A 288,358-nucleotide genomic window follows, 5' to 3' on the forward strand; every position below is an offset into this window, starting at 1 on the left:
TTAGGTCTTTTCTGTCCACATGGGGTTTGTTTGTTCTGTGTTCATTTAAAACCAGTTTGTCTTTTTTTATTTTACTCCCACTGTCTCCCTCCTTCTGCTCACTCACTGTCACTTGTTCACTCTTCCTCCTCTGTCCTTCACACACACACACACACACACACATAGTTTGAGCAGCTATTCTTCTTAGGACACTGCACAAAAATTAGTGTCTGCCTCATTTGAACCAGGTTTTGGCCACTGGTCCAGACCAGAACATGTCCTAAAGAGATAACAAATATAAGTACACACACATACACATACACACACAAACTCATAAACAGAGTACACAGTAGATCGGGCTCCCATGTGTCATGTTATTGCTGGGAGCAATAACAACAATGTCCTTAGTGTATTGACACTGTCACCTTTACTTACTCCATCCCCCCTGTCTGTGCCCTCCCACTCTCTGTATTTCTCTGTCTCTCTCGCTCTTCAGAATATTATTATCTTTCCTTGTCTATTTTTGCCAAAATATCTAGAAAACATTTTAAGAACCCTGCTAATTTTCCTCACCATTGCACCTGAAGATATAATTTAAATTCTCACCTTCTCCCAACTCCACGAACTCCACAGCATGCTGCAGCTTTTATCACATCTGAAGACCTGAGGAGTGAGAGAAGGGAAGAAGAAAAAGAAGAACTCTGGGAAATGGTGGGGGATAAAAAACCGAAAACAAAACCTCACAACAGCCAGGTTTATTTTTGATCATCCCTTGCACTTCAATTGCAACAGAGAGAATGAGGCTCAGGTGGCTTAAGTCCTGAACTGTGAACCAAGTGCATCAAGGAGGGAGAAGAAAAGAGAGGAGCGATGCACCCAGCACAGAGGCGAGTGAGAGAGTGAGATTGATACTGGGGAGCAAGAAGAGAGGGAGGAGATGTAGGTTTAGTCGCCGTGGATATTCAAAGCACATTGTTCGCAGAGAGTGAGAGAGTGACTTGCTGAGCAGGGTGCCTGTCTCTCTGCCTCCCCGTCAGCTTAAAGCAGCTCTGCGCTTTGCTCAACAGGAACCCTGCACTCCAGAGACTCTATGCTTGTTTCTTTGTTTACCTTGTCTTGTCTTTTCTTTTATCCCTCTCTCTCTCTCTGTCTCTCCACCTGTCTCACTGTCTCTACATGTTTTTTTTTCCCTTTCATAATATTTTGGCTCAGTGTTGAAGTCCCCTTCACCATAGTCTAAATATCGTACCCTCCAACCTCCTCCTCCTCCTCCTCCCAACTCTCTTTCTCCATCCCTGCTTTTCTATTGCCTTGTTTCTCTCTCTCTCTCTCTCTCTCTCTCTCTCTCTCTCTCCATGTGAGGAGGGAAAACGGCATCAGCAGCTGAGCCACAGTAACGGCACATGCAACAGGGTGCAGATAGCACCTTCTGCTTCGCCACCTCTTCTCAGTGACTCTCCTCCCTCCTTGAGGAAGCCTGCAAGGAAGAAAAGAAGGAGAGTAGAGAGACTTGAAGAAGAAGAAGGAGGAGGATAGAAAAGAGCCAGTTCAGCAGCGCAGAAGAGTTATGAGTGAAGTGAAGATGCCACCTGTGGCTCCAGTTTGAGTTAGCTCGACTCAGTGTGGCTGCTCTACTTCCCTCATTTTTATCTGACCACATTTTTCCACACCGATGGCCTCCAAGAAGAAGTGGGCTGAGCGGAGGGAGCGGACTTTCTCCACCCGGGACGATCCATCTGCTGCGCCCGGGGCATCTGGGCCGGGGCGTCCGACCACCAGGGGGCGTTTCTCAGAGTCATGGAAGAGGCTCAGCTCCAGAGGGGGTTCCACCAAGAGGGGGGCGCTTAACTCTCAGCAGCCACCGGTAAGATGTTTTGAGGATACATATGCCCGCTCTACGTGTTATCCCTGAGATTAATCCATGGATTGGGTGCTGGGAGGGAAATGGGACAGGAAACGCTGTCGAGGTAGCACCTGCACTGAGAGGGAGTTTAACAGCAGTGGATTATGGGTAGAAGAATCTAGGAGACTATCTTGTTTGTTGATAGTATTTTCTACAAGCCCATGATGTGATACAGAGGCTATGAAAAGATACATATTGCAATACAGTGTAGGTCTGCACAATATGTAAAACAAATATTGATATTTCAATTTAACATGGGCAAAATCCATAACATAAAATACATTTTTCCCCATGCTAGTTTTTGGTTTGTTGATACATTTTTTTTTATCATCATTGCAATATTCAACAATGTTATCCACATATGTTTTCCTAATATCGTGCATCCCTAATACACTGTTATTCTGAATAATAACTACATCCTGAACATAAACAGCTGCTTTATTATCTTTTGAGATCGGCACTGCGTCATGTCAGGTGATCTCTGCTGCCACCCACTGGCCTTATTAGAGAGTTATTTATTATTAGGCAATGCTGATGTCTCAAGACTACCGTCACAGCATTTGCTGCTGTAACTGTTCAGTAACATCTGTATCAATATGCATCATCAAGATGTTCCTTACAATATTCCTTCTTTTTTTTTTTTAAGCACTGTCTTTTTCATTTACCGGTTCAGCAATTAGGATTCAAACATAAGACCTATTGAATTTTACTCAAAGTGAAAGACGAGTTGCTTCTCAAAGACAATAATCCTTAGATTTGTATCCCGTCCTTAATAGACGAGGCAAAACTCTGACTCTGAGAACGCATAATTAGCAAGTGTGTGTCACTGCGTCATTGATTGATTTATTGATTGATTGACTGAAGACTGGCCTGTAAATGTTGAATTCATTTATTATATGGCTTTGCATATACAACCTGTTCTACATAAAACATAGTAACATTTCAGCAAAACAGTTTGTAGTTTCTGGCCAAGTTTTAAAGTTATTTGGTACCAGCATTTATGTGTTTGAGCTTTATATTAATGTAATATGAATTTGCAGTTCAACAAATTTATGACAGACATTGAAAATCTTAACATTTAAAAGTATAATGAGCCATCACTCCATTTGATTGGATACATAACAGGATACATCCTTATAAATGATCTGCCAGAATTTGAAGTAGTCCTACATATTGGTCTTTAGCCGGGCAAGGATCCTTTTTTTTTTTTTTTTTACTTTGAGCACCTACTGTTTTTGCTACACTTCAGTTGTTTTTAGTGTTACACAGCCTCCAGGTACTGTAGTCTGAACAGAGCACAATGGTTTTATATGGTTTAGTTTATATACACTCATTTAAAACAAAACAAAAAAACAAAATGTTCAAACTTTTTAGTTAATACCAGGTAATCACTGATAATCAGTTGCTGATGATTGTGGTGATTGGACCAGTTTATCCCAAACCCTTAGTGCTGAGGCTTCATTTTAACAGGAAATGGAAAGCAATAATAGCCGGCAATAAGGATTTACCCTTTAAGAATAACCTGTTAAATGTCCATATTAAATGGCCAACAGGAGAAATGAGAACCATTGACAATAAGTCATTTTCCGCAATACAGCTCTTGGTTGTATTGTTTATAATACAATGCATAATGTGCCGCATTTGAGTATCTTAGATTTTACCTTTTTATCATTGGAATCAATGTTAAATTCTTTTTTTGCAGTATTTATATAACATTTCTTCAGTCTCAGTGAAAGAGGACATACTGTATACAGTATATCTGTGCGTTTAAGTTGTATTCAGTAGTGTATTCATGTTGCTGCCAAGGTCAAGACGCAAGATTATTACCTTCACGCAAAGTCAGTAGGTGACATTAACAATATGTCAGAGAAATTAACAACTCGAAAAGCTTTTTATGACTTATTTACTCAGTACAAGCTGCTGTGACACTGCAGAGTGTTCGTAATATGATCATTTCTGAACAATTAGAAGATAGAGACGTATGTGTTTGTTAGATTTAAAGGGAAAATCCTTTTTGGAATTGATGGATTTATTGCCATATTGGAATCACTGACCCTATAAACCAGTTTCATACATGGACTTAAACTCTGTCTTGATGTTTCCGTGACACTTGTTAGTTCATCCACCTCGCATCTCTCACACCGGCTTCAAGGTGCTTGTGGAGCTTCAAAATTGGCGAACTCAACGTCTGCTGGCATGCGCCTGTCAAGCGGGCGGTGAAATCCTCCGTAGTCACTTTTGGGCGAGGATGAAAATCCTCGGCGATATGGATCTTAAGTGGTTCCATCCTCTCTATTTTTACACTGGTGTGATGTTTATGGATCGAGGTCAGAATAACTTAAACTGGCTGTGAGCTGGTGCTCATCAACTATCACACTTAGCCGATCTCTGGGGTGATACTTGGCAGCGATAGCTCAGCTGGGAGATGTGTGGGAGACACAGATATGCATGGTTAAAGATTCATTTCTGGTTTTTCAGTTGTGCCCCAGTAACCAGTGCTATTTTCCTTTTGCACATATACTCTTGATGTAACAAAAAAAAATCGAGGAGGTGATGTTTCTTTGTAGTTTACTTTGTAGAAATGGAGTAATGTAGTGGGCTGTCTGCCAGTTTGTATTCAAAGTGACTGAAACAAATGAACAACATTAGTGCGTGTGTTCTCGTGTGTGTGTGTGTGTGTGTGTGTGTGTGATTCTCTGTGTGCACAAAGAGAAGCTCAGCTTGGTCCTGAAGGATTTATGTTGCTTAGATATAAACCACAGAGTGCTACTACCACAATGCCACTGCAATCCAACAAATCATTAGACACTTGGAATCATTAGTCATTTGTAATGGCCAGGTGTTTGTGTGTGTGAGCGAGAGATAGACAGACTAATCCTGTGTGTTCGTAAATGATTGATTGAGTCTGACAGCAGAGGAGAAAAATAGAAAGAGATTGAGATTTGAGAATCCAATACTCGGTCTTAACTGAATGAAAGACGGAGACAAGTGGAGGCAGCGGGAGACGGAGAAAGTGATGGAGAGGAGATTTAAGAGAATTTAGCTCTGTGGATTTAACTTTGTCTCTTTGAATCGTCGGCTTGAAAAATGGATGCCACTCCAAAGGCTGTGAATCTAGTTTATCATTTACCTGCGAGAGCAACGTATAAACCATCACATGAGAATTGGAATCTTGTCTTCAAAGATGTATTTTATTTTAATTTTTAATTTTGTGTGATTTTTATTGATGTTATGATTCTGCCTCTGATTGGTCTTCAGGAACAGAAACATTATTTGTGTCCTTTATCTGAAATCAGGCTGTGTCAAGCAAAACTATCATAACTGTTTGAGGGAGCTTTTGTTTGCATACAGCAAGGTTGTCAAACGTACGGCCCATGGGCAAGAACCAACCAGTGGCTCCAATCTGGCCCCCAGGATGAATTTGTGAGTTCCAGATACCTGTGACTAAATGTTTTCTGCTTTTGTAGATCCACTGTGCTCTGTAACTTGTAATGCACATGTGTAAATGTGTAAACCCTTAGGCATGCTGTTGTTGAAATTGCACCTATTTTTCTCAAGAAATTTCAGGTTGTTCATAATATGTTTTGTCAAATGATACTTATTATTTTACTGGTCTGGCCCACTTGAGATCATTTTGAACTGTATGTGGCCCTGAAACTAAAAGTAGAGTTGTCCCCCCGGTATACAGCAACATGGGCATTTAGACTTTGCTTTGTTTATGTTAAAAGTTACACACTACATTTAACATTTTAAAGTGACTTAAGAATGTGCATCAAGCCAGATCAAAGCATCAAAATCATATTTTGTTTTCCGCTTCCCATCTACAGTATTATTACATTGTATATATACATGCTTCTTGCAACGAATGGAGGAAGGCTGTAATTTCCTCAGCAGTCCACACAAACCTCCTCTCATTTAGGTTTGTGCAATCAATCAAAACTTGTGTTTCTATTACGATTGAAAACAATATAACAAAGCGATTATTACAAAACGGGGGCTTTTATTCTGAAAATAACACTTCTAAAGTTGTAATGGTGTTACTTCCGATCGTCACCCGGCAAAAATAGAATACAGGCATCCAGGGGAATCCCTGGGTTAATCACACAGTGTGAGTAAAGATATAGACAATAGACAATTTTTAAGAATAATTCAAAAGGTTAATTCAGAAATTTCATGTTTACGTGCAATAAATTCCATTTATTTTGAGTCATTTTAAATGATCATTATTCCAATTTCGTCCCAAATAATCGCGATTATTAATTTCTCCATAATGGAACAGCCCTATACTGTGATGTGGAGTTTCAGTCGTATGATTTCTAAATGTCACCCTTTTATTTGCTGAATCTTTTTCCATTGATCTTATTTACTTTCACCACTTATCGACACACTGACCTTTCCACCTCTAAAAAAGTGGTGATTTGATATCTCAAGATTTAAAATGTGCATTAAAAGTGGGGTGATGTACAGTAAACACATCTTCTGACTCTCTGAGGTCAGGTCACTCGCTTTGGACCCACAGCTTTCATTAAAGTGTCAGAATTCCAGATGCTTCCATGCAGGCTATTGATTTTCTTAATAAATACTACTTAGTTACAATAGTCGGGTTATCAGCAAAGCTTTCAAAAGAAATACTTTCCATTATTATATATAATTCATGATGGCAGTGTGGGTATAATAGAGCTGTGCAGTTCATTGTATCTGGTAGTGAATGTATTATTTACAAAATTGCCCTTTGGGTATATTAAAGTTTACTCTCTACCCTCTATACACAGATATAGTCGGCATGATCACGGAGTCCTGCATCCCTGACACATTAAACTCACTGTCTGTGCTACCCACTTCATTTTCCCGTGACAACAATACAGTCCGTTTTATTGTGGCGGTCTGTTATACAGGTGGACTGACTGGTGAGGTGTGAGATGGTTAAGTTTTAGTTTGTTCTGTTGCTGGGGTTTGTCTTTTGATTTGTGTGTGTGTGTGTGTGTGTGTGTGTTTGTAACTGAGGGGATCTGTAGGCAGAGACAAAGCCAACAGATGGAATTCAGAGTCTCACGAACATTGACCACCACAAATTTAAATCTGTCTTTGTTTTATTGTGGTTTAAAAACGTATAACATTCCATTCATTCTTCTCCCCACCTGCACAGCTCTTTCACACACGTACACACACACAGACTGACTAATGTAAAGAGCAGGACATTTTGGCACAGAAAAGACGGTGCCAAAGTGTCTCTGTTTGTCTCTGGGGTGGGTCAAAATATCGATTTGGTGATATATCGTTGTCCTTCCCCGTGCAATGCGATAATCGATACTCTAGGGCAAATGTTTATATTGTAATTAACAAATGAAGGCGTACTAAAGTACAGTCCCTAGTCATGAAACTAGTTGGATAATCGATCAACAGGTTAAAAGTTTTTCCTTTATAATAAGCTGTCTGATTTTTCAGCTCCTTACCTAAACTGTGAATATTTTCATGTAACAAAGAAGTCTTTGGTTTGTGGACAAAACAAAACATTCGAGAACATCATAATTTCAAATTTGGTAAACAAAAAAATAGTAGACAGATTAATCGATGATGTAAATAATCATTAGTTGCAGCACTAATGAGCATATATGATGGACTGTTGTACCAGAAGTCACCAAATTTGGACAAATGGACAAAAATATTTCAGTTCTGCCCACTGCTAAAAAAAAACAAATCCTAGAGGAAACACTGTACATGAAAATAGCTTAAATAATTATAACTATAACGTATTAGCAACAAACCTGGAGATTAACACGACAATAATAATTTTATTGCGGAACCATTGAATTTCCCAGGGACCTATACAACAGTGTGTGACCTCGTCTTAGTTCACATTTTCCTTTACTGCCGTGTGAATGCCCTGCAGTTCATGAAGCCATCTGTGGATCTTAGCGACCTGCTGCTGCTCACTACATTTAGAGACGTCCCCTGTCCCTCTTATAATAGGACAGAAATGTGTTTTTCGCAGATTTAAATCATGTGTGTGTGTGTGTGTGTGTCAAACAGCATGTCGTGAGATTCTCCCTTTGTGGATATGACCATTTGAAATGAGATGGTATTATCAGAGTCTTCCAGCTCAAGCTTATCACCCCTCATGTTTTTAGCTGTAATGAGCCTCATCTCATGTCACAGTGGGGACACAGTGGTGTTTAAAACACATGTCTGACCAGGGCCAGCTCAAAGTACAGGCAATCTGACCATGTTTATTTACCTGTGTAGTCTAGAGGTTGACCGGTATGGGTTTTTCTAATGTCAATGCCTATCCTTAGGAACCAGTGCAGCCGATATCTGATATATAATGACAGTTTTATTTGTCTAATGTTTGTCCATTTTATTTTGTCCTCCGACAAACTATAACAGTTCAATACAGAAAAGTCTGATTTCTCATTAAAGTCGGAATTCTGGAAAAAAAAAAATGTCGCTTAACTTCACACTATACTTTGTACAACACTAATGATCTGCCCCTCCAACCTGCATTTCCAAGAATGTTTAATAAGCTCATTATAAACCATAAATTCCTAGAATGATTGGATGTAGGCTCCTTTTTGGCACTTTAAAATAAGTCACAAGGACTGTACTAGAAATAAGTCACTCACTTGAAATAGTGTGCTGTATAAAGTTATGTAAAAATAAGACGAGTTTTTTTGTCTATTTTGTGTCAAAAGGCATTATATATAAGGAAAAGCAGCAACAAAAAGCAGTAAAAAAAAAAGTAATTATTAAAATTGCAAGTCAAAGTTATGAACAAGATAACAAACCAAATATTGTACAGCAATTTGTTAGGGTGGCTTGAATGTAACGTCATAAAAATTAAAAATGACTGTTCTCGTCCACATGTTTATTTTTAAAACATATCTCGCATTTCATCACATTTTATAATAGGCTGTCAGTTTTATCTTTTTCATGTCTTTTCGTGCACAGTTCATTTGTACGCTTTATTTTTCATTGAGTGCCTGTTTGTTTTTTTTCTTTTTTTTTTGGTGTTTTTTAAAGTTCAGTTCTTTTTGATTCCTTTTCCCCCGGGGGAAACAAAACTGATAATGTGTGGACTCTCCTGTTAAATTTTCATTACAATGAACCCAAGTGTGATATTACTTTATAATGCATTGGGTTGGAAAGAAGCAAAGGATGTTGTTGGTTTCTATGGAAACGCTGCATGGTTCAGCGATTTCTGTGTTGAGTGATGTTTTTAGGACAAAAATATCAGCGGCTCATACTTAAAAACTACATTGTTTGGGAGTTGGGTGAATCTGGCGTTTGCTCTTTTGAGGCAAATTATTACTTTTCAACACAATTGTAGTCTGAAAGGCACTAATACAGGCCAAGGTACTTATTTCTCTGTCTGTGGCAATTATCAGAGGAATATAACAACAGAAAACCCTGCAGTTTAAGAGACATGAAACAACAAAATCAAAGAAAACAACACCACCCAACCTTTCATATCACACTGTTCAAGAGAGCTAAAACTAGATCTAGAGCACTGTCGGGTGCCTGGAAACAGCTATGCAACATGTATTTTTAGTTTTAGTAGAGCAGTGTGTGGTTGATGGAAAACTTGGGAGGGGTCTCCCTGGACATCACAGAGGTTGTAGAAGTGGACGAGGGTTGTTGAATATTCTGAGAGAATTCCACTTGGACCCAGTGGAATGGACGGTCCGGCACACGACAGTGACAGAAAAATGTCACTGGCTGGCGACCGGTGTTTCTTCAGCGCCCACAGTCTATTCTCATACAAAGCTTGGCGTCCTGTTGAGACTCCATTATTGTCCGTTGTGTTGTTGTTGTTGCACCAGTACGACACTACGCTACATATGGCATGGCCATTGGGCACAGCCCACACTCAACCTACTCGGCCTGAAGGCACTGTTCTCAGTCAAAAGGCAGCATCATACCTTGATGAAAACATGGCATAAAGTAAAAACCAAGAATCTTAAAGCTCCACAGTGTAAAACACTGCTTGTGTCACTACCCCACCCAGATTTACCTCGCACCTCAGGTGAGGCTGCGGGGCTTTTCAAAAGGACAACTCTTTATTCCAACATCTCACTACCTCACTCATGTTTGAGCCAGGGTTAATTCCTTCACCTAAACTTTAATCTTTCAACATTAGTTTCCACCTCACTCATGTTTCAGATATATTTCCTTTACCTAGAGTTTGCTGCTGTCTCACTTTACTAGCACAGCTATTATGTTTCTGCCTTCACGCCATCAGCTTCGATGTAAAATACATCACTCACTCACTCACTCACTCAACAACCATAGACAGGAAAACAAAACACTGTTATACTGAGAAACGCAGAGGGATTCGTGCGGAGTCGATGTGCTTCATCAGCAGTGTGGAAAAGGCTAAGACTGTGGAGTGTCAGAACAGCTTTGATAAACTGACAAATGCACTCGCTTTTTTTAGTCGAGTTCACAAACACAACAGGAATCTTCTACAAGACGAGACATTCTGTCAGAAACGGTGTCGGGCTGGCAAGTCTGTGATTGTGGTGATTCAGCTATTATGCTAAGAATGAGGGGTTGACCACAGTTACTGTATCAGCATGCACCATTAACAGTATGGATCTGATATATCTGATTGATAATCGAATTAATTCACTTTATTAATTAACTGCAAGACCTTTGCCTCTTAGTTGTCTTTGGTCACCACTCTCATGCTTTGTCCTGCCCACATCTAATTGACTAGTAAAAGCCTCTCAACTTTAATGGGAGTTCCACCTACAGATATTATTACAACATTGCAATACAAAGCTCTTCCAGTAAGTTGATGGTGGTTCATTTCCATTATTTGGATAATCGTGAACGTTAACTTGCTGCTGTCCTAGTGATTTATCTCCAAGCTCCACAAAGCGGTGTCTGTGTCTTTATTTATTAGAATGTTTTAATCTTTTAATCTTACTTAACACTGTAATAATAACAGAGTTAGTCTTTTTTCATCACATCTGACAGAGGGAAGGCGGCAACAGCTATACAAGCAAGATTGCAGTGAACTTCAGGTTAAGGAGTTCTCATTCTCTGAAACATGAGTGAAAATATTGTTGTGAGATAACAAAACAAATGTCGAAAGAGAATGGTTTGAATATGGACCTGGAGTTCAGAAAGCTCTGCATGCTGACCTGAGGCACTGCATAAGTATGGGGTAACCATAATACTGTCCACCGATGTTTTTTAACATTCCTTCTTGTCTCACTGTGCAGTGATGATACGTTTCTTTACTATAGAGAAATAAAACAGCAATGGGAAAAGTGAAAATGTGAGAGAGCTAGACGGGTTAATTGGTGGCAGACTCGGAGAGAAGGTGTAAAAGGTTAGCTGTAACTGGACTCGTTTGAGTTAAGTCGAAGACATTTCACCTCTCACCTTCAGTTTTCTTTAGTCTGGGTTCATGGATGAATGTGACTCCTGGACGACTCCTGGAGAGCCTTCACAGAAGTGTTGTGAACATATTTGTCCCAGCTCAGCACCAAATAATCCAGACAGAAGCACAGCAACACACCGGATTACTCATTCATTTGAGAGTCGGCCCCTTCATAACTGTCAATTGGTCTCTTAGTAATTGTTATTTTCATTTCACTTAATGTCGGCGTGCCGGTGCGGCTGAGTCATGACAAAACTCACTCTGAGCTGCTGGCATGCCACCGCAGCTAAGTCCTCAACAGTTTAATCTGCTTAACACATGTTACAGTGGTGTACCAGAAGTACAGATAAGCTGGTTATTTGATGGCAGTATGTGTGCGTGTGCGCGTGTGTGTAGGTGTTGACTGACATCCGTAGCAACAGGAGCTTGGAAACAGTCAGAAGTATCATGTAGAGTTTGTTTAAGCAGTGAACGCAGTGGGTGGCTCTTGGATAGAGGGAGAACGTGCTGAAGAGACAAAGCATCTTTTGAAAAGTTGAAAGCACCTATTTTTACGTGATTGCTTTAGTGCTGCGTGTATGTGAGACAGTGAAGGAGAGACTGTGTGATTCAGATGGTGTGTGAGGGATTTGTATGGGTGTTACTGTAGGTGTCACAAGTGAAAGTGGTAGTTTTTTCTTTTTGATGGCTCTCTCTCTTACCCCGTTTTTTTTTTTTTAACAACTGCCACAGGAAGTGGACTCAAAAGCAGGACATGAGCCTGCAGGTGGTTGTGAGCAATAGTCGCTAAGTAATAGACAGATTTTGGCAGGCAGTCGGATTGGGCGGTACAAAAATCACGAGGCTAAAGGACAAAAAGGGTCAACGCAGTGGAACCGGGGAAAATAGCAGCAGACGCTAACAATGTTTACAGTACGCAAAAGTTCTTCGTTTCAAAAATATTTTTTATGGGATTTAATCCGATTACTTGTTTGCCATGTAAACAGACACTATATGGAAACAAATTTGGCCATACCTGTTAAGTATTGAATTCAGGTGTTTCAACCAGGCTTTGATCTAGGCCCCTTATCTCCAACGATAAGGCCGTACCAGACATGATTTGATGAGCCCTGAGCTCAACCCCATCAAGCATTTTAGTAGGGCATTACAGTCCCTGTTGGTGTAAGGGTCAGGCGTCCCAATACTTTTGTCCATACTGACTAAATACTGCAGGTTTGGCAAAAGTAGAAGAGGAATTCTGGGATATTTCAACTTGGGCACTATATTTAAAAATGTAAGTATGGAAGTGAATAGTTTGCAGAAAAACTTGGAAGAATATGGCAGTTGTGTCGTGTTGGGCTAACGTCTTGTAGTTGTAGCAGCGTTTTTTTGTTGTGTTTTTTTCCTGCAGACACATTGACACATTGAAAGCACTCAAAAAGTGTTGCTTCTGTTTCATTTCACCTCGGCTCTATGATTATAACTGTGATGCATTAGTGTGCAGTGTTAGAAAAGTGCTATGGTTGAGCATGTCAAGCCCAGTCCACTCCACTCCTGTCACATGAAAAAAAAACGATCCACATCCTCAAAGTGATTTGCCAGACCACCAGCACAATTACCTGCAAAAGTGGATTGACCATGAGGAATTTTATTGTGAAAATGACCGCCATCCACACCTTTTATCCGCAAATACATTTCAGTTGCCAATGACAATAAAGCTGAACCATGACCTTGACTTTAGTGCAAGATCTGTCACAAACTTTGTTAATAAGTATCCTTGCACATAGGAAATCCTGGCCCTGTTATAGTAGGTATATGGTGAACACCTGTGTATCACATAGACTACACTGGAATTGGTGCTTTCGCAGTGGTTAACCTTCTCGAGGAGGGTTAACCGCTGCTGTAAGGAGTTCTTCATAGTATTGTTTGCTTTTTCTGCCGACTTGTTTTGTTACATGACGTCACAATTCACGCATGGGAGACACATGGGTGTTGAATGGGGTGACCCCACTGGCAATAGAAATGTTGTTAATTGCCTTTTTTCACAGGGGTTCACCCAGGTTAAAGAATCCTGTGTGACTCTGCTAAGTTTACTGTCAAAGAGGCTTCTCTCTCTCTTTCTCTCACTGCCTGTCTCACACACACACACACACACACAGTGGGGTGTGGTTCAGCTGGGTGTTTTTTTTTTTTTTGTCGAAACCTAACCAAGGAGATCTTTTCTGTAGATACCATTCAGAGAGCTGATGTGAATGGTGAACTTTTCAGGCTCGCTAATAGAAAGGGCAAAATAAACTGTGGCCATGAAAAGAGAAGGGGATAGGAAAATAGGAAAGGAAAGCAAGGGGACAGGGTTTGATAAGGTCACATGGCAAACTTTTGTTGCCGTGGCAATGATCGTTCAAACACACCTGGATGAGGAAATGACTGCAGTCGCCCTGACGGGCAGTATCTGTGTGTGTGTGTGTGCGGTGTGTGTTGGTATGTGTGCACAAACGTGGACTGCCTGACAGGAGGCGTATCCTGACCTTAAAAATGACGCGCTGTTGCCGCCATTGACTTTTGGCTAAAAGTTTCACTGAAGTATCTGTGAAACTCTGTCTGCACTGTTTGGATCAGATGGTAAAATCCCTAAAAGCAGGTTTTTGTAGCTGAAATGTCATGTCCTACACCACAAAGGGCCCGGATAATTTAAAGAAATTTACATTATCGAGTATTTAAATTACTTCGTAAGAGCAGAAGCTCCTCCTTCCTGCTACGGTTCTCAAACTGTGTACATGCACAGTTTGAGAACCATAGACTTAACAATTGAAATCAAAATTTTAAAGGAATACTGAGATGTTATGTTTTGCCCACATCGCCCACCCCTAGTATGAAGAAGTTCCTTGAATGATTACGGAAAACTTTTTTTATTAACGAAGAAGAAGAAAAAGATTTTGATTTTCTTACAGTCCTGAAGATGTCGGGCTGAAAAGAACACAGGCACAGACATGACAAAATATGAGACCAAACCTCATCAAAATTCTGTGTTTAATTGGTTTTTCACTTATCAATTCTTTGTTCTATTGTACCAGTCGCCCTCCTCTCTCTCTTCTCGCTCTCTGTGAGATTTAAACGAGGGAAATGTATTATGGTACTTTCGTAATCCTCTTCCATCTGCAAGGCTTTCAGATTTGAAAGTGAAAAGCCCTTTCTCAATAAATATCACGCTGATTGAAGTGTGCCAGTGTCCTTATGTTAGCTTTGTCCACACCCCTGTGTTCCTTGCCCCAGTGGCAAAGATATAGAAGTGAAATCACTTGTAAGTGAAAAAACAAACAGACTCTGAAATCCGCTCTACCTGGCGTGCAGGATTAAATGTGTCTCTGGGGGTTTCTTATCTACTCCACAGCTGTTTGGATGACACACACACACACACACACACACACATACTGTACACTAGGATTGTTAACAGTTCATACTTAAACTGATGCCTCAGATAACAAACACATGTGCAAAACACATGAACACTGACAAGTAGACATGTTGTTTTCCAGGGTTTTTAATTTGTTGGGCCTGAACGGAGACAACACATTCATAAAACGGGGAATTGACAGAGCAACATATCGCTTCTAAGTCTCTCCCCTTACGGATTTGTCAGATTACTCGTCTGGTTCTGATCAAAGCCTTTCAAGCCCTTCCTCTCGGAAGCGTCTCCCTGAATTCCTTCTGCTAATTTATCCTTTAGAGCAGGAGTGGAGAGGAAGACGGACAGAGACATTTCAGTGATGCTCAGTCATGCCTCAGTCGAAACAGCTTCCATTAGAGAGTTCACATTAGATTACAGCTTCTTTGCATGCGGAAAGAAATGATAAGTCTTACTTTTTTCATTTCTCCCTTTCCTTTTAAAAAATTAGTCACCCCACCCCCCCCCCCCCCCCCCCCCCGCTGATTTTGTACTGTGTGTTGATGTCATGTACAAAACCCCTCAGGTACAGTCCAACATTTTTTTGACTGATACTCAGTGTTTCACAAACCAAGTCAGAATATATATCGTGACAGGAGCAATTTTGACTGCACTGAATAGACTTTTTTAGTTGCCATTTCTGTAACACCTATTCTTTTTAATAGAAGAACCAGACATTACAAAGAGATGCACGTTTAATATTAACGTTGCAGCCAGTTCACAAAAGCACAAAGTGGTCAGGCATGGAATATGAAAGATGTACATCGTATATCCTGATCTGTCAGGGTCGGAGTAGACATTACATATCCCGAGTGCCTGCATTGTTGGAGTGCTGCTGTGAAATGATGAATCTGCTTCACAGAGTCTGTATTCATCTTTATCTATTTGTTAATTTCTGGTAAAATGCTTCCATACTTTTCCCTTTACTCTCTCTCTCTCTCTCTCTCTCTCTCTCTCTCTTTCTCTCTCTCTCTCTCTCTGTCTCTCCATTGCGACAGTGGAAGTGAAACTGCCCAGCTCTTCTTGTAGTGCTTTGTAGTTGCAAATGAACGTTACGAGTTATAATATTCCTTGTGCTGACACTTAAATACCTATTGATCACTAACAGAGAGTCAACAGTGGAATAAAGTGTTACCATATTTGCTCTATATGTATGAAACACTGTATTGTTCCACCACATTATTCAATGGTAAACCCAAGTGGCTTAATGATATGTGGTATTAATATTTTATTTAGAGCAGATGAACAGTATCTAGTCTGTGCTTCCTGTGAAATCTGTTGCCAAACCAAGAAAAAAAGGAAAAAAACCCTATAGGTGGACTTTGTTTTTTTTTTTAATGTAAATTGTCGTTATTTTCCTGTTTATGTAAATGTAGATATCTTTGAATTGAGATCTGTTGCATCCTCTCTTTGAACCGCGGCTTTGAAGATCTACTGTCTGAAGCGATGAGCCCTGGGCTTTGAGGTTAAGCATATCCTTGTTATGTATTTCCGTGTGTAGTGGTGTGGCTATAATGATTGCCATAAAAGCCATTACCAGGGGCCTCGGGGGCCACGGGGGCTGTGGGTCTCGCTTTATTACACCGACCCGTAAGACAGTAATTACACAATGTCTATGTTGCTGCGGCAACACTGGGGTTCTCAATGGCTAATGCAGTATTTATGTTAGGGGAGTGTGGCATTTTGTTTTTGTAGCCATACGTATGTGTGTGTGTGTGTGCGCGTGCCGCCTTTTGTACACGGGCACATTTCAGAGAGGGAGGGACACAGACGAGGAGGTTGACCCATTAGTGGTATTATCCGCTATTTCACTTCACTGCTTCCACTGAACGTTGACGCCTGGGTGTCAGGACAACCTTGGAAACCCTCGTCACTCAGTCCACTCAAGCTGCAACCTGCCTGATCTAGACTGATCCAAACTTTTGGAGACTTTATGTCGTCATAACCCCAGGAAACCTCATGGCTTTGTTTAAGAACATTTCAATTCGGGCAGCCATATAATTACTTTTTTCCCAAACTCTGATACCACTGTGATAATCGTAAAATATGTAACATAAGCTGCATTGTGTTGTACGTGGTCTTTGCTTGTTTTCCCTGATTTACAGGCTTTTTCAATGTAAATAAATAAAAAGCCGTCCAATGCGAACAGATTAGACCAAACACAGATTATAGTTTACCATCTGTCTGTGATCAGCTGTTCTGGTCATGCACCATAGAATGCATTCAGACTCAAAGTGAGAAAACCTGCATTAAAGAAGTTGTAGCTGAGCAGAATTTAATTGTAAAGTTAAGAATCATGGAGACTACGGTGCAGGGAAACATGACACAAGCGGCTGGTGTGATCTGTGCCATCCGGAGCCTTGCCCACAACAATGACTGACAGGGCAAAAAACAGTCCAGAAACTATAATGGTATATATTTATCTCTAAAATGTAGGGAAATCTGCAAAGGAACAGCTATTTACCATGAAGAATGACTGCACTAGTGCATTGTTATTATTTATTTTGAATAAGTAAATCAGACATTTCCAAGAGGCAACATGAGTGACTGTTCATTATAGTGTATTCTGACACTGAGCCATGTCGGCATCGCTCTGTTGACTCAGACGATTAGATCAGCAATCACTAAAACTAATCTGGACTTTATAGATCGCTCTCTCCCTCTCTCGGTGAGATACACACACATGTTTGAGCAGCTATTCTTCTCAGCACACTGCGTTGACTTTCATTCATTTGGACAACCTAAACAAAGCATTGTCCATGACCATAACTACAACTACTGAATGCCTAACCTAACCGCAATTCAAATCTTAGCCCTAAACTTGCTTAGAAATGAGCTTCTGCCTCATTAGGGACCAGGTTTTGGTCTCCATGAGGACTACTGGTCCTGACAAGGTCAGTGTTTATGCCAGAAAATGTCCTAAAGATTACACAGAGAGAGAGAGAGAGATTTTTTTTGTCAAAGTTGTGTTATTATAACTTGCTGATATAAGAAATAAGTCAAAGGAAATGAAGGCGTGACTTGATTATGCAAATAAAGGGCAACAGTAGGACAATAGCGTTTCATGCATGGTTGCATTTTGTTGCCGCTTTCATCTGTTAGTACTACAGTCATATTTGCTTCTTGCACTAAATGGTTTGTTGTGGTTTCCACGTCAGTCCTTACAAACCTCTCTCATCCCCACTTTCTTAATTTTTCCAGTGTAATGGTGAAATCTGAATCTGTCATGAGATTTTTAGACGTTCTTTAGTTCTCTGTTCATGAAATATGCAAAACAATATCATTGCCTAAGTGATGTATTAGTTGAATACTAAAACAAAAAAAGATGGTGAAAATAATATTTAGATGCTCTCATGAAAATTGAAGCAGTATTTATACTTTCGTATGTACTACTTTTTGGTTTTTTCTATCACCTACTGTACGTTAAGTGCCTTTGACACAGTTAAGATTGGTGTTCTGATAAAGAACCCAGCAGTAGGTCTGAACATCTCACACATCTTTCTTTCTTTCTTTCTTTTTTTTCCCTTTCTTTCTTGCAAGATCTTTATCTCCACTGTCAACAGGGACTCATTCTATAGCTTGTTTAACCAGCACAGTGCAGCAGTTTTCCATGTTTATTTTTTCCCCCTCAGGCACTTCATATGCAGTCTTTGCATTATCTTTCATTCCCAAACTGTTAACACTTCGTGCCCAGCCCAGCCGCACCTGTTATCTCCTGTCTGTGCTGTAGACGTGAAAGTATTTTTCTTTAGGTTTAGTTCACGGTTTGTTGGCATTGGAATTGGAATTGAAATTGCCACCCATAAGTATGTTTGTTTGATTGTATAATAACATTTAACATTTTAGTTTTGTTTTTCATAGCCTTATAATAAGAGTTTTTTTTTGTGTGGGCTTTTAATGTGCTTAAAGCAAGAGGTCGATATATTGACAGAGAGAGTGTGAATAGAGTTGTGAAGCAGTATTTACATCCTTTCGGCCGTGTGAAGGCCACTGCACTTCCCTGACATGCATGGGAAAGGGAGGGGTGTCGCCAATAAGATGTCACTATAGTTACCTTTAAAGGACATTTCATGGCTTGACACTAGATTAATGTAAGGTAGTGCTTCTCTTTTTTGTGCCTTTCCCATCAAAGACCTTTCGCTCTCAAATCTGACCAAGAGAGAGACTGAGTTTTTCTTTTTTAATTATTGCAGTTTCTAACAAATCAGGCTTTGATTACGATACAAACGATATTGATAATATCACGATACACCGATTCGGTGATAATTAATATATTGCAAGACAATCATATAGCGATACATAACGATATCTGTCTGACTGTTCAGTACAGTGAAACCTGGAAAGGCAGCATAATTAGTGTGACAAATAAATTCTCAGCATGTAGAATCAGGAGCGGTTCATTTTAGAGCCATCATATTATTTCCTTCTTCCTCTTTACAGCACATAAACAAATCACACTTAATCACATTAAATCCAGCTGCTGCCATGGACAGACCTGATAGTTTGTTTACATTTATATTTTCACATTTAGAACACACTGTAATACACATATTTCCTCCTTAGAGGGTGATAGTTATAAACATTGTAATGCCACTGCTGCAAATGAAGTGTGAAAAGCAATGTGGGCGCACTGCACAATTGTTTACCATGACTTCTCCCCGTGGATATTGATTATTGATCCTATACTCAAACAGTAATTACCAATGTTTTTGGCTGCATTCTTCGTCTGTGACCACCATTAATAAAGGACTTATGGGGGTGAAATTTCGGTACAGGTGTAGGTTATGGCTCATGGCAGAGATTATTTGATTTTGGCAGTGATTCAGGCACTGATCTGGAGTCAGGATTTCATTGAATTGATAATTAACCTTGCAGGATGGGGAGGTTTTTGACCTTTTTCTCTGCTAAAAATGTGGGTATTGCTTGAGTAGTCTGAATAAATATAAACGTGTGAGTACCACCCCACGTAGTAGGTCTGCATTACAGTGTCATTTGGTCCAAATCCAAACTGAGTGGGCTTGGCTGTGCTTGTTGTTTTTATTTCTAAGCGTAAACTACAAATACATTAAGAGCATATTGAAAATTGCTTTATTTCTCTCATATAGTGCAAGAACTATGCTCACACTGTATAATAATCCATTACTGTTGGTGCACTTCCTTTTACATTTATGCTTCTCAAAGACTTTAATGATAGACATTAGGTATCAAATTTGATTTTATTTATGCATATCTGTCATAATCAGTGTTAATGTTGTTAAATATTGGATAAGATGCCTTTTTCTGCTCCAGCCGTGTTTGTTTCTTAATGTGGGGGGGCTGGAAGGGCTTCAGCTGCTTTAATGCCAGCACTTTATGAGACAGAGTGATTTAGTGCTGGTGCTTTTAATGACATGTTCATAACACTGTGTTTTTCTTGAATGGTTATGTCCTCTCCTCACCATTCATCCTTATTACTATTATCCTGCCTTCATTGTCTTCTGCGTAAGGGCCTCACCATACTTTTCATGTTCAGTGTTTGCACAGAGTGGGAATTTCAAGCAAAACTGCTATTAAATAGATTATCTTCATCGAGAGTGTATGTGCCGTAGTAAATTTCTGAATTATTTGCACTTTCGGGCCATTTATTTGTGTTGCTGTTGATGTGGAAAATCCTTCAGACTGGTGTGTTCTAGAGAGACTTCAGGGATTTTCTCATGACATGGTTCTTTGTCACACTTCAGTGCTCCATTAGCCAGAAACACTTAACCTAACTGCACTTCCAGATGATATAGACTTGAACCAAAGTTTTTATGTCCATTTATTGACAGGCAGGAGTCTTGACAGTTTTTTGATGAACCGTTTTCCCCTAAACATTTTAACAACTCTGCAGTTTAGTCTAAGAGCAAACTCCCAAAATCTTTTGGAAAGGATGTTTTATTGTCATTATGCAACTGAAATTGCACAACGAAGGTTAGTATGAGGTCAGATCATAAAATACATGGATACTATTATGTTCCTGAATAATTTTAAAAGTATGTTATGTCTACATTTATTTAGATTTTGTTGTGGAGAAATTATTCAAAAATCCTACAGTTTTTCTTTCTCTAAATTTGCCTCAGTCAGTGTTAAAGGGGCTTGAAGGGTGAATTTCGTGTATTCAAACCATGAATTTAATGGTGTTTGTCTTTGTTCTACTGCATTTGTGCAGCACAGAGTTATTTGTGGTTTTATGTCTCTCTCTTAAGGGGAATGTAAAATTCCACATGAATAATTTCTACTGCGCAGACAAGGAGATTGATTCTTGCTGCTCCTTTGTTGGACGATTCTCACAGCGTGAAGAGATGCGCGCTAAACTAAAAGGTTTGATTTATCCTGAGGGAAGATTTTTTCCTCTTACTTTCCATGACTCCAAACTTTCATCATTCAATTTTCAATTCTGTCTTTTTACCCCCCCCCCCCCCCCTTCCTCTTTGCTATTCTTATCTCATTCTCATTTTCTCTTAACTTACTGGCCCTCGCTCTTAAAATTGGCAAGTGTTGCTATCTGCCTCTGCTGCTGTCCTCTTACCTGCCTACCAACCCTGTCCTGTGTGTAACCCTGTTCATGTCACACACTCTTTAAACTTTAAAAATAAGTGAAAGAAAAAGTAAGGGCTGAGATTTTATCTACTGTACTTGTGAGATCAGTGAAACTGCACTGATAAATCCACAGTATCGTCTTTTCTCCAGTGTACCTTGTATGATTTTGGACTGTCCCAGAAGACTCTGAACATTAACATTTGGGTTGACCATCTACTGTACGTTTACTAACTAATTAAATGAAACATGAATATTAGACACATCTTCCATTCATTAACCATTAATTGAAAGAGTTAACAAAAGATACGACATGAATCTTCAACAATAACTTATAGGAACACCCATCTTTTTCTTAGTTGAAAGTTAAATCTAATGATCTTTACATTAATGTCTTTAGTCAAAAACATTGGAGACAATGTATATGTGTGTTCTGCCAACTCTTCTTTGCTTTTTTCTCTGCACACGTAAACGGATCGATTGTCAGAACGTGATCCATCTTCTTCTGCTGCTTACTACTCGCACATGCTAATGACATTCTGTGTGGCTGATGATGACACTGAAGACATGTCTGACTTGCGGTTCATCTGATGACGTAAATGATGACTTGCATAGTATAGCCTTTGATTTCGTAGTTGTATAATAGATATATATATGTGTGTGTATATACTGTATATACCTATGTGTGTATATGTGTATATGTATATATATATATATATATATATATATATATATATATATATACACACACGTCATCCAGTCTTTATGCATCATACCCGATGTCTTAACCAAGTTTATTAGACCCATGTGTCACACAGTGTGGTTTAATGGTCTGAATTGTTATTGCATTTTCCTTGATGACCACACAAAGCTGCTTTACTACAGATTTCACAGCTCAGCTATGTGCAGCACATTTTTCTGCCACACATCTTTTATACCCATTCACACGCTGCAGATATACTTGTCGCAAGCAACCAAGGACACTATGGGCATGTAGACTAACGGAGCCGGCAATTGAACCCATGATCTTCCAGTTGAAAGACGAATCCCTCTACCACTAAAGCTACTTATACCCCGTAATGTGCTTATAACATTGCTAAAATCTGTTGTAGGAATACAGTGCTGTCGTCTCTGAAAGGTTTCACTTGTAATAATTTAAATTCCTGACATTTCAAGTTATGGTAAGACATTAAAACTGACAACAGACAACTTTCATTCTCCCTCGTGGCTCCTGTTTTGTGTTTGTTGTAAAGATGCAACAGTAACGAGGTGCTTTTCTGAGAGCTGGTGTAATAAACACCCCTGGGTGTGTAGACCATCGTGTGAATGCAGTTTCTCAGCAGTGTTATGAATATGGATTAATGAAGTTCTTTAACAACAAAAAAAAAATATCCCCCTATAGCCTTTTCCCTTTATGGGAGAGACTAACACAGCAAAAACAAGGCTTATCGTTTCTCTGTTTTCATGCTGTCACTTTTAATATCATAATGATGAGAGTAAAGTACGGTAATTGTTCCAAAATGTAGGTAAAAATGATGTTTCACATGGTTTTAAAGAAGTGATCAATCTCTTTAATTTATGATGTATTCTGATCCAATTCTAAATAAGACAACAAATAACAGATCTGCATAGAAAAGTAAAAGTGTATATGGAAATCACTATGTTTAGCTGCGACAAAGGACAGTTTAAGTGACTGCCACATTGACAACCGCTGCAAGCCATTATTTTTAATTAGTGGCAGCTCCTCACTTCATTACCTCTGGCATAACTGATAACGCTGCTGTTTGTCAACAGACGTTCTCACCTGCCAATAATGTTTAGCTGAACTGCGAGAGGCCTAAATGTCAGGGCTGGAAAAATGTGGCCCCTGACTCCAGGGGTTGGGAGCGTCACACATTCGAGGTTTTGAGGGACAGGACATTACAGCGCAGTAAGACGACGGCATATAAATACAACTTTGATGGAGTGCATGACAGTGAGTGATGGTGGCTGAGCAAGGAAATGTGGAGAAAATGACAACATCTTGAGAGCCTTATTGTGTGTGTGTGTGTGTGTGTGTGTGTGGTTCCGTACCGCAGGCTAATAATCATTGCTTCTCTCCAGATGGAGGAGTGTACCCAACTCAGCAGAGGTCTTCCTGTTTCCTTAGGGCAAAGAACGTAGGGGGTAGTAGTGTGTGTTTGTGTGTGTGTGAGTGTGTGTCAGAGAGAGAGAGAGGATGTATTGATCTGTCATATACAGCGGAATCTCCAAGGATTGACGATTGAGGGCTGATGGAGGAAGCCAAATTAGATAAAGACTTGTGGCACCATCAATCTACAAAAGACAGTGTTGCTAACACATACCTTTACTGACTTGTATGATTGTAAAAATGGCTTGTTGTCAGTGTGGTGAAAAGTCTTCTGACTTAGTCGTTACTTGGGGTGGGTCAAAATATTAAATTTGTGATATTTCATCATCCTTCCACGTGCAATATGGTAATCGATACGCCAGGGCAAATATCGATGTTTTAACCCTTTATCACCTAAGCCTCAAAATGTCTGTCTGGACTGTTTTTTGCTTATTTTAACCACAAAAGGGCCAGAAAATGTCCTGTGAGTAAGTGCTTTTGTCCATTTATCCAGAATAACTCAATATCTGGCAATTATTTACAGTTTACTGCATGTTAAAATAGTGAAAAAACACTAGTCCTACATGAACACCAGATTTTGCTTGTTAAATTTGAAATTTGAACAGTATAAAACATATTTAAAATAACATTTTTATCTTGAGATTTACAGTATGCCAATATTAGCGGCCTCTATTTTAGGTTCACTTGTTCAACTACTCATTATGACAAAAATCTGGGATTTAAGTGGCTGTGAAAGTGTTATGGTTGTTGGTGCAGATCTACTGGGATTTTCATGAACAAACATCTCTCGGGTTTTCAGAGAATGGTCAGGGTAAAAAAATAAATATCCAGTGAGTTTCTCGTGTGAAAATGACTTGTTGATGCCAGAGGTCAGAAGAGAATGGCCAGACTGACTCAAAACACTCATTACTACAAGGTACGAAGAAAACCATCTTTAGAAAGCACAAGCACAAAACCTTGACCTTTGGTCACTTCTCCATCATGAACATGATGTTTTTCTAGCACAGGATGTGCACTGTATATGTTGTTTGTCATGATTATAAGTTCCACTTGAACACGACAGCAAATGGGCTGATGATCAAAGCATCCTGCTGAAAATGTCTCTTCGGATTGACTTTCAAAGAAACGCCCTTCTTTCTTCTACATGCCATGGACTGGCAAACTGTCAGTCCTATGTCAGCTGAGGTTGGCACCAGCGCCCCCCGTGACCGTGACCCTCCTGTGGAGGATAAAGCGGTAGAAGATGGATGGATGAAAGTGACGGCCCTGTTTTATTTTAATTATCTCACATTTTCTCAGTCAGGCACCTGCAGATACTTTACTCTCTTCTCTCTGTTCCTCCTCTGATTCATGTCAGATTGTTCAGTTCATTTCTTTCTTCTTTTTTTTTGTTGATAATATAGCCGGGTCTTTTAATTGTCCACATATCATAACATGCTTACTCATGTCTTGCCAAGCATTTGGAGGATGTGGCGAGCAGCTTCGCGGTGCGCTCCTGTCATTCTCTTGAATGACAGGTGTAAATGGGCTTCCTTCTCACTCCTGTCACAGCGCTGATAGCGATGTCGCCGTGTCTTCAGTGCAGCAGAGAGATCCCTGCAGATCACCCACTCGCTCCTATTACCCTGACGTGTGTCCTTCCTTATACACACACTCATTCATACTGATGAAGGAATTTACAGTTCCTGCACAGCCAACCACTTGTGACTCGTCGGTCTATAATTCACTGACGTGCACACAGACACACACACACACACACAGACGCATATTCCTACAGTTCCACATGAATCCACATCTACAGACAGAGAGAGAGTGACTACAGTTGGCACGTTAATCATGAGATAAGTGCACGGCCGTGACTGTTCACACTGACAGAACATTATTCCATGATTCTTGTATAACTTGTTCATGTAACAAGCCTCTTTTTTCTGCTTTCATCTGAAAATGTAAAAAAAAAAAAACATTTTGGGAAATTTATTCTTCTGCTTTCACCATCTGACAACATGTTCCCCGCTCTGAGGCACTTGAGTAATTAACACTAAATTGCCTCCCCAGCCAAGTCGAGCTCCCATTGGAAGAAATATATCACTGTGTGAGAGAGAGAGAGAGAGAGTAAGAGAGAGTTAAATCTCATCGTGTCTGGTCTTGTTTTTTGAGTGTTTAATAAATTTCAGCGCCGGGATAATTAGCGTCGCTGAGAAGAGTGAGAGGATAAAAACAAACAAAGGCTCTCTCTTTCTCCCTTTCTGTGTGTGGCTGTAGCAGGCGTGTTCAGCTGATGCTCTCTGGTGGCTGAAGTGTGTAGGTTGCCGTCATGGCAGGAGGACAATGCCGACTTATTCTTAACTCTCCTGACACATTTAGTCACAACAAGTCAGTTCCTGTGGCACTGAAATAACTTTGTGGTGTGATAATTATGCAGAGCTGTGGTTATCATGTGGCTGTTTTGTTTTTTTTTGGCCAGGAGTCACGATTGAGTGTCAGAGCACACTGGGTATTGTGTATTAGAAGGTCGCCATCTAGAGTCGGGATAGAGACAGTGCAGTGTGGTGCACACTCTCTGCCGTAGATGTGTTTGTCAGAGGCATTTCATGAGATGGAGACGTGTGATGTGATGAGGTCAGGGGGCACAGACTAACACCTTCACCACACACGCACATGTACACAAGCTTGTTTTTACATCTCAGTGAGGACACATCATAGATACATGATATGACTTAACCTTAATCATCACAACTAAATGCCTAACCCTGAAACCAGGTCTTAACCCTGAAAATGCTCTTTAAAGCTGTGACAAAATGTCCCCTCAAGGTCAAAATGTCCTCACAAAGATAGTTTGTTGTGTTTTTTTGGACCTCACAATGTTATAAATACACACACAGTCTGGTTGCCATGACTTCGGAGGACATTACATTGCCTTACATTAATTTCCTGGAGACTATTCTATAACCATAACTACTACTGGCCTAACCCTAACTCGTCCGACCCATACAACTGGTCCATTCACCTTAAATTTGGAATGGACAAGTCACACACACACAGGTTCATACAGCTATCCTTTGAAGGACTCACTTTACCTTAACTTTAACCTTGACCTGACAACAATAAACCTTAACCAGTTCCTCAGACATTAGATTCTGCCTTATTAAGACCAAGGTTTTGTTCTCTGTGAGGGCTACTACTCCTGACAAGGTTAGTGTTTATGCCATAAAAGATTCTAAAGGGGTAACAAATACAAAACACACACACACACACATATACACACACAGTAAGGTTGACAGGCAGCTCTCCCAGAGGTCTCAGAGTCCCTCAGGGACCTGGTGGTCAGTGAGGTGGATATTCTTAATGTCAGTCCTTGACTGTCAGGGCCAAACACCCACTAACTGAGAGGGTGACTCGACAGGGCATTTACTTATAGAGACTAAGATACATTTGACTTTACATTGATGTATTATTTAGAACAGCATTGGAGAGGATTGCATCATCCACACCTTTTCACGTTATGTCGTGTTGCATGTCATAAGTATATATATGTGTATTAATGTGTATTGTTTGTTTGTTTGATCTACTGGAGAAAAATACTTTTGTATTTTGCAGGATAATAATTGGCAGCTTGTCTTGCTTTGCTGAGAAAAGTGCTTTAATGACGTGAGAGCAAAATCTTATTGTTTGGATGAAAGCTCTAATATTGGAGCAGTTGTTGTCCGTATCACACTTTTTTACCATTTGTGTGCCTGTAATATAAAAAGTAAAGGGTGGATTTTGATTATATTTTCTGGAGATGTACAGTAGGTTATGGCCCAACAAAGAAATGATTAGATTTGGTTGGTGATCTGGATTCAGAATTTAGTTTTGCATTGTCAAAGTTTATGAGATTGAGGAGGTTTTTGTTTACATTTTCATTATCAAATCAAAAATATGTGGGTATTGCTCAAGTTGACGTATGAATATATATATACAGTATAAATATGCTTTGCATGTAAGACAGGCCACTTCACTTTTACCCAGTATCTGACGTTGATTTTACCTGTTTTTATTGTATGACTTGTATATTTGTGTTGTTTTTATATTTTCTACCGTATTTTATTGTTTGTATTTAGGTCTTTTAGGTCTTATGTTGCTGTTATTTGTCTCTGATGTAGAGAACTTTGTTTCAGCTGTTTTTAAAGTGCTTTATAAATTGGATTGGATTGGATTATCAAATCAAAAAGTTCTCATCCTCGTATTTGAATAGAGAAGTTCATATTTTGATGGTATCTTATGTGCATGTTGTTTTAAGATGAATCCATAAAAATAACTTGAAGGCACACATATTAAATTTTAAGTTGGCTCAAAGCTCAGACAGTGAAACTTTTGAGTGTATCGACACTTTGTGAAATGGAGCAGCCTTTCCACACGTCAACAGAACTTTCTTTTCAAAGGTTTTCTGTCAACATGGAATTGTTTCAAGACAAAAACAAAACAAAATGACTCTAAATGCTGCAGTTTATATGCCAGGCCTGAATGGAATGGAGAAGAAGATTTGGAGCATTAGGTCAGAGAGGTGGGGCTGTGACTGCATTGTTTTCCCAGCGTTGTGTTTCGGTTATATTCACGAAAATTCAAGGGACCTGTTTTGTGTGCATAAAAAGCCAAAGAGATACCAAATTGTGTGGACGGACCTACAGGTATTATGTTATGCCGCCGCATTCATTACGACATTAATCAGAACCATTTACGAAACAATGACGTGTGCAGTGCATCGAAACAGGAGACTTCTTGTTGTAGTTAGATCATCTGCCCAAACATGTCTGATCTGTCACTCAGAGAGCTGTTAATTTGTGTTTTCTCATCTCTTTTGTTTCAACAGGCTTTTGTGTGTTTGAGTTGTGTGTGTGTGTGTGTGAGATTCACTGGAGACGGTCTGAGCAGACACAAAGGCACACTCAATTCAAAAATAAATGTAGACCGCACAATCGAGAATTCAAGTTGGAAAAAAAAGCTGATTGTCTATAATGGGTTGTCATTATTGATATATATTGTAGGGCTCTGTGGATGGTTTGCGTGTGAGTTTATTACATTTATTTACATTCACAACTCCTGGTGTCCCTAGACTGAGAATGATCAATATGCCTTTTAGGATTATCTACACTATAATCTCAGGCTTTTGTTGCCGTAAATGACAATGTGATAATATATATGTATAATGTCAGTGAAAAGTGAGATGAATACATGCACTTGCTGCTGCGAGGTGGCGAAGCAGAAAACTCAAAAGATTTGATCATGTTTTTATAATAGAAAACACTGAAAGTGTCCATGCTGTGGGGTTTATCAGCATCTCCCTGCGCAGTCTCTGTGGAAAAACTGTGATAAGCGTGTGTTCTGAGTTTGTCGCTATCCGGAGCCAGAACAAAACAAAAAAAAAAAGAAGCACTTGAGTGTTACACTTGGTGGGAAGTGTGTGGTGAGTGCCAGTGTTAATTTTACACCCTGACTGACTACATGTTTGGCATTTGGACCAAACATTAAAATATACTAAACTTAAATAACTCATCGTAGACGTACAGGTACAGCATTTGACTGGTGAACGAGGGAAAGAGGGAGGAAAAGGTCTGTTTGGCAGAAGATAATCCTCATATCCAGGTCGTCTCTGGTGACAATTTGTGAGGCAGGTAGTGGTGGTCGTCTGACATCCGGAGATGGTGCATGTTTGGCACAAAGACAGAGATATCAAGTGTGACGTCGGCTGTAGTTGGTGAAGTAACTTACAGTCAACCCAGTGACCAATGGTAAGAGATAGACTGATTAATGAAGTTTATTTGACAAACTTTAGTTCTTTTATGACCTGTTTTATGTATTTAATATTTAGCTTACACATTCTTTTTGTTCAAAATTGACTCAGATTCAGAGATCGGAAATAGTTTCTTTCTTCTTCTTCTTCCTCGCCTTCCTGCTGTCCAGCACTTTCCTTTTTATGAGAATTTAATTTGTTTTTGCAGCGTCCTATTTTTACCGTAGTTGTACCGCAGTGCACACAAACTGCTGATTGGAGAGACAGACCAGAACTAGTCAGCAATTTTGTGCATCATTTACAAACATGATAACAATGAGTCAAGTTTGCAGTATGGATTTAGAGAAACCACAAATTTAAAGGTCCCACATCTGAACTTGCAAAAAGTCACCCAACAGCTCTGAATCCAAAAATGTGGAGAAACAGAGTTCAGAATTCAGTTTGCTGAATTTGAGAATTCCTGAATTACTACTAAAAGATAATCAGTTTTACTGAATTGAAGACATAAATTCCTACATCTATACTCGAAATGGCCAAACAAAAATCCTGAATACAGAAGAAGCAACTGTTTATATGTCTGTGTTGAGATATTTAGTCAATTAATGTTAGTACTTTATGTTGAATACATTAATAAATGCCTCCTGCTGCTAAAAGCTGCTGCTAATTTTATCAGTCAACAAAGAGATATTTACAGTACTGTGCAAAGAGCAGCCTTGTTGTTTTTTTGTCGGTCAAATTCTGTGATCGTTGGCAATGACGTGACTTAAAGTCGGTCTTATATATTAGCAAACTGTCAGTGAGTTTAACTCAAAGCACATGTGTATTTAAAGCTCCAGCACGGCTTGAATAAACCTGGTGTAGTTGACATTTTTCACATCAGATATTTGAAAACACAGGCTTTACAAATTACACCAATTAGAAAACACTTTAACCTGTAGTAGCTGTTCTTCTCTCTCTGAAAAATGTGTTATTATAAAACTGCATGTGTTCCAATAAAGTGATCAAGAAATAATTATACTGTACAGTCACTGGAGCATTGCTAAAACAACAAATCTACTGGTGGCCCAAGATTTTACCGTGTAACTCAAGTAGAGCAACATTCACTTGTTATATATTCAGTCTGAAAGATGCTCTTTTGGGTCTCAAATGAAACGAGACCCAGATACATTGAAAAGCAACGGGAGGCAATAACACATTAATTAATGCGAGTGTGGAACTCTCCAGCTCTTCTGCGTTAAAACCATCTCAGATGTTGTTGATGTTCAGACGGTTAAGTAGGTCGGTTCTCTTCTCCACCACAGAGTCGTTTAATGTGCTTACATCTTCAGGCTCCATCTGAATTCACTCTATAAGACTGAGCTTTCACTTTGCCTCACACAGTTCCCTTTTGACCACCATACAGTGCCTCATCACATCATCTCTTCCCTCCCTCTGCATTCTCTCTCTCTCTCTCTCTCTTTCCTCTCTCTACAGTTTCTTCCCGTGTGCAGGACCAATCTTTTCTCTTGCATCTCTTTCCCATCATTTCAATTTCAGCCTGCTCATCAATTGTTCTCCCCATCCTCTCTCTCTCTCTTCATCTCTCTCTTTCTCTTTCCCTCTCTTCCTTCCACTCTGTCTTTTTTTTTTTTCCTCTCATCTTGGAGACAGTAGTGAGCGTGCAGCCTCAAATCTAAGCTGCTGCCTGTCAGGCTGCTCCGTTTATGCGCTCTGCGCCGCTGCTCTCGTTTTCCTCTCCTCTACCCCTTTTGCGCTATACTGCACCGCACTGCACTACTCCTCTCTCTTCTCCTTCCCTTTCTTCTCCTCTCCACTCCTCTCATCTCACGCTCTCTCCTCCTTCTCCAGTCTCTTTTTCTCTTTCTTTCTTTATTCTCTATACCTGCATCCTTCTCACATCTGCTGAGCAGTCCTGCACTCTACTCGTTGTTTGGGAAAATATTTTTTCACTCTGGGTTTTTTTATTTTTCTATTTTTGCGCCTCCAATCTTTACACTCCAGCTACTAGTGGAGGAGGATTCAGATGCTCCTGGTGCTCCAGGTTTGGGTTTTCCTCCAACTCTTTGGATCTGTGTGGACGTAGTGGAGAAGAGGGCAGGGAGGGAGCAGAAGAGCTGCCCAGGTGAGAGCTGCATCTGCTAGGGGACGTAGAGGCTGGCGACGGCAGTGGTGGCAGTAGCGGTTGATGGTTGTCCATCGAGGGTCATGCCCTGGGACTTGTGTGCTCTGCAGCAGTTGGAGTTGGAGATCCTCTCCCATTTTTGCCCCCTTTTTGGGGCAGCGTTGAATCTGGTGCCGGGAAAAGCTGCCGGGCACCAGTGGCCGCTCAGTGAAGAGTGGGCACCATGAACCAGCTGGACGCACCACGGCCAATCAACTGGACCATCAGAAAACTGTGCCATGCTGCCTTCCTGCCGTCTGTGCGCCTGCTAAAGGTAAAAAAAAAAAAAAAAAACTGGCACAAGAAAGTGAGAATGAACTAAAAAAGAATAGATGTCCAGGGAGATGTGTCATGAAATATGTCATGCAGCACCACTGCATCAGTATCCTGCTGCATTCTGAAGGAAGATTAATAGAGGTGAGGGGACACAAAATGAACGCTGGAGAAGCTGCTGTGCCACATCTCTGGCTTCACTCAGCATTAGTGGATGCACAAAATGAAGTTGAAACTGATCTTTGTAGCAAATCTGGCAGCTTAAAACAAACTAACTGAGATGAGATGGGATCCTTTAAAGGTCTGAAAGTGTGTGCATGAGCAAAGAGCAGAGGATGAACATGTAGATGGGGGGGAAATTGGGAGCACAGTGGCAAGAGAGATGCGCAGAGACAACAACAGATGGAAAGAAATTATAGCCCAGATTATAGAAGGAAATACATTTACACAAAGCGCGAAGGTCGAAATGTGAAATTTAAAAAGTTAAAGTAAGACATGTGAAAACAAGATAGTGAAAGAAAGAGGCATAGAAAGCATATACTGTAAAGGGGAGAGAGGATTTGTCAGCAGATGTGAAGAGGAGACATGCTAGATTGAAAATGACGGACAGGAAAGAGGGGATTAAGGAACAGCGAGGGATGTGCAACACCAAGTCCTGGTGGACAGGTGTTCAAACACATCCACAGATGAACCAAAAAGAAGAGCCTGGTGTTAACAGTTAACCAGGTTGGGCTGACAAACCAAACCCTTTTCACCTCATCACCTGGACAGATGTGTGCACCATGATGTACTGGCTTTAGAATCATGAATGTGTGTAAATGTCTACTATGAATGCAGAGATTCTTCCTGTTTCCAGTTTTTGTTGCCTGCAACCTCATCTTTATTCATTCATGTGCTTTTATAAGCCAGTTATAGCCACAGAGGGAGGGAGGGCTATTGTCGGAGGTCTCCAATGCTTTTTTTCTTCTTCTTCTTCATCTTCTTCTTCTCCTCCTCTTTCACTCTGCTTTGATGCAGGTTTATCAAAGTGTCTCACACAACAGTGTCGCTGTGATGTTGAACCACACAGCCACAGTGCCTGGGCTCATATGTCAGACATTTGCATTTGTATAGCCGGTCTAAATGGATATCCCTATTATGAGGTTTGTGTGTGAGAGTGTGAGTGTGTGTGTGTGTACTTGTATCTGTTGCCATTTTAGAACCATTTCTGCCATAAACAGTAATCTCGTCGGGTCCGATAATCCTCCTGGAGCCCTGGAACCTTGTCCTAATGAGGTAGAACCTCATTTCTGAGGAACTGGTTCTTAGGGCTAAGATTTGAATTGTGGTTATGGTTATGTGAGGTATGAGGCTTTGCTCGGGCTGTCCGTCCAAATGAATGGATCAATGCAGTGTCTTAAGAAGAACGTCTGCGCAAACCTGTGTGTGTGATTCAGGACAATGCACATGCTTTTACTGGAGGATGCAGTTTTGTTCGTGTCATCTCTGTGCATTTGTGTGTTTATAGCTCTCAAACTGCTGTAAACATGATAGAATGTATTCCATTTACCATTTCTATTCTAACTCTGAGTGGGTTTATTGGGGGGGAAACAGCTTCTGTGAAGACTTGGAAAAGTCAAGTGTTGTTACACAAATTAGATTTATTTAAATACTTTTTTCTCCCTAAGCTGGATCCCCTGAGCATTAAGACTTGAATGTGTGATGTTGTTAAATCAGAGCTTTTTTAGATTTGCATTGACTTTGTTTACATGGATACCAAATAATCAGATTATTTAATGTATTCATAGTAGGATGTGATGTTTACATGAGATGCTAAAATATTATAACTTACATTTACGTGTTTCACTGCTGTGAAAACATATGCATGACTACATAATGTGACTGAGTTTGCAGTACTCCTCATACCTTGTTTGGATGAAGGTAATCAGAAAATGCTGATTATATGGCTGTGTTTTATTCAGATTGGGGATGGCACGACACATCGCACATAACAATTAAAAACATTCACATTTCTGGTGAATTTACATCAACAGGACAGTCATAAATTGTTTATATTTCATCACTAGGTCAACATACAGCCCTAGTGGTTTGCCCTGGTGATACAGGGGGAGCCTGTATATTTCCAGTCACTCCAGGATCCCAAAATGTTCCCAAAGTGTCTGTATTTGTGCAAATTTTCTGAGAAGTGATGGATACATATCAAATGATGGTGGAGTATGGACACAGGGCTCTGTCCTGTCCAAATTTAAAAAATGGTTAAATGTAATAATGTAATGTAATGTCTCCTCAAGGTGGCGCTGCTCAAATGAATGAGGGGAAACTTGGGTCATATAGACTTTATGACCTTTGCTCTCTAAATTTGGAATAAATAGAGTAATCGTGCACTTTTAACTTTTCACGTTAACATTTTGTTTTCTTCAGTAAGACAAATATCATGATGTATCGCTATTTGATTCTTTGCAATATATTAATTATCACAGAATAATTGTATTGTGATATTATTGGTATCTGTATCGGTATTTGTATCACGTGATTCCCGCTTCTAGTTACAATGCTGCATCTTCCCATAAGCTCATTATAAATACACCACAAAACAAGTTGTATTTATTTAGGACTCGACTCCCAGCTGTTTAAAGTGTGTTTAAAAAAAGAAAACCATATAATGAGAGTGTGCTATAAAGTAGAAAAAGTATACTGCTGAACATGTAGCTTTGCCTGTGGATGGACGTGGATCATACGTCCTGAAGCTGCTTATCTGTATGTGAATCTCCCTCAGGAGATATCAGGCTGTCAGTGGGAAATTAACTTAATAGGCCTGTTATTATTATAGGAAATCTCTGCATGACTAGCACTTTCCTCCCGTGTCCCTCTAACTTATCACCTGCCCACTGCTACCACACTGCACACTTACTTGCTTGTGTGTGCATTTGAGTGTGACAACAATTTGTAGGCTGACTGACACAGATGTTTGCCGTCTTCCCTGGGCAGGAAAATATGTCCACCAGCTTGTGTTTATATATATATATATATTATTTTTTTATATTAAAATACATATAGTAATATTTGTGCGTAGGCGTGTGTCTGTGCCTGCCTGTGCACATGTTTCTTCATGAGTATGTGCATTTATGATGCAGCGCCACAGGCACAGTTGACGTTGCTGTGCACTGCAAACATCCATGTGTGAGCAGTTGATTTGAACCCTTCGGTGGAAAAAGACAAACAATGCATTTGATTAAAACGAAAACTGTTATCTGTGATATTAAATTAAAGGTACAGTGTGTCGACTGCAACTGAACGTCCCTCATCTCACCCTTCCCTTACTAGTGTGTTGTTAAATCTACTGTGTGTAGCCTTCAGTTAGCATTAGAACTCAAAAGATGATTATTTTGTCCATGGTGGGCTACTGTAGAAACATGATGGTCCATAATAAAAGGCCCATTCTTCTATTTATTAACTAGTTATTTCTTCCTTAAAGTTAAACATTTAGACTCTGGATCTTTAAGATTTTAAAGTGAAATAGCACTTTGAATTTTTACAATTAGTGGTCCACACAAACAGCAATTTAATTGTTTCTTTGATATTTTATTGTTGTATATTCTTTTAAAAAAAGAATAATACAAACATGCTGGACACAATTTACTGTATCTTAAAGTTGTTGAATGTCTATTTTGTGAGTCTGCTTTGTTGTTTCTAGATTGACTTGGTTGCAATAAACAACTTCACCCCTAGATGACACTAATTCCTACACACTGGCCGGGCTGTCAGATTTTCCACAAATCTAATTTATAGTGACACATAATTAATTTTGTAGACTTGCATCTCCAAGTTGCTGTTGCTGCCACACCTGCAGCTGACATGTTATGTGATGTGATAGGAAACCTTACGTGCGCCCTCTGCTGGAATCTAAGGAATCTAAATCTCTTAATTAGGCAGCCTGTATTTCAAGTTCAACTAATTTGAAACAAAGTTGAATTGTTGTTTTGATGGTGTCTTGTGGTTGAATTCCATCACATTTAAGATCTATTACACATTTAATATCAAACTGAAGCTGACGTAGACAAATCAAACTATAATCACTATATCAATATTGAGTGAAGCACCTCATGATGCGTATTTATTAGTCTCCCTCAGTCTACAGTCTGTTTATTTGTGCTCTGTGAAGAATCGCTAAGGCCACCACTATACAATACAATAAAGTCATGAAGCGACTAGTGATGTAATACAATAAAACCCACCCACACTGAGATGCAGTGTAATTCTGCAATATGTGTCATAGTGTACAAGAACTGGAACTGTGTGATTTACTAGTTTGCATCTTATTATTTCTGCTAAAGAGGGTTATGTTTTTGGTGGCATCTCTCTATTTGTTTATTTGCGAGCGGCATAACTCAAAAAGTAAATAATGAAATTTGATGAAATTATCTGGAGATTTTTAGTACAGTAGGTTTCACCTCAAGGAAAAAATGATTAGATTTTGGTGCTGATACAGATCTGGATTCAGGATTGCTCAGTTTATTAGTTTATGTTACTTTGTAGTTTGGTGAAAATCAGAGTTTATTTACACTTTGAGTGAAAGTGAGTGGCCTTCTGTAGTGCAGCAACTTTTATATGCTCTTCCCTCCTAAAGCGTGTTTCACAAACAAGGAAAAACCAAAAAAAAGGACTGGTGGCTCTGACAAAAAAGTAAAAATAAAACCTTTGCCTTAAAGCAGTCCTTCTGTTCTTTTCTCTGCCTCCAATTACACTTTCACAACACCCCACTCATGTAACAGTTACACAGTTTAAAGCTGCAGAGGACGAACAGTGAAGGTGCTGTGAAATGTGTTGTGTGCACTGCCAGCAGAAGGATGTGCTTTCTTTAAACTTCAGTTTGTACTGTTTCTAAACTTTAACATCACAGCTTTTTTCTTTTTGTTGCTTAGTGCGCACATCTGCCAAACTGTCACTTGAAGAACTCGTTGTTGGTCAAGTTGGTAAACGTTTTGTTGAGCAGCGGTTCAGTAGATCATGTATGGAAATAGATTTGTGTCAATATTTTCAAACAACACTTTTCATGAAGTAAACAGCACTTAAGAAGCAAATAAAATGTCAGTAGCAAATCACCAGGCAGCTTCTTAAGGCCCGCCCACAAACAAAAAACTGAGGCGCAAAGAACAAATCAGGGAGTGCAAAGAACAAGTGAGTGAGGGAGTGAAAAGAAGAAAGGGAGTGTGAATAACAAATCAGGGAACACCGAGAACAAGTGTGGGAGCGCAAAAACAAGTGTATTTTCAAGCAATAAAATACAATATTTTTGAATGATTAAATCGATATTTTATTTGCTTGTTTGCTTTATAAAAAGTGTTGGAAAATATTAACACAAATCTAATTCCATAATCGTGTAACTCGTCCAGAGGGTTTCATGAAACTTTACAAAACTAAAAGAAAAGTTTTGCACACACTTTTGAGTTTGGTCACATGTCTGAATAATAAACACAAAGAGCCTCTGCAGATAAACATGGCTTTTTCAAGACAAATAGTGTAGTTTTAATGAGTAAAAATCCTTTTGTCCATCTCGCCATCCCTAATAAATGTAGTTGACCGTATTTTTCCTGTCAAGTGAAACAAAATATAAATTAGTTTGAGCTGAAAATATCCCCAAAAACACTTGCTAGGCCTATCAGAGCAGCAGCAGCAGCCTCACGTTCTGACTGTTATAAATGATCCCAAAACTGACGATAAATCAAGTTTGTGCTGACACGACTTTTCACCAAGTAATTAAATTCATTAAAACAACTTACCACTGACCTTTAAAAATGGCAAGCAATTGGTCAAGTACTACCTGACAGAAGAGTAATGCCCCCATTAGACTCGAGGAACTGGGTGTTTTCCAAAGTAGGACAAGAGCAAGGAAAACCTGGAGTTCACCGGAAAACAATCCAGACCAAAGTTTTGCAGGGTTTTTAGTTTATTGCTCCTTTGAAACCGTGTGCTCCTTTTTATCTGGACCGTTCAGAAAAAGTGTTTCCTTCAGTGCAGCAAGTAGAAAGAGATAAGAATAAAGAGAGACAACAGCTGTGAAAAACCATAAACACCTCATAAAATCGCTGTCAGAGCTTGTGCCTTGTTCCTAAAATAATTCCGAATATTAACAGGTGAGATTTGTTTTTAAATAAACCGAGGATCAAGCGTGGGAGAGAATTAGAAATAGAAAAATCAATCATGTACCTTTTGGTTTTTTTGTCTGTCTTTTGCCCCAGATCTTACTTTTTGATCATCACACCACACTTGAGTTGTCTTAACTGTCTCCTCTTGTCAGTTTCAAAAAAGACTTTCATCTCACATATTTTTTACCCTGTGAGAAAATGAATGCAGGTAATGGCACACGACTGGCGTGTGGGGGCAGTAATTCAGTCCCGTCTTTTCTCTGTCATGTCTGTGTGTCTATGTCTGTGTTCTCCTTTTCTCCTCTTCCTTTTATCCCATTGCCTCCTGTTATCATCAAGCATTGATGACACTCAGTCTTATGCAAAATACATGCTGCTGCTGCTGCTGCTGCTGCTAAAAAATAAATACATCACTCTGTAACGCTAAAAATACATTTGTGTTATATAAAAAGACATACTGTTGCAGGGCTCATCGTGTAGTTAAGCTGTGCTTTGGACGATAACAGTCTAGTTTGATGATATTTTTACACTCGCAATGTACAGCTCCCTGTAAACTACTGGAATTCCTGTTTAGAGCCATGCTTTAATGACTATATACAAGGATTTCTGAATCACTTTGTTAGAATAAATCTAGGAAAAATGTATGCAGTATTTAAAAAAACAGAACATTTTCAGTGAAAGAGTATTTAGTTTGTGCTTCTCTTACACATGAAAAATAGCTGGACCCTGACCCCTTTAAAGTGCGATGTTCAGAGATTGTGGGTTCCTGGCTCCACTGCTCTACTCTCTATGCCGATGTGTCCTTGGACAAGACATGGGTCTACTACTACTAATCTCAGTGGTCATCGAAACTAGAAAAGTGCTACATAAATATAGACCTTTTACCATTTAATGGCGTCAAACTCTAAATAATGGCATTGGTAACATCTGTATTTGTCCAATTTCATGCTTTATTTGAGCGTTTTTTAAGCATTACATGCAAACATGGCACAGGATTAATTAATTGAAAGCTTGTTAATATAAGACCATGAATTCATTTAAAACACCAACAATCACAAACATTCACAGTTTTGCATCAGCAGGGCCCCGCTTAAAGGGCCCTTTTTTATACCATTAATAGATGCAGTATGCAGTAAAAAGACACACAGAATCTCAAGAAAAAAGATTGTGTTGGCACAAACTAAGATAAAATCCTGCAGCTCCATGTTTCTAATAATCCAAAGTCTTAAATGTGTATTTGCTTTTAGCGACTAAAGAGTGTAATAGGTTTCCTCGCTGTAATCACTGGTTCTGTTCAGTTTGATAAAATACTACAATAAAACATCGCATCACTGCTTTAAAATGGTGCTTGGATATAATGTGGTTGTTTGGTTTAGTTTTAAATCAGGGTCAAGCTGAATGTTTGCATAAGATTGCACAAATTTGCGGTTTGATTAGTTTGATAATGACATTCTCACACTTGTGTGTTTGTGTGTATTTAAGCAGAATTGTGCAGTGTAAGAACAACCAGTATTGATCTTGTAATGTCAGTAATTAAAAAGTGTAGCAACAGCGTTTTTATTTATTTACCTGCAGAAGAAATTACAACAAACAGCAAGGTCAAAAACAACAAGTGTGATTCCATCAGCCTTGTTTTATGTGTATTTTAAATTTGAGAATATAAACCTTGAAACACCGCATAAGATTTTTACTCTTGAGGATGGTGAAAAAGCCTCCACATCTTTTGCATTTTTCTGCAAAAGAAACATGATGGAAATGGAATAAAAGTGGAGGAATTCGTGGACTGAGATGGAAACCATGACATTCCTTGAGTGCAAGAAACTAATGGCACACTAACAATAGATGGATGCAGAAACCTTGTATCAGCGAAGGCTGCAACTATATTATGTGCTATATAATGTGCCATCCCTTGGTTATTTTTCTTGTTGATTTGGGTTTTTTTGGTCCATGAAATACAAATGATGGAAAATGTAAATGATTCGTCAATAACGGTGAATAACTGTTAGTTAATTTAGTAATCGCCTAATAATCATCCGTCTTCTTTGGTGACCAGGATTCGTTCCAATATTGTGCATCCCAACATAATTCTTACACAGAAAAATGTGGTTAAATTTGCCCTTCACTTTAATGGGAAACAAATGACACATTTACACACGCGTCCCCGCTCTTCTTCTTCGTCTCCGGTGCATGAACAGACCTCAGACTGACAGAACGACTCGCAGTTAACTCACAAACGCCGCCTTCATGAGTTTTCATTTTAAACATTATCTCGCTAATGAGCCAAAACAAGAACATTAGCTGCAAATTAGCGCATCCTTCCTTTCCTTTATTTGAGCAACACACACGACAACAAAGACGTGGTGAATTTCCCCCGTTTGGCACACGTCCCGTCGCGCGACATCACGGCGTGCGGAGACGAGCCGCTCGCAGATGTGACCGTCACAGAACGAGCAAATGTTTTCAGCAAAGTAAATGTTTTCATGTGTTGTTTTGTTTTAAATGAATACATTTTAGTTTTTGTTTTTCCAAATTCAAATGAATCGCTGCTGAATCATTTATGAGAATCAGTGCTGAAAGGACCCGCTGTTTCTGGTTAAACGTATAATTTGGCAAAAGCTCTGTTTTTTTTTTTTGTACTGTGGTAAAACTCCACAATTCACAGCTTCAGTCTTTTGTCAGAGACTCGGCATCCTTGACCCCGAGCGGTGGAGTAATGCACTCAGAACACAGGACCTTTCACCTTCACACTGTCAGAGGGAATTGTGAGTGGGTGATGATGGGCTGTTTAATAATAGATATGAGCAGTAAGTCACGGATTCCTCCTCATGCACTCTGTGAACTCTATACAATTTACTGGCATCGTGACGCTGACGCGGTTAGTGAGTAAATTTATAGCCGGCATTTATGACCGTTGCCAGGGTTACACGTTTGTGTGTGTTTGTATACTCTGTAGCTAAAAGTAAAAGGTGCCGCAATTTTTCTTGGAACCTGCGTTTGATTTCTGTTGCACAACATAAGCTTTGAAGTATTTCACCATCGCCGCTCCTCACCGGCGTGATGACTTCACCTGACGTGAACTCAGAGCATCAAACATGAAACCTGGGGCTCTAATGTTTTTGAAAGGAATATGAAAGTCTGGCTTTTGGTGGCCGAGATATAATGCCACAGTTTAGAATGCAGTGACATCTAATGGTTAGACTGCAAAGTGCACACCTAACTTTTCCCAAAGGCGTAAGGAAACTACGGTGACCAAAGCTTATCAGAAAGGGTGTAAACTTTGAATGTTGACTGAATGTTTAAGTTTATGGACAGGAAGGAATACAGTACTTTTCATTTTATGAGCCTTTTTTTGATTGGCAAAAAAGAGACCTCACAAAAAAACTAAAAGGTTTCTATTTTTAAGTAATTACACATTCATATAAACACACCTATGAGTGTCATATTCAATTTCTGCCAGTAAAGTCTTATAAAATGTTACTCACCGGACCTGAAACAACTTATTTTTACTCTTCAGCGAAGCTAAATTTCCCAAATGACCAACTAACTGTTTTCCGCATGTTTAAACACAGAAGCAGAACAATCTTCACGTAACGAAGTAGCACGGTTCACTCTGTTATTTATTTATTTGGTAGTAATGAGTAACAAAGACAGTTAGACGAAATGTAGTGCAGTAAAAGTTGCTAGAAATGTAAATAATAGAGTAAAGTACTTATTATTGCTTATTTATGTATGCATGGATCTTTGGGGGGTAATTTACAGCTCATCCATACGTCACTATGAATCAATAAATCCACAAATCAATACGTTTCCATTTAATTATTCTCGCGTGTCATTGTCAGCACTGTTAAGATAATGAGAAGGCAGAGAGTGAGGTGTGGGGGCAGGATGGGGGGTGGGGGCAATATTGAAATTTGCATCTCAGCGGGCTAAAATAAGACACTCTCTATAATCAGATCTGTAGCCATATTGTCGCTGAGGCTTGTGTAATCCATTCACGCTGAAGCGCCGCTTCTTCAGAGAGTGTGGTGAGCTGTGAAAAATCAGCACCACGGACAGCGACCGCTCTGAAAAGCTCCGGCTGCATGTGAATAGTCAAATTTGCTTAGGAAAGGATTCTTTAAATGAGTGGCGTGAACTGGAAGTATCTCACTGACAGCTATAATAACAGCTATTAACCCCTAAGGAAAGGAAAGCTTCAGTGCTTCCTTTCCTATCTCCTTTTTTGTGTAGGATACACTGGACCATCCTTTTTTTCTTTTCTTTTTTTTTTTACGAAAGGAAATGAGATAATTCCGCCCCCACTTTCCTGTCCTGTCGTGGCAGCAACATTTAAAGCCATGGCTGCAGCCTGATTATAGTCAGCATATTAACCATAATGAAGACTGTACATATACATGATTGTTTTTTTCCCTAGTGGGATTTGAATAAAATTTAACCCTTGCGGTTAAAGTGCAACAAAATCTTTTAAAAAAGGTTGTTGAACAAGCATTAAAACAAGACGGCGGGTACTGTCATTTTAAAAAACAGCGAAAATATAAAATATTACCTCAGTGAACTTTCTACTTGATTCAAACAATGTCCCAACTTAAAAAACAATTTCCATTAAAAACAAATTCTCCTAAACTACAAATGCAAATGAATCACTAAATCGATTTTTCACCCAGCCCTACTTGAATGTAAAGAAACATTTCTTATGTATAACATTTACGCAATACAATTTAAATTGTATTCATATTATCGTCATCATATATATATATTATAAAAACAATAATAAAGATATTATTTATAGACAGCTTCTGTGTTGTGCTGAAGTGCTGGTATCATGGCCAAACACATGAGGAGAGAACAAAGCATTTTTATAAAATTAGAACTGTTAAAAGAGAACGAAAACAAGTTCTCTGTTGACAGGAAGAGTATTTTATTTTAACGAAAAAAAAAAGTGATGTGAGAGAGAAGTGGAACAGAACGCTCTCACCTCCTCACTGCCCTGCCTGGTGTAATCTCTCCCTGTCTCTTCCCTCTCTATGTTATTCTCCTCTTTGCTTCACTATCCACCACAACACCAGTGTCACTTTGAGTTCCGTCTCAACTCCGTCCCTCACTCGCTCTGTGTTCACCAGACTAAAGCTATCGAGGGAATACGTCAGGGGATACAAGAGAAGCCACTTGACAAATCGTCACTCCTAAAAGTTTAGAGAACATGCGGGGGGAAAAAAAGAGTGTGAGGAAATAATAATTAATAATTCTATTGCAGTCGGACATGAAGCAGTTTTTCCCTCCGTGTTGTTCTTGTAATAATTTGGAGCACGTCGCATGTGGCTGCTGATGTTTTTGAACAGTTGTTCCACTTTTTCTAAATGGCTTCCTGTCCTTGCTCTAAAATAATTCATCTCTCTCTCTCTTCCACCGTCTGTTGTTTGCTCTCTGTGTCTCTCTCTCTCTCTCTGTGTCTCTGACTCTACAGCCATTTAATATTTTCTGCAGCTCACACAATGTGTTTTGAGGTTTTTTTGAGTTAGCGATCTCACTCGGGGTCATTAGCTGTTGTGGAACAACACTTAACACCAAAGAACCCCAAACCACAAATCATCATTCTGCGACATGCATGGACCATAAATCTCTGTATATACTGATAACAAACCCACACTTTATAGGAATTGAAAATGAAAAATACAGTTTAGAGACATTAAATTAGTTTTCGTCAGCCTCTTTTGATGTGTTATCAATGAATTAATGCTGCATCTAATGATTATTTTCAACCCATCCATCTTGTACCGCTTTATCCCCCACATGAAGGTCACGGGGGGTGCTGTGCCAATCTTACCTGTGTCCAATTTACCTAATCCCCATATTGCATGTTTTTGGAAAATCCATGCACACGTGAGGAGAACATGCAAACTCCATGCAGAAAGGCCCTTGTTTCCGACCGGGTCGCAAACCAAGTGTGCTAACCACTACACCAACTGTGTGGCCCATGATAATTTTCATAATCTCTTAATCTGATGATTATTTTTATTCGGTGATTGATTCGTTGCTGCCATAATTTGACGAGAAATTCAAACAACTTTATTGAAATATTGCTTACAAAATGTTTACACTGAGTGAATAATGTGAATGTGAATAAGACCATTGGAAACACATTTACCGTATAAGAATAAAAAAAATTATGACGATTAGACAATCACAAAACGTCCATTTTACATAATTAACTGGTAAATTAGAGGACGAGCATGTGAACTGATGAAGAAAGAATAATATTCTTCTACTTAGTGCAAGACAAACATACAGGGCTGTTAGCGTTTGTCTTTTACGTGTACGTACAGTCAGTTTTTAGAATGATGGATTTATTGTCTGGACTTATTATTATTAGGGACTATATTCTGTCACTGCAGCATTAGACAGAACATAAGAATATATTGTTCATTAAAAGGTAGACGAGAATAAAGTTACTATATGTAAGCATATGACAGTATAAACTGAATGTAATACTGTATAGGTTTGAATGGCTGAATGTAGAAACATTATTTATTTAGGTCAAGTTTGCACCTGCCACTGCTTTTCTCAGTGAACACATTTAGAAACTTTCTTTCATTGAAGAAAATTCCATTAATTTTTGTGACACACCTTAATGGAAACAAGGCAACAGCTGTCTGTGTTGATTCACTGCGCACATGTGTGTGTGTGTCTGGCTCGGAATAATAATAACAGTGAATTCCCTCTCCAGCAAACTGCAGGAAATGGGTAAAGTGTCTGTCTCCACTTCATTCGTGAGGGCTTTTTCCTATCAGCTGAAATTATTCACACATGCAGCACTCGTGCCCACATGCACACACACACACTCACTCACACAAACACACATGTGACTCGTGAATTCCATGAATGTCCTTAAAGATTATCTCTATTAAGCTTCAACTTTTAAATCTGGTGTGGAAAAAAAGCTGGATTTCCTCCCCTGCACTGTAGCTCTGCGCTTCTACTATTCTTAGTCTCCTTTATCTCCTCCCAACCTCTAACCACCTATCACTCAGAATATTGACTCCCTTAAATAGATAACATCTTTAGGTCTCGTTGCTCAGCTACAGGACAGAACCCTGGGGAAGCTTAGCCGCTGCATTTGATGTGTGTGTTTGTGTCTGCATCCATAACCCTGCTTACATCTTCATTTGAAAAGGTTGTAGCATATTTTTATTTCAGTACCTAAAAACATGTTTCATGGGAGTCCGAGCAAGAATTTCTGTCTTCACCACTGACTTAAGCCTGTCCCACACTAGAGGATTTTCAAATCTGACTTGATTTAAAAAAAGTGGTTTTTTTGACCACAGACGCAACTTTGAACTTTGTAACTTTGTAAATTTTAAATATTTTAATCCTAAGAAAGCAGGACCACATAGGGAGGAGATTCCAGGGTTTTGGGATCTCACAGAAAGTTGCATGATTTAACGTGAATTCAGACTAAAAACAGCTGTCGTATGTGCGATGTTTTGTGCTGAGAAATGCAAAAAACTGTGGATGAAGTCATGGCTGAGAAGTCGTAATCAACTAATCTCATTGGTTAGTGTGGGATCCTGCTCACGTCCCAATCGCTGTTCAGTCCTAAATATCAAACTTGTTTAATACTTATGTTAAAATGGTGTGCGTTAATCCCTCACACTACAGGATAATTTGGCCAATCTGTTCAAATCAGCCTATTTGTCGGAAGAACCAGATCGGGACCGAAATCTGGCCAGTTATCCTCTAGTGTGGGGCGGGGCTTAGGTGAAATTGAAAGTGAAAGTAAGTGTGAGAGGAGGTTCTCGGATGTCACTGTTCAGACTCAAATGTAGCCCTGGAGTTTTTAAAACTAGTCATGTCAATAAAATGATATATTGCCCAACGTCACAAACACAGTTCCCCTTGACAGGCTTTACACTCTGTGCCTTAGACTCTCACAACAAGTGAGCAAAACCCTTGTACTGGAGAAAAAAAATAGGAGAAACCTTAAGAAGAGTCACAGATGAGGGATCCCTCTCTGGTGTCAAATATGGAGCCAGGTGTCTTTTAAAACCTCTCCATTTTGGGTCTCAAAAAATAAAGGGATAGTGTGCACAGCAGGTGTATCTGAAGCAGAACTGATGTTCTTTTAGAAAAACAAAATGGAGTCATGTGGATAAAGCCTGTGTGTGTGTGTGTATATATATATGTATATATATATATATATATATGTTTTATATATATATGTATGTATATATATATATATATGTATATATATATACAGTATATAGCACTTTCCCTAGTTTTGATGTCCACTCAAAGCATTTTACACTTTTGCCATTCATGCATTCACACCCTTTCACTCACCATGACCCGTATACATATATGCTTCTTCTATCACACATCTATCAAACCCAATCACACGCTGTTGGCACATCTGTCAGGAGCGGCTTAGGGCTAAGTGTCTCGCTCAGGGGCTCAATTGGCATGTAAGACTATGGTGAAGCAAGCACAGCCGGGGGGGATTGAACCCCCCTACCACTTTGAAGAGGACCCAACTCTACCACTGATCCATGGCCACATATAAACTGTAAGTGCCCAATGTCTTTGCAGTATAAAATGTGTTCCCAAAGCTTCTGAAAGTACTAATTACCATCTGTTGCAAACACAAAGGATGGGGGAGGCGACTAAGAAAAGAATTAAGTGTGGAAGTGTTAAAAAAATATATATCGCAGAGATAAATCTGTGCTTTTATGTGTGTGTGTGTGTGTGTAAATATGTGGTGCTGTAAATTGGATATTAGGACATGGAAAATGAAAGTGAACAGCCTGGTCACACAGGCTATTTTCGTCCCTCGATCCATCTCTCAGTCCTTTTCTCACGCTCTCTCAGTTCTGGATTCATCTCTTCCTCCTCCTTCTCTCTCCAAATTTCTATCATCTCCCCCTTCCCCCCCCCCCCCACCCTCCACCATATCAACTGAATCAAACCAGTCCACCCTCTCTCATCATCCCCATCACCAGTCACACTTCTATCTTAGGCTGCCGCGGTGATAGAGCTCTTACCCTGAAGGGACGACTGTCATTTTACATCTAAGAGGTTATTATAGCCATGCTCCACATTGGCTTCCAAAGTGCAGTCAGTCTAAAACTGTCTCTGTAGTCCCATCATTAATCATTTACATGCACAAGACCTTTAAAATTTTGGAATAAAACCCCATATTTATTGCACGATATTTAAAAATTCTTTATTATTATGACCCGAGGGGTAATCTTTGGAAAATTCTGCAATTGTTATGTAGGATTTCCCTGTGCTGCGTTTCTTCTTCATTTTCACAGGAGGCAGCTCAGCTATGGTGATTTACTGTGTATCCCATAAAATTTAAATTCCTCCCTCAGCCACTGTTAGAGAAGATCGTAACATGTGGGGGGGGGGGGGGGGGGGAGGAGACGGTCACTGTGGTTGACCAGTTAGGTCACAGTAAGGTAATAATGAAAAGGTCATTTGTTGAGGTAATGAGTGGAGTGTGTTTGTTGTTTTCCCAGGAACAGCTTGTTGCTATTTCTGCCTAATTATTCTTATTTACAAGGCATGGATTCTCATTATATTTGACATGTAACAATGTTAAAATCTTATGATATGATAACGCCACAGTAACAAGTCCACAGAATGACATTTATTGAGCTATTGTGATAGTAATAAAGCTGAGCACCTCTCCGATTGCCTGAGGCTCCGCATAACTTTCACTTTTGTCTCTTTTTAAAGAGCTACTGCTAATAGTGTTTGACCAAAGTTTGCCTGTGACTGGATTTTATTCTCCTAATCTTTAATTGTCCACCACAGAAAACAGTTGTATATTGAGCTCTCATGGATATGTTGAGGTATAAATGTTTTCTTTAGAAGATGCGAGGAACAAAATCCAAAAGTCTTTTTACTCATATTAACTGACATGTAGGTCACCAGTTTGTCCTTCACCCTTTCTCTTTTTCTCTTTCTCCACTAACACTGGCTTCCCCCTGTTTTTGGCTACGATATCGTTATGTCGTGATAAGGTATCTGCGATTGATTTTCCCTGGTTTTAAAGGCTGCTATTGAATAAATTAGTGAAATAAACTCAGGAGTATACATTAAATATTATATATGTATATATTGATTAAAAATTAAATGGAATCGGCAAAGTTATATTCAAAAAAAGTCACTTAATAACACCTATAATTCAAATAATTTGTGTTATAACAAAATGTGACACATATTTAATCCTTCATTTAACGTTATAAAGCCAAAGATATCAAAATCTTATTTTAACCGTGTGTATTTGAGTGCATTTACAGTGTATTGTCACTGTCACTCACTGGGAAAGAAATGTGTCAAAAGAAAACTTTTCATGACCCCAGAGAAACAACCTGTGTGCAGCTTCATGTCCCGATATATATCTCGTACATATCTGGATGGACCCTAATAATATTGAAATATTATTTATAAGACAATATTACCCAGCCTTTGTTGCCATCACAGATTGACATATTTTGCTTTTGTGATACTGTGAACACTATCTCTACATTATACCCAAACTAAATGCCATTTTTACATCAGTGTATACAGTATTTTTTTGTTCCTCTAAATACACGCCACTTATTCCAGCTCTTAGATACTCTATGCAGCACTTGCATTGTGGAGAGGATGTGTCTCCCTCTAGAGTGTAGCGTCGAGAGGATTATACACATTATGAGGGTAAACAGAGACTTAAACAGCACTTCTCTGTCTCTGCCTGATCCCAAAAGGCCGTGAAGGAAGTAGGATGCATTCCTTTCCCAGCGACATAGGGAGACTGAAGACATGAAAAAGTGAGGAGAAATGAATGAATGAGACACACAAATAGGATGTATAGGGACGCTTGTGTGATGATGAATGCGTGGCTGGTGTTCTGTGGGATTGTTGGCAGGTGCTGTGCCTCTGAGCAGCAGATCCACTTCTGCCAGAAAACCTTATGTAATGAAGCTTTATCCCCATCACTCCACGAGGATGAGAGCTACAGCAGCGCCGCCCTCGCTCTGTGCAAGTGCCATAAAGAAATATCGAGCAGGAGAGCCCCAATGGCTGCTGCCAGCTCAGTTTCTCATTCTTTGCGTCTCATAGTGTGACTCAGTCAACCGTGGGAGAAGTGACTTCAATTTAACAACATGTGACTTTCAGTCTTCAGTTTACATTCGTGTTAGATCATCTTGTGACTCATTAATATGCGTATCAGTGCTGACCACGGACTAACAACAGACACAGAATTCTTTACAGAAACTGTGTTTACTTGGCTCTCACTTTCACTACAGTGCCAGCTTTTTAAATAACATCCCGGGGAAGCACTCAGAGAACACGAACCTCTGCCAAGGTCACTTCATTTACCACATTACCATCAAAATCCAACAAGTTCTTTTTTGGGCCGTCGCCCACATCCACGGGAAGTTTCACCGCAATCCGAGCTTTACTTGAGATAAAATCAAACAAACAAACAAACATAAAGACAAACGCTGCCAAAACAATGACCTTCTTCGTAAAAGTAATAAACATATTTGGCCGTTTGTGGCCCTGGAGCCATCATAAAGCCTCTGAACTGTCTACAAATTACAACAACTGTACAGTCTTTTATAAATTGTATTTTTATATATTTCAATTAATGTTTCTTTTCTCTGTACATTAGTTCATAACTTTTAAATATGAGCTTAAACTATGAGCTATAATGATAAATAGGACCCTTCATGTAAACCCTGCATTAAAGCTCCAGTGTGTAACTACTGTTGCTGAAACACTGCTAGTGTCGTTACCCCGCAGACCTCAGGTGAGCCTTCTGAAAGTCCACATTCCAGCTATTCTCTTTCAGTATTTGTTCTGGTATCGCTCTACATTCAGAGACTTGGGATTGATTCCTTAACCCTAAGGTTTTCTTCAGTTTCACCTCAGAGTATCAGGGAAAGTTTGCTGCCATCTTTGCTTGACTAGCAAAACTGTTACTCCTCTTCTTTCCCCGCTGTACGAAGCTGCCATGACGACTATAAGCAACACACACAGACTAGTGACTTGTAAAGCAGTTGTTTTCGGTGTAACTGAATCATGAGAATCAGTTGATTAAAAAGATTTGTTGACGGAGTCGTTCAGTACTTCCTGCACCTGTCTGACACAGTCACTGAACTGAAATACCACTGAACGGGTTGTGATTCCATGTCACGATCGCCGGCTTTCCGCAGTGCTGTCGCTAAATACACCAGACTCCTCTGTTAAATATTGAGATTTTAGACGTTTCTTTTGCTAAATGTTGGAGATTAACGCATGTTTTCAGGGATTTTTAAGTCTTTGTAACTGATCTCCAGTGCGGCATTGTTCGGTTTGATGAATCTTCCAGTGACGACACTCTCTGACCAATCAGTGGCCAGCAGTCTGTCGACATTACATTTTAGTATTGGCTCAGCTCGCTTGGAACTAAAAAAGTACCAGGTAACACGTACGTGAGCCGTGCTAGAACTGTAGAATGGAAAAGCGCCATTATCTGACATTATCTTAAATTAAAATGTTACACACTCGAGTTTTAAAGTTTTACTCTCTTGAGATTGGGATTTCCACTCGTTCTCTGCAGCTGCATTAGTTTGCTTCGCCGTGTGTTTGTCTTATTTCAGGTTGTAGTCACAGGGTCAGGAGGACAGGCAAACATTTCATGCTTGAATGGAGCTGGGGCTAAAAAAAGAAGTTGTTTTTACTCACTGGATCAAGAGAGGTCACTGTTAGTTCACCAACGTCCAACACACAGACATATCGGCTTGTGAAAAGCCACTAATGCACCAGTGTTTGTTTATTTCCTTCCCTCCCTGGTGGCGTCACATGTACGCTTTTATCTTATGCCACATGAGAGACACGTCACATGTCATGTCCTCTTGCAGAATCCGCTTTCTTTCCCCGGGAAAGTGTACTGTACGTGTGTTACATGTATGTGTTACACGTGTGTGAGTATGTAAAAGAGGGTCAGATGCTTCCACAGAAGCTTGCTGCCAAGAGAGGCAGACAAAGAAAGCCGAGACCACAGAGAGAGGCTGTAAATGAGAGTAGCTATTTGGGGAAAGCTCACACTCCACACGGCTCTGCAGCACAGGTGAAAGAGAGACGCACACATGAGTCACTTCATGGACAGACACCAGCTCATGAGTTCGCATGAAAAAAAAGCAAAAGTCCACACCTACTGGGACGTGTTTGCATACATTGATGTATGTATGTGTGTGTGTGTGTTATGCCCTCATGTACATGTGGATGACAGCACACCATTTTTAAATTCACTATCACACACACACACATTCTCCCTATCGGCCCTATATTTTCATGTTTATATGCAGGCATTTCCCCCCCGTGGAATTGGATAGATTGATAGAACGGGGCAGCCGCGTGAGGTGGGAATTGGGGGGAAGAAAAGCAATTAAAGTTGCAGTGGAATGGTAGCGGTGAAGCAGAGCATCGGATAGAGTGAGTCCCTGGATTAATTACGCTCAGCCACGAGAGCCCTCACCAAGAGATGTGTCATCACCAGCACACCCAACAAGCTGGGAAAACATGTGACCGGGCCGCATGTCACGGTGCGATTAGACTCTGTTGTCTGTTGTCACTTGTGTGACATCATGAGGAAGTAGGGAAAAGTTGATGCATTAAAAAAAAATGTCGTGGTTTAATTGCTAAGTAGGTGAACTGGAGGAATTTAAAGGTCCAGTGTGTGACATTTACTAGGGTTTAATAGAAATTAAAGATACTACTGTCGTAAGTGTGTGTCTTTATACAAGGGCTGCAATGATTATCCGATTACTTAATTAAACGTGAACTATTTTTGTAATCGATTAATCGGAGTGTTCTCTGATTTTTCAGCGTCTTGAATTTGAATATTTTCTGGTTTCTTTGCTCCATATAAAAGAAATCATTAAAGACATTTGAGAACATTGTTTTCTCCAGGTTTGGAAAACCCTGATCAACATGTTTCAACATTTTCTGGTCCAAAGAAGTACTTGATTGATCAAGAAAATAATCAAATTATTGTTTGTTGCAGCCCTACGCAAGTGCCTTGCTTTCCACTGCAGTGGAAATGCGGACACTGGAGCGAGATTTCTAAACATCTGCCTTTATTCGCTCCATCTATTTCCATTGCACTTATTTGTATTTACCTTTTATCAATGTGGCAAATTGTACGTGCAAATTGAATATGTGCATAAATGCAGGCAAATGGAAATGCTGATAAAAATATAATGCAAGAAAAGTTCAGAACATGGCAAGATAATGCAATTCAGGTGAATACTGAACTTGAATCATTTGTTTTTCATTCATCCAATCCTCTTTGTGTGTTGTGTTTATAATAAGGTTCTGAAAATATCAGATCAGTCGTGGCGCTGTGATTCTTTCTTGCACAAATCTACATAAAAAATGCAAATTCACTGTGTTTTCAAGTACAGAGCTTATAAAAAATAACAAATCATCTTCATATACTGCAGTAAAATCACATGAAAGATATTCTATGCAAGACGTGTCATACAGTCATAGGTTTCTGCATTACAGCCTCTTTTGTATTGACATTGATGGAAAAATAATACCCTTTTCATGCCTGTAATCCACTTTTAATCATAGAAGTCATCACTCTTTATAGTCATAGAAAATATGTCTTGTTGATGATTGCTGTGTTTTAAGTTCCAGCTTAAACTTAAGCTTCCTACTTGAATGTAAATACAGCCCACTGTGGGTAACTAAGAGATTTTCCAATTCTTGTCAATTGCCGCCATCTCCAAGTCCTCTGTACCTTCCTTCCTTCCTTACTTCCTTCCTTCTTTCTCAGAGTTTGTCTTCTGAGAACATGTCTGTCGGGCGACAGCCTTACAGTTTGAGAGGAGCGACAACAGAGAAGCCATTGAGAGTGAGAGAGTTGAGGCCTGGGAGATGATGAGGCGTTTCAAGAAAAGCAGAGAAATAGAGAGATGGTTTGAGGACTGGAGGTAATAATGAGTTCCTGAGGGAAATTGACAATGCGTCGGGAAAGACAAGGCAGTGAAGAGGTCCAATGTAAAGCAGAGAAAGTTGGGAAGAGGACAAGAAAACGGTCTGATTAGTAAGAGAGACGGCTATTAGGAATCAGAGACAGGTCGGAGTGAAAACCTGATAATGAATGTGAAGGAGAGAAGCTGTGAAAAGAGAGACGGGGGGTAAACACAGAGGCTTCACTCACCCTGATCCTGAGCCAGCTCTCTCCGCCTTATCAGGCTTGTCCAGACATGGGAGACAGACATGTACCCAAAATGCACTGTGGCTGTTTCCGCCCCTCCGCGTGAAAAGAAGCCCTCACCCCATCATATCTGCTGTGAGGTTGGCTGCCAGTCAGTGCCTGCGGCTCTTCTTCATCTCTGGATTCTTGGATAGAACTGAGTGCAGAGTTCGGTAGACGGGGGGGGGGGGGGGAACTCAGACTACATCCACACGAGTCAGTTTTCACTGCCTGTCGTCCACATTACAGAGGCATTTTCAAGCCCTGAAAATGGAGACATTTGACATCTGTTTTTTGACCTTCGTGTTTTTAACTCTTTGAATGGTGAAATGGTTCACGGCACATATGAGTGGACACCAGTGTGATTGACAGCCGTCATCGCCCATTAGGTCGTGCAGTTGGTGAATATTTGAGTCTGCGGCAAATTAGCGTCTAAATTAACCTCAAGTCAAGTGAAACCCGTGTCTCCCCAGCTGAAGAGCTGGAGGTTTTTTCGAACGGCGGAAGAATCGGCTTTGGGAAAACATTTTTGCCTATGCACTCATGCCTGAATGGAAACGAACACACATTTCTTCTACCAATCAGTCAGAAACAGAACTCAGCTGCTCACAGATACAGTGCAACCTGCTGGCAATATTGAGGGAAGCTCATGAGTGTTCTGTCTAAATGCACACGTTACTTAGTGCCACTACATTTATCACGCGCCCATTTAGTGACATGTAATTTGCAGTAAAACGTCCTCGACCAAGAGACAGTCGTGCAATTCTGATTTTAGGGTCACTTCTCAAGGTCACTCCTGTGTTAATGCTCATAGGTACAGCCATTTTGGATCAATAGGTCTTACGTGTGACACTGAGACAGAGAAATTCATGGAGAAATAAGAGGAGGAGGAACATGAACACATCTTATTATCATCAGTGTGTACTAGAAGATGATAGGATGGGCTTCATTGTCCCTGTGGGAAATTTGCCTTAGACTTTACGTTGCCTGTGTGCAGACACAAACAACAAATATATATACACTCATTTAGGTACACACGACACCTAATAATGTGGCAGCAGTGGCACCAGGTGTGGGATTTCCAGTAAATGTAGGATGTGAGCATGACTGAGGGAAGAAGACTTTTAGGTGTTGGCTCTCTTGTCATTTCTTGTGCTGGATTACCACTGATTGTGTTAGTTTACTACAATGGTGGTTAGTGCAGGTACAACATGACATACACATACATTCATACAGAATAAACATTCATACATACATGTACTTATTGGAAAAGCAAACAAGTAAAATAAAAAAAAAAACACCAACGACTGAAAAATGTGAGGGAGTAATCTTGTGAGACGCAAGGTGCCAAGGGGTTGTATTTATTTTCTGAATTATTCGTGGTTATGTTTTTGGCACAACATAAATAAAGCCAATCAGAGGTTCACTTGTCATTCACTTTAAAAGCCAGGTGTGCCTGTGCCTGTGTCTGGCACATTTCTATTTAAATGGCAAATGCAGGAAACTGGAAAGTGAGCAATTCTCTGCTGAGGAGGTGGATAAATGTAAAATGTATTTTAAAAGGTTTAAGAAACGAAAATGTGCCAAAGGCAGGTTTGTAGTTAAGAACAAACGCCAGACATTGATGTTGATGAGACAAGAGAGCACAGTCTCACGTGATGTAATGCATATTATGGTTGTTTTACATTTAAGGTAACACGTCGCGTCAAGTATGAGACATTTGCTTGGTTATATTTTGATTCTCAGCTGTATCAGCAGTGTAACAGTTGTTATTCATGGAGGGGGAGGAAGAGACAGAGCTACAGCAGCAGATTTGAGTCCTGTGATCTCGCCATTGAGGTTGAAGGATGCACCTGTTTTTCTGTGCAGGATTCTTTAGCTAAGGGATGCCCCTTGTCTCAGATCCTGTTTGTTAAGACCCAGTTAGGGTAAGGAAAGTGTCAGGACTGGGCACGGCAGATTTGCACTGTTTACTTTTATGCAGATGATGTGTTTTAGTCGGCTGCAACCAACTGTGACTTCCAGCACACGCTGAGTTAGTTTGCAGCAGACTGAGATGAGAGTCAGCTCCTCCAAGCCTGAGGTCGTGTTTCTCTGTCCTCCCCCAGTGGGGTGACAGTTGCTGCCCCAGGTGACCAGTTCAAGCATGTCTTGTTTAGACGTGACATGAAGATGGAGAGGGAGGTTGATGCGGTTTCAAACCACTATGGTGAAGAAGACACAGAGCCTGAAAGCAAACCTCTCCATTTACCAGTCAGTTTACGTTGTGACCATGAGCTGTGGGTATATACAACCCAAATGAGTTTCCTTTGGTGGCAGGGATAGGCTGTTGAAGTCTGAATCCCTGATGGAGCTTGGAGTTGAGCTGCTGGTGCTGAAAGGAGCCAGGTGAGGTGCTTTGGGCTCTTGGTCGGAGATACTTCCCGGATGACTTTCTCAGGAGGTCGTCCGGGCACGTCCCATTCGGGGGGAAGCCAGTGGGTAAACCCAGAACCTGCTGGAGGGATTATATATCTTGTCTGGCCTGGGAGAGCCTTGGAATCCCTCAGGAGGAGCTTGGAAATGTGGCTGGGGATAGCAGTATCTGGAAAGCCCTGCCTCCTCCATGACCTTATCACAAATAAGAGAAAGAGGAAAATGAATGAATGTATAAAGCTGCTGCTCTCCCCTGAGACGCAGCTGCTCTTACAGGTCATTTCAGTGTTTAATCGACACCATCCGTCTCAGCACATCGACACTCGTCTGCTGCAAAAAAGCAAAAATGCTGTTGAAGTAAAATAGTTTTTATACATTCTAACCAGATAATGGCCTGTTCTTCTCTTTAGTGTCCATACTTTTTAGGCACAGAGTGTAATATTTAGTATGCTTGTTGGCTGAGATCAGTCGTCTCTGTGTTACAATCTGCAGCGTCACCGTTAGATGTCAAAAATCCACTGGACCGTTTAAGTTCATCCGACTTATTTTTATTTTAAGCATTCATTTCGCAGAGTCAGTTCATTTTTAATAGACTAACGTGAGCTCACTCTGTGTCTGCGCTGATATTTGCTGATCCATTCATTCCATGATCTTAGTCCTGACAGTGAGAATCAGAGGAGGCTGCGACTTCTGAAAGGTTGTAATTCAGGACCATTGTACGACGGTATAATTGCAAATGTAATTCATCACTTAATGGCGTCATAACACTAACCCTCCAGCTACTCTATACATCACTGATTACATGCAACCTTATAATGCTGTATCATTACACTCTTAACTGTCCAGTCAATGCAGATACTGATTTGCAGGACTGGATATCAACATTGATCTTTTGAATTGAATCAATGTTTAATCACAAAGTCCAGAAACTGATTGATTTTGCTTCTAGATAATTCACTTACATCAGATTAAATACCTGAGTGCCTCTCAGAATTCACCCTGGAGACCTTTGTTTCCTTGAAGACAAAATGACAAAATTGTAATTTTCCTGTTAGTAAAACATTGGTTAAACTTCTAAACTAAAACATGACACTTGTATTTTTAGGCCAGCGCTTACAGCTGCGCTCAGTAGCAGATGCTTCGACAAACTACGCAATATTCCCCGGTAATTATCATTTTGAATACACACAGACAGGGCGGGAACATAAAACGAGCTCGCTAAACTCATGCACCAGCTGTTTTGGCATCAGTCACTAATGAGCTCAAAATAATGCGAATAATTCCACAAAGTTAACAGTGTCCATTTGTGCCATCTGGCTCGCTGAGCCGCTGAGACGTGCGCTTACACAGCTGCAGCCAAAAAAAGTACGTGAGAGTAACATTAATGGTGCATGTTTTTATTTCCTGAGGTAAAAAGGTCAAGAAATGAGCAATAAACACATTTATATAATGGATCGCTTTTTTGAAAATTGAAACACCTTTGTACTTCAAGCTGCAGTGCGTCACTTTTTTGTTGATGCTATTATTCTGCCTCGTTTTTGTCACCTGTAAAATGGTCTATGAATTATATTCAATTAATCTTCATTTATCAGGGACAATGCAGTGAGACACAGTGGACATAAAGTGCATCTGATGTACTGCACATAGAGTATATAGCAATTTGCTACAGTAGTTTTCAACTCCCGTCCCTGGCTGGGCTTTTCAGAAATAATAAAAGAGTATCACAGTAAAAATGACAATAATATAAATGGTATAAACGCCAATTTATAAGAACTATTTCTCATCTACCATCTACAACAGTCCGACTTTATGAGATTTCGTATTAAAAGTTTTGTTTTTAGCCAGTTCTTGACCTTTACAGTGAAATTTTTGAAAGTTTTTTTATTTCAGTAGAATTCATTTCTATAACTTTTAATGGGCACTTCTTTGCAGTGGCGTGCACAGGGGGACAAGGGGGACAGGGTGGCCCAATTTGTGTCCTTTTTGTCACTCATGTGGTCAAAACATGAGGAACATCAGCCCGACTGGGTGCCATTCATTTGTGGCCTCTAAAGCAAAATATAAATATATCTTATGTGTCCTATAAGATGTCCTTGCAACTTTGTTTCCTGTGGGAGTCCTTCCAGTCAAAAAGGGTGCTGTTATGAAAGTTACCGACAGTGTCCCAAAGGGTGTCCTTAGAGGAATTGATATTCGGTGCTGTATAGAAAAATGCCCATTTTAGTGATATGGGGAGTATGGGGAATTATATACTAGTGACGCCCGGCCCACCGGTGCACTGTAGGCGCCCTTTGAATTTCTGCTCCGTGTCCTTCCAAATGTCTGTGCTCTAACTCCAATGATTCTGGACTCAATGATATTGAATAATGAATAATTCAATTAGAATCACAGTTATATAAAAGGAATAAAAATGTTTTATCCACCCCTAAGGTCATTATTTGGATATATTTCGTCTGTGTCATTTTATTACTTGAGGAAAAAGATGACACACACACACACACTCTCTCCCTGCCTCAATAATTAATAGCTGTTTGTATGTTTTCCCTGCAGGAAGAGGCTTTTTCTTGCCGAAGTAATGATGTGTAAATTCAGGCCATTTACTGTACCATCCACTTCCTCTTTGTCCAATTAGAGGCCATGGCACAAATCCCCGCTGAGCCACGACAAACAGCACACAAACTGCTAATTACAGGAATTACAAGACGCCGCCGGCTGAGAAGAGCGGCGGTTATGTGAAGAAGAAGATTAAGATAAGCCAGTACGACAGTTGTCAAACATCACTGATACATCCCCCACGACCACGACCCTGACCCACACACAAACATACAGCATACAGATAACATGAATATTTTATTTCACATTATTACAAAGACGGGACTGAAGACAAATTACAAGGTGTACAAAAAGCAGGAAAGCCATTCACGGGCACAAAAGAATCATGTCAACATTTGACAATTTAATAACAGCATTTACAAAGTGCTTTTGACCAACAAGGAATAAAAGTTCAATACAAGTGGTTATAAAGGTTTAAAATAAATAGAACAATACAAAAATACATGAAAAGACAATGCTGCTCTATGCAAATTGTTTTAAGAAATTATTTAAGACACAAATTCCCCAAGTCTTATCCCCTCAGGCAGGTCGTTCCAAAGTCACGGGGCCCCGATGGCTTTGGAACCACCATCGGGTTTTCTGTCCTAGGATCTAAGAGTGTTAAAATCAGTACACTTCATCATAGGAAATAGAGCCTCTTCTTTTTTTTTACTGTATCCATTAGTCAAAGTCGGTAAATGCGGCGTGTATGGAAATGTATGAGTGAGACAGATGTGTTATATGTGTCACTGAAAGTGAATTTGGGGCCAGGGTTTGTCTTCTCATTATCCTGTCATGTCCGTATTTAAACAGTCCATTACTCCGGCCTACACAGTTAGACTCGGATTCCCACAGCACCATCGCCAATGACACATGGAGGGACAATCCATGAGCAATCAAAGAGATGAATGAGGAGGGAGCAGAAGAGGGGGAAGACACATTTGTCCTTCCTCTAACTCTCTCACTCATCCTCGAACATGTTATCTTCCACATGAGGGGTCGCCAGTCCATCACAGGGACACATAGAGACAAACAACCATTCACTCTCCCACCAATTGAGAGTGTCCAATTTGACCTAATCCCCAAATCTGCATGTCTTTGGACAGTGGGAGCAAACCGGAGAACCCGGAGAAAACCTACACGTGAACTTGTAGTTTTGTACACTAACCAAGACCAAGTCAAGACAACTGTTAGGGACCAAGAATGAGTCAAAACCAGAACCAGGGCTCCATATAACTGGATGTCAATATCAGAATCAGACACAAACATTGCTGGTCAGGCTCTGTTTCACTGATCAACTTAGCTTAGTCAGCATTTTAGTCAGAATGTTTCAAGCCTAAGATTGAGCTGTTGTGGAAAATATTCAAAAATCAGTCCAGAGTCCAGACCAGGTCTTTTATATTTTGTTCCACAATCAAATCATTTTACAACATTGGCACAAACCACACATCAACACAACTTCACTCATTTGATTGTTTTTCATATTTTGCCAATAAGAAGCCTACAGAGCTCTGGTAGCTGATGCCATGCAGCAGTCAGAATCATCAGAAGCCACGCCGTTCAAATCCATTGACCAATACTCATCCGTTTACCAGTACTCAGTTCTGTCGTTTGCATTGATGGGATGTAAAGCTGAGTCGAGTCGCTGTGTTCCTTTTCTTTTCCTTTTGAGTCCAATTAAAGTGATACTAAACTGCCATGTTACATATGCATTCATGTATAAACATAAACATGACAACCCTCCCATGTGCTGTTGTCAGTGTTGTGTGACATCTACAGGGCAATTGTTAGATGACCCCATTTTTCTTTATTTACAGAAAAGACTAAAGAAGGACAGTGGCCCACGGTCAGCTGTTTCTTTTGAAATAGAAAAATAAAAAGGACAAGAGAGTACAATGGTGAGGAAAATGTGGGGTTATTTTGTTTAGATTGGCTGCTTATAAGAGCAGGAAAATGTAATTGATTCATTTTTTGCTGTAGTTTTACAGGGAATAACTTAGAACAACAAAAATAGCATGACACAGGTATTTGTCAGCCCAAGGCCCATGACCAAACATGGACCTTCTGTCCGTTGTCGTACCATTAAAGGTGTTTATAATGGTTTTAAAGATCGGTCATATCCAGTATGTCACCGTGAGTGCTCATTAGTGCCAAGTGGGTGAGCCGATCTCTTATGACATGGTGCCAAACAGCGAGGTCTTCAGCCTACACGGCGCGGAGAAAGATCGCTCCGACGCTACAACAGAAATCAGGAGTGACAGCCATAGTTTTATGAGGCTTTCCACCTCTGACAGCATGTCACTGGCTCGTAGCTGTAGGTCCTGGAGGATAGACACCGGGTCCCACACATGAATGTGAATGTCGGGCAGATAGAAAGAGTAGAAGAACACTTTATCTGGTAAAGGAGTAGTTGATGGGGGGGGGGGGGTCAGTTCTAAATGGAGCATTTTCACCGAATGTAGTTTTGTGAAAAATGGGAAGGTCAGTGTTTTCTTTAGGGAGCGGAATTGTGAACTCGAGACTTGCGAGTCTAATTTCACTGCTAATTTTAACATGGCTAAGGGGGAGTGAAACCTGCGTTCACAGACATAACTTGTGAAAGGGCCATTTGCACAAATGTGTGTTGCGTTGCGTTGCTTTTTATTCACCGTCGTTAACACCTCCCTTTACTTCATTTCCAAGTAGATGCCATCCCAGCACCCTTAGAAGGCTGCGTGCGTTACGTTTAGGAGGGAAAAATAACTTTAATGAGCATTGCTTTTCCTCCTTCCACGTCTGTAAGGCCAAGGTTCATCTTGGTACAGCTGACAGGCTATTGTTGTGTGTGTGTGTGTGTGTGGGGAGGGGGAAGCTGAACGGGGAGTGACTGGTTCACTGATTCACACAGAAAAGATGAAATTCGCCTACATTATACACAGAATACACTGGGCTGAGCTTGTTCGCCTCCTAATCGAGGTTGTGACTGCTGATGAAACATGAAGTGGTAGCAAAGCAGCAGAAAAGCAAGAAACTAAAGTAATAAAGTAGCATTGAAAGGACTTTTTAAATGACATTTAGAGTCATTTTATTTAATTAGTAAAGCACATTTGTACTTTTTCACCACTTCAAACTACAGCCTCAAAAAGATGTTAAAAGAGTTAATCAGCTTCAAAATTGGCCTGAAACATGAATAATGTGGACCTCACCTTTGTGAGTCAAGGTGGTAAATCCCAAGATACACAAGTGGATAAGAAATGACTCCAGTGAGCTACACGGTGGTACACTGGCTAGGATTGATGCCTCACAGCAATAGTCAGCGGTTCAAGTCTTTGGTTTGACTAAGGGCGTGAATGAGTGAATGGTCCTGGGGTGTACCCAATCTTTCGCCCTATGTCAGGTGGGATTGGCTCCAGCTCCCCTGTGACCCTCATGTGAAGGATAAAGTGATAGATAATAAATGATCCAGTTAATTTAGGTTCATGTGCATGGTCTCATGTCACACTTTCACAGGCTTTGGTTGAAACTTGTGACTTAACTCAACTGGTGACTACTCTATAGTCAAACTTACTCACTTTCTGCTCTCCTCTTTTATCCCCGGATCTAACTCCCTTGGTTCAACCACGTACAGCACCCGTCCACCAATTCTGATTCATTTTTGGAATATAGGATTAGGATTATAGAATACAAACAACGGGAATGTTGCATCTTTAAGGGATTCACAGGATTTGTTTATCTCAGTGTGGCCAATGTTAAATTTAGCATCCTTTTGCTGTCTTGCATTTTGTGTCTTATCTTAATCTTTTTGGGGAAAACAATTAGCTTCACATTCACACAGTGAACGCACCCAACACAGTGGTGTTGAATCAGGTTTCTGTGCACAGTTAAATCGCGCTACGACTGTGCCATTATCAGTTTACTCAATGTAATGTACCTACTGTACCTCTGCAGTGCTACATGATGACATGAGCCCCCCCTTTAGGTTAATGTAACCCTATTACACCTCGGACCAAAGCTATTTTAGCTGGCAGCTAGTTTTGTAGCATGCTGAGCACCACTCCTAGTCAATCTGTTAACTTATAAATATTCAGTTTTCTAAACTGCCAGAGCTTAAACACGGTCTCATCAGTTAAAAAATGCAACAATCTGGATTCTGCCATGTTGTTGTTGTTGTTAAGTCGTTCTGAATATCAAGGCAGGAACTGAATATGAATATCAAGGCAGGACATGTGGGACAGTTTGGGTCCTACCGTCATAAGTCAACTCCCCCTTGGATCCAGTTTTTGTTGGACTAACACAATATTTGAAATTTTTTCTATAACTATGTAAGGATACTGACTGAGGTGGCAAACAGAACTCGTCATGGTTGCATTTTTTTTATCCGTTATTATACTTTCCATTTTTTTCCCTTGGTGGCATTTTCTAAATTCCTCCAGCTGCTCAGATATTCTGTTCACACTTGTTTGCAGTTTTCTATACGTTGTTGGCCGGTTTTGAAAAGATCAAAACTTTCTCCTGTAAATGTCAGGGACTAACTGAAAGGCTTCTGGCACAGTGGCCTTTACAACGTCATGGCTTTACAAATATTCATAAAAGACCATTATACCATTGCTACAAAATGTACTGCATATATAGGAATTTCCTCTTGAGACTTTTTTTGACGTTGGATGAAGAGAATATACAGTTTGTGTGTGAAATGTCAGGGTGTCCAGGTGTTTGCTCGGCCCTAAGAGTTCAGGTAGAAACCTGTTTGTTGTTCCTGCAGCAGGCGACAGGATGTCATGACAGATTTATAGATTCTCTGATGATGTGTGTCCATGTCCTTTACCTTCTCAGATAAAAGCTGATGTTCTGTCATTTGTTTGTGTCGGACACCTGCAACCTTTCTCCTCTGTTCACTGGAGCTTAACTGCTCATTTGTTTCCAAGTACACTACACTTTTGTATAAAAGTACCTAAAAGTACAAATATGTTACCAGAAAATGATTTTTGGTCCCTTTTATAATATTAGTTCTTCTTAAAGTATATGACAGTAAGTACTGAGGCATGGTAGCTCAGTGGTAGGGTGAGCTGTCTTTCGACTGGAAGGTTGTGGGTTCAATTTCTGGCTCTGCTAGTTTGTGTCCTTGAGCAAGACACTTAACCCCATGTTGAGGCGTGTGAATGGGTGACAACTGTCGTGTGAAGCAGCTCATCAACACTAGAAAAGCTACAGTATATATAAAGACAGACCATAATACCAACGCTTTTTCTTCTGATTTTATTTGGACAGTTAGAGGAAATGTAGCCGAATATAAGTAAAAGTTTCTTGAAATATAAATAACAAAGTAAAGTACAGATACATGAATGCAGGCACAGAATACAGAACTTGTATTAAATATGTCTTCTTCGTTGCCAAGTAGATCTTATATTGACCTCTGACTTCTCATGTGGATCTGTGTGATTTGGACAACATGTAGTGTCCGCCCCTGTCCTGCCCTCCACAGACAGCAGCACCGCTGCGTCTAAATGTCCACCTGCTTCTGGATTAGAGCCACGCCGCTGCCGGAGGGATTTACTACCACCTAGAGTTGAAACGGCAACAAAGTTACTGAGTCGTTAATCATCGGCTCTCCTCCCTCTGTGTGACTCCCGAGCGAACAGAAGACACTTCTGCTGAGACGAGCCGGCGTCAGCCGCTGAAAATAGACCCTCCACATCCCACAGACCCACTTCTTTGAACAGCATAAGCCCATCAGTCTAAGCCCTTAGCTCAGCTGCACTTTCCCATCTCCCCCCACCTCCTCCTCATTAGACACAGCTGGGGTGACACAGGTGGACGTTTGGCTTCAAACACAGCCCAACTAAATCCCAACCGCCAGTGTCACTATTATGCAAGTATTAGTTTTACACATTACATAAACAGGGACATACACTTTATGAGTCTTTTTTTTTTTTTACTTTGGAGCCAGTTCAAAAAACACACGTGCCGGATTGCTGTAACAATTCTCCTGTGTCGTATAAAAATGTACCATCTTTCCCCACGATATATGTTTTTCCTCTCGCTCGCTTTCTTTTTTTTATCCCTGCAGAGAATTCACTCCCCGCTGCACCACATTTACATAGGGAAGAGCACCTCATTGACTTCCAGCTCCCATTTCCATTCTCACTGCCGTCACTCCTCCTGACAAGTCCCCCCCCCTTCTTGTTACGATGTAATGTTTACCGCTCCCTTAGCCCCTTACTTTTCCAAGCTTGTAACGATCCCTTGTCTTACAGTCTTATACCTAAAAGGAATAGTTTTCTGCTCGTCCATCTCTTCCAGCGTCTTCGCTTCCATCATTACTCCTCACAATGTCCTCTTCTCTGCCAGTCGCTGCAGCTTTGTGAGATTTACAGTGACCAGCCCTCGGGGGGGGGGGGGGATCTTTTCACTCAACCTGCGACAAATGCTGACAAGAAAATGGCTCATGTCCAGGGTTTCCACTGTCACAAGAGGGCAGGATTTTCTGTGCAGTACAACTTGTACCAAATTTGTTTTAGAGCAAGTTTACAGTACATTGCAACTGATAAGAGACTTCTATTCTTTCCAGAGAACTGTGCGTTGCTACTGGGCTGCAATTATTTTCATAATTGATCAAGCTATTCTCTCGATTAAGTGATTAGTTGTTTGGTCCCTAAAATGTCAGATTATGATGAAACCAAACATTGAAAGTAACTCCTTTTGTTATTCAGAGTAAAAGAAACTGGAAAATATTCATATTTAAGATGAATCTGAGAACTTTAGCAGTCAATAAATCAATGAGCGCTCGCAGCACTATTTTGCTTCACTATCTAAGTAAATGTCAGATGTCAGTGTTTGAGGCTTATGTGACTCTGTTCACTGGTATCTGAAGGATAAGACCATAAATCCTTCAGTTAAGAATCACTACAGTAGCATTTTTCCTGGGTTTTAAGGACTGGAAACACCACAGCAGCACCTTTTCTTTCTTTCTTTTTTATATATATATCCTGAAAGTCTAGACGCAGTTGTCTCAACCCCAACATCAAAGCTTCTTCCACTGTGACACAACTTTCACACACACACACATACACGCAGTGTGTAACAGCTAAACGGTAAGAACGAGAACTACTCCAGTCCCACCGACTGTGACAGTCCAGTCCTGACCTGCACGTCAGATCCAGAGGAAGAGACGTGTTAATAGCAATGCTGAATATATATTTAGAGACGTTTGTTATTATCAGTGCCGAGGAGGACGTATTTTTAGCCACTCGTGTCTGTTTGTTTGAATAAATCAAAAAACAATGGATTTGGGTGAACATTTTCCAGGGATGTCAGAAGAAATGATTACATTTTTTGGTGGTGATATGCGTCCAGATTACAGATCTGGATTATTTTAAGCAACATTTGTTGGCGGATAGGGGAGAGAAACTATGGCAAGCCGTTTTAACATTTAATCGCCACGTTTGACTACTATAACCCTGATTACTAAATACAGAAGGTTTTTGATTGATACAATTTGGGGTAAAAATCAATAAGAAGTAAAGTGAATGTATCACAGTTAACAGTTTAAGTTAGAAAGTTATTTTCATACTACTTATTCAATAAATAAATACATGACCATATAATATATAATTTAAGCTTTTTGGGGCTGCAGAAGATTTTCATTGTACATATATCTCTAATTCTGTAACAATGAAACTTTAGAAATTCATGATATCTAAAAATGACAATCTAGATATCTTCAATTGAGGATTGAACTTGAATTTTGACTCTTCGACTAAACTAAAACTGGAATTAGGTTTTAAGGACTGGAAACACCACAGCAGCACCTTTTTTTTTCTTTCTTTTTTATATATATATACTTTCGCCATTCATGTGTACAGTATGGATTTTTTCATTATAGATATCTACAATTCAGTTACAGATATTCTCAACTGAACTGTACATATATAGCATGACAAACCCCATACACATGCATGACAAAAATAGTTTGAATCTTCTTAGTAAAAACTGATTAGAACTGTAGTTTTGACGGCCGTGTATATTCGGTCTAAATGCTGTCCTGTCCTGTCCTGTCTGATTCACATACATATTTCAGTGCCTCATGTCAGAGTCCGAGCTGTTTCAATATTCCACCATTTTATCTTCTTAAGTTTTGCGGCTTGGAAAGAAATTGCACAGGTCTGCATGTTCCTCTGAGACTGGCTCTGTCTCGTGCCCTGCTGTCTGTCTGTCTGTCTGTCTGTCTGTCTGTCTGTCTGTCTGTCAACTGAGCTCACACGTCTCCACTGCAGCTCCACAAGGGCTCACGCTGTCAAAGAAGTGACTCGAGTCAAGAGCTGTGTGTGTGAAAGGTGGAGGCCAGGAAACTTCAATTCAATCATCTTCACATCTCTGATTAGAAAACAGATCAGCGGGTTGTGAACAGACACCTCTCCCGCTCACTACTGTGTGCGTTTGATCCGAACGTTGTTTCCCACCTGAATTAAACTGAAACAAACGGGGACGTGATGGGAACATGAAATCATAACAGACCGCTTATGTTTCAGGTTTCCTCTAAGACAAATAGGGCTGCAATTAATGGGTATATTAATAATTCATTCATCTATTGAGTATTTTCTCAATTTATCGATTAGTTGTTGAATAATGATGATCAGTGTTTCCCAAAACCCCAACAAGACAGTTCTCCAATTTTTTGTTTTGTCCACAAACCAAAAATTCAGTTCAGTTTGAATGATTTATTTGTTCTATGGAGCAAAGAAACAACAAAGTATTCACGTTTAAGAAGCTGAAAAATCAGAGAACTTGTTTAGATTATTAAAAAAAAACATTCAAACTGATGAATCGATTACCAAAATAGTTGGTGATTCATTTAGAAGTCAATTAATAATCATTGCAGCCCTGAACACATATTTCTAATTTTAAGTTCACATTTGCCCTAGAAATAATTGCCCTGGAACAATTTTTATTTTCTCAAGTACTGGTCAGGGATTACATTTCTCCTTCGCTACACCAGATTTCCGTTAGTGGTAAAAAAAACAAAAAAAATGATAAGAGACAAAAATAGCTGCACATGTTTTTGTTGTGGTTCTGTTTTGGACATTCAATCTAATCATCTTTGTCTCTTAACCCTCTTATGACCGTCATGATAGTCAGGCCGCCTCGATTTTGATTTTATGGCTGTAGAATTGTTCAATGAGTGAGTGCTTCTACTTCCTATTTCCAAGATAACTTCAACTTTCGATATTTGGCAGTTATTGAACAGGCTGATGTCAAACGTGTGACAATCTGGTGAATCTTGTCTGTGATTCCACAGTCGTTTTGCTGAAGTCCTGAGGGCTACTGTAATGACAACTAGATGGGCGCAAAGCTTTATTTCTCTACTTTCCGGTAGAATTTTCCAGATTTCACAGACAGTCTAGGAGTTATTGTAATAAGAAGTATGCTTGCCAAATCCTGTTGGCGACAGGAAGGGTTAAAGTGTGGTGTCACGCATTGGTGACCAGGGAATATGATTTAACCTGAAAACTTTTTCACACCAGTATTGGCAAAAAAACAACAACAAAAACCCAAATTGACTCTCTGGGGAACGTGGCAGACTTGGCAGAGGTTAGCGCTCTCTACTTTGCTTCTGTTTTGCACACAGCAAACAGAGGTTACACTTGATGAGGTTTTGTAGCCCAGTTCCTAAAAGAAAGTCAAAATAACTCTGAATTCTTTTGAAAAAAAAGTTTTATTTGTTCTCTGCCAGATTTCTGGAAATAGAAATAAGTAAATGCTCACAGGGAGGTGGAAAGAAACAGGAGAGGTGCAGTGTTTGTCTTTGAGATGTTCTGTTTTTGGACTTTATTTCCACTGAGCTGTGACACCTGCAACATCTGGCACCATGAGAAACTGTAATTATAGTCTGTGGTGTGAAGTTGCTGTCGAGTTCATGTTCATTTTTAGTCGCCTAAATCAGTGGTTACCAAATACAGAAATTGTTTGTTTGATTATTATTTTCAGCTTTCACCAAATTAAGTAAATCCAGCTAAAGCATAGACTGTATTCAAAGTTATTTTCTTACTGAAGAAATACATAATATATAATTGATAATATCATTGGACAGCAGAAGATGTTCAGAAGTAAAATAGGTCGCGACGTTCTCCAGTTTAAGTACGTCTGGCCTAAAACATTCATTAGTGCCAGTAAGGACTTCAATGTTATGTTGTTATGATGATAATTAATTTCGTACCATAACGCTACCGTGTCTCAGTGTAAGGCTTTCAGACTTTAAAGTCTCCCTGTCTCTGCTCATGTCCTCTACCACAATCCATCACATACATAAAACAAGACACAAAGGGTTAGACGAGGGGTAATGAACACTCACAGAGACAGAGGGGGAGAGGGAGAGAGTTTGGGACAATGGACAATAGGATTATGGTCCAGGTTTCAGTGAACAGCTTTGTGTCTGTGTAGCTTTGTCCACAGATACATTACTGTCCAAACACAACAGTATCGATCTAATTCACGTGGATGAGTTTCTCTGCAGGGAAAACAGACAAACTGCTCTGCCCTTTACACGTGGATTATTGGACTTACAGTACATGGAGATGTCAATGGGATAAAAAAAAAAAAATAAAAAAAATAATTGTATGGGTCCATTTGTAGGAAGTGTAGCATCTAAGAAGTGCATGTTTCCAGTTCTGAATCAGGTTTTGTTGTGTGGATAAAACCTTTAATTTATTTGATATTGGTCAAAAACAATCAGACTTTATTTATATCGCACTTTTCATATAGATATAGACAGATATAAATTGTAGCACAATGTGCTTTACACAATAAAAGTGTTTTTATATCTTTGTGAGGACACACTGCAGACTTAATGCATACCCTAGCCCCTTACCCTAACCTAATCACAAATAATGGCGTGTTTCCAGCGAGCTAAGGTGTCACAGGAAGAGACGTCCGACACAAGAATCAAGCCGAACAATGCCGAATAGTAGATCAGTTAAAAAGACTTAACAATCCTAAAAACGTGACAAAACTGTCAGGATACAAAAACATTACAAATAAAGGTAAGGTTATTGCTTAGAGGGAAGAGAATACAGTTTTAAAGTAAGTAAGATAATAAACATGTAAAATGAGAGAAACCAAATGAACTCAAAATAACATGAATATGCTAATTGATTAAATGTATGTATGAAACAAAAAGGCAACAAAAAAAAGGATTGTTGTTGTGCTGCCCTCAGGTCTTCAGGAAGGATGTTGTTAGGTTGTGCAGGTCTGTGTAAAGATAATCTCCAATAGGAAATAGGATTTTGCTTTTTCTTCTTACACCAGTTGTTAAGAAAAAGTTGAATTGTCAAACTGTTGCCAGACTGTGTCCCTGATCTGTCCACAGAAAGCTCTGTCCCTGTTCAGGCGGCTTATAATTTAAAGGGTTGACAACAAATCACCGTTTGTGTGGCTGTGTCTCATTTTGTCAGGGATTTAAACCTCCAGTCCTGCTTTTATGGTTAAGTTCAAATCCTTCATGATGATCTGCACATTTGAAAACCTAATTAGAAACACAAAAGTCTTATTTTTTAAGAAAAATCCTGAAATATGGATGTTACGCCTCGTCTGGGGGAGGCCGAGCCATAACATAAAAAGACTCAACTTCCTGAAGAGTCAATACTGTAGCCACAGAGACGGTGAATCAAATTTACAGTGGATAAAAAAAGGATTCTAAATGGGCAAAGACCAAAATAACAAACACATAAATCTAACTAGAAAATAAACTCATCTTGCCTGACAATTCTCAAAATACAAGTCAACTCCTTAACTAATGATAATAATAATAATGATAATAACAATAATACATTTTATTTGTTGGCACATTTTCTCGACACTCAAGGTCACACATAATAAATAGAGATAAAAGAAAGTAAAAGTGTGTCATTGGGAGTATGCCATTTTGAAGAGGGGAGTTTTTAGTTTGGATTTGAAATGTAGAGGTTGCAGAGGTCAGGAGGGATGGAGGATGGAGGAGGATCTGAGCGTTTGGGCGGGGTGGAAATGTGAAGGAGATCTGAAAACATATGGCGGTGCGAGGTTGTGGATGGCTTTGAAAGTGACGAGCAGTATTTTTTGGAATTGATGCGTCGGTCATGTGATGGGGAGCCAGTGGAGCTGCTGTACTGAACTGAACTGGACATAAACAGGGGAGATCTAAGTCAAAATAAACTGGCACTCCATCCCTACAGTGTCCTAAAAATCAGCATGAGACAAAGAAAGAATGTGGCTGGTCCGGGTTTGATGGCAGCTGAGTGATTCCCTCCTTGCATCAAACGCCTTTATCACTGTAGCTTTCGCATTTCACTGCAGTGGAAAACATGTCGGAAAAGGCAGGTGAGAGGAGGAATGAATGGACTGGCTTTGCATCTACAACTTTCCCTAGACTTAGAGCAAAGAAAGCAAATGTTACTACAGACCATGTCTCAACAGCGACTGACGCTCTTTATTTATGTCATCAAGTTGCACCTTCTTCTTCTGTGGTGACCAGATATTGTTGAAAGTATTCACTTCACAGCATGTAGTGAATAAATAAACACATTAATGATCATTCTCTTTACACCACACATTTAAGACGACTGTCCGTGAAACAAGTCTGATGCTCTCTGAGATACGATACACACACGTTAAATGTTTCATGTTTAGCTTCCTTGTTGCAATCAGTCTCTTGTTATTGAAGAAATGCTGAGACTCTGTGATGAGACACTGTGATGAGACACTGTCCCTCTCATGCTTGTTAAATATCACCTGACATACACAATCATGTCTGATGGACACAAAAACAGGTAAACAGAAATGGCCCTGATCCGTTGTCTCCGCTCCTCGTTTTATTTCGTTAACATCCGTCCTATTTCTTCATGATTCCTCAGCCTGTCATGGAAATGATGTCCTTTAAGTGTGTTTGTGTGCGTGTGTACGAGCGTGTGTGTGTGTGTGTTCTTGCTGTCGTAAAAAGTGTGCTGACGCACATGGGCATGCTCCAGAGATCACCTCTCTGGTTCCCAGCTCTGCCTGAGGGTCTGTGTGAGGAGGGCACAGGAACCAAGACAGGGGGGCTGGGGGGTGAATGATGGGGGTGGGGGGGGGGGTCTTCCTGGTTTTCTGTATCCATGGTAACACCATTCTCCCCCTGCCAGGTTCTGTGTCAGTAATGTTGAACAGAGAGGAAAGAATGAGGGGAGCATGGAAGAATGTTAAGAGGATAAAACAGTGGATGTGGGAGGACACACACGAGGGAGAGAGAAGAGACGGAATGTCCTGATGAGAGTGATGAGAGTGATGAGAGTGAGGGATACTTCTACGATTATACTTCTAATTCTGTACGATACTACTACTGCGTTCCATTTGTCGTCGGAACTCGTCAGAATTTCCCAGGTCATGGGGAACGTTCTCGAGGTCAAGATTCTAAGACGGCTGCCACCTGAACACGGCTAGTTTTACCGTTTTGCATCATAAATGCGATTTCATCACGACACGACCGACACTTTTATTCTGACATTCTGTGAAATATCGTCACAAATATTGTTTTTATGATGTCATGGTGGAATATCTTGATTTAAAGGAAGTTGTTTTGCAGCCTGAAGAAAATGACCATGAATCAGTTATATTTCTGACCTTTGTTCAGAATTTTAAAACATGAACTATAAACACAAACTGTGGACTTAAAAATGAACTTGTTTTGTTTTTGTGAACTTAGTTCAATCTTTAAAAATGTGCATGAGTTGGATTTTGAAGGTAAGGGTGACACAACACTGGTGGATTGTTTGATTAATAATGTAAAACCCTCTTCCATCCCTGCATCTTCCTCCCATATGCTCACACTCACCTCCCTCTCTGGCACTATGTGAGGGCCGGAGGGGGATGAGCTGCTACTTCCTCCCACACCCTCTTTACCTCCGCGTCTGCCTATCTCGATATCCTCTCTCTCTCTCTCTCTCTCTCACTCACTCCATTTCCCCCCCAATTTTGACAGTCAGATTGAGTTTACCAAACTGATTATTGATTGAAAAAAAAAGAAGGTTGCAGCGAGAGGCACACGAAGGAGGTAGATGTATAATTCAATACAGGCTTAATGTTTTGAATGTAATACGACAGAGGGTTGAATTAATGCCAATGCAATGAGGAGGACCTGGGTGGGCTGTGGCTTTGCTTTAGAGAGGGTTTATTTTTAAGCGTGTGTGTGTGTTCTGTGTGTGTGTGTGTGTGCTGTGAAATAAAACTGATGTCATGCCAAAAGAGGAAACTTGTCAGCTGTTCCTGCTGCGTGGGAAACAACAGGGAGACAGACAGAGAGAGAAAAGAGAGACAAATCGTGTGTGTGTGTGGCACATCTAGTCTGACAACGGTGTTTATGTTCTTTTTGTGATAGTGACGGAGTCATTTAGTCACTTGTTTTCTCTTATTCAGCTCAGTAACCATAAATACAAGTACTTACATTAAAAAAAACAAGTGATTTATCCTCTATTTATTCAACATATTCTCATTTTCTTTAAGAGGCTAAATTTGTTTGGTGATTAAACTGCAAATAAATTAAACTGCACATAAAATATGAACTGCAATAAACATGCACTAATAGATTTCCAACAGCTATCAGTGACTAATATGGCTGTCACTTCCTCCAAAAATCAAGTTATGCACATTATATGGAAGCCAAGAATGTTGCTGCTAAATATTTGAATCCTGTGATCTACAAATCACGCAATAATCACTTAATAATCACAGGATAACAAGGCTAGTTTGCTCCCAAGACAACATAAAAGTCAACGGTTGTTCCCATTTTACTAAAAATTACTAATAACTTAAACTTAAAAAGGTCTATTCTATGATACACTGGCAGCCATGGCTGCTTTCAGCTTCTGTACACACTGTTTCAAAGATATCCACAGCAGCTAAGCGAACAGGTGCGTGAGCAGATTTGTTCCCTTAATTGCCCCCACACTACAGGATTTTCAAAATGTTTTAATTAAACATGTTTCCAATGTTTTAACCGTGAGAAAGCACAAATTAGACGAGCCAGTGAAGACATAGGACCACACACTTGGCTTTTAATCAAAGGATTTCAGGCAGGAGATTCCAGGGATTTTGGATCTCACAGAAACTCGCATGATCTAACGCGACTTAATAGCTAATTAATAGCTGTTGTGTGTGCAGTGTTTTGCAAAAGTATGCAACATCAGTCTCCCAGTCAACTCACTCTAAGGCCAAGCTGCAGTTGCAGCTCCCTCTGGAGGACTACACTGTAATTACTTCAGATAGTCTGTTACCCTTCTAGGCTGTATAGTATAGACTCAAATGGATTTTTAAGTTGGAACTCCCTCCACAAGTTCAAACGGATTCCAAAAACATCATTTTACACATCATACTAGAGTGAGATGCCTCCCAGTGGAGGTTGAATGTAGAAGAAACGCAACCCATTCTTTGGCCAGAGCCTTCAGCATTTTAGGCATCGGAGGAGTGAGAAAAAGGAAAGCCATCCGAAGTACCACCGAAGCGACAGAGAGGGCCTCAAGATGCCATGGAGGCATGATAGTTGAGCCATCTGGACACAAGCTGGTGTCTGATCAGCCCCAGCAGGGTCAACTGGAGGAGGGTGTTTGATGTTAAAACACCCGATGATTCCAGGAAAATCACTTTCCACACTCCAGTTGGTGGTGCGCTCTTGATTTGGTCAAAAGAGACAATGAAAAAGACGGTAGCCATGGAAACATCCTTTAGGGTTATGTGAGGTCCGCGAGTAACCACACGTGTGCAACCCCATCGCTCAGAGAACACAAGCTTATACAGATGTGGGGGAACTCCTGGTGAGAAATTGGCGCTGCTAAAATGAAATGAAGTGAGTGAGCTTGGGTGGATTGCTAGACTGACACATCCTCTCATACTGTGAAGGGGGCTCTCTGCAGACATGAGGGTGTTGAAAGTATGACTCGGACCTGGACCTCCTCAGAGCAATCGTGAGTCAGACTAATAGATCTGAATCACTCTGTTACTGCTGTGTCGGCGGTGATATTAAAAATGAATCATTGGCCATTTATGCTTGACCCGGGAAACACATCCATCACAAAGTGAAAGAGACACGACAGGACAAAGTGAAATGGAGTCAAAGTCAGTCAGCATGAGCCTTTATGGCACAAATGGTTTTATTGCAGCTGTTTATCCTGGGCGCTGGAGTTATGTTTACTTTATTTTCTCCCTCTGTCTTTTCCGCAGACACACATTTAGACTCCCTATTAGCTATAAAATAGTGGTCACACAAGAAGCAATTTCACAGCCCTCGGCCTGAACCACCTCCACACCTGCAATTTCATAACCGTACAACGGCAGTGATCCGCTGAGCGCGCACACACACACACACGCACACACACACACACACATCGTAACGACTCATTGGAGTGCTCCAGTTCCTCTTGTTTTGGCTCTGGATGTGGAACTTTATGATAATGGAATGACATGCAGAGTGTTGTAGTCATTACCAGGGGTTTAGTAAGCATAAAAAAACCCTTCTGTGAAACGGCAGACAAACCTCAAGAAAGAATATGAAGTGACAGAGAAGAGCAAATAAATAAATCCATCCAGTTTATTTTGTAAAAGAAAGGAAAGTCACGTATCTTTGACTCCAGATACGGCTGAAATTCAGGTGACTCTGTTGTTGTGACTCCTGACAGCTGTTGCCACCGGTTGCAGGCAGCCAAGGTTACGACCTGAACTATCTTTCTAATTATCACGCTACGGTTTGTACATGTGGAAAAAACAGAGACTGGAGAAATAATCTCAACATCACAAAGTCACAAAGTTAGATGACATTGACACAATATGTCGAGATTTTATAGACCTTATTTTTCGGCAGAGACTAGTAAGAATACCATCCTCCATTATTTGTGTGAGAGACTTCAGGTTTGGCATAAGTAGGACAAGAACTTTGATGGAAAATATCACTTATAGATCATCCAGTGCTGTAACAGCAGCTGGTTTAATGGAACGGGGATAAGCAAATAAGACAGTAATGTAGATGCAGAGTGCTGTGCAAACTTTTTTTCCGCCTCAGGAATAAGGAAACCTGCTGTGGCTAAAAGCCTTAAATTTGAAGAAGCCACTGAAGCATCTCAAGGTCTGTTTGTTTCACTTTATTGAAAATAAACCTACAGAAGATCATCCATTACCAGGGAAGTGTCTACACCGATAAAACTTCCAAGGCAGCATCAGTACCGTGATTAAGTGTTGTGTGTCGTATGCAGGAATTACGACCATAGGTACGTTTCTAAAATAGGCGCCTCCTAGTGGTAGTGTAAATAACAGTAATCTGGTACCTTGGATGTGTTGTCATCAAGTAGCTTCTATGAGGTTTCCACCAGTAGTTGGCTTAGTGGTTAGAGCATTGTACTTTGGTGTGACCAACATGGGTTTGACTCCCGTGTTTGACTTTTACACACACGACACGCTAACATATATATATGATGTTTTGTCTCTAAATTACTCTCTCACCGCTCTGTCTTTTTTTTAGCCATAACCCTAACCTCACTAACACCTTTGCATAGTTGAGTTGAAAAATACCAATGCACTAAAAACCTGCCTAAGGCTCATATTCAGAGCTCGACCAAAACGACCCATAGTTACATTTTCCGGTCTGTAGCTGTGTAGCTTAACGCCATAAAGCCTTAAATGTGTCCATATGTCTGTTTGTTTTACTTTGTTGAAAATAAACATAAAGTGTTGTTAGTGTCTGAGTTGATTTCCCAAGTAACAGTTGATTAAACCTGGGTTATGTTGCCTACTTTTATGAATTCATTGTTTAATTTCACTCATTAATTCACTCCACTGTCTTCACTATATGAGGCCACTTCCTCTTGTCGTCCTCAGGCTCCACATAACCATTTGGCACCGATTTCTTTATTTTGTTGAGACTAGTTGTTTTTTCCGGCAAGTGCCTTTAACTATAGAATCTGATCACTTGCGGTATATAATGTGGACACGCTTACAAATCCAATTTTTGCCTTTTTACAATCTATCATCAATTCTTACAAACTAGCCCTTATAAAAAATAATAAATCCCTGCTGTCATTCTTACCATTTGCTCTCCTTCTAAAAAATCACCCTCATGTCTTTCTGACAAACACGCTGATACAACTCAATTTATATTTTGCCACACTCTCCTCTATCCTCTCACCCCACCCACATACGTTCACCTCTTCATCACTTCTTATCTCTGCCATCTTCTCCACACTCCATCTAACCCCATCCCTCCTCCTCCTCCTCCTCCTCGTCTCATTTCACGCCAACATCAGTGCCCCACCTCCAAACCCCCCAAAGAGTGAACCTGTCTCCCGCGTTCCCTCTCTGTCGCGGAGAGAATGACCATGCCAGTGTTGATTAGAGCCCGCATGGCCAGATGCTCTGTTAGGCTTAACCGAGGCCTGTGGGAAAAAGAGAGCTGCTTATTCTAGCCTCGGGAGGTGGATTGAAAACGACGGGAACTTAAACAAGCAAGCGCTCTCTCTCATTATGCTCTCGCATTCACAGCGCCCACACAAGTACACAAGTAAATATGTGCTACAGTAGAACACGGCGGTCTGCCTGAGTCGAAGACAGATGTCTCAAATGAGCACATGACAGAAACTGGGGGTATATGCAATATTAATTCTATTCTTTTGTGCACTGGTGTGCACAAAACATCACTGTTGCCTTCTTTCGACGCACAAAGAGGGCCAAGCTCACTCATACGGCCCCCTGCTGGACAATTTGGTAATTACGGAAAACAGTCTGAAGCGCTTGAAGGCTGTATGTTTTTTAATGTTAGAGTTTTTACTACTCTATCCATTACAGCCGTAATAGAAACATAACAAAATCTGGAACCATTCTTTTCTCATGGTTGCATTCAGTGTTGTAATGTAACTTTGTTACAGTACAAAATTCACATATCTGTACTTTACTTACTATTTGTATTTCTAGCAACTTTACTTTTACTCCAATACCCACAACATTACCCACAACCTACCTCCTCACATTTTTAATACTTTTTCTTCTAAAACTTAAGTACATTTTATATCAGAAAACTACTTTTAATACCTAAGTAAAGTAAATGTCATATACTTTAAGACTTTTACTTAAGTATTATTATTTAAAAGTGACTTCAACTTCTACCAAAGTCATTTTCTGGTAACATACTTTTACTTTTACTCAAATATCACATTTAAGGTACTTTATATAAGACTGCTTGTATTCATGTGGTTTATAAAGTGATTTAGTTGCTGTGATCTTTCTTACTTAATTTTATACTTATTTAATAAATTTAAAGGTCGACCAGTATTTATTTATTTTTTTCCCCAAGGCTAATGTTGATACCAAGAAATCAGGCAGCCTGCTAATGTGGCTGCTTTACTGACATTTTATTTAATTTCCTTTTTACTTGGTCAATATGCTTGGCTGGTTTTTAATGTTTCCCTCCATTTTATGAATATGGCAACATAATAATATTCAATGATACACAAAATGTTGTCATTTAAATGAACATTTTTGTACAAATAAAAATAATGTCAATTTTAAATATTAAATGCACGAAAAAACAGGTCATCAATAAACTAAACTTTGACAAACAAACTTTTGTATGAAAGTAAAGTTTTAGTGCACTCAGTTTCCAGTCAGCTGGCATAAATAAGTGATCATGAACCCTCTAATTAAATAATAATAATCAGCCAATGTCGGTTATTTAAAGTTGCAAAAATCCCGATGAAGGTCTTCCTCTAATTAAGTGTTTCTCTATGTACCCAGATATGATTTCTAACGACAGCAAAGTAGTAATTTGTCAGACAGGATTTCAGCTGACAGGTAGGAACATGCTGAGCCAAACCAAATTTAGATACACAAGCTATTTTCTTTTTTCACAAACTGTAAATCTGTATTCCTCTCTGCACGAAAGCTATTAGGGTGATTTTTATGGAAGGTAAAATGAGGCTGGAGATTGCTACAGGGCTCAAAACTAAATTCTCAGCTTGCCGCGACTCACTGCAAGTAACTAATTCAAATGTGGATGGAGTGTATTTAGTAAATACCCAAAAGGTTTGTAGCAATAAGGTCTGGTGCAGAGGTCATTAACTGTCCAGATCCAGACCCTGAGGTTTAAACCGGGGACCTGTAATTAATAATTGATAATGTCCATGTTTTGATTTTTGTGAATTAACTCATGCAGCTTTTCTAGCCTTCATGGAGTTAGAGTTCCAGGAAACTCCGACTAATTACACGAACTGTCAATCATCAGCCAATCACATTAGTGAAATCTGATTAGCATTTGGACCAAAGAGTGTGGAGAGATTAGACGGAGAATAGACTTCAAACTGTGAGAAAAAGGACTTTGTGTGGCTTAATCTGACAGTCAAACACAGATTAGAATATGGACACACTCTTTAGTGAACAAAAAGAATAAAATGTTAGTCTTAATTAATAGGTTTTTTTCCCTCTAAAATGGGTCAGTAAGATTATTTGTTTTATTTGTGTTAGCCTCTTGTTTTTACTGGTCACCAGATTAGATATTGGGAATATTACAATGTAAAAATCCAATACAACCCATAAATCTTGTATATTGCATGCTTCACTGTGCACAGGCTGTAAAAATGTAAATAAAATGCAGCAACAGCATTTTTCGCTGAGACATACTGTACTGCCCTGTGGGGCTGCTTATTTCATTTCTTTTATGGGAGTATTATGTCTTTGAAATTATGGCTTGAAAAGGCTGTAGGGGGTAAAATGCAGTCACCCCAAACGTATTGTTTATAGTTGAAAAGTTGTAAAAAGAGAGTTCCGGACTGATATTGGTATCCATGGATACTCAAGGCTGTGACACAATAAGGTGATGTTGAGCCATTCCTAGAAAATATTGCCCTAATATCAGTGTATTAACACAAACAATAATGTACATGATAACTTTAATTTTGATTAATTATATCCCTGGTCTTGTGGATCACCTGGAGCTTCCCAATCTACATCTGATTATTGCAATACTGTATAAACCCCATATGTCTGACAATCTGTATTTAGTGTTGCCATAGTGCCGACTGATTTACCGCAACGTGTCAACACCAAAGTGCAATACGGTCTATTTCAGAGAAAACCATTAACAAATGAAAGGGTTAAACGAGTGAGGATTTTTGTATTTTCAATTAGATTTTGTATAAATCAAAGACAAGTGCACACAACTGAATGAAATTGAATTGTTACTTTAATTTAAGGGTTATTTACGACATATGTTCTTAAGGGACTGCAGAGAAAACCCATAAATAACACTTAAGTCAGTCCATAAACTTGAGTGTATTCTGCCGTAAAGAGAAGTCTCATGCCACATCATTTGTTACTGAAGGTCTCCTCAAGGTTATCGAGTTAAAGGATCAGACAGAGATAACGAGTCACTGCTGTGGTCTGTGATGTTCTGTGTGTGTGTGTGTGTGCAAGTTACTTTGCAAACATGAAATTACATCATGGACCCAAATGATAAAACGAGAAAGGACTGTGTTGATCGATTAAGATCTGATTTATGGCGTTTTACTCTTTAGCCACTCCAACTAAATCTGTTAAAATATGGATATAAGCTGTGCCTCCTTGAATCAGCTGCCTGGATGCCCCTGAAAGGTAACCTGCTACAAGAGCCAGTGTCATAACCTTAAAGTGCTTTGGATGATACAGTACGTGCATTTAAGCATTAATGTTGTGTATTGTGTGGGATTAAAACAAAGAATCCCAGTGGCGTTGGATAAATTACAGGATTTAAATACATTTCTCACCGTGTATTTTGTGGTTATTATATTAATGTGTTGGAATTCAAATAAATTATCCAGTTTTTTTTTTTTGCTGTTACATGGTTTCAATTGGAGAAGCTAATGTGGATGATGAAATGGTGGGCAATCGCCTCAGGAGGCCTTAAGTCTTAAATGAATTGCTAAGTTTTCAAGTTCGGATTCTTTTACTCAGCGGTGCTAAATGGGAAGTTTGACGAATGGGAATTTGCATCAAACGTGTTGTTAACCTTGAACTCTTGTTTGGGAACAGAGTCTCCTTCCATGTACTTGCTGAAAATCGGAGGCAAAGCTTGGCTTTGTGGGTTTTCTTTGTTGTGTCACACCCGAGGAGAACCTGTAATCCGCTCTCTTTATTCTTATGCAGTTTCAGCTTTACAATTTTACACAATACAGTGAGTGTCATGCTGCGTTCATAGCAACGCGCCGCGGGATCACTTTAGTGCATTTTTGTGCATTCTGTGCCGGTTGTCGGCATATTATGGTCTTAAGAGAAGACAGAAGTAATGGGCATTTCTTTTCACCATAAACCAAGGCTAATTTTAGACGTATTATTGCAATTTATCTTTTGTGGAAATGTCTGCAGAGAAGAAACCGCCATCGTGTGTGGTTTCACAACACCATCCAGAGCCTGGACATGACTTAGTGAGTTTCACTGTTTACTTTGTGAGCGCTCTATGGATGAGAACCGCTTCCAGCAATGCTTTCTCATGACGGGTTAGGGTAGCTACTTTTTAAGGTAGGGTAAGTGAAGCGGTTCTCCCACCATACTTGCCAAGTTACTCCTCAGGACGTTCTTTGGCTCTCTTTTTCCTGCTCATTGTGTGGCTGTTTGTCTCAACAAGACTTTGATAGATATTTTAGTCTCATTTCCACTGATCAAAATACCCATTTATACCTGCATTTAAACTGGCTTTTGGCCAGTGGGCTTGGATTTAATCGGCATTCATTCCCAGGTCAAATGACTTGACAACAAAACAGATGTGCATCTAGGCTGTATATTTTGAACTTCAACAGATTTTAATGTGGAAACCTTCCCTCTTACCAAAGCTTAAACGGATATTTCAATAATAACCACCATGCTGTTTTGATTTCTTCTTCCTCTGACTCGTGTGTTTGTGATGTCACAGTTCACACACGGGCGGTGGGAGTGGTGTTTCAAGCCAGGTTCATGTGGCTTCACAAATCCCAGGTATAACGTGTTATTTCTGTGTGACAGAGGCTTATGTGGATCTAGCAGAGGTCTCTGCGAGTCTGGATCCACCCTTGAGCCACAATTTAGTGCTGTTTACTGACGCACTGACTGACTTACTCACGAAAGGCTTTATCCTTGAAGGTCACTGTGGATAAAAACTCCCATCTATGAGGTCATATGTGGCTTCCTTTGTGTCGGATTACAAAGAGACTTGATAGAGGAGGAAGACAAAGGACACAGAGAGAGAGATACTCAACAGAGATGTTAAGTAGAGGAATTTGATTGACATGGGAGGTGAGATGGATCGGCGGATCTTGTTTTAACACAAGTGCTGCTCAGTTCGGAGCAAAGCCGAAACAAAACAAGACGTTTTAACAAAAATGTTCTGGAAGTGAGTTGTAGAGTTGTCAACAATAACTATCCTTCCATGTCAGCTCTTCCTATCATTGTGAAGCAGAATTCATTGGTGCAATAATAATTCCTACTGTGGCTGATGTGTAGTGTGACGTGTCGTAGCAGGACATCCTTTGGCATCTCTTTTTACTGCTCAATAGGCGGTTGTTTGTCTCAACAAGACGTCAAGCTTTGTAGAGAAGTGTAGAGCTTTGTATGAGAATAGACTGCAGGTGTTGAGGAAACACCAGTTGCAAGGAAGTACTGTTTTTCCCAATCAGCTGACGTCGTGGGTAGAGTTAGCTAGTCTAGCTTTTTTTGGTGCCCCAAGGGAAGGAAGGATGCCCAAAAATGGAATGGTTATTTTGGTACTGTTCCCAATGGAAACGCAAAAAAGAATAAGTACTGTACTAAGCCAAACTGTTCCATTTAATGCAAACACGGCTTAGCCTCCACATTTACATGTTGTGACCACGTGTCTGTATGTATAATAAGCTGTGACCTTATATGCTTCCCGCTCGTCAAGTAGATGGCGCACGCTTGTTTTGGACAAAAGAGTCGTCGAAAAAAGACAGTAACCATGGAGACTTACGAGAGAATAATGTCAGGAGGTCCACTGGTATCCACGTACTATACTATATTTACACTCTTATCATTCAATGAATAGAATACAAGGACATGCGAAAGAAGGCCAACTTGGAAAACTAGAATGATTTGACTTAAGAGAAGAGTCCGTCTGTGGTTGATGTCGCGGAACTGATTCAATCTCAGCTCGACATCATTTACTTCTTAAAAACAGTGCATGAATAATGCTTTTCACCTTTTTACTTGGTAGTCACTTATGTATTTCGTTGAATTATCTTAGAGGCATTGGATAATGATTGTGTTCTTTGTAATGCTGTTCACTGAACTGTTTTAAAAAGCTAAAGACTTTGTGTACAGTTCATTTGCATTTGTGCAATTGTGTGTGTGTGTGTGTGTAGGTATGTGTGTCCCCTTCTGGCAAGCGACTGAATAAGTAGGAAATTATGACCTTCCCATGCTGCTTGTCCTTAGGTGTATTATGTGCGTGTGTGTGTGTGTGTGTGTGTGTGTGTGTTTATTCTATGTGCATGCACACAGTGACACACCTGCTGCTCTGATGCCTGGCAGCGTCTGAACTGTGTGTGTGTGTGTGTGTGTGTGCACACGCGACTAACCAGAGTCAGTCATGACACTGAATACATCAGGCTTTAATTTGCACCAGATTCAGGGGAGCAGAGTTGTTTTTGATTATTCCTCAGGATGTAATTATGTCAAGAACTCACCGTATGATAATGTGGTGATTCATATTCCTGGTAATAAGTCCACAGTGCAGTATTTGCTGTGATATTTAATGAGAAAAAAACAAAACAAGTAAAGACTTGAATGAGTTTTCATATGATGTGAGAAGGTAAAAAAAAAAAAGAATCAAACCCTGCAATAGTCTAATTTATAGGTTGCTCCTGTTTTTTTGTTTGTTTTTCTCCATCACCTTTTTGTCTTTTATCATTTAGTAACACGGTTAAAAACAAAATGCTTCCACACTTCAGATGTAAAAGCAGCAATTTCAAAATATCCGTGTTTCTCTCTTCTTCATTCATGTGCTGTTTTCCTTCGACTCTGAAACTGGCAACCGCCATTTTCCCAGCACTAGATCCGTATATATACGTACATATCATACAAATGTGACTATTTTCTGGTTTATTTGCTCCATATAGCAACACAATCATTAAATCAGAATCATTTTGGTCTGTTTTGAAAACATTCTCCAACATTTTTTCAATATATTTTGCCATTTTATTGACCAAACAAGTACTCAATGAATTGGAAAAAAGTAATGGACAGATTACTAGATTATCAAAATAATCGTGCGTTGCAGCTCTACATGGAACAAGTCTCTTTAGTTCTTTATCCCTCCTCTCCATAATATGGCATAATATCACTGTGTCCAATACTGATATTACAAACTAAAGCATATACTGATATTACTATGATACATTTAATTTTAGACCTTTTCAACTATGAAGCTGTTAACGACACATTTGTGCCATTTCAAGCTGTTTCAAAAACATAAATCTCATAAAAAAAAACCATTTCTTCTCCCATAAAGAAGTAGAAGTGTAGAATTTTTTCAGTCCTATTACACAATATTTTATGCAATAATCTTAATGTTCTCTGGCTTTAAACACTGATACCATTTCCATTACTGTCCTGGATTAAACTGCTGTTCTTCATCCTTATATTTGTATTTTGTATATTCGTTTAAACTGATGAGTGTGTTTACTCTGCCTTAAATCATCTGTTAGACTGTTCCATAATTTAACCCCCCGAGATTGAAACACACATATGAGGGATTACAGGAGAAATAGGATTACAGTTTTTTGGAAAAGTAGTCTCTTTTCTCTGTTCAATGAAAACACCTTGTCTGTGTGTCATTATACTTAATTTACCTCAGATTACAGTCTTATGTTCCCAGTTATCCCCAATGCTGCTGCTGCTGCTGCTGCTGCTAATTAAACCTGGTCCGTTAATCCCCCGATGAACACAGTGAGGAAACTACGCTTGTACTGAAACAATAGCAGGAAAACTGCAAGTGCAATGGCAGACGTGTACATATACACAAATGTGCACATGCACTTGAGTGAGAGTGTGTGTGTGTGGGTGTGTGTGTGTGTGTGTGTGTGTGTGTGAGGAAAAATAAGGACAGCGAGAAGGCACAACGAATGTCATGTTGCTCCACATAATAGGCTCTCATGCCATTCAGGCTCCTTCTTCAGACTTGCTCTGTGACAGAATCGTGGCTGAGAGAGATGACACTTTCTCTCTTTCTCTCTGTGACACACACATTCACACACCTAACAGCACACACACACACACACAGGTTTGTGCAGCTATTCTTCTTAGTAAACTGCATTGACTTCCATTCGTTTGGACAGCCTGAACAAAGTGTTATTGCGCTCCTTTACTATAACCACTTAGTGCCTACACCTACCATTAACCTAACCACAAATAAAGTCTTGAAACGTAACCAGTTCATCAGAAATTAGGTTCTGCCTCATTAAGACCAGGTTTTAGTCTCCTTGAGGACTGCTGCTCCTGACAAGGTCAGTGTATATAAGTCGTTGTAGATCTAAATCCAAAACTGGTAAAAAGAGCTGGTTGGGTTAGCAGTTAATTCTCTAAATGCACTATTTTTCAGTGCATTTAGAGAAGTTCCATATTTATGATATTATGGACTGGTCAGATATTTAGCACCATGAACACAGACACACACACACACATCAGGCACGCATGCACGCACACACATTCCAGCAGGGTTAATATTCCCGGAATAGCCCAGTTGCCCGTGGACTGAGACGTGACCTGATCACTTTTCCTCTGATCAGGTTCATTTAGTGACTTTTAAGTGTTTTTAGTCGCGATGAAGCCTCTGAGGCCACAACAAGGCAGCGCTTCACAAAACACAGGTGAGTCAACCAACAGAACAAAACAACAAAACCTCTCACTGATCTTTAGAATCTTAAGAATCTCTAATGTAATGTAGAGCTGTATATTTACTATAGACCGAGTCCAAATCTAAATATTCTTAAAAGATAATAAACTAAAATATCTCACTGATGGTGTCTCATCCAGCTGTGTTTGAGTGAACTTTGGTCTTTTCTTTCATGATGAATAAGTAGAAGATACAAGTATCAGTAACTAAAATAAGTAAAGGTATTAGTTTTGTCATCGGTTTATCTCTCGTTTCTTTTTGTGATCCTCATTCAAACATGTTGTATGTGATCACTAAGTTTCTTCTTTAATTATTTAAAATCAAATTAAGGCCAAACGTAAAAGCATGTGTTCCAAAAAGGAAGCCACTGTCTTAATTCTAATAATCCTACATTAATATTAATACTTTTATTTACATAACACCTTTTAAACATGAATTGCAGCTCAAAGAGACTCACAATTAAAACAAGATGTAAACGATAATAAAATGTATTTAAAAAGCATAAATAGATAAATAAAAATATACTAGGGGAAGTGCTTCAAATGTGACAGAAATAGAGACATTTGTTTTATGTCACCAAGATACTAATCTGAATAAAGCAGTTTTTAGCTGTTTTCTTCTCAAAAGATCTGAGATGTAGAAGGTGCTGCAGAAAACTTTAAAATCAAATCTATGGGCAAAGGCAGTGCAGAGATGCTAAAAATGTAGTATTTTCTTCTTTTCAAAATCAGAATCTAAATACTTAATTCATCTCTAGGGGGGTTGGATGTGTTTCATTTGCTTCTTCAGAATTAGATAAAGTGTATATATACTGTATATTAACATGGAATAGAATATGTGCTCGTAGTTTAAAAGTGTAATTATGCTGTTAAAACCCACTGGGTTTATAAGAGTACAATTATTTCATTAAATCATTCAGTTCACCTTGAAGCAACTAAAGAACTGTATAAAACTAAATAAAGACGTTATGAGGATGATCTTGCTTTTTTAGGAATTTCTGGGAACAGATTTATCATCATAACAAAACGTGTGTGAGGCTGTTGTGACAGTAATGTGTTCATAAGTCATGTTATAACTCATGTAAAAGTGGCACAGACTCTTGTGTGTCCTCTCGATAAAAGCCGAGTGCTGTTACTTCATGTTGCTTAAAGGCAAAGAGAGGGAAAACAGTGAGGCAGCAGAGAGATTAGGCTCTTGATTGCATATGGTTCTCAATTCCGCTCCCTGCCACGGCCAATAACACCGAGGAGACACGATGCTGGCACAGGAGGAGGAGGAGGTGGAGGTGGAGGGGGTGGGGGGAGAAACAGGGTGGTGGCGAGGTTGAGTGTAATGGAGTCAAGACCCCAAACAGGCTGTCAGATGCTGCTCACTTGCTGCACAGCAGTCACTCCTTTCACACACACACACACACAAAGTCCAATATTTCTGCAAAGGCAGCTGCTGTGTTGGTGTGTATGAGCATGTGAGTTCCACCCCCCTCCCCCACAAAGATAAATCTTAATTACACAATGGAGTGCAGGCCATGTGCCATCTCATCATACCATGTCAAATCAGCAGAGAGTGTGAGGAGGAGGAGGAGGAGGAGGAGGAGGATATGAAACTGTGTGAGATGGAGTGAGGAAATGTGTTTGTCTTGTGAAAAAAAAAATGATGAAGAGTCAGAATTGAAAGGGGGAGAGCGAAAGATGGGGGTCACAACAATATAAAGGGAATTGTTTTTATATGAAATGTCTCCATCAGCTTATTTTGGAGCCCAAACCTGATTTTTAATGTATCTGAATATCTGCTGATGCAGATCCAAGATCCACTTCTTGTTTTTACCTTAATAACAAAACGAGTTGTCAGTAAAATTTTAATAATATATAATAAGAATAATATTCCTGACTGAAGTCGCTGCTGCTGCTGCTGCTGCTGCTGCTGCAGGGAGGGAAGAGTGCAGGTGTCACCAGATCTGTTTGTGTACAACATGTTGAAAATATTGGAAATAACGTTTGTTGAACGTATTTACTTTTACATGCTGTACAAACACTGATGAGGGCCATTGTTGTAAACTCATGTTACAGCCATGTTCACCCACCATATGTGAGTCAGTCAGTGAGTGAGTGAATGTGTGAGTGTGTGAGTGTTCCTGGTAATACTTACTGCAGAGAAGACAGAACAAACTGAAGTGGAGTGGCATGGAATGACCTCCAAGATCACATAAGTAATACATCTGTGTAACTGCCAATCTAAATAATCTCAGATTATTTAAAAATAAATAAAAGCGCACTCGGCCCTGATGCAAAATCAGGATCAGGACATCACCTACGAGTTTGTCCCGATCCTTCTAGGAACATGAAAGACGTGTTTTGTCATCACCGCTTTCGCTCCTCGTCAACATTTGCTGCTGCTACCAATGACTGGGTCTACTTTCTGAAAGCATAAGCCGGCGCATGAATACACACGTTTTAACATGTCATAGAAAAGAAAGGGGCTGGTGGCATTGTTGTGTCCTGCTGAGTCATCGTGTCCAAAAAAAACCCAGCCCCCCCAGAGTAATGGTTAATCGCGGAAAGTGTGGTTTCAGGGTAAGTGTACCTGTACACAGGTTGGGCCTGCTTGTGGTCAGATGCAGTGGGTTTTGGCGTGCTGTGGTGTGACAGGGCCAGTCAGGCGCACATGGAGCTTGTTGTTGTAGCCGTGGCGATGAAGAAATCCCTGTACAAACAGCTTTCAGCTCTGCTGGCTGGGAGAAGAGTTGGGGCAGCTCTCCCAGAATAAAAGCTCTTGTCCTTTTGTTTCCACCGCTGTGGGTTTTTGGAGTCTGGTCTGTGTGTGCTCCTGCTTGTATGTGACATTTTTTGTGACTATTCTGGACCTTTTGGTGTCGCCAACCTGACACCTCACAGAGATACCGTCCAAGACAGTGTCAACACAGGAAGTGTCATTTTTTGAGCCAGTTTAGTGAAAAGTAGTGCATTTGAATAGCAAAGAGTAACAGGAACCGGAAGTTTATATAACTCAGCTCTACTATATTCTGTTTTATTTTCACGGTTGATGAATGAATGGTTACATCACGTCAGAGGGTCATTTTGTGTTTACTCACACTAGGAACACAAGTAAACCACAATCTGCGACTATTCAGCTAAGGATTAATGCTCGAGCAAACTTCAAAGTAATAGTTAGACAAACTTAAGGTTAAAATCAAGTGACAAACACTTCATTTTACAAGATACAAGGTGCTACAATTGTGTATAAGCCTCTAAGGATTGGCATCATTAGCAATCATTTTATTCATACAGAAACTCTTATTGAGAGTAATCTACATTTCTCTCCACTGTAATAAAAGCGTTTGTTAAACCACATCCCCCGCTAGAGGATAATTTGCCAGATTATGGTCCCAATCTGGTCCTTCCGACAATCTGATTTTGGGATGGTTTGAACAGATTATCCTGTAGTATGAGGGGTTAACAGACGCAATTTTAACATCACAGTCTTCCCGATTTCAAATCGTGAGCAGAACCCTGTAATAACACACGAGAGCGAGTCGACTGGGAAACGGATGTTAAAAAGCGTACTTCTGTTCAGAACTGTAACTTGTATTGACTGGATCGTGTAGTCTGTGCTTTCTCAGGATTAAAACTTAACTTCATTTTAAATCAGTTACAAAGTTTGTTGTGTCTATAGTCGCCCATGTTTTTAAAATTAAGTCATATTTGAAAATCCTGTGTAAAATCCTGCATTTCCCTCGTTTCTCTGGGATTATTTAGCACATAAATGAATAAATACATTCTTAAAAGTGATGGTAGCAGTGTCTTGAGTTTGTAGCTATTATTATTTTAACCATTCCAAATGTTAAGTTGAGTTTCTGTTAGCACTGGAGCTGAGAGACTGCACAGCAGCAGAAACGTTAGCTTCGCTAAAGCAGTCAAAACATGCTGCTTTTTATACATGATACACGTCGCTATATTTACTGTAGTTCCTAAAAGTGAAATGCTTGTCTGCCTCGATGACTAAAGAGTAAACTACACAGCGCAGTGTTGCACGCAGTCACCGATCACAGCTAGCTTTATCGTCATTAGCAGATGGTTGGGTGTCAGAGAATGGCAGCTAACTGCGCTAACTGCGCTAACTGTCTGCTTCCAGCGGTTCCAGAGCAAAGTTGGAAGAAACAAAACATAAATATTAATAATGGCACCGCTTGTGTAGATGCGTATCGATACTTTGGCACTGAAAAAAAGGAGGAAATGGTACCAATTTGGTAGTGGTTTTTGATACCCGTTAGCCTCTATGTGCTACATGTGAATCCCAGAGTAGCTCAGAAGCTCCACAAAGTCTTCCTGATTGTGTCTGTAGCAGGATAATTGGCTGCGGTCAGTCATGCTGTCACTCAGACCTGCAGCAGATGTGACTGCCGTGTAATCGAGGTCTCACATATGCTCTGTCCCTCTGTTTTTAAGAGGACGTCTTTTTTTTTTTACAGTGAATACAAGATAAGGAGAAAAAAAGAAGCCCATATTGAAATTTAAACACTGTTTCTCATATAAATGTGCACACACACTCACACTCAGCTGGCTGCACATAAAGAGTATCTAAGGAGTGGAACACTGACATAATTTAATGCCTCAGTGCGTTCAACATCCGCTCTCTCTTTCCCCAGCTCTTCCTCTCATCCAGTTGAAGATGAAGTCAATGAATAACATGAAGTGTTTCCGTCAGTGTGTCCTTAGCATTTGAATTATGTCTGAATGTGTGCGAGCCATTTACAAGGTGCTGTGATTTTGGTTTTTAAACTAGGTTTGGGTTCAATATTACTTGTTTTTGTTTTCATTTAGCCCTCACATGGTATTATTTGTCAGTTTGTTATCTAACCAAACTTGGATAAACACCACAAAGCTGACAGAATCTCATTTCACACAAGAAGAACCCTTCTCATGTCTTGAAGGACAAGAAAACATTGTCTTTTTTTTTTACAGGTGCACTCCACGGTCAAACACAGACTGTGTTATTATGATAAGAGTCTGCTCCAGCTGTCTGTTTGCTGTCACTTCTGTGTGCTCAGGTTACACCTCCATTATCTGGAGAAGACTGACTGCCTTCTCCCTGTCTTCATTTGTGCAGGCACAGAAATCGTGGATAGAAAGAGCCTTCAGCAAGAGAGAATGTGTTCATATCATAGTGAGCGCCAAAGACCCCCATAGGTGAGTAAGAATGCTTTTGTTTGTACAGTATATCCACATGATGTAAAATTAGACAACTGTATTCTAAATCTTCTATTTACAGTATTTACAGTGTACAGATATTTTAGGAACAGTGTACAGTCGGTTCTCAAACTGTGGTACGTGTACCACCAGTGGTACGTGAGCTTCCTCTGGTGGTACTTGGAGGAAAATCAGAAATTCTGTTTTTGAGTGTGTTGAAAATTAAACAAATCACACAAAAATTATAATAAATTACATAATGATAATAATAATAATAACTAGAGGCACGCTCCATCTTAATCTAGTTTCACTATACCAGTGTGTGAAGTATATGAGAGGAAGAGGAGGATGATGAAAGAGCAAAAGATCTTATTGGGAATAAGTTACACCACTGTACATTATTTTAACGTTGGTGATAATGGAGTTACTTCAAGAGAACTCAGTCTAAGGTGGTACTTGATGTAAAAAGTTTAAGAACCACCGCACTATACAAATGAGCCAAAACCTTTAACATGATCCATTTTAAACCCACACATACATACAGTACCTGCTATAAAAAAAAAATTCCACACCATTTTGGAAAGCTATTCATTTTTAGCAGTCTCATTCATTCCTTCAGTATGCACATAAAATGTTCCTGCTCCAGATGGACGATAAAGTTCTATTCTGTTCCATTGGAATGGGTAAAAGTGAGTTATAAGTTACTACTTACTGTCTCATTTTCTTCTACAAAGTCAGCGCCATGTTGACTTTATCCAAAAATCTGTACAACAGCTTTGATGAACACACTCACAAAGTCAAGGCTCAGGCCTGGAACACACACAGTCCTGACGGTCGACTGACACCACGAGCAAACGCCACGCTGCCTAGACTGAGTGCACGTCAGTTAATGGTAAATTGATTACGAGCAGGTGGCGGAGAGGAGAAGAGAAAGACCTCTTTGGCGACGGTGTCGTCACACAGATGGCCGCACTCACAGCTCCTGATGGCCATGTCGTAGCTTTACTCACATCCAAGTGTCCACATGAAATAAATGAAAGCGTGGAAGAAGGATAGGATGGAATAGAATGGCATAAACTGTATTTCCCCCAGTGGGAATTTGTCATTGAAATTGTTCTTCTATAGCACATTTAAAAACAACCTCAGTGGCTGCACAAACAATACAGAGATAAACATTTACAGCGAGACAATCAGTAAAGCTTTCGCTAAGATAAACTGTAGGAGCCTTTCCCTCTGTTTGTATATTCTCATTCTTCAATTTAACTTGCTCATTCATATCGTGTTTTGTGTACTCATTTTATGTGATTGATGATGGCCCAGTTCCTGTATATGGTGCAGGTGCTGCAGCCTGGGAATACATACAGTCTTTAGACCAGGAGACAGTTTCAGAATATTTTTAAATGGCCATAACGAGCCATTAAATTGACGTATTTTCATGCAAACACAAGTGTCTGTCGCGCTCGGTCATCCGAAGAATGACTCGCACAAATGGTCTAGGATTCCACGGTCACTACATAAACGCTACAGCATTAACAGAAGATTGACAATCAAAAATATGTCTATAAACGCATAATCAAAACCAAGGTATCCTTCTCAACCAGTGCACACATTCAGACAAAATTCAAAATACTACATTTTGGTCAAATAAACAGCCAATCACAGCGATCTCTCTCACTGACGGATGCCAATTTAGACTTAACGCGCTGAATCAGCCGTAAATCTGGCTCTGCCAACACTAACAAGGGCCAACAGTGGCGCACACGCTGTGCCGACGAGGGCTTTGGACGGTCATCAACTGCCTGACAGCTGACACGCACTCACACATAAGGAGGACATGCCACTGCTTGTTAGGTAAACAGAATTAGCATAACTAGAGGAAAGTAGGTGGAAATCATGAGCAGGAGGAGGAGGGGGCAACATGTTCCTCAAGATCAAATCTGCTTTTTTTTTTTGTCAAAAACACTTGTGCTTCAAGCCGAAGGAAGAAGTAAAGTACCTTTGGTTAAAGATGACGGAAACATGAAGTGAAAATCAAAGCGTCCCTGATTCCCTTTCCTCCCAGAGCTCCCACTCCATCCTGCGAGGGGTGCGCTCAGCACTTAGGAGTAGGAATACCACGATTGATACTGTACAATTGAGCTGTCACTCTGCTGCTGAATCCTGATTTGCCGAGGGGGAAAAAGCAAAGACGAGGGAGAGGTAGACAGAGATTTGTGAAGAGTTGAAGGCAAAACTAGACCAAGGTAATGGAAGATTTTAGGCTCTCAGTCACACGGAAAAAACAAAATAGTTGATAAACTAACAGAAATGACTTCAGCTGGAAACACCCGGATCATTCAAACTAATGTGAGGGAGTAATGTGAATCTGTTACTTTGCTTTAATTGTTCACGCTCTCCAGTGCCGACCAATCAAATTACATTTAATGACATTTCAAGTATCAGCCCAGGTGCAAGCCAATTAAATCATGTTTATGTGTTAAAGTTGAAACAGTGCATTGTCCAACTGCAGCTCTGAATGGCAGACATCATGTCATCATCACGTATAGCTGCCTCCAGCATCAAGTGTCAGCTCTGCCCACTGTCAAGTACAGATGAGGCAATATGATGTTTATTGTTGGTTCCATACGGGTCAAAAACGCTGGATCGGATATCTGACACGATCACATTTACACTTCACTGAGCGCAGGATGTAAAGAGACATGACCAGAATGTGAGTGAAACAAAAACAGCTGTATAAAAGATGTCAAATGACATGATATCGGAAGATATTCAGGATTGTGAATCATTGCTAATAATGAAATAAATACAATCAGACCGAGTTGGAAAATAAAGAGATTTAGAGCGATTGTTCACTACGTGAATGAGTGAGTGATAAAGTAAAATGGTGTACCAGAATGAATGGAGAAAATCGAATTTCTCTATACCAGTGTGTGAAGGAAGTGAGGAAGAGGAGGAGGATGATGAGAGAGCAAATTATCTGATTGGGAATAAATCTGGTCTGTGTGTATGTGCCCTAAGATGGACTGGCGATCTGTCCCCGCCTTTTGCCTTTTTATGTCAGCTGGGATTGGCACCAGCGCGCCCCCGCCGTGACCCTCATGTGAAGCGGTAGAAGATGGATGGATGAAATGAATCTGCCTCCTGTGAAAAGTCCATACTTGACTTTGCTCGGCTTTTATATACCACTGTATCTCGGGAGAGCTCGATATATTCTCAGGTGGAACTTGGTGTAAAAAGCGTGAAAACCACTGGTTTAACAAAAAAGAAAAAAATCATTTTACATCACAATTCTGTATTCCTATGCCCCCCAGTACATGTAAGTACAGACAGTGACTACAGCAGCCCTCACACTCTTTCCCCCTCTCATCTTCCCTGTTATACAACCCTTTTCTCCTCGCCCCCCCCCGCTCACCGCTCCAGTGGCTTTGCTCGAGGCTCATACTTGTCAGGGTTCCACTTATTCTCTGGCAAACAGTGTATAACGCACCAATCTCACCTCCACTCTTAACCCCCGCTCTCCGCTCGTCCAGGTGCTGCTGTGGACGTCTGATAGGTCAACACGTGGGCCTGCCCCCCGGCATCTCCTCCAGTCAGAATGACAAGGCGGAGCGCGTGGCCAAGAACGACAGCCTGTCGGAGAAGTGGTCGATCAGCAAGCACACGCAGCTCAGTCCCACCGATGCCTTCGGCACCATCGAGTTCCAGGGAGGAGGACACTCCAACAAAGCCATGGTGACTCTCATAACATCTCAGAAACCTTGATTTTTACACACACACACACACACACTCAGTGGTTATCAAGACACGAAAGACACTTGAAACATAGTTCAAATCCAGAATTAAAGAGTCCACCAGTCCAGAATGTCCTCTCAATCCAGCTCGTCTTTGAGTGAAGCACACACCTCGTTAAAATGCATCGCACGTAAGAAGAATGACATGACTGCATCATGTTGGCGTGTCTAAAGGTAACCTCGGAATTAAATTACTATAAGTACTATGTAATTACATATAATTATTATTAGGGCTGTCAGTCGGTTTTAAATATGAACTCATTAATCAAGTATTTGCTGTGATGAATCACCGTGAGACGACAGTTTTACTCACAAATCAAGACGACACAACAGTCATCGTCACATAATAGCGTGAAATGTGCTCATTATTGCTCATTTATTATGAAATACACAACTATACATTTAATTTATAGTACAAATTAGGCCTGCAACGATTAATCGATCACTAAATTAATCGTTAACTATTGATAATAAATCATTTTAGAGTTTTTTTCTTTGATTTTTCAGCTTCTTAAATGTGAATATTTTCATAGAACAAAGAAATCATTCAAACTATTTGAGAGCATCATCATTTTGAGGTTTGGGAAACATTAAACCATATTTTTCAACATTCTCTGACATTTTATGGACTAAATGATTCATTTATTAAAGGAGGAAATCAGTGACAGATTAATCGCTTGTGTTTTAACGTGAAGAGTTTCACTGAGTTCTAATGAGACAATTTGTCCTGTGACATTTTATGTGAAAAAATGATAAAAGATAAATTATACTTCTATGTTACAATTTCATAATAACATGAAAACATAGTGATTATTATGTTTTCTTGTCCTGGTCTGGCAGTAACCACATCATACTGTATGTCCTCCAACATACTGGTTTGTCGTATGATTAAGTCAAAATTAGCTTTGATTTAATCCAAGGGTTAAATAATTAATCCAGACACACCAGGTAAAGTGACAGACATGCTGTGAAACAGATGCTCTATAATGTATGTGGTTATCACATGAAATGTGGAAGTCAATACGCAGAGGCAGGGCTTAAACATAGACACAGTGAGTGTATGTAATGTAAATATCTCCCCTGTTTGCACGTGCCTCCGTGCATCATCCCGTTTTCTGGCGTTTGCAGTACGTGCGAGTGTCTTACGACACCAAGCCTGACCTGCTGCTGCACCTGATGACCAAGGAATGGCAGCTGGACCTGCCCAAGCTGCTCATCTCCGTCCACGGAGGTCTGCAGAACTTTGAATTACAACCCAAACTCAAGCAGGTCTTCGGCAAAGGGCTCATCAAGGCTGCCATGACGACGGGAGCCTGGATTTTCACTGGCGGGGTCAACACGGGTAAAGTACCGCACACGTTCTGTATCATTTATTTATACAAACTGTTTGACCACATACAGTGCAACAGTCTGACTGTGTCCACAATTAACATGACTGTGATGTGGAGGAAAAACCTTTCATTTCTGGCCAGGAAATACTACTTAATGATATTAATATAAGATTCTTTAGTGTCATTTCACAGTGTTATTAAAAATACAGACAATGAAATGAAAAGATGTTCCTCTCCAGCTTCTGACAATGCAAAATACACAATGTAAGAAATAGAAGAAGGGGGGAAAAAAGGAAAATAACCCTTAAATAACCCTTAAATTAATATCATTCCCATGAATTACCTCGGAGTTGATATTCTCGAAAGCCTGGCATTGCAAGGAATCATTATTACCAAATTTAAGTAAAGTAGGAAATATATTCACAGATTCAACTAAACCTGGTTAAATAGTATTGTTGTTATTATGAGTGTCACTTTGTCTTCAGTGCTTGTACATCACATATTGTATTGTTTCTCACTCTCAAACAGAGAAGGATTGAGTTATTGATTACATTTATCAGGCTGGGCAAAGAAGAAGAAAAGAGATGGAGCAATAATGTTTGACAAGATGGAGAGAGAACAAAATAACAAAAATGCTGTTGGCTGTCGCGTGCACTTACCTGAATACAGAAAGGGATAGGAGGTAAGATTTAGTGACAGAATGAGTGCAGGGGGAAACAAGAAAGAAAGGAAGAGAGAGAGAGATGCTGAATAATAGATAGATAGTAACCACCATTACATTGTCACTGTGCTTCTGACGCGTTTGAGAAATCACAATTAAAACACAGGTGGAAAACACTGCAGGGCAGATCAACCTCTGGTAATTAGAAACCAGTTAATCCCCCTCTTTCAGCGTCTTCACAACTCTGCTCATTTTACAGTGAAAGAGGCTTTTTTTTTTTGACAAAACTCTTCTCATTTCTGTGCTTCTGTCTCAACACACAGGTGTGATTCGTCACGTGGGCGATGCATTAAAAGACCACGCCTCCAAATCAAGAGGGAAGATCTGCACCATCGGCATCGCTCCCTGGGGCATCGTAGAAAATCAAGAGGATCTCGTCGGGAAAGACGTAAGTCTGTGGAAAACAAAGAATAAAACAGTCTTCGTGTTTATATGTCAGAGTTATTACGCGCCGTCCACAGTTGTTGGCGCCTGTGAATTGCTCTTAACAGTTTATGAACCGCGGTGCCGAGTAAACCACATCCAATCTGTGACAAAGTCTCCCTCAAAGTGAAGCGGACAGCTGGCGGAACCACATGGGACCGCGGCGCATATGCCGACTCATCCAAACCTTGGGAATCAATGTTATAATACAGTTAAAGTTTCATCACAAAGTGCCGCACCGCTGAACACGCCGGGCCGAGCCAATTAATGCTGGTGGCTGGAAATGAGATGATAAACTGCTGAAGCTTCGTTTCATATGTGATTAGTCTCAACTGTATAATGACCAAATGAGTTTATCTCCTATTGTCAGGCCCAGTAGCACAAATCCACACTCTAAAGAAACTTGTTCTTTTATTTGTAATGGAGGTTTTGTCTGAATAAAACCTGCACAATAAAAAAATATAGTTAAAAATGCAAAGGCAAATGTCCAATATGTCTATTTACTGTACATCTGGATTATCTGGCTCAAATGGATCACTTTAATAAAAAACAAAAGTTATTAAATTCAATTTTATTTCTATAGCGCCAAATCACGGCCAACATTATCTCAAGGCTCTGTGCATAAAGTAAGTCAGAACACCTTTACAATATTATAGCGAGAAGAAGAGAAACCCAATAATTCACACAATGAGCGAGCAAAAAAAAATTATAAATAACTAATTTCCTTTTAACAGGAATAAATCTCTTGACAGAACCAGACCCCAAAAATGTGCAGCATCTGCCTAGACAGGTTGTGGTGAAAGGAAAAATGGGGGCCAGAGAGAGGCGAGGTAGAGACAGATGATAAAGACCAGAAGCAGATATAACAAGTTATCTCAAGGGTTAAATGTCCAGTGTGTAAGAATTAGTGACAAACTGAGGACTCCTCTGCTCCACCCTCCCGTTCTCAAACCTTCACATACATTCATATGTTCCCTCTCCTACTGTTTCTGCCATTTCTTCCTTCGTTTTCATTGGTTTATGCCTCGAGTTTGTGTGTTCAGAGCCTTTCCTCTTAATCTGTGTAGCAAGACTCCTCATCCAAGACCACAGGACATACAAAAGTGTTATTCCAAGGCTACAAAACCCATATTATTTTTATTATGTACATATTTAAGGGCCACATATTCAGTTTTTACCAAAAAAAAAACCTCCTGAAAAACTCTTTTCTCTTTTTGTTTTAACTCTGTCCTTGACGGATTCATCCACTGACTTCTTTCACTCTTTACATTACCTGACCTGAATTTCTGAAGTAGCATCGCTTCAGAAAATATTGTAATAAGTGCCCGATGGCGATGTTTGAACTTTTGTTTTCTCGTGCATTCAGTTTTTTCATGCCTTTTTTTTTTTTTTTTTTTATGAAAACAGCTGCTGAAGGTGAAAAACAAGACACTCAATCCCCGAGGCGGTTTAGTCGCATGGAAAGAAAGCTGCTGTTGTTAGACAAGTGCACTTACACAGGCAGACATCTTTCATGCTCGTAACCCTCATGTCGTTCTTCATTGATTTATCTCTGTACTTAGCCTTTAAGACTGCGGACATAACACGTTGAAGTAGTGCTGTCTTTACTTTTAGTCCATGGTTAAGTTTCCAGGTTTACCTTGAACCTTCTCCGTAAACTCCAATTGTCTCAGAACACAGCTGCTGTTCTCCATAATCTCGCACCTGCAAACCTCTCCAACCTCCATTATATCTACCGTTTTACCCACACTCTCTGATCTTTCTCCTCACTACACCTCCATGGCCTCAGGAGCTTTTTAGCCAAGAAGCTCCTCATCTCTGGAACGCTCTCCTTACAACCTGTCAGGCACACAGACTCTGAAAAACACAACCGAGACCAAAGGGAAAAAGTCAAAAGTCTTTAATGTACACGTTGAGTTCAGTCTGAGTCGGAGCAGAGAGGTGTCAAAATGCTCGGCGCCGGTACTCGCGGGTCAAACACAGGCACAGCATCACACAAAAAACAAAACATTCCAGGAAAAACACAGAGAAACGCTCACACTGGGGTGAAGATGATCTGAGAAGCAACAACTATTTATACACAAGAGGGGAAGGGGCACCGAGACACAGGAGCAAGGAGTTACACGAGCAGGGAAAATTGACAGGATGTTGGAATGAAAACAGACTAAACCAAAAAAATAAAGCAAGAAATGACAGAAACAAATCCGAACCCTAACCCCTCATGTTTGTGTTGATTTGCTGTATTTGTAAGGCGACCTTGAGGGTCTTGAAAGGCACCTGATGTGTTATCACGATGGTTTTGTTTCATGCTTGAATAAGGTGGTGCGTCCGTACCAGACCATGTCCAACCCGATGAGCAAACTGACGGTTCTGAACAGCCTCCACTCCCACTTCATCCTGGCAGACAACGGCACCACGGGGAAGTACGGCGCGGAGGTCAAACTGCGACGGCAGCTCGAGAAACACATCTCCCTGCAGAAGATCAACACACGTGAGTGGGATTTACGCTCACTTTTATCACGCTGACTCAAGTTTGAAAAGATGTTTTTTAAAGTAATCCAGGGAGCGACAACACCAGCGCCAGCGTGACGCCAATATCCTTGATTTAACAACGACACCACTCTGGGTTAATTGGGTTCATGTTGGCCAACGGGACTAAAGTGATTATAACTTGCTTTATACTGAACACAATCCTACTGATAGACACTGTGTGTATTTAGTGAGGTGACATAAGTGGAGTCAGAGCAGTTTTATAAGTGTCCTTAAAGCTCAGATAAACTCTTCCCTCAACATAAACTTCACTCATTCTGGGATGCAGATACGGTACATATAGCAACTTGTGTCTTGGAGCTCTGGGTCATTTTGGACAGAGTTTGGCCGCTGGTACGTAACATGATCTGGAGAATCTCAACGCTGATCGGCCTTGGAGCAAATGATACGTTGCGCTGTGCCGTTCGTTGCTTGTGCATGGACTTTTTATATAAACTCACCACGTGCAAATGTTGCGCCGCGCCAGGCAACAGCAACGACACAACTGCAAACGACTATGGTTGGAGTGTGACTGAAAACACAAAGAAGGACCAATGAATCAATCAATTCTTCTGCTTATACTGTAAAACCCAGTAGTTCTTGTGCTCCTGCTGTATACACACAATGCTCCCTCAGTTAGGTCTGGTAGTTTTGCTTCACAGAGCCTGTTTTCGGATGAAAGTAATTTGTTTCTGTCCATGAAGATGAAACAGGGGCAGAATAATCATCAAGTCTTGTTTGATTCTGTTTTTCTTGTGCAGCTGTCTGTTTTTATTTCAGAGCTGACATACATTACGCTCGTTAAAGGACAACGATGGTATATTTGAGTACTGTGTGTTTGAGGCTGCACACACACACATTTAATTTTGAGATTTTGTCCACAATCTGACGACGTGTCACGATGCATTTCTCTGTTTCCAGTTTTCACATTTACACCCTCGCTGGCAAACAAATGGATTTGCATTAAACACAAACTGCCTCTCTCTGCTCTCACACACACACACAGACACACAAGCACACGGAACGCTCTCACGTACACTTTAAATGCATTTCATAACAGCTTCTCACAGCAGTTTTTAACAAAAGTGTCAGCGCCGAGGACAAACCTGAGTCAGCGAGACGACGTCTATTTGTTCTTGTTGTCAACATAAAGCAATTTTATTGTTATTTCCTCAGCGTGTGCAGGTTTTAACATAAATGCATATTTAATTAGTGGAAATATTTGTTAGTAAATGGATACACGGTTACTCTACAAAGGGCAATATCATGCCTGTCAATGTCATTTGTGTTGACGGTATCAGATGTAGAACGTATAAAGTCCTGTGAATAACATAATTAACCTATCCTGTATGTACTTAAGACGTCCACCATTTTGTGCCGCCGTGTATCTTCAGCAGAACATACAGAAAAAAAAACAGTTTCTCACGTTTTTGTAAGCAGAAGGTGTGAACATACACATAATCCAAGACACTGTGGAACGGACGTGTAAGTGGCAGGTGTTGACGGAGACGGAGGTGGAGGATATAGGGAGAAATCCACTGTGGAGCAGCCAAAACAAGGTTATCAGGAAACGCAGTTCTATGCCTCCTCTGTTTATCTTCCAGTCTCATGACGTGTGGTCTTCCCTTTGTCATCCTATGCCTGGACTCAGTACAAATGGGGCTGGGAAGGCAAAGGGACGCCCCGGCGTCGTACGAGCAGCCGAGATACAAATCTAATTCAAATCCATCATGTGATTCTCTTTAACCTATGTTTGGAACCAAGGTGAGCACTTCCTGTAGATGTATGTAAGATGAGTTGTTCTGGTGAGGAAGGTGACTCTGTGTCACCACGTGTGACGTGTATCTGCTGCTGTCTGACCACAACACAGAGGTACGGTTCAGACCTAAGAGATCCACTCACAACCGTTCAGACCCGACATCTCCTGTGGCCACATGTGGCATGGGCTGCATGAAAATGTTTGTCATGGATCTAACTGTACAGATGAGTCTGTTATCAGTGTGTTTTGGCACTTTTTTCCAATAGTAATAGTAACTGGAGCCTTTTTCTTTTAGTACCTGCTCTGACGAGGTTCCAAGCGAGCTGAGCCGACACTAATGTGACATTGTCAGACTGCTGGCCACTGATTGGTCAGGAGTCAAACCGAACAATGCAGGACTGTAAATCAGTTAAAAAGAATTTAAAAATCACAAAAACTTGCAAAGGAAATGCTTAAAATCTCAAGTCTGGTGTATTTAGTGACAAATCGCTGAATAACGACTCGTTCAGTGGTATTTCAGTTCAGTGACTGTGTCAGACGGAGTCGCAGGAAGTACTGAACCATTCTGTGAGCAAATCTTTTTAATCAACTGATTCTAATGATTCAGTTACACTGAAAACAACTGCTTTCACCGTCATTAGATTGTGTGTTTGTGTCACATATCAAAGCGACGTCACGGCAGTTTTTGCCCACGTTGATGGTGTACTATGAAATATTGGAAAACGACGTGTCTGATACCAAACCGAGCAATAATAATAATACTAATAATAATACATTGAATTTAAGGACATCTTTCAAAGCACTCAAGGTCACCTTACAGTACATGATTAAAAAGCTTGAAACAATGAGAAAGCTAAAACGGTCACATAGAGAAGGTGGGGGGTCAATTCTAAAAAGGTGGGTCTTGAGTCTGGATTTAAAGCCGTGTAGGGAGTCAATATTTTGCAGATGCAGGGAAAGGTTGTGGAGAGGAGAGCCGAGTAGTGCTAGAGCCGTATAATGTAATAGTGTATCAGCGTAAGTGGTGGAGGGAAATAAAAGAGCTGATTAAATCAAAGCGCTGCTCTTGCTCCTGTAAATATGTTCAAATGTAAGTTTTTAACCAGTAGAAAGAAGAAAATGTGGCGATGAGTGTTAATAGTGTGGTGGTGGATACAAGTAAATGAACCGAGAAGAGTTAAAATACTGGAAAACTGCAGCAGATTAGAGTGAGTCGGTCTAGAATCTTTATTTGTATGGATTACATTTATGCATATTACGTACATTACGTACTCAAACTAACACCAAATGTGCTTTTTGTTGTGGTTGGATGTGAGGAAGCATTCAGAATACAGTGGACATACTGAACCTGAGCTAACTCAGGTGGGATGTTCATATCAGGACAAGACAAGGTCAGAGAGGCATCACCTAGTCTCTCACATCATAACCTGAAGGTCAGCAATGTCTGAGGTCACATCAGTTACCAGCGTCTGCTCTGTAACCTCTCCTTCAGGTCGACATCAGTGTCAACCTGAGGGGAATTTACTTGGGAAGCAAGCCGAGCCTTCTTTCAACCCAAGAGCAGACTGTGATCTAACTCACGTTTCAGAGTTTTATACGTGACCATGAAGCTTATCCAGTACTTTGGCCAAGGCATCATCAGAGTAAATAAATAAATATTCCCTTTTAAGTATTCATGGCTGTGAGAAATAAGGCGCATTCATAATTTTAAAGTTCTTTACATGAGTCTCTTTTCTCTTTTAAAAAAGAGAATAGAGTAATACTAAATATCTTAAATTAAATCTGTTGTTTTGTCGCGTGGATTCATATTTCCGTGTTTCTGTTTGTACGATGTATTCTCTGCCTCCTCATTCACCACTGTCGTGTTGGCACATTTTTTATTTGATTATAGTGAAATGAGGAGCGCGTCAATTTTCCTCACAGCAGGGATCCTGTGGGATTTGAGTGTAGCCTGAGATGCTGTCAAAGAATGTAAAGGAGGGAGAGAGCTGTTTAGCTCCAACGTCCTAAAGTGTAGGTTTGTCGGTTTTATATACACCACACATAACCACAAGCTTTTTTAAGTCACGCACCGTTTCCAAACACAACATGAAAGACGTGTGGTTAAGAGATATGCATAATCTCCCCCTGTGGTACATTTATGATGTCTGAGCAATCGTGGAGCTAATCCCGCTGCAGCTCTGTGCAGTTTTCCATGTAGCGCTGTCGTCATGTGACCGCTGGAAACGCTGGAGCAATAAAATTGGCCGCTTCATAATATTATTATTATTATAACCAGCTCCAGATTCATCTTATTTTTTTGCAATGGTTGCCACAATTTTTAAGGTTTGCCCACCTTCATACTTGGTTGCAGATACACAGATTGATAGATTAATCCCCAAATGGAAATTAAGTTAAATCCTGGACACAAACAAACAAACACATAATACTCCACAATAGGATTTAAAGATATATACAATTAACAGAAGGTGCATCAAAGCAGAATAGATAACTGTACTAGGGGTCTCAAATAACAGTGATCTAATTGGTATACACACAATATTTAAGTCGATATGATAATAATACTATATAGTTTATATATATATATATATATATCGCTGAACGTGGCCATTTGGCAGGCCCACATCCCTCTTACCAAGTAAATGTTCTCAGTTGGAAAGCAAGCCTGACGCAGGGCTTTACCATTCCAAACTGTACCATACTGAACTGGACCATGATGTAAACACAGCCTGTGATTGCTCCAGGCTCTGTGAGACTTCAGCGTTTGTCTCTTTGTAGAGAGCTGCTAATAGTGTTTGACTAAAGTTGGTCCATGGTCGGATTTGATGCTTTGGTGCCAGCGTGTTTGCTTTCCCACTGAAGTGAACTCTGACTGAACTCCTTTATTGTTCGCTTCAGAAAATAGTCATAGATGTTTGGGTTTAAATACTTTTATATACTTTTATAAACTTGAGTCTTTTGCCTGAATGGCTGCTTTTTTTCCCACAAGTTTTTTTTTCTCATCTCTTTTTTGAGCTGATGACGACTCGTCGTGTAGCTTCTTATAAAACTCATTTTAGCTCAACATTCCCAGACAGTGGTGTTGGCCCATCACCTTTTCTGTTATGTCATTATTTGACACATAGAAACCAAAATGGAGCATCAGCAATTTCACAATCTCTCTCTCTCCTACATCCTTGTTTTGTTCTCCATCACCACTAACTTTGAAAAGGATGATGGGAACTCCAGTGTTTGCCCCAGAGGACCTGAGACTCAAGATTCAAGGTTGCTTTAAATTGTCCCAAAGGAAATTTGTCGAGGACATAAAGGCTGCCACATAAAACCAAACACTAACACAATACATGATATAGACTAAAGCCCCTTTTCCACCTATGGTCCCAGCTCGACACGGTTTAGGTTGGTTTTTCCACTACAAAAAAGTACCTACTCAAGGTGGGCGGAGTCATCACTGCACGGCTGCATGAAACTGCCGCGACTTCATTTTACACGACACACACACAAACGAGTGACTTGTGACTCTCCTTGTGTACTTCCTCCATCACCGGACACAGTCACTGGTCTGAAATACACCGGCAGGGTTTTTGATGCTCCTCTATGAAATATTGAGATTTTCCTTGGGTATTTGTTGGAGATTAACCCACGTTTTTAGGATTGTTAAGTCTTTTTAGCTGATCTACACGTGTTTATCACAAGATGTGGCAGAATCATCGGCACATGTCTAAACCAATTGCCGCAGCACATTCGTGCCCTCTTTCCCAAAGAGACTCAACACCACACTTAGGTGACAGGAGTTTGTTCGTCCACTTCCTCCCGCAGGCTCCACTTCTGTACTCGATGTTGTGGAAGATGAAGTTTCTTGTGGGTTTTTTTTTAGACGCCTCCGTGAGGGAGAGTGGACGAGGTTATCTTTAGGGACAGCTCCGGCCGGGTGTAAACAAAATAAATGTCTTTTGACAGGAGTCTTGGTTTGGGAGGCTGTGAATATAGAGGATGGAGGCCACGCAGAGTGGAAAACTCCCGCTCTACACGGCTGAGCATGAGTTAGAACATGCACACAGATGTGAATGCAAATGAGTCTGGATTAAAGTGACAGGGTTTGAGCTGAGGGAGCACAGGACTTAGAGACACAGCGTTTATTACCATTGATCATGGTTATTTTTGATTTTTTTTTTTGTTGAAGAATGAATCGTTTTCAAATCAAAATTGGCTGATTAGTATATACAGAGATTATAAGAATGTGTGTGTATCCCATTTTTTCCAGCACACAAAATGTTTTTAGGAACAAAAACACGGGAAATTACCATAGGTGCATCTGCGGCACAGATCAAAAAGAGTTGCAGCTAACGATTATTTTCATTATCAGTTAACTTGTCGAATATTTTCTCCATGAAATGATTTATTGTCCATGTTGTCTTGTTTTGTCCACAAACCAAAATTCTTCTTCTCGTTTCAATAATGACTTTGTTTATATTGAGCAAAGAAACCGGAAAATATTCACATTTATGAAGCTAAAAAAAAAAACTTTTTAATTATTAAAACAAATCTAAATAGTTGATTAACCACCACTTCTGTTTTTGAATGTTTTATGTGATACAAAAAAATGTTACAGTCTATCATATTCACGTCTAGAGCTTAAACAATTACTCGATTAATCGATTACTAATTGCTTACTTAATCAATCGTCAACTATTTTGATAATCGATTCATCGGTTTGAAGCTTTTTTCATGATTAAAACAAGAATTCTGATTGTTTCAGCTTCTTAAATGTGAATTTTTTCTTTGTTTCTTTGCTCCATATAACAAAGAAGTCATTAAAACTCAATCATTTTGGTTTGTGGACAAAACAAGACATTTGTCGACATCATCATTTCCAGGTTTGACAAACACCGATCAACATTTTTTTTACGTTTTCTGACATTTTATGAGCCAAAAGATTACACGATGAATAGAGAAAATAAACGATTAGATTATAATAGATTATGAAAATAATCGTTAGTTGATTTTGATGGTATCTCATAGCGATGCTCCGTCTTGTTTTGAATCTATAGCGCGGTAAATATTTGGCTGAAGCTGTACTACTAAAATAATTTTGACCAAATGATTGCTCATCCCGGCAGACTCTCATCAATCTTCTTCTTCTTCTCTGAGACATTTCTTTCTCTTTGTGTTGTCCTCCCTTCCGTCTCCCGCAGCCCGTCGACATGGTCACACTCAGACATGAAGAAAATCAATAAAAACCACTGGCAACATTTAGTGCCGCTCACTCAAAAACACTGCACTGCTCTCCTGACATGTCTTCCTGCACTGGCTGTAAAGCTTTTTAATCACACTCACCTGCCTCACAGAGAGAGGAGGATGAGGAGGATGAGGAGAAATTTGTGAAGCAGGCAGTGAAACCAGATATCAGCTCAAGGTGTTTTCCCTGAAGAAAGAGAAAGGACACAATCGGCTTCATCCATGTTTTTGTTTTTTTTTAAATTGGATTTGCTTTCCCGGCCCAAAGATGAATAAAAGTTATTCATTTGTGCAGTTTAGTAAATACAGTCTGTGGGAATCCACGACTCACCTTGTTTGCCCCCTGAAATGGGTTTTTGAATATTGAGGGAGGCACATTTACCTCTGCCTACTGTGTGACCTTCAGTGACCCCCTCATACGGCAGCGCTTTCATTAATCACAGCGTGCGTAGAAAAGATGAAGTAGCCGGGGTAATTGAATCCAGAAGCCGTAAGACCTTGCGTCGCAGATTACCTGTGACACCGTGACCCGCGCTCTGCACAAGCCCCCGTACAGAAAGAGATGATGCCAAAACTACCATTCATGGAAGGACAAAAGAGGTGTGATACTCCTCTTCTTTTCAAGCACTATGATAAATGATGATAAGAATAATAATAATAACTTTATACATGCTGTATGTATGCAGTTTTTAAAAGTGCTTTCACACACCAGGTTTATGAAAGACAATAATAGGAGGAATTAAAGTACAATATTAATGGTAATAAAGGATTAAAATGAAATAGAACAATCAAAAATAAAGGTTTAGAGGTGGTAAAAATGATAAAAACTGTCAAACATAAAGAGTCAAGGTCAAAATGGGTTTTAAAAAGTGATTTAGAGGAAGTGAATGAATGTAACGGTACGTTATGTTGTGTCAGGGCTGAATTTATTACCTGACGGTTAAGCCGCTGGTCACAGGACGTCACACTGTCCTCTCCAAGCTCTTTGCTCCAGCCAATGAACAGTTTAATGCGTCAATAGTCCATAAAACACGTCGCTGGGGTTCTTTCCATCTGTGCTCGATTGATTTTGCCATTTTTTTTTAAATGAAATTGAACTGTGAGGATGAATTTGGGAGCTGAATTATATTTTTTTCCTGTTTAAATTCAGTTTTATAACTAAAACATTCAATTTCATATGAAGTTTTTCTCAGATTCAGGTTGTAAATCATTGCAATCATTCAAATTGATAAATTCAGCTTTAAGTTTTTAGTTCAATTTCAATTCCTAGTAGCACAGAATTCTAGCCATTCCCAAGTGGGAGTTAACTAAGGATTATTTTCATAATCGATTAACCTGTCCGTAATTATTTTCTCGATTCACCGAGTAATTGTTTGGTCCATAAAATGTCAGAAAATCTTGATCAGTGTTTGTCAAACTTGGAAATGATGATGTTCTCAAATCAGTCAGTTCATTTTAATGATTTATTTGTTATATGGAGCAAAGAAACCAGAACATATTCACATTTAAGAAGCTGAAACAATCAGAAATCTTGTTTTGATCATCAAAATAGTTGTGATTAGTAATGGATTACTAATCGAGTCATTCTTTCAGCTCTAGTCAGGTCTGAACTGGCTCTAACTTTATTTTCATGATCCCTGTGGCGGTGATGCATTGATGAACTGATAACGAGAGTGTGGATTAGTAGATCAGAATTGCTAGATATGAAAGAAGAACCATACTCATTCAGTGAAATAATTGGGTTAAGGTGTGATCAAGCATGAACGGGTTGTCAAAAATCATAAACATGAGCCACCAGACGGTTAAAGGCTGGTGGAGGGAAGACGGAGAAAGAGACAGTGGGCTGGAAACAGCACTTGCCACAGGTGTGGTTCCAGGTTGCATGGATGTGATGTGGTGTGGAAAGAATTGGAGTTCATGGTCTAATAATTTGGGTTTAAAAAATAAGAAAAATAAGAGCAGTGAAACGCTGGTTGGAAACAGCCAGCTTTCTGTGGCTCACCGTCATAAAAAAAGCTCCTACATTAAGTTAATCGTGGTGAATTCCTATTATCGTGATAATCATGAATGGAGAAAAATGTCGATATTTTACGCAATTGACTAATGTCCAGCTCACCAACATACAGTCCTTGTGATTGCTGCATTGTTCCTCACGACTGATTAGAATCTCGTTACATTGTTATTTTTTGTGTTATATCATGAATCGCTATTAATTTGGTCAGGATAATCGTGACGGAGAATTTTTATATCGTCCAATGCCAATTACTGACACAATTGTTATATTATTTATGTATTATTTATGAATTTATATAGATAGTTTGATAGGGACATGCTGTAGTATACTATGTTTACATATGGAGATTGTAGCTATTACTCTTTGTAAAATAAAATAAAACACATACAATTGTGGCACCTGATGGGTCAGAATATGGTGGAGGAGACAGTTGTTGTTTAAAAACACAAATATCTTCTTCTCTTTTTTCGTTTTCGAATGTTTAACGACGGTAACGTCTTTGTTTTGAACATAACATAAACACAGACAAACCCTAAAAATAAAATACATCACCGCTATTGTGCGACAAAGACTTTCGAGAACTCCAGAAAGAGGAATTTCATCCTCTGCACATTCTCACAATCTGATTACCTCTCCAGCGATGGGCTTTACACGGCCATCTAAAACAATCAGGATTCCTCTGAAAGTGCTGAGTCACGTAACACGACGCCGTACTGTGCGTCTTATTTAATATCGAGGGAGAGTTCAGGTGAATAAATCCTCCTGCATAGATGGAATAATTCAGCTTTCCAACCGAAGGATTAAATTAAAAAAGTATAATTCAGTAAGTTCAGTGGGAGAAGCAGATGGTAGAGGAGGTTTAAGACCGGACATTATTACGTCCATCAAGCCAAATACAAATCTTTCCTACAGACATTCTATGTATTATAATAAAGTAAACAAAAAGAACATTATCTCAATTCCTCATGTGGAGGACAAAGCTGTAGAAGATGGATGGATGGATTACCATAAATTAGTGTTTTAGTCCAGATTAAACTAACTAAGACCAAGACCAGAGTTCACTGAGAGCAAGATGGAGAGGAGTCATCAGTGTAGCTCATTTCTAGTCTCTATAAAACTAATCTATATGCAGAATTGTTTCCATTGCACATCAATCATACGTATATCTCTTCACGTGCCACGAGCCAGACCAGCAAATTGGGGTTAAGTGACTTGCAAAGAGGGATTGAACCCCTGATCTTTAGGTTGGAGGACGATGTCCTTCCTCTCCTCTTCATGAATCCAGCTTTACTCTGTGTGAAGAGGGACAGCGTGGGGCAGCAGCCAGCTGTTATTGTTGTGTGAATCTAAATAAAACAGCTGTCATCTTTGCTGGTTTTAATTTGAAAATCCCATGTCCTCGTTGAAGATTTGCAACCAGACGTTCACCAGCTGTCGATCACACTGGTGTCCACTCAAATGTGGTGTACTTTCCCATAAACTTCTGTTTTTCAACAGCATTCTTACTTCCTGATTGACTTCATCGAGGAAAAATGCACAATTTTGTACATGTTTCTATATGCAGTCTACAATCCAAGTCTGATATATGATTAAAAACTTCATAGAATGGTCTTTAGTAGCTCAACACTAACATGAGGTCCAATAATTTTAAAAAGCACTGAAGAAAAATAGGATTTTCCTGTGTTTTGAACCGCATAGTATGTGCATGCATGTGTGTGTTTACAGGTTTTATACTTCTTTATGATCTTTTCCGGTAAAAACACTGACCCTTTGCAGGTCCAGTGGTCCGCAAAGGGACCAAAACCTGATCCTAATGAACCAAAACTAAAATTTCAGAGGCTCTGGTTAATGATAGTGGTGAGATATGAATGAATGGAGGTCAGTTTGCAGTGTCCTAACAGAAAAAGCTGTACCTTGTCAGGACTAGTAGTCCTCATGGAGACAAAAACCTGGTCCTCATGTGGCAGAACCTCATTTCTGAGAAAGTTTACAGCTAGAATTTTAAATTTAAAGGGATAAGGCTTTATTTGGACTGTCCAAATGAATGGAAATCAATGCAGTGTCCTTAGAAGAATAGCTGCAGCAAACTCTGTGTGTGTGTGTGTGTGTGCGTGCACATCATGCAGGTGGAATTCTCTCCTCCCAATTAGCCCTGACACAGCTGTGCTTTCCCCTCCTCATCTGCTCCTCGGTGGGTTTCAGTGGAACAATAATCATTAGATCCTGCGGCGTCCCTGGCCTCCGTAGCTCACCAGCCATCAATATCAATGCTTTGTCTGGCACAACTGCAAACTCACACACACACATGTTCACACACGCTGCTAATCACAAAAACACACGTGCACAAGAAATGGATACAATCTGATACAGAATGCAAGTCATCCGTCTGTGTGTGTGTGTGTGTGTGTGTCTGTGTGTGTGTGTGACGTGTTGTGGCACGGTGACGTGTCAGCGCTTTGAAGTCGGCGAAGGCCCCCAAAATATTCTCCTTATGTAACTGTCCTTGTTCGGAGGCCATGTGAGGCTGTGTGAGGCAAAGTGTAACCGTGTTGGGTTTGTTTTCTGAAGCTGTGTGTGTGTGTAAGTACACGTGTGTGTGTGTGTGTGTGTGTAAGTACACGTGTGTGTGTGTGTGTGTGTGTTTGAGAGGCAGACGATGTTTTTCCTTTGTGAATTATGCAGACCGGGATGAGAGTGATGGGCCACTTACACAGCTTTTGAATTTAGAAGGGGTCAAAATAACCGGCAGGGAACACATTTGGCCGCAGTCTGTGTGGAAACACATCACATCAGCTGGAAACATGATTTCATTTGATTGAAGCCCATTGAAGGACAAAGTGGATTAACGTCACTGTGACTGTGATAATCAGCCACAGCGACAACAAACAATCATTCATTAATAATGATGGGGTCAACATCATTGCATCGCATACAGAATCCAATGCAATGACAAAAAGCCTATATTTATATTATATACTATAGTATATTGCATGCTTTACTATTCACATAAATAGTAAAAAAAAGTCATATAACTGTATTTAATCTTTTGTACATCTTGTTTTATATGCGTTTTATCACTTGTTGTTTTTTTTTACAGTGAGCTCTGAATGCTTGCGCCTTTCAAATAAAATCTATAATTATTATTATTATCATCATACTTAACTTTGTTGTTATTCATGAAAGTGTTATCGCAGGAAAAGTCAGAATGAGATTCTGGATGTGGATTACACTGAGATCACTAAAGGTGGGGATCAGAGAAAGCGTGAGTTAAGAATGAGAGTTAACAGGAGTTTACGGTGTCTGCAGTGTCTGCAGTGGCGAGGAATAAACAGCACACACTGTACAAAAGAAAACCAGTAGCTGGAAAAGAGGTGAACAAGAATAACACTGGAAAAATCCCTTTGAGATCTTTGAAATAACTTTCTTATCTGCACTACCTTCTCCCGTACGCAGCAGCCCCACTGCATGCAGAAATCACCCACCTGGTAATTATGCGTAATTACCCCAAATAGCCTGTGATTAGCAGGTGATGAGCAATCTCTGTGTGAAACGTGGGGATTTATCAGCACAAACGCTCTCTCGCTCGCTCTCTATCTCGTACACACAGATTTTTATTTTTTTTAAATAATAAAAGGGAAATCGTTAGCTTTAATAAGTACAGTATCTTGACAGAAAGTGTCATATTTTCTATTTATGGATCCAATATTCCCGCTGTATTGAAGTCTGGATAACTTCTGTCACTCTCTCTGTCCTCAGCTCGCCTCGACTGTCTTCACTTCTCTGTCCTTATTTCCCCTCCGTTGCCTCATCCCTCTCTCTCTGGTTGTGTGCAGGTATTGGTCAGGGTGTGCCGGTGGTGGCTCTGATCGTGGAGGGCGGTCCTAATGTCATCTCCATCGTGCTGGAGTACCTCAGGGACACGCCCCCGGTCCCCGTGGTGGTGTGTGACGGCAGCGGCCGAGCCTCGGACATCCTGGCGTTTGGACACAAGTATTCTGAAGAAGGAGGGTATGCACTCATACTATAACTGATTTAAAACAGAGCAGGGCTGCAACCAATAATGGATTATTCATCAATTATTACATGAATTGTCAACTATTTTGATTTATCTGATTGTGCAGCTTTCTAAATGTTAATATTTTCTGGTTTCTTTGCTCAATACAACTAAGAAATCAATACAATTGAATCACTTTGTTTTGTGGACAAAACACGACATTTGAGGTCCAGCAAACACCAACCACTATTGTGATGGATGGATGGAGCAGCAGTTCACTTGACCTTCATTTTTAATTAAGTTTTATGTTGGATTTATCCACAAACTGTACTTCAGTCTCACCATATTCAACCATGGGACCATGAATCTGTGGTTTCAATGTAAAAGTTAATATTCACTATTAAAAAAAACAGGATTATGATTCAGTGAACAGCCTGAACAACACAGGAGAAAATATTATTGGCATCTGTCTTCAGTTTTCCTTTTCACATTACACATTACATTACTCCTCTCCAACGCAGACTTTGTTTTTGCTTCTCCGGTTGCCAAGACATTTTTCAGAGGGTTTTTAAGATCTGGTAAAATGAGGCATTTGTAAAACCACAGCACAGCTGCAGCTGCAGCTCCTTCTGTTGGATTAACTCTTCTGGCACCTCTGGGGTCACAATGCTACGAGCTGCTGCATTATTGGCTTTGCGGTGCAACAAGACAAAACAGCAACAGACTTTACAGGCTTTGAATCAACATTTAAATTGTGAATATACGGTCAATACCATTTTTATCAGTAACATTAAAACGTTTTCTTAAATGAAAACGTGACTTGTGACTCTGTTTGTGTATAAATAAGTACATGCATTAATACTGGTGTATACATTTACTTGTATTCTAGTTATAGTCATCAAAATTAAACCTTAAGAGCAAAACACAAATAATTTACGCTTTTGTAACTCATGAAAACGTGTTGCTTAAGTGTTTCTCTCATACAAATATTATCCAGTGTGGAAATCAAATGTTTCAGTTCTTCTAAAACAACCACAGATTCACACAGGCTGCACAAATGTCACTTCATTTTCTGTCTTGATTAACTTTGTTTTCCTTTACATTTTAATAAGACACAGTAGCTACAAATGAGTTTTTACAGCCTCATATATTCAGTTTTTATCTGAAGGCAAATGTGCACAATCACATCTCACCAAGGACTCGGAGACAGTGAGTCGCAGTCAACCTTCCTTTACTGACAAATGAATCTAATTTCCTCGCTGCTCCCGCCTCACTCCAATTTCCCCCTTTCATTTTTCTGACACTGTATTGTCTTCTCCCTCCCACTCTGCAGCATAATTAATGAGTCTCTAAGAGACCAGTTGCTGGTGACCATTCAGAAGACGTTCACCTACAGCCGCACTCAGGCCCAGCATCTGTTCATCATTCTCATGGAGTGCATGAAGAAGAAGGAGCTGGTGAGTGTCACTGTCATACCGCCGCACATATGTCACAATACACAGTTATTTTAGCATATACTGAACATGTGTGTGCGTTAATGTTACCTTCGAGGGTCCAGTGTGTAAGAATTAGCGACCTCTAATGGTGAGACTGCAGATTTCTATGTCCGTTAACTCCTCCCTTTTTCCGTCATTGAACTACGGTGGCCCTCACATACTAATTTCCTGTGAAAAATGTGGTCGCCCCATTTTGTCTACTTATCTAAGTAAGTTTCACTCTTTTAAAACGAGGACTATTGAATCCTTAAGATTTATCACAATTTCTCTATAATTTAAGTGACCGTATGAATGAAAGCAGGTTATTATTGTGTTCTATTAGCAGCGTATTAGCAGAATACGAGGTTTTTGTTTGACAAGCACACACGTTTGTTGTTTAAAATGTACATTTTTCTTTTGAAAATCCCACATTTGTGATTTAAAAATGAGAAACGATTGTCATACGGACGTCAATAAACGTAGTTATTTGAAAATCATGTGAAATGTGCGATATTGACTCTTTTCCAAGTAGCTCGTCCATCGGTGCTGATGTTGTACAAATGAAAAATAACAGTAAACTTGTAGAACTGGTGCATCTGCATGACCACACGTGTCAGAGTGCAGGTAAATCAGCCAACAGTGGGATTAGATCATATCACGTATGCTGTACTGTGTGTGCTATGTCATCAATAATCAGACATTGGACAGAATACTGATGACGGCTTGAGTTGATGTAATCCTCCTCCTTTTATGTCTTCCATCAAAAGTCGGGCTTTTCTCTCAGTGCAATCATCAGCACCTCAGGCACCGCGCAGGAGAAGCCAGAATTGATTATAGTTGTTGGAGAGAGACAGAGACAGATGGAAAAAGATGTGTCTTCTCTTCTCTGTTGTTTCTGTCTTTTTCTGACTGAGGTCATTTCACCTGATTCCTATTCATCAGGCTGATGGACATCGCGTGGGGGTTTCCTTCCGCTCTCGCTCAGAAAATTACAGACTGTGTCTTTATCTACGACAGAAATGATGATTGACTGCAGACACAGTAGTGAACATAAAGAAGAGCACGTCCAGAATCTTAAAGATACCTTGGAGCAGCGACGAAGAAGACGATGAACTTAATGTCTCTTTTATCTGTTGGTTCACCGGTTTATCTGTTAAACTGTGGAGCATGGTCAAGGTTAGCCCGAGAGATGTGTGTTCCCTTAGGAAGAACACGTGATAAAGCTGGAGTAAGTGTGGTCATGTTTTGTCCTCTCAAGCCTTCCAGGAGAACCAGTGGATGTTCAAAATCCTTCAATCCCACCCTAATAGTGGTCATTATCTCTGCCGTGGAGGTTATGTTTTCATCGACACGGGTTTATCTGTCGTTTTTTTTAGAATTAGAATGAGAATGAGTTTTATTTGCACACACAACAATTAGTGATAGTGGATTTGACCTCTGCATTAAATTAAACCCATTACTTTTTTTACGCACCAGTAGAGCAGCACTTATCTGCACCAAGGTAGAAATGGGGGGGGGGGGGGGTGGGTACTTTGCTCAAGGGCACCACAGCCGTTTGACTTGTACCGTATTTGAACCAGCATGCTTATGTATAAGCGGGTAAAGTTCTGTATAGAACAAGAAAAATTTCATATAAAACATAAGCGACAAAGTGTTAAATTGTGCACTTTACCGGACAGACAACACACATGTAAATCTATGTAAAGCTTTGATTGATTTATACACTCAAGGAACAGGAACATTAAGCTGACACAGACGTGTACATGAAACCACGGTCATTTACCTGCAAGCAGAAACAGAAATGCATTATTTTATTAAATAATGACTGTAAAATATACTTTTTTAGTCATTTTACATTGAAAACTGCCACAAAGAAAGAAAAAGAAAAGAAAGTGTTTGTCCTGCATTCTGAAAAGAGCTTAAAGATTTGTGCCTGGAGGCGTTTTCCACTGGAAACTTGTCAGACTAACAGTCTGGTACAAGATAATAAAGTGCTTTAAAGATTAGTGAGAGAAATGTGTAAATCAATATTAAGACTAACTGGGCTTAACATGAGTCTGCTTGGTTGTTTTATTCCCCCCCCATATTTAACAAACTGATACAATGAAACTAAAGTACATGCTCTACAGTTAAATATCGCTTCTAAAAAACCTGTGTTTCAGCTTGTGTCCTGCAGGCAAGTAGTGTCAGGCCCATGTGGACTTCAAGGTCAGGCTGTGATTTGTGAAAGCAGGTTAGAGAACACATGTGGACCCGTTCACTCATGTTTGTCCTCGCTCTGTGAGTCAGTCTGTGCGGGACAACAATGAGAGAGACAATGAGAGTGTGTGTTTGTCCCTGTGCCAGTGCGCCTGTGCTTCTGTGCTCTGCAGTGAGGAAAACCCAGGAGTAGTAGGAGGAGGATTAAACGTGGCTTGCCGGAGTATTGTATGAAGGAAGGAGATGGTGTGTGTGTGTGTGTGTGTGTGTGTCTTTGTGTGTTTGCTTTACAAGGCAAGTGGAAAGAAACAGGAGGATGTTTAGACCAAAGAAAAGCATGGTTTATCGCCTCATTTTGACCGTGTTGGTTTATCCGTGAAAACACTGTGTCGTCGTCGTTTCCTGTTGCCTCTGCTTTGTTCGCTTTGGAGCTCTGGAGCGTCACATGACTCAATTTGCTCCCAGTTCGCAGGCAAAGCTCCTGAAAAACGAACAGTACCGTATCGCAGACGACACATTTGTGCAACATTTCAAATTTATTCTGGTTTTCATGTACACTTACAGTGTGTTTTTTTTTTTATAAGCAAAAGCATTTTGAGGTTTTGGTGTTAAAGGGTTAAGAGTTCACTGCGCACTTTAAATCCACAGAGATTGAACAATATCACAGAACCTGAATAAAATTTAATCTTTATAACACCGATGGGTGTGCTTTTTAAAAGTATGGAAACACACCGGCAGCATTACATCTTCAAGTCTGATAAACTTTCCCCCATCATTTTACTCCAGAGAACGCTTACACATCACAATAAAAGCACGTAAAATGAACAAGATATCGGAGCTTATAGCTAGATTCTCGGCTGGCAGTTAACTTAACATACAAGGAGAATGATGCCAATAACAGTAAGTCTTTACATCATCAGTAAGAAGTAAAAATGCAACAATCAGCAAAGCAAACAGCCTTGTAATTAAACGACAGAACGTGATATGACGTCATCACTCGACGAAGCAGGATCTGTTGTCTGTGGGTTCTCTTCGCTGTGTCTTCTACAGAACGCTCACTTTGAGTGTGTTTTATAGCAGTGATCCACTTTACCGTCCTCTGGATCTTTGGTAATCCAGTGAAACGCTCTTAAATTAGTTTGTAGTCTGACTGTTCCGGCATCCTGGTGCCACAACGTCTATTCACCATCTTGTCATATTGCCAGGTATGTGTGACGTCAGCTACCAGAGCTCTATACTCCGCTCTGTGTAGGTTTTATATAGGCTATAAATCCTTAAATGGATGGTTCTTTTTTTGTACGTCTTATGAGGTGCTGATATATTATCAACACTGACTTCAGTGCACTATCGCTAAGTACCACCTTTCCCGTGGACTCATATGGAAGCTGGACACTCACGCTCACTGTGAGGACAGAAGATAAAACCGGTTTAAGACATTTTAAAAAGGGTCATGCAATAAAAAAACTATACACCTGCTTAAATCCACAGTTTCCTAGAACTTTGGCCACTTTTATCTCACCAATGGAAACTCATTCTTCTGCACCAAACTCCATAGAGAAAATCACTGATTTTACATCATTGAGTTTCTAATCTGTAATCGTCTAAGTTTGGCCTTCAGGGATACAAACGTACCAAACGTGGCAGCAGTCGAGCAGCAGCTCTCGTGTCAACATGAGCCAAAAACGTCTATTTTCTTGGTGCAAGAGAGTGAGAAACTCTTAAATGAGAAAGGTAATATACTTTAGAGTTAGAAGGATCCAAGATAGATAGAGAAAAAAAGGTGATAATATATCAATACCTCATACAAGTACACTTCAGGTAAACTGAACTATCCCTTTAATATGCACAGAATAACCTTAACTTTACATGTGTGATTTATTTTTGCTTTAACAGGTGTATTTAAGGCTCATGACTGTCCTGGTTTCATTTTAATTTCATTTCACGAGGTCCCATCCTCAAGATAGCACTCCATATAAACCTGGTTAGACAGTAAATTGTAAAAGCATAGAAGTGCAGCTCTTTGCAATATCTGCTCAAAACAATTAACGTAACATAATGTATTCAGTCAAAGGAGGAGGAGGAGGAGGAGGTGGATGAGGGTGTTGGTGGTGGTTAATTACATAGTTAATGAATGAATAATGTGCCAGCTCTTGAGTTAAACAGAAGGGCAACATATTTAAAGTATATGCTGTCGATGATGAGGTATATAAGTGCAATGAAAGGGAATGCGAGATGAAAGCGTTTGTATCCATTTGTCTGGATGATGAGGCTAATTATCTCTCTCGTGCATGTTCACGGCTTATCTTTTATCTTTTTGACACAAAGGTGGTACGTTCCGTGAATGTCAAACAGGTAGAGAGTGAGCAGACTCCGTGTTGGACTCTGTGCATTAATGCCCTGTTGTCATGTACATTGAACTTTTGTTGAAGGTCTAATTAAAAAGGAGAAGTGTCTCTTCCTCCCTCCCGCTGCCTCACACTTCCTCTGTTCTGGTATCTCCCAGCACGCTGTGAATTATTTAGTGTAGTGTAGTCCTTATATGTTTCATTTGGGTAAAATATGTAGGAGAAACTATACCAGCCCACAATATTCCTCCTCCTCCCTGGCAAGAGGAACTAAGTGTATGGAGGAAGAGGAGGGAGGAGGAAAACGAGATAAGAAATTGTCGTCGAGTACGAAAACACAGTTTGGTTGAAGAACAAATATGAAAATAGGAGAGTGAAGACTTTGAGCCACAAAGCAGGAGCAGTTTATCTGTTTAACATTTCATGAATTCTTTCTTTTTTGTCTCGACAAACTGAACACTAGTGGTTTATGGTCCATTTTAGAGCGGATACACGTCTGAAGCTGGCCATTAACTACAATTCTAACCTGTTTTTGGCTAAATTTCAGCTGTTGTTGGTCGTTGTTTGTCATGTAGTGGACAGTGGGATGACACATCAGAAATATTGGTAGGCCAAAGCAGAACCACGACTCACTTAGTTAGCATGAAGTAGTCATAACGTAGGAAGTTCAGTTTATTGATGGAATCAACTGCACAAGGAAGAAAAAACAAGCTATAAAGTAATCAGAGCACATCAAGTTAACAAGATTAAAAGTAGTCAGTTTACCAATTATTTACATTACATTACATTACATGTAATTTAGCAGGCGCTTTTATCCAAAGCAAACATTTGGGTACAAATAAGAGCTAGAAGTAAGTAAGAGCTTCAAGTAAGTCAAGTAAGCCAAACTATGAAGTGCTAATTATTTCTGTAAAACAGAAACATCAATTAGGGAATGTGCCTCTGCCTTGTTAGCATCATTGCTAGTTGCCTGGGAGTGTTCATACAAATCTTTATTGACAATTGTCACAAACCCAGGATGATCTGCAGATCTGTAACAGGCTGTTTTTACAGGAACATTAGGTCGTGGCTTGATGATCGGCTTCTGTTGGTGTAGTGGTGAGCTTTATGAGATTATGAACATTGGGAATGATGGACAGATGTGTCGTGTAACATAACTGAAGAACAGGAAAAATTGGCATGTGGGACGCTCTACGACCTCCTGACAGGAAGTCTACCATGTTTTTCCTGCTTCTTCTATGACGTGCTCCATGGTGACCGTCACGAAAGACAAAAATGACGTGTAGTTTTTGTAAATGAGAGGTGGAGACTTCATTCATTTTCATTACAAAAATGAATTGCATATCATAAAATTCATCATCTGGTTTTTTAAGGTTATTGTACTAATGGTCTGGCAACCCTTGAGTGATGTGATGGGGGGGTCTATGGTGACCTGGACTCGACATGCTTGACCGTAGCACTTTACTAGCAATGCATGCTAATGCGTCACCATTATAAGCACAGAATGAAGGGAAAGGTGAAATGAAAGAGAAGCAAATGACACTGAGTGTTTTCCATGGCCTGGCTGTAAATCTACGACCACTTTAGAGGACAATGTGTCCTCAGAAAACTGGGGCTACAAGATGTTAGCCTGGTGCTAACATTAGCCCCTCAGACATGAGCTGATATTACTGTAACAGCTTGAGTTTATGTGTAATGAATATCATTTTTTGCCACAGCAGATGATATTTTACTGTTGTCATGACCTCTTGCTAACACGTTTTCAGTGGTGAAGGTCGAGGATGACGGTATACTCACTACAGTAGACGTCACCACAACACCGCACGTAGCAGCCCCGGCGCGGTGTTTGCCTGTTAAATGAAGATGAATGTTTTCTAATCAGCTTCGCTCACCGCAGCGTGGCGAGTGGTTTCCTGATCCCTCTGAGCACGTAGCTTAGCCGCTCTCTGAAGTTGTGGGAACCTCCAACGGAGCGCTGTCATCCTAAGAAAGATAGCTTTGCCTCTTCCCTTTTCATTTCTTTTCATCCCTCTTCAATTTGTCAGCAGCAAATCTGCCTCCCTCCCTCTGTCTTCCTCTGCAGTCTTCTTTCATGCTGTCTCAAATCTATCCTCCCTGTCCCTGCCTCCGCTCCTCTCCCCTCTCCGCTAATTTCCCGCTCTTTCCTTCTCCCCTGTTTTCTTGTCAACAGAAATTCATTGTGACAGACACGAGTGAGTGTCTCTGTCTCTTGTATTTTGACCCGTGGAGTGGCACAGTCAAAGCAGAGACATTATTTTTAGCAGTTAAAGATGTTTAAAGCAACTGTTGTTTATTCGTAATGTACCCCAAAAAAATCATATCACAATCACAATCAAAATCACTGAGAAGTAACCTTTTTTTAAAGATACATTTTATTGAAGATCATTATTCCACACTGGCCACAGTTTTGAATTTAAAGGTGCAGTGTGTAAAATTTAGCAACATCTATAGGTGACGTTGCATATTGCAGCTGAATATCCATGGATGTATTATTAGAACTGGATAGAGCGCCTCCTTCGAAGCTGTGCACCGAGCCCATACGCCCTAGAAAGTTTCTGACCGCCAGGTCTATTTTCGGGTTATGCGGCCCAAATAATTTGCGCAGTCGCGTCACTCCCATCTTGCCTCTTAGCTATGTGAATGATCCGTCCCATAATTCGTATGCAGCTGTGACTTCATGCGGGAAAATAAAAAGTTCTGGGAAGGATTTTTGACGGGTTTTACAGGCGTCTCTTTTACTATTGTGGTCTATGGGAAAATTGCTTTTTGGGTCCCATGAGTATTTTTCTGTTATAGTACCATGGGTACCACTGGGAAAAAATTAGCTTCAGGCCTCATCCTTCCCTTCCATGTGTGTTGGAGAACATATCTAGCCTTCAATTAGCATTAAATCTCAAAAGATCTTAAGTTTGTCCATTGTGGGCTATTGCAATAAAATATAGCGTACCAAAAAGTGGTCCTCTATAGAGCTGACCCAGCTCTTTCTTGGATAATGAAAAACAGCAATTCTGTCAGGTTATCTTCAAATTGTGCCAAAATGAAAATAATTTCACCGTGGACTTTCATCACACTCCCTTATTTTCATACTTTGCTCCTTTTATCAGATTGTTTGTCAGATTTTGTATATTCATAACTTTGTTCTGGAACCTTATGAGATACCGACGTATGGAATTGTACCAACTTCAATATCACATTTTAAAGATTACTTGACTATACATACAAAAGTTCTACACTATGAGATAGGCGTTGTTTTTTGTCACCTCTTTCTCCTCATGAACCAGCTCATGCTGTATCATTTTTCAAATGCATCACTACAGAAACAGACGCAGACAAAGGTAGCGCAGTATCTGAGTCGGCAAAACATAAATGTCATAAAATGTCAGCGTCTCCATGGATGTGTTTTTTTGTTTTCGATCATCATATATAATCATCAGATCCACCTCCTCCTGCCATAGTTTTCATTTCATGGGTGAATTTAAAAAAAAATCAAAAGACCATTTAACTAAATTTGTTTACGTACATCATCTATTCAAGAGCACCTTGAAGTCGATGATGAATCGAAGGAGAAGGAGCTGGTCGTTCACCCTCTTACACTCACTGCTGCCTCTTTGTTGGACCAGTGTAATTAAATTAGCAACCTCGCATTGTCGTAGAGTTTTTTTTTTTTTTTTTCTTGTACTCAAACCTGATTTACGCTCCGTCGCACGACACTTTTAACGTGTTGAGGGACAGAAATGAATGGTGGAAAAATGTGGCACTTATGCAACATCTTTTACTGTGTCCTCGACACCATCAGTACAGATACTTTATTACTGTACAAAATTCACGTATCTGTACTTTGTTGAATAACTGTCCAACGAGTCACTTGACAGGCTTCAGACTTGGCGGGTGACGTACTAAGGACATTAGGGTGTGCAGCGCTGACTTTGGTGGTGTTTGGATAAGAAATGCAAGAGATATTGGTAGAAATGCGACAGATATTTCGCTAAAAGAGCCGCCTCTGTACCCTCACAAAACAGATATTTATGGAACGGGTGCTGCATTATTGAAATCATTAAAGCTGGTTTGTGGACAAAGCTACATTTAATCATAATTTTGAGAAATCGATCAGTGATGAAAATAATCAGTAGTCACAGCCTTACAGCCAGCCTGCAAAAAGAAAATAGGAACATGTCCATGTCGGTCAACATCACAGTTCCACTGTCCAGTCAGAAATGAAAGGTTAGTCGCAGAGTCCACGGCAAAACACACAAAGAGCAGGACACACGCAGTGTTTCAATCAAGACAATAAAGAACGGATCGATACAGAAACACATTCTCCTCATTCTGCACCACTTTATCCTCCACATGAGGGTCACACGGGGCTGGAGCCAATCACAGCTGACACTGGGGCGAAAGGCGGGGTACACTCTGCAAAAAGGTCTCCAATCTATGGCAGAGTAAACACAGAGACCAACAACCATTCACTATCACTCGGTCAATTTAGTGTCCAATTAACCTCTGCCTGTTTTTGGACAGTGAGGGGAAACAGAAGTTCCAGGAGAAAACATGCAAAGCACACAGGCTGAACCAGGACTCAAAACTGGGGACATTAATCTATATATAATCTATATATATACTGTATGTTCTATACTATATGTTCAAAGGTCCACAAAACTCATGATCTCTCCAAGATACAGTCAGGAAATTATACAATCATACATATCCCACCTACGTTCCTTGCCCTCCCTGTGTTTTCTCAGTAAAATTAAATTGAAAAATCTCATCCTCTTCAATTATATCAATAACTTAATCAAATCCATCCATCATCAAAACGCAGAAAAAGCAGCAGCACAGGTGTGGATACAGACAGTGTTGATCAGGATGACATCATGAAAAGTGACACCTGAAAGAGCCGACTGGAGGTGTGTGTGAGGATACACGAGGACAACTGAAACCTTTCACCGGAGCATAAATTACTCGTTAAGTTTTGTCAAGCCAGATTTATCAAAAGTGTCGAGCGTCTGCGTATAAATCATCCTTCAGCCGCTGCATCGTGGACCCGCTGTGATACCAGGTGCTGCATATCCATAGGGTCACCTTGAGGGTGCTGCTTGAATGAAGGGAAGCTGTCGAGGCAGAGGTACAGAGAGAAAAAAACACACAAAGATGGCGGTGGGGAGCGTGTCAGTGAGAGGTTGCTGTAGATTAGTGGTTGGAGTGGGGGGAGAGGGGGTAGAGAGAGATGATGGATTGAAGACGGAAAAGAGTGGAGGTAAAGGTGAAGAGGCCAGAAGACAGAGGAACAACTTCTTTAATCATCTTTCCCTTGTCACGCCATCGTTCATCTTTAGGGAATCTTCCCTCTAATGCTAACTAAAGGCTCACACATGAGGGCGCCCTTTCAAATTATTGATAGCTGCTCTTTCTTTCTCTCACTCTCTTTTTCTTACCCTGGATGGAGTGACAAGATCCCAATTTTGGAATAATTCTGTGTATTGGGATGAGAAACACCACAGCAGGTCATGATACAAAATTGCGATACCTATGCCATAATACAAAATTGCGATACCTACAGTATGCCATGATACAAATACATATGCCATAATACAATATTATTGCGATACCTATGCCATGATAATATATTATCACGATATTTATGTCATGATACGATATTTTTACAATATGTATGCCATGATTATATCACAATACTTATGCCATGATACAACATTATCACGATACTTATGCTATGATAGGATATTATCACAATACTTATGCCATGATGCAATATTATCACGATACTTATGCTATGATACAACATTATCACGATACTTATGCTATGATAGGATATTATCACAATACTTATGTCATGATGCAATATTATCACGATACTTATGCCATGATACAATATTATCACGGTACTTATGCCATGATACGATATTATCACGATACTTATGCCATAATACAATATTATCACAATACTTATGCTATGATATTATCGCGATACTTACGCCATAATACAATATTATCACAATACTTATGCCATGATACAATATTATCACGGTACTTATGCCATGATACGATATTATCACGATACTAATGCCATAATACAATATTATCATGATACTTATGCCATGATAAAATATTATCACAATACTTATGCTATGATACAATATTATCACGATACTTATGCTATGATATGATACAATATTATCACAATACTTATGCTATGATACAATATTATCACAATACTTATGCTATGATACAATATTATCACGATACTTATGCTATGATATGATACAATATTATCACAATACTTATGCTATGATACAATATTATCACGATACTTATGCTATGATACAATATTATCACGATACTTATGCTATGATATGATACAATATTATCACGATACTTATGCTATGATATGATACAATATTATCACAATACTTATGCCATTTTGATATCATGATACCTTTGCCATGATACAATGTTATCACTCATGTTTTAGCTTTACTCTGTGTGTAACTATGGTCTAAATATTACAGTCACTGTAGGTTTACATTTTTATTTACACAACAAAAATATAAATGCAACTGTTTTTGTTTTTGCTCCCATTTTGCATGAATTGGACTAAGTAAGAGATAGGATTTACACTTTTACACCACAGCTGAACCAGGGAGAGCATTTCCTCTTTGACAGCTCTTGGCGGTGAAAGCGACATTTGCATTAAAATACACCAGGATGCCTCCATGAAAGTGCTGGTTTCCTATGTATGACACACTGAGTTCACCCTCCTTTACTTAAGTCTCTGCTGCTGCAGCAGCAGCTTTCACCAGGGCTTTTTTTATTATGAGCAGTGCATTTAAAAACTTTAACGCGGGGGTTTGACACTCGTCCATCTCTAGTTCTGAGAAGCATTTGTTTGCACTCAAGTTCATTTTTCCTCTCCACCTGCTCTGTGCAGCAGCGTTTATGTGTCAGTATCTGTGATGAAGCTTTACAAAGACAGGCAGAGCTGCTGCTGCTGCTGCTGCTGCTGCCTGAGTGAATGAATGTAGGCAAACATTGTATTTGTAATGTGTCACCAAGCATAATACCGTGATGGCGTGCTGTTTCAGGTTTTTTTACCCCTCACTGTGTTTTGAACTTTTAGATTGCTGCAGGCTCACACCTGAGAAAAAATAGCCTCATTAATATTGGAACACACTTTCTGGAGCAAACACTCATGCTTGGTTAGGTCACAGTATTAAAGTGTGTTCATCAGATCTCTCCCCGGATGTGTTGTTAACATCTATTAGCGTGGACGCAAAGATGCATTCCAGCAAATACTAATTTTGCTGCCAGCCACGCCTTTTAAAAAAAATTCCATTTTCACACACGTACACACACACACACACACACACATCCACACACTATGACGACACTCAGGCAAGCGCATGAAATTACACAGTGCACCAACAGCTCATTGGTTGCTCCCGCATATAAAGACCTCAACTGCTACCTTCACGTTCCACTGCACTCCTATTTTACCTGGAGAATTAACTTTTGATTACACCGGTGACCAGGTCACTCACACATAATTGCACACACACACACACATCGATGCTCCCCTATTAGCGAGTGAATTTGTAATGCCTGACACTTTAACATTACGTCTTTAGGGAGAAGTTGTGGTGTCATCTGCATACAGTGTGCAGCACATGATGAATGGCCGCGTACAATAGATGCTGTAAATCATCAATGAGAATTGAATTACTTTTGTGCGTTTGACTTGTGTGAAAAGAGGGATGGGGACGGGGGAGAAAGGAGGAGGGGGTTTGACTGCAACGTTGCAGCATTGCCCCAGGGGGAATAACAGCAGCAGCAGCAGCAGCAGCAGCAGCGGCGATACCCACAGATTCTTAGGGCTGCACCAAATGAAGCCATTTAAAGGGGGGGAGATGAGAAGGGAGATGGGCTGCAGGGAAGTGGGAGGAGATGGATGAGTGGATGAAAGGATTAGAGCAATACCTCGTCAGGCATTCACAACACGTATTCTCCTGTACGGCTTCCACAAGGTGCCCTTCACACGCATGGAAACCACTCAGTGTATTTGTGTTTGACATATAATGACGTAAAAAAAAAGAAGAAAGAAATCCAGAAAAGCTGCCCCATTTCTTACATAAATATCGCTCGCAGCAGACTTTGGCTTTTACTCCATTGCACCATTAGTTAATCCCACGCTAGCCATAAAAAACTACAGCTCAAAGGCTACACAAATGAAGACCTAAACTGGCCTCTGAGTAAAATAGTTACCTCAGGGTGTTATCTGTGAAAAATGGCAGGCACGGCCAAGGTCTGAAGAGCAACATTGAGCTCATTTTCTTTTAATCTGCCTCCTTGTCATGATCTTGCTCTCATTCTCCTCAGTTGCCCTCTCGGCAAACACTGCAACGAGTTTTGTGTTGTTCACTGCTGAAGAATGTGAGAGGACAGAGGAAACGGTTTATTATGTCAGAGTGATACCTCTCCTCTTCCCGTCTCTCCTGTGGGTGTGATTGACTTTGTTAATGAGCCTTGATCTATTCACGTAAACAACTGAACAAACAACAGAGGAAAGTCACTTTCAAACTGTTTGACTAATGTTAAATTAACGCATCTCTCTCTGTCTCTCTGTCTCTCTCTCTCTTTCAGATAACAGTTTTTCGGATGGGGTCAGAAGGCCATCAGGACATTGACCTTGCCATCCTCACCGCATTACTCAAAGGTGGGCGTGTGCATATTATGTGTGTGTGCTGGAGCATGAGTGTATAGTAAGTGGCTTTCATCTCACCGCTGCCCTCTAGGGATATAGCGTTTTATTTTTTTTAAGTTCCGTTACATAAAAGGAAGATGATATCATTTCAGAGAGCGCTCTCTTCTCGCTGCACATGTGAAGCACATACGTTCTCTATACTGGGCTTTTTTTTCATACTCCATTAAACATTTTTTTTCTTACTTCAGGGCAGGAAAACACAAACACCGACATCTAACGTGGCATCTTGATGTCTTGATCAAACAAGTGCTTACTTAAGTGCATCATTTTGCATCCTCTCAAGTCTCTTGTGTGGTTCACTAACTACTTAAAGGAAACAAAATGGCTCAATGATTTATTTGATTTATCCCAGTTTTATCATATTAAGGAGGGTGTATTGGCTGATATTTAATATATGACCTGTAAGTTTGTTTGTATAAGTGTGTTTAACTCTCTTATGACGATCATGATAATCAGACCGCCTTTGATTTACCATTCCAAACCGTACCGTACCGTGTACCACAGCTTAACACTCTTGGGAAAGGGAGAAGAGAGCGAATGATTCTCCTGTTTCTCACCATTAGAGGTCACTAATCCTTACACACGGTGCTTAGATAGATAAGTCTAGTTGTCTTCCCTTGTGTCGCCTAATCTAAGCAGCTGCTGGCTTTAATTGCACACGGATTGTACATCATGTGCAGCATACGCGTGTTTAATAAAATGTCAAAACAGTTCCTTATTTAAAATGACCATGTCAAACTGTAGGTCTTGTGGAATACACGCGGCTGCACTAGATCCATGTTTCCAGCTCAGGACGCTCACGAAAGCCTGTTATAAAAAACAACACCTGCACAATAATCCATTAGCATGAGCACAGCTGCTCATTAACTCTGTGGACAGAGACACATAATTACAGGAAGACACTCACCGTCGCCACTGAGTAATGGAGAGCGCCGCCTCTTTAGTGCCACGTCAAGTCTATGCTTCAATGGAACTTTTGTTTATGAAATGAATTTCACATGAGGTCATAATCTGGCCGAGTGCCCGAACCATCAACTGCGGTGCTCCCTCGGCCCTTGTGCCCTCAGAGATGCTTTAAGACGACGTGCACATTATTCTTTGCCTTTATTTAAACATACATACATTCTGCTTCACATACAGTACACCTGCCATCTGTACTACGCTCACAAGGTCACGCGAGGCAGCGCAGCCCTCAGGCACAACCACCAGGGGGTGTACACTACAGGACACACACATTCACACAGTGCATCTATACCGATCATTCGTCGTTCATACCCACTCACACTCATATGATACGTGGTTTTTGCTGTGCTAGTGTGGACACAGATTCTTTCTTTTCTTTAATTTTGAATGAAAACATAGTAGCATGAATGCTATTACAATATCAGTTACACACCTCAACTCAAGGTATTACACAGCAATGTGTATGAAGATATTCTGTAGAAGTGTGTGGTGTAACAAAAACAAACTAATGCTATTCATGTATCCATAAGATCACTGAGTCCAAACTGAGTTTACAAGCGTAACTAGATTTGCCAACTGCAGACAAGACAATAAAGCTAAGCCTCCGTTCTTTCTCTGTATCTGATTTCTCAATTCACTGTTTCCCATGACCCCCGTACCCCCAGCCTCACATAGGGTCCCTGTACGCCCACTGCCACACACACACACACACACACACACACTCATGAATCTATACTTTCGATTGGTTGTTCAGCAGCTTGTATTGATCTCGGTTGCTCTTATGTGTCTTCAAAGAATATAGAGTTAACCAACCACGCGCTGTTTCACAGTCTCAGTCTTTCTGTAAATGAAGGATCCTTCAGTTCAGTCGTCGGGAAGATCCTTCCTACAGAGGCGACGGCTTCTGAGAGTTCTGGTGACGCGTGAATGGAACATTTAGGAGATTATGTCTGGAAAAACTGGAAAATGACCCAACATAACCCCAACAACCTTTGACTTTTCTACATTGTTAGACATTGACAATAAATCAATAAGCAGTAAATGTTATTTACACTCAGTTAATTTCTAGGCTATTTCTGGTGGGCTTTTAAGGTAAATGACATGTAAAAATGATGAATGAAATCATTGATTTTATTGTTTATGTCTTGACTTTGTACGAAAGGTCAAATCGAGTCAACAACCAAGGTTGAACAACGTGTTTTTACGAGAACCGGAATATAAAAACACAGTAAATCATGAATCATGAAGTAAAATAGTAACATGTTCTTGTAAAGTAGTCAAATCTGTGCAGATAAAATGAAGAAATGAATGAAGCATCTTGAAGAGATGGGCATTGAAAATTCCATTTTACATCTTCAATAGTGTGCGCAGAAATGTATTTTTAAACACAAAAAGTAAAACTTACACATCAACTTTCTTAAAGATGATGTTTACAATAAAATACTACTTGTCGTGTGCAAAGGATTGTGGGTACTTATACACAACATGTATCCTTTGTGAAAGACAAAAAATCCGCTGTTTCTTTCCTTGATTTTAAGAAACGTCTTACAATACTTTCCCTTTATCTCTCTCTGTCACACACACATACATGAAAACACACTCATGCACGTGTGCGAAAAATAAAATAAAATAAATAAATAATTATATCAGTGAGTCTCGCGGGACTGCTTAGCAATTCAGGTCATATGATTGAGTATCACCGTAATTGTTCCTCAGAGAAACATTTCATTCCGCAGAGACAGAGGAGGAGAGCAACCTAGACAATTTAGAGAGTGAAGATAAGTGTGTTTTACATAATTTATGTGTCCCAGCATGAACACATGATTCCTCCAACCCCCCCATCCCCCCCCCTCCCTCATCTTTATCTGCGCACATGTCAGTCACGTTTTCCCGTCTTTTCATTTCACCTGTTTTTAAATAACGTGAAAACGTGAAAGAGTGAGAGGAGCACTTTAATATTTGACATGCAAGTCTCATTCTGTGGCTGAGTGAAAAAAAAATAAGGCTTTTAGTGTTAAAAATGAAATCAGTCACATGCTGCCCCGAGAGCATTTTCAGACACTGGATTAAACGCGTTCTTCTCGAAATGAACTATATTAACCTTAAGCTTCAACAAAGCACAGCGCAAACGGTCAGGAATAAGCACCGCAGCGAGGGCAGAACAGAGCCAGAGCGGCAAAGAGAGAAACAATATTAAAGGACTGATAGTGCGAAGAAAGCATGAACAGACGGCGCTGAGAGGAAACTGCAGTCGGACCCACGTGGCGTGACGGAGGGGGAGTTTGAAGTAATTGATGATTTGCTGTCAGACGTAGTCGATATCCTTGAGAGTGAGTCCATAAAGTCAAGCCGGCCGCAGTCCGACGTCCCAGAGTGAAGCCCCAGGCCTTTAATAGAGCGGGGCCGACCTGCCTTTTAATATACACTGTACTGTATCTTTATTTAAGCTCCGTTTATTGAGCTCGGCGTGTTATTAGCAGGACTCTGCGTCTCAACTCGCACTATTAATCTCCATTAATGCCGCTTACGGCTGCCTGAGAGTCAAAACCGGAGCTCAGAGAAGCAGCGATTCTGCCGTGGTGCTTATTAAGATAATTACTCATGTCTACACGCAAAGGGATTGTCATTATTATTATTATTATTATTATTATCATTATTATTATTATACACCTCATAATAACAAGGGATTTCTCCAAAGGCTGTGATAAACTACTGTATTTTGTTAAACTCCTCCTGGTGAGGAGCTTAATATTTAAAGAGTTTTTCTTCATTACGCATTATTTATGTTACAAAACAGTGGAAAGAATTACAAATGTGGAGTAAATCATTATAAAATAAAGACTGAAAACAGTTTCTCTTTAGGTGTCCCTAAAAAAACATAGCTCGAGCTAGTTAACAAATACTTTATTTAAAATTCCTAAAGATGAGGACATGAGTAGAGAAGAAGAAGAGAAGGAGTTTCCCCTGCTGTGAGGCTGCAGTACCACTGGTAGAGGAAGAGGGAGACAAAGAGCAGTCGTTAAACTGCAACCAAAATGGTAAAAATGGCGCTTCTACACGTGTTTGCTCAGTAAGTGGTTTGAATCTGGAGCTTTTAAACCAATAAACTCACTTAGTCCAGTTCATTTAATGCCATTTCCCTGGAACTGCTGATTACTTATGAAGCATATCAACCACTCTATCTAACTTTATTTATATAACACTTTTCATACAAAGCAATGCAACTCAACAACCATCTCAGCTGAGATATGGCTGGTTATTATGTATTAAAACAATCATGAAGAAAAGATGTGAGGAAGAGGAGTGATGGAAGGGAGTGAGGTGCAGAAATGATCAATATACACAGATATAAAACACAAATACCTGAGCTAAAACTGCAAAAACATTGCGTGTGGTGGCAAATGTTGAGAAATGTTCAATTTTCTAAGCTGCAGCAGCAGCGTGAGCGAGCGCCTTTGGCCTAAGACAGTTTACAGACAATCAACAAAGCGGCCGCGAGGCAGGATTGGAACCCACGAAAACGCAGACACACAGCCACAGTCAGGAAGTTCAAACAAAAGAGTCTTTAATAATCCAAAATAGTAGCACAAGAAGGTCGGTCCACACACTGAAGGGAAAAATAAAAACCGACAGCAAGGCTGGGTAAAAAAAAAAAAAAAAAACAGGACTCGAAGCCTGGACGTACTCTGCAAGAACAGAGGAATTTGTTCTTCTTTCTCGAGGTGACAAGAACAAGAACAAAGTGAGTTACTTCACGGGAAACTCGAGCGCAGAAGAACTCCTCATAGGGAATGACAACATTTCCGCATTGAACCAATCACACTATAGTTGTCGAACACCACACAAGTTTAACAAGTTCTGCCCAGACGATGATGACGTCATTATTCTTTTCAGAAAACAAATTTCTCTGTTCTTGTGGAGAATGTTCAGACAAAAAAACAAGGGAAACAAAACTGTGCAGCTCTTAAAAAAAGAGGGAGGGAGGGAGACGACGGGATGAGAGGGTTAGGATGACAAACAATCACAATCACAAAGACTGAATGATGAGTTTTACCACTGCTGTGTCAGAGTAGTTTTGAGAGTATGCTCCTAGTACCATGGTTCTCATATGAGCATCAGTGCAGCCCTACTTTTAACTCTAAGACACCATCTCACACTGACAATAAGGCCTTGTTTAGACTGCAGCCCAATTCAATCTGAATGTCTCAGTCGCTCAGATAGGATTTCATTGACGTATATCCTGAGAGACGGACGATGCGGCGCAGAAAGCGGCAGCAGTTTCCACATTTGGAACAGAAACAGACGCAGATTTCTGTTGTCCTTTTTGTTTATATTGTTTAGACTACTTGTTTTTCCGGGGCGTGGCCTGTAAGTTTAGAAATCCACGTGAAAGACTGTATATATGTAATATATAACGTTCATACTTCCCCTCTCTCTCTCTCTCTCTCTCTCTCTTTCTCTCAGGTGCCAATGCTTCTGCTCCTGACCAGCTGAGTTTAGCGCTGGCGTGGAACAGAGTGGACATTGCTCGCAGTCAGATCTTCATCTATGGACAGCAGTGGCCGGTAAGAAGAAAAATAATATCCCACGCTGCAGAAGAAACACCTGATCTATCTGACATTGCACGTCGTGTTGTCATCACAATCTGTGTCTCTGCTCCGCGTGTCTCAGGTGGGTTCCCTGGAGCAGGCGATGCTCGATGCCTTAGTTCTGGACCGGGTGGACTTTGTAAAGCTCCTGATAGAAAATGGCGTCAGTATGCACCGTTTCCTCACACTTTCCAGACTGGAGGAGCTCTATAACACGGTAATAACAGTTGTTGTCACCTTTGTTGGTTGCAAAACACCAGGGATGTTGACGCTCTAAATACAGTGTTGATTGAACGTTTGCTTCACAATCGAATACAAAATCAATGCACAGACGTGAACTAATAGTTTTTCCATCATTTGCTCCATTTATTAAATTTCTTTTGGGCGAAAACTCGGCCTCGTACAATGACCTAAAAAAAACAATCAGCGTTCAGATTATCGGACTAATGTCACGCCAGCCAGACTCTGTTGGTTCATGAAGGAGGTCAAACTTATCATCTCTGTGTGTTCACGTCCAGAGCTCCAAGACATCTAAAAAAAGCGTTAAAAAAAGAGGAAAAAGTTCGGAATAAAGTGAATCACATGATGCGAAGATTCACACTTGGTGTGAGAGCGGCGTAAGAAACACATGAAAACTGGTTGTGAAGTGAATGAAAAATCTAAAAACTCTCTAAATCGCTCTTCTATGCCGTCTGCACAAACACACCATCGGAAGAAAAGGATGATTTTAACGTGTCTGACTGCATGTGTGTGTCTGTATATGGAAGAAAACCATGAGAAAAGAAGAAGTGTGAGCTTCAAGTACCACTAGAGGGAGCTCCAGAGTGCCACCTGCGATGTAAATAAAGAGTTCCAGTAGCTGCTGATACATGGTCATGTTTATTTGCTATGATTGTAGTAATATTTGGTTTTCCTCGGTCAGTCAGTCCTCATAAAACTCCTCCTCTCGTCATGTGATTTCACTCATCTCCAACCAGTCCATCACAGGGACACATAGAGACAAGCAGAGAGTCCAATCCAGTCTTTTCTTGTCCATCCTTTAACAATAGACAAACTTTTCCACCTCCCTCGAGCTGAAGAACTTGCGACGTGAATGTCTTTGTTGTAAATTGTCTTTGTTCAGGTTTATCAGCACAAACACTGAAGCCCGGCGAATCCAAACCCACGTCTTCTGTGTGGTAATGATGCCGGGGGGTCAAACGAGTTCCACGGTTACACAAGATTGATTTGTATGCAGCGTGTAGGCCTCGTCCCAACATCTGTGCCTCTTTGTTTGATCTCGCGGAGCAAAAAGAAAGATTTCACATGCAAATCAAAACTGTGCAGGGAGAGAAAAAAAATAAATAAAAAGTCCACCTACAGTACTAGAGTCTTGATAATGATATTCAAATGTGTTTTGTGATTTTGTCCTCCAACAGAGACACGGACCATCCAACACGCTGTACCACCTTGTTAGAGATGTGAAAAAGGTATGAGCTTCACTGCCGTCCATTTCTCTGTACGGGAATGTTGGCTTGAATGTGTATATTTAAGGAGATCATGTTTGACGACATAGCGTTTTCAGTTGCTTTTTCTTCTTTCTGGCAGCGTGTGCGTTGTTGTCACTGCGTTTGCTTCCACTGTTTTGTTGGTAGCCCTATAGTCAGCCAGCTTTTTTCTCTTTCAGCTGGAGCTGCAGTGGCTGTGTAGAGCTATGCACGACTCATCGCTCTCATGACTCCTGTAGCAGTTTTCCTCTGTTCCTCGTACTCGAGAAATTTAAAGTATTATTAACAATACTTTTCATTTATGGGCGCCTTTCAAGCTCAAGCTCGCCGTACAAACATCATAATCAGTATAAATACAGAAATAATGCATCAACACAGACAGAACACACCAGAAACTACTAAAAATGCAACAGAATATAGGTAAATATGAACCAAACCTATTAAAAAGGTGAGTTTTCAGCATTTCTCATATTTTGCTGGTAAAGTCGAGCTATGGTTGTAATTCAACTACGCCGTTTAAAAGCACTATAATGGGTTAGAGAGGCATGAGAACAGGTGGAATATTCTAGGTTTGTTCACTCAGAGTGTGGCGGTGCCTTCTTTGATTATTTTCATTGAGGCCAGTTTGACTCCAGATTAATATACAGTATACATGCAATAGTAAATCATCTCCCAACCCCATCATCTCTGCTTATTCGTCCTTGGACTTTTAGCAATTCGATTCATCCATCCATCTTCTACCTCATCTGACATAGGGTGAAAAAGTAGGACAGGTCCCCCAGTCCATCACAGGGGACACATATGGAGACAAACAACCATTCACTCTCACGCTTGCGGTCAATTTAGAGTGTCCAATTTACCTAATCCCCCAAATCTGCATGTTTTTGGACTGTGGGTGGAAACCCACGCACACACCACCAGGTCTTCTTGCTTCTTTATGATTATTTACACCTTTAGTCAAACTAGCAGAGTCATTATATTTATTTTATTTATTTTGTATCAGGATTGTGTTAATTACATTTTTAGATAATACAATAGTGTTGTTGTCTTTCAGTAGGTTGTCGCCGTCTTTAAGTCCAAAGAAATCAACTTTGTCTATTTATGCTCATTATTTATTGATTTATTCATTTTTTTTTACCACACACGACCAACAGCGTCCCGATGCCTTCAGGCGATTTACATTTGCGACATGTCTGTACACCAATTAGTGCTCATCCCACTGTCGAGAGCTGATTGCGAGGTCAGCCACACCACGGTTAAAACAAAGAAGCATCCACTAATTAAAGTGCTGATTAGAGTAATGCCGTAATCCCCCTCTCCCTCCCTTTGAGTCACCGAAGTGGCTCCACGTTGTAATCAGCCCTCGTTTAACTCGTCTCTGTCTTTAACCTGACTCTGGTGCAGGGAACATGTCATTTATAAACACTCACCAAAGACACTCACACAAACATGCTACGCTCACACGGTGTAGTGTAGTGCATGGCCTAGCGTCACCATCCTCCTGTGGCAGAGCTGTGTGTCAGTAGTTGCCGTAGTGTAGTGCACTGTCTGTGTGTCATGATAGAAATGATGCTAATTAGATTTAAGTGCTGTCCCTCAGGTTTGGTTACCGTGTCATCACTGGTTTTCTTTATTTTCTGTGTGTTTTCATGTGTTTCTCTGCATGCTGGTGTCACTGACTGGCACTTTTGACTCAGCTGCAGGGTGTTACAGCTGTGAGGGCCATTGAAGGCCGCTCGCAGGTTTAATCTGGACCAATCGTTAGACTGTGTGAAAGCTGAGACTGAAAACACTGTGGAAATTGGGTTGTTTTTTTCCTGCAGAATAAGTAATTCAATGCAGGTTCGTGACCAAAGGTTTTGTAGCAATACACTTCGGTGTGAGCAACCGTTGGGAGTAGCGCTGCACGATCTAAAGACAACAACCAGTAACCTTGACACTTTTGCGCAACCTTTGGTGATTTTTGTTGTTGTTTATGTTATTATTCTGCCTCTGTTTGTTTTTTAGTAAACAGAAATGATGTAAAAGTGTTTGTTTGCTGCGTCTATCATCTAAAAACAGGCCCTTTCAAGCGAAACTATCATATCAGACCTGACTGAGGGAGCGTTTGTGTGTATACAGCAGCAGAGCGGGGGCGGGCGGGGACAAGAAGAGTTTATCCTGTCAAACTGCTGATTGATGTTTTCACCTGTTTGCGGTCGTCTTGCTTTACTAGCACAAAGTTGCTGTTGCCTCCGTCCATCTTGACAAAAAAAACATTTCAGTTCACACCTTTATTGGTTTGCAGCAGTGGTTAAAAAAGACACAAGACAGAACATCAAATATTGCAAGGAAGCAGACAAAATTTTTGTTTTGTTGAAATAAAATCCACTGAAAAGTGTCACGCAGGATTTGGCTGATTGATCAAGTGCATTTATTGCACCTGGGCCAAAATAAAACTTATTATCCATTGAACTTTGCCCTCGATAGCAGGCACCGCCGTCAAATTCCTCCGATAGAGGACGGTCATTGCTGACTAAAGTCGACCTTGTCTTTCTCACTAATTGTCTGCTCCAAATTTCTGACATGGATGGCTGCTGTATTCCAATTATCTTTCTGGGTGTATGAATAACACAGCACAGACGCAATTGTTTGGTACTGAGAGGTTACCACAGTGGTGTCCAAACACTTTTTTAATGAGGGCCAGATTTGATCATGTGGAGTCCCTTCAGACCTTTTCTTTTCATCAGTTAAAGTTACATACAAATGCACTGTTTTATAATCATTTTACTTTCATTGTCACAATTATCATTTTTAAATGGCCATGTAAACAAATCAAAGCCACGCAGGAGTGATCAAGGTGGCATATGTCATGGCTAGGTGGCAAATCCGGCATCTTGGTTTCTAAGTCTTTTCCTAACTGAGCTAATGGCGATGACATGTAACCAGGCCGATTTTCTGTGACAGTTCGTCGCTGGCCGTAAATAATACATAAAACCGAAGCTGCAGGCCGTACAAAATCTGAACGTGGGCCGGACTTTGGACATGTCTGGGTTACCATTTACCAAGAGACGAGGCAGTAGGTTAAAAGAATTGAGAAAAATAGGTTGATTGGACAAATGTGGCAAAAACGTCACTTCCACGGAAGCTCTGCTTCTCTGGGAGTCAATGGAACAGTGGGCGGACACTGGGCTTCTGCATGATGATTGGAGGAACTGTCTGAACTGTGAAGTCAAAGTCAAATATGTAATGTGTCGTATTTACATTTCAATACTAAACCTGCACTACAACTAGCACTAGTATGTGCAGAAACAGCTGTTTACATGAGTTCCGTATTCCCGTAGCAGCCTCCGCATTGAAACCACTTAAAATCCTGGTCCTGGAGACCCACTGCCCTTTCCCTGCTTCAACACACCTGATCCTAATAAACTGTAGTAGTTACCAGGCTTTTGCAGAGCTTGTTGATGAGCTGACTCTTCATCAGGTATGATGGAGCAGGGGAAACATCTAAAACATGCAGGGCAGTGGGTCTCCAGGACCAGGATTTTAGAAACACTGCTCTATGGGACGACACAGAATATGTCACTTACATGGAAGCTCGGCTTCTCTGGGAGTCAGTGGAGTCCTGTGTGGATTTTGTGAGGGAAGTGTGTAGACAAACAGCTGCTTGTCGTGTGTTATTTGCTCTGCAACCTAGAACATTTCCATTTGTACATTTATACACTTTGAATAAAAAAAACTATTGTAGCGTTTCAGTTTTACATATTTATCTGTTCCTAGTTGTTTGTTTGCAGAATTATGCATCACTAACACGTTTCAAAGTCCAGCAGCCGTCGCTGTGGCAAAAATGAGATTTCCTAGACTCTCCCATGTGATTGCAGCGGGGTGGTGCAGATGGCAGCGGGGCAGATGTTAAAAGCCATGTCAGCTAATTGGTACATTTGAAGGTAGCAGTGGGGGTCAGGATAATGACTGATGGTCTGATACTGAGGGCACGAGGAGGACGAGCAGCGAGTGTTGACACGGTTTTAGTCTTCACATAAACAGACTTTCATCCCATTAATGATCCTCCCCTCCGGCGTTAATAGCTGTCTGTGTCCTGTGTGTGTGTGTGTCTGTATTTCCATGCTATTTCCCCCCTCTTCTTCCATGCTAATTAGTCTTTAATGCTTTCACTCTCTTTTCCTGTCTTCGCGAGTGCCTTAAACCTCACTGAGAAGATGTCATCACGTCCCTAAATGCAAATAAGGACAAATCATTTTGTAGTTTTTGACATGTTTTTAATTGTCCTCAAATAAAACAACATGTTCTCTGAGCACCTGACTTTTTTTATTCAGTCCTAATCGTCAGCTTTTTGATTCAATTCAAGAGAAGTTACAGCTCAAGGATAATCTGAATCACTGAGCAGTTTTTGGGTTTCAATTCGATATTCGATTCGATAACAAGGCTGGAAGAGAGAGCTTTGCTGTCTGTGTGCATCTCATTTCCCCTCTGCTCTTGCTTATCGTGCGGTTTACTCACTGACACTGTGTGTTTTTTCCAAGCGAGAATATCCAGGGTTCAGTTGGATCTACTTCAAGGTGAATCCGATAATCAAGTTTTTCTTTTATAGCCAAAAAAAGAGAAAACAAATAGAGTTTTTATATGGATATTTTGTAGTTTGAGTGTGTCTGACTGTGTGATGATTCCCTCTTCTTTACCTGCGTTTATTTATTTATCAGCCGTTGGTTTTGTGTTGTGGTTTTGTTAACGGTGTCTGGTTTTGTAGGGAAATCTGCCGCCGGACTATCGCATTAGTCTCATCGACATTGGACTGGTCATTGAATACCTCATGGGCGGAGCATATCGATGTAACTACACCAGAAAGAGATTCAGAACTCTGTACCACAATCTGTTTGGACCCAAGAGGGTAAGTGGATTATCCAAGTCTGAGAAGTTATGTTCCCGAGCCAATCCAACTTTATTTGTTAAGCACTTGAATAAATAATAAAAAAAGACATAAAAGCTCACACAAGGCAAGAAATACATGTTAAAAACAAATAAAATGAGTTAAAAGACAGCCGTACAACAAAAACAAATAAAATCAACATCATAAAGTGTGTGAATACAGTTTAGGAACCACACCAGTGAAGGTACGGTGTCCACTGAGGTTGTGTTTAGTTTTTGGCTCTTTTACCCACTTAATGAATATTTAATGAATATTGTCATTAAATTAAGCATAAATAAAAAGTTTACTGTATCTATACTATGTTATCTCCATCTATAGTAGATTATACAAATACACTGAGACATGAAAGAATGAGCAGAAAGTGCCTGAAACACTGGAGTGTCTTTTTAAAATGATGTATTTTGAGTTTGTGGAGCACAGACATGTTTTTTTGTGTTTTTTATCGATTTTACTTCAGACTTCTCTTTACTCAACTGAAATTGCCTGGACTGAAAAGTTCTGTGGAGCCCAAAATAAATAAATCTTTCTTTTATACAGTAGATATAGAAGTATATGAAGCAGTCAAAGGAGAATTTTCACATAGCAAGGAATGGCTCAATAACACTTTTTCTTCTTTAAAATTACCAAGCACATTTGTTCAACTAGCTATTTCAAAATTTAGGTTTTTTTCATATTATTGATTTCCAATCCAGTGATTTTGACTGTATGGACGTACTGTATGTATATATGCAGTATCTCTGCTTCATTGCCCCCAATTAGAAACCCATACATTGAAATAAAACATATAGAAAGGCTTATTTGTCTTTAATTTCACTGAGGTCAAAGACAAGTGTCGTCCTCACAGTCTTTTTCTTCTTCAAACATGAAGCAGCAGGACATTTATCTATTTATACATGCAGCTCTTCATTATAAATTCAAGAATATACACAAGTAGGAAAACATTCCTTGTCACAATTATAAGATAAGATCAAGGTAAGATAGACTTTATTGTCCCAAAGGAAATTTGTCTTGGACACATACAGACAATACAAATGTCGTAGTTTGATATACTTGATGTGCACCAAGTGTCAGGCTGAACAAACACTGGATGTGGACTCAAAAGCACGACTCGACAACAGTCTACAAAAGATACAAAAAAAAAATACAAAAGAGGTCAAAAGTAACTCGTAACTGATCTTAAATACTGGCTTAACAGACACAGGAAAGTAATCACAGAGGAGGGAAACAGACACTGACATGAGAGGCAATGGTAATTATTTCAAAATAAAACAGGAAACAGAACATAAGACTACTCCGAGTGTTCACACCAAGAACACAGTACAGTCATTATAATTAAGTCATCTAAACGTTTACAATTACATTACTTTAGTGAGTAAAGTCAAACAAACAAAAACAACACAAACAAATTTTCTCCATTAACGATTATTCCAATCATATAGATTCACCACATTCTCTTATTGTAAGAGTTTCCCCAAGCACAATCCACTGCAACTCACTCATGAGATAGAACACTTTCAACCCGAGTGGAGAAGCTTAATACTGTAATTCTGCTTCATACACAGTTGTGTGTGTGTGTTTGATATTCACTGAAAACACACACACACACACACACACACGTATGTTCATGTTACAGTGACTGTGACATGATTCTGTCACTCTGCCTCAGAACTCCACTCACCACCACAAGTGTTATGAAAACACACACAAACACAGCTGTGTGTGTGTGTGTGGAACATCATATTTCCGCTTCATGGTTCATATGTGTGTGTGCGTGTGTTTTCATGTGCCTGTTTATCTCACTGTGCGAAAGACGTAGATAATAATAATAAAAAAATAACGGCACAGAGGCTGAACAAAGAGACTCAGCTCCAATTTAACTGTGATTTTCCTGATGAAATGAGTCACGTGCAGTCACACACACACACACACACACACACACACACACACACACACACACACACACACACACATGTTAGCCAAGAATAAAGCCTTGAAATAGATGCAGGAATCAAAATCCCCACAGGAGACCTGGGCTATTTTTACCAGCACCGATGATGACGGCTCATGAATGCATAATTCACACATGCCCCGCTTTCACGATACATGCACACTAATGTACAGAGTGCACACATACAGGAGCGTGTGCTGTATGTATAATATGATACGTCAGTCACACCAGCAAAAACTCCTGTCACTCAGAAATTGAATATACACGACTGGAAATAATGTTGGTTCGGTTTGGTACAGTATGGCGTTTCCATCAGGAATAGGACAGAAATAATAAGCCCTAATGTTCCATTCTTCTGCACCAGAGTAAAATGGTCCAGTACAACGACAGAAACACAATCAGTGCCTTTGTCGCTATATTTAGTGAGTATCTGGTGACTCTTTTCCAAATCTAGTGACTTTTTTTTGGAGACTCGGATGTGAAAGCACGTATCAGCAGGTGCTGTCGTGAGCCCCTCCCCCGTCACAAAACCACTCACTCCTCGCGTTGCAGCCTCTTCCAGCTGCAGTCACAGCAGATGTTCACTCCTCTACTAAGCCACCGGTGGCTGATCCTTAAATGTAACATTTTCTTTGTCTTAAACAAATCACTGCACTAAAAAAAATAAAAATAAAGTCTACATAATTCCACCAGAGCGTCTTTTTCGGGTCATGGTTGCTGGTCCTGAGCTCGACGATTGGAGGAGGAGGTGTTTAAATTTTGACATAAAAAATAAACAAAACAAGAATCTAGAATGATTTTGTAGTTCTATGTAGTGTTTTTTTTTATTCACTTCTTTTACTCAGCGTCCATTACACTGACATACACAGAACATATTATGCAAATGAGGTGATTACGTAATTTAGCGAGGCAAACGCCTGCACTCTATTCTCATACAAAGTTTTATGTCTTGTTTAAACTGAGAAGGGAAAAAAAAGGTCTGACCCATTCCAAACCATACCCTACAGGACCAAACCGAACCACACCATGATAGAAACGCAGCACAAGTGTATAATTGCTTCACAATAAAAATCTTGGTTTTATAGCCTTAGAATCAGCCTTTACAGAGGCCACCATCATACAAACACTGCCGTGTTTCTACGGCAACCCACATGGACAAACCAGCAGAAAAATACAAAAAAAAAATATCCTTTTTAGTACTTTAAAGGCCACCGTAGTTCCCTGACACTCTTGGGAACATGATGTTTGAGCAGAACAGCAGTTAAATGTCACCGATTCTTACACTGGACCTTTAAACAAAACCATGTATGGGTGACCTTTTTTTTTTTTTAAATCTGTCAGTCTTTGCTGTGCTTGTGCTTCATAAAGTAAATTTCTCCATGAAACGTTTTTCAACAAGGCCTTGTGCTGTTTGTTTGTTTGTTTGTTTGTTTGTTTGTTTGTTGCTTTTCTAGCCCAAAGCCCTGAAACTCCTGGGGATGGAGGTGAGTGTTGATCTCTTCAAGGTTGTTATTCGGTCACTCCTGCACCGCTCCGCTCCCTCGTCTGTAACATTAACGTAACACACTGTAGGTTGAGTTTACAGAAAGACCTTGAGGCGTATTTTATTTATTTAGGCGACGACACGTTCTCACTTTTCTTCAGATTCATGAAGTGGAAAAAGTGTCTAATGAGTCAAAATGAATAAATATAACTTGTGACAGATGTCACAGCATCCTGGTTATATTTAGCTGGATCGATACGACGAGGTTACATCACACACACGTGTGTCCACGGCGTCCACACCAGGACGTTTGTACATCGTAAACCTTTTATCACAGCGTGTGTCTCCAGTTTTCTCACAGGAGTTTATATCTAACGTGTGTGTGTGTGTGTGTCGCTCTCTGTTTCCTTTCTTTTCATCTGTCTCAGTGTTGGTGTTTCTTCTCTCTTGGTTTGTGCTCGTTAAATACAAATTATCCTTTTTCTGTAAACCAGTTTAGTATTCAAACAGGGATGTAACAATATAAAAAAATAAGATAATATTGCAGACTCAAATCCCCAGTTCAATATTTATTGCAGCATTGTAATTATAATATCAGAATGTTTTTTTTTTCCAAGTTAACATCTATATTGGTGCAGAAACAAGAACACAGAGTAAAACATCTAAATGATAAAGGATCGATATATAATAAACTGATTAACCAAAGAAAAGAAAAAGCAGTTGTTTTGCAAGAATTAGCAAAAGGAGACAAAATAAAAGCTTAAATCAATTAATCAATGTCAAAATTCAAGGACTTTATTGCCATTATGTGCACAGAGCAATTACACAGGGGTGACAGAGGAAAAGCATTAATGGCTTTCAAAGCAAAGAGTAAAATCTTAAATCTTAAAATATGCACTCTAAAATGAACGGGCAGCCGATGCATGTTCATATGTGCTGCAGTGCTGATGTGTTTGCACCGAGGGCCATTTTTAATAATGACGCAGCTGAAATTTTAAAGCAGCTGGAGGAAAAAATAAATATACATATATATATAAATATACATGTATATTTATATATATATATATATATATATATATATAAGTAATAATAAGAGTCTCAAACCTCACAGCAGTGAATTTCATCCATGGTGATTGAGATTCACTGTGTTTCTTTGATAATGGTCTTTAATAATCGTTTGTCTTAAGTTTGTCCATGATAATAATAATAATAATAATAATAATAACAATAATAATAATAATAATAATCCCCTGAATCCATCCTTCATACTTGAGCAGATGTTTGGTTTTCTATTCTCAGTGTGTGCTGTGATCTCCTGAGCTCTCTCACTCTCACATTCTGATGAAGTGGAATTGTAAAAAGCTTTTCTTCTCATTAGACATCATCTTAACATGTCAACATCACTCTGGATGACAACACACAGAGTGGCTTCTCATATTACTCTTATTCCCCTATGTGTAGGTCAGAGGTGTCAAAGTGGTGGCGTGCGGGCCACATGTGGCCCACCACTTAATATCATGTCATAATAAAAACACAGCACGTGAGGTCATAGAATATAGAGAGAATATTCAACAAAGTGACCAAACCACAGACGATCAATAGAACTGCTCTCATTTTTACTATTTACTTTTCACTTTTTACTCTTTTTCTATTCTATTATTTTCTGTTCTGTTCTCTGCTTTTCTTCTCTTTACTGTATATATATTTATATATGTAAGCTTTTGGTGTTTTAATTACAGTTGTCAATGTTGTTATTAACTTATCTTTACATTAATCTCTGTTTTTGACATTTATTTTATGTCTTAAATGTGTTTTTATTGTGAAGTACACGTTGATTCCATATCAAAACAAGACAACAAGCACTTTTACCTTTAAATTCTGTGAAATCCTCACAAACATCTTAATTTGCGATTTCATAATGGAATATTGTGTAATTTTAAGATTATATTGCACATCTGCTACTGAACCGTTGACCAGACTAGATGTTCATTGAAACCTAGATAATTTGAGTTTAACACGTCTGGCATATTGTTATTCCTTTGTCCGTCACCTTTTTTCCTTTCACGTGGAAATTACTTCAACACTTCAGATTTGAAAGCTGCTAAAAAACTAACGCACGCCACTTTTAATGAGACTAGAGCTGTAGAGGCAACAAGTAGAGTGCAAAAGATGGAGGGCCAGCATGTAAACAAAACTACATTTATCATTAGATTAGGTCACAGGTAGACACTTTTGTTCTTGCGATATCGTGATAGTCACAATCCCGTTAAATCCCTTGATTTAACCAGTTAATGCTGTTTTAAACGCATGGTTTTCAAATAATTTGTTATTGCAGTAAACTCATCAATTCAAAATTATATCAAGAGATGTTTGACAGTCTGAATAATTTACTGCAGTGGTAGTGCAGCACTGTGGTATCGTTCTTTGTGCAGATAATCTCTTATTGTAAGCAGCATTGAAGGTTATTTCCGTCGTCCTCAGCTGTTTAAATGTGAAATTATTGGAGATCAATGCTCCTCTGATGACGCCGTTCAGACACTAACTCAATCTCTGCAGAGACGGTGTGAGAAATCCTGGAGACACTCAGTGCTGCGCCGCTAGTGTTTTGTTAATTGTGTAAAGTCTGATATGAAACACACATATTCTCCTCGATAATCCCTGCATTGATGAGTCTTTTCCTCCACCCCACTCACTCGGATCTCCACCAGGACGACATGCCGATCCGCAGAGGACGCCAGAAGACCACGCGCAAGCGGGAGGAGGAGGTGGACATCGATTTGGACGATCCGGAAATCAACCACTTCCCTTTCCCCTTCCACGAGCTGATGGTGTGGGCCGTGCTCATGAAACGCCAGAAGATGGCGCTGTTCTTTTGGCAGCACGGCGAGGAGGCCATGGCCAAGGCCCTGGTCGCCTGTAAGCTCTGTAAGGCCATGGCTCACGAGGCCTCCGAGAACGACATGGTGGACGACATTTCACAGGAACTGAACCACAACTCCAGGTGGGTGATTGTCCTGCGTGAAGTGTCTCATGATCATGTTTCTCCGATGTGTCTTATGTGTTGTATATCAGTCTTTTCATAGTGTTAAGCCCCACCCCACACTAGAGGATAATTGGCCAGATTTTGGTCCCGCTCTGGCCCTTCCGACAATCGTGGGTGCCTTCCGATTTTAGGTTGATTTGAACAGATTATCTGGCCAAATTATCCCATAGTGTGAGTGATTAACAGACGTGATTTTAACGCCATCAGACGTCTCAGAGTCTTTTCAAATCGTAAGTATTAAACCTGTTTGATTTTTACGACTGAACAATGATTGGGGGCGTGAGCAGAACTCCCAATAACCAATGAGAGCGAGTTGACTGGGAAATGGATGTTTCGTAATTTTGTTTATAACCGGAATCCGGTTATTCCATATTCTCATCCATGACTTCCTCCATTTTTTTTAACTGACGAAGCAGACGATCCATCTCCATGTCTGTTTATATTATGAAGTCACGTTAAATCACGCGAGATTCTGTGAGATCCCAAATTCCCTTGAATCTCCTCCCTGAAATGGTTTGAGGTGTGTTGATCTTTGTCTTGACTGGATCGTCTCGTCTGTGCTTTCTCAGGATTAAATCATTGGTTTTAATCGGTTACAAAGTTTGTTTTTAAAATCAAGTCACATTGAAAATCCTCTCGTGTGGGGCAGGTTTTACTAGTCCAATCAGGAACTTTGGAGCTGCGTAGAGCAGGAACAGCAGCAGCTGTGAGTGGCAAATGCAGGCAGTTAAAGGAGGGCTTGATTTGCTTTGTATTCCACTGGCAGAGCGCAGATTTTGAACATCAGTCAATCTTGCAGCCCCTACTGAACACCCTGGTTTATTTTTAGCCGTAGAATCCATTTCTAAAACTTTTCATTGGCACTTCTTGGCATTATCGTCCAACTGTGTGTAGCCGTCTCGCTTTACTTGTACTGTGTAGCTGTTGTGGTTCCACCTTGCCTCAATCCATCTATCATGATACCTCACACCTACTGTGTGCCGCCCCGGGAATGTCACTGGGCAAACAAAAACAAGGAAAATTCTGTAAATAAAGAAAGGCAACATTATTCATCAAATGGAAGCATTTTAAACCATGAACAGTGAGATCAGTCACAACAGTCCTGGTCCTATTTGTGGCTCTGTCTGAGCTTTTTTTTAGGCTTCTAATATAAGTAAGGTTTGACGGGTGTCTGTAAACTGTAAACACACTTAATATAATTTTTTTTTAGCCCCTCAAGACTGACCTGTTTCAAGTTTTCCCCACAGGATCTAAGTGACATGCATACAAGAATCTAGTAAGATAGAGTAATACATCATCATTAGTTAAGGATCTACAGTTTGAGATGAATGGAGTCACCTAGAGCTTAAAACTGCTGACGACGGAAATATCAGTTAATTAGAGGGGAAATGATTCTGATACGACAGCTGATGTGCAGCCCAAACACCAGAGTTTCAAAGGACAGCCTGAGAGCCGGCTTATTCTGAGCTCAGCGTCCTCTGAGGATCTGCTCGAGTTCCTTCACATCACTTTTTATCCACATACATTTTCTTTTTTTTCTGTAATATTTACATAATTTGTGATTGGGGCGTTGTAAATGTGTTGCGTGCATGTGTGAGTGTATTTATAGACACTCGAGGGATACTTGATTTCACTGGTGTTATTTATAATGTGTGGGTGATGCAGATACAGTAATACATTCCAGTGGGAAGCCTCAAAAATCTTAAAAGGCTCTTTCTTGCAAACAACATGCACGCGCCCTGTTGCTGCATATGTAGGAGAATGTAAATGTAATTTGAGAAGCAACACGTTATAGAACAGAAACGTTAGAAATCATGTAACAAGTAGACTCTTTTTCCCATAGACTCTAGACTTTTTAGATTGGGTAGAAAGGTGGGCTGGAAAATTCCTAAGCTAACAGTAATGTGGTTTATTTTTTTAACATAGTCTCTTGATGTTGCAGCCATGTTTCTACTGAGGAGAGCTGTAGGGTACGGTACATATTTTTCGCTCTTCCATTAGGAAAAGTACCAAAATAATTAGCCCCAACGTTCAATTTTTAGGTACCCTTCCCTTGCGGTATCAGAGTAATGGTACGGTACGGGTGGAGCTTGACCTGCAACAGTCAACTCGTTGGGCGACAGAAAAGCGTCACAGTGTTTCTTCAATGCTTGGAGTCTATTCTCATTCAAAACTTGATGTCTTGTTGAGACAAGCAGCCACAAAAACAAGCTGCTGGATGTCCACTATTGCCCGTTGGGTTGTTGTCTCTGTTTTTTTATGTTGATGTTGTTCGTTGTCGTCGTACAAATACACTCCATATCTTGCTGACACGGCCATCGAGCTTCTTGAAGATAGACAGGGACGCCCCTGTTCTAGTAGGGCTCAGTAGTTCATTCCACCAGCGTGGAACAACACATGAAAAGAGTCTGGATTGTCTTGTGTGGGTTGTTGGCACCACCAGGCATCAATCCTTTGATGAACAGAGTAGTTGAGGGGTAACATAAGCCTTTAGGAGAGCATGTCCTTAGTATAGAAGCTCTCATCCTGATTTTCAAAAGCCTTCAGCAGCAGATATTTCCACTGTGTGGACGACCTTTTTGTCTGTGGTTTAAAGTGGTGAACCCAACACTCAGGAAACGTTCAAGAAAACCAGCTGCAGGTGCAACACGATCAACGTTTTCTTGGAGGGCGGCTGTGGCAGGGTGTCTAGCACTCAAGGCTCTCTCTCTACCTGTCATGAATTCACCTGCCCGTTATTGCGCCGTTGACAAAGCTGGAGCATCATCCCCTGATGTAGCAGCCATGTCAGCGTGAAGGTCCTTGGGTGCTAACCCCTTTCCCTGCAGATGTTCGGTGACACCACAGTTCCAAATTTCTTCCCATTTTCACAAAAATGTCTCTAGAACTCGTTTTCAAAGGTTGAATTTAATTACCCTCCTCTTTGTCAGCCGGTGAACTTTTCAGCCCTCCCTCGTATAAACGTGAGTCTGCACTTTTTATAAAACTTATGTGTGATGATACTCACCGTTAACTACAAAGGCTGTTTGGCTTTTATTTCATCCTTTGATTTATGAATCTCTGTAAAAGTCAGAAAGCGTAATATGCTCACAGATAATGTATGATTACCCTCCTTTGTAATGATGATAATAATAATCATCCGTCAAACCCCAGCAGAGTTAAGGCTTTGTTTTACACATTAAAATGCACAGGACTGATGGCTTTGCAGACAGAAGTGAAAACTGCAGAAATATTATGAAATATACGGATGCATATTTTGTGCAATAAAGTATGTCTGTACAAAAGACTTTTCAGAGCCAGAAATCTGGGGGAAAATTGATCTATATAAAGCTGTAAATCCTGGTTTAGTGGCTCAAGCTTTAAATAGAATTATTTACAGATATGAATGTAAGTTTTTGGATGTGTCTACTATACTACTTTGTCACCCGGCAAAAAAAGAAACACCATGGTGAATGCATGTTTTAATCAAAGTAGGGCTATTCATTGATTTATCAACTATTTTCATAATCGATTATACAGTTTTAGAGTCTTTTTTTAAATATTAAATGATGCTTACTGATTTTTCAGCTTCTTAAATGTGAATATTTTCTTGTTTCTTTGCTCCATTCGACAAAAGAAATCATTGAAACTGAAAATGAACAAACAAATACTTGATTAATCGAGAAAATAATTGTCATTTGCAGCTCTAATTCAAAGCTAAATGTGGTCCAACAGATAATTGAGTGTGTGGCCTTTTTTTGGCCGGGCAGTGTATCTGACTCATAATTCATCATCATCATAATTGGTCACCTGTTTCATTTCCATCATACTTGATAAACCTAAGCACTATTTTAAACAGATATACAGTAATTACTGCCTTTGTGCTGTGTTGATATAGTGCTGTGTCATATGAACATCTTTTCTCCTGTGGATTTGTCATGTTTGAACAAAGTGTCTGTGTCTGTGTCTGTGTCTTTCAGAGAGTTTGCCCAGCTGGCGGTGGAACTCCTCGACCAGTCTTATAAGCAGGACGAGCAGATGGCCATGAAGCTGCTGACCTACGAGCTGAAGAACTGGAGCAACGCCACCTGCCTGCAGCTGGCAGTAGCAGCCAAACACCGGGACTTCATCGCTCACACCTGCAGCCAGATGCTGCTCACCGACATGTGGATGGGACGTCTGCGGATGCGGAAGAACTCTGGTCTGAAGGTAACGCGACATGTTTGAGGAAAACCTGTGGGTAGAGAAAAGCTTTCCTGAGCCTCAAGTGACCTTGTTTAGAAGTTATTGCACATGTGGCCAGAATGACTCCTCTGCTGAGAGGAGTACAGATACTTTAACTGAGGAGAAGTTTTACAAGTCTGCATGTGTTGCAACAATTACAAACCCTCTCATATGATAATAATGTGATTACACATCAATTCTGCAATATTTATTGCGATAGTGTGATAGTATTAAAGCTGCGAGGAGCTGGTGAAGTCCACAAACCCTCATCGCTTGAGGGTTCTCTTTCTCTTTGTATAGAGTTTGACTAAAGTTTGTCTGAAACAGGATTTTACTAAACCTTCTGAATTCTTTATTCTCCACTACAGAAAGTTCTAGAGCTCTCATGCTGTACTGTGGAACTAGGGGAGGAATTAGGGCTGGGTGTTAAATCTATTTTATCGGCTATTTGGTATTTCTAGTTTAGGTGGATTTGTTTTTCATGAAAATCGGTTTCTTTTAAAACTTCCAACACCGACTCTAAAATAATAATTAAAATAAGATCCCCGGAGTTTGGGACATAGTTTGAAGCCAGAGGAAAAGCTTGCTGAAAAGTTTTATTTTGCTTGTTTCCAGGCATGGAAATACAAGCAAAACTTGTTTGAATATTTTTTTTTGCAATTTATGGTTTGTTTTTAAGAAGGAAAAAAAATCGATTAAAATCATAAATCAAGTTTGGTTTGAGAAAGTGGGAGATTTTATTGTTCTATTTCCCTTGGAAATGATCATAAAATACAAGTTAATATACTCAAAATACTCTTCTGTACTCGAGGACACATCCCTCTGTGCTACAAATGTTTCGTTATACCACTTTGTTATATTGTTAGAGGTAAAAAATTAATGGATTCAGAGATCTGAAATGCTTTTATGTTGACATTTGCGACAGTTACAGAAGTTCCATCTGTGCTGAAAGATCATTTTTCACTGTCTATGTTTGCTGTGAATCACGTGGGACTTTTATTTTGAAAACTCACACAGCTTGGCTGCTCAAATCCATGAAAGTTTGTCACAATGAAAAGGAAATTGCTCCATGATGCCAAACACACATATCCAGTGTTGACCTGGCCTCATGAGATATAAACATTTCCATAATCTTCTCTCCTACAGTTCACTCGTGCTCTGTTCTCATTCACCACTAACACTGAAATCCAGAATTGTGTGTTCTACCAGATCCTTAAAGGCACAAAGGATGATGGACATACACAGTCTCACCATAGTTCTCACTTCCCTTCAACTATTCTCCACTGTGTCAAAAAACTGTAACAAAAACCCCAGTTTTTGCCCAGAAAACTTGTATTGTATAAAACTGTCACTGGTCCACAATGATATCAAGACACTTTTGTTTTATAGACAATACCATTACATGCACAACTGAAGTGTAGGAGCCTGTTGATGTAGCATGTAGAAAATGTAAAGTATTTGTTTGACTTTTTTTAACCCTAACATAATATAACAACAACATTAGCTCATCATAAATATAAAAGCACCTCCTGTACGCAGTACAAATGTGTGTGGTGGCAGATACACAGAGAATGAAATTCAGGTAAATTGCCATTTAAATTTTATCGGACAACTGCAGGGTGTGAAATCAGTGCACGTGTTGATCAAAGGTTCAGTCCAAGGTTATTATATTTTAAAATAAAGAAATAGCGAAAAACTAAAGTTGGAAAAACATTTTTGTTAACTAGAATAAGACTAAAATACAGTTTTCTAACAATGTCATCTTTTGCTAGGTTTTTATGACACAATGCTTATTTTGACCTTTTTGAATCTTGCGCCTGGCAAATACTCCATATTACAAAAACAAAAAAAATAAATAAACTCGCTCTGAAAACGAATTCAAACTAACTCATTTTAAAACAAAACAACGCTAAAAAAAACGAATGAAAGATCCCAAACTATTATAACGTTCAGTCAGAGTTTCAATTAGAAGTCAAAACACAAGCTTCAGGGGGAAACACAGTATCTGAACTGGTTATTTCTGTGCTGTGGCCACCATGACTCATGTGGAGAAGGAGCGCTCAGCTGTGAAAAGTTGACAGATCACCTCTGACAGGTAAAAATACTTCACCTTGTGGATTATCGGGAGCCCAGGACTCACATCGACGTGACCCGCCTGTCTGAACTTCCTCCTCAGCTTCATTAGTGTTAGCCCACAAAGCTGTTTCTTATGCCAGAGGGGACAGAAGAACTGACCTTAATTACCGGGGAAAAAAACCTTGAATTTGTGTCCCACGTATTTTACTCATGGCGTGAACGTGCTTTTGAGTCACTGGGAGATTTTTTCTTTTGTGTGCAAATTCTGCTCACATGGGTTTTCCAGGGGGCCTGGCAGTGGGGCGATAGGAGGCAGCTGGTCACATCACAGAGGTTAGGGTTATTTTTAATCAAGAGCTGCTCTGGGGACTTTAGCTGAAGGGACGACTGAACTTACCCACACACACACAGAGTGAGGCAGGGCTAACTCCTCGGAGCAGCAGCAGCAGACTGGCTCTATGGAAGACTCTATCCCATTTCACACCTTGCCTCGACCAATAGCTGTCAGCTAGCTTGTCCATGTGGGCCCAATAAAGGTCATATTTGGCCTGACAATATGGGTCCCAAGCAGGTTTATCATGGTGGCCTTACACATGTTTGCCCACATAGTACCCTTTCTAGGCTACCTGGGTAGTAAGTGATTACCGAAATCGTGTTTCCACCAAGTGGAATGGTTCAGTTTGATATTGTTTTGTGTTTCCATTAGAAATAGTCCCAACTATTCCATTCGTTGGCACCCTTCCCTTGGGGTTCCAGACTAAAATGGTAGGGTAAGTTCAGGGTCAAGCGAGACCGGGTTCACCCAAGACGGTCATCTGATCGGGTGACAGAAAAACTCACTTCCTTTGCAACCGGTGTTTCTTCAACGACCCGCAGTCAATTCTCATTCAAAGTTTGACGTTGTGTTGAGACAAACAGCCACAAACCGAGCGTTTGTTGTCGTTGTTCATTGTCGTCACGCCAGTACGACGTCACACTACGTGGCCATCGGAAAACGGCCTACCGAGTAAAGGTGTCCTGAGTTGAAACGCAAGCCTGACCCAGGGCTTTAAAGGAAGGATCTTTATAGTCATTATACAACCGAAATTGCACAATGAAATTTTGAGGTCAGATGGAGGATTGGGGACCAACCTGACTTTCATGCATGTTTTGATGGTACTGTACTGAACCATACCATAATGGAAACAAAGCATATGTGGGCATTGGTTTGAAGTGGGCAATGAGGTCCCATATGGTTCTAGTAACATGGGCCCCACAACCCGGAGGGCACTACGATGGAAACGGACAAACTCACTTGGGACCCATGTTGTCAACCCTAATGGGGCCCACATGGACATGCTGACTGCCTCAGTTTGGTGAAGGATGTCCAGATTATTTTAGAGAGGTAATGTAAAGTGTAAAGTCTAACCAGTTGTTCAAATGGAGATATTTCCCTGAGTAACCAAATCTAAGAAAACAAATGATTTTTGATAAGAATGGGCATTCCAGGAAAATGTAATGCTCAATGTCATTATTTGCTGAACCTTGGAATATTATCTCCAAACTGGAATATAGAGCAAGTCCAGAGCATGAGAGCTGGTGAAAACAATGCAGCGTTCTCATCATGTTGAGCAAAAGAAACCCAAAGTCTGAAAACTAAGGGAAAGCAAAAGTTGACCAAACAAGATTCAGCGCCTCCAGGGACTCGTGATATACAGCAAATAGCTTTTTCAAAGTGTCGTCAAAAAAAGTGTTGTGTGGACATTTTGTGAGTTGCTGTAATGTGGCTGTGAGGGAACTCAGAACACAGAGCTCACTGGAGAGTATAAATGACTATGACTTGCACTGATGAATACATTGATTTCTTCAAACATCAATTTGACAAACTATTGATATATTTTCCTCCTCTTGACATTTTTGACAGCATTATTGAAGTATTGCCTTGTATGCACTGTGGTTGTAAGAGTTTTCTTTCTCTCAGTGGTCACTGCACCAGTGCTCTCGCACTGAAACTATTCTCTTCATATCATCAGTCTTTTCTTCTTCTTTTTCTTACCATTCATTAAACCCGTAACTCGTCACAAATGAATGTTGATACTTTATGAGCTACCGAGTGCAATGAAAGAATCTAAATTTCACTCTTAAATTATTTAAAGGCAGCTGTTGCCAGAGATAAGAAGACACATAATTAGCCTTCTCTCCATCATCCTCCTTTTCCCTTGTTGTCTTCTTCACTGTGATTACAGCCTCTTGCTTTTCTTGTTTGACTATTATGTGTCTGAAGTGTTTACAGCAGGCTCGCCATCTTTATCTGCTGCCAATGTGAGTGTGTGTGTGTGTGTGTGTGTGTGTGTGTGTGTGTGTCGCTCACTTCACTTGTGGCAGCACAATGGCTTTTACTGCCTGTCTGTTCAGACAAACACTTTTTGTAAGTGAAGCGAAAGTGTTGCCTGAGGTCTCGAAAATACTTGAAAATGATATAGAAATCTCACGGTACAACATTGTGATAGTAATAGCTTAACTTTTATACTCGAACAGCCTGGGTGAACTTAGCCGAGTCCAACTGTAGAACCTCCTTAAAAAGGGAACCAATCGCAAACATGTTTCATTCGGGCTTAATTCAATGACGACAGAGAAGCGACGTCTAGAAGCGTTTGTATACGTCCAACGAAGAGCAGCTGTCTTTTAATTTCAATTTTTGCTTCATGGAGCTCCAAAGTCTTTCAAACAAAAACTACAACAAGCACGTTTGTTGACACGTCATCCAGGTCATCCAGGTCATCCAGGTCATTGGTCTGACTGGTTGTAGGTCTGTCCAATTGCATGAGATTGAGATGCAGTCTGCTGTTAGCCAGGCTAATACCTGAGTATGTTTACTAACCCTCTGAATCCTCTCTTGTCTACTGCAGGAAATGTCTTTGCCTATATATTCACCTACAAATGACTCCAGGGGGAAGTGGGCTTGTGCGTTTCTTTAAAGTCTTTTGGCCCGACTGGATTATTATTTTTTTTTTCCCCTTACATCTTCTGAAGTCTTTCTGGGTCGATGATTTGCTAAGTGGCTTCTCATATTACTCATATCTGCAGATATGTAGGTCACTGCAGTCTGGCAGGGTTTGCATCCCGTCAACTTTTCTCCGTTATTATGTTTTGAGACGGGGGGAAACTGAAATGCTTCCACAGATCACATTTAAACGTTGCTGAAGCGTCCACAATTTCAGGGACTCCACTTCAGTTGAAACTAAACTACAGTGTTTACTCTGAAGACCTACAGTGTTGAGACACTTAATGATCTTCTCCCTGACTTCTCTCCTCCTTCACCAGGTCATCCTAGGGCTGCTCCTGCCACCGTCCATCCTCAGTCTGGAGTTCAAGAACAAGGACGAGATGTCTTACATGCCTCAGGACCAGGAGGCCTACCTGCAGGAGAAGGAGGAGGAGGAGCCTGAGAAGCCAGTCAAGGAGAAGGAGGATGAAGACATGGAGTTCACAGTAAGATCTTACTGTGAGGCGCAGTACAACTCCGTGGTGAGAGAACCCACCTCAGCCCCGCATCTCAGAATCTATACGCATATAAACACACTACACTCATTTGGGCAACACACACACACACACATAACCCAGATTATATGTCCTTTTACAATCTCTTGTGGACCAGTTTAACACAATTTTTTTGGTAGTCCACAGTGATGTGATGATAAAACATTTGCGCACACACACAAACACACACATATCTGTTTCTCTCTACTGGCCAACTGGACACTTCCAGCCAAATCGGCCTTTTCCTGTTTCTTGTCGTCTCAACAAAGACATGTAGCGTCTCAGTCTGTCGCTGCTTGTGGGTTCCCTCCTTGTATGTTTCTTCTTCTTCCATCTATCTCCTCCTCTACCTTTCCTTCCATTCCTATTGTTCTTGCTCAGCTCTCTCTTTGCCTCTTTTGGGTTTTTTTGTTTTTTCTCTTCTTCTCCCTCTCTCTCCAAGCTCAGTTCTGGTTGAGGTACAGTATTGTTTGCTGGCCGATCGCTGCCCCTCACTCTCTCTCGCTCATCAATGATGGCTTGCTGCAGCAAACCACTCAGCATGTCGGCTGCTGAGCATGGGAGGCTCAGGCTTTTGCATTATATAACTGGTTCCGCCTGCTGCTGCTGCTGCAGCTGCAGCGGGGCTTTAATCATGCAGAGTCTGAGCACCTTCTCCCAGCTCACAGCGCAAGAGTTGGTCCATCTGCATAGACATGGATGAACAGCCGTATTGGGACTTGTTCCATTTCAATGCAGTTCAGCTCTGGAAATTACACCAAGATCCAATTTGTGTGTTTAAATGACGATGGAAAAATTTAACACAAAAACTGGATCTAAGGTTCCTGTCATTGAGTGACTGAGCTAAAAGTCGAACGCCTTTCAGCACCACCGTACATAACTCACCATCTGCATTAAGAACAGCCACAAGCCAGTGCAACGTTTTACAAAACGGGCCATCCACAAAGATTGTATTCACAATGGGCACCAATCCGGCTAAGCGCATACATGCAGGAGTAGTCAAACAATTATCCAGGTATGTTAGTCCGACTAAGACTAGCTCTATTTTAGTCAGACTAACGTATTTACATGACATTAAGAAAACCAAATTATTGTCTTAGTCCGACTAAAATCAGACTTCTATCATGAATGTAAACGCACTGAATGTCAGAGAACTCCACGATACTTGGGTTAGGTTTAACAGACATTAATTTATATTTAAAAGTTACACACCTCAGTGCTGCACAGCGAAGCCGGCCATGACTACAGCATGGAACATTGCATCGCTGGGGTTTTTCTTGTGCGACAGAAAGGTTTTGACACCTTGACAGGGTGATTTTTCTTGCAGCTGTGTTTGAAAGCCACGCTTTAAAAAACAAAACAACACACGCAGATAGATTGGTTATGCCTTGACAGACAAATGTAATTTGATTACCTGCAATTAAACAGGGTAGACAGTGCCTGAAAAGTTTTAGATTTGATTTGAATAACAACAAAAATAATAGTAAAATCCTGTTTTCCTGCAGTCTGTTAATACAGGATACATTCGTAATGAGCCCTGACTGTTGCCCTGGCTTCTGACTGTACAAATGCACCTGCAGACACTTATGAATCACATCAAGATTCATACAGACGCGCCGACTGCGACACCACAGAGGCAGATTGTATCCTCAGATGCTTTTTGATAAACCACACTGTGATGAATGTCAAAGCTTGTGTGATAGCCTGTGTGTGGTGTGATTTACACACTGGCATCTGAATCTATTCATCCTGAAGATCCTGTTTGTGTGTATCCTCCGACAAAATCTTTGGCATTTTCACATATAGAGAAAAAAAAGTAAATATATATATATAGAGAGAGAAGAAGCCCCTTGATCTAGGGATGCACGATATTGATATAATAAACCTAACCAATAATTAATAAGTTCCTAAAGCAGTCTAAGCTGTTATGAGCACCAATGAATTATTCAGCATTGCATAGCTCTGAACTTACAAACACAGAAAAACAAAAAACAAACAGTCCTGACCTTTCAAGAGTTCATTTATTTTTTATACAAGCTGCACCTGCGGGTGAAGATGGCTAAGAAGTCGTGAGTGCAGTTAAATCAGTCGATAACAATACTTATTGCGATAAATGTCTGATCCCTGAGGACTGAGTTTTGCTCCTGAGTGTGGTTTATAAACCTCTGTATACGTTACACACATTCACAGCAGTTGTATGTTTAAAATATGTAAGTTGATGCTCACCTGAGGGTAAAGAAGGCTAAGAGGTCATGAGCACTGATTAATGATTCAACATTGTGTAGCTTTAAACCAACTAATAAAAAAAAACAACACTGTTTTTTCAATAGTTTATCTTTTAAATCTCTAAAATATAATGGATGGTATATACTGTAAAACATCTGAAAAGGTTTGAGAGAGTGTAAGATAATTATAAAGTGAGGTATTAGCTTGTAAAATCCTCAGTTTTCCCCCACAGAATAAAAGCTGGTCCTAAATCAGTCACTTTATCGTTAAATCTTAGCCTTTAGTCCTTTTCTGGTACATTTTTCAGTGTTCCATCAACTGTTGAATGAGCACTTGTTTCTTGCTTTAACTTCAGGGCTAGCTGCTAGCTGGCTAAAAGCTACTACCTACTACTACTACACGCAGCTTCCCGGAAGACATTTTTAGGTGAATTATTGAGTTAAAACTATTTTCAGTCTTTTCACTTCTCTCTGAGTCACTGTGAAAAACAACTAGAACAGCAAAGACATATTGTTTTTTGATGTTAGCTCCTGTTACTTTCCGTTAGCTTTAATTCTGCCTTATTTTCAATGAGCTTTCATGTAGCAAACCTTGTTTCCTTGAAATATGCACTTATCGAGTCAATTTATCAGATAAAATAATCAGGACATTATACAAATAACAACTATTTTATATGATATTATCGTGCATCTCTAATTTGATTCTTCACTGTTTTACCTGTTCAACCACCTCGAAACTTAAACCAACACTTTGACACATCGATCAAATATTTGAAGCTGAGTTTTAAACATTTTAATAGTTACTAAATGTACTCTCTCAGAGGTCTGGTGTTGCTCTGACATTGAGACCATAATCCATTAAAAAACAAACAAACAAAACAGCGGGCTCTGAACCCTCTCTCATGGATGACGAAATGTGTCACAGATTAAAGTGAGATTATATCTATGTCTGAACTTCTTTCTTTCCTTTTTTTTTCCCTCCTGTCTTCTTACTGTCGTTATCTTTGTCTCTCCTCTGCCTCTTAATTGTTGTCTGAGACACAATCCATGAGTGTCCATGTCTGCGTCATGTTGTGTTACCAACCTTCACCCAGCAACACTCCACCTCAAACACACATTTCACATTTTGGAATGATGACATTGCCTGTGCTTGCTTTTTTTGATGATATAATTAAAACTGTGTTGTAGCTTATCATTTAACACCTCTCCCCGTTGTCTCCCCTTTACCCCCTCTCTCCTTTTTCTTTGTGAATCTGCTCCTTCCATTCCCCGCCTCTCTTCCACATACTTGTCTTCATCTTTGTACTCTCTGCAAACCCCCTCTCCCCCACTCCTCCTCCTCTTCCTCCTCCATCTTTCCAATCCGTCACATGTCTCTTCCCACACTCTCATCCCTTTATACTTCACACCTTTCTCTCATCCCTCCCTCGCTCCGCGTTGGGTCTTGCTTTGCGCCCAGGCGATGCTGGGTCAGGTAGCCACGGAGACATCCAGAAAAAAGGATGTTGAGGAGGTCCAGAACCGTCACCGCCTCATCCCCATGGGACGCAAGATCTACGAGTTCTACAACGCGCCTATTGTCAAGTTCTGGTTCCATACGGTCAGTGTCGACTTCAGCAAAACACCCGCCTACACCCTCAGTATAGAGTCCTGTTGGCGCTGTCAGCGCTTCTTTGCATCAATTGCTGGCTTTCTGTAGTTAGCGTATTGCTTCTATAGTGCTTCATATGCCAATAACCTTCTGATCCACCTCCACACTGTCATTACCCAGCTTTACTAGGGTGGGAAAGTTGGTCATGAATAGAGACTGAAGAATGTTGAATGGTGAGAAAAGTACAAGGAGTGCGGATGAGAAATGAGACAGAAAGAGGGTTTTGTATTGACCACATAAACACACTGAATTAAATAGTTTTAAGTTTCAGCCCAGTTGTGCCCTGCCTCCCCAACCTTTGTCTCTAACCCTCTCTGGCCCCGTTTACTATCTGCCAAACCACTGCGGGAGGTGGTTGGAGACACATTGTGACCACACCGAACAGAAGTGTGAATGTGTCTCAGCTCCACCCAAAACAACTACATGAGCAGAGCAACATGTCCTCCAACTGAAATGTAACTATTGGATGTTTTGGCCAACCCCTGAATATGACCCATAGGTACGTTTTTAACAAGTGTTGGTGAGGTTACGGTTAAGGCCCACAGAAGGATTGCGGTTAGGGTTACGGCTTAAAACAGTCAGGGCTAGTTATGTTTCATTGGAGGACAGTTTCGAGCAGAAATACTTTAGTGACAACGTGAAAGCAAAAACTGCACAGTCCCCTCTGCTTTTGTCGGTGGTCAGCGTGTCGAAGACGACTTCTTCCCTTGCTTCGAAAAGCATAGAAGAGTCCATACAATTGTGCGACTTCACGTGCGGTTGTAATGTTGTTGATAGGGCAGTGCACAGGATGTGATGCCGTAGTCTGCTGCTGGAGGTCTTTGCAGAAGAAGAGGCGTAGGTGACGTAAGGGGCAGATGACCGTGATCGGATAGTAATAAGAAGCGATCTGCAGTATCACGACATCTTTCAAATTTCTCATAAAGTCTCCTTTATCTGACTCTGGAGAACATTAAGACAATGTATAAATAATATAAATGTTAAATAATATAAAATAAACAAGATATTAAAGCCACTAATTGTGGAAATCTTTAGCTGATATAAGGCGGAGGCTGGATTCCCACTGTTCTGTTCCCACTGTTGTGTTTTTTATGTTCACTTTGAGCACATTTTATGGCAGTAATCCAACGCTGCGTCTCTCAGGTTCTTTTGCGATGTGGTAAAACTCTCTCCCGTTTGTTGTCCTCCACTGTTTTGGAGTCCTTGGGCACAACAACTATGCACCATCTTCATTTTATATAAATACAGCTGGCAAAGATATGAGCTGCCTGACATATTGCTTTGTATTCACATCTATGGATTTGAATGCGTCATTTGGACGGCATTACTCCTTGCACTCTGGAATTTATATTGTTCCTTTTAAAAAATAAACGTAGAAGGGGAGACAGTTCAAATCACTTTTAACACCTTTGTTCTTAGAAATAATCTCTGAAATTACCATACCATTAAACCCTATCAGACTGAAATCCAATGATGTCAGGACCCATGAAACGGGAAATAGATGTAAACATGGATTTCACATGCATATGTGTCAAGCCTTCAAGAACCTAATCTGTAAATGCTTGTGTTGAGATCAAAATGATATCTTGTCTGGATCAGTGTGAGCACAAATAGGTGCAGGAGAAAAAAGAAAAAAAGAAAAAGAAAAGTGGATTTAAATAGAAACAGCCACAGGAGACAAGTAATCAACCAAGTCTCTATTATCAGATCTGAGTATTTGTATTACAGGGATTTGTAATGAGGGGCAGTCGTTCACTCTGTCAGGACGTGTTTAAACAGTGACATGTTGTTTTGTTTTTTTAAAGAAAATAAAAAAAAGTCTTATCACACGACTCCACAAGGAGGTTTACTCTGTCATGTCTCTCTATAAGAACTGTCACTGAGGTGACTGGTTTGTTTTCTGTTGTAAAGTAAAAAGCAAGACCTGTCATTTGTTAAAGCATTTATTTAACAGATAAACACTTTTCAGTGTTTTTACTGACACACCGTAGGAGGTTAATTGGTAACAAATAAAAGGAGCGTACGCCAAAGGTTTGGTCTTCATACCCAAGGACGTGTCGTAACTGATCGCCGTTGACGGCGAATGTAAGAGGAAAAAAGAGGTGGAGCTATGACATCATCGATTTACCAAGAATAATGTTTATCTGTAAAAACAATGAAAATCTTTTTCTTTGAGCGTCTGTCTAATAAGTTAAGGTCCAAGTCAATTAACAGTTAACAGTGTTCAGTTTTGTTGTATTTTAGAAAGCGTCCCAGCTTTTATGGAGATGGGGTTTGTAGATCTGGTCTTGCCTGTATTTTATTATTCCTTACAGTTTCACTTGTTTCTCCGGCAGGTGCAATATTCATATTTTTCATTCTGTTGCGTCATTTGTCATTTATTAGCCGTTTGTTGTCTTTGTCGTGCAGCGTATTGTTCTGCAGCTGTTGAGGCAGGGACGATGATTGATTGATCATTTTGGGTTTTCTCACCCTCTCACAGACCTTTTTTTGTTTACACAGAGAGAGAGAAATGAACTTTATTGATGCAAATGTGTCCCTGCTCATTTCTCTGTGCTGTTTTACGTAGATGGCATACGTGGCCTACCTCATGTTGTACAACTACATCGTCCTGGTGAAGATGGACCTGTGGCCGTCTCCTCAGGAGTGGATCGTCATCGCGTATATCTTCACCAACGGCATCGAGAAGATGAGAGAGGTAACGCTGTCCTGACCTGTATCTTAGCACCTTCTTATTCAACTACAGACTTCTGTCCACTCATTGTCTGCCACTTTATCCTCCACATGAGGGTCATGGAGGGGACATGGGGTGAAAGGCGGGGCTACACCCTGGTACACCCATCACAGGGAGACAAACAACCCTCCACTCTCACACCTACACTCAATTTCGAGTGTCCAAATATGCCCTAATCCCCAAATCTGCATGTTTTTGGATTGTGTGAGGAAACCGGGGTGTTTTTACTGCAGAGGCATAAACTACAGACGTAACAATATCATAATCTCACAACATGATAATACTGCAGAAACAAGCCCACAGTATGATATTTAGTGCAATATTTTATTAAAGGTATGGCTGTCAGGCCAGGAAAATAAAACTTAAATCAGTACCACGTCAAGTTTTACATCATAATAAGATGTTTTTACACTAAATGATGTCATCATAGCGGCAAATATTTCACATTAGGTTGAGATAAGTTGGTCTCGCAGAGGTGGATATACAGTATATTCTGCTCTGTCTGCTTTTACGTTGAACTTGTCGAAAACATGAATATGAAAATCCCAGCATGAAATAGAACCTCAGGATATCGTGAGGATGAACCATTTCCTCCCTTCATCATCTGTTCTCCACACACATTTTTCACACCAGTCTCACTTAACCAAGCAATACGTTACAACATAGCATGTAATGTTTTTTTAAAACGTTAAAAAAGCAAGTTATCACGTTACAACATGAATATTTTTCCTTTCATGTTATTAAAATGAATACTTTCCGTGTTATAATGTGATAGTGGTTCCTTTTTATTCTTCCTGGTGAGGCTACAATAAGCTTCTGTATAATAATCGCAGGTGAAGTCCACACATTCATGCTGAGTGTGTAACTTTAGCTTTTGTCTCTTTGTACTGAGCTGGTAATTGTGTTTGACTTTAGTTTGCGTGACAGGAAATTCTCCTTTGCCTCCGGTGTGTTTACTCACCTTCTGAATGGTTCGTTCCACTTCAGAACACGACCAAGTCTTCGACTGTATTTCCACCAGTACATCTCTTGTGCTGTGTCAGGGAAGTCTTTTTTCCCCCCCCTGCATAATCTCAAAATCTTTGCCAAGTGGCTTCTCCTATCACTTCTACGCCTCATCATGTAGGTCGCTGCAGTCTGGCACCTTTTCCCTGTTTCTCATTTCTTCACACAGGGAATCGCTTACGTGAAACGCTTCCTTCCACGCGTCCGATTTAAAACCCAGCGGAGCTTCCACGTTTTCATCATCTCTTGCCTCTCGCTCTCACATTCACACTCGGTCGTCCCTCATCAACACCGACCGGGACACCTTTGTTCTCGGGACATCGTGAAGCTAACAATATCGCTTCATCCGGCCTGATTTTCTGTTTCAGTAAGATTGTGTACATGTCGTCAAACAACTCAGTAGATGAGGAAGCAGTGATGGATTAAGAGGAGGAAAGGAAAGAATGTGATGAAAGGGAATTTATGCAACAGATGAAAAACAAAGAAATAAAACAGGTGTGGACGTTTAAGTTCAGCCTCACTGTGTGTGGCTGTGTTTGTACTCTTAGTGTATGGAAGCATTAATCATTGTGTCACATCGGTCACAGACTCCCTGATTCCTGTGCTCATACTGCCCTCATGTGGTTGTCATATTGCATTTCCCCACTAATTCAATCCCTGTGTGGGCTCACTTGTCTTTTTTTTAACCTTGTTAGTGAGCCCTTCTCTCCATCACTCCTGCACATCTGCACCCACGTTCTTTTTTTTTTTTACCTGATTCCACTTTTAAATCTCCTCCAGATTCTGATGTCAGAGCCTGGGAAGTTGCTCCAGAAGGTGAAGGTGTGGCTCCAGGAGTACTGGAACATCACGGACCTCATGGCCATCCTCATCTTCTCTGTGGGCATGGTGCTGCGGCTCCAGGAGCCGCCGCTCATGAGCTACGGGCGCGTCATCTACTGCGTCAACATCATCTACTGGTACATCAGGCTGCTCGACATCTTCGGAGTCAACAAGTACCTGGGTCCCTACGTGATGATGATTGGCAAGATGGTGAGAAGAGGCAGGAGTTGTCATGTCTTTCTATAGTTTATGTATTTACACCCATTGTCCTGGTCACAGATACTAACCAAGGCACATTTACTGTAGCCATAAAATACTTTTTAGCAAATTTATGGGGTTAGTTCTTCCAGATAAGCAGTAAGTCGTGCAAGAAATGTTTTGAAGCAGGATAAAAACGTACAACTTAATGTTAAAATAGAGCAAGATCAGGACATTGGAACATCACAATGTGAATATCCTTCTAACTTTCCTTGCAATATTAATTCATATGCACTAATTAATATTTCGTGGCCATGAAATAGATTTTTTTTTTGTCTGTAATAATGACTTTTTCTGTTCTGCCTTATAATTTAAGCAAAGGAATAATAATCACCCTGTTAGTCCCAGACGATCAAATATGTATCAGGTCAATATGAGCAGAAAAGTTTCCCGCAGACTTTCCATAAAAGCCAGATTAAATACTTAACCACAGTAGCCATGGCAACCCAAAACAAAGGTATAAGGGGAAGAAATCACGTCTTCCTCAACGGCGCAGTTTCCTGAGTTAAATTAAATGTTGGTTTTGGTATTTTTACTGGATTTTTCAGTCTTTAACTATGAATTGAAGAAGCCTCTTCTTTTCAGTTTTTATTCAGGCATTTTTATGCAAAAACCAAAAATGTGCACACATACAGGCTGATAAAAACTCATATCCTGACTCTCATTTCACTTCACATGACTGATGAAGAGTTTAATGAGTTCACTGATTACACGAGTTTAATTTGTGCGCGTTAGCCGCTCCGAACATCTGCTGCCTCTAAACCTCTATTGTTTGATCTCTAAGAGCAAATAATCAGAGCCTCTGTTACTCTCATGATACACATCAAAGACCCCAAATGTGTATCTGATGACTTTAACAGCGGACGTGTGATGTGAAAATAAATCAGCAATTAGAGAGAGAACGGGAGGATTCACATTCAGTAAAGATGAGTCGGGTATTTGATCTTCACCATGTTGTAATCTGACGTCCAAACAGCAGAGAAACAGAGAAGAACACATGATGCTGCAGTTAAAGTTATTACTTACAACACTTTTAAGTGTCTGTTTTTCATTGTATTTCTGTTCTGCCTCATCATTTAAGAAAAGGAGTAATCGGGACTTTATTTTGGCAGAACTATAAGACAAAAGAAAGAAAAAGTCTTATAGAAAGTGAATAAACAATAGCCATAAATTAAAAATACACAGGGGCTAGTGAAATATACATTAACCTAGAGATATAACTTTAATACTGACTTTAATTTCAGTATAAATCAGGGATGGGAATTGAGATCGGTCCAATACTGGTCAAAATCACTAAAAAAGTAATCCTATATCCTAGGTTATATATCACATGCTTCACTTTGCACAGACTGTAAAAAATGCAAATACAAATCAGTAAAAGCATTTTTAGCTGAGTCATGTTTGGGCTGTTTATGTCTTGTTTTTGGGAGAACAGTATTTGTTACACAGTCTTTGAAACGACTCGGCACAAATGTGTTGTTAACAGCATCATAGTTCATAAATGTGAACATATTTAGTGTTTTTGTCAATATATACATTTTACATATGTTTTCGAATTTATTCTATTTAAAAACACCAAAGAAAAAATGTCTTGTACGTGTAAATGTACTGATGTACATTAAATACTGATTCTGATTCTGAGTGGTCTAAGATGACTGTATCAGACTAATCTGCGTATCGGTAGATACTCCAGTTTGTGATATCGCTATCGGACACAAAAAAGTAGTATCGTTCCATCCCTAGAACAAATAGATTTGAGGGTTTGATTGATCAATGAAGACTGTCAGTGGAGAGAGAAGTAAAAAAAAATCACATTTTTAAACCAGTTCTCCTTTAGCTTTCCTAAAGAAGAAAAATGTTTAGTCTTTGAGAAGAAACAAACATTATGAGAATAAAGTCATAATTATTATTGGAGCAAAATCTCAGAGGATCAGCTGCAACCTGCATGAAGATGAGGAGCCTTTTGAGTGAAGTTATATTTTGGTTTGGGCTTCACAAAGAAGGAAATACTTTTCATCTTTTTGTCACATTAACATTATTATTAACATCGGGACGTTGAAAAGATTGTGGAAGAAAAGGAGTTTGTTTTGAAGAAAGAATCACAAACACAGACTTGGAGGAAATCCTCTCTTTTGTGTGTTAGTGGTCGACTGTGAGGCTTTATTCTTGTAATATTATGACTTTGTTCTCAAAAGACGAATCTTCTGGTTTCATTTATTGATTCCTCTCTCTAACCTCTAACCTTCTCTCTCTCTCCTCTGTCCGTCAGATGATCGACATGATGTATTTCGTCATCATCATGTTGGTGGTGCTGATGAGTTTCGGCGTGGCGCGTCAGGCCATCCTCAACCCAAACGAGGACCCGTCCTGGATGCTGGCGAGAAACATCTTCTTCATGCCGTACTGGATGATCTACGGAGAGGTGTTTGCCGACCAGATTGACCGTGAGTCCGGGGGCCAGAGGGCGAGATGTGTTGAATAAACTTAATTTTTATTTAAATCCCGCGAGGACTTTTCCTGAGTGCTACTGAGCGCTCACTGACTCACTAATTTAATTTCCAGTCGTCCTTCCACGGGCAAAATTGCATCTGCGGTCACAGTAATTACTCACTTAGCTTCTTGAGGACATTAATGTCTTATGTCATTTTGTTCTTGACCTGGTTTTGTCTTATGTTTTATTCAAGAATCCAGGAGGGAAAAACACCACTCACTCATTTTAGAAGTGTTAGTTGAGGTGTTGGGGGGGCGGAGCATCAGCACACTCACTCTGTGCAAACATTATCTTTAAATATGCACAATTTAAGTCAGCGGTTTTTGGTCTCTGTGTGGTTTAAACGGGCAGCAAAACGGTGCTCTATTAATACAGAGGTCAAAGCACGTCACTGGATTAACCTTAATGCAGAACACTTGTGTCAGTCACTGGAACTGAACATGTGAAGTTTCACTGCGTAGTTCAAGGAACCTTTATCGTCTGTGTTTTCACTGCAGTGAAAGACCAGGGAAGATGAATAACCCCACAACATGCCACAACATGCTGTTCCACCCCAGTCCACTAGGTGGCAGTAATGTGAAAGACTTTACAATACAACAATGATGTCACCACAGAATTGATTCAATGGCTTGAATCCAAGTCACTCATCTTCTACCGCTTAGTCCTCTACATGAGGGTCGTCGTGGGGGACGCTGGTGCACATCCCCCCCGGATGTGCACCAGGGTTAGGACGATAATTAAGATAATTAAGGGTTAGGACGCCCTGGACAGGTCACCTGTCCATAACAGGGACACATTGAGACAAACAGAATATATTAATATTAATATTTAAACCGACGTGTAATTATCAATAAATACTCACATATGAAGTAATGAAGTAAAGTGTAACATGGAGCTAAGAAACCAGAAAATATTCACATTTAAGAAAAGTGGTTTGGAAAAGAACTTACGTATGTTTATTAAATTAAATTAAATTAAATTAAATTAAATTAAATTAAATCAAATCAAATCAACAACAATCCAGAATAATTTATTGTCTTGGACGAACGTTCTTCAAGAATACACAGCAACAACACATGTTTTATTCACAGAACATCAAATAACCTTGCGAAAACTTGCCTTGAACATGAATATTGCACCTAAAAACACTTAGAATAGTAAAGAATGTGAAAGCGGTGTAGTCTACTACACTGACAGTGTTTCTCCTGACATGTTTACCCACACATGTTCAACTGATTGACACTTGAACATATTCTGCACTGAGATTAATCGAGTGAGGGTGGATTACAGCTTCGTCTTACTCCCCCCTGAGATTCTCTGACGAGATCTTTGCACAAAGGTCAGTGTGTGGATGCGTTTAGACTCCAGTCTTACTCATTTAAACTGTGTAGACGGAGACATCGCGACTAAAAACATCAAAAATGACCAATGTGTGTTCAAAAAAAAGAAATGTCTTGAGAGTGAGTATTTGTGTGTGTGTGTGTGTGTGTGTATACAGTACATATATATATACAGTATATGATGCTGTGTACAGAATGTGACGAGTGGCCCAAAGAGAAGAGATCTGAAATAATGTTTTCCATTCTTTGTTTCAGATATGCATAGTAGGAAGTTAAAGCACAGGCTGAATGAAAAACTCTGGCTGGTCGAAAATTACTTTCGAACCCACGGAACCTGGCGTAGTAATGGTCAATCCCACAGTCAAAATCCCAGTAAATCTGTAGATTAAGAACTGAGTCTCACAAACCCACATCCCATGTCCTCCCTCCCTCCCTCCATGTACCATGTCATGCCCACTTCTACCACCAGAGGCCACTGGAGACAAAAGTGTGCATGTCGCTCTCTCTCCACATGCAGTGAAGGTTAAAGTTGCCCTCGTGTGTTGCTCTCTTGGGTCAGACACGGTGCGGTTTAAGAGAATCCGAGAGTGAAAATGCCTTCTCCAGACTTTTGTTTGACAAAAACACAGTTTGACCCAAGGCAACAACATCCTGTAAGCAGCTTTACCCTGACTAATTTTGGCATTAGCTGGCAAATGGCACTGTTTCATGGCAGTAGCACTTTTCAAATATTCTCAAATGTGCAGCTTTTTTATTTGCATTTTCGTGTTCAAACAACAAAACATTGATATTCCCTGAATTCTCTTTTTTATTTGGAGTGATCCTGCCATGTCAACACCTGTCTGTCACACGAACCATGTCACCCTTCTACCAGTGTAGTCAACATTTAACATAAAGTAAACGATAAAGGTTTGAATTAAATGATTTATCCACCACCTTCCATCATCTAAAAATCTGTTTTTTCACGTGGTTCAGTTGTCAGAGTTTTTTTTAAAAATCCAAATTGTTTTCAAGGTAAATCTCTCTTCTTTTTTGTTAACATGAATAAAAATGGAAAAATGACTTCAGTTCTCTGTCTTTGGGCTGCATCGTGTGAGACAATTGAGCATCGAGCAACGACGAGCATGACCATGAGTAAAAAAATCATGTTTCCTCAGATAAAAGCCACAACAGCAACTGAACCATCACCGATGGAAAAAACACATGTGCCCTAAATGCATTTCAAACGATTCAGAGCAATCGATCATTGCTGAATGAAGCTATGGCTGTGACAATATACTTTAAACATTGACTGCTATGTTTAAATATATTGGAAACACAAACTGCGATGATACATGATGAGTGCTTTTGTTAATGTTTGTTTTAAGTTTTATGTTTTTTTCAGACGAGCCTCTGCCATTAACACGTCCACAGAAAAGAAGCATAAAAATAAATTATGCTTCTGTATCACTTTTATTTGGTATTTTTATGTCTGCTTGTCTCTTTGTTTTAATTTGTTTAAGTCAATGTTGAGTTTGTCCTTAAATGTTTTTTTCTCCCTTAAAGCTATAGTGCGTAACTTTTGGTGACATTTTTGTTGTTGTTGTTGTTGTTATTCAGCCTCTGTTGGTTCTTTGCGAACAGATATTATTTAACATTTTTTATGTCCTTCATCTGAAAATGTGCTGTCAGGCAAAACTATCGGACCTGACTGAGGGAGCGTTTGTGTGTATACACCTGCAGAGAAGGGGTGGGTGGGAGTACAGCAGAATTCATTCTTGGGCGCTTCTTCGTGTTTTAAGTCATACTCAAACCTGTTTGCAGCCATCTTGCTTTACTCGCGCAATATGGCTTAATCGTCATTGCATGAACACATTTTTACTTAGATAGTTCTCTTCCACCAAAAGTTTGGGGCGTAACTCCTCCCACAGTTTTGAGAAAAACCCCAAACATCCTACATCAAAATGTGCGGTTTGATCGGGAATGGTGTGTTTTGACGTTTCGAGTAACCATGGTGACAAAAATTGTGAAAAACTGCGAAAATGCACACGAATGGGAAATCATACTTTAACGTAGAGAAGTGGTTGGAACTTTAAACGGGTCACAAGACTTGGGATCTTTCTCACCTAAGTCAAAGTTTTGATATCTATTATGTTTTTAAACCATCGCAGTTTACGTTTTTGTATATTTTCTAGTTCAAAATGACATTAAGATACAGTCTGGCTAAAGTTGCGCACTAGAGTTTTTAAGTGTTACATTTTATTTTCCTTTTACTAAATGTTGTCCTCTGTGTGTGCCATGTCTCTGCATGTCTGTCCCATTTTGGTTGTGCATCTTAAATTTTCCTTCTACTATATATACATACACACATACATACATATATATATATACATATAGAAACATATATTGATGAATTCAAGTCTTTATCTGTGTCTAAATACGTGCACTCCTTGTTTAAATCTGTATGTATGTGTGTGTGTATTCATTTTGTGACGGCATGCAGCCCCCTGTGGGCAGAACATCACCACTGAGGACGGCGTGGTGGCGCTGCCTCCCTGTAAGACCGGCGCCTGGATCGTCCCGGCCATCATGGCCTGCTACCTGCTGGTCGCCAACATCCTTCTGGTCAACCTTCTCATCGCAGTGTTCAAGTACGTAAACTCTCGTTATTTATATATAGAGTGTAAATCACCTCCGAGATCTGGATTACAACCAAACGACACGGTAACATAGAACTCTATGAAGTACTATTTCAACCTATTCATCATTAAATATGGTTTTAAGTGGCTACAAATGATTTGTTTGAATAATGCTGCTGGGGTTAAGAGGACTCTGATGTATCCTGAGGACAGATCTTGTTCATGTACAGTGAGGCAAGTCCCCACATTTACATATTTAGGACAGATTGGGAGCGTTCAGGGTGGAGGTCAATGCCAGGTCTGAACAGGGTCAAAAAGAATTCTCAATCCATATCCACATTATTACCTACATACCTGGAGAATACCATCCAAATCCATGCTTAACCTTTTGATTTATGCTGATTACACACAGATGCACGGCTAACTACATAACCTGTAATGAAACATACTGTGAATAAATGTCTGTAATCTCCACACCTCGCTGGTAGGACATGGATGTGTACTTTTTATATCTTTGTGAGGACAAATAAACGTACAAACCTACCCTTGTGAGGACATTTTGACAACTTTAAAGGGCTTTTTCAGGGTCAGGCATTTAGTTCTGATGGTTACGGTTAGAGTAAGGGGCCAGGGAATGCATTATGTCAACGATGTGTCCTCACGTGTGTTTTTGTGTGTGCTGCAGTCATTAGTGGTTGTATTATCAGAAAGAGACAGCGCCTCTTCCACAGAGACATTACCATGCTAATGATTTGTTTTTGTGCTTCTGAATGATCCAAGAAGCAAAGACTGATCCTCCTTTTGTCCGGGTAATTACTAAAATGTGCACAGTGGCAAAAAAAACAAAACAAATGAGTTAAATTATAGGTATAATCACATTACATATTAATACAAACATTTATTTGGCTTAAACCATCTCCACGTGTATAGGAAAATGTGCGGTAATTTAATCCTCGTGTGTGACTCTCTTTCATCGTAGTAACACATTCTTTGAGGTCAAGTCCATCTCCAACCAGGTCTGGAAGTTCCAGCGCTACCAGCTCATCATGACCTTCCACGAGCGGCCCGTCCTTCCTCCTCCGCTCATCATCTTCAGTCACATCACCATGGTCCTCAAGCACCTGTGCTGTCGCTGGCGCAAGCATGACGACGACGAGAGGGATTACGGCCTGAGTGAGTCCAAAAACATGCAGATTAGGGGATTAGGCAAATTGGACACTCTCAATTAACTGTAGGTATGAGAGTGAGTGTGAATGGTTGTTTGTCTCTATGTTGTCCCTGTGATGGTGACTGGTGACCTGTTCAGGGTATCGCCCTGTGTCAGATGGGTAATAAAGCGGTAGAAGATGGATGAAGATATTCAGATTCCCACCCACCTCTGCACTCACACACACACATCAATGTTTTTATTTTTATACTTAATCACTTGTCTGCACTGCCTTCTCCGCCTCACACGGGTGGAGCTAACAGCTAAGCTAACAGGTGAGTCAGCAGATTTTGTTTTGGTTACTCTTGGGTGTAAAACTGGACATACTGCAAAACGCCACTTCTCAGATTCTTTGGTGTCCTGACTGTGATTTACTTCATTACATCGTCCATTTTCACAGCGAAACAACCCAAAAATTAGCCCTACACATGTGCAAAAGTGAGGCTACTTCCAAGGTTATTACTTTAGACGGCCTGTTGTGCTTCTAGGCCGTATGTTTTTGATTTTAAGGTTCAAGTTTGAACTTTCTCCACCAAGTTCCACCAGATTATCCAAATAAATGGTCAACTTAGTGTGGACACAACCATGTCAATAAAACACGGTTGCCTTACAACTGTCTTACAACCTCTTCCACCCGCAGAGCTTTTCATCACCGAGGACGAGCTGAAGAAAGTCCACGACTTTGAGGAGCAATGTATCGAGGAGTACTTCAGAGAGAAAGACGATAGGTTCCACTCTTCAAACGACGAGCGGATCAGAGTCACGTCGGAAAGGTCAGACATGAAAACACCAGCGTGTGGATCTGTGAACGAGGAAGGGACAGAACAGACACATGAGTCATGCAGAGCTACAGTGTCTGCTGCATTTTTGAAAACATATGATGTGTTTAAGAGACTCGAACTCTTCCTCCTCCTGTTTTAATGCTCCTTGTTTTTGTCATGTTCAGGGTGGAGAACATGGCGATGCGTCTGGAGGAGGTCAACGAGAGGGAACACTTCATGAAGGCGTCGCTGCAGACTGTCGACATCCGTCTGGCACAGATGGAGGAGCTGATTGGACGGATCGCCGTCGCGCTGGAGCGCGTGACGGGGGTGGAGCGCGGTGAGGTGAACAAAGTGCGCTCCAGGACTTCGTCTGACTGCACAGACTCTGCGTACATACTCCGTCAGGGTGAGTGCCACGACACGGCATACATCCTCCGCCAAAGCAGCTTTAACAGCACTGAGGGGAACTCCTACCGTCTGCAGGAGGCGCTGGAGGGAGCGGCAGAGGGCTCCATGTCCCCCCCCTCTCCTACGGCCGTGGCCATGCGGACGAGAAGCCACTCGTTTTATGTAGGAGGCGGTCGTGGCGGTGAACGCGTGAGTGGAGCCGAACGGGCTGAGAGCTTCTTCAAAGAGCGCTCGCTCAGTCTCCACCGAGCCAACAGCTCGCAATCTGTGTCCTCAGCTGCCGCCGCCAAGGAGTCTAAGCCCCTCGCCCTGGCGACGCTGTCGGTGTCCCAGCAGCACCGTCCGTCATCATGCATCGATATCTACGTCTCCACCTCTGAGGAGGTGGGACCTGCGGAGGTTTTCCTGGATCCCATACGCGTGATCCCACCCCTCCAGAGAGACTTGTCCCTGCAGTCAGATATCATGGAGGCGGCGCCACCTGGAGGCCGGGACTTCAGCAGCACCACCACCAGCGGCTTGGGTGACAGGCACTCGGAGGGCGGCGTGGGCAGCAGCGTAGCAGCTGGAGCTGCGTATGACGACAGCGCGGCTGCCGATCTGACGCTGTGCTCGGCTCACCTCTTACCAGACACGACCTTACCTCTGTGGGACATGGATCCGTCTCCTCCTCCGTCAGCCGGGCTGCTCGAACGCTCCAAGAGCAGCCGCTACCTCTCCACGGCGGGCACGGCGTTCCTGGACGAGCCTCCGCTGGTCAAATCCCACAGCCTCATGTTCACGCCGAGAGGCTGCTACGGTGGACTGGGGGCAGGAGTCCAGGTAAAAGCTGCAGAGTACACCAGCATCACTGACTGCATTGATACACGCTGTGTCTCAGCTCCATACACTCCTGTGGAACGCTCACACTCACCTGGAGGATCCACCTCATTCCCCTTTGATAAGCCCACAGACAGTGTTTCCTCTCACCCAGAGAGGGAGGCAGAGCTCAGTCACACAGAGTCTGATCCAGAGGATCCCGAGGACCTGATCCCAGCCTCTGATACCCCTCGCCTCGGGATTCTCAGTGGGCCCAGTGGTGCCCCTTTCTGCTCCCCCTTCTCCAGGCTTGAGCGGGCAAACAGCTGCTCCTCAGACGACTCCCATCCTTCCCTCACGCTGGCTCCTCCGCACCGGAAGAGCCTGTCAGTGAGCGAGAGGATGGAGAGGGGACCGGGTCTGGGGGCAGACAGGGGGCCTGGGCCGGGGGGGAGGGGTCTGGCAGGAACCAGAAACCCCTTCCTCAGGAGCAAGTCTGGAGCACGGCCTGACGCGGCCAAGACTGACAGCCTCTCCATGAGGAAGCTGGCCACTCCGTCGGCATTCCGCAGCTTTGATAGACAAAACTACACGTGACAAGGAACACTGGTCAGCACGCGCACACACACTGATAGGACCAGCGAGGAAAACTGAAAGGGCCGAGGGTGAGAGTGAAAAGCAGGGTTGAAGTTGCCGCAGACGCTGATCTGGATCAGTTTTTACACTCTAGTTTTTAACAAAAAAACAAAAAAAAAGGTGACAAAAGTTTATTCATAGTACGTGCTAGACTTCGCCAACTTCGCCCTGGATCATGAAACCAGGGGGTAGGAAACGGGAGACGAAAGGGTCCTAATGTACACCAGTCAAATACAAAGAGCTATGAATCTAGACTAGTTTTTACCTCCTCATGTAGCTGAGTAACTCTCAACTGGGTGTTTTTGGCAACGGAAGGTGTCTTTGTACTTGTATGTCTTCCACCCGCCACCTTTTTACGTCAGTAGACAGCCGTCACTGTGTCACATCACACATCACTCACGTCACTTACTCTACTGTTACTCCTATAGATGCACTGTATACGGTGGAAAAAGGGACAAAAAAAACCCAGAGTTGTTTGGTCTCTTCATCTCAGCACAGACACAACACTTATAATACATTAAAACACATTGTTCCCTTTTTTGTCCGTATAATCCTACGACGCCCGGCACAATCTGAACAGGAGCTGATGATTCTGAGAGGGAATCAGTGTGTTTGGGACAGAGAAGACGACGGCTTCACCACGGCAACAACTTACCTCTGTATACACAAGTACACCTTTGAATAATCACTATTTATCCTGGTTTTGTTTTTGTCAAAAGGAATACAGAAAAATCGTCTTTCATTCACATACGTGTAGCAAAACTGTCCGTGTTTCTCCAGCCAGAGCAGCAGTGAAATCTGTGTTTGATTAGTCGTGTGATACAAGTCGGTAAACGTGAGCAAGAAAGAAAGAAATGTGTGAATGTGGGCAGACAAAAAAAAGGGAATTAGATACATACGTTTTTATTTTAGTTAAATTAAACATCTAATCCTTATCATTCTTAAATGTCTCTGACAATAAACACTCCTCACATCACATGACGTAGTTTGTTTACGCCGCCATGTTGGCAGGAAGAGCTTCTGCAACAAAACAAACAAACAGTGCCAGTTTCAAGCCGTCAGCGTGAGCAGTATATCACAGAACCTGAGCTCTATCTGACTCGATACTGCCCCCTGGTGCTTTTCATGAGTGTGGAAACAGCCAGCCATGATTCCACACCTGCAGTATTTTCCAACGTCGCCAACTTTCTATATATAAACTTTCCCTCATCCTCATTCAGAAAGCACTGCACAAATCACTATAAAAAATATAATGTGTAAAATAAACAAGATATTAAAGTAAACCAGAGTTGGATTCTGTACCTGATATGAAGTGAGAGGAATCCGTTGTATGTGGATTTCGATCGCTCTGTCTCTTACGTTTTTTTCTCTCGGGATCTTCGATAATCCGGTAAAATTCTCTCCCGTTTGCTTGTCCTCTCCTGTCTCGGGATCGTCACTTTTCATGAAAACAGCCAGTAAAGAGACGAGTTACCTTACCTTAGACACCTTATTTTTGAATGTGGAAGTAACTAAGTGTCTGACTTCCGGACTTCTTTCTTAACAATGCTGTGAAAGTTTTACTGACACAACTATATCAAACCAACTCAGACACTTAAAAAAAAACACTTAATTGTTATTAGCTGTGGTTTTACCTGCAGCTGCTGACGTCCCGGGGAGTCGGAAGATTCTACAACACCGGCGTTTCGTAGTGTAGACACTTCTGGACGATCGTCTGAAGGTTTATTTTTTGACAGTGAGACAGAACAGACTTAGAGACGCTGCAGTGGCTTCTTCAAAGTTAAAGCTTTTAGCCGAAGCATGTTTCCTTCTTCCTCGACTACAGTTTCTACAGCATCCCTGTTCCCGTCTTATTTGCAGCTGGGTTAATTGTCCCGTCTGTGGTGTAACTACCGACCAGAGATGCCAAACCAGAAGTCTCTCATATAGATAATGGTGGACGTCTATAATTACATGTTTCTACAGTAAATGCTGCTGGTTTATGTCTATATATTTGAACATTGAGACTTCCTGCCAAAATGGTGTCGTTTTGGTTTTGTGTCGCATGATGCCACAGCTCAGGTCAGCTCAGATGTGGTCAATGTTCCTCATTTGCACCACGTGGGGGGGCGGGGGGGAATTTATTGACAAATAAAAGCATCAGAGGCTGAAATGATGAAGATGTTTGTGCTTGATGATGAACCCAACCCTGAGTCCCAGAATTAAAAGAGACTTCCTGCCAAAATGGCGTCGTTTTGGTTCAGAGTGTTGCATGACACATCAGGTCCTCATTTACGACACTTTAAAAAAAACACCGTCACGCTTTCTGCTCGTGTTTTCACCGACACCATTAACACGTCACTCAACCTGGAAACTGTAGCAAATCATTTCGAGCTGGAACGAGCCCCCGAGGTGTGAGACCTTTCTTTGCCTGACACCAGAAATCCTCCCACTCCATGCAGTGACATCATGTTGCAATGGTTCTTGTTTTACTTTTCACCTGCACAGTAATAATGGATCCGTCCTGCGTCGACTCCACAACTGTCAACTCTTTCTTTCTTTATGTATTCAGTGCTTTTCTCAGCCACATGCAGCAAAAGCAGACTTTTATTTTTTTTTAAAAGGAAAGAAAGAGAGAGCACGTGTCCCTCGACTAAGCCGATCATAAATCACACAGAGGTGAAGAAGAGGGTTCCTCTTTAAAAAAAGAAGAAAGCTTGAGAATAAGCTGTGAAGTATATGCATTCTCGCTGAGATTTAAGAGAGAGACGAGCGTTTGTGAGTGACGAAGAAATACGGGACTATAATCTACAAGAAATGAAAGCCACATAAGTGTTTTTAAAGTTTCTCTCATATTTGTTTTGTTTTTTTATTCCAGTGGAAGAAGTCTGGAGGAGAAGAGGATGTCCTTCTCTGATAGATCTGTAAAAGATAAGATAGGTGAAATCATTATAATATTCTTACTGATTCTGATTTTTCTTTCTTTTTCTTTCTTTTTTAAATGTTTATGTTTTATATTCTTCCCTCGCTTTGATAATTAGTTTGAATCACGATGCATTTGAGTTTATTACTTGACATTCTCATGGATGATTTAAAGGAAATGCCTGTTTGAATGACAAAAATTAATATTTATATCTTCTCAGTGATATTTTTGTCGAGATTTTAAGTATTTTCTAATTAAGCTTTTAAATTTAATAAAAGTTGACCATCTACATGCACTAATTGCTGATGTATTATATTATTTATTGAATATATATATATATATATATACACTGTACATTTCAATCATATTTAAAGTATTTAAAGTAGTTTTTATTGTACGTTTTATCAAGCAGCTTATGGGGATTTTTCTAATATAATAATATAACGTTGCCAGTTTATTAAAGTTGCCTTTTGGGCGTCGCTGAGTTGAAATGATTCAAACATCTGTAAACATTTTTGTTTTTGCTTTAATCAACGAGCCCAAATATCAGTGATTTTTGTTGTTTTTGTGCACTCTCATCGACACGTACGCACAATTATGTTTAGATGATATCACTTCTAGTTCGTTTGAATCCACCCAAACACATGAAACTGACAGAAAATGAAGAAGTGAATCTATTTGCACATGAAAAACGAGAGGAGAGGTCGGCGCTGTCGCAGTAATTCTGTTTTCTTTGCCTGAACCAATGATTTGACGTATGATCTGTGTCTGCTGGATGATCCATACTGTTCATACTCACAGTCAAACTGACCTGTGCTCCTTTAAATCACTGACAAAACGGGGACATTTATTGACAAATAAAAGCATCAGAGGCTGAAACGATGAAGGTTTTTGTGCTTGATGATGAACCCAAACCTAAGTCCGTGGGAGAGTTTAAAGTCTTTAAAGTCATAATTCTCTTTAAAATCATAATTCTCTCAACCTTTCAACTTTGAACAGACCTCTCTGCGTCTCTGAAGCTACAAAACAAAGTGCTTCATACATTTTTTGTAATAAACGTCACACTTGGCAAATCAACCTTTTTAAAATCAATCAAATTATATGATTATTTGAAGTTGATCTTCTTCTTTTAACAAAAATAACTAATACATATTAGTAATAACTCATTTTAATGACTTTTTTGTGGCCCACTTGCAGTACCTTCTTCTGTCACTAGGTGGCTACAGTGCTCTCTCTCTCTCTCTCTCTCCAGGAATCTCTGGTCTTGTTTCATTAAAAATAATAACAAACAAAATTGCTAAACTTCAATGAACACAAATGATCAGTTTCATGTCTGCATTAACATAAAAAGTATGTGTATGTAGTATGTATAAACTAATAATTCAATTATTTGTGAAAGGGGTTTTTTCAAATTAGTTATGGATAAAAAATGTTGTTTTAGTATCTTAAGAGCATTTATTATGTTTCTGAGAACATAAATGCATAAACTTACTAAAACCTAAATAATTATCAGATCATTTAAAATAATAAAATGTTGAAAAATGTTGATTTTTGACGTTCTCAAATGTCTTCTTATTCAGTTTTAGTGATTTCTTTCTTATACGGAGCAAAAAAACCTAAAAATAAACACTCAAACGGATTGATTTAGTAATCAGTGCAGACCTGATGGTCAGTATGGATCATGGTCAGTCATAGCCACTCCATACTTAATCAATAATTGATCCTATCTGCAAATCCCTCGACTCGTCTGTAGGCGACCGTTTGTTTTAGAGAAAGAAGGACGGTTGACAACGCGTCAAAGCTCAGGGAAACATTACTCCAGTGATGCAAGAAAGAAAGAGGATGTTTGTTTCCAGCGTTAACACTGTGCTTCATGAGAATCTGTACATTTATAGTTTACATCTTCAGGAAATGGCAGTCGTTAGCGGATGAATGTGACTCACTTGTTCACTCGTTCATTCACATGTAGGTTGTTTGTTTTCTTTGTTTTAGGTGAATGGAGAGTTGTGTTTTGATAGAGGGCTTCGGTCGGGTTGACACTTGACCCTCACACACTAAACCAAAATTTGCCAAACGAGCTGAGTCATGCTTTACTAGGCTGCTGTGGCCAAGTATGAAAACACAGGACTGTGTGTGTCGTCCTTCCTATTTGACCTATTGTTTTAGAACATTTAAAGTTTATTTCCTATCACTGGAATATGAGATTGCATACGTCTTTAAAGGGATAGTTCATGTTGTTTTGCTTGCTGCTGGATACCTGCACCAGCCTGAGTCACAGAGGCACACAAGATAAAATAACATATTTTAGCTTCATCTCCTAATAAGAAGTCTACAGTGTCTTCAGAATATACCTGCCCCACTATCTTGCTTTAATTTGTCCCTTTTCAACAAGGTTTTTCCACCGCTAACTCTTTCACACCAAAGCCCATAGAGAAAATCAGTGTTTTTAGCTCACAGGGACACAGCAGCTACCGGTCTGCTGCTGCCTCTTGTGGTAGGTTTTTGTCACTTAGTTAAATCACAATGAAAGATTTTAAACCCTGAAGTCACAATAGAACACATTTGAACTTAGTGATGCAGGCAGCAGTGGATTAAACTTGTGTGTGCCAGGGTTTAAAATCGCTTGTTTTCTCTATTGGGTTTGGTGTGGGAGTTTACAAAGTCAAACAAACTGCACTTTCCAGCCGGTTTATGCTGTTTAATGCTACTCATGGACTTGCTCTTGAGGATTATTAGTTAAGTGGCTTAAATCAGGTTGTACTTGTGTGTCCACTGGTTCATACAACCACCGCTTCTAAAACCCCTGAACTATCCCTTTGATTGCTTTAATTGCGATACACTGACACAGCATCTGTGGATTATCTGTGTGTGTGTGTGTGTGTGAATGTGTGAATGTGTGCAGTGATCAAAGGGAGGCATGACAACACAATCACAGTGTACAGTATTTTTTAAAATAAAAATAAATCACTCACTGTATTTCACAGTATTGTGGAATCATGAGTCAGCAAACCTTCCTCCCTCCTCCTCCTCCTCCTCTGAAAACCTGTGACTCATCAGAGGACTTCACACGCACACGTTTTGTTTTTCGTTTTTCTTCCTCCTCCTCCTCCTTTTATTTTCCAGCAGTTGATGGTGATGATGATGATTATGATGATGATGATGTTGTGCTCTTTACAAGCAAAAGAAAGGGACTCACGCCCCCTACTGGTCACCTCTTTTTTATGTAATGTCCCTTCCTAAATGCATGCAGTTCTTCCACTCAAGAGTGTACAGAGTGTGTAAAGATGACGGAGAGAGAGAGAGACAGATTATAAAATGAAATCAGAAGTAGTGAGTATTTGGATGCAAATACAAATCTGTATTCTTCAATGTGAATAGGATCATGTCTGGCATGCATCGTCAAATAAAGAATTAAATACTGTAGATTGGTACTTTCTGTCTGTCTGTCGTCTGTTTTTACTTTATAAAGAGAAAAGAGGAGTCAGCAAAGAGGAAAAGATGTTGTTGTAATCTCAGGATTATGACCCTTTTACTCAAAGGCAGATTAAAGTAACACATCTCACTTTAATCTTATAAAACAAAGGCAAATTTCTGACTTTTTTTGAGATTAGTGGGAAAATCTCAAAACGCCGCCCTTGCGTTTTCACGCAGACAATGAATACGCTACTTTAGGAAAACAATGACGTCATAGTCCCACCTCTCTTACGCTGATGTTCACTGTCGTCATTGTACTCTTGTGTTTGGAGATTGTTTTGACAGTGTTGCCAACAACTGTCAATGAAGAGTAACTAAAGTCAATAAAACTGGTTTATTACCTTCTTGTAAAGTAGTTAAAGTTTATGCCAGAAAGTCAATGGATTTGTCGCTTGTCACTTTTTTAAAAAATCGCTAAGTATAACAACAAAGTCACCAAGTTGTCGACACTGTTGTTTGGTCTGTTTGCTTTGTGATAACTTTTATTTTCAATCTTTTATTGCCCTGGCTCGATTCATTCTGTCTATGATTCTTCTTCTCTGTTTTTGGTGTCGCTTTACAGCGCCACTTACAGGCCCGGCATATGTACTACAGAGTTTTTGAGTCATTTCAGGCTTTCGTGTGGACGGAGACATTTCCTGAAACAATTTCAAATCCGCAGAGACAAAGATTGTTTACGTTTTGTTCCGTTTCAGTGTGGATATGATGGCTTTAAATCTGGAGTGGAACCCAGATTAATGCTACTGTTAAAACCAGTTTCATGTCCACAAATATCTGTGTTTATTACACCAGGTTTGATCGTAACATACACATGTTGTATAAGTGAAACTATAAACTCAATATATGAGACAAACTTTCAGTCACATCCTTCGAATTCAAATGCCACTCATTTAAAGGTTATGCACCGCTGGTGTAGTGGTATCATGCAAGATTCCCATTCTTGTGATCTGGGTTCGATTCCCGGGCGGTGCACAATTCTTGGAAAGTTGCTAGTTTAATCCGCCCTGCTATGTGCGTTCACTATAAGTGAAAAATTAAATATTAGTGGGACTAAGACAACAGTTTGGTGTTTTTAATGTCACGTAAACACTTTAGTCCGACTGAATAAAATCGAGCTAGCCTTAGTCGGGCTAAGGTACCTGGATAATGCGATTCATAGTCTGATTACTCCTACATGTATACGGTTGGTTGGACTGGAGTCGGACTTTGCGTTTTGCGCACAATCCAAAAAGTCCTCCGCGTTTTTTGACCTGGACGACGTATAAGCTGCTGCGCTGTTGTCAGAAAAGAACAAACACAAGTTGTCCGATTGCCTGTTTTAGTCGGACTATGGCCTTAGCTTGATTAAACTGTGCATGTAAACTGACTGATCACAGACTTTGACATTAAAACAACAAAGCTGCTGGTGTCCTCAGATTTATGTCACATGGGGCCCAACATTTTTCTAGCACCGCCCCTGCTTTCATAACCTCGGGGTGTGAAGTTGGTGTGTGTGTGGTTCAGCGCTGCGTGAATAAACACACACTACCACGACTTTCTGTGGGTGTGTTTGTGTGTGTGTGTGTGTGTGTGTGTGTGTGTGTGTGCGCACACTCTGCTCATAACTACGCACGTGGTGGAAGGGAACATTCTGTCCTGAGATGACGCGCGTGCCGCATGCACTCGCCGTCTCTCACTTTACAACCAGCGAGCACGCGCAGGCCGAAAAAGAAAAAAAAAACAACCTCATCTTTTTACACAATCACCGTGTCAACACAATAACATGACCCAGATGAGGGGCGCGCGCACTCAGCGTGAACTCTTGCACTTTTGTGAGAGAGGGGAAGTGTGGAGGAGGGGGAGGAGCCTCCTCTTCTTACAGAGAAATGTTTACAGCTCTGCTGCTGAGAGAGAGACAGAGAGAGACAGACAGAGAGAGAGAGGGAGGGAGGGAGGGAGAGAAGCTGCTGCACTGCAGACACAGGGAAAAAAAATAAAAAAGTTCATGCTCAAGTTTTTCCTGGAAATCTAGAAGTTCTGCCAACAAAACCAGCAAAGTGTGGGTGGAGTTCTAGAACAGGGTGAACTGAGGAAAAGTTCCTGCAGTGACACAGAGTACACGTATAGTTTGGAAAAACTAATCAGAATATTACACAGAATATGTTTTCTATGTAATTTTAATGCAAATTAGATAATAAAGTCCTATTATTAGTCCTGCAGCAGCAAAGATAAAGCTAAAGCTAAGATAATTAATAAAAAACACCTATGTGAAAGTACTTTAAGGATAAACAAACTTGGGAACATACTGTATATCCACGCACACACCCGATGACATAAAATAATAAATTAATAAATGCTGACGATTATTAACTTTCCATGTTCCCTCATCTGCATACGTCACACACCTTTATTGAAGTGTCATTTTATTTTTATGTGCTTGTACAAGTATTCATGTTCATATAATTGTTTTAAGAGGAAAGGGACATAAAATGATGGAGGGGACAAAAGACAACAGATTAAAGTTGTATACGTCCAGTTTCACATAGACTAAATTCCTTTGACTTGTGATTTTAAAGTTACGGTAGAAATAACATGTTGATTTGTATCAGACTCCGTTAAAAATAAATATAAACATTGAACATCTTGTTCTATTTTTGGATTGGACTGTGGAAGTGTGCAAATATAGATTTAAACACGTTTACCAATTGGTGCTATTTTTGAGAAACATGTTCATTTAAGTAAATGTACATGTACATGCATTTATTTAAGTTAGTAAATATATATGTATATATATATATGTGTGTGTATATATGTATATATATATATATATATATATATATATATATATCTTTACTAACTTAAATGTATGGGGGAGAGTTAATTTGACCACAACTAGTACATTCAAGCACCGTGATAAAAATCACTTCTCTTTTATTGTCCCAGATGGGAAAACTTGGCTGGCAGTCAGGAGCACATGTTAAAAAAAACAACACAAAACAACAGAAACATTCAGAAACAGAATGTTCTAAAACAAAACTAAACAAATACACTAAAGAGTGAGACTTTAATGTGCAAATAACGCTGATTATTCATACTTAGTATGGAAATTAGAAACTAACAACCCAAACCTCTGCTGACGTAACGGACATTTCCACTGTGCTCACATTCACTCGTGCCATTCTACTTTTCAGCTCCACTTCTCGTTCAGTTCCCTACGGGAGAAAAGATGCAGAAACATTTCCAAAACAATAACAATTCAGAAATAAAGTTGATATTTTACAGAGAGCGTCCTGAGGGAGTCACGTGTTTTGATGGATGTATGTATGAATTATTGAAAATGTAGGAGAATATGGCACCAAAATAAACAGCATAATGATATATAAACAGTGAGAACGTCCATCTATCTCTTAGGTTTATCTAGAATCGACATCTTTCTTGCGTCCATTTGGAACTGACACGCACAATATAAAGGCTAAGGCTGCGTTCCCCAATTCCTGAGGTCATGGGGCGTGACCTCAGGTAAAAAACACAACTACTTTTACCTTTAATATCACGTCTGTCGTATTTGTTTAACAGTAAATCAGTCGGGTTGAGGTTCCAAGTGAGCTGAGCCGATACCAAAAATGTGAAGTCGACAGACTGCCGGCCACTGATTGGTCAGCTAGTGTCGTCACTGGAAGAGTCATGAGCATGACGTCCAACACAAGAATCAAACGGAACAATCCCGAACTGTAGATCAGTTAAAATGACTCAAAAATCCAGAAAAACATGCGTTAATCTGCATCATTTAGCAAAGGAAATGTCTAAAATCTCAATATTCAACAGCGGAGTCTGGTGTATTTAGCCGAATCATAGTCATGCAGGAAGTACTGAACGATTCTGTGAACAAATCTTTTTAATGAAGTGATTCTAATAACTCAGTTACATAGAAAATAACCGCTTTGATCGTAACTAGTTAGTGTGTTGTGTATAAAACAACGTCACAGCAGTTTCCCGCAGCTGTGCTATGACGACCCCGCCCACACTGAGGAGGTACTATGAAGTTATAAAGAAACAATGTGACTGATACCAAACTGAGTAGAGCCGAGTTGAGTAGTGCTCGAGCTGTATATTGGAAAAGTGCCATGTGACTCCCACAGGCAGCATAAGCACAACATAAATATTGTTGTAATGTGTTTTTCAACAAGCTTTGGGTTTGAACAAATCTCAGGTACACGGTGTACCTTCAGGTTGGATGGTAACACTTGGCATTAAGCACTATTTAAAAACATGATTAGTATCCCAGACGGTGTTGTTGAAGACCTTTTGTGTGTTGTTATGTTTGGCTGAATCGTGGAGTTTCTGAGGAAGTTGACCTACTTTGAGAGCAAGTACACACTTGTTCCACATCTGTTACTCTATTCGTGTGTCAGGACAGGCATCAGGACATTCTACGTGGTTCTTGTCAAAGGGAGAATATATTAGGTGCAGGGGAGTTGCCCAACCAACCCCCGACCAACAACCCCCGCCTCCAAGCTGAGTCGGGTTTTCTAGGAACTTTGGCCATGAACTCACTGCACAGCTGAGAGTCCTGTTACACTCTCAGTGCGGCTCCCTACATTACCATCTGTCTTTCATATACATAAGTGTGTGTGTGTGTACCTATATTTGTCACCTCTTTAGGACCTTCCCTGGCCTAAATACTGACACCGCCAGGACCAGTAGTCCTCCAGGAGACCAAAACCTGCTCCTAATAGTTACGGTTAAGTTTAAAAAGGCTGTTTTTAGGCTGTCCAAATCAATGGAAATCAACGCAGTGTCCTCAGATGACTATCTATTCAAACCTGTGAATGGGTAACATCCACAGATGTGTTGTTGTTGTTTCCCTCTAATGTAAATGAGTCCCACAGCCGCTGTGTCCCACTCTGCTCCCGCCACAGACAAATCTCACTGTATGTGTGTATGTGTATGTCCCACTTTCACAGTCTGATTCTAAATTAGCTCTGTCCTCAACTGTCCCTCAGAGCGGCACATGAACCCCCTGCACAGAGCCTGTGCACAAACTCATGTGGTCACTTCATACAGTCAGGGTTAGCGTTACAGTGCGTTCCATTTACATCTCAAGTCGGGACTGGAAGTTACGTCACCTCAGAATTGACTGCAATCCGATTTAGAACTAGAACGACTGACTTAATGTGAAATAAATAAGACAGAAAGGGCATAAAATGGTGCATAACATTTGCATTGGAAGTCAGAAGTCGCAACTGGGTGTCACGTCACCTCTGAGTTGACCATGTTCCAGTTAACCCTTATAGACATTTTTGCCCTTAATGACTTAAGAGGGTAGTAAATTAAACTGAGGGTTCAAAACAACTTGCAATACCAGTCATTAAAGACATTCTACGTGGTATTTTGCTCACACAAACAAAAATAAAACCCAGTACTATGTGTACAACTGATTTACTTTGAAACAAACACATTAAAAGTGCTATTAAAGGTAAAAATAGCCGTGTTGTAATGTTGACAGTCATCTCAGAGTTGGAAATCCAAGTTCCACCTACAAAATGGAACACACCGTGACATCCCAGAGCTGGAAATCTGACCTTGGGGGGGCGTTGCGGGTGGGTCTGATAGTGGACCTGGACTAAGTGTTGATCCAACACTTAGTTGTGTCCTGAATGTTTCCTCAATACTTTGTTCTCTCCTGCATTCAATCGTTTCTGGGTAACACCACTGTGGGAGTGGGGGTGTGTCATGACGTGAGCTGTGTTGATGCTGCTTTCAAAGGCCTCCGTCGAAAATAGTTGTCCACTACAAATAGCCAAAATAAATGATAAAAAATGTGAAGCTCTATTTTTCTTTGCAGGACATTTGTTCCTGTTAAAAAAAAGATTTTAGCTTTACTTTTTTTTCTGAATTTGTCTATGTTGAGATCAATCTATTTTTCTTAAGAAGGGAATTAAAGGGTCTCATGTTTTGAAGTATCTGGTAATTCAGAAAAAACAGAGCTACATTTTTCAGTAAAAAATGATCTTGTTGATTCAGGAAAACAAAGCTTCTTTATTTTTTTCAGGTGAATGCAATACACTTCCATACAAATGGTCCAGAAACATGTTTTTCTTCCCTGTCCCGTGTTTACACTAATATATCACCTTGAACTCTTAATGATTAACTTATTTCTTACACCCTAATCTCACCTTCCTGTTTATTCAACACATATAGTCCTCGTTTAGCCTTACAGCCCATTTTTTGACACACAATTGTTTATTGTTAGTAAAAATTTAAAAATAAATCTTTCTCCTTTATATTTTTTTTAGATCTGAGATTATATTTTATGATGTATTTGCAAATACGCTCCTACTACAGGGACATACATGTTATTGTGTTTTAGAGTGACTTTTCTACAGTGTTTTATCTTAATTTTATCATTATTGTTGCACTATCACTATAGTTTTACTATCATTATCATGGGTTTTATATTTGTTTTGAAACTTTGTTTACTTTTAAATTCAAGAGTGGATTTTCATGTTGATATTTTATAATTTTTTGTTTAAGTATCTACTATATTTGCATAAAAAAAAGACATTTGTCATTATATTACATATTAGCCCTTGACTTTGGAACAACCTACTGTACTCGAGGGGATAAGATTGCAGATACAATTAACTCTTCTTCTTAAATCTCTTAATGCTCTTGGTTGATTTTTTTGTTTCAGATTTTGGTAAAGATTTGGTAAACTTTTTTTATGATTTTGCCATCATTTTGTATTGTTTCTGTCACTGCTTATTTTATATTTACACATTTTTGCTTTGTTTAAGCACTTTATAAACATGTGCTTTAAAAGCTCTGTATGAATACATTTCTTTGTATTATTATACAAAGATGTGTGTGTATTTATCATTGTAACAATGATCTAATGTTGACTAATCTTTCTAAAGTTATATGGTAAAAAATAATTCATTTCATCTCTCACATTTTGTCAACTTAAGTCCCTTCCTGTTGCCTTGCTGGACATAGTTCCATATTTCCCAGTCACCTTGGGGGCTTGAACGCAGCATCAGCCTGGTCCAGCCCCCTTTCCCATCCCACCTCGCCTGTGATTGGTCCGTTTTTCCGCCTTTCACTCCTGTGAAAAGGCAATTCCACAAAATCCAGTCACGTTTGCTCTCCGCCAATCACGGCGTCGCTTTGTTGTGACGCGGCGGGATTCCGCGAATTTGTTTCTTGGAGTTGAGCGAGAGACAGAGAGAAAGAGAGAGAGAGAGAAAGAAAAACTGCCGCTGCGTTTGCAGGAAAAACAGAGCCAAGTTGACGCATGTGAGCGCGTGAGTGTGTGAGTGAAGCAGCCGAATAAAAGAAAAATCACCACAAGTTCAACGAGACTTTTATTGATTCACACAAAGGAAAATAAGAGAAAAGAGAAGAAGAAGAAGAAGAAACTGCGATCTTTTCCTGACGGTGGCGGTTTATCTATCCGCCCTTGTTCAACCTCACCGAGAAAAACGCAGTCTTTTGCGGAACAGTCACGTGCGGACGGTTAACCACATGTTTCCTGAGAAAACTACGCTTTGATCTGTTACTTTTTCATTTATTTTTATATATTTTTTAAATTGTTATTGTTGGAATTGTTTCCCTGGTGACCGGTGAGTGATGTCGGAGGCGGATGTGTCGCTCCCCGCAGACCGTGTCCCGGCTCGACCTCCGCTGCTGGGCCACGCAGCAGCAGCAGCAGCAGCAGCTGTGGAGGACGCGCCGCTTAAAGAAAACCAGGAGAACCGGACTCTGCTCATGGTGGCTATGATTTTACTGGACTTGAACAAATGCAGCCCCGGTGCCGGGAGATGTGACACCGGCGGGCCGCTGGAGAAGAAGACGGAGCAGCAGCAACCGCAGCGCCGGCTCAACGGGTCGGTTTCTACCAAACAGTCCCGGAACAAGGCAGCAGCAGCAGCGGCGGCGGCGACGGTGGCCGCGGTGAGGAGGCAGGAGTCCCCGGAGAAGAGACACTCCTGCCCGTTCAGCGGCTGCGGGAAGATGTACGGCAAATCCTCGCACCTGAAAGCTCACCTCCGGGTCCACACCGGTGAGTCACAGCGTGGGTCTGAGAGACACGCCCACGGAGATGTCACGGGCTCGGTTCTTGGTTCTTGTTGTGGTGACGCAGAAACGGTCACCTTTTCTCACACACACACACACACACAAATGAGCAAAAACACTATTCAAAAATAACTTTATTGTCACTGCTCACACCGACAAAACAACTAAACAGATAAAAGGCATCACATACTATAATTTTCTTTATTTATTTGACTTTTTCACTTTAGCCTTCTCTATTTTAAACGCACTTTTATCTCTCTGCGCTTGTTTACTCATTGAATGACCTCTGCGCAACATGATAACGTGGCACGCTGATGCATTTTTGCCTGACTTTGCATGTTCACGTCACTGATGAGACTCGTTTTTTTAACATAAGATGAAGAACAAGAGGCGTGACCGTGATTTTCAGCAAGGAATTTTAGAAAATAATGACGTCATTAATCCATAAATCATAGAACACGTGCATACATTTCAGTCCATTTTAAAAGTACATAAAATACTAATAATTGCGACTTTAATGTGAAAATATTACTATACTTTTGTAAGATAGATGATATTAAACACACACATATGAATATATCAGTAAAATGTCCACAGAGATAATTGGAGTAAAAATATTGGAATATTGTTGTGTGTTAAAGTGAAATAAGGTATGTAAAAGTGAGAAACCACATGCTCCTGTTAATGAATAACAGGTTATAAGGAAAGGTGGACCATGTGAATTTGGAGAAAGGGAGTACGGGTAGGAGGAGGTGGGAGGAAGGGGGGGGGGGGGGGGGGGGCGTGTCATACAAGCATGGGATGACCTCGTGCAGAGCTGTTTCCTGTTTGTGCTTCCTGGCAGGTGAAGTTGAGTTGAGGTCAATTTGTGGCGTTGATGTAATCTCAGCAATAAGCAATACACCTGTTTTTTTATACAAATGCTGCAATCAATCAATTAATTAATCAATCAATCAAAAAAGATCTGCTTCAGAAATAGACAACAACACACCAGTACAAACTGAATCCAGAATCAAACTTTGTAAGGAATAGACATTGGATTGGATTTTTATTGTTCACGTGTTAGACAAGTGACACATACAATAAAGCACTAGAATATGATATAAAACAAGCAATAAAATCAGTATAAAAAGCCAAATGCAAAAATATAAATAATCAAATCTAAAGCACTTGAAAATGTGTTTTATTTGCAATTTAATAAGCCCTATATTTTTATATATTTATTTATGGTTTATTTGACATGGACAGTGCACATTAATAAACATACAATGTAAATGTGCCAGAATTATACACTCTCCACCTTTTTATCTGTGGGCGTAAACAAAAGTGCACTAATAATTCTTGCACATAATGTGTTGATCTGATTGTGAAACAGGTTCATTGTCAGATGTTGCTGATACCATACAAGGAATTTTTCTGGTCATTAGTGGAAAAACAAGTAAATAATACAGCAAATTAAAAGCAAAAGTATAGTGCAAACCATTATGACAATAAATATAACATATCTGTGCAGAGCATCAGTTTTATCATGTCAGTGAGGAAACAAGCTTATAATAAATCAAATAAACAAAGAGTCAGCGTTTAAAACAAGAAGGAAAAACAACATTGAGTGACACTTGTAGTCGATAAATCGGCTGTCGAATCACATGTAGGTCACTGCGACACCGTTGTCCTCACATGTGTTTGTCCTGCGCTGCTTCCGCATACGTCATCACCCCGCCCCCACTCCCCTCCCGCGTCAGGTTGTAAACAAGAGGAAACACGTGGTGCAGGAAAACACGTGGAGTCGGTGTGGGGGGGAGGGGCCTAGAAAAAAAACATCATGAGGCAAAAAACACTTATCAGCGTTTATTAATCAATATTTTTTGTTAAGATTTCTGGAAAATATTGACTTTAAGATTAAACTGAAACAACATGTGTTTGTTTTGAAGCCTTTCCCCTCCATTTGTCCTCTTAGATCACAGAGTTAGAGTGATTATTCAGTCAGATAACTGAGAAATAATCATTAGCAATCTGTTAATCAGATTATAAAAGGCTGATGTTGATTATTAAAATTAAAATTACTTTTTTTTAATTTAATTTGACATGTTTTCACTCTCTCTCTCTTTCTTTTTTTACATGTAGTATTATTATTATTTAGTTTATACATTATCTATTAATGCATTGCAGACAATATATGTGTTGTTCAATACAGGTTTAAAAGTTCAGCAATTTTGTGTAAACAGATGAAGGGGGAAAAAGATTTCTTTATTATTATTATTATTATCATTATTATTATTATTATTATTATTATTATTATTATAATTATTATTATTATTTGTGCAGCTCCAGCATCCATAAATCCAAACAAGATGCTGTAAAAGGTGTTTTTATCATTGGGTAGTGGCGACACCTACTGGTGTAAACTGTGCACAGCAGTGAATTTAGCAGTTGATTAATAATCTATCAATCGAGGGATTCTTGCAGCTTTATATGACTGCTGTTCTGTCTTTATAATCTGTATTTTGTTTCTGCACTACAGTTATATATTCTGAATAGCCGTGGTTTGTATTATTATAATAATATATTAATATGTCGACAATTTCTTCGATTAATATCTTGAAAAATATTGATCATTGTTTCCCAAACCATGAAATTATGTTCTCAATCAAAAGAATTGCTTGATAAAAAATATCAAGCAAACTTTGGTCTGATTAATCATCAAATGATCAATTACTCGATAAATGGATTATTAAGCAACTCCTAAATACATTTTTATAATTGAATAATTAAATGTTTTTTAAATGAATTTAAACACGTTTCTATGATTTTTCAGCTTCGTGAATGTGACTATTTTCAGGTTTTTTTCCTCTATTAAACAATGTGTGTGTGTGTGTGTGTCCTCAGGTGAGCGTCCCTTCGAGTGCACCTGGCAAGACTGCGGCAAGAAGTTCTCGCGCTCCGACGAGCTGACGCGTCACTACCGCACACACACGGGCGAGAAGCGCTTCAACTGTCCGATGTGCGACAAGTGCTTCATGCGGAGCGACCACCTGACCAAACACGCCCGGCGACACGCCGGCTTCCATCCCAGCATGCTTCAGGGCGCCAGTGCAGCCAAGAGACGCCGCTGCTCCGTGTCCATGTCCTCTGACTCTGGGGACCAAAGTCCTGCAGGAGTGTGAGACACACACACACACACACACTGTACATACATTAGGTACATGTAGAAGATACAGAGACAAACACGGACACGCCCACATGTGTGGCGTGCGTTTGCGTGTGTAATCCCTTCATCCGGCCAGACCACTATTCTTAGTCAAGTCAAGTCTTTCTGTGACGCGTGTGATGACTGTGATGAGATTATGAACCTAACTTGAGCTTCCTCAATCCATGTTTCATTCATTCTTTACATATTCAACTGACAATATACTGGATTTTTTCTGGTAATCTGTCAGAAAACGACAGAGATGTTCTACAGTCAAGAGCCAAGAGTGTTTGGTGACAGATTATAGGTTTGGTGGAAGCCATTTTGAACTCCTCAGGGTTAACTACTGAAACAACTGCTAAAAAAACAATGTTTTTTAATCAATATCTGAAACTTTAATCCCTAATGTTACCAAGTTACTCCTTAGCAGCAATTGAAGTCGTAAGTAAAAGGAGCTGGCTTATATTTTAGTGGAAGTTGTAAGTGATGCTCGTTCATAGTCAGGTAAGAATCTAAAATCGGGAAAATGCTACAGTTTTAATCTCATTCAAAAAAAAAAAATAGGGGTTGGAACCACGATATTGCAAAAATACTGAGTATTTGCAAAATCATATATCGCGATATACTCACACAACAGGTCTGGCATTTGGCGCCATCTAGTGGACTGAATCAATTGATTTCTTTTTTCTTTTAATGCCAATCCACAAAAAGTTTCATGTTTATTTGTATTGTCAGTGAAAAAAATTGCTAAAAAAAAACCCAATACCTTGTGTCTCAAAAGCGGTATAATATCGCTATGCAAAAACCACGATATTTCACTCTATTTTTCCTCCACGGCTACTAAAAGACTGGTTGTTTTTCGTACGTTTTGACTGTGCTCAAAACAAAAGTCGCAAATGAAAAAAAAAAACAAAGCTCATGTGGATTTAATTTCTTCCACTTTCACGTGAACCTGAAGTTGCCGACTATCTTGGTTCGGATTAGCTAATCTCACAAGTGGTTAAAATGTATCACGAGTTTCGCCTCATTCAAGGGGAAACAAGAGCGAACTCTGAAGTAAGACAAGGATTTCATTGTCATACATCTCTTCAGCTCAATCGCTGTACCTTTCACGTTAGCCAAACAACACACGAAGAAGAATGAACAACTTCCTGTCCACGCGCCAAAAAAAGCTTGAATCTGTTTTTTCAATTTCAACATTTGATTTAAGCACAAAATCAAAAGTAGGTAAAACAACAAAGAAAATTCAGATGAGATTTTATTTTCTCAATTGTATATCAAAAGAAAGAACGACACATGGATTTTATTTTCCTTGAAGTGACTGGTATTTATTAAGGATTTTCAGGGTGAATCGCACAAGTGTCGTCTTTCTGTCATTTGTAATTATTTGATGTCTTATTTGTGTGCCTGTTTTTTTTTTTATCTGGAAGATTCCACACTCTGAGTGGTATTTATGTACGTATCATAAACATTACATGTTTTTTCACTTCATTACTGAGTGAAGACGACAATAAAACAAAGTCCGCAAAATTCTCTGGAGGAGAAAATCCCAAAGTGTCACAAGTACGTTCAGATTACCAGCTTCTTACCCGCTTAAAATCTGATTAATTTCAGATTAGCATTTAAAACTACATATGTCTTTGGCTTTGACTGCCTCACTTGTGTTTCTCAGTTAAATTTAAAAACACATTTATTTTGTATTTAAGGGGGAATTTAAAGCCGTCAAACAACCTGGTAATCTGAACGTAGCCAAAGATTTGGGAATAGTCCTTTAGTAAATGTTGCACCTACTTTAAACACATGTACAGTTTATTATTCAGTCCAGAACAAGGCATATGAACAGAATAGCAGTATTATCATGTATATAGATGAAAACAGTATATATATATATACTGTGTTAGAGAGAAATAATACAAAGTTATAATATAGAGAATTAAAGAAATAGACGTTGGTTTTATGGACATAGTTAAAGAGGTAAAACTGTGAGCTTGTAGGTTTAGAGTGTTGAAAAATGTAACTATAATACTTTATATAATTTTTTTTAGTCCTTAAAAAAAACCATAACTCATATTTACGGAAGCAGTAAATTGCCACGCCAGGAAAATAAACAAATAAATGACATAATTTGTCCTGTTAGAATAAGTCACTTTAAATAATCTCGTTATAATATCTCATTATAATGAGATAAATTATCACATTATGACAGTTTATGTTGAGAAAATGTGAAAAGTGTCACCTTATAACAAGATATTTTATCACATGATATATATATACAGTATATATATATTTATACATACAGTATATATTGTATGTACCACATTATAATATATAACAACATAACAAGAGACCATGAATGACTTAATTGTAACGTGAAATACTTGAACTTAAAACACCTAAGTTATCACGTTACATGAAACTTTATCATGTTTTTTAACATGAAACATTCCACATAAATTACTAGAAAATGTGTTGCATTATAACAGGAAAATACTAAATAATTTAAATTGTTATAACATGAAACACTTGACGTTAAACAGGTAACTATAACGTGAAACTGACCATTTTCTTATTTTCCTGGCATCGCCATTTTCGTCGTTTACTTCTACATCGATCAAACCTCACGAGCAAATTAAATCTAGATTGTTATATTTAAAGTTGCTTTTTGTTGTTGAGGCCGTGAAATAAAAACAGGGTAACTTTAACACTAAAAACAACAAAAAAGACTGTCTGTGCCTTTAAATAAGGATTTCTTTTGTAGCAGAGATGAATTTCTACATTTTCAAACCTTTAAGGAAAAAAAAAACTACACGTATGAACAGATTATTGTCAGACTATTTATGTTGATATCAGCGAGTGTCTTTTATATATAAATATAAATATATATATATAAAAACAACCATCAGTGCCAGTTGCTGTACATTAAAACTTACTTGTGTTTACTCTGTTTTTTCTGGACTGCATGTTTTCAGGGAAGAATGTGAGGATTTTGATTCTGGTGGTGACATAAGAGCACAACATTTTTCATAACAAATGTCATTTTAAGTTTTTCATTGTCATTTAAAGACAAAGTGTCCTGATTAGTGAGTGAATGGATGAATTCCCTCATGTAGCATGTTTGGTACAGTGTATTGTTTGTGTATAATCTTTTATAAGGTCTTATTCGTCCACAACAGGAGCCAGAATCATTTATTTTGTTGTTTTCTTTTTATTTTATACGTATAATTGTTATTGAATGCATTTAAACATCCAGACAGACAACACATTGTAAAGTTTTATTTGTTTTTTTTCAGGCATTAAAACAACTGTGATAAGATGTTTGTGCCTTTCAGGTTGAAGCTTTTACTTCTTATGCTACTGTACTGTAATCAGGGACTGTCAGTGCACATCCCATGTTATTGCAATATACATTATACTGTATCTATGTAATAATCACTGCTCTAAAGTTTTAACATTAAAATTATAATGTTTTTCTTTCTACATATGTTTCTGCTGGTCTCTTGTTTCCCAAACAACACAAATAATAATATACTATGACGTTTTTGACCGATTTTGGACGACATACTATACTATGACTTTTTTGACCGATTTTGGACAACATACTATACTATGACGTTTTTGACCGATTTTGGACAACATACTATACTATGACGTTTTTGACGGATTTTGGACGACATACTTTACTATGACGTTTTTGACGGATTTTGGACGACATACTATACTATGACGTTTTTGACCGATTTTGGACAACATACTATGCTATGACGTTTTTGACCGATTTTGGACGACATACTATACTATGACGTTTTTGACGGATTTTGGACGACATACTATACTATGACTTTTTTGATCGATATTGGACAATATACTATACTATGAGGTTTTTGACAGATTTTGGACGACATACTATACTATGACTTTTTTGACCAATTTTGGACGACATACTATACTATGACTTTTTTGAACAATATTGGACGACATACTATACTATGACTTTTTTGACCGATTTTGGACGACATACTATACTATGACTTCTTTGACCGGTTTTGGAAGACATACTATGCTATGACTTTTTTAGGTCATTTTGGACGACATACTATACTATGACGTTTTGACCGATTTTGGACGACATACTATACTATGACTTTTTTGACCGATTTTGGACGACATACTATACTATGACTTTTTTGACCGATTTTGGACGACATACTATACTATGACGTTTTTGACGGATTTTGGACGACATACTATACTATGACTTTTTTAGGTCATTTTGGACGACATACTATACTATGACGTTTTTGACGGATTTTGGACGACATACTATACTATGACTTTTTTGATCGATATTGGACGACATACTATACTATGACTTTTTTGACCGATTTTGGACGACATACTATACTATGACTTTTTTGACCGATTTTGGACGACATACTATACTATGACTTTTTTGACAGATTTTGGACGACATACTATACTATGATTTTTTTGACCGATTTTGGACGACATACTATACTATGACTTTTTTGACCGATTTTGGACGACATACTATACTATGACTTTTTTGACAGATTTTGGACGACATACTATACTATGACTTTTTTTGACCGATTTTGGAAGACATACTATACTATGACTTTTTTAGGTCATTTTGGACGACATACTATACTATGACGTTTTTGACCGATTTTGGACGACATACTATACTATGACTTTTTTGACCGATTTTGGACGACATACTATACTATGACTTTTTTGACAGATTTTGGACCACATACTATACTATGACTTTTTTGACCGGTTTTGGAAGACATACTATACTATGACTTTTTTAGGTCATTTTGGACGACATACTATACTATGACGTATTTGACCGATTTTGGACGACATACTATACTATGACTTTTTTGACAGATTTTGGACGACATACTATACTATGACTTTTTTGACGGATTTTGGACGACATACTATACTATGACGTTTTTGACCGATTTTGGACAACATACTATACTATGACGTTTTTGACCGATTTTGGACGACATACTATACTATGACGTTTTTGACAGATTTTGGACGACATACTATACTATGACTTTTTTGAACGATATTGGACAACATACTATACTATGACTTTTTTGACCGATTTTGGACGACATACTATACTATGACTTTTTTGACCGGTTTTGGAAGACATACTATGCTATGACTTTTTTAGGTCATTTTGGACGACATACTATACTATGACTTTTTTGATCGATATTGGACGACATACTATACTATGACTTTTTTGACCGATTTTGGACGACATACTATACTATGACTTTTTTGACCGATTTTGGACGACATACTATACTATGACTTTTTTGACAGATTTTGGACGACATACTATACTATGATTTTTTTGACCGATTTTGGACGACATACTATACTATGACTTTTTTGACCGATTTTGGACGACATACTATACTATGACTTTTTTGACAGATTTTGGACGACATACTATACTATGACTTTTTTTGACCGGTTTTGGAAGACATACTATACTATGACTTTTTTAGGTCATTTTGGACGACATACTATACTATGACGTTTTTGACGGATTTTGGACGACATACTATACAATGACTTTTTTGACCGATTTTGGACGACATACTATACAATGACTTTTTTGACCGATTTTGGACGACATACTATACTATGACTTTTTTGACAGATTTTGGACGACATACTATACTATGACTTTTTTGACCGGTTTTGGAAGACATACTATACTATGACTTTTTTAGGTCATTTTGGACGACATACTATACTATGACTTTTTTGACCGATTTTGGACGACATACTATACTATGACGTTTTTGACCAATTTTGGATGACATACTATACTATGACTTTTTTAGGTCATTTTTGACGACATACTATACTATGACTTTTTTGACAGATTTTGGACGACATACTATACTATGACTTTTTTGACCGGTTTTGGAAGACATACTATACTATGACTTTTTTGACCGATTTTGGACGACATACTATACTATGACTTTTTTGACAGATTTTGGACGACATACTATACTATGACTTTTTTTGACCGGTTTTGGAAGACATACTATGCTATGACTTTTTTAGGTCATTTTGGACGACATACTATACTATGACGTTTTTGACGGATTTTGGACGACATACTATACTATGACTTTTTTGACCGATTTTGGACGACATACTATACAATGACTTTTTTGACCGATTTTGGACGACATACTATACTATGACTTTTTTGACAGATTTTGGACGACATACTATACTATGACTTTTTTGACCGGTTTTGGAAGACATACTATACTATGACTTTTTTAGGTCATTTTGGACGACATACTATACTATGACTTTTTTAGGTCATTTTGGACGACATACTATACTATGACTTTTTTGACAGATTTTGGACGACATACTATACTATGACTTTTTTGACCAATTTTGGACGACATACTATACTATGACTTTTTTGACCAATTTTGGACGACATACTATACTATGACGTTTTTGACCGATTTTGGACAACATACTATACTATGACGTTTTTGACCGATTTTGGACGACATACTATACTATGACGTTTTTGACGGATTTTGGACGACATACTATACTATGACTTTTTTGAACGATATTGGACAACATACTATACTATGACTTTTTTGACCGATTTTGGACGACATACTATACTATGACTTTTTTGACCGGTTTTGGAAGACATACTATGCTATGACTTTTTTAGGTCATTTTGGACGACATACTATACTATGACTTTTTTGATCGATATTGGACGACATACTATACTATGACTTTTTTGACCGATTTTGGACGACATACTATACTATGACTTTTTTGACCGATTTTGGACGACATACTATACTATGACTTTTTTGACAGATTTTGGACGACATACTATACTATGATTTTTTTGACCGATTTTGGACGACATACTATACTATGACTTTTTTGACCGATTTTGGACGACATACTATACTATGACTTTTTTGACAGATTTTGGACGACATACTATACTATGACTTTTTTTGACCGGTTTTGGAAGACATACTATACTATGACTTTTTTAGGTCATTTTGGACGACATACTATACTATGACGTTTTTGACGGATTTTGGACGACATACTATACTATGACTTTTTTGACCGATTTTGGACGACATACTATACAATGACTTTTTTGACCGATTTTGGACGACATACTATACTATGACTTTTTTGACAGATTTTGGACGACATACTATACTATGACTTTTTTGACCGGTTTTGGAAGACATACTATACTATGACTTTTTTAGGTCATTTTGGACGACATACTATACTATGACTTTTTTGACCGATTTTGGACGACATACTATACTATGACGTTTTTGACGGATTTTGGACGACATACTATACTATGACTTTTTTGAACGATATTGGACAACATACTATACTATGACTTTTTTGACCGATTTTGGACGACATACTATACTATGACTTTTTTGACCGGTTTTGGAAGACATACTATGCTATGACTTTTTTAGGTCATTTTGGACGACATACTATACTATGACTTTTTTGATCGATATTGGACGACATACTATACTATGACTTTTTTGACCGATTTTGGACGACATACTATACTATGACTTTTTTGACCGATTTTGGACGACATACTATACTATGACTTTTTTGACAGATTTTGGACGACATACTATACTATGATTTTTTTGACCGATTTTGGACGACATACTATACTATGACTTTTTTGACCGATTTTGGACGACATACTATACTATGACTTTTTTGACAGATTTTGGACGACATACTATACTATGACTTTTTTTGACCGGTTTTGGAAGACATACTATACTATGACTTTTTTAGGTCATTTTGGACGACATACTATACTATGACGTTTTTGACGGATTTTGGACGACATACTATACTATGACTTTTTTGACCGATTTTGGACGACATACTATACAATGACTTTTTTGACCGATTTTGGACGACATACTATACTATGACTTTTTTGACAGATTTTGGACGACATACTATACTATGACTTTTTTGACCGGTTTTGGAAGACATACTATACTATGACTTTTTTAGGTCATTTTGGACGACATACTATACTATGACTTTTTTGACCGATTTTGGACGACATACTATACTATGACGTTTTTGACCAATTTTGGATGACATACTATACTATGACTTTTTTAGGTCATTTTTGACGACATACTATACTATGACTTTTTTGACAGATTTTGGACGACATACTATACTATGACTTTTTTGACCGGTTTTGGAAGACATACTATACTATGACTTTTTTGACCGATTTTGGACGACATACTATACTATGACTTTTTTGACAGATTTTGGACGACATACTATACTATGACTTTTTTTGACCGGTTTTGGAAGACATACTATGCTATGACTTTTTTAGGTCATTTTGGACGACATACTATACTATGACGTTTTTGACGGATTTTGGACGACATACTATACTATGACTTTTTTGACCGATTTTGGACGACATACTATACAATGACTTTTTTGACCGATTTTGGACGACATACTATACTATGACTTTTTTGACAGATTTTGGACGACATACTATACTATGACTTTTTTGACCGGTTTTGGAAGACATACTATACTATGACTTTTTTAGGTCATTTTGGACGACATACTATACTATGACTTTTTTAGGTCATTTTGGACGACATACTATACTATGACTTTTTTGACAGATTTTGGACGACATACTATACTATGACTTTTTTGACCAATTTTGGACGACATACTATACTATGACTTTTTTGACCAATTTTGGACGACATACTATACTATGACGTTTTTGACCGATTTTGGACAACATACTATACTATGACGTTTTTGACCGATTTTGGACGACATACTATACTATGACGTTTTTGACGGATTTTGGACGACATACTATACTATGACTTTTTTGAACGATATTGGACAACATACTATACTATGACTTTTTTGACCGATTTTGGACGACATACTATACTATGACTTTTTTGACCGGTTTTGGAAGACATACTATGCTATGACTTTTTTAGGTCATTTTGGACGACATACTATACTATGACTTTTTTGATCGATATTGGACGACATACTATACTATGACTTTTTTGACCGATTTTGGACGACATACTATACTATGACTTTTTTGACCGATTTTGGACGACATACTATACTATGACTTTTTTGACAGATTTTGGACGACATACTATACTATGATTTTTTTGACCGATTTTGGACGACATACTATACTATGACTTTTTTGACCGATTTTGGACGACATACTATACTATGACTTTTTTGACAGATTTTGGACGACATACTATACTATGACTTTTTTTGACCGGTTTTGGAAGACATACTATACTATGACTTTTTTAGGTCATTTTGGACGACATACTATACTATGACGTTTTTGACGGATTTTGGACGACATACTATACTATGACTTTTTTGACCGATTTTGGACGACATACTATACAATGACTTTTTTGACCGATTTTGGACGACATACTATACTATGACTTTTTTGACAGATTTTGGACGACATACTATACTATGACTTTTTTGACCGGTTTTGGAAGACATACTATACTATGACTTTTTTAGGTCATTTTGGACGACATACTATACTATGACTTTTTTAGGTCATTTTGGACGACATACTATACTATGACTTTTTTGACAGATTTTGGACGACATACTATACTATGACTTTTTTGACCAATTTTGGACGACATACTATACTATGACTTTTTTGACCAATTTTGGACGACATACTATACTATGACTTTTTTGACAGATTTTGGACGACATACTATACTATGACGTTTTTGACCGATTTTGGACGACATACTATACTATGACTTTTTTAGGTCATTTTGGACGACATACTATACTATGACGTTTTTGACGGATTTTGGACGACATACTATACTATGACTTTTTTGATCGATATTGGACGACATACTATACTATGACTTTTTTGACCGATTTTGGACGACATACTATACTATGACTTTTTTGACAGATTTTGGACGACATACTATACTATGACTTTTTTAGGTCATTTTGGACGACATACTATACTATGACTTTTTTGACAGATTTTGGACGACATACTATACTATGACTTTTTTGACCGGTTTTGGACGACATACTATACTATGACGTTTTTGACGGATTTTGGACGACATACTATACTATGACTTTTTTGATCGATATTGGGCAACATACTATACTATGAGGTTTTTGACAGATTTTGGACGACATACTATACTATGACTTTTTTGACCGGTTTTGGAAGACATACTATACTATGACTTTTTTAGGTCATTTTGGACGACATACTATACTATGACGTTTTTGACCGATTTTGGACGACATACTATACTATGACTTTTTTGACCGATTTTGGACGACATACTATACTATGACATTTTTGACCGATTTTGGACGACATACTATACTATGACTTTTTTGACCGATTTTGGACGACATACTATACTATGACTTTTTTGACCGATTTTGGACGACATACTATACTATGACTTTTTTGACAGGTTTTGAAAGACATACTATACTATGACTTTTTTAGGTCATTTTGGACGACATACTATACTATGACGTTTTTGACCGATTTTGGACGACATACTATACTATGACGTTTTTGACCGATTTTGGACGACATACTATACTATCACTTTTTTGACAGATTTTGGACGACATACTATACTATGACTTTTTTGACCAATTTTGGACGACATACTATACTAAGACTATTTTGAACGATTTTGGACGACATACTTTACTATGACTTTTTTGAACGATTTTGGACGACATACTATACTATGACGTTTTTGACGGATTTTGGACGACATACTATACTATGACTTTTTTAGGTCATTTTGGACGACATACTATACTATGACGTTTTTGACGGATTTTGGACGACATACTATACTATGACTTTTTTGATCGATATTGGACGACATACTATACTATGACTTTTTTGAACGATTTTGGACGACATACTATACTATGACGTTTTTGACGGATTAAGGACAACATACTATACTATGACTTTTTTGACCGATTTTGGACGACGTACTATACTATAACGTGTTGGTGTCATTAAGGAGGACATCTTAAGGAAAGATCTACGTGTTTAGTGTAGTGGTTAGCACACATGCCCTTGGAACAAGAAAGTCAATGTTCAATCCCTGGTTGGAACAGTTCTCCAAGCATTTTGGAAGACATACTATACTATGACTTTTTTGACCGATTTTGGACGACAAACTATACTATGACTTTTTTGACAGATTTTGGACGACATACTATACTATGACTTTTTTGACCGATTTTGGACGACATACTATACTATGACTTTTTTAGGTCATTTTGGACGACATACTATACTATGACTTTTTTGACAGATTTTGGACGACATACTATACTATGACTTTTTTGACAGATTTTGGACGACATACTATACTATGACTTTTTTTGGTAATTTTGGACGACATACTATACTATGACTTTTTTGACAGATTTTGGAAGACATACTATACTATGACGTTTTTGACCAATTTTGGACAACATACTATACTATGACTTTTTTGACCGATTTTGGACGACATACCATACTATGACTCTTTTGACCAATTTTGGACAACATACTATACTATGACTTTTTTGACCGATTTTGGACGACGTACTATACTATAACGTGTTGGTGTCATTAAGGAGGACATCTTAAGGAAAGATCTATGTGTTTAGTGTAGTGGTTAGCACACATGCCCTTGGAACAAGAAAGTCAATGTTCAATCCCTGGTTGGAACAGTTCTCCACGCATTTTGGACGACATACTATACTATGACGTTTTTGACGGATTTTGGATGACATACTATACTATGACTTTTTTGACCGATTTTGGACGACATACTATACTATGACTTTTTTGACAGATTTTGGACGACATACTATACTATGACTTTTTTGACCAATTTTGGACGACATACTATACTATGACTATTTTGACCGATTTTGGACGACATACTATACTATGACTTTTTTGAACGATTTTGGACGACATACTATACTATGACTTTTTTGACCGATTTTGGACGACATACTATACTATGACTTTTTTGACAGATTTTGGACGACATACTATACTATGACTTTTTTTGACCGGTTTTGGAAGACATACTATACTATGACTTTTTTGACAGATTTTGGACGACATACAATACTATGACTTTTTTGACCGGTTTTGGAAGACATACTATACTATGACTTTTTTAGGTCATTTTGGACGACATACTATACTATGACGTATTTGACCGATTTTGGACGACATACTATACTATGACTTTTTTGACAGATTTTGGACGACATACTATACTATGACTTTTTTGACCGATTTTGGACAACATACTATACTATGACGTTTTTGACCGATTTTGGACGACATACTATACTATGACTTTTTTGACCGATTTTGGACGACATACTATACTATGACTTTTTTGACCGATTTTGGACGACATACTATACTATGACTTTTTTGACAGGTTTTGAAAGACATACTATACTATGACTTTTTTAGGTCATTTTGGACGACATACTATACTATGACTTTTTTGACAGATTTTGGACGACATACTATACTATGACTTTTTTGACCAATTTTGGACGACATACTATACTATGACTATTTTGACCGATTTTGGACGACATACTATACTATGACTTTTTTGAACGATTTTGGACGACATACTATACTATGACTTTTTTGACCGATTTTGGACGACATACTATACTATGACTTTTTTGACAGATTTTGGACGACATACTATACTATGACTTTTTTTGACCGGTTTTGGAAGACATACTATACTATGACTTTTTTGACAGATTTTGGACGACATACTATACTATGACTTTTTTGACCGGTTTTGGAAGACATACTATACTATGACTTTTTTAGGTCATTTTGGACGACATACTATACTATGACGTATTTGACCGATTTTGGACGACATACTATACTATGACTTTTTTGACAGATTTTGGACGACATACTATACTATGACTTTTTTGACCGGTTTTGGAAGACATACTATACTATGACTTTTTTAGGTCATTTTGGACGACATACTATACTATGACGTATTTGACCGATTTTGGACGACATACTATACTATGACTTTTTTGACAGATTTTGGACGACATACTATACTATGACTTTTTTGACCGATTTTGGACAACATACTATACTATGAATTTTTTGACCGATTTTGGACGACATACTATACTATGACTTTTTTGACCGATTTTGGACGACATACTATACTATGACTTTTTTGACCGATTTTGGACGACATACTATACTATGACTTTTTTAGGTCATTTTGGACGACATACTATACTATGACTTTTTTGACAGATTTTGGACGACATACTATACTATGACTATTTTGACCGATTTTGGACGACATACTATACTATGACTTTTTTGAACGATTTTGGAAGACATACTATACTATGACTTTTTTAGGTCATTTTGGACGACATACTATACTATGACTTTTTTAGGTCATTTTGGACGACATACTATACTATGACTTTTTTGACAGATTTTGGACGACATACTATACTATGACTTTTTTGACCAATTTTGGACGACATACTATACTATGACTATTTTGACCGATTTTGGACGACATACTATACTATGACTTTTTTGAACGATTTTGGACGACATACTATACTATGACTTTTTTGACCGATTTTGGACGACATACTATACTATGACTTTTTTGACCGATTTTGGACGACATACTATACTATGACTTTTTTTGACAGATTTTGGACGACATACTATACTATGACTTTTTTTGACCGGTTTTGGAAGACATACTATACTATGACTTTTTTGACCGATTTTGGACGACATACTATACTATGACTTTTTTGACCGATTTTGGACGACATACTATACTATGACGTATTTGACCGATTTTGGACGACATACTATACTATGACTTTTTTGACAGATTTTGGACGACATACTATACTATGACTTTTTTGACCGATTTTGGACGACATACTATACTATGACGTTTTTGACCGATTTTGGACGACATACTATACTATGACTTTTTTGACCGATTTTGGACGACATACTATACTATGACTTTTTTGACCGATTTTGGACGACATACTATACTATGACTTTTTTGACAGGTTTTGAAAGACATACTATACTATGACTTTTTTAGGTCATTTTGGACGACATACTATACTATGACTTTTTTGACAGATTTTGGACGACATACTATACTATGACTTTTTTGACCAATTTTGGACGACATACTATACTATGACTATTTTGACCGATTTTGGACGACATACTATACTATGACTTTTTTGAACGATTTTGGACGACATACTATACTATGACTTTTTTGACCGATTTTGGACGACATACTATACTATGACTTTTTTGACAGATTTTGGACGACATACTATACTATGACTTTTTTTGACCGGTTTTGGAAGACATACTATACTATGACTTTTTTGACAGATTTTGGACGACATACTATACTATGACTTTTTTGACCCGTTTTGGAAGACATACTATACTATGACTTTTTTAGGTCATTTTGGACGACATACTATACTATGACGTATTTGACCGATTTTGGACGACATACTATACTATGACTTTTTTGACAGATTTTGGACGACATACTATACTATGACTTTTTTAGGTCATTTTGGACGACATACTATACTATGACGTATTTGACCGATTTTGGACGACATACTATACTATGACTTTTTTGACCGATTTTGGACGACATACTATACTATGACTTTTTTGACCGATTTTGGACAACATACTATACTATGACGTTTTTGACCGATTTTGGACGACATACTATACTATGACTTTTTTGACCGATTTTGGACGACATACTATACTATGACTTTTTTGACCGATTTTGGACGACATACTATACTATGACTTTTTTGACAGGTTTTGAAAGACATACTATACTATGACTTTTTTAGGTCATTTTGGACGATATACTATACTATGACTTTTTTGACAGATTTTGGACGACATACTATACTATGACTTTTTTGACCAATTTTGGACGACATACTATACTATGACTATTTTGACCGATTTTGGACGACATACTATACTATGACTTTTTTGACCGGTTTTGGAAGACATACTATACTATGACTTTTTTAGGTCATTTTGGACGACATACTATACTATGACTTTTTTAGGTCATTTTGGACGACATACTATACTATGACTTTTTTGACAGATTTTGGACGACATACTATACTATGACTTTTTTGACCAATTTTGGACGACATACTATACTATGACTTTTTTGACCAATTTTGGACGACATACTATACTATGACTTTTTTGACAGATTTTGGACGACATACTATACTATGACGTTTTTGACCGATTTTGGACGACATACTATACTATGACTTTTTTAGGTCATTTTGGACGACATACTATACTATGACGTTTTTGACGGATTTTGGACGACATACTATACTATGACTTTTTTGATCGATATTGGACGACATACTATACTATGACTTTTTTGACCGATTTTGGACGACATACTATACTATGACTTTTTTGACCGATTTTGGACGACATACTATACTATGACTTTTTTGACAGATTTTGGACGACATACTATACTATGACTTTTTTAGGTCATTTTGGACGACATACTATACTATGACTTTTTTGACAGATTTTGGACGACATACTATACTATGACTTTTTTGACCGGTTTTGGACGACATACTATACTATGACGTTTTTGACGGATTTTGGACGACATACTATACTATGACTTTTTTGATCGATATTGGGCAACATACTATACTATGAGGTTTTTGACAGATTTTGGACGACATACTATACTATGACTTTTTTGACCGGTTTTGGAAGACATACTATACTATGACTTTTTTAGGTCATTTTGGACGACATACTATACTATGACGTTTTTGACCGATTTTGGACGACATACTATACTATGACTTTTTTGACCGATTTTGGACGACATACTATACTATGACATTTTTGACCGATTTTGGACGACATACTATACTATGACTTTTTTGACCGATTTTGGACGACATACTATACTATGACTTTTTTGACCGATTTTGGACGACATACTATACTATGACTTTTTTGACAGGTTTTGAAAGACATACTATACTATGACTTTTTTAGGTCATTTTGGACGACATACTATACTATGACGTTTTTGACCGATTTTGGACGACATACTATACTATGACGTTTTTGACCGATTTTGGACGACATACTATACTATGACTTTTTTGACAGATTTTGGACGACATACTATACTATGACTTTTTTGACCAATTTTGGACGACATACTATACTATGACTATTTTGACCGATTTTGGACGACATACTTTACTATGACTTTTTTGAACGATTTTGGACGACATACTATACTATGACGTTTTTGACGGATTTTGGACGACATACTATACTATGACTTTTTTAGGTCATTTTGGACGACATACTATACTATGACGTTTTTGACGGATTTTGGACGACATACTATACTATGACTTTTTTGATCGATATTGGACGACATACTATACTATGACTTTTTTGAACGATTTTGGACGACATACTATACTATGACGTTTTTGACGGATTAAGGACAACATACTATACTATGACTTTTTTGACCGATTTTGGACGACGTACTATACTATAACGTGTTGGTGTCATTAAGGAGGACATCTTAAGGAAAGATCTACGTGTTTAGTGTAGTGGTTAGCACACATGCCCTTGGAACAAGAAAGTCAATGTTCAATCCCTGGTTGGAACAGTTCTCCAAGCATTTTGGAAGACATACTATACTATGACTTTTTTGACCGATTTTGGACGACAAACTATACTATGACTTTTTTGACAGATTTTGGACGACATACTATACTATGACTTTTTTGACCGATTTTGGACGACATACTATACTGTGACTTTTTTAGGTCATTTTGGACGACATACTATACTATGACTTTTTTGACAGATTTTGGACGACATACTATACTATGACTTTTTTGACAGATTTTGGACGACATACATTATACTATGACTTTTTTGACAGATTTTGGACGACATACTATACTATGACTTTTTTGACAGATTTTGGAAGACATACTATACTATGACGTTTTTGACCAATTTTGGACAACATACTATACTATGACTTTTTTGACCGATTTTGGACGACATACCATACTATGACTCTTTTGACCAATTTTGGACAACATACTATACTATGACTTTTTTGACCGATTTTGGACGACGTACTATACTATAACGTGTTGGTGTCATTAAGGAGGACATCTTAAGGAAAGATCTATGTGTTTAGTGTAGTGGTTAGCACACATGCCCTTGGAACAAGAAAGTCAATGTTCAATCCCTGGTTGGAACAGTTCTCCACGCATTTTGGACGACATACTATACTATGACGTTTTTGACGGATTTTGGATGACATACTATACTATGACTTTTTTGACCGATTTTGGACGACATACTATACTATGACTTTTTTGACAGATTTTGGACGACATACTATACTATGACTTTTTTGACCAATTTTGGACGACATACTATACTATGACGTATTTGACCGATTTTGGACGACATACTATACTATGACTTTTTTGACAGATTTTGGACGACATACTATACTATGACTTTTTTGACCGATTTTGGACAACATACTATACTATGACGTTTTTGACCGATTTTGGACGACATACTATACTATGACTTCTTTGACCGATTTTGGACGACATACTATACTATGACTTTTTTGACCGATTTTGGACGACATACTATACTATGACTTTTTTGACAGGTTTTGAAAGACATACTATACTATGACTTTTTTAGGTCATTTTGGACGACATACTATACTATGACTTTTTTGACAGATTTTGGACGACATACTATACTATGACTTTTTTGAACGATTTTGGAAGACATACTATACTATGACTTTTTTAGGTCATTTTGGACGACATACTATACTATGACTTTTTTAGGTCATTTTGGACGACATACTATACTATGACTTTTTTGACAGATTTTGGACGACATACTATACTATGACTTTTTTGACCAATTTTGGACGACATACTATACTATGACTATTTTGACCGATTTTGGACGACATACTATACTATGACTTTTTTGAACGATTTTGGACGACATACTATACTATGACTTTTTTGACCGATTTTGGACGACATACTATACTATGACTTTTTTGACAGATTTTGGACGACATACTATACTATGACTTTTTTTGACCGGTTTTGGAAGACATACTATACTATGACTTTTTTGACCGATTTTGGACGACATACTATACTATGACTTTTTTGACCGGTTTTGGAAGACATACTATACTATGACTTTTTTAGGTCATTTTGGACGACATACTATACTATGACGTATTTGACCGATTTTGGACGACATACTATACTATGACTTTTTTGACAGATTTTGGACGACATACTATACTATGACTTTTTTGACCGATTTTGGACGACATACTATACTATGACGTTTTTGACCGATTTTGGACGACATACTATACTATGACTTTTTTGACCGATTTTGGACGACATACTATACTATGACTTTTTTGACCGATTTTGGACGACATACTATACTATGACTTTTTTGACAGGTTTTGAAAGACATACTATACTATGACTTTTTTAGGTCATTTTGGACGACATACTATACTATGACTTTTTTGACAGATTTTGGACGACATACTATACTATGACTTTTTTGACCAATTTTGGACGACATACTATACTATGACTATTTTGACCGATTTTGGACGACATACTATACTATGACTTTTTTGAACGATTTTGGACGACATACTATACTATGACTTTTTTGACCGATTTTGGACGACATACTATACTATGACTTTTTTGACAGATTTTGGACGACATACTATACTATGACTTTTTTTGACCGGTTTTGGAAGACATACTATACTATGACTTTTTTGACAGATTTTGGACGACATACTATACTATGACTTTTTTGACCGGTTTTGGAAGACATACTATACTATGACTTTTTTAGGTCATTTTGGACGACATACTATACTATGACGTATTTGACCGATTTTGGACGACATACTATACTATGACTTTTTTGACAGATTTTGGACGACATACTATACTATGACTTTTTTGACCGGTTTTGGAAGACATACTATACTATGACTTTTTTAGGTCATTTTGGACGACATACTATACTATGACGTATTTGACCGATTTTGGACGACATACTATACTATGACTTTTTTGACAGATTTTGGACGACATACTATACTATGACTTTTTTGACCGATTTTGGACAACATACTATACTATGACGTTTTTGACCGATTTTGGACGACATACTATACTATGACTTTTTTGACCGATTTTGGACGACATACTATACTATGACTTTTTTGACCGATTTTGGACGACATACTATACTATGACTTTTTTGACAGGTTTTGAAAGACATACTATACTATGACTTTTTTAGGTCATTTTGGACGACATACTATACTATGACTTTTTTGACAGATTTTGGACGACATACTATACTATGACTTTTTTGACCAATTTTGGACGACATACTATACTATGACTATTTTGACCGATTTTGGACGACATACTATACTATGACTTTTTTGACCGGTTTTGGAAGACATACTATACTATGACTTTTTTAGGTCATTTTGGACGACATACTATACTATGACTTTTTTAGGTCATTTTGGACGACATACTATACTATGACTTTTTTGACAGATTTTGGACGACATACTATACTATGACTTTTTTGACCAATTTTGGACGACATACTATACTATGACTATTTTGACCGATTTTGGACGACATACTATACTATGACTTTTTTGAACGATTTTGGACGACATACTATACTATGACTTTTTTGACCGATTTTGGACGACATACTATACTATGACTTTTTTGACAGATTTTGGACGACATACTATACTATGACTTTTTTTGACCGGTTTTGGAAGACATACTATACTATGACTTTTTTGACCGATTTTGGACGACATACTATACTATGACTTTTTTGACCGGTTTTGGAAGACATACTATACTATGACTTTTTTAGGTCATTTTGGACGACATACTATACTATGACGTATTTGACCGATTTTGGACGACATACTATACTATGACTTTTTTGACAGATTTTGGACGACATACTATACTATGACTTTTTTGACCGATTTTGGACGACATACTATACTATGACGTTTTTGACCGATTTTGGACGACATACTATACTATGACTTTTTTGACAGATTTTGGACGACATACTATACTATGACTTTTTTGACCGGTTTTGGAAGACATACTATACTATGACTTTTTTAGGTCATTTTGGACGACATACTATACTATGACGTATTTGACCGATTTTGGACGACATACTATACTATGACTTTTTTGACAGATTTTGGACGACATACTATACTATGACTTTTTTGACCGATTTTGGACAACATACTATACTATGACGTTTTTGACCGATTTTGGACGACATACTATACTATGACTTTTTTGACCGATTTTGGACGACATACTATACTATGACTTTTTTGACCGATTTTGGACGACATACTATACTATGACTTTTTTGACAGGTTTTGAAAGACATACTATACTATGACTTTTTTAGGTCATTTTGGACGACATACTATACTATGACTTTTTTGACAGATTTTGGACGACATACTATACTATGACTTTTTTGACCAATTTTGGACGACATACTATACTATGACTATTTTGACCGATTTTGGACGACATACTATACTATGACTATTTTGACCGATTTTGGACGACATACTATACTATGACTTTTTTGACCGGTTTTGGAAGACATACTATACTATGACTTTTTTAGGTCATTTTGGACGACATACTATACTATGACTTTTTTAGGTCATTTTGGACGACATACTATACTATGACTTTTTTGACAGATTTTGGACGACATACTATACTATGACTTTTTTGACCAATTTTGGACGACATACTATACTATGACTATTTTGACCGATTTTGGACGACATACTATACTATGACTTTTTTGACCGGTTTTGGAAGACATACTATACTATGACTTTTTTAGGTCATTTTGGACGACATACTATACTATGACTTTTTTAGGTCATTTTGGACGACATACTATACTATGACTTTTTTGACAGATTTTGGACGACATACTATACTATGACTTTTTTGACCAATTTTGGACGACATACTATACTATGACTTTTTTGACCAATTTTGGACGACATACTATACTATGACTTTTTTGACAGATTTTGGACGACATACTATACTATGACGTTTTTGACCGATTTTGGACGACATACTATACTATGACTTTTTTAGGTCATTTTGGACGACATACTATACTATGACGTTTTTGACGGATTTTGGACGACATACTATACTATGACTTTTTTGATCGATATTGGACGACATACTATACTATGACTTTTTTGACCGATTTTGGACGACATACTATACTATGACTTTTTTGACAGATTTTGGACGACATACTATACTATGACTTTTTTAGGTCATTTTGGACGACATACTATACTATGACTTTTTTGACAGATTTTGGACGACATACTATACTATGACTTTTTTGACCGGTTTTGGACGACATACTATACTATGACGTTTTTGACGGATTTTGGACGACATACTATACTATGACTTTTTTGATCGATATTGGGCAACATACTATACTATGAGGTTTTTGACAGATTTTGGACGACATACTATACTATGACTTTTTTGACCGGTTTTGGAAGACATACTATACTATGACTTTTTTAGGTCATTTTGGACGACATACTATACTATGACGTTTTTGACCGATTTTGGACGACATACTATACTATGACTTTTTTGACCGATTTTGGACGACATACTATACTATGACATTTTTGACGGATTTTGGACGACATACTATACTATGACTTTTTTGACCGATTTTGGACGACATACTATACTATGACTTTTTTGACCGATTTTGGACGACATACTATACTATGACTTTTTTGACAGGTTTTGAAAGACATACTATACTATGACTTTTTTAGGTCATTTTGGACGACATACTATACTATGACGTTTTTGACGGATTTTGGACGACATACTATACTATGACTTTTTTGATCGATATTGGACGACATACTATACTATGACTTTTTTGAACGATTTTGGACGACATACTATACTATGACGTTTTTGACGGATTAAGGACAACATACTATACTATGACTTTTTTGACCGATTTTGGACGACGTACTATACTATAACGTGTTGGTGTCATTAAGGAGGACATCTTAAGGAAAGATCTACGTGTTTAGTGTAGTGGTTAGCACACATGCCCTTGGAACAAGAAAGTCAATGTTCAATCCCTGGTTGGAACAGTTCTCCAAGCATTTTGGAAGACATACTATACTATGACTTTTTTGACCGATTTTGGACGACAAACTATACTATGACTTTTTTGACAGATTTTGGACGACATACTATACTATGACTTTTTTGACCGATTTTGGACGACATACTATACTATGACTTTTTTAGGTCATTTTGGACGACATACTATACTATGACTTTTTTGACAGATTTTGGACGACATACTATACTATGACTTTTTTGACAGATTTTGGACGACATACTATACTATGACTTTTTTTGGTAATTTTGGACGACATACTATACTATGACTTTTTTGACAGATTTTGGAAGACATACTATACTATGACGTTTTTGACCAATTTTGGACAACATACTATACTATGACTTTTTTGACCGATTTTGGACGACATACCATACTATGACTCTTTTGACCAATTTTGGACAACATACTATACTATGACTTTTTTGACCGATTTTGGACGACGTACTATACTATAACGTGTTGGTGTCATTAAGGAGGACATCTTAAGGAAAGATCTATGTGTTTAGTGTAGTGGTTAGCACACATGCCCTTGGAACAAGAAAGTCAATGTTCAATCCCTGGTTGGAACAGTTCTCCACGCATTTTGGACGACATACTATACTATGACGTTTTTGACGGATTTTGGATGACATACTATACTATGACTTTTTTGACCGATTTTGGACGACATACTATACTATGACTTTTTTGACAGATTTTGGACGACATACTATACTATGACTTTTTTGACCAATTTTGGACGACATACTATACTATGACTATTTTGACCGATTTTGGACGACATACTATACTATGACTTTTTTTGACCGGTTTTGGAAGACATACTATACTATGACTTTTTTGACAGATTTTGGACGACATACTATACTATGACTTTTTTGACCGGTTTTGGAAGACATACTATACTATGACTTTTTTAGGTCATTTTGGACGACATACTATACTATGACGTATTTGACCGATTTTGGACGACATACTATACTATGACTTTTTTGACAGATTTTGGACGACATACTATACTATGACTTTTTTGACCGATTTTGGACAACATACTATACTATGACGTTTTTGACCGATTTTGGACGACATACTATACTATGACTTTTTTGACCGATTTTGGACGACATACTATACTGTGACTTTTTTGACCGATTTTGGACGACATACTATACTATGACTTTTTTGACAGGTTTTGAAAGACATACTATACTATGACTTTTTTAGGTCATTTTGGACGACATACTATACTATGAGGTTTTTGACCGATTTTGGACGACATACTATACTATGACTTTTTTGACCGATTTTGGACGACATACTATACTATGACTTTTTTGACCAATTTTGGACGACATACTATACTATGACTTTTTTAGGTCATTTTGGACGACATACTATACTATGACGTTTTTGACCGATTTTGGACGACATACTATACTATGACTTTTTTGACCGATTTTGGACGACATACTATACTATGACTTTTTTGACCAATTTTGGACGACATACTATACTATGACTTTTTTGACCGATTTTGGACGACATACTATACTATGACTTTTTTGACAGATTTTGGACGACATACTATACTATGACTTTTTTGACAGATTTTGGACGACATACTATACTATGACTATTTTGACCGATTTTGGACGACATACTATACTATGACTTTTTTGACAGATTTTGGTCGACATACTATACTATGACTTTTTTGACCGTTTTTGGAAGACATACTATACTATGACTTTTTTAGGTCATTTTGGACGACATACTATACTATGACTTTTTTGACAGATTTTGGACGACATACTATACTATGACTTTTTTGACAGATTTTGGACGACATACTATACTATGACTTTTTTGACCAATTTTGGACGACATACTATACTATGACCTTTTTGACAGATTTTGGACGACATACTATACTATGACTTTTTTGACCAATTTTGGACGACATACTATACTATGACCTTTTTGACAGATTTTGGACGACATACTATACTATGACGTTTTTGCCGGATTTTGGACGACATACTATACTATGACTTTTTTAGGTCATTTTGGACGACATACTATACTATGACGTTTTTGACGGATTTTGGACGACCTACTATACTATGACTTTTTTGATCGATATTGGACGACATACTATACTATGACTTTTTTGACCGATTTTGTATGACATACTATACTATGACTTTTTTGACAGATTTTGGACGACATACTATACTATGACTTTTTTGACAGATTTTGGACGACATACTATACTATGACTTTTTTGACAGATTTTGGACGACATACTATACTATGACTTTTTTGACCAATTTTGGACGACATACTATACTATGACTTTTTTGACAGATTTTGGACGACATACTATACTATGACTTTTTTTGACCGGTTTTGGAAGACATACTATACTATGACTTTTTTGACAGATTTTGGACGACATACTATACTATGACTTTTTTGACCGGTTTTGGAAGACATACTATACTATGACTTTTTTAGGTCATTTTGGACGACATACCATACTATGACGTATTTGACCGATTTTGGACGACATACTATACTATGACTTTTTTGACAGATTTTGGACGACATACTATACTATGACTTTTTTGACCGATTTTGGACAACATACAATACTATGACGTTTTTGACCGATTTTGGACGACATACTATACTATGACTTTTTTGACCGATTTTGGACGACATACTATACTATGACTTTTTTGACCGATTTTGGACGACATACTATACTATGACTTTTTTGACAGGTTTTGAAAGACATACTATACTATGACTTTTTTAGGTCATTTTGGACGACATACTATACTATGACGTTTTTGACCGATTTTGGACGACATACTATACTATGACTTTTTTGACCGATTTTGGACGACATACTATACTATGACTTTTTTGACCAATTTTGGACGACATACTATACTATGACTTTTTTAGGTCATTTTGGACGACATACTATACTATGACGTTTTTGACCGATTTTGGACGACATACTATACTATGACTTTTTTGACCGATTTTGGACGACATACTATACTATGACTTTTTTGACCAATTTTGGACGACATACTATACTATGACTTTTTTGACCAATTTTGGACGACATACTATACTATGACTATTTTGACCGATTTTGGACGACATACTATACTATGACTTTTTTGACAGATTTTGGTCGACATACTATACTATGACTTTTTTGACCGTTTTTGGAAGACATACTATACTATGACTTTTTTAGGTCATTTTGGACGACATACTATACTATGACTTTTTTGACAGATTTTGGACGACATACTATACTATGACTTTTTTGACCGATTTTGGACGACATACTATACTATGACTTTTTTGACCAATTTTGGACGACATACTATACTATGACCTTTTTGACAGATTTTGGACGACATACTATACTATGACGTTTTTGACGGATTTTGGACGACATACTATACTATGACTTTTTTAGGTCATTTTGGACGACATACTATACTATGACGTTTTTGACGGATTTTGGACGACATACTATACTATGACTTTTTTGATCGATATTGGACGACATACTATACTATGACTTTTTTGACCGATTTTGTACGACATACTATACTATGACTTTTTTGACAGATTTTGGACGACATACTATACTATGACTTTTTTTGACCGGTTTTGGAAGACATACTATACTATGACTTTTTTAGGTCATTTTGGACGACATACTATACTATGACTTTTTTGACAGATTTTGGACGACATACTATACTATGACTTTTTTGACCAATTTTGGACGACATACTATACTATGACTATTTTGACCGATTTTGGACGACATACTATACTATGACTTTTTTTGACCGGTTTTGGAAGACATACTATACTATGACTTTTTTAGGTCATTTTCGACGACATACTATACTATGACTTTTTTGACAGATTTTGGACGACATACTATACTATGACTTTTTTGACCGGTTTTGGACGACATACTATACTATGACGTTTTTGACGGATTTTGGACGACATACTATACCATGACTTTTTTGATCGATATTGGACAACATACTATACTATGACTTTTTTGAACGATTTTGGACGACATACTATACTATGACTTTTTTGACAGATTTTGGACGACATACTATACTATGACTTTTTTGACCGGTTTTGGAAGACATACTATACTATGACTTTTTTAGGTCATTTTGGACGACATACTATACTATGACTTTTTTGACAGATTTTGGACGACATACTATACTATGACTTTTTTGACAGATTTTGGACGACATACTATACTATGACTTTTTTGACCAACTTTGGACGACATACTATACTATGACTTTTTTGACCGATTTTGGACGACATACTATACAATGACGTTTTTGACGGATTTTGGACGACATACTATACTATGACTTTTTTAGGTCATTTTGGACGACATACTATACTATGACGTTTTTGACGGATTTTGGACGACATACTATACTATGACTTTTTTGATCGATATTGGACGACATACTATACTATGACTTTTTTGACCGATTTTGGACGACATACTATACTATGACTTTTTTGACAGATTTTGGACGACATACTATACTATGACTTTTTTTGACCGGTTTTGGAAGACATACTATACTATGACTTTTTTAGGTCATTTTGGACGACATACTATACTATGACTTTTTTGATCGATATTGGACAACATACTATACTATGAGGTTTTTGACAGATTTTGGACGACATACTATACTATGACTTTTTTGACCAATTTTGGACGACATACTATACTATGACTTTTTTGAACGATATTGGACGACATACTATACTATGACTTTTTTGACCGATTTTGGACGACATACTATACTATGACTTTTTTGACCGGTTTTGGAAGACATACTATACTATGACTTTTTTAGGTCATTTTGGACGACATACTATACTATGACGTTTTTGACCGATTTTGGACGACATACTATACTATGACTTTTTTGACCGATTTTGGACGACATACTATACTATGACTTTTTTGACCGATTTTGGACGACATACTATACTATGACTTTTTTGACCGATTTTGGACGACATACTATACTATGACTTTTTTGACAGGTTTTGAAAGACATACTATACTATGACTTTTTTAGGTCATTTTGGACGACATACTATACTATGACGTTTTTGACCGATTTTGGACGACATACTATACTATGACTTTTTTGACCGATTTTGGACGACATACTATACTATGACTTTTTTGACCAATTTTGGACGACATACTATACTATGACTTTTTTGACCGATTTTGGACGACATACTATACTATGACTTTTTTGACAGATTTTGGACGACATACTATACTATGACTTTTTTGACCAATTTTGGACGACATACTATATTATGACTATTTTGACCGATTTTGGACGACATACTATACTATGACTATTTTGACCGATTTTGGACGACATACTATACTATGACTTTTTTAGGTCATTTTGGACGACATACTATACTATGACATTTTTGACGGATTTTGGACGACATACTATACTATGACTTTTTTGATCGCTATTGGACGACATACTATACTATGACTTTTTTGAACGATTTTGGACGACATACTATACTATGACGTTTTTGACGGATTAAGGACAACATACTATACTATGACTTTTTTGACCGATTTTGGACGACGTACTATACTATAACGTGTTGGTGTCATTAAGGAGGACATCTTAAGGAAAGATCTATGTGTTTAGTGTAGTGGTTAGCACACATGCCCTTGGAACAAGAAAGTCAATGTTCAATCCCTGGTTGGAACAGTTCTCCAAGCATTTTGGAAGACATACTATACTATGACTTTTTTGACCGATTTTGGACGACAAACTATACTATGACTTTTTTGACCGATTTTGGACGACATACTATACTATGACTTTTTTGACCGATTTTGGACGACATACTATACTATGACTTTTTTAGGTCATTTTGGACGACATACTATACTATGACTTTTTTGACAGATTTTGGACGACATACTATACTATGACTTTTTTGACAGATTTTGGACGACATACTATACTATGACTTTTTTTGGTAATTTTGGACGACATACTATACTATGACTTTTTTGACCGATTTTGGAAGACATACTATACTATGACGTTTTTGACCAATTTTGGACAACATACTATACTATGACTTTTTTGACCGATTTTGGACGACATACTATACTATGACTCTTTTGACCAATTTTGGACAACATACTATACTATGACTTTTTTGACCGATTTTGGACGACGTACTATACTATAACGTGTTGGTGTCATTAAGGAGGACATCTTAAGGAAAGATCTATGTGTTTAGTGTAGTGGTTAGCACACATGCCCTTGGAACAAGAAAGTCAATGTTCAATCCCTGGTTGGAACAGTTCTCCACGCATTTTGGACGACATACTATACTATGACGTTTTTGACGGATTTTGGATGACATACTATACTATGACTTTTTTGACCGATTTTGGACGACATACTATACTATGACTTTTTTGACAGATTTTGGACGACATACTATACTATGACTTTTTTGACCAATTTTGGACGACATACTATACTATGACTATTTTGACCGATTTTGGACGACATACTATACTATGACTTTTTTGAACGATTTTGGACGACATACTATACTATGACGTTTTTGACGGATTTTGGACGACATACTATACTATGACTTTTTTAGGTCATTTTGGACGACATACTATACTATGACTTTTTTAGGTCATTTTGGACGACATACTATACTATGACTTTTTTGACCGATTTTGGACGACATACTATACTATGACTTTTTTGACAGATTTTGGACGACATACTATACTATGGCATTTTTGACCAATTTTGGACGACATACTATACTATGACTTTTTTTGGTCATTTTGGACGACATACTATACTATGACTTTTTTAGGTCATTTTTGACGACATACTATACTATGACTTATTTTAGTCATTTTGGACGACATACTATACTATGACTTTTTTGACCAATTTTGGACCACATACTATACTATGACTTTTTTGACCAATTTTGGACGACATACTATACTAAGGCATTTTTGACCAATTTTGGACGACATACTATACTATGACTTTTTTTGGTCATTTTGGACGACATACTATACAATGACTTTTTTGACCGATTTTGGACGACATACTATACTATGACGTTTTTGACCGATTTTGGACGACATACTATACTATGACTTTTTTGACCGATTTTGGACGACACTATACTATGACTTTTTTGAACGATTTTGGACGACATACTATACTATGACTTTTTTGAACGATTTTGGACGACATACTATACTATGACATTTTTGAGCGGTTTTGGACGACATACTTTACTATGACTTTTTTAGGTCATTTTGGACGACATACTATACTATGACGTTTTTGACCGATTTTGGACGACATACTATACTAAGAGTTTTTGACCAATGTTGGACGACATACTATACTATGACTTTTTTTGGTCATTTTGGACGACATACTATACTATGACGTTTTTGACCGATTTTGGACGACATTCTATACTATGACTTTTTTGACCGATTTTGGACGACATACTATACTATGACTTTTTTGACTGATTTTGGACCACACACTAAACTATTACTTTTTTGTCACATTATGGACCACATACTAAACTATGACGTTTTTGTCACATTTTGAACCACATACTAAACTATGACGTTTTTGTCACATTTTGAACCACATACTAACCTATGACTTTTTTGTCATATTTTGGACGACATTCTAAAGTATGACTTTTTTATCACATTTTGGACAACATACTAACTTATGACTTTTTTGTCACATTTTGGACGACGTACTAAAGTATGACTATTTTGTCATATTTTGGACGAAGTACTAAAGTATGACTTTTTTGTCACATTTTGGACGTCGTACTAAAGTATGACTTTTTTGTCACAATTTGGACGACATACTAACTTATGACTTTTTTGTCACATTTTGGACGACATACAAAGAATGACTTTTTTGTCATATTTTGGACGACATACAAAGTATGACTTTTTTGTCACATTTTGGACAACATACTAACCTATGACATTTTTGTCACATTTTGGACGACATACTAACCTATGACATTTTTAACACATTTTGGACGACGTACTAAAGTATGACTTTTTTGTCACATTTTGGACAACGTACTAAAGTATGACTTTTTTGTCACATTTTGGACGTCGTACTAAAGTATGACTTTTTTGTCACATTTTGGACGACGATCTAAAGTATGACTTTTTTGTCACAATTTGGACGACATACTAATTTATGACTTTTTTGTCACATTTTGGACGACATACAAAGTATGACTTTTTTGACACATTTTGGACGACATACCAAAGTATGACTTTTTTGACACATTTTGGACCACATACTAACCTATGACTTTTTTGACACATTTTGGACCACATACTAACCTATGACTTTTTTGTCACATTTTGGACGACATACAAAGTATGACTTTTTTGACACATTTTGGACGACATACCAAAGTATGACTTTTTTGACACATTTTGGACGACATACCAAAGTATGACTTTTTTGACACATTTTGGACCACATACTAACCTATGACTTTTTTGTCACATTTTGGACCACATACTAACCTATGACTTTTTTGTCACATTTTGGACATACATTACCATGTTGTTACTTTATTGTAAAGTTTTACTAAATATCCTGAGTGAATTTCATGTATGTTAAAAAAATGCATGGCAATAAAACAGATCCTGACCCTGAAAATTGAGCTTGCAATTGCATCGCAATGTCTGTGAATGTGAAATCACAAGTAGATCATGTCCCAGACTCACCATACAGTTCACTCAAGTATGAACGTATGATTAATGTAATAATATGATGTAATGAAGATGTAACAAAACACCAGAGTATTAGGGAGGAGGTGCTTTATTAGCTCTGCCTTTATTTGTTTTCATACACCGCACATAACATTGTTAAATACTGTAATGGAAGTGTAAGAATACAAGAAAACAATCATAATAATTAAAAAATAAAGCAAAAAAACAATCAACCATGTTAAAAACACACACATACAAACAATTTTTAAACAAACAAAACGATCAGGATTCAAATAAATACACGTCTTTGTTTGAACGTCTCTGTACTTTAAGGCAAACTCTAATTGTAAAATCACTGATTAAAGGAACAAAGAGGGTGAAGTGTCGTCGTGCTCTGAATCTTTGATTTCACAGTTTAAAAAAACAAAACAACAAGTTAAAAGAACAGGAGAGAGACAAAAGAGGAGGCGGAGTTTGTTATTTTTTTTAAGTGTGTGAGGAATTAGATTTCTGTCAATTTTATCAAGCAAAACACTTTTTAAGAAGCAAAAAACACACAAAACACCACAAAATCAAAATGACACAAATTGCAAACAAAATATTGATTTAATCATTCAGAATTATTGCATGTTATATGCTTGAAGATACACTTTTTGTTTGCAATGATCACAATTTCACGTTTTCTTTGCACTCCAAATGTGTTTCTTTCTGCTCAATTGGTTTTTATTTATAATTCTGAACATGGGCAGGGCTTAGGAAGCTGCCTGCTGATTGGCTACTGAGTTCTAGAGTGACAGCTCAATGGACCGGAAGTAGACACAGGCTTAGAGTCGCTGTCGGTCTGGAACTCGTTCACCCAAGTTTTCCCCACCGACTTCTGAAAATGTACTTCCAGACAGACAGCGTCTCTAAGCCTGTGACTACTTCTGGTTCCATTGACCTGTTGCTCCAAAACTCAGTAGCCAATCAACAGGCAGCTTCCTAAGCCCCGCCCATGGCCAGAATCACAAACAAAGTCCCAGAGAGCGCAAAGAAAAAGTTTGGAGTGCAAAGAACACGCAAAAGAGAAAACTACATTCCGATCATTGCACACAAAAAGTGTATTTTCAAACAAATAAAATACAATATTTTTGAATGATTAAATTGATATTTTGTTTGCAATTTGTGTCATTTTTATTTCATGGAATTGATTTGAGGGTTGTTTGCTTCTTAAAAAAGAGTTTTGCTTAATAATATTGACACAAATCTAAAGCCATACTTTTCTGGCATAAACAGGACCAGTAGTCCTCATGGAGACCAAAACCTGGGCCTCATGAGGCAGGACCTTGATTTCTGAGGAGCTGGTTAAGTTTAGGTACTAAGATTTGAATTGTGGTTAAGTTAAGGTTAAGGATAAGACTTTGTTTGGGCTGTTCCAAATGAAGTCAGGACATACAGTATTTCATTCAAATACATCGACTCTTCCTCAGTGTTTCAATGACAGGTCATCGTCCACAGTTGTAACTGTGCGTGTAAACGAGGACTGAGGACAGAGACAGTGAAGGAGTTAACGTGTTAGAAACAGAAAGTGCTGTAAAATCCTATCTGAAGCTCCTCTCCGTGCCCTTTGACCTCGACAATCGTGAGCCTCACGTGTGTCGCTCAGCACAACAATAACTACACAATCTTCCCTTTTATTTAACACAGTACATTCCAGATAAGACACTGTTGTTGTTGTTGTTGCTGCTGTGATGCAGGAGATGATATGGGCTTTTTTTTTTTAACTATGCAACGCAAGCAGTTCCATGTGATTGTACAGCAAAAAAATCATGTGCAATGAGATCCTTTGTTTTTATGTCGGTCAAATTCTGCGATCTTTGGCATTTTTGAGTGGAAACATGTGACTGAAAGATGCTCGTATTTTCCAATAAGCCTCCACTGAGATAAACTCATATAATATGTGACTGTGATGCTGAAGTATGTCATGAATAAACCAGGTTTAAAAACTTTTTTTCCATCTACAATAACATGAGTGCTGCTATTGTTCAAGTGCAACTAAATATTTTACTTTTCTGGTCATTTTCTGAATTTTCTGGTTGTATTTCAGTAACGGAATTGAGAAATAATTGTGTATGCTCATTGAAACTTTGTGAAAATAACAAATCTCATTATGGCCCCAAGACTTTTACAGAGCACTGAATGCACAGTGTTTCTCAAAAGGTGGCTTGTGACCCAAAAGTGGCTTGTGAAAAGCAGGTTCATTTACTGCCATGTGACACATTTCTACACTCTCCAAACAATTCTTTGTCTTCATGGAAATGTACACAGGTGAACTGCTGCCAGGCCATAACAATAAAGAGGAATCAGTATCATACAGTAACATATATGCAACTTAAAGTATAGTGAGTTTAATGTGTAGTAAAGAATAGAAGTTTCACTGTATATGAAGATATTTTAACGTTATTATAAAGTACAACCTTATTATGTCAAGAAACGAGAAATGATCTCACTGTAACATGAAAAGTGTCACAGTATGGGATAACTTAATGTTTGGTGAAAGGACAAATCCAGAGTTACAGACATTCTAGATCTATTAATGACTTCATATTTTGAGCTTGTGTCACAATCACGTCAATCGGGTGATTTTTTGAGAAATTCCGCGTTTGCGATTTAGTTACGACTGAACGAGCTACGACAAATCGCAATGAAAACAACATTTCATCACTCGTGCGGTCGTGAGGCGAGAGTTCCTACAGACAAACCAAAGTGTCCAGAACTTTGCACGTGTACAGACAGATTCTATGAAGACACTACTTTACCGTTGTCTTTACCGTTACGTTGTCTTCCTGTGACGCCGTCTTTGAAGTCTGTAACACGCTCGATTACAGAATGCAAACAGTCTCTCAGGAGAGTATTTCCATATTCCAATATAGGCTTCAGGCAGCTGCTGCTGGTCCAGAATTCTGCTGCCAGAGTCCACCTGAACACCTGATTTAAATCAGTCCTGAAAACAAACATTGTTTACTGAGGTTTTCTCTTCAATTCTCAAATATTCATCGAAATTATCAATTCTTAATGTATTTCTGTGTCCTTGTAAAGCACTTTGAGTTTCCCTGTGTTTGAATAGTGCTATAAAAAGTTGTGTATTGAAGTCAAAATTGAAAGAGAGCGCAGTCTGTTTGGAGATAACTCTACTGCAGCAGGTGATGCATTCTGCAATGGACTGTGACAGACTTTGAAGACGGCGTCACAGGAAGACAACTTCAGGGAAAGTAGTGGCTTCTATAGAATGTGTCTGTACACGTGCAGAGTTGTGGACACTTTGGTTTGTGTGTAGGAACTCTGTCCTCACGACCACACGAGTGAAAATGTGATGGTTTTAAAAATAGACGCAATCTTTTATGGTGCCGGTGAAAAATAGCAAAACCGATTGACGTGGTTGTGATACAAACACAAAATATGAACTCATTAATAGACCTAGAATGTCTGTAACTCTGGATTTTTCCTTTAACATATGACCCCAATCACTAGGTGTTTAAGTATTTCAAATTATAATTAGATAATCTATAATGTCTTGTCACAACATGAGAAGATTTCATGTCTTAATAACGTGAAAATATGTTTTTAAAACATGAAAAACCATTGTTTTCGCTTTATTATGTCACACTGATTCAAATTAGATTGTTGCCAGTGTTGCAGCAACTTGTTTCCATGGCAACCTCGTACTCTTCCAACAATCTGACCTTTTTAAAGTGTTCTAGTGACGTCGCGCTCACTGGAGAGTCAGAGAGCAGCCGTGTTTGTGTATAACTGTATTATTGTTGTAAAATAAACTTTGATTGTTGATGATTAAAGGTATAAATGTGGCTCCGCCCGGTCTGAGAATCATAGATTTATCCCTAAACGACACAATTTAAGCGACCGGGGCAAAGAAGTTGGTGCGTTTGAGTGTAAATGAACTGGCCTGTGCTACATAACCACCGTGAACAGTACAGTGAATACAGTATCAAACGTCCTCCGTCCGTCTTCTCCGTCACATACGCTCATCACACTGATCCCGCAGCTTTAAAAAAGTAAGCGTTTCAATTAAATAGAATCTTTAAAAAAAGCAAAAAAAAAAACAAACAAAACAAACTAGAAAAACAAGGTGAGCAGAACTTTTTTTTCTCCCATTAAAAGTTATTATGATAATGTCTCTTCTCCGTCAGGGCTCGTTAAAATCACTTCACAGCATCACGTCGACTCTCTGTGTTTTTAAATTTGGCCGCGTTCACCAGGAGAAGGCGCTCACAGTTTAGTGCACGTCCTACCACAGGAGGAAACCACCGTATTTTAAATACATATTTATCATTATTTTCTCACACTTTCCTTCTCCTAGATATTTTAAAATCAAAGCTTCTATATATTAATTATTATATATTCATATATAATTATTACTCATCATTGTCGTCATCGTCATAGCACTTTACTGTCATTACAATACTCTACTAACGCTTCACTGTCACCACGGCGACAGTAAACTCACAGCAGATGGAGATCAGGGAGGAGGGGGAGGGGTTATGTTGTGTGTGTGTGTTATCACGTAAGGGTCAGGAGGTCAAAGGGGGAGGAGGCGGGGTTACTGTATTTGACAGGTGGTGGAGGAGGTGGCCTGGCAGCACATGCAGGTGGGGTTGACGGATTTGGGAGGAATCAGATCCAGGTCTTCGTCGTCGGGGATCTCGTCGAGGCGGTAACCGTCTTTCAGCAGCTGGATGTTCAGGTCCTGGTTGATTTGCTGCGGAAGACGAGTGAGGAGAGAGGAGTTTGAGGGAGAAGAACTAAAAATGAATCCATTCTAAATGATTCCAGGATGCGCTCAATCAATTTGTCCTGAATCTGTCCTCAGATCTGATCACATAAAAAAATTAAATAATTCAGAGGTGGTTTTGTGAGCACAAACAAAATCTGGATTAGAGACCGCATCCCCAGCTCATGAGCTGACGTTGATTCATACACTCGTGACCACATCACTGATCCTCACAGGATCCTTTACTGCAATGGTTGAAATCTCATTTCCTGTTATAGTTAGAGGGAGTTTGACTCACTCAGCTTCTCTCTTTGTCTGCGGCTCAAACACATTTACTGACATCTGTACAGTCAGACGCATTAATGTAGATAATATTTCCATGGTACGTTAACCTACATCAGGATGAATGTGACGTCTGGAACCCTCTGGTTTTCAGGTCAGGACAACATTCTACTTTACGACACACAGGTCACGGCTCTCAGTATCTGCTGAACTTGTAAATGTAAGCTGTAGAAACACTGTGTACAACAAGCACAGTTCCCTTCAGCTCGACATGAGAGAGAGAGAACGGTTTCCAGTTACACTTTAACATCTGAATACTCGTCGATGTGAAAACAAAAACCTTTGTTGGGGACAGAGAGCTGACGTCGAGAGCGGGAAAGACAAACACGACCACACGTCTTAAAAACAGGACGCCTAAAAGTGTCATTCAATTTTGATTTGATATCTCACGTCACGTCAGGTGTACCCCAAGGCTCAGTCCTGGGCCCTCTTCTCTTCACCACCTACCGTTTTTCCCCTTGGCAACATCTTACGTTAATTCAACATCCATTTAGTTATTAGTTATTTCTGCATGACTTTAATCGTGAATGGATTCATTTTGCATCATAAATGTTTAATTTATGAACTATTTATTGTCGCATGTCAAATTATGTTTTAAATGACGTGAAATATCATCATAAATATTGTTATTTCAATGTCTTTCTCCCAAAAACTTTGACTTTTTTGACTTCCCTCCAAACAAACTAGACACTCAGTGGCCACCAAGTCATTTGAGTATGAGAACACTGTCTTATGCTTTTCTGATTAATAATTAAGGACACAAACAAACAAACAAACAAACAAACAAACAAAATTGTCCTCCTGAGCGAACAATACTATTTCTGGTTCTACACCACAGATGGCAGCTGTTAGCTCTTAAACATTAATCTGGGGATTTTTAATCAATCGATATCGGATCTCAGTACAAATAAATATTGATATGAATTGGAAAGTAAGTTTTTAGTGAACCCAGTCATAGCTGTAATCATCCTTACAGCAGAGAGAGAGAGTTTAAGTCTGAAGAACACGGATGAGGATGAGACGATGAGATGAGCTCTGACAGTCATGGAGAAAGATGAAGAGGAGAGAAAGTGTCAAAGCACTCACCTCAGCGGAGGAATAACCCGACGACGAGTATCTCGACATGTCAAAGTCATCATCACTGCAGAGAAATCAACCAGAGTTAGTGAAGGATTATCTTTGAAAAAAGGAAACAGTGACATTGTTGACGTCGTGTGTGTGTGTGTGTGTGTGTGTGTGTTTACCTGTCTGTGTCTAAGGCCACCAAAGGCTTCTCATCTGGACTCTGATCTAAAGACGAATAGCCTTTATTGGGCACAACCAACCTGTGAAGAGGAAGCAGAACAAACGTAAAAATACACAAACAATGCACAAAAAATATCTCTATTGATTTCGAAAACACTATAAAACTGTTTATGTTTAGTTGTCGAGCTTTTGTGGCTTTAAATATGAACGTTTTCATGATGTTGTTCAGGTATTTTCTCTCAAATCTCCTGATTAAGTAAGTAAGTTTATTTATGTAGCACCTTTCACAGATATGGAATCACATTTTGGTCATTTTAGTTTTACAACATGCAGAGTGGTTGTATAACGGAATTGTCTAAGAGTTCTTCCCATTATAGTTCTTATACATCCTTCTTTTCTCTCATAGTGTAAAAACAAAGCATTTGAATATGATTGAATGAAATCTCCTGCTCTCACCGTGTTCTGGCCATGACGTTGTTCTTCTTGGGCTGCTGGTTCACGGGACTTCCGACTGTGTTGTTGTTCTTCAACGAGCCTTTTCTGGCAAGTTCTCTCTGTTTCTCTGCACGAGATAAAGAAAACACACAAACAGCTTGAAAATGTCACGGAAACACAGTTTTACTCACAATAAGATCCATAAATAACTGTTATAATATGGTAAAGGGAAATAAAGTCATTTCCCAGAGACATTTAATGTGTATTTCTCTACTTTCTGTTCACTGTAAAACTCTGGGGGGAGATTAGGTGGTGAGATTTACAGAAAGGAGCCTCGGGTGTAATTTAATAAAACACTCCACAGGAAGTGTGATGATCAGGGAGGAGAGGAGGGTTTATTTACTGAAAATCTATTTTCACTTCGAGGACGACGATCATTCCATTTTTCTCTGCGAACACGACATCGGTTTCTTTTCACTGTCGATGTAACGAGATTATCAAACGGCTAAAAACGATTGTACAGAATATTAATCTAAACACTAGAATCAAATCACTTGATTAACAAACACATAAAGAAGTGCAAATTTCACCATTCTGTTTTTTTACGCAGTTTTAACGAAGTACAATACTGCACATAAACACAGAGCTGGTTTAGCTACAGTCCTGCTCTCTGTCGCCCTCTGTATCTGTCAGTGGTACTGCACCGTCTGTTCTTCACTTATTTTCCATGTCTTTAGGGGTTTTTAAATAAAGAGTCAGAGCTTTTCTGTGAGTTTTTACATCGAAGTAAAGACACAGTTTCAAGACAAAGGGGAGCAGGTGCAGTTATGAGTGAAACACTCATAAACTGAGGGTTTTTATACATCTTTACAGTGTTGGAGGAGTTTTAAGTTATGATAACTATGACTCTTAGTCATGTTCGGGTCAAACCCTGCAGGTCAGGTGGACTAAAAGAAATCATAGTGGGTTTTGAGTGGGTCAGTCAAAACACGGCAACATTAGAAAATTCAGCACATTCAGCCCAGCTGGTCATAATAATAAGAGAATAAAAATATACTTGCCATGTTTCTATTGTCTATTATTTATTATGTATTTAATTATCTTATCCTCATGTGGAGAATAAAGTGGCTGAAGATGGATGGATTAACCTCTTCATACATCTGTGGCCCCGGATGTGCAATTATTCATATGTAATATCAATTATAAGATAAGATAAGAGAAGATAGTCCTTTATTTGTCCTGCAGTGGGGAAATTTACTGTGAAACATCCTGATAATTGTATTTCAGTAAAAGCAAAAATAAAGCTCAGATACATAAATGAAGGGTTGCTAAATATGCAGACTGGGTTTATAACGTATAGAACATGTGACGAGGAGAACAAATGTACCAGGACATGGTGATTATTCCCCTCACTGACCTATTTTCATCTGCAGCGGTGACGGCTTGTAGTTTATAGTGACCGGTTCTCCCTCTCTGGTGTCTGAGTCTCCCTCTGAGGCTGTGGACGAGGCCGGGTCCTGGAGACGCAGACGACACAGAAGAAGAAGAAGAAGAAGAAGAAGAAGAGACGCAGACAAGACAGAAGAAGAAGAAAAAGAAGAGACACAGACGAGACAGAAGAAGAAGAAGAAGAAGAAGAAGAGACGCAGACAGAAAGACGAGCAGGAAAGCACATTATTACTGAGGCATCGATGAATAATTAATGCATGTACAGTGTGTCCAGACGATGTGGATAAACAGGGCAGAAAGAGACGGAAGCTTGTTTCATCTAGATCATCTAGACAGAAAACACAATGTTCTAATGTTTTTATTTTAGTTTAGACTATGTGACATTTTTGCAGATCTGTAGAAATAAAATGTGTGTAGATCGAGACAATAATTCATCTAAAATTATATTTTGACACACATTTTTGGCTTGAACAAACATTGCACCTTGCAGGCTCTGTTGCTATTTCTATAAAATTGAATTGTTCAACCCCGCCTATCGCCCTATGTCAGCTGGGATTGGCACAGCCAATAGATTCTACCCAAAACTGGATGGGAACATACTTGAGTGACCACCTACCTAATTCAGATTGATTGAGGAAGTTGGTAAACTTACAGAAACAAATAAACCAACACAGATTTTATTTAATGAATAATAAGAATAAAAACACTCCCTGAAAACACTTCCTAATGGTGAATGTCAGTCTTGTATAAAGTACCTTAAAGGTGATACATGAGTAAAAGTATATTTACCAGAAAATGAAGTTGAAGTCATTTAAAAAAAATAAAATAATATTACTTACGTAAAATTCTTAAAGTATATCACATTTACTGTACTTACATTTTAGAGGTCAAAGTATTAACAAAAAGTGAGCCATGGTGGCTCAGTGGTAGGGCAAGTTGTCTTTTAAAACTGGAAGGTTGTGGGTTCAATTCCTGGCTCTGCTTAACTCTTCTTCTTCTTCTTGTTCTTGTGATTTAATTTGGTAGTAACGAGTAACAAAGATACTGAGAGGAAATGTAGTGGAGTAGAAGTTGCTAGAAATATAAATAACAAAGTAATTCATATAATGATGTACTTAATTACAGTAACAAAAGTATTTGTACTTTGTAACGTGTACAACTGTGGTGAAGTGACAGCAGGTCAGACTGGGTTCAGTGTGTTTATAGCTGTGAGCAGCCAGCAGAGGGCGCTCTACAGCCTCTGCAGTCACCCAGGGCCTCACTACAGGCCAAATCACACACTCTGTCTTTATTTTAAATCGTTTAAATGGTTTAATCTAAGGGATTAAAACACCAGCAGAGCAGTGATCACGGTGAAAGACACGCGTGTCAGTGGATGCTGAGGACGTGGAGGCTCAAGACATGACGGAGGAGGAGGATGATGATGATGATGATGCTCACAGTCACTACGCAGCACACCGGACACGCTGCTGCTGCTGCTGCTGCTTACATCACACAAACATACATACTCTCTAATCTAATCTGTAATCTCTAATCCTTTATGTTGGTTCAGTCCTATTAAAAACTTGCTGGCATCAAACACGGCAGCAGGTGATGGATTTGTTAGTCTGTAACAACAACAACATTCATGTCTGCCTCTGATTTAAACAAGGTTATAATGAAGAAAATAAATCATCCGTGGATGATATAATCCAGACTCACCAGCGGCTGCATCTCCGCTTGCATCTCCGCCTCCTCCTGCACCGCACTGGGGACCTGAAATCTGTCCATTTCCTCCATCATGGTGGCGACAACACGCTCACGCTCTCTCTCCTACTCTCACTGTCTCTCTCTCCCTCTCTCACGCAGAAATAATCGGATTACGGCCGCCTCTCAGTCTGGTTGTACGTCTCAGATTTGTGAAGATCTGTGCTTCGGTTCTTCTCCGGTGAAGAGCTTCATCCCAGCGGTGAGTCAGAGTCTGTCGACGGCTCCTCTTCCTCTTCTGCTGCTGATGAAGATGGTGATGGTGAAGATGGTGAAGATGAGGATGAGGATGAAGATGGTGGTGGTGTGACTGGTTCGATGACGGTGACTCCACCACCCACTTCCGGCTGGGATTTCCCAAAAACCTCGACAGTGAGGGGGCATTTAGAACAACAAGATAATATGATAAATAAGAACTGAAATAATTAATTAATCGATTTAATCGATTATGGTAACACTTAAAAAAAGGTTAACTAATCATCAAGTAACCATTAGGTAATAGTATAGTGAATCATTAGGTCATTAGTTTATGTTTAGGTACTAGTTAACTAGTTTATTATTAATTCATATTTAGTAAATCATTTGGTCATTAGTTAATGTTTAGGTACTGGTTAACTAGTTTATTATTAAGTAATGATTAGTTAATCATTCGGTCATTTGTTAATGTCTTGGTACTGGTTAACTAGTTTATTATTAACTAATGATTAGTTACTAATTTGGTCATTAGTTAATGTCTTGGTACTGGTTAACTAGTTTATTATTAAATAATAAGGTCATTAGGTAATGTTAACTAAGCATTACTTCACAGGTACTTAACATATTACTTTGATTATTAATAGATTACTAAATTAATCACCAACTATTTTAATAATCAATTTAATCATTTGGGAGTTTTTTCCCCCTCAATAATGAAAACAAGTTCTCTGATTTTTCAGCTTCTTAAATGTGAATATTGTCTTGTTTTTTTTTACTCCATTTAACAATTAAATAATAGTTTGTGGACAAAACAAGTCATCACGTTTTTGACATTTTTTTGGCCTGAACGACGATTGAATGAATCGAGAAAATAACTGACGGATGAATCCACGATGAAAATATTTGTAATAATGCCACACAATTCAGTAACACCTGATCCCAGGGTGATGTGACTAAAGTAGAATAAACTAAACAAAAATCAATAAAATATAATGCCATAAGTGTCATAAGTGGAGATGGAGCTTTTCGAGAGCGACACCTGGCTGGCTCTCTAATATAATTAACTATAATTAACTGATGCGTAAGACGGTTATGTGCAGTATTTGAATGGAGCTTTGTGCAAATGAGGAATTATGCAACAATGCACTTTATATTTTCTATAACAGGAACCTGAACAATAATTGACCTGTCTTCTACTGGCACTGGCACTTTATTATCAGTATCATGTATTTTCGTTTTGATCTCATGTAACATTAATCTGTCAAGGGACCACAGGTGGAAATCAGCCTCAGGCTAAAACCTGGCATATTAACATGCCAGGTATAATTAAAAAAAATATGCCATATTTACATTTTAATGTAAATATAATCAATAAGTGTGATCCCTTTCCTTAAATCAAAAACATCAACAAAACAAAAACAAGCTTAACATAAATTAACAAATGATTATGATGAATAAAACATTTTATGACTCTGTCACAAGTTCGTAAAATTGTTAAATTGCATATATTGTCATAACAGACATCCATAAAACATTTAATCAAATCCCGTTCTTGACTTTTTAAATCGTTTTTCTTACAAACAAACTAACCAAAGAATGAAGCAAAGAATCTGGAGCCTCAGTTGACTCCATGTTAATGACAGTGTTGTTCTTCCTCCAGCAGAGGTCACTGTTTCATCATAAATAAAAAGCAGAGTTACAAATACCTTTTTTTCCCTCCTCCTCTTTTATTTTTTTCCCTTAAAAAAAGCTGCACTACCTTAACTATCACCAATATTCATCCCTTAACTTAAACAGTTGTGTTTTTTATTTAAAACAAAGGAGAAGGTTAAATTCACTGTAAATTGTGCTGATGAATAATCAACCACGTCCTCGTGTTTACGGTCTTAATGTTTTATGACACAGTTTATTTTGATTCACGTCGCACTCTCATGTCCACACGTGTACGCATGATTGTTCTGCTCACGGAGCATTCGTTCTGGTACAGCTAAACGTCTCGGAGTCTCACTTTAAAAGCATGTGGAGGCCATTTCGCTAAAATAATTGAGCCATTAAGCCATTTGTAGCCGGCGCGTTGTTAGTGCTGCGCTGATGAATGACGAGGCTCCGGTGCATTCTTGTACAATATATGCTAGATTTGTGCCGAGCCGAGCGCCAAAGGTAAACATACTTTGTTCTTACTTTGTGTGGTCTCCTGAGAACCAAAACAACACTCACAATTTGGTGTCTCGTTCTTGATAAGAGGAGTAGCACAAATACAGGAGAATAAGAATAGCATGTGAAAGTGCCTGTGAACTGAGCACAGCTCCAGTTATTATTAGTAAATTTGTCACTTAAAACGTCCCGTGTGTAATATTTGGAAGCGGCTATTGGCAGATGTTGACGATAGGACGCATAAGTGTGTTTGTGTTAGCGTGTAATCGCATTAAAATACAAATATTTTGAGATTTTGTAGCCAGAGAATTAGCCCTTTATATGTAATGTAGTAAAGATGTAGTATGTCATTTTTGAATGAAAACAGAGCAACAAAATGCTGACTGTGTGTTCAGATCGCCTCGTGTCACCCGGTGACATTCCTCTGCTGCACACAGGACGTGGTGACAGCAAACAGGTCAGAATACGAACAAATGAAAAAAGTCAAAAAAGAGAATCCTTCTGCTCAAAAACCTGTTTGGTTCAGTAGTTCAAGGTGTTAAATTCTCTGTGTACCTGCCCGCTCCTGCACTACAGCTGTATACACACAAACACTCCCTCAGTCAAGTCTGATAGTTTTGCTTGACAGATGAAAGGAGACACATCATTAGTGCTGAACAATTAATACAAATTTTGCCTCCTGTGATTTGAAAATCACAGAAAATGGCGCTTTTCCACAACACAGTCCTGGCACGGCTTCCTTTTCCATCAGTGATAGTACCTGGTCCTTTTTTCAGTACCTGCTCTGGCGAGGTTTCCAGGCGAGCTGAGCCAATACTTAAATGTGACGTCGACAGACTGTCGGCCACTGATTGGCCAGAGAGTGTCATCTCTATAAATGCCATGAGCGCGACGCCCGACACAAGAATCAAGCCAATTAATGCTGAACTGTAGATCAGTTAAAAGGACTTAAAAATCCCGGAAAACATGAGTAAATCTCCAACATTTAGCAAAGGAAATATCTAAAATCTCAACATTTAACAGAAGAGTCTGCTGAGTCTACTGAACGATTCTGTGAACAAATCAACTGAATCAACTGATTCTAATGATTCAGTTTCACCGAAAACAACTGCTTTACAAGTCACTAGTTTGTGTGATTGTGTCGCGTATAAAACAAAGTCACTGCAGTTTCACGCAGCCGCGCTATGATGACTCCGCCCACGCTGAGGAGGAACTATAGTAATGGAAAACCATACCAAACCATGTAGAGTTCAGCCTTTGCTTTGCCGAGGCGAGCTGTGCCAGGACAAAAATCACACATTAATCATTTTAACTATGTCATTCAAATGAAAATGAGAATAATCTTGAGCTGCACACAGCACACAAATACCAAGAGAGGCAAAGTTAGGTACTACAGAGGGGAAAACACAGATTGTTCTCCCCTCTAAATGTTTGAAATGATCCTTTAAATCCTGCACGGAGACAAAAACAACATTTATTATCCATGAATAAGAGCAATTTAAAAATAATGACAACAAAAGGAGGATTGATTTTTATGCTCTAATCTCAAAACGTTGCCTGTGTCACCTTGAATCCTCACAGATGAAATTACTTGAGGGATTGACTCGGTGCCCAGATACTGAGAGTTATTATTAGTATTTATATATATATATGTATATATATATATATATATATATATATATATGTGTATTTGAACAGGCTGAAGAAAATGACACCACTTATCTTAATGACAGACTGACCTTTTTTTTTTCTCCCTCCTTGTTTCCAGGTATCTGCTCTCATCACGCTGACCTCTGTCAGTCAGGAGTGACCTTTCTTTATCTGTCTGTTGGGCCATTGTTTATTGTGTCTGTGACTGTCACACACTCATCACACTTAAAGGTCAATAATGTCAGTGTGTTGAAGAAAGATGTTTAGTCCATTGTGGACAACTCTAAAAAATATTACAGCATTTTATCACCTAAAAAAATTGGACCTGATGGTGAAACAATACATGGGAATATTGATTCATGCTTTTAGATACCAGTAAACATGACTCATGCAATAGACTTTTAACAGAATTCAGGACAAACAGAAAAATCAGAAACCTGCAACTAGTCTTTTATAAAGTACCTTAAAGGGAGATTTGAGCACCAGAAAATGACTTTGGTAGAAGTTGAAGTCACTTTTTACAATATTATTTAAATAAAAGTGTGTCTGTTGTTCCTTGTGTGTCTGTGAGTCTACTTTCATGCAGGAAAAAGAGGAAAATTAAATAAATGTTTCCCCTTTAAAAGTCGTTCATTAACACACATTTGCATCACCGAAGGAAAAACGAAGGAGACCTGCTGGAAACACAACACATTTGTAAAGATAGAAATTTAAAAAATCAAAAACAATCAAAGAGTTTGGATCCTGGTTCCTGACAGATGGTAGTTTGTTTATTTTTGAATGTGATTGCTGTTAGATGAGTGAGTGACTGTCACATTCTGAGTTATCTGCCAGTTTGTTCTGGCAGCGACTTTTAATTTAGAGAAGTTGGTTTTTAGACTAAAAGTGTGTGTGTGTGTGTGTGTGTGTTTTCTGTCATAAACTCTGACCTTGTCTGGACGCGTAGTCCTCATGGCAACCAAAAACCTGGTCCTATAAATGAGACAGAACCTCGTTTCTGAGGAACTGGTTAAGTTCAGGGCTCAGATTTGAATTGTGGTTATGTTAAATTAAGGATTAGACGTTAACTGGTTATGGGTAACGTTTGGGGTCACGTCCTTAAAATGTGTGTACGTGTTTCTTTTACCCCATTAGGACCTTTACTGGCCTTGTCAGGACCAGTAGTCCTCTTGGGGTCCAAAACCAGGTTCGTCATGAGGCAGAAAAACTAAATTCAGAGGAAGTGCTGAAGTTTAGGCCTAACATTTTAATTGCGGTTAGTTTAAGGTTAGGCACCAGCTGGTGATGGTTAAGGTTTGTTTCAGCTGTCTGAATAACTGGAAGTCAATGGCAGTGTCCTAAGAAGAATAGCTGCACAAATATGTGTGTGTTTGTGTGTGTACTCTCATACATCTTTGTGAGGACACTTTCTGGCACACCTTATGTGTTAAGAATTTATATCTTTGTGAGGACCAAAAAAAAACCCCATACAAAATTCCTTATATTCTCCATAATCTAGGACATTTTCTCTTGTCCACACAACTTTAAAGGGCCTTTTTAGGGGTTAAGACCTGGTTTTACAGTTATGGTTAGAATTGGGTTTCGGTTAAGGGTTAGGGTAATGTCTATGAGTGTCCTCATTAAGAAGGCTGTATAAGGATGTGTGTGTTGGGGGTGCGATGCCCTCTCTCACTCCAGTAGCAGACACTCTTCACATCTGGATCTCATCCCCCAAGTTCAGGTCGAAGCCAACCATCACATACCTGAGCAAACACGCTTGACTTTCTGTGGGCCTCGGCGGCTGACGGGTTTCGAGTCTTAATTACCGCTCACGTTTGTCAGAAGTGTAAAGATTTCCATAGCTTTGGTCCAAACATTGACATTGTATCGAGATTGTGGATTCAAGCGGACGCTTTTGTGAAAGAACCCTGGCTCGCCGAGAAATCCTGACACTGTGCAGCAAAGTTCAGTGTCGGGGAAAAAAACCTGAGAGGAATGTGACGATCAGTGTATCCTGCAGAGCACAGGTCATGGATTATTTCACACAACATCGCTCCTCTACGCTGAAGACACACCGTCGTCACCTCCATCAGACACGTTGATTCCCCGCTGACAACTACTTTTATTTGAGGCACGGCTCGGTTCATTTTCCAATCTGGAAGCACCACCGATCCTTAACCTTTACATATCCGAATTATTCCTCCAAATTGATATTCCAACCTATTCCCCTTGGGGTTTTTTTTTTTTGGGGGGGGAAGGTGGATAAAATTGAAAGCAGATTTGTTGTTTGCATTTTGGCTGTGATGCACACGTTTCCTGTAACGCCTCATCTCCAGCTGACATGAGCTCATTTCCTCTTCATTCCTCTTGAGGTATTAATTTAACAGAAATTAATTCCCTGAACCCTGGAGGATAGAAACTTCTCTTTCCGCTGTCGATAACAGAATTGAACAAAACAATTGCATAATCAGAGAGTCGGCCTTTGGTTGGAGACAGTGGGTGAATACTAACTGATGCTGTCCGTCCTCATTTCTATTCCCTCTCTGTCCTGCACATTGTGTCCCATGGCCTCTGGGCTGTAGCTGAGGACATGTCCTCTTGTCTTATTTATTTATTTACTTTTTCATTAGTGCAAATGTACGACGGAGTATTTGGGCCAAACTGAAATATTTTGTTTAATATTTCGAGATTAACGTCGTAATATTATGAGAATAGAGTCATAACTCTTATTGTTATTATTCAAGCAAAATCTCGGATGATCAGCTTTGAGCTTCACGGATGATCTCGGATGATCAACTTTGAGCTTCACAAATAAGGAAATACTTTGCACCACATTATCATTATCGGCAGGGTTTTTCTGTTTGGAAGAAAGAATCACATAAAACTTGGAGGAAATGATCTCTTTTGTGGACGACTGCACGGCTACCACTGGTTACATCTGTGTTCTGTTGGTATTTTATGATAATAATAATAATAATAATGATAATTAAGTTTATTCATTACATTTATTTAAATAATGATAAAAAAACCATCTCATAATATAATTAGGTTTAGGATGACTTTTGATCATTTTTATTATGACCTTGTTTTCGACATGTTACGACTTGATTCTCATAATATTGCGACTTTATTCTTGAAAGATAAAGTCGATCGAACACAAATTTAATCCAATTTAAAAAGGTTTACGTTTTTATAGTAATGGGGGAAAACATTCTGCCTTAAATGCTCTGTGGTCTAAGGGTTATTAAATATGATGGAGCTTTCCTCACTCGATGTGAGGGTCTAAGGACAGAGACTGTCACTTTCTGTACAGACGGTAAAGCCCTTTGAGGCAAATTGTGTTTGTGATGTTGGGCTTTATAAATAAAATTGACTTGACTTTGGGAAAATGTATTATTATTATATTTATAATAATAATAATAATAATTATTTGGTTCAACTGTACAACGTCAAAATGTGTGATGTCATTCAATATGTTTAATATAATAAAAAGATCATAATACGTAATTAGCGTCAAATATGATCTTTTTTTATCACATTTGTGAACGGTGGTGCGTTAGATAAACCCAGGTTGAGCTTAAACACCTTAACTTTTGCTCTCTGACCAGGAAAGATCCTCCTCTGAAGGACAATTTTTATTCATTTATTTTTCAAATTTTATATTGTATTCTTTGTCAATATACTCACAATCGAATAATGCAAAAAAATAGCACAGCATATAAATAAATAGCAAAATGAATACTTTTTTAAAAAATATTGATATTTATAAAATATTGTATATATAAGCAGATTTTAACATCCAAGTGGGTGAACTATACTACAACATTTGTATTCGTATTATTTTGATAAAAATGATCTCACTGCCGTATCAAGTGTATTTCCCTGTACTTTTACATTTTCCACTTAAACTCTACTCCAGAGTGCACAGGCAGCAGGAATGAGAAATAATGTCCACAGGCAAAAGTGAACTGAGTCCGACTCTGAACCTCGAACAACCTCTGAAGTTCTTTGAGTGTTCTTCTCTGGAAGCGGCACTGCATTATCTCCACTGTGCAGTGGTTGAGTTTACTCTGTGCTAAAGGAGATAAGCACAGGATCATTGAAGCACCTCAGCAGTGAGTGTGAGGCGACGAAGGACAACGTAGAGAGGCAATAACAGTTCTACAGCAACGAAGAGAAAGTTTGTCTATGTCTATGACTATTTACACAACATTTACACAACATTTAAATGTTTTATTCTCCATTATTTTCACTGAACAAGCGTCAGTTATGCAACTTACCTTATAATATAACAGATTGTGGTGCAAATTATGAAGTCAATAACTGTTTTTTATGCTCAAAAGCTGTAAAAAAAACCAACCTAAAACCTGTTGTATCCTTTAAACCCCAAGCGTGCTACAGGACATGTTAAACCTATAATCTATACAAAACCACCTACATAGATTTAAGATTTATCAAAAAAACAAAACAAATTAAGGCTATATTGTAAAAATATGCTTGCAAAATAATACGTAGTACATTTTCAGTGTTCAAGACATTTTCGACAAAATTAGCTATAGATAGATTTTTTTATTTATCAAAAACAAGCTTATAGCAAATAGCAAGAAACGTTTGACTGTGTATATATATAAACATGCAAATTTATGCTGAATACATTTTCAATATTTACCAATTTTCTCAGTAAATTTTTCAGAATTGATCTAAATTTTTTTATTTTTTTGTTTTGAATTCTCTCATATAAACTATTGAAAAAAAGACATTAATTTTTCACGTTTAAAACAAATCAATCTTCATGAGAACAAGTAAGAAGAATTTTTATGCTGACTAGATGACAAACGCAAATTCTCAAACTTGCGTCTTAATAACGGAATATTTCACAGCAGTGTGATTAAGGCTACAGCTGATGTCCTGCCCCCTAGTGGTCATCTTACAGGTGACTTTTGGTGTCTGCGGTTGTGAGTTCACGCCTACTGGGATGCAGAACACACATTAGAATGCTGTGCAGTGCACTGATTGATCAGTTAATTGATTTATTTCCTGCATGGTAAGGCATCATTCCTACTACTAAACAAAAGTTTTAAACCATCATTGACCTGACATCGGCAAATTTGAGACTTTGCAGTGAAATGAATAGTTTCAGTTTTCTTTTCATACTTGGCAATAAAAACAGTTTAATTTTGCACATCCAGAAAGGGCCGGGTGGGATTTGATATGATATATATATTTTTTTTCCTTTCACACAAATAGCAGCTGCCACAAGTCACATCAGATAGCGCAGTTGTTGCTGGCAGGTTGGCCATTTATCATCACTGCTGTCAGTGCTCTCCACTCCCTGTCTGCACACCTGCTGCCACTGCAATCACAGGACTAATCCAAAATCTGCCACAGCATTGTCCGCGGCTGACAGAATACCTGGCTGTCGGCACAGCCCCGTGTCCCAGGGCCATAAACACAGCGCTTGCAGGTCAGAGAGCGGAGCACTGTGTCTTTGATAACCGTGTGGACACGTCAACACATGCTGTGTTTCCATCTCTCTGTTTTTGTATGTATTTTTGATTTGTGCTTTGAAAAAACAAACAAACCCCCCGAATGGAAACATATTGCATAAAACTTTTTTTATGCACAGGGGAGGAGGGAACGTGCAGTGGAAACATTGTTGGTGTCGCAAAATCATAGTGAATAAAATGTAACACCAGCTTAACGTCGTCTTTGGACTAAAAATCAAGCACTTTCAATGACCTATGTCTATTTAGGGCACAGGTGTCAAACTGGCGGCCTGGAGGCCATATGTGGCCCCCAATCGATGACATGCGGCCCATCACTTAATATCATGTTATAATGAAAACCTGGCCTGTGACCTCTTCATAATGTAATACTAACTATATTGACCAGCAATATTTTCATAATTTTTAAATGTATTACACTCAGCAGTAAATTCTACACATACATTTATTTAGTGTTTGAATTACAGCTGTCCATGTTGTTATTCATTTCACATGTATTTTTCTTTGTTTTTGATATTCATAGATTTATTTTGCGTCATATACACGTTTTCATCATGAAGTAAACAAAGACTTTTACTTTGAAATTTGTGAAATATCATCACGTGTCTGTCTTTATTGCGAAGTCATGATGGAATGTTGTTATACTTTTAACATCGTATTGCTCACTCGCTACCCAGCAGTTTTTCCAACTTTTAAGGGCCTTGCATTTTGCTGAAACCTGTTGCATGGCTAGTGGGAACACAAAAAGTGTTCTTAGAGCGAGATTTACAAGTCTGGTTGCTTCTTCTCAACGGAGTTAAACCCCTACAGTTTTGGTCTAACATTGTGGCGTCTTTAATTGACTGAAGCATCTCAGTTTACAGTAATCAGCAAAGATCGGTCGATTCAGGAAGAGTGAGGGATGAAGGGAAGAGGCGAAGGGTAAACTTCCTGTGGAATGTGGCTTTTCTTTTTTTTTCCCAGGCAAAAAGGGTGGAGTGCGTGTTACAAACAGAAGAGGGGAGCATTTGACTCCGTCTTGTTTTAGAAGTGTTTTGTGGCCCCAGGACCTCTATAAGCTGTGTTAGTAAACAGACGCAGTGATTTCTGAAGATAAGGCTCTTTTTTTTTTTCTTATTTCAGAAGTGAGGAAATGATCTTATGATGCCAAACCTTGAGTGAATTAAAATAAAATAAAAATGTTGCACAGGGAAGGGGACAGAGTCACCAGTTGGCTGTCAGATATGGGATGTTATTTTGCATTTTCTTGGGTATATAACACATTATTATACTGACCACCAGCCTGAGATATAGGTCTACAAATAAGTATATAAATATGTGTACTATATACAGTATATCTTTTAAAAACTTTGGAATACAGTTTTTATCTTCAAAATAAAAGTCTGTAAGTATAATTCAAAACTTATAAAGTGAAAACCAAAGTAAAATATAGATGTGTTTTGGGTTTTTAGAGTGAAATTATGGAATGAACTCACTGGTGAAAACTATGTTTGTCTCTGGAGTTTTATAAAAGCTTTAAAAAGTAAGATAATCAGAGCCTATAATTCAGAGGTTTTATATTTGTTTGTCTTGTGTTATTTTCCTTCCTTACTGCAATTATAGGATATCTCATGGATTTTATAGGAGAGGCAAAAATAGTGTTTGGGCTTCAATCTGTTCCTTATTTGGACAGAGATTATGGTGGGAAATAGGGAGTGACCAGGATGGACGGGATTAGAAATCAGCATATTTCTAGAGAAAAGCTCAGGTTGGAGAGAGACAAGGTTGAGATGGTTTGGTCATGTGCAGGAGGAACAGAGGACGTCCACTGAGTGACGTTGTGAAAGAGGACATGAGGACAGCTGGTGCAACAGAAGAGGACACAAGGGAAAGGACAAGAAGGAGGAAGATGATCCACTGTGGTGGAGAAGTTGAAACAAGAAGAAATACTTTTGTCTAAATTTGAATGATGTATTTTCCAGTCATTATTATCCTAAAATTATTCTCATCATCTCGTGTCAATCCAAGCTAAAATGAATGAAAATCTAATACACAACTAATGGGATGCACCACTTTACCGGTATTTATTTATAGAATAAATATTTATATTTATCTTTATTTATAGAATAGAATCAAAACAATGTAGAAAGTGCTTATCTCCTTATTACTCCCTCTTCTTCTTCTTCAGCCATCCTAACTCCTCAGACGTGTAACTCAGAGAAACTTATACTTTCTTTAGGTCTTTAAACCCACCTTTTTTGAGACTGAGAGCTACCTCAAGGGCAGAGAATAATATGGAGGGCTACCATATTAACATATTTAAGCAATTTGCCATTTAAATTATGAATATTTTGCATTCAATAGCATACATTAATTAATTCCAGTGCTTACTCCTAACGGTTACCACAGATATCAATGATATTTTACTGAGTGATCATATGGATACATATGATTTCGTACAACATGCAGTTATATCCTATGAAAACAAAACATGCACCATTTTTGTTTTTATTACACTGTCTCTCTCTCTCTCTGTCAGTCTTTCACACACAAACACACACAAATATTCATCAGCCATTAACACTGTGCAGGCACCTTATTGGCTGCCCCGCGGGCAACCAGGTGCAAACCTTACACATCCAACACAGCTATTCCGAGCACAGTCAACAACTGTTTTAGCTTCTCCCCAAAATTAGCAACACGTCCCAGTGGGGGGGAACTTTATGGGTTCCGAGGATAAAGGAGAACATTTCCTTAAGTGTTAATTTCCCTGAAGACAATAGAGTGGAAGCACTGCCGAGACTTTGAGATGATGACACGCAGCTGCTCTTTGGATACTTTAGGTGTGAAAGGAAAAAAAAAAGTGTTTTCTGTCAAAAATGCAGAACCCAAGACACTCTGAGGGATTTGTGCAGATTTCTTGATATTACGTAATTTTTTATATTAAAACGTTACCAACCAGCTCAGGCGTTCTTCAAGGTCACTGTGTTGTGTTGAGATGTGGTTATTCAGTTGAGTTTAGGGGGATGAAACCTCTCAAAGTGCAAAGTCAGTCAGTCATCATCTACCGCTTTATCCTCAACCAGAGGGTCGCGGGGGGTGCTGTGCCAATCTCAGCTACATCGGGCGATAGGCGGGGTACACCCTGGACAGTTCGCCAGTCCATCGCAGGGCCACACACAGATAGAGACAAACAACCATTCACTCTCACACTCACTCCTATGGTCAATTTGGAGTGTCCAATTTACCTATCCCCACATTGCATGTTTTTGGACTGTGGGAGGAAGCCGGAGTACCCGGAGAGAACCCACGCACACACGGGGAGAACATGCAAACTCCATGCAGAAAGGCCCTTGTTCCAACCGGGGCTCGAACCCGGGTCTTCTCGCTGCAAGGTGAGAGTGCTAACCACTACACCACCATGTGGCACTCAAAGTGCAAATTAAAGAAATATAAAAAGTAAATACTGTAGAAAGGTTTTTTACATAAAACTAATTATTGAAATCAAATTAAAAAAGAGAAAAATGATAGTTCAGGTTATATATGGTTATATACTTTTACACTGCATGCAGGCACCACTTTCTATGAAAATAAAGCCGCGTTGTACCAAGAGACACTGGAACACATGTCTGTCCTGGCAACAACAGCAGACTGACTGCATTCATCACATGTACAACAAAGCCCCAGTGGCTTGTAATCCATGTAGTAACAGGGATACGGTGGCACACGGGTGGTTTCACGACTGTGGTGTGTGACATTGGTGTGGTTAGGAGGAGTCATCACTCTGATGTTCAGATAACAGATGACACAGAAAAACCAGGGGGGTGAATCCACGATTGTCACGTCAAACACACACTTCTTTTTTGGGTTTTATCCACGTTTACGTAAGTCAGAGGTTGTAACTCTGCGTTGACCGTGTCCTGAGAAGTCGTAAAAAAAAAACAAGTTTACGGGTGTAAACTAAACAGAACAATGTGTAAAACTGATTTACTGTGTTCTTGGAATCCCTTGTTGAATTTTTTGTTGAATTATTTAAAAAAAAAAAAAAAAAGGGAAATCTTTTCTAGTTTTCCTCAGTGAAGATTCAGGGACTTTACCATCCTTGAGCTCTGAGCTTCCACCATTTGTGATGACAGTCACGATCGTCCCGGGCATAAATGATACCAGTCTTCTTGAACAAATCAGTGCAGATGATTCCTTTCAGCTGCGCACAGCTCCAGGGCTTTTGTTGCTCTATTTTCCACTTTATAGAAAGAAATTTTTTTTTGGATTCCAGTCAGGGACATACTTGGTCCGAATTACGGTTGTCACATTTTTTTCTTACTTTAAAAGCTGTTGTGTGATTTTTGGATCGTAGTCTTCTTGGAAAATTCCTCATGGGCCAAGCTCCTCGAGACTGGGAATCATGATTTTTTTGTTCATTAATTTCCGACGAAAAACTTGCAATCGCGGCGCCATCTATAAACATTAGCACTTATGTGGTCTCCTATCAGAAAGACTCCCACCTTCTCCCCCTCGTACTTAGCATTTCTCTTTCTTAGATATCAGATCCAATGACAACAACTTCTAATTTGTTGTTATTGGCTGTTGTTTTCCAGTTGTACGTCAATTACACAACTAGAAACAAGAAAGAAAATCGCCTGGCAGGAGGAGATAAGAACTTTGTATATTGTTTTGATTAAAAAAGCCACTGGCTTCATTAAAAATCTAAATTAAACCTTAAAGTAAAGCTACATACACTAGTTTACACCAGAATTAAAAGGGTTTTTTAGTTTTTTTTTTTGACAGTTTTGAAACTTCTAAGCTGTTAACAAGACATTCTGCTGATGCATTAACACCTAACCATAACCAGCAAATTCAACATAATCTTCCAACTACTTGACAAATATTATTATATTTTGCCCATGTAAAGAAGAAAGGACTTACAGGACTACAAGTTTCTCCTTTTCCAATATGATCCAGTGATTCTGCCCAGTATTGGACCAATACTGAGTATCGTATCATCACGTCACGTCCTTGGAGAAAAAACTCTTCACTTGGGTAAAAAAGTACATTATATTTAGTAAGAAATCATATTTTCACTGTGTGATGTGATTGCGTGGAGGTTTTATCGGTTGAAAAATTCAGGTCTAGATTTTAACTGACCTGCTAATTAATGTTGCACTTGTTTTTTCGGCCGATCACAAACAGAGACATGGATTTTATTTTCGTTCTTTTTGTTCTTTTTGTTGAGCCTGTGTGGAAAAACAATGGACCCACACAATCGATGTCTGATTGTAACAGTAACAGAACGTCCATCACCAGAAAATCAGATGTAAAGATTTACAGTATTAATTACCCACACAGACAAAAATCACCTCTGGACAAAAAAAAAAAAACGTACAAAACTTTGAGCGACCTTTTGAAATTAAAAACACTGAAATAAGAAGTGATTGACAAATCTATTGTTTGTGAGCTACATACCTGAGTGAGTCATTCCGTGTTTCATTAAATCCTTTAACGTGGACTTTCCGCTCGGTATTTTTGCTTTGTATTCGTGTAATTATAAGAATTCAATGGCCAGAATTACTGTCCTTTGTTGGACACATTTTGTTTTGTATTTGCAGTCATTGTCAGTGTATCTCCATCACATTGTGAAGCAGAGCCCTTAAAAAAGAATCAATTAAACTATTGTTATTCACTGACCTGTGTCACCGGCAGCACATCAGTAACCGGAATAAACACAGACGGACGACAGGGTGAAACACTTCATGTTTCAGTTTTGTGACTGTATGAGTTGTTGTTCTGCATATGTCTTATGTATTTTTATGCATTTATTTGTTTTTATATTATATTTATTATGTTTCATATTAAATTGTAACAAACTGCTTGTTAGGAAACTACAGTGGTTTTTGGATAACAGAAAGTCACTTGTGCTTCTTTGTTTGCGTTTAAAACTTCCACTTACACAATGCACACTCTGGCTTTGTTTGTCCATTTGGGCTACCATAGAAACATGGTTGTGCAAAAATGGTGGCCTTTCGTAAAGCAAGATCCGTGCTTAAAACACACGTCACATGAACTGATCAGTACCGAAAACCCAAGTGAGGATGAGGGAAAAAACCCCCATCCTAACTGTAATCCCCAAAACAGCATCGTAACAGGAAGTAGGCTAGCTGCACTTCTGCATAAATCAACAGTACATATATAAGGATAACCAAACTAATTTTATTTTAATGCACTGATACACTCATGCAAACATAATCATGGGTAGTATATTTAAGTTCCGCCAGCAAAACTTTAGCCTCTTTTAAAAAAATGGTGGCACAAAATGCAAAATTAGATCCTTACATGTCGCTACCTGAACCCTTCTAGAAACATGATTTATTCAACACATTTGCGAAGCGAGGCTATTACCTGGTAAAAACCCCTCATTCTAACTTTAACCCTAACTAAGAAAAGAAGCTATAGCCTCTTTGGGAAACATGGGTGTCCAAAATTGCAGCCTCAGCAAAGCGAAATGCTTGCCGTAAATACAATATAGTTCTAGAAAGACGTTTTATTCTACACATGTGCCGTGTGTGGCTACTTCCTGCCAAAACCTCCATAACAGGAAGTAGCCACACTTTTGCACAGGCCTGGAACACAAAGTGTTTCTGGTGCAAACTGGGTAGCCATAGTATATATAAAAGGCTTTTTTAGGCTATAATAACTGATTATACACAGATACAAACATATTTATGGACAGTTCATTCAAGCTCTGCCAATAAACCTTCCTACATTTTATCCACTGGAAACTAAAGCCTCAGTCTTTTCTTTTCTCTGTTATTTACTGCCTGTTAACAGCGTTAACAATGAGTATGTTCATGAGATAAATGCATCACTGACCTTTTATCGCCTACGTGCAGATCGGACCCCCCCCCCCCCCCCACACACACACCAAAGATGAGGTTCAGTCAAAGCCCACTTCATGCTTGGCCGAGGGAAAAGGTGGGCAAACACGAGACAAATGACCAGTCACTGTAAAATGAGACGGATGGTGTGAATTGACGCAGACATTAATGGGGATGTCATACACATCAGCAATGTTTCCTCAGCCCAACTTCTCTCATCTCTGCTCTCCAAAATAACACACACAGGTTATTGGCAGGCGAACTCCTCCAGACTGAAATAACAAACGGAGCAGGAGGAGGAGGAGGATAGTGCTTTCTTCTGCTCAGAGCCGCCGTTTCACATAAATACCCTTTAAACACCACTTCATCTTCTCATAGCACATTACTGTAAAGTGAATAAAATGACAGATTCAGCTTTCTAGCTTTTTTTCCCCACATCTCCAACTTTTAAACTGAAAATTTTAGCTGTTTGATAAATCACACACACACACGGCGATTATCATCGGAATTAAGCAAACAATTTCGCCCGACATAAGTGTCGGATCTGTGACACGACACTTATGTTAGCGTCGATGTTGGTAAACAGGAAAAACAGAAAAACTGTTTAATATATACAACGCTTTTCAAACACGAAGGCAGATTTAATATTCTACACAACAACAATGAGAAGGAAAGCGTAACACACAGGCAGAACAGTTAACAGAAAACAGTTCATCAAATGTTTCATTTGCTTAAATTTTAAAATAAAAAGATTCAAATCTTATAAAAAGGTGAGAGAGTCAAACATAAGTGAGTAAATAAATTAGTTGAATAAAAATAGGATTGAATACAAGAAATATTGATAAAAAAAAGACTTAAAGGTAACCAAAAAATAGTACATACAATATAATAGTAATATAAATAATTAGTTAAAAGTTAAAAGATTAGTTAAAAGATTTTTGTCTAAATTTCCATCATCAATAGTATAATGATTTTATTTTTACTATATAATCATCAGTAATACTTTATCATCAATACTTAATTATGTTTTTACTTTATTACAACATTCTATTCTATTTATTATGACTGTTATTATAATGCTATAGGTGTAGGATATATATGTCTGTATATATCTATATTATTGTGTGTATCTTAGAGTTTGAGTACGTAATCAGTTTTGTTATAGTCCAATTTATTTGGTAATCCTTTATCTTCCTCTTATTATTTTGTACGTTAACACTGTGTCACATACACTTTATCACATTTATAAATATTCTGCCCCAACTTGTTGTTTCTTGTGCTTTTTTAGTTCTGCGCTCCCAGATATAAGCAATTAGTTTGAGTTGGAGAGAAACTGTGTTTATATAACGAGCAGGACTAATGACCACGACTGTGAAAACAGTATTGTGCTCGCTCGGTAAATGAAGTGCACTTCATACACGAAGGAACACGGAAGAAAGAAAGAAAAAAAAAGAAAGTTTATAATGATGAATGACAGCAGAAGTGGCTAGAAATGATATACATGTCACATATTATTATAAATAGGTTTGAAAACTAATGAGCAACTTTGTGAACTTCTGATGTGATGTATGTGCTTTAAATAATGAATATGGTTTATTACGACCACTGTAAATATTCAGATTTATAAAACCGTGTGCACACACACCTGTCCATATTTTTCTCTTCATAAATCCACAGCTGCAGTGAATTTTATGGATATAAACTACTGTGGTGTCACCATTCACCAAAGCTCATGAATAAAGTATGGACCTACTTAATGAGCTTTTCAGTTCCATTTGTCGTCGGAAGTAGGAATTTCCGAGTTCCTAGTCAGAAGTTTCAACTGGAATGCCGACATAGAATTCTAACATAGCTGCCGTGCACATCAATATTAAAAAAACACTTTTACTGTATGGATGTATATGGTCCCAAGTAAACTTTTTTTTTTATTATTATTAAAAAGTAAATAAAATGGCCTAAATTCTGAGAAAAAAGTCAAGATTCTATCTCAGAATTCTGACTTTAATCTTAAATTCTGACTTTCATCTCATACATTTTGAAAAGTATGTGACATGGAAATGATGATTATGAATTTAAACAAGTGTTACCTTTGGTTTCCATGCTCCTTTTTTCTTTTTCAGTTTGTTATTATCATTAATGTAATTATTATCATGTTGTATCAGCACTTGTGTTACATTGCATGCTTCTGTTGAAGAGGCTCAGGTTTAGAATGATGAATGAATACAATGTAAAAATGTTGCCAATAAATCCAGCATCACAAAAAGGTACCGAAAACTACTTGTAGATGACTTACTTACACTAATTACCGTTAAATCTTCTGACCTTTGACCTGAGGGTTCACCACAACAAATCGGCACGTGATTCATTTCACTTAATGGGATTAGACCCTAAATTGATTGCCTCTGGGCGCTGACAGCATGACAGAGTTGCTTCTCTGTCCTGACAACAGCATCTGCAGGCTACACGGCAGTTCAGTGCCATCACAGTGCCCCAATTCCCCCCCCTCCCGTCTAATCGGGAATGTCTAATGTGTATAATCACGCCAATTACCATGAGAGAAGAGCCTTGGAAAGAACTGCGGCACTCAGCCGGATGCAATAAACTGCCTCACGCCTTACAATAACACATGTAACGCTGCCGTTCACTTTCCTCCATTTGGAGCAGAAAAGAAGATGAAGAGATGTAAGGTGGTGTGAAATAATGACAGCGACAATTCACTGGAATAACAGATAAATATTTCCAATCCAATTACTGATGTATTCTTGGTGAAAAAAAAATGGATGTCAAAAATTGTGGAGGCCAGTGCCGCCCCCCAAGACGAGGCACATTTTCTGTCACCCTTCCGAGTAACACGGGGCACCGGTAGGGGGGGGCAACAAACTGCCCTCTAGTGGTGAGTTAAGCATACATTTAGAGTTGATATGTGCTGGTCTCCATCTCAATCTTGGTAATGATAAAAATTTATCAAAAAAATATCCCATAAATTCCGCCCCACACTAGAGGACAATGGGCCAGATTTCTGTGCCGATCTGGACCTTCCGACAATCGTGGGTGTCTTCGGATTTTAGACTGATTTGAACAGATTATCTGGTGAAATTATCCTGTGGTGTGATTAACAGACGCGATTTTAACATATCGAGTCTTCTCAAATTCAAATGGTACGTATTAAACATGCTTGATATTTACAACTGAACAGCCACCGGGGGCGTGAGTGAGTTGACCGGGAAACGGATGTTGCATACTTTTTTATTTAGAACCATAACTTGTACAAGCCAAGTTGATTCCGTCTTCTCAGCCACGACTTCATCCACAGTTTTTGCTCGCGCACACAACAGCTATTAACTGACGCCGCTAACAGTCTGTTTATCTTCTGAAGTCACGTCAAATCCTGCGAGTTTCTGTGAGATCCCAAATCGCTGTAATCTCCTCCCTGAAATCGTTTGGTTAGACACCAAGTGTGTGGTCCTGCGAGTTGACTGGATCGTCTAGTCTGTGCTAGTTTGTGGTCGTGTCTCTGGTCTCCCATGTTTTTTTTTTAAATCCTCTAGTGTGGCACAGGCTTTAGTGTACAACAGTTCACATGACAGGCTTCAAACTTGGCACATGGCTTACTAAGAGCACCAGTGTGTGCAGTGCCAACTTTGACGTTGTTTGGATAAGAAATGCAAAAGAAATGGTCCAATAAAAAATAAATCAAAACAGGCAGACATTGAACGGGTCGCTGCACTGGTGATGTACAAACAGAATGCTTTATGTGTGACACATGAGTGAATTTATTCTGCTCAGCTCGGTTTACTTCACTTCAGTTGAGATCACTTCAGTTAATATTGTTGTAACGTCAGACTTTTCTATTTACTGACTCGCTGTCACTCCTCAGAGCCTTTTGTAGGAACATGAAACATTAAGCGGATTCACCCGGGGTGGAAAACCAGCATGGGGGCCTGAGAACAAGACTGGAATGTGCAACTGTCGGGGCTAAAACAAACTTTGCAGGCATTGAAAACAAATAAGTGCATTCATGCCATATCTGTGGGTTTCTTATTTTCACCTTACACCTTGGGTCTTGAGGGTATGAGACTTATAAGAAGAATATAATTATACAAAGGATTCCCAATGGTTTGGAGGAAAAATTTTCCACAATGCAAACAGAGGTCTGTGTGTGTGTGAGATTAATCATGCTGGCATAAGGAAATCCAGACTTTTCCAAGTTCACAATGGTCCCATGCACCCCCCACCCTTCGACCCCCACCGTCCCCACCCCAAGTCCTCATTTCCCATTGTCTCCTCCAGTAAAAACAGCCTGCGTTATCTCCTGGATTGCTGATAGTGCCAGTCCCGCGAATGCAACACTGTTTGTTCAGCCATTATGGGCTAAATTCACCAGAAAAGCCTCCGTACTTTGCCGCCACTATCAGAGTGAAGCTGAATACTTGGGTCTAAAAACAGATCCGTTCCCCCTGAACAGCCAGCTGTGTTCTGACTGCTCGCCACGCTGGAACAACAGCTGCTTTATCACACATATTTATCACTCATATTTCTGAGGTTGTATAATTTATAAACTGATAAACAAGCGGCAGCCGCGGTATGCCACGCCGGCCAATCGGCTTCAGCGTATCGACTGTGCTGACTCATCCTTGGAGTGGAAACAAACAGGCCGCAGGAGGCGGTGGCGGTTTTGGGTCACAAGTTGAAAAGTGAAACTCAGGTTAATCTGATCCGTGGAATGAAAAGCGTGGTCGGCTCTGACGGTTCTGATGTAATGTGTCTGGATTTATAAACAGGGGCCGCACTGAAGAGGCATTCCATCCCTCAGACACCCGTCCCTCCCCGGAGCCCAGGAGAGCGGGCAAACACAATGCAGTATTTGGAAACGGGGAGCTGGTTCTCGGACCACACACGGACAACTACAGCTGTTTTGTTTGCGGGGGGCGGGTCGTCGCCTCATCAAAGACACAAACAGAGTGTCTCCTTTTACCGCAGCTACAGCTGAGAAGTCATGTATATGTAATATATACAGTCATATGATGTTCGATGAACTTTACGGATGTTGAAGTAAAAAGTTATACGACAGAACTTTCGCCACACCCGTGTTTTTAAATCCACAAAACGCTTCTCAAGAGGTCAAATGGGGTAAAATATGTGTTAACACAGTGGTTCTAAAACTTTTTATTCCACGTACCACCTGAGAAAATACTGAGCTCTTGAAATAACACCATTATTTTAACCACAACGTTAAAATGCAGTGGGGTAAATAGACCAAGCAACGTCAGCTACAGACTTTTCACAGGAGGCAGATTTATTCACAATAAGATAATTATTAATAATAAGAATAAGAATTATAATGTATTCGTTATTATTATTTGTTTCATATCCTACGCACTCACATACGATCAAAAACCCTGGCATATACAGTAGAACAGTATTTCTGATTCTCCTCCAGGTACCACCAAAAGGACGCTTGCGTACCACTGGTGGTACATGAACCACATATTTGAGAACCATGGCTTGACACAAAACTGGAAAGATTTGCACCTGGATCGTTAAATAAAATGACACATATACACTATAGTTTACACCTGAAAAGAAGTTGTGCAGGGGTTTAGTTACACTTTACAGTTAATCGATCGTAGAAAGACACGGAATGGCACCACTTGAAAATAAAAATAAAACGTTTCTAGCCATAAAATAAGCCTTTTAAACATCCTTAAGGCAAGGGCCTTGCTTGACTGAAGCTGCCATCTTCTGCCATGTTTCTACAGTAGCCAGAATGGACAAAAGGGAGAGCCAGAGGGTGTGTTTTAAAGCAGAACTTTAACTTTTAGTAAAATGACATCTTTTCTGGTACTTGAAGGCCACCGTAGTTCTCTGACGCGTGTGTCACTAAGACTGCACCTTTAACTATAATTACTTTCCCATCATCACTTGGCTAATCCTGGCCCATTATGTATATTTTTGAAGTTTAAAGAATTTACTTTAACTTTTTTAACCATCTCCCCCCAATTATAATACCTGAAATTTCAGAATAAAAGTGGCAAAATTGTATACACAATAAACATTTTTTGTTTTTTTTTTGTTTTAGTGAATTACTTTTTGAATATGAAACTAAACAACTGGTTAACTTTAAAGTAAACCAAATATCAAGAAGTCATCCAATTACTGTGAATCGATGGTTCTCAAGCTGTGGTCTGTGTACCACCAGTGGTATGCAAGCTTCTTGGCTGGTAATACTGTTCTCCTGCATATACCAGGGTAAGTGATTGGAGTGGAGTTGAGAGCTTTTGATCAGTGTGAAGAAAATGAAACAAATAACAACAAAACAATTAAATAATAATAATAAGAGTCACATTATTTGCGTCATCTTAATCTAATATCTCTCTACTAGTGTGTGAAGTACATGTGAGGAAGACTTTTTTTTATTTTCTCACATATTACTTACTTACTTTGTACTTTGAAGTCGCTCAATGTTGGAAAGCAGGAGTATATCACTAATAATCTACTCTGTTACCACGGTAACGAGTAACAGTGATACACGAGCAGATAAAGAAAACACTCCCTCCATTCCAACATTGGTGAACAGTCAAACAGGAGTTGTTCCTGGTCATTCTGTGATCGTGCAGTCTGTGCTGTACTTGCTTCAGGACCGGGGTTTACACAGCGCACACACACACACACACACACACGGCAATGCCATTCATTCAACACGACGCTGACATGCAACACTGGAAATTTCCCTTTGTACCATGATCACAGCGAGGGTTAAAAAAAGCTCTGCGAGCTCGGAAACTTGATTCTCTGCGGTTCTGGAAATTGTCAATGACAAGCCTGAGAATATGCACCTGTTATGCATTAACACACAGTTTGATACACACTCTGTGTGTGTTTGTGTGTGTGGTGTTAACAAAAAGGTAGCAGTAGCAGCATTTTTTAAATATAGCCCTGACATTTGCTGTAATAACACACATTATTACTTACAGGGTGTAGTAACAGTTGTGCTCTGTGCTTGCTACATGATTTTCAAATGGACACAGTTTGCCGTCTAACATGAGACTACACACACACACACACACCTGCTGAAGAATGTGAAAAATGCAGGTGTCATCAGGTTTGAGCGGCCGCCTCCTCGGCCTCACGGCAGCCGGAGTGGCATCAGTATTACATCAGTAAGACACGAGCCAGAGTATGACTCAAAGGACAGAAAGCTGAAATCCAGCCGTCTAATATCTCATCACCACTGGCCACTGAGAGTGTGTTTAATCTGCATTCACTCCCAGATCAAATGACTGCAACGCACAAAACCTTTTTATCAGTGATGGGAACACAAGACCCAAGGGGAACACGCTCATTTCTTCTTTGTCTTACATTTTTGGCAACAATATGAATTCCTGCATCATCAACAACGCAGTAGTGCAGACGCACTGTGATAAGCAGGTATACAGCGTATAACCACTGTAAAAGTATGGTGGCCTGGAAGTGCAAAGCATTATTACAAAATGTGAAACTTTTACGAAACAAATGTACAAAAGTTTGAGCATATGTACAAAAGCCACAGTTATTTTATTTTGAACTAAAACAGTGAACGCTATGACAAAAAAAAGACAATGTCAGTGGCTCTTATTTTGAAAGCCAGGTTGAAAGGAAGTGGTGACTCATCCCTGGAGTGGAAACATATATAAAATAAGATTATATAAAATATACATTCCCTTTCCGTAGGAATCGTGGCTTTTGTTCATTTGTTTTTTGGGATGAGAGAATGGGCTTCATGTTTCATGCCACCTAAAAATGTGCATTGATACACATCAGCTTCGTTTTTAACAGAAATTCCATTTCTTGTAAATAAAAAGTAGAGATAACTTTGAAAGTAATAAAATTCATCATGTGCGTAGACTTTTTGTAAGTTATGGGGTCTGCTGTGTTAGTCTATTAAAATGGTTTTTCATTTTGTCATTTTATGACATAATACCAAACCATTTCATGCCCATTAACATCCATCTTACCTCCACATCATCAAAACCGCCTTTGGCCTAAGCCTGGACCGGCTCTCGTGGCATCACGGATCCATCACGGAGGAGGAGGAGGAGGAGGAGGAGGAGGAGGAGGAGGAGGAGGAGGATAGGGGAATGCACGAGACATGCAAACAGGCAGCAACCCAGGAAACTGCAGAAGGAAGCATGATTTCACTCTCAGATAAACCAGGAATCCAATTAGAGGACACAGTGTGCTTCTAACTGTTAATGTACATTTAAAATAACACACATTCTTTATTCTTACACCAGCAATAATTCGGACTTCACAGCTTTAAACTCCACAGAGAGAGAGAGTGAGAGAGAGACTAAAATAGACAGACGCTAATTGAATTCAGTCCATTTCAATTCACCCACTCTCACGAAAGACAGATTCCTGCTCGCCCGATGTCTCTCATGAGCTGTAGATGCCTGGGTCACTTCCGTCTCTCTCTCTCCATGTAAGAGGACGACTGGAGGCTGCAGAAGTGCACGAGGAGTCACAGAGGCATATTTAATGTGGCTTTTATTTGTGGCGTAAACTGCGCCACGCTCTCACAAGAAAACATTTGGCCACAGATTCATCATCCACTCTATTAAGGCTAAGTGGGTCGTAACAATAGATAGGACGATACGATTATTTCATTTGATTTAAACTGCAGGCTTGAAGGCTTCGCAGACACTTGGTATGTAGAAGCAGGATTTTAAGGACCACACAAACACCACATTCCCATGCAATGGCGTAATTGGATTACTGTCCCTGTCCTTGATTAATTGTCTGAAATGTGTCCAACACCGTTTACCTAGCTGCTGATATATGCGCCCATTTTAGTTTGGCACTATCACAGACTGTACATAAAAATGGACAAACTCTTCTTGTACTCTGTACGTCTTGTATTTTGGGCCCCTATTTAATGATACTAGCTGTCAATCACACTGGTGTCTACTACTACTGTCTGTCTGTTTTGAAACAGGAACATCCTTTATAACATTGTCACCATACTCTTTTGTAGAAGAGCTGAAACTGAGACATTAACTCATCAGGAAAATGTTTACTTTATTGAGAAGCTCATATTCCGATTTTGGAACTTTAAGTAGATTTTGGAACCTTAAGTAGATTATGGAACTTTAAGAAGATTTATGGAACTTTAAGTAGATTTTGGAACTTTAAGTGGAATGTGGATCTTTAAGTAGGATTTTATGTCTTTTTAACTTAAAAAATCTACAGTTGGATATTGTTGGCTCTTCAGTGACAACACTCTCTGACCAATCAGTGACCGACAGTCTGTGACGTCACACTCGTCAGAGCAGGAACTATATGTGTCATGGTATTCAATAATCCAGGTGCAAATCTTCAGAAACTGCGGTACGTGTACCACCGGTGGTACGCGAATTTCCTCTGGTTGTATTTGCAGGAAAATCAGAAATACTGTTCTACTGTATATACCAGGGTGTGTGATCGGAGTGGAGCTGAGGGATTTTGACCAGAGTGCGTAGAAAATGAAGCGAATTATCTTATTGGGATTAAATCTGCTATTGCTATACGTCTATTTACACCACTGTAATTTAACGTTGGTGATAATGGTGTTATTTTGAGAGCTCTGTATTTTCTCAGGTGGTACTTGGTGTAGTCATAGTCGAGAACCACTGGTGTAAAGTAGTGAAATTATACATGTTATTTACAATTTTCCCATCGACTTTCTTAGTCCACTCTTCCGAGGCTTGTTGTCCCAGGCTCCTCCCCCTTTATAAACACCTGTCGCTTCGTCACGTTTGTCTTATTTCATGATTTTCTCTACCAGACCAGAATCAGGCACAGGGTGGACTCAGAATAAAGGGCTTAGTTACCCTTTAAAACCTTTTTTTATTCTTGAATCTGACAGTAATTACGGTCTCCTTTCCATTTCACCATGTGTTTCTCACTGTTGCCTTGTTCTGTGAACCAGCCTAATCTATTATTTCCGGGTCAAAGCCCGGGGCAGTAACTGTTGTCTGTTGTCTCGGCCATGTTGGCTCCAGCTGGACATTTACATGCAACTCCCAGCTAAATTATTTCGGTGTGTTCGTCCAACCTTTGGAGAAAATTGGATTTGGTAAAGTTTCAGTCAGACTGTGTTGTTTACATGTAAATGTAAAAGTCTGGTTTCCGGTCGCACTGACACAGTTTCTCTCACATCGTGTGAAACGTGCCGAGTGTCATGGTTAGCGTGGCCGCTGAGCTCATCCCTGCTCTGCGACCACATCTGTGGCTCCTCGCTCGCTCGGAAAACTGGCCCATCATTTCAACACAGCTTGGAAAAAAGGAAAAAAAAAGGTCTATGGACAAATATTTGTTCTCACTTAAGCTGCTTTCATCCCCCGACAGGCATGTCACACTTGGCACGCAGGGCAAAAAAAATCATACACAAAATGGTTTGTACAGTTGTTTTTTTTGCAAATCATTAAAAACACACATAAACATGCATGGATTTGTACAACACCCACGCGCATGTGGATTTATTTAATTCGTACACTCCAAACTTGAAGCGAGTCCAAAAGGCCTTGGGAGTTTTACCTCACACTTCTGAGGTCACCTCAGGTCAAGGCTGCCGTTTGAACGCATTTCTTCAGCTACATTTTATTGAATCTTGAGTCGAGGAAAAAGTTTCGTGGGCACAGGAAACCTGGAATAAACATGGAAAAGACAAAACTAATGTCTTTCCTCTGCAGCTCGGGGGACGGCAGATCATTCAAACATGATAATGTCGACTGAGCCGACTGAAACTCCTACAGTGTTACACAGGAGAAGGCAGTTACGTCCACATCTTGGAAAATGACTTCCCCATGATCGTTTACGGCCCATTGGGCAATTTAGTGCCATTAACGTGCGTTTATGAGGGGACAATTCTTCTACTTAGTCCACATCTAATCTACCGGCATCAGGCTGCAACAACAAAGTCGTGATTGTGACGGACAAGCAAACACATTCATGAGGGAGTAAAGTATGAGGTCAAGTTCTGAGAAACGTGAATAGCCGTCTATATCAACAAGCGCCTACATTCTATTTAGATGATCAGAGCCTCTTCAAAGTTGTTATAACTAATAACGTCCTAATTTGTGGTGCGTCAAGGTGACAGCAGCTGCAATCATTTAGTCAGTGGACTTACGAGAAAGTTACGAGGGTCTTTGAATGCATCTCGTTGGCTCAACACGCTGTGAACCCTGCATTACTTTCACTAGCTCTCGTGCTTTTTTCAAACCTTTTTTTGAGTCATTACACATTATTTTTATCATTAAAGACACCTATGTAGTTTTCTATAACAGAATAATTCCAATCCCTTTGTTTCACGCTGCCACTTACACACTGAAGGGACTGTCAATACTGAGAATCTTGAATAGACTTTTGTTTTTTGATTTGTTTGTGCAAAACTAGATACTAGAATAACAAAGAAATGTATATCTTCATACAAAGATCAATAGTCTGTCATTAAAGCTGCTATTATAATTTTTTATATTGACAAAATATTGATATTTTGCTTCATTTCCAGTGGCTCAGCATTGTTTTGTTTTGCAGCTGTTCTCAGTTAAAATGCTCTGAAATTGATATGCGTCCTGTTGTCCATCATACAGCAGTGGAAGTCAGTGACTCTGGTGCGCACAGCAAAAACATTTAGCTGCTAAAGAGCCAGACATTTCCCCCAAGAATGAAGACTCAGGAAGAGCGGGAGCTGAAAAAGGACAGTGAATTCATCAGATGGCTGGAAATTCAATTTAAGAGGAATGTTAACGTTGCCAAGGATCTGCTGGATGTTCTCACAGGTTACCGATAGCCTCTGTTGAGGAACAGAAATGGTCCCGTGTGTAACATTAAGGAGGGTTTATTGGCAAGAAATTGAACATAATACTCGGTACTGTATTTGCACAAGTGTATAATCACTTTAAAATACAAATTGTTTTTTTCGTAGCCGCCCTTAAAATGACAAAGCCTTGAGTTTCAGATGCCACCATCTTCTGCTACTATTGGCACTTTTCCATTTTACAGTTATAGCACTACTCAGTCACGTTGTTTTCAATTCTACAGAAGCCCAAATGGACAAAGATGATGTATTTTTGTGTTTTGAAGCCAAATCTTACTGCTGTACTTGTCCCAGTTAACAAAAACCAGCAGGGAATCAGTTTATTGACTGAATTGTGTCTGTTTCCCCTGTGTCTTCCCCTTTTAGCTTGTCAGCTAAGTAGCGACTGGTTGTTCTTCCTACCATCTATGAAGTTTAAAATATTAAATTCTATAAGCTGTCAGATCTTTCTCCTTATCTCCTACTTTTCATATAATATTTCAGGATTTAAATCTAGGGGTGGGAGCTGTGGGGCAGACGTACAGATCCTCCAGACCAGCTCGAATCTGACTGTGGTCTGACCAAAGTTAAACATACAGTCGTTATTCCATCAATTAATCAATCAATCAATCAGACTTTACTTATAGCACTTTTCATACAAGGCAATGTAGGTCCAAGTGATTCACATGATAACATATGGCTAATGTTACATGTTAAAAACAGCAAGGGAGAAGTTAAGAACTTAGGAAGAGAGGAAAGGAACTGATGAAGTGAGGAAACGCTGTCATGGAACTCACAAACAGCCGAGAAGGAAAACACTGGGGACTGAAATACTAATGGGTGATATAAACAGGAGGTAAAAGAGAAATAGTAAACATAATTACCATAAATAGAAACAGACAAAGTGTACTGAAATAGATGAAGTAGATCAGTGCTCAAAATAAGTAAGTAAGTAAATAAATAAAGGACGTACGATGAGCAAACGGAAGATAAGATAAACGAAGAAGGTTAAACGACAATAAAAAAAAAACTGTGTCACAAAAGAGGGTCTTAAGTTTTTCTTTTTTGTAATATTAACATTCTCTGCTGCCCTCAGGTTTTCAGGGAGGCTGATCCAAAGATAATAATAACCATAATAACATCATGATGATCTGAAGATCATCATATTTTTTGTCAAAATAAGACAATAATGTGTTTTTTTTCCTTCAGTCTTGTAAGTTATATACACATTTTTGAAGCTGTCTTTGGTTACCATATTCCTATAAACCAGGAGACAAATACAAGAAAGGATCTTCTCCATTCAGTGAGTTGTTTTTTTAAATACCTGTTTTAACCTACTTGACAATCTACATGTTACTCATTGTTATTACTGAGATTGAGAAGCACATTCACGCGTTAAACGGTCAAGTCTGAAAGCTTTCTGGAGACTCATTCATCAAAAATCCTCCCGCTGGTCATCCACCTCAAGACCCAGCGCCTGTTGCTCTGTGCAGGTCGCGGCTGATCGCTTTTCTATCTCCGCTTCAGCCGGCATCGTACGTTATTATCTCCTGAACAGCCACTTAGAAACACACCGGGGGCTGCTGAGGTACAGAGTCCTGCCCGCTGGATCGCATTGCTGTTAAATTAGTAATTACAGAATCAATCAAAGTCTCTGTGAGACATAATTCCATTAGAATGCCGTCCTTCTGGTGCAAACTGTAATCAGCGCGGTGTAATCTTGCATCAATTTCCCCTTGACTGCTTGTTAAGCCTGAAAGTGGATATGAGGTGACATCATGTCCTGCATTAACACATGTAAATCTATGCAGGACAGAGAAGAACGCTGGATTTCCACGTGGAATAGAAGGGAAAGTCTTGACGTTTTCGCTTAAGAAGGTGATTTTGGTTTGCACCAGTGGTTTACACCATGAAAACATAGTGTAAACAAGAGTAAAACACGGAGAACTCGAGGTCCAACTATGCGTCATCATAGCAAGTGATGTCAGAGAATGATTAGAATATAAAATAAGCACAATACTGAAAGTGTTGAATCATGCAAGAGCCGGCCCGTGGGTTTTAGAATTCCAAAGTTAGTGTTTTTACTCTCTCTCTCGCTCTCTCAAAAAGAACCGCAGCATTTACCACCAATTATTCTGTCTCAGTGACAAGGCATTCTCGCTAATGACTTTGGGATAACAAGACATGTTTCTCCGTGTTGTGTTTTTTCCCACATAATGAGGACTGGTTTCCCCTGAGCAATGAGATGTCCTGTTTGCATTTTTTCAGGCTTTTACTTGACTGGCCCTGCCGCAGAGGAAGAGCAAAACACAGGCCCCGGCTCCGGCTCCGTTCTATTTTAAAAGTCGCAGGAACAGGTCTAAGCTCGCCGACTGCCAACATATACCATTAGCAATGCGAGCAATGTTCCAAAGCGAAAGGAAGTCAGCTGAAGAGATGCTATCACACGGCGCGCTCTCGTGTTTTCATGCCATTTATCCCTCAGATAAAGTCTCAATCCTGGTTTCCCGCTCACGCATTCTGAAATTCACATCTCGTTCAACTCTGCCACTCTGTCTCCGCAGAGAAATTCAAGCATGAACAGGCCGGTCGGGATTCTTTGAATCTTACAGGTAAACAGGCTACGCTACGCTGGAAAAGTGCCACTGAGGTGTGCCTCTCCAATCTGAGTCTGACCGGCATAGAATAGGAATTTTTTTCCGGCAGATGCCGCCTTCTCCTGACTGACCTCTTATGCCCATTTATCTCTAACCCCCCCTCCGAGGATATCCTACAAAGTCAAAGTCTACCAGAGTATGACACAGATGAGGGTTTTATACACTAATCGAATCAATCAAGTGAATAAAATGTCACAAATTGAAGTCACGATACTGTCGTGTGTAGTTCTTCTCAATGAGGGGTCATTCATTAGTAGATTACACAACCCCGCCCCCTCCTTCCACTACATTTCCTCTTCTGAGCTTTATCTTCAATCAGCATGTTAGGGCCTTATTACAATATGCTTTACATGGCGCCAGGGGCCGAGCCAGCGACCAAGCCCTTAAAGGTGCAGTGACACGAAAGCACTCGTGAATACATGCTTCTACGAGGAAAGACATAACATTTTTTTTATTTTTTCTCAGTTGCCAAACAGCAAACACTCAAACACTTGTTCCGAGTTGTAGCAACAACAACCGAACCAGAGCGTAGAAAAATGAGGCGAGCGTCGAGGATTTTCTGGCCATGATAGAAGCATTTTGGTCAAATCAGACATAAAATGACGGAGAGAGCCAGGAAATTTTCAATTGAATCCAAAAAATTTTAATTGCCTTTGCGTTAGCTCTAAAAAGGGATAAAATATTTACAATATGAGGTCACTCGTGCATTTATTAACCAGGGCAAACAAACCTAGAATAGGCAGAGTGCTAATAAAGACTCAAATTGTCCCAATATTGATTTCTCACACAGAGATAAGTTATATTACTTCTGCATGAACACGTTCAGTTGGCCCCAAACTGGTGCTCTGCACATGTTCCACAGTTACCATCCCCAATTGCAAATGCTGGTACACAGAGAGAAAGAAAACAGCAAGAAAAAACACAGCGGAATCCAGACCCCGGTGCATATTTGGAGCGACGACGAGACGGCGTTCATGCTTGGTTATCTAAAGAATGATCTACTTTGACATTAACGGGTGCTTGACGTGGTGCGCAGAAGCCGCCAGATGAAAATTGTCTTTACTCCGCGACATAATAGATCATCTGAGGAAATGCCTGACACTAACAAGCTGAGCGGAGGCAAACCGCCATCAAGCAGCGCTGAGCCAGACACTCACAATTCAGTGAATTCCTGGCTAGCGCTTGAATATTGGGATAAGGAGAGCGGTGTAAGTCCACTTAACTGACTGTTACGTTCTGTCTGCTGCGATGATAAAGAACTCAATTAACTGCCAACTATTTTGATAAGTGATTCAATGTTATTTTTTTTTTTTCTTTTAATAACAAGATTTTTAGATTTTTCAGCTTCTTAAATGTCAATATCCTCTGGTTTCTTTGCTCCATATAACAAAGAAATCATTAAAACTGTATAATTGAGAAAATGAGACAACTGAGAACATCATTTTGAGGTTTGAGAATCACAATCAGCAACGATTTCTGACATTTTATTGCAAAGGGAAATTCATTTGCAGCTCTGCATTACATCCAGCACAGCCTTAACAATTAACAACAATCACCATCAACAGGATTAACAGACAATGAAGTAAAATAATACAAATTGTAGTCACTCTGTCTAAAGTGCATGTCTAGGTTTTAAAAAACTGGATTAAAAATTCCCCTCATGGCATAGTAAGAGATGTGTTATATGTTGAGCCTTGGGTAAATGCACATGTAGACGATATAATAATGATGACAGTCACGTATTGTTGTTATAGAAACGCTGATAATCGAAGCTTTTGTACTGATTTATTACTTCAAAGTTTGGGATTTAAGGGTTTTTCTTCAACTCAGCAAAGAAAAAGAAATAACAAAAAGGGCACAAGTGTAAGGTGTCAAACTGGGGACAAAAAAAAAAGTAGACAAAGTAAATGTTTTAGCCACAGACGCCAGTGGTTACTTGTCAGTTGGAGCCACACAACAAAGGGAGGCTAATCAGAGCACGACCGTATCCTGGTTGAACCAGTTCACAGAGGTGAAGTTTTGTGGCCAACTTCAGGCCACATTCTTCGATGCAGGATGGCATCCGAGCAGGGAGGAGACACATGCGAGGAGCGATTCTTATCCGGGGGCCACTGTAAACTTTTTGTCCACTTTATTAGGTACGCTCAACCACGTTTAAAGAAACACAGAGGGAACGAAACACGGAGTAAAGTAATTTTTAAAGAGGCAGATGTGTTTCTACAGAAGAGAAAAGACAGGGGAGTGGATCATAATCCCCATGATATGCAGTAATTATTTGTGATTAATCTAATATTTTCCACCAAAAATGCCATCATTGTTGACATTAATCTACAGCCACTATTTTCTCATGAAAATGACCAAAGTCCTCGCCTTTAATTTGCAAAAACAATAGGCCTGAGTGCAAGTTCTGTCAAAGAACGGTGTCGATACGAATTTCTGTCCAATGTGAAGTTGATAAATGCTGTAAACCTGTGTATAACGTCTGTCTTTTTCCCCCGTCTGTGTCTTTGCAATCTCTCACGCTGCCTGAACACCTGCTCATCTATCTGCTCATACACAGAGTCACATCCTCGTTCTTCATCCGGACCATTGCGCCAGCCCAGTTTTTGCACCAAACACTCTTGCTTTAGCATTGGGACATTTTGCTTCCCTGGACCACAGGACCATCTCCTGCACACCTGTTTGCCTGCTTCACTCTCCTCTCATCTCACTGCCACTGGTTCCCCACCACCAGCATCCAGCTTCCCTCAAACCTCCACCTCACGAGCCAAAAGCTTTCCCCCACCCCCCTGTCCTCTGTCTCTTGCTCTTACTTCCCTCATTCACCATCCATAACCCAAGCCTTTTGCAACAAATACATTTAATTTAACTGTCTTTCTTTCTTCTGCACTGCATTGTCATGGATTTATTTAACGTGGCTCTGGCTCGTTTTCTACCCTTGAGTAAAATTTCACTTGTGTTTTTCCAGGAGAGAGAAAATACACAATGTCTGGATTTTGTCGTCACTTGTCAGCTTTTGACTGTCGATGAGCAGGTTATATTAAAACCTCCTCGAACTATGAGACTCTAGTTTCCCATATTGTCTGTGTTCTCTCTCTTCTCTGGTCTGTGTGTGGCCGTTAATTCTTAGCTTTCATTCGTCCCTGTCATGTTTTGTTATATTTCGAAGGATATTTTCTGTTTCCAACAGTTTTTAATCACATTTTTGATTTGTGCTAAAAAGAAAAGAAAGAAAATCGTTTGAATTCAGGTGTGTTGGAGTAGCGCAACATCTAAAATATGCAGGGCAGCGGCTCAATAAGGACCAGGATTGAGGACTGTCTTGGTTAAGTTGGAGAAAGTGAACGACCAACGCAAACCCACTGCACAACACGGGAGGAGCCATGCAGCTCTTGCTGTCCACTTATAGTATCTCAAGGACAAAGGAATCTCTTTGAATAATGACAATGACCAGGAAAGATGGATGGTTTGAGAGAGGAGTGAAAGACGCTATCTGTGTTAACCCCTGGATCATCACTCAACAGAGACACTAACTATCGGCCATTTTCCCAGAGGGATCAACTAAACTGTGTCTCTGCGGTGACCTTTACGGCCCTCATTCACTCCTTGACGTAGGTGAAACCAATAACATGAAACTGGGTTTGGGGGTAAACAACTTGACTTGTTTGGTATAAGACTGGTAATCAGGCTAAACGTAATGAGCTGGTGCTATTTGGTGGGGGTAGCTCAGTGGTTAAGACTGGTACCCCGTGTGCAGAGACATCATGGTCACAAGGTCAACTCCACCCCTGGCAGGTTGTAGTCAATCCCCTTCTAAATCGCTCTGGATTAAAGCGTCTGCTAAAAGACATTTAATGTAATAAAAGATGGCTGATTAGAAATTTAGCAGTTGAACATGTGAGCCTTCTTAATAAGCCTGTGGTCACAAGAACGTTCTGGAAACCTTTAGATAGTTCTCTAAAGGTTGTATGAAGGTTGTGACAAAGTAACGCTCTGGGAACCGAATGTGCAACCAAAAACTGACTTGAGGAGAACGTTAGGAAAACCTTCCATATCAACCACAGGAGAACCTAGGGGGGTAACCTTCAAGGAACGTTCTGGGAACCAACAAAAATTGTTTGCTGGGTTTTCTCTTGGACTTGAGTCTTTTCTGCACTAGTTTGAGGTTACTTATTGATACTATTACTATTTATTGTTTGTTTATTTTAAGTGCATTGGTTTAAAATGCCTGAATAAATGACATTGTATCATACTTTAAACTATAAACGTGCCATAACTGATTCAGAAATGTCTTGTCTAAAGCTATGACATGACACAACTGTCAGGTTGTCCCCCACCTCTCCTCTGTCGCACATTTTTCCTTTCACCACAACCTGTCTAGGCAGATGGCCGCACATCTTTGAGCCTGGTTCTGTCAGAGATTTTATTCCTGTTAAAAGGGAGGGGTTTTTTCTCTCCACTGTTGCCTCTAGTGTTTGCTCATTATGTGATCTGTTGTGTTTCTCTTCTCCCTATAACTTACTATGTACAGTGCCTTGAGATAATGTATGTTGTGATTTGGAATTAAAGAATTAAAGTTCATATTAAGTCTGTGAAAACCAAAAGTGATCGCACACAAACAAAAATGCCAAGAAACCCTCCTAAATGTTGCACACTGGTTCTTTAAACTGACATATTTATAGTATTTTACCAATAAACTGTATAATGACTTTTTCCATGAGAGCACATAATATAAAGAATGTTGGAATAGTTCCCACCCTCCTCTATTCACACACACATCTGAGAATATGTGCTGCTTTTTCCTTCCTGAATTGCCCTATGTATATGATCACTATGTATAGTTTTTTTTGTGTAAATATATGCAAGCACTTATGTGTGTTTGTGTTTTTCGTAGGAATGCGCTCCAGAGGGGATTTAGTTGTGGTATTTCTAAAGAATTATGGTTGAATGGACAGAGCTCACGTTGAGGTTAGCGATAACGCGATAAATAAGGGTCAGTGGGGGTGGAGTGGCTCAGCGGTTAAGACCGTACCCTGTGTGCGAAAGACATCATGGTTGCAATGGTCGCAAGTTCGACTCCACCCCTGGCTGATTGCACTCAATTCAATTGTAAGTCGCTTTGGATAAAAGCGTCTGCTAAATGACACGTAATGTAATGTGTCCCCACAGACTTTTGACGGGACAAAGACGTGTGTTTTCACGAGTGGAACTGTGAGAGTGTTTGTTTCATGGTATCTAATCAGACAGGAGAATGTCCTGGGTTACAGAATTATCCATCAAACTTTTTTTTACCAAAAGTGGCCCTTAAAATACAGTGACTGACTGAGTCTATAATGAGGCCACTTAATGTGGGTGGTGCAAAAATAAAACAACCTGCCTTTGAAACACTGGCTGAAGCCACTGTTCACCCAAAATGTACACGAGAATTAAAGTCTGCAAGATGGTTCATTACGGCAGTTTCTGTGAGTCCGAATACTCCGACTACTTATGTTTATATATATGTAACCGAAATAAAGATATTCAATCATTCATACACAGAATACACAGTAGTGTGGTCTACTGTAGTGGGTGTCACTACCACTAACCAGGCCTCCGACGGTCAGTCACATGAAAAAGTTACATAATCAACTAATACGAGAGCATAGGTTTAGGATTTAATACAGCAGATGATTATTTTTTTTCCTACAGATGAAATCTGTCTTGTAATCTGAGATTGTGTTCTCCTCCCCTCCCAAGCACGATGCTCAGGTGGAAGCAGCTCCAGTGAGATAACAACCACTAAAAATAAAACATCCAAAAAGAAAAAAAATGAATCACCTGACTTCTGTGCTGTGACACACCTGCCACCTTCTGAGAGATACCTCAGATTATATCCTCTACAAAAGGGCCAGGCTTTTTGTATGACCACCTACTGTAAATCTAAGGATACTAATTTAATTACACCTTCTTCTTTTTTTAAAGAATTTCCTTTTTTAGGGGGGGAATGTATTGGAGTAAAAGTAAAAGTAGTTAGAAATACAAATAAAGTAAAGTACAGACATGTGAATTTTGTACTGTTCTGCAATAAATGACACACTTTTATTTCCTTTTTCAGACAGCCTCTGTTTGGTTTGCATTTGCTTCTGTGCCCTTATTTAACCTGATACGCTCAATTTATCCTCCTATTTTCTCTCTCCGTCTTCTCTTCTTTTGAAGTGACAGGACTGTTGACACTGTTTCACCGAGGCCCGTCTTCATCTGGGGAGAGGATTTCACTCTCTACTGGCTCTCGCTCGAGTGAGATCACAGGTGCTAATGAGCGATTGGCGTCATTAGCGCCAGCTGAGCGGCAGCGACGGCAGAGGTCCCAGCGTGCAGCTGACACGAGCTGGAGCCGTTGACCAGATGAGAGACGCACCAGAGCCCCGTGTCTCTGTGTGTCTCCGTCTCTGGCGCCAGCGCGCAGAGCTTCTGCCGTCTTCACCGTGACACTGATTCAGAGCCTGATTGGACACAAACCACTTATTTTATGAAGACTTGGAGGGCCGAGTCAACCACTGACTCTAATTTACTGCTCCCCTCGCAGCGATAATGCCAGACCTCGTGACTGTATGGATTTTAACAGCATGTTGTAATTGTTCCTGTCACCAGCGTCGCGGATTTATGACCCCCGTGGTGACCTGCTGCTGGTGACCACTTACAGGAGGAGTTTGATGTGATGGTCATCAGCAGCACGGCGTCTCAGTGTTTAGCAAAATGGAAAAGCCAGCGTGGATGTGGAACCACAACTTGTCGCCAAACAAGATACCTGTTACATCGCAGAATGAATGATTTGTCATTAGAGGCAGTGACGTTTGTGGGTATTTCCCCAAAATATACAGGCAACACTCAGGAGGTCAGATGAACCCAAGGGAAATCTGCACAGATGTCATCCACACACTGTGTACGATCTCTGTATCACCATCAGATTTGGGCATTAATATAGTTTTAGTGCACTTTGGTATCTAGAAAATGACCATGCCTCAGTTTCAGTTTCATTAGGATCATAAAAAACCACAAATATGCTATATACTGTGGTCATTTTATGTTATTACGAAGACTGTCCCTACAGCTACACTACAGCTATTAACTAATTACTACTGTGACTGTTTGTTGTTGCTGCTGTTATTATTCTACCTGTTTGGTCTTTGTGAACAAAAATGGCATAACATTATTTGTATGTTGTGTCCTTCCTGTGAAAATCAGTCAAACAATACTCTCAGGTCGCACACCTGCACACTGTATGAAAAAACGGGTAATAAAAAAGGAGTTACGGTAATGAGAAGCACGTATGCCAAAGATGGTAACAGAAGGGTTGGGTTAATCACAGGTATGGACAGATGTGGGGTTTAACTCCGCATCACCACAGACATCAAAACAAAACGCTGCTATACTGACAAAAGGTTTAAAAGGTTACAGACTAGAGCTCAAGTATGTGGCAGAGTTGTTGTTAGCAGCATGCTACATGTCACTCATCCAATTTAGCAGCTCAGTTTTCCACCGTTTATACAATAAAGTGAACCAGTTTGTATTATTAGTTACTGTAAGGTCCATTGTTACCACCAAGGTGCTAACAGCAGCCACTCCAATCTAGAACTCAGAGCCAAACAGCTTGAACAATGCCAAGCATCAAGTGACCTGGGTCCCGAAGAAAAACACGACCAAGACCTGCAGTGTTGTCGTGTCAGATGAGGATGTTTTGTTTTAAAGGAGAAAATAAAAAGCCAGACAATGACTTGACCTCCCTCGACCCTCTGTGCCACTTTGGTGGAGACAAAGCAGTTCCAGGCCGAGATGATGAGACAGAGTGCAGAGTTTAAGGGCGATTAGTAGTGGGAGGAGGAGAGGGGGGCAGATGCCCACCTCCTCTCAAAAGTAGGATTACAGAGAAAAACTTCCATATGCGTCATACGAGCGAGCAGAAGTCTTGTAAAGATGTAAAAAATAGAACATTCTCAGGGTAATCATGTATCAGGACAGTACCAGTAAATGTACTCGCTGCCTTTGTTATTTATCATTTCAAATTAATTCAGTTTTAATTTTTTTTTTGCGCACCGCCCCTCCGAGCCCAACGCCATCATCTTTCAAATAAACCACGCATGGTGGTAAAAATGTGTGTGCAACTACGGTAATAAAGTTAAGAAAATAAACCGCAAACTTGAAAGTAATTAGTAAATTCAGATTTTTACCAAATTAAATAAATAAATAAATAAATAGACCAACTAAAACATATGTAAGTGATTAAAATGTAATTGTATATTATGTATTTGAGAGTAAACTAATTACTGAACAAAAATATCAAGTTTTATTGACTTTTTATCTACATGGGTCCGGCCTTTTGGGAGCTATTAAGGAAAAAGAGGTCCCAGAATCACAGAATTCCACTCAGTTGTTTTTATGTTTTCCAACCAATACGCAAAACTATTACCATATTTGTCCTTGTCCTATTTCTTCCTCTTGTGTTTGTAGTTTGTACTCACACACAAGCTCCATACTGCATTCCATTTTTTTGGGGGAAATTGGAATATCTGAGCTTATGAGGTATTCCTGAACGTTTGTTTGTTAGAGTGCTGTTATTTGCTAACTATGGCTAGCCATAGTAGAATGTGGTGAACTTGGGGACTGACGTCACTCCCAGCTCCAAATTCCGATGTAAATGGAACGCACATGTTCCACATCCATAACCCACTAATACAACGATTTAGTTATCTTACTGTTGTGTAAACACGTTAGTCTGACTAAAATCAAGCGTCAGACTTGGCGGACCAAAATTTCCTCCCCGGTCTTTGAGTAGGAAGTAGAAGAAGACAACGTATAAACTGTACTGTGCTGTTGCTGGAAAAGAACAAACAACACGATGCCTTCTAAGAGAGCACGATCCATATCTTCACAGCCCTGTACTAAGAGAGGTAGGAATGGGAATAGGAATTTCCTTTTGGAAAGGAATGGGATTTCAAGCCTCACATGGAGAACAACACTAGGTCCTAGTCTAAAAGCTGAGCTTCATGTGTGGACCATATTCCATTATAATTTTGGAATTTGCAATGGGTCTTTCTGCATGGAGGTTCTGCATGTTCTCCCCATGTGTGCCATGGGTTTTCTCCGGGTTCTCCAGTTTCCTCTCACAGTCCAAAAACATGCAGCTTTAGGGATTAGGCAAATTGGACACTGAATTGCACGTGAGTTGAGTAGGGGTTAAAGTGGTAGAAGATGGATGGATGACTTTGGGCCGTACTTTGGAAACCTGTGCACTACAGCATATAGAGTGAAGTTTGTAGTTATTCCAGTCACACGCCGCAGAAAACTACTATCAACATATGTAGAGCAGTGTGGCTGATGGTATCAAACACTATTTTTTTTTTTAAGTTTAAAAAAAACACCCCTCTACTGTAAATAGAATCACTACAGAGAAAAGGGCCGAGCTGTGGACTGTGAACTCTCATTGTGATTATGGTATTACTGAAATGAAGTTCTGTTTATCATTACAAGGCGCATGAGCTCGAGATTAGAAGCATCTGTAGTAAAGTAAATGTATTCAAGTGGGGTTTCCATCATGAAATATTTAACATGGCCCCAAAATAGTCTGGAAGATCTCCCTTGAGAATGTGTGGAGGGACAGAGGCCAGTGGTGTTTTCCTTCTGTACAACCCCAGAAAAGGCCAGCATGTGGTTCCACTCAGGGACTAATGGCCTGCGATTTACCCACGACATGACAGTTGCAAAAAAACAGCTCAGTCGCCTAAAGCCACCTTCCTCTCTCACCTCAACACATGAGGCCTCTATCACAGCCACTCCAAACATGTGGTGACCTCTGTTTGTAGTGTCATTCACAGCTTAATGAAGTTCCCTCGAGTGGAGGGAACAGAGCTGCGATAGCTCAAGTCACACAATCCACGCTGTTCACATCCTTAAACCTACTCACCAGGCCACACATGTATACAGGAAATATCGCCTGTATTCAGAAAAAGCAAATGGGAGGACATTTTCCCAAATCACCAAAGAGCTCTCCCCCTTTTTGTGTCCCCCACCTGTTCTTTCACCCCAACCTATCTAGGCAGATCCTGCATTTCTTCCTGTGAAGGAGTTAATTTCTCCGTCCACGGACGCCAAGTTTTTGCTCGTTGTGAGAAACGTGTTGGGTTTCTCGTCTCCTCTCTCTCTATACTATTGTAAAAGTTTCTGCCCTCCTGTGTAAGAAAGATGTGCTGAGCTAATGTACTTTGTGATTTGGCGCTATACAAATGAAATTAGATTTGATTTGGAGAGACAGAGACAGCAGAGGCGAACCACTGCCATAAAACACGTTCAAATTGAGCAGAGAGGATGAAGAGATGAGAATCCACAGGCACCGGATTCCGCTCGTCTGGTGATGACTTCATATCAGGTACAGACTCCAACTCTTACCAATTTTAATATCTTGTGTCCAGTTTAGATATTAAACTGGCCGTGTGTCTGCTGCGTTTCCGTCGCGCTCGTCTCGGCTCGACAAATATGATTATGACTTCTTTTTCTAATTAATCTCTCATGAAAACCAAGAGAGAATCTGCACAGGTGCTGAAATAGTTTTTCATATATTCAGATTCAGTGCAGACACTAAAAGTACAGTGAGAGGTCTCAGTTTTATCTTCCCTTCCCTTCACTGGCTGCCAATCAATTTTAGAATTCATTTCAAGATTTGAGGATCATTACTATCATTATTAACAGGTCTTCTCTTTGTCTGTCGGGACATTAAAAACATGACAGAATGCATCAGCGACACACACGACAAATTTGTTGGGAATCATTTCTTTCAACATTCTCCGGGATTTGGAAACGTATCCATCTGGAAACAAAGTATGCTTCGACTGTTTCCACATTCGTGAAAATAACCAGGGACATTTTAAGGATCATATATGTTCGTTAGATCGGGTTCTGAGTTATATTGCTAGATTTTCATGGATTTAAACGTTTTTTTTGCTGCCGAAGCTCTATAAATACAGCGTTCAACTTTGGTATGCACTTCCTCCTCTCTCTGGAGGAAACAGGCAAAATCTACAAAGATGCTGAATTATGGAATTAAGTGGCCATAAAGTCCTCAACATGGCCGTGAGAGTGACCTCTGACCTAAGCCTACACTGCAAACTCTGAGACTGTGCGAGGATGGACACTGGTGCTGCGGTTTTCACAGTTGTTACAGATACAGATTCTGGATCTGCGTGTGTAATAAGGACAACTGTAGATCTGTTGGCAAAGAAACTAGGTTTGGGCTTTAACCCCTCCCACAGGAAGCACATGTGGGAAAATGTTTTCTGATCCACTATCATCTATTGATTTTCTTCACGTCCCTTATATATATTTTACAAATAAAATGATGATATGCATTTTATTTTCTATTTACATATTGTTTGATCCCTAAATGAGGACTCTAGCAGGTCTGAAGACTTGTTTTGCACGCACAGCCCACTCCTCCTCCCCCTCCTTCCAGTCCTGATTAGCCTCTCTGGCTAATAGTGGGTTTCCTGCGCAACAAAAGCTAAAAAAAAAAAAAAGGCTCCAAACAAATCCAAAAAAAGACATTTGCAAACATCTGATCCCAACAACCCAAACTGTTGTGAAGGCATCATGTGAAAAACACTGATGTAATCTTTTGTTTCGATCACAGCCCTTAAACCTGCACCATCATGGACATGTTACAGATTGTGCTGTCAGATTACAAGTGTCAGACTCAAATTAGCCCAGCAGATAAAACATTTCACACAATTCCTTTTCAAACTGGAACAGCGTGAACCCTTCTGTGATATGTGTTTACACTCACACCACTGGCTCAGTCTTATCCCTGAATGAAAGGCCTCGCCGAGGTCACTTGTTCTGGTTGTGTAACTGTGTCGTGTTTACCTGCCGTTCCTGTTGTCAGCTGTGATGCTGCTGTCAACTCGTTAGCGTGTGTTATGTGTCTGTTTGGACTTGAGGACTGTGCTGTGGAAATAAAGGTCCTCGTGGGGGCCAATTAATCTGAGGCTACGTCCGTTTAGGCCATGTTTTGACTCCTACCTTTATTTGGTAGACAGGGTGTGGGTTGTGCCCGATGTGCCACGTCAGTGCATTAAGGAGTGTGACGACATCAAACGTGACAAAACAGACAACAAAGGAGGCCATCCAGCAGCTCGGTTTGTCTCAAAAAGGCGTCAAAGTTTGTATGAGAATAGTTGATAATAGAGTGTTGAAGAAACACCAGTCGCAAGGGAGCGACGCTTTTCTGGTGCCCAGTCAGCTGACTGCTCCACCCTGACCGTACCGTACCCTTTTACTCTGGTAACCCCAAAGGAATGGTGCCAAAAAATGGAAAAGTAGGGGCTGGTTATTTTGGTATTATTCCTAATAGAAACTTAAAAAAAAGATAAAAAATACATACTGTACTGTACAAAACTGAACCGTTCTACTTGATGGAAACACGGTTTAAATTTCCTGGAGATTTCACATGGAAGCAGAGCCACTAGCGTGTTCCTGCTTCTCAGTTTTGAGGCACAAGTGTACCTGGTTTTAAACGTGTTTGACCGCACAAACACACTGAACATCGTCTTTCTGGTGAAGCAGCAGCGGCCACTTCAACAGATCCAAACATGTTGAGGAACCACTCAAGGCAGAAAATTCATCCTCTGTTATCAGTGGGTTACTGCTGAATATGCAACCGGCCGTGAGTGGGAGAGCGACTTCTCCTCCAGGCATGGGAGTATTGGCAAAGAGCAGATGAATTGCGTTGTGAATTGAATTGCAAGTTTGTAAAGACCAGATGGCTGCCACAGATCAAGCCTGCGCTGCATACTGTTGGTCTTAGGAGAGAAATACCAGAGGTTCTTTTGAGACGCAAGCCGATTAAAACATATTGTCTTATTCCCGTTTCCATGGAGAGGAGGGGAAACATTCCCAGGGCACCGTGTGTATGTGTGTGTGAGGGGTGACTGTGTAATAAACAGGCTTTCTGCAGCTTTATGACCGCTCTGATCATTCGCAGGCCGACTTTCGACAGAGTCCTGGACCGGTCTGCACACTGTAAATTGGGTTTATTCATGTACGGAGATGCAGAGCGATGCACCCGAGGCAGGGAGGAGCTACGGGGATGCACGGCGGAAAGTCAAGCAATATCTCAAACCATGTTTGGTGAAATTGAATCACTACGTAAAATTTGAAAAAATGCTTCGTCGACATATGTTGTATCTTGACAAGTAAAGCAGACATATGTACTGTTTCTATATGACATTATCTGTTGAGGAAAATGAAGAATTCGGATGAATAAACGTACTAAAATCCCATCATGGACAGCTTAAGGCAGCACAAGAGGACCAAAACATGGTGTTACAAAACAGCGTGATTCAAAATCAGACTGATCATGTTTTCTAAGTATTAGACTTTCTTTTTAACTGCCTTTTAACGCAGCGACATACTGATGAGAAATAGTGTGTGCAATATTCAATATTTTGAAAATAAAAGATATTTCTCATCTGAATAATAAGATTTTTTGTGAATTTTTCCCACAAATGTTATCTTATATTCAGTCGTATTGCGATAATTTCAATAATTTCTGTGGTTAATTCAGCAACAACCCTATTACCACCTCTCTAGATTAGATTACATAGAAACTTCATTTAAACCCTTTAAAACCTGACACTCGCAGTCCGTTATAGTGCTGTCCACTCGTATGTCCAGTTTTCTCTGAATGGGGGACACAATTTATAAAGTTGGGAAATGACAATCAAGTGAATCTTGAAAACCAAAGATATTTTCTCATCTGAACAGGAAGATTGTGCACTACTGCAGAATTGTACGCTGTTTGTTTTCCCCACAAATACCATCTTATATTCAGACATTGTGATTTCAATTGGTTAATTCAGGAACAACCCTATTGCCACCTCTCTAGATTACAGATTAGATTACACAGAAAATTTATTAATCACTTTGGAAAGTTCCCTCTGGTAAATTCAGCTTGCTGTTGTGCAGTAAGTGAAATTGGAAGCATAGGACTAGGGCAGGAGGTGAAAGGCAGAAAGTATCAATACAAATTTGAAATCCAAAATGACAGAGAAATAGAAATATGAAAGATATCTGTGCAAGATACCAGGCCACAGTGTTGAGTCTCTGTGGAGTGGACGGTGGACACACCTTACTTCCTCTCTGTCATACCCTCCTGACCCCTCCCACAGAGTTTAATGGCACGGGCGGACAATGGGGGAAAAATTGGAGCCAAATTGGAGCAGAGTAAAGGGAAGTGAGACCTATAGACCATCGTCTCTACAAACCAAACACAGTCACACACACAGCCGCAAGCAATCAGAGAGACTCTCACTCACTATGGAGACGGTAGACTTCATTCATAGACTTTCTCTCTCTCTGCACCTGCTGGAAAAACACATTTCCTGCGTGTCTTTTTGAACTCGGACATTTCGCTTCAATCACTCCGCGCATACTTCACTCGTGTTCACATCACAGGACGCTCTCTGCGATACTGAGGGAGAGAGAGAGAGAGAGAGACCTGTCACAGCTGATTCCACTATCAACAGCTCAGCTCGTGCCAGCAGCTGTGCTTGACTAGACGAGGATCTGGTCCAGATCCACCGACAGCAACTTCTCACGCACAGACAAACGAGCAGCTGTCAAGCTGTCAGCTCCACCACCGCCGTGACCTCGGCTCACACAAGATGCCATCATGGCCATCAAGTGATAAAAAGTGCACCAGTGTTCTTTTTTTTCCCCTTGTTGTGAATGCACTCACGACAATGACACAACTTCCTGTCAGATGACTGACCAAGTGCCTCAGGACTGAGAGACAAAAAAAAATCTATTAAAAACCTAAAAGGGACAAAAGGGAAGAGGACATCATGCTACATCACAATTTGATTAAACTATGACGTTCTCCCCTGGAGCCCATTTGTTATAGAAGGGACTTTTATTAATAAACGAGGACAAATGCAACTTTCTGTGCTGTAGCTGTAAACTAAATGAAGGGAGATGGATGTTGTTCTCTGCTGAGTGCTTGTCATGACACATTTATCTGCTCGTGCTTCAGTGCGCGCCGGAAAAACAATACGTTTGGCAATTTTTGGGGGAAATTGGGTTGTTGGATTTCTCACTGAGGTTTGGATTAGGAATGACACCAGACCATTCTGAAGAGGAGAGCAGGAGCCTGCAGCTGCTCGGCAGACACTGCGTCGGCGCCGTCGTCGTCTTCTGACCTTGCCTTCGGGTGAGCGGTTGCCTCACGCTTGTCCTCAGACAAGTAAAGGTGGGGATTGAGCACGAGAGCCAACGCAGCTGCCGATGTGGAACGGACTGTCGGACCAAAGAAGGAACTGCTCGGTGACAGTCCAGCGAGGCGCCGCGGCACAGCGCTGGATATCTGACACGAATCGCATGGAAGGCATTTGTCTGATTGTTCTTCTTCAGTGCACCGGGTTGAGTAACAGCGAGATAGTGATCTATTATTTTCTTTTACCGCTTTGAGTCAAAGGGAGGGCACTGACTTCCTGTTCTCCAGAGTTGTGTGTGTGTGGGGGGTAGAGCCTCGTGCCTTGTGGTCTGCAAAGTTGACCACAAAACACACCACAGATAAACCCTTAAGAGGTGCGACATTTAAAGCTGTAGTGTGCGACTTTTAATACGTAAACAAACGTGTGCTACGTTCAAACCTCGTTGCTATTAGTTTCACTTTCTGCGTTTCTAAGTTCAGATCTCGTGTGTTCAGATCGTTGTGGAGACATTTCTGTGAAGTCGAGGCAGACGGAGGCGACAGCAACACCGTGATTGTAAAGTTTGACAAAAGAAGGGTCGCGGTGAATGCTTCTCGTCCCCGCCCCCCCACACGCACACTGCTGCTTACGCACACAAGCGCTCCCTCGGTCTGGTCTGCAAGTGTTGCTTGACAGAGCCTGTTTGTAGGAGATGGAACCATTAAATAAATATTAACAATAAGACGCAGATGGAAGCAGAAACACAACATGACAAGCGCAACCAAAATAGACAAAGGTTCCTGTTTACATAAGTTATAGAGACTTTCATTATTTGACCTTGTCAGGACCAGTAGTCCTCGAAGAGACAAAAGCCTGGTTCCTAATGAGGCAGAACAGAGTTTATAAAGTATTGGTTAAGTTTAGGGCTATAATATTTAGGTTAAGGCTTAGTTTAGGCTGTCCAAATGAATGTTGTGTCCTAAGAAGAAGAGCTGCACAGATTTCTGAGTGTGTGAACCTGGTATTCCTTATGTTGTGGGGACCTACATCTGTTCATACAGTCACAATATGGGGACTTGTTTTTCTTATGTGGACAAAAATCAAGTCCTGAGGTCAGGGTTAGGTTAGGGCAGAACTTCGCAAATAGTGGTTTGTACAGATAAATAAATAAAAATGATTGGTATTTCAATTCGGGGGGGAATAATAGAGAACCACTGGGTTAGAGTTAGTTTTAGGATTAAGCCAGTAGTAATTACAAGTAAGTCTCGAGGGAATTAATGTAAGTCAATGCAATGTCCTCTGAAGTCACAGAAACCAGTGTGTGTGTGTGTGTGTGGCTCTATTAGGGCACTGATCCCTGTATGGTTTGACACTCAGACACACTTTTCAACTCCTCCCCTCTGCCTCCAGCCACAGTGTGAGTGTGTGAGTGGAGCCAATACAATCTTAGTCAACCTGCACTGCGAGCGGGAGAGCGAGCAAGAGGGGGAGAGAGAGAGAGAGGGAGAGAGAGCAAAAGAAAGAGTGGGCAGCCACTCTGGTGCACTCTGGTGGTTCTTGCAGCAGCGTCACTGTTTGCTTGGTCTCCAACACTTTAAACTGTGGCTCATGCAAGACTCAGCAGAAACACCGCAAACTAATCCCAGTGGACGACTTTCAATGGACAAAGCTGGGTCTTTCTGCTCCAGAACCACTTTTCTCCACCACTTCATACATGGACACTTTTCTTGGATTTCTTTCTTTTCTAGAAAGTGCTTCAGCTCCATGAGCTGATACTGTTTCCAGCTCACTTTTTCAGTTGGACACCGGGGATCATGTTGTGGTCGCGTAGACCAGAGGAGCCTCCACAAACAATCACGTCCGTGGAGACATGTGGAGCCTCTGCTGCCCTGTGACGCCCGACAATCTAAGACACCCTGCCTGTGTGTGTGTTTGTGTGTGTGTGTGTGTGAAATGTGAGGCAGTAAGGAACTGTTGTCTTGTGAGGAGAATGTCAACAACTTAATTCCAAACACGTTATAATGCTCGTAAAAAGTGCTCATTTGGCAGTTCTGTTCATCCCCTTTGTGAAAACCAACTGCTGAAGAATGGATGGAAACCTGAGCACGTCACTGGGGATTAACGCCACAAAATCCTACCACGACGCCGCGGGTCCCTGGAGCCTCATCATACTGGTCATCATCATACTGACCATCGTGGTGGGAAACCTGCTGGTCATCGTCGCCGTTGCTCACACCTCCCAGCTACAGACGACGACAAACATCTTCATCATGTCCCTGGCGTGTGCGGACCTCATCATGGGCGTACTTGTGGTCCCACTGGGGGCCACGATCGTAGTGACGGGCAACTGGCAGCTCAGTGACACGTTCTGCGAGTTCTGGACGTCCGTGGACGTCCTGTGCGTGACGGCGAGCATCGAGACGCTGTGTGTCATCGCAGTGGATCGATACATCGCCATCACGAGGCCTCTCCGGTACAAGGTCCTGCTTAACAAGTGCCGTGCCAGAGTAATAGTTTGTTTAGTGTGGGTGGTGTCTGCCTTAATTTCCTTCGTGCCAATTATGAAAGGGTACTACCGGGCAGAGGAATCCGAGGCTGTGAGGTGCTACAATGACCCCGCATGCTGTGACTTTGTGACCAACTGGGCCTTCGCCATCATATCCTCCATAGTTTCTTTTTACATTCCACTCATCGTGATGATATTCGTGTATGCAAAAGTCTTTCTAATAGCCACGCGCCAGGTCCAGCTCATAGATAAGAATCGCATACGCTTCCAGAACGAGTGCGCGACGACACATATTCAGGTCTGCCCGAGCGTCAACAACATCCTGCCGTCGACGTGTGGGGGCTTCGGCGGCTGCAACAGCGCGGTGAGGAGGAAGAGCACCAAGCGGAGGCCGTCCAGACTCACGCTGGTCAAAGAGCACAAGGCCCTCAAGACCCTGGGCATCATCATGGGGACCTTCACCGTGTGTTGGCTCCCATTCTTCGTGGCCAACATCATCAACGCTTTTAACAAAGACGTTCCCCCCGAGAGGATCTTTAGACTGTTGAACTGGCTGGGTTACATCAACTCGGGCCTCAACCCCATCATCTACTGCCGGAGTCCAGAGTTCCGCACTGCGTTCAAGAACCTGCTGTGCTGCCCGTGGCTGTCCACGCTGCGGCTCAACACGTTCTACAAAGAGCTGCGGACTCGCTGCTCCTGCTTTCTGTGGCAAGCCGAGGCGGGCACAGCCGGCCCTTTCCAAAAGTCTTCAACCAACAACACGGAGGGCAACGAGAGCATGGTGAGCTCGCAGGGAAGCAGCAAGAGTGAGGAGGCTTCGCCTGGTCCTCTGCAGTCCAATGACAGCACACAAGTCAGTGACTTGTCAGAGTCAGAGACCAGATTGTAAGTTTTTTTTTGTCTAATTTTAATGGTTTTGTGATGAAATTTCTTTGAAGTACCTCATAAAAAGTGCAGTGTTTAGTTTGGTTTAGTGTTAAGAATACAAGCTATGGTTAGACTGCAAAAAGAGACCTCTGTGAAATAAGGTAAATATCCTTAAAGTGATTTAAACAAGACAAAACATGCCAATTTTTAAGAAAGTGCTCATCACAAGCAAAGAAAATTATGTCATGTGAGAGATGTGTTATATAGTATGTGTCTGTTACTAAATTAAGCTGACTTTAAAAATATTTTTTTATTCTTTATATCTTAGAATTTCTTATATTTGCAAACACACACTAATGTGTGAACAAACTTAATATACACACAACATATTGTTTGAGCTTGTTTCTGGTAATTAAAGCTTAAATAAGCTGTTATAGCTTATTAAAACTTACTTGCCAAGACTGTTTGTTTATTTATTTACCAAAAATGAAGAACAATTTCCCCAGAAATGAGTCTTATTTTTATTTTATTTTTTACATTTACATCACTTTTTTGCAGTGTAGTGGAAACAGACAAACCTTGAATCCACAGCATAAATCTGCCAAACTTGTTTTTTGTTTGTTTTTTTTGGGTTTAATTAAAAAAAAAATTTAATAAATAAAATAAAGTGTTCAATAAGTCACATAAAAACCATGAATGTATAAGTTATATCAGGGAGTCTGTTACTGTGGCTGGTTTTATACTATTAAAGTATAGAATCAATATTACATATTCATATAAGTGTTATTTGTTATTTATATTAAAAAACAGCATATCAGTGAAGTGTTAGTAACCATATTTTTTATCTATCTCTCAGGAAAATTGTTAATTTTAGTCAAAGTTATTATGAAAATTAAAAACTTAATTAAATTAAAAATCTTTTCTACTCTCTTCTCTACTCTGAGTGCATTTGAAAAAAAAAAAAAAAACATATTTGTACATTTTCTAGTATATTAATGTGCTATACACAAGCCAAAAATGTGCGAGAAAATAAATCCTATCTGCAGCAGTGGAGGCTTCAGGCAGTAATACAATTAAAAGTGGAACTTAATATTTGGGTTTCTGAGTGTGATTCAATAAATAAGTGCGCACTGAGCCTGTATCACTTACTGCACTGTTTGTTTTTAATGTGTCGTCATCAGCTAACGACACATTAAAAATAACTATCCAATGTCTCACAGTGTGTATGTGTGTGTGTGTGTGTGTGTGTGGGGGGGGCGTGGTTATGGCTATGCACGCTTGTTAATTAGAGATAACAATATCATCTTGTATTTTGTAGTAAAACCTCAATGTTATATCCCAGTGTCATGATCTGGTATCAGAGAGAGACAATCATTGTCCCACGATGATAAACGTGTGAAAGACCGGCGTGTGTTGTGTGTGTCAAAGGCTGATTGTGGCTCATTTAAGGACATTTTACTAAAATATAAAAAAAGTGTGAGTGGGCCCCCGTGTGACCTACCCCACACCCACTGCAGCAGATAAATCTTTATCAGTTACACACAAGACTTTCCCCATAACTGGAGAGGCTGTTTACGAGAACGACACCCCCCACTGGGACAGGTTAGCCGGGGTTGGCTGTCTTAATATTACTGTTTTTTTTCTTCTTCTTTTTTGTGACAGAGAGCTCGTCGGAAAACACAGGGAGGCACAGGACTGATTTGTATATCTGAGTGTCAATGTCGTTATTGTTATTGAGAATTTTATTCAAAATTTCAAGTTGCAAAGTGGAATGCGGCTAACTTCTTTTAAACTTTCCAAAATATATTAATTATAATAACTGACTATTACGTTGCCTCCAATATACGTCTAAATTTTCGACACAACTTCACAGTTTGAGGAAATTGACTGCTTTAAAAACCTTACATGTTTCTTGATTTAAACACTTTCAGCACAGAAAATAGTTGATTTAAGTTATGCCTCAGTTGATTTATAGTAATAATATAGCCAATATTTATTGTAAGGCTGAATGAAGTTGATAGCACAATGAAAAATGTATTCATTTCTTTAAAGTTTTGATATGACTTCAATTAGAATTTCTAATATTTCACAAAATGTTTTACTTTTTAAACTATTCAAACATATAATACTATCATAACTAACTAATACGTAGTCACTGTGTTTGGTTATGGTCTCATAAATTTGTCTTAAACACTGTAAAAAATTATTTCCACAAAATCCTTGCACGCTCCTTAACTCAAACACTTTCATCTGAGAAAATAGTTATTATTATAGTAATTTGAGTCACTCAATGTTATTGTGCTATAGTAATATAGTTGTATAGTAAGTGTTATAGTAGTATGGTAAGGGCTATATTAGTATTGTATAGCAATATTACTGTATAGTCAATATTTGTTGTTAAAGTAACAGGTGAAATAAGTTTTGAACAAAAGTTTTGAAATTTTTGATACGACTTTAATCAGAATTTCAAATATTTCAAATATTTTCAGAAAATAGAAATTATAAATTCCTTTCTATTAAAACTATAATAATTACCATAACTAACTAATACTCACTGTGGTTGGTTGTGTCTCTAAAAGTCTTAACACTGTAAAACCTCAAACTGTCTAAGGAAACTGACAACCTTAAATCCTTTAAGTTTCTAAACTTGAACAATTTCCGCATAAGGGAGTAGTAGATTAAACTAAGCTAAGTATTTATAGCTAAAGTAAGGTAAATTGACTCTATGGTCCAATTCAATTCAACTGGAGCTTTAATTTGACTTCAATGAGCTAAATATTAAATATTGCTGTTAGGTTTTGATTTTTCAAAGGGAAATATTCTTTACTTATCCTAATTCTCAAAATATAACCATTATAATATAATAATAACAACTTAGTTCACTAAAAGAATTTCATTATATGCAAATAGATGATTAAATTTACTCTAGTATTTATTGTTAAGGTAACTTTAGTGAATGAAGATTATAGTATAACTCAATTTAATTAAGTTATTTGAAGGTTTTGCAGTGCAAAGAGCTTTTGAAATTGTATGTCACAGCTCTTACACGACACCTCAGGACATGAATTCCCACGAGTCACCTGGTAGTTTTATGATTAAAGGGACGATGCCATTTAAATATTTACTTTGTAGAGCAAACTGTAGAGATTACATTTCAGTGTTCTTCACATGACTCCCTTAGTTTGTGGAATTTTACCGGCGTTATCGATGGCTCTGGAACACGGGGAGACATTTAGAGTTCATATAAAAGTCTTCCTTAAAAGGAGCCGTGGTGCGTTCTGTTGTAAATCACAAGCTCCGCGGACTTTACCGTGCGCTTCGAGGAGGATTACAAACCTAAGTAAGACCAGCCGTCTGAAAATGACTCTAAACATGACCAGAGAGATATTTCATGGCGGTTCCAGGTAGAGTCTAATCTGCTTAACCTGATACCGTTAATGCAACATGAGGAATCTATAGAGACAATGTGCGCCACAATCGGTGCTGTCAACTCTCCGTCGCTCGTCTATTAATCCAAACACTGAAGAACAATGACGAGCATGTTTCCTCAAACAGTGAGTAACATTAGAGGTGGTTAAGCCACAGCGTTGACTGATGTCTAATCCCAGGGATGATTGAGAAAAGAAGCAGTTTTAAACATTGATATGAATGGTTACACTGCACAGAAGGGCCATTATCAATAGTAACTTTGTTTTCACAGAAATACATGCAGGCATATCACTGCGGCCCTTATCAACATCCACAGCCTTCAGCTCCTGTCACGTAAGCACCGTGGAACAGCAGCGAGTGCAATTCCTCGTCGCTTCTCTGCATAAAAGCATTTTATAATTCATCTCTCATCGATTCCACAACGAAGGGGAAAGTGTCGCTGTCGTTGCTCCAACTGTGCAACATCTCTGAAACCCCCAACTCTGCATCATTCATTCATTCTATTAATCTCTGCACCGTCTGCGTCACTTTTTGGAGCAGACCATATTTAATACAAGTCATATTTATCTTTAACATTAGCATTTTTCAAATATACAGTGCTTAACAAATGTATTAGAACACCTGTCATCAAAACGAGAACACATAGCTATTTTAGAAATCTTTCAAAAACCACAAAATATTAATTATCAGTCATTTATTTGGCAAATTACAAACTGAATTCACCTTTTTTTAATACCCAAATATGAGCTGACTCACTGTGCTTCTTCTCTGAGAAGTCAGGCATGAATCAATCATAACATTCAGCCACTAAAACTAGTGTTTCTGTTCAGAAATGCAAGGAAATATCTATATTTTGACATCTTAATCAAGAAATAATAATGTGCTTTACTATTTTTGCCCTTTTTTTGCAAAACAGTACATTTGAAAATCCATGTATAACAACATAATACTTATATTTAAGCATTAAAAATATCATTTTGGTTAAAGAGCTTCTACATAGTGGCGTATTAACCTTTACAAAAATCTATCTATCTATCTATCTATCTATCTATCTATCTATCTATCTATCTATCTATCTATCTATCTATAACCAGATGTCTGTTCCATTAAAGAGGAAGTGAAGGTTGATGTACACAGTCACACAGTCCACACAACTTTTTTTTTTCATCACACAGAATGAATGTGTGGATTTGTGTTTTTGTATGTGTGTGTGTTCTTTTCTTTTTCACCACTTAAGTAACAAACCCTGCCCCTGCCTCAGCCCTAATGTGTGCATCTAAGCTGAAATATCGTTATTGCGATGTGTCATGAGCAGCGGGAGTTTGTTGGCACAGTTTATCCATGATTGAGAACATTGACGTTAAGCTAACAGAGGGGGCGGAACATTTGATTCCCCCGGAGCTGAAGCCAAATAGAACAGATTGAGGACTGAACCGTAAACTGCATGATGGGAGTTTTATCTCGCCGAGTGTCTGATTTAGAGTCAGGAGCAGAACGCTCGTCCACCTGAGCATGTCAGAGACCGGACTGATGCTCACGCAGAGTCACAGTGCAGCAGCCACAGAGCACTGAGAGAGCTGAGAGCAATATCATTATCACAGAGCTTATAGTAAACAGGAAACACACTGTGCGCTACACCTGAGCCGCTGCAACACAATTAAAGCCCACATAGACCGGAAGCTCCAATTAACGCTGCGTTTGTGTGTGTATCTGCGTCATTACCTCGTTTATGAAACCCTAAAGTTTCAGAACAACAGTTCAGCCACTGCTGAGAAAATAGTGTTGTATTGTTTTCCTGGGCTCTGCGAAGCGGATCGGCACTTCCGTAGTTTGATGTCGTCATCAGAAATCCTCACCACTCCTCTCACCACCGTAGTGCCTCCCGGTGTGGGCACTAGTCCGGGCACATCCGGTTGCGTACATTCAACCGCAGAAGAAGAACTACTCTCATTGTAGCTGCTGCGATGCAGAGCATCCACCGTGCCAGAGGGGGAGCTGTGTATCTGAGAGCTGGCCTACCAATTACGTCACTTCCAGGTACCTGGCCAATCACAGGACAGGATTTAAATTTATTTCATCAGATTAATTTATAAAATGACAGATAACTCAAAGACATGATTTTTATTTTACAAGAATAACTACTGAAATGAAAGATTGTGAATGAATGTGTGTTTTTTTTGTATAAACTACATATGAAAATGGCAGATAACATAAACACATGTATTTCACTGTACAAGCTTAACGACTTAAATGAAAGATAACATTGAAAAAATCGTGTTGAACAAAAGCTGGAAATGAGGATGTTCTCAAACGTCTCGTTTTGTCCACAAACCAAATGGATTCAGTTTAAATGATTTCTTTGTTAAATAGTGCAAATAATCCAGAAAATATTCACATTTAAGAA

At 39.3% G+C, this 288,358-nt stretch overlaps 4 protein-coding genes and 1 non-coding gene across 16 annotated transcripts in view; 4 read left to right on the forward strand and 1 right to left on the reverse strand.

Moving 5' to 3' along the window:
* Positions 1–1,366: 1,366 nt before the first annotated feature.
* On the forward strand, positions 1,367–175,115 carry trpm3 (transient receptor potential cation channel, subfamily M, member 3). Of its 12 annotated transcripts, none has more exons than XM_058635985.1 (27): positions 1,367–1,843; positions 89,948–90,027; positions 93,558–93,759; positions 94,947–95,160; positions 96,134–96,258; positions 98,613–98,784; positions 111,664–111,838; positions 113,158–113,281; positions 126,517–126,589; positions 132,065–132,165; positions 132,272–132,406; positions 133,608–133,658; positions 138,200–138,235; positions 138,424–138,564; positions 142,006–142,035; positions 144,743–145,035; positions 149,037–149,265; positions 154,660–154,863; positions 158,560–158,700; positions 161,321–161,449; positions 163,271–163,522; positions 165,840–166,014; positions 167,657–167,749; positions 169,884–170,031; positions 170,999–171,192; positions 171,867–171,999; positions 172,173–175,115. In XM_058635985.1, the coding sequence occupies exons 1-27, from the start codon at positions 1,652–1,654 to the stop codon at positions 173,791–173,793; spliced, it is 5,463 nt and encodes a 1,820-aa protein (XP_058491968.1). In that variant the 5' UTR covers positions 1,367–1,651; the 3' UTR covers positions 173,794–175,115. The 12 variants fall into 12 exon arrangements, with proteins under 12 accessions (XP_058491968.1, XP_058491972.1, XP_058491969.1 ...); XM_058635988.1 differs by lacking the exon at positions 1,367–1,843 and adding an exon at positions 30,602–31,582; XM_058635992.1 differs by lacking the exon at positions 1,367–1,843 and adding an exon at positions 30,602–31,582 and having other exon boundaries at positions 154,660–154,827.
* Positions 175,116–181,109: 5,994 nt separating this feature from the next.
* trnag-ccc (transfer RNA glycine (anticodon CCC)) lies at positions 181,110–181,180 on the forward strand. The gene has a single exon. It is a non-coding gene; the product is annotated as a tRNA-Gly (tRNA).
* A 6,217-nt stretch (positions 181,181–187,397) lies between these two features.
* klf9 (Kruppel like factor 9) lies at positions 187,398–194,927 on the forward strand. The gene is made up of 2 exons (XM_058636923.1): positions 187,398–188,249; positions 191,150–194,927. The coding sequence occupies exons 1-2, from the start codon at positions 187,817–187,819 to the stop codon at positions 191,425–191,427; spliced, it is 711 nt and encodes a 236-aa protein (XP_058492906.1). The 5' UTR covers positions 187,398–187,816; the 3' UTR covers positions 191,428–194,927.
* Positions 194,928–227,689: 32,762 nt separating this feature from the next.
* On the reverse strand, positions 227,690–233,448 carry fam219ab (family with sequence similarity 219 member Ab). The gene is made up of 6 exons (XM_058637008.1): positions 233,082–233,448; positions 231,349–231,448; positions 229,953–230,058; positions 229,496–229,576; positions 229,338–229,392; positions 227,690–227,897 (listed from the first exon to the last, which is right to left on the reverse strand). The coding sequence occupies exons 1-6, from the start codon at positions 233,160–233,162 to the stop codon at positions 227,739–227,741; spliced, it is 582 nt and encodes a 193-aa protein (XP_058492991.1). The 5' UTR covers positions 233,163–233,448; the 3' UTR covers positions 227,690–227,738.
* Positions 233,449–280,618: 47,170 nt separating this feature from the next.
* Positions 280,619–288,358, forward strand: part of adrb3a (adrenoceptor beta 3a) — a 14,610-nt gene continuing 6,870 nt past the window's right edge. Inside the window, exon 1 of the mRNA XM_058635163.1 lies at positions 280,619–282,543. Coding sequence (XP_058491146.1) covers positions 281,237–282,543 — 1,307 coding nt within the window. The 5' untranslated portion in view covers positions 280,619–281,236. The remainder of the gene's footprint in view (positions 282,544–288,358) is intronic.

This window comes from Solea solea, chromosome 8 (assembly GCF_958295425.1).
Source record: "Solea solea chromosome 8, fSolSol10.1, whole genome shotgun sequence".
NCBI lineage: Eukaryota > Metazoa > Chordata > Actinopteri > Pleuronectiformes > Soleidae > Solea > Solea solea.

Bases quoted from the DNA above. Each gene is read 5' to 3' on its own strand.
- klf9 (XM_058636923.1), top strand. From the start codon at position 187,817: ATGTCGGAGGCGGATGTGTCGCTCCCCGCAGACCGTGTCCCGGCTCGA. The intron at 188,250-191,149 runs GTGAGTCACAGC...GTGTGTCCTCAG, and splicing joins TCACCTCCGGGTCCACACCG to GTGAGCGTCCCTTCGAGTGC.
- trpm3 (XM_058635985.1), top strand. From the start codon at position 1,652: ATGGCCTCCAAGAAGAAGTGGGCTGAGCGGAGGGAGCGGACTTTCTCC. The intron at 90,028-93,557 runs GTGAGTAAGAAT...CCGCTCGTCCAG, and splicing joins AGCGCCAAAGACCCCCATAG to GTGCTGCTGTGGACGTCTGA. The intron at 132,407-133,607 runs GTAATAACAGTT...GTCCTCCAACAG, and splicing joins TGGAGGAGCTCTATAACACG to AGACACGGACCATCCAACAC.
- fam219ab (XM_058637008.1), bottom strand. From the start codon at position 233,162: ATGATGGAGGAAATGGACAGATTTCAGGTCCCCAGTGCGGTGCAGGAG. The intron at 230,059-231,348 runs GTCAGTGAGGGG...TATCTCGTGCAG, and splicing joins ACCGCTGCAGATGAAAATAG to AGAAACAGAGAGAACTTGCC. The intron at 227,898-229,337 runs GTGAGTGCTTTG...CGTCTTCCGCAG, and splicing joins CGGGTTATTCCTCCGCTGAG to CAAATCAACCAGGACCTGAA.